At 39.8% G+C, this 288,358-nt stretch overlaps 4 protein-coding genes across 16 annotated transcripts; 1 reads left to right on the top strand and 3 right to left on the bottom strand.

The window, feature by feature from the left end:
• Positions 1-40,924: 40,924 nt before the first annotated feature.
• On the bottom strand, positions 40,925-57,015 carry ABRACL (ABRA C-terminal like). The gene is made up of 3 exons (XM_088840788.1): positions 56,861-57,015; positions 50,058-50,124; positions 40,925-41,512 (listed from the first exon to the last, which is right to left on the bottom strand). The coding sequence occupies exons 2-3, from the start codon at positions 50,116-50,118 to the stop codon at positions 41,328-41,330; spliced, it is 246 nt and encodes an 81-aa protein (XP_088696914.1). The 5' UTR covers positions 50,119-50,124; positions 56,861-57,015; the 3' UTR covers positions 40,925-41,327.
• A 28,703-nt stretch (positions 57,016-85,718) lies between these two features.
• On the top strand, positions 85,719-177,637 carry REPS1 (RALBP1 associated Eps domain containing 1). Of its 8 annotated transcripts, none has more exons than XM_088840786.1 (20): positions 85,719-86,013; positions 128,912-129,035; positions 131,056-131,252; positions 131,385-131,538; positions 132,191-132,315; positions 132,821-132,983; positions 133,262-133,325; positions 134,842-134,996; positions 147,019-147,140; positions 150,836-150,913; positions 156,332-156,419; positions 157,176-157,277; positions 167,067-167,139; positions 168,513-168,631; positions 169,492-169,574; positions 171,299-171,484; positions 172,641-172,736; positions 174,318-174,466; positions 175,194-175,299; positions 177,372-177,637. In XM_088840786.1, exons 1-20 carry the CDS (start codon positions 85,861-85,863, stop codon positions 177,438-177,440), a joined length of 2,406 nt encoding a protein of 801 aa, XP_088696912.1. In that variant the 5' UTR covers positions 85,719-85,860; the 3' UTR covers positions 177,441-177,637. The 8 variants fall into 8 exon arrangements, with proteins under 8 accessions (XP_088696912.1, XP_055289774.2, XP_055289772.2 ...); XM_055433799.2 differs by having other exon boundaries at positions 150,833-150,913; positions 167,070-167,139; positions 169,510-169,574; XM_055433797.2 differs by having other exon boundaries at positions 150,833-150,913; positions 167,070-167,139.
• Positions 177,638-179,772: 2,135 nt separating this feature from the next.
• Positions 179,773-265,534, bottom strand: ECT2L (epithelial cell transforming 2 like). Of its 6 annotated transcripts, XM_055433788.2 has the most exons (23): positions 265,376-265,534; positions 259,729-259,820; positions 248,544-248,670; positions 247,628-247,740; positions 225,585-225,747; positions 221,677-221,929; positions 220,708-220,876; positions 219,827-219,965; positions 217,874-218,042; positions 217,097-217,225; positions 211,522-211,614; positions 209,786-209,968; positions 208,045-208,148; positions 205,365-205,490; positions 200,808-200,894; positions 195,253-195,467; positions 194,195-194,342; positions 191,945-192,018; positions 191,689-191,845; positions 191,005-191,070; positions 188,184-188,272; positions 181,284-181,456; positions 179,773-179,977 (listed from the first exon to the last, which is right to left on the bottom strand). In XM_055433788.2, the coding sequence occupies exons 3-23, from the start codon at positions 248,643-248,645 to the stop codon at positions 179,850-179,852; spliced, it is 2,880 nt and encodes a 959-aa protein (XP_055289763.2). In that variant the 5' UTR covers positions 248,646-248,670; positions 259,729-259,820; positions 265,376-265,534; the 3' UTR covers positions 179,773-179,849. The 6 variants fall into 6 exon arrangements, 3 of the variants coding, with proteins under 3 accessions (XP_055289763.2, XP_088696909.1, XP_088696911.1); XR_016038447.1 differs by lacking the exons at positions 179,773-179,977; positions 225,585-225,747; positions 247,628-247,740; ... (1 more) ...; positions 259,729-259,820; positions 265,376-265,534 and adding exons at positions 187,655-187,693; positions 187,826-188,008 and having other exon boundaries at positions 181,329-181,456; positions 221,677-225,523; XR_016038445.1 differs by lacking the exons at positions 179,773-179,977; positions 181,284-181,456; positions 225,585-225,747; ... (2 more) ...; positions 259,729-259,820; positions 265,376-265,534 and adding exons at positions 186,079-186,949; positions 187,655-187,693; positions 187,826-188,008 and having other exon boundaries at positions 221,677-225,523.
• Positions 265,535-270,345: 4,811 nt separating this feature from the next.
• Positions 270,346-287,744, bottom strand: CCDC28A (coiled-coil domain containing 28A). Its single transcript, XM_055433807.2, is given in 7 exon segments — positions 270,346-275,479; positions 275,481-275,525; positions 276,844-276,998; positions 277,805-277,968; positions 281,544-281,743; positions 287,500-287,660; positions 287,663-287,744. Coding segments are annotated over 7 exon segments (843 nt in total). The 3' UTR covers positions 270,346-275,443.
• Between the last annotated feature and the right edge of the window lie 614 nt (positions 287,745-288,358).

Genomic DNA, 288,358 nt, shown 5'->3' with positions numbered 1-288,358 from the left:
TGTTATTGAATTGAAATAACCTTAATGGAAGATCATTAAGTGGCTCAGATTAAGTTCTATATTTATCACTATATCTGTTTAATCCTGGGTCTGCTCTCAGAGATTTAGAAATATTAAGACCCGAGGATCATGCTCTTCACTCTCCCTTCCTACTGCATACTATCTTTATTTGAATGGAAATGCAATCTATTAGTAATTTCTTATTTTCAGCAGACCAAATGTTACCCTGATTGCATTGAGTGAAAGTTAACTCTGAGATCATATGAAATTTCCCAGTATCCCCAAACATAGTGGGGAGCTGTTAAGGGTTGATGGTCCTGTGACCATGTTGGGAAATAGGTCATGTTTCAATAAAATATTTTCACTGAACTTTAGAATCTAATAATACCATTAGAGTTATACTTAGTTCCCTTTTAAAAATTGTGAAATATATATCATCCTGTTTTAAATATCACTTTTGTTTCCAAGAAAGAGTGGGATCAACTCTGTATAGCTTGTGAGATATATAAGGTAGCTATTCACTGGCTAATTAACTGAGAGTGAAATTTTAATGAGACTTGCTTGAAAATCAAGCATGACCTTCCTGTACCATCTTTCCTTGTTGCTGTTGTTGTTTAGCCCCCAAGTCGTGTCTGATTTTTGCAACCTCATGGACTGCCAACACCTTGATTTTGGACTGGCTTTCCTGTCCTTCACTACCTCCACGAGTTTGTTCAAACTTACGTCCACTGAGTCAGTGATGCCATCCAACCATCTCATCCTCTATTGCCCTCTTCTCCTCCTGCCCTCAATTTTTCCCAGTAGCAGGGTCTTTCCCTGAGGATCATGCAATCAGTATCTATAGCTCCAATAGCAAGCATTTATCAGCAATTGTCATCAATAGGTAGCAAGACCTGGCAGGATTAAACAGAGCATCCTTATCATCCTCCAGTGAAAACATGGGATAAGATACCCTGGACTCATTCATAGGATCTGTGGGAATGGCGTAAAGTCTGACCTTGAATAATATTGAAAGAGTCACAGTTTGTCTTTGAGGCCACAACCCCTCAATCACAAATTCATTCATTCACCCTTTCATTCATTCAACAAATACTGAGGCTGCACCAGTGCCAGATGCTGAGTAGGCCAGGCTAGTCTCTGCTCTCCCAGAGTTTCATGGGGGAAAACTATTAATAAACAGGCAGACAAGTTTAAAATTATAATTAAAAATTTAAAAATAAATATTGTGAAGGTAATAAACAGCTGGTTATGTGAGGGACTAATGAGAGGAAACCAGCCCTGCATACAATCAGGAGAAGAAATTAGAGCAGAGAGAAGACTCTAGGGGCTTCCCAGGTGGGGCTAGTAGTAAAGAACCCACCTGGCAATGCGGGAGACTCAGGTAGTCCACAGGATCACCAAGAGTCGGACACGACTGAAGCAACTTAGCATAGCATGGCACATGGGGCTGGATGATAAGGAATTCACAACCAGGTTGTTTGCAAAGGATCTTTTTTTTCTGTTCAACCTGGATCCTCTCTGCTGCTCCATAACACCTTCTGCAGGACCCAAACCAAGTCGGTGCCTCACTGTCTCCTTTGTGAAAACTCTTCTGTAGCAGATTCAGCCTTGAATTGTGTATACGCACACACACGTGTGTGTGTCTGTGTTTTGTGTGTATGTATTGCGGGGGAGGTTGCTAACCTAATTCAGGTTTTTAAATAAAGTTAATTATTTTTTTCTCTGCAGATATAAACTTAAGTTTTCAAGAAAACTACATGGAAAATTACTGTTGACTATTGCTCATCTGGGGAGTCCAAACTTACTGACAGTGAGGAAACTACCCCAGTGAGACCTCTGAATCCTCTGATTTGCTGAATTTGAGGGGTATTTGGAGGGTGGGGAATAGGAGTTCTAAAGCAAGAGCTTAAAAGACTGTGATGTATGTCAACAAGTTAGAGAGTATCTCAAGGAAACCAAAGTAAAAAGTCAATGTAAAAAGGCTACACTTTTTAGCTTTTTAACAGTCTCAAACTTTTGAACCCAGTATCTTTTTTTTGATCAACATAAAAAGCTCATATACTCTGTTATGGGGTAAATTGTGTCCCCTCCCATTCCCAAAATATGTTGGATTCCTAATTCTCAGTATCTGCAAAAGTGACATTATTTTAGTATAAAAAAAGTAAAAAGTGTTAGTTGCTCAGTCACGTCCAACTCTGTGTAACACCATGCACTGTAGCCCACCAGGCTCCTCTGTCCATGGGATTTCCCAGGCAAGAATATTGGAGTGAGTAGCCATTCACTTCTCCAGGGGATCTTCCCAACTCAGTGATCAAACCTAGGTCTCCTGCATTGCAGGCAGCTTTATCGTCTGAGCCACCTTGCAAAAATTCAAGTTGAGGTCATTAGGGTGGGCCCTAGTCTAATATGACTATATTCTTATGCATGCTTAGTCACTTCAGTCAAGTCCGACTCTTTTGCGGCCCTTTGGAATGTAGTCCACCAGGCTCCTCTGTCCATGGAATTCTCTAGGCAAGAATATTGGAGTGGGTTGCCATGCCCTCCTCCAGGGGATCTTCCTGACCCAGGAATCAAACCTGTGTCTCCTGTATTGCAGGTGGATTCTTTACCACTAGCATCATCTGGGAAGCCCATATCATCATAAAATGGGAAAATTTGGACACAAACCCTGTCACACAAGGTGAATGCCATATGAAGATGAAGGCCAAATCAGGGTTGTGCATCTGCAAGTCCAGAGAGGTATGGAACGGGTTCTCCATTGAAGCAGCCAAACCTGCTGACACTTGATCTTGGACTTCTAGCCTCTATAACTGCAAGAAAATGGTTTCTGTTGTTTTAAGCCATCCAGTTCGTAGTACTTTGTTAAGGCAGCTCTAGCAAGCTAATACACATGATTTTCCGTTTTTAATTTTTAAATAATTACAGATTCATAACAATTTATTTTTCCAATTATTTTCAAATCTCAAATAGACTTGTAGGAATGTGTATGGGTTTATTGAAAGTGGCTATTAAATTTAAAAGGTTCAAAACTTCAATGAAGTTTAAGGGTATAGCAACCACAGCTGACTTTTAACATAGGTTTCCAGAATGTTCCCTAATTTGCTGACACATTTTTCAAATATATGTCTTATTCTCCACTCACTCCTGAAAATTCTGATATTCATCACAGTAGGAGTTTCTATCTCATATCTACACTGCACAGTTGAGAATCACTTCTCTAAATTATATAGAAGTAGAGAGGGAAGGCTTGGGTCTCAGTCAGACCTTGTCTCAATCCCAGAGGAGACCTCCACCAAGATATAGTATTGGAGGGAGGTAGTATAATCCTATAAAATGCCCTCCCTGAAACCTCTACCTGATGATGCCCGTAAAATACTCCAGTAGCAGGTTGAAACAGGCCTCCCAAGTGGCTCAGTGGCAAAGAATCCACCTGCCAATTCAGGAGACACAGTTTCAATCCCTGGGTCAGGAAGATCCCCTAGAGGAGGAAATGGCAACCCACTCTAGTGTTCTTGCCTGGGAAATCCAAGGACAGAAGATCCTGGGAGGTACAGCCTATAGGATCACAAAGAGTCAGACAGATTGAGCACCTGAGTGCACGCGCGTGCACACACACACACACACACACACATAGCAGGCTGGACAATTATTCCCACCCTTAGGCATGGGTATTTGGGAAACTACCAGCTTATCAGAGGAATCGGAACCAGGAAAGCCATGAATGGAAACCAAGGAGATCTTTATATCATCTTGGCCCCAATCCTAATATGTCATGGAATAGGGGGTGAATTGGGGTGTCATAACAAAGTACCACAAACCAGGTGATTTAAAACAACATAAATACATTGTCTCAGAATGGAGGCTAGAAGTCCAAAATCAAGGTGTTGGCAGAGTTGGTTCTTTCTGAGGTGAATGAGGGACAATCTGTTCCATGCTGTTCTCTTACCTTCTGGTAAGAAGAAGCTTGTAGGTATGTCCCTTCAATCCTCTCTCTTCACATGGCATTCTCCCTGTGTGACTGTATCTGTGTATAAATATCCCCTAGTCATAAGAACTGTGATATGAATACCAATCACCTTGGGTTATGACCTCATCTTAGCTTGATCGTCTGTGAAGACCCTATTTCCAAATAAGGTCATAGTCACAGGTACTGGAGCTTAAAACATCAACATATTTTAGAGAAAGGATGTAACTCACCTCATAACAGCTATCAACCTGACTCTTCATACTATGAGAGACTGAAGGACAGCAGTAAACTTTTCAAGATCAGGATCTGATCCCACGGGCTCAACTACTCCACCACTGGAAAGACACTACCATGAGGATGGATACTGTCAGTGGGCTCCCCCTGCTGGAAGAGTCAATGATATACTCAAACTACTCTGGCTGCATTTCTACCTGTGTCTCCAGGTACAACTAACCAATAATTTTCCTTTCTTGTTCAGTCCTTAGATTCAAGGTTACATTATTCTCATAACATGAATTAGAAGATTGATCCTACTTAACTACTCTTTGGAATATTATGTATAAGATGAAAATTATCTGTTCTGTTGCTTGAAGAGTCAGTCAACTTGCTTATAAAACCATTTTGGCCTTATGATGTTCAGTTTTGTTTACAGGCAGATTTGTTTATTTGTTTCTTTAAAAAAAAAAAACTATTGATTCTTTTTCTGTGTGTGTGTGTCTATGTCTTTATCATTTCCTGCTTTATTTTGAATGATTTAGTTTTATAAATTTCCTTTTATACTTCAACTAGTTTGAAACTCTGCCTCTGTATTCCTATTATTTTACTTTCACTTTAGTAGTAGTTATAATTAGTTGCTCAGTCATGTCTGACTCTTTGCTACCCCATGGACTGTAGCCCACCAGGCTCACTCTGTTCATGGGATTTCCCAGGCAAGACTACTGGAGTGGGTTGCCATTCCCTTCTCCAGGGGATCTTTCTGATCTGGGGATCAAACCCAGGTCTCTTGCATTGCAGGCAGATTCTTTACCATCTGAGCCACCAGGGAATCCCTGATAAACATTGCTTTACCTTAAACAGGCAGAACAGTATTGTGCAGTTCAAGCCTGTCTGAAACCTTTGGGAAGACTCAAGAAGCCACTCACTAAATATATCTGCCTGTCTGATATTCTCTGTTATGCTCAGAGACTATCACAGTAAAATGTACCTGGTACACTTTTTGTCAAAGCACTCACTTTCATCAAGACCTCAAATCATCCCTCTACAGAGCTACTCTGCCTGGATAATTAACATAATCTAATTACCAAGGCTTAGAATGTTGTTGTTGTTGTTTAGTTGCTAAGTCATGTCCAACTCTTGGTCTGTAGCCTGCCAGGCCCCTCTGTCCATGTGATTCCCCAAGCAAGAATACTGGCGTGGGCTGCCATTTCCTACCCCGAGGGGTCTTCCTTACCCAGGGATTGAACCCTCATCTCTTGCACTGGCAGGTGGATTCTTTACTGCTGAGCCACTCAGGAAACCTTAATACTTAGAATGCTCAAAAAAAAAAAATCTTCCAATCTCACTTACAACTATTTCTTTAGAGTTTAGTTTTACCTTATTTTTAACTCAATAAATAGACATTAGTATTTGTTTTTCAGACTTACTTATTTTATCATCTTACTTATTTTATATTCAGCCCTTCTCTTCAGGGGACAGTCTGCTGTGGAAAGAGATTCACAGTTGCTGGGCAAACACAAGCAGACACCCTGAGTGATCAACCATGTTCCTCATTATAAACAGAAATCACCAGACATTTGAGGCATGTAAAGATAGGTCAAAATGAACAATCAGAAAGCTTATCCTAGAAGAACCCAAGGTACTATAGGAGAAAGAAGGTTGAGAACTGTCTCTTTCAATATCTATTTAAAAGATTAATAAAGATAATAGAAAAGTTAAGCAACATAGATAATATACTTAATAGAGTAAGAAATGATACTGAATTTGATACCTTAGCCTGGGATTGTTATAGTTTTACCTTGTGTTTTTACTACTGTCAGTCTTTAGCATTTAGGAGTTTCTCATTCTTCAACAGAAGAAAGTTTTAAAAATCTTGTTTATCTTAATCCATTATAAGGATTGGTTGTTGTTGTTTAGTCACTAAGTCATGTCCAACTCTTTGTGACCCCATGGACTGTAGCCTGCCAGGCTCCTCTGTCCATGGGATTTCCTGGGCAAGGATACTGAAGTGCGTTGCCATTCCCTTCTCCAGGGGATGTTCCTGACCCAGGGATCAAACCCAGGTCTTCTGCATTAGCAGGCAGATTCTTTACCACTGAGCCACCAGGGGCTTCCCATTCTACATGATGAGAAGTGAAATGACAACCTTTTCAATCAAGAGAGAAGCTAAGCCAAGTTGAGTCTTGAGTTCCCTAATTTAACTTTAACTTTCTCAGGGAATGAACTTATATTCCAGTTTGGGTTAGGGGCCCACCCCGATACAGTCAACTGTAGCTTGAATGACAATGTATAAGAATATGGCTGCTCCCACTGTGACTTTGTGGATTGAACACGTAAAGAGATATTCCCAGAAAAGCAAGAAGTAAAACCGGGTGCAAAGAAATATGTAAAAGTTAGAGTTAAGCTGAAATAATTGTCAGTTACGTGATTTCAAGAATCAATGTAATTACTAAGAAAGAATTTCTAGAAGCATAATAAAGATAATCAGGAAACAGAAGTCCAGATGATTGCAACAAGAGCTGGTTTATTTGTTTGGGAGTGAGATTATGTATGTTAATTACTTCTTAATAGAAATGTATTATCTAAATCTCCTGTATTTCATGAATTCTTTATAATAAGCAATCATTGCGTTTATAATTTTTAAAAGATAATGAGGATAAACATGTCCATATTCTAGAGTTAATTTATTTTACTGGTAGAAATCAATCCTAAGAAGTAATTTGAAATGTAAACAGACATGCACAGAATGTTATTATAGTTTATTTATTTATAAGCATTAAAAATTGAAATTAAATGTCCAATTATGGAGAAATAATTTTAAATAACTATTAATATAGTCATAGAACATATGCTACTAAATCATAGAAATGATCTTCCCAAGAATTGTTAATAATGAAAACATTTTCAGACTAAGCTAAGAAAAATTAAATATGAAATTTTATAAACTCAAAACAATTCTTAAAAAATGAATTCTGTGATGCCAGAAAACACATCAAAATCCTAGTTGGAGAGTCAGGACAACAGAAGATGTCAGAAGTTCTTGGGGTATGGGGGAGTTTTTCTCTAGAGGATGAAAATGGGAGAGAAGTCATCCCTTACAAAATGACAGATCCATGTAGAAAACAAATAGCCAGGAATACCTTTGGAGATAGGTAGACTACAATTCAGATTCCTAAGCCAATGTGGAATCTGAAATCAACCAACAGGAAGATTACATTGGAGCACTCATTTTCGTGGTGGCTTAGAATATTGGCAGCTGATGGCTCTCAACTGAGTTGCTCTCCATGAGTTGCCCTAAGCCAGGACACTTGAATGGATGACTGAAGGGTTCTTCAGTTCTCAAACTCCCCACAGAATCAGCTACCTCCCACCGTCCAAGCCTCCTCTTCACTCTCCTCACACCTGACACCAAGAGTTCTTGCCAGTGAAGAGTCTACAAACATTTATCTCAAACATACAACACGAACACAGAGGAAAGCCGTATTCTAGAATCCCGATTACCATGATCAAGGCCATGGCTCCAACCCTTGGACTTCTTGGTTATATAAGTTAATAAATTTCCTTTTAACTTAGCCTGTTTGGTTCGTGCAGTTCCTGTCACTTTCACCAAAAGAGACTTGTCTAAGTACAGCACCTTGAATGCAAGTCTCAGAAATGATCTAGTGTGATCAGCAGAGGGACACTTACACATTCATTCAGTAAATATTATGGAGCATCTACTCATCTCCTATGTGCCAAGTTCTGTTCCAGGCACTGCAGACACAAAAGTGCATAACTCAGTGCCTGGGTTCTCAGAAGGCTTACATTTAAGTGGGGAGAAAATAAGTAAGAAGATGAACAGAGAGTAGAACCTGGAGTAAAGGCTACTCTTCCACAGTTGGTCCTAGGGGATTGGAGTGCCACAGAGATTAGCTCTAATAAGTTGGATGGCATTATATTTGAGCAAAAGAGGCCATTCCAGGTTCTGCACCTATACTACCATGTTTCCTTGGAGGTTACTACGGCCTATTTACAACCATCTACAGGGACTAGTAGGGCCCTTGCAATCAACACGCTTCTCTCTAGTGCTGCCTTTAGGCTTATTCAGGGAGTTCGAGAGACTGCTACATCAGATCTTGACATTCTGGAAAATCTATCTATATGGACTTCACCTAAGTCTGTAATTCTTAGATCATTCCAAATGCCTTATGTGAAGTATTTCATTTAGCACTCAAAACAACCCTGTGAGGTGCATATGACCATCTTAACTGACAGGTAAATAATCCAAGTCATAGAGAGTATAAGAAGTTCCTCCAAGTTCATACGACCACCGAGTGGTTCTGAGCCCAGTAAGTCTGACTCCAGAGACCTTAGGGACCTTTTGGAAGCCTCTACAATTTGGCAAAACTTGGCATAGGGGTCATAGCTGTCAGGGTGCCTGTCAGACCTGTAACTGGGTCTGCATTTCTTGACAAGGTCAAAATCATTACAAAAGAGATTTATGTTTACTGGGCACTTACCTTGTTCTAGATACTTTTCATGTGTAAGGTCATTTAATCTTATAAGACCAACAACCCTTCAAGGCTGTCATTATAGTGCCTGAGGAGTTAATGCCAGCACAGGTTAAAAATATGCCCACAGCTCTAACTAGTGCTCGAGATGGATCTCAGACCTAGAGCTGGCTGACTCCAAAATATATTCTCTTATTATGATTACAATTGCACCATGCTTCTTGCCAAGCTGACGGTCCTCTTCATCATTGAAGTTCAGTTGTTTACTTTGATTCAGCCTCCTCTGAATGAAACTGATGTTACTGAAACATCAGATATTATTGAAACATCTGAATAGAACTCTTTATCTTGAGAATTGAGAACACACAGACATTAATTGAGAGGAATCCAGGCTATGCTATAGATGTGCCAAGCCTTTACTGTGGACATATATTTGTGTTCTATATTACTTTGTCAACAAAGGTCTGTCTAGTCAAGGCTATGGTTTTTCCAGTGATCATGTATGGATGTGAGAGCTGGACTATAAAGAAAGCGGAGTGCTGAAGAATTGATGCTTTTGAACTGTGGTGTTGGAGAAGACTCTTGAGAGTCCCTTGGACTGCAAGGAGATCCAACCAGTCCATCCTGAAGGAGATCAGTCCTGGGTGTTCATTGGAAGGACTGATGCGAAAGCTGAAACTCCAATACGATGGCCACCTGATGCGAAGAGCTGACTCACTGGAAAAGACCCTAATGCTGGGAAAGATTGAGAGCAGGAGGAGAAGAAGGGGATGACAGAGGATGAGATGGTTGGATGCATCACTGACTCAATGTACATGGGTTTGGGTGAACTCCAGGAGTTGGTGATGGACAGGGAGGCCTGGCGTGCTGCGGTTCATGGGGTCACAAAGAGTCGGATACAACTGAGCAACTGAACTGAAACTGAAAACCTATAGAGTAATATGCGGTCACTGCATACTTTCTCATCAAAGGACTGATCAGTGTGTCCAGACGCAGGTGAGTGTGGACACTCTCAGTCTTTTTTTTTTGGCCACCCGGTGAGGGATGTAGAATCTTAGTTCCCTGACCAGGAATCGAACTGACTCCCTGCATTGGAAGCTCTGAGTCCTGACTACTGAACTACTAGGGAAGTCCAACACAGCCTCAGTCTTAGTTATGGTCCTCAGCCTTGTCCTATCCTGGATTCTAGGACTGACCTGGCCAGATTACTCTGTCCTTTGAAGTAGCCATGACTTTACAAGAATTCCTCAAATTTCCCTAGGTTTTCAGCCTTTTCTCAGGAGACCATTGTTACCTCATTGGTACCTTTGACTACCCATTTATCTCATACCTCCTATCACTGTGGCATTCATGTCCACTCACAGGCAATACTAAACTCACCCTTGAGTGCCAGGCCCTCTGGGTGAGGTCCCAAAGCTCTGACTCCTAGTTTGATCTGTGATTCTTTGCCCTTTGCTCTGCCTACTCAAAACTGTGATTTCTCTGTGCTCACCAGGCCCCAAAGACAGTCTCCCAAGTTGTGTCTTGGCTGCAAGACCACAAGATCAGTAACTTCTTTCTGGCCCTCCTCACCTTTGTCAATTCTTCCCCCCAGCCTCAGTGGGCCCCTGCTCTTTCCCTGGGTGCTGCTGTAGCTCACTCAATTTCTCAGCTCCAAATGCTCCTGTGTTTTCCTGAATCTTAGGTCCTGCTCACATCCCCCTGGAAAGAACTGTTTCAACCATCCCTGTTGCTTTTGGCGGGGAGGATTAAGTTCCATAGGAATAGATGACTCCTTTTTCTATAGTTGCTTCTTGAATCTTCTTTGAAAAAAATCTCTCTTCTTCCACAGCTTCAGGGCAAGAAACAAAAAGATCTTTACTTAATATGCAGAACTTGCAACCAGCCCTCTAACCGCTATCCCCACAGAGAGCCCTTTTCAATGCTTAAAAAATTCTTTTACTTTTTTAGGCATTTCCCCCTTGAATATGAGTTCTACATTTTTATCACAACATTATAAACTATTTAATGTATTTTTTAATATACTTAATGTCGTGGCAGTGGACTAAAAGAGCTGATGCTACTTATAAGCATTAAGGTTAACTACCAAATATAGACTTGAAGTTTAGGGCTGATAATAAACACCGCTTTCTTCTTATTTCTTGTAAAATAACAATTTACAAGTGCTCTGATAATAACCTCGGTATATGCTTAATGTTATTTCCTCCAAAAATGAACCCTTTAAAAATTTAGACATAATTTCTGTCCACTACAGTTTCACAATGTGCTCTGTAATTGTTCTCTGAGAATAAAAGAAAAAGCTCCTGTTTAATGAGAATTTACTATGTGTCATGCTCTACACTGAGTAACTCATAGATATTACTTTGTTCACTCCCTCAACAACACTAAGAGGCTGGTAGAGTCATAATAATTCTCAGTGCGTTAGCTGAAACTCAAATGAGTTAAATAGTGTTAGCAGAGTCCCAGAACTAGGCCACAGTGGAGCTTGACTTCAAAGTCCAAACTTAGCTGTCGAGTGACTTTGCCTCCCAAAACTGGGTAAAGATAAAAATATGTGTGGAGTGTGTCTGTATGTGTCTTTGTGTGAGAGAGAAAGAGACAGAAATAGAGGGTGGGGGCAGAAATACAGAAATATGCAAAGGAAAAGGTCCTTCTTCATCTCAGTAACCTCCTACCCCATTTAACCCTGCTTAGAACCTCCACTGTGAACAGCGGCACTCTGACTAAGTCTCAGAGCACTTCATTTATTTAACAGAAAGTGTTACCGAAAGATATGCGTGGGGGGTCCAGCTGCTCGCTGCTCAAAATCCAGTAAACAGGCCAGGTTGGTGGAAAGGAACGTTTGCTTTATTTCAGGTGCTGGCAACTGGGGGAGAGGGTTGTGGACATCTGTCCAAGGCCAATCCCGCCACACACCCCCCCAACAAGCAAGGAGTGACAGCATTTACAGGCAGAGTCAGGGAAGGGGGGCAACATGCAGAAACAGCACAGTCGTCTCTAACAGTCATCTTCAAATTGGTCGTCAGTGGTCTGACTAGCAACATCTTGGTTGTTTTAGGTTCAGTTAATCTTCAGTTCCGGGGTGCACTTATTGCCATTTCTTTGCAGTCAGTTCTCAGAATTGTGGCAACTCATGTCCTGGGTACAGTCTGGTCATCATGTAGTTAACTTCACCTGGTGTTTTAGTATCTATAAGACAGCTCACAGGATTTGGCTCAGAATATTATCTATAGCCCTTGACAAAGAACTAAAAGTCCTTGACTATGCTTAATGACTACATTATTAATATTTAGTCTCCTTAGACTGTTTTCCTTTGTTTCAGCACTTCTCACTTCCCTGATTAAACCTAGTCTTTGACTAAAGTTTCCCAGGCAGAGAACATGGTGAGGGTGAGGGTTGGGGGGTGGCGGGCAAGGACCATACAGTCCTGCTCAGTTTCAAAAGGACACCTTTCTTTTCTCTTTTCTGACCACTGGAGAGGACTTGTCTTTCGTTCTTTCATGAAATAATCTCCTCAAAATGCCCTTTATCAATAACCTGAATATTCAAATTACAAGTACATTCAGATTCAAATCTACAGATGAACCTCACTATACGAAAAATGTGCATGATATGTGCTATTTTGTTTGTTGGGACAACACAGGCTTAAAAAGAGGCTGGCCTTTTTGTTATCTATATCCTATTATTTCGGAGAAGGCAATGGCATCCCACTCCAGTACTCTTGCCTGGAAAATCCCATGAATGGAGGAGTCTGGTAGGCTGCAGTCCATGGGGTCGCTAAGAGTCGGACACGACTGAGCAATTTCACTTTCCCTTTTCATTTTCATGCATTGGAGAAGGAAATGGCAACCCACTCCAGTGTTCTTGCCTGGAGAATCCCAGGGATGGGGGAGCCTGGTAGGCTGCCGTCTATGCGGTCGCACAGAGTCAGACACGACTGACGCGACTTAGCAGCTGCAGCCTATTATTTACGTCGTTTTATCAGGATACAAGAAAAATCCTTAAGATACAGTACTAATGATCAGATCTGTCTTGATCATTTAAATGTAGTCACTCAAGAGGGAGGGGATATATGTACACTTATAGCTGATTCACACTGTTGTACAGCAGAAAACAACACAACATTGTAAAGCAATTGGCCTTCAATGGAAACATATACATTACCATATGTAAAATAGACAGCAAGTGGGAATTTGCTGTGTGATACAGGGAGCTCAATCCAGTGCTCTGTAACAACAGAGGGGTGGGATGGGGTGGGAGATGGGAGGGGGATTCAGAAGGGAGTGTGCATACATATGTATGTACCTGTAGCTGATTCATGTTGATGTGTGGCAGAGGCCAACACAATATTGTAAAGCAATTATCCTCCAATAAATAAATAAAATTTTAAAAATAAATAAGTGTGCTCCATGAGAAACAAAACAGCAAATGAGCTAATCTTTTTTTTTTTTAGATGATCCTTTAAGTCCAAATCACATGTTCATGATAAGATACCCAGAAAGTTGAATTCAGTTTTTCCACCTTGCAGCCTACAAAATTACTATTTGGTGTATTGCCACTTTAGAGTGACAAACAGGCAGCCGCTTTACCCAGATTTCATTGTAAAGAGCGTTGTAATGTTAATAATAGCATCAAGAGTGAGTCATCCTAGCAGTGGTAAGCAGCAACAGCAATCTTGATACTATATTTATTACATGGAGATTATTAAGGCTGTTATTAAGGTTACAAAACCAGAATATGGCAAATCTATCTTTTCATCCTGCCATTTATCTGGAAAGATTCGAATGACTCATGTTCCACACCAGTTCAGTTCAGTTCCGTCACTCAGTCGTGTCCAACTCTTTGCGACCCCATGGACTGCAGCACACCAGGCCTTCCTGTCCATCACCAACTTCCAGAGCCTACTCAAACTCTTGTCCATCACATCAGTGATACAATCCAACTATCTCATCCTTTGTCATCCCCTTCTCCTCCCACTTTCAGTCTTTCCCAGCATCAGGGTCTTTTCCGATGAGTCGATTCTTTGCATCAGGTGGCCAAAGTATTGGAGTTTCAGCTTCAGCATCAGTCCTGATCCTGATGCTCTTCCACCACCAGAGCAGGTTCAAAAAGCCCTAATTTGTCCTTAGTCTATTGGCAACCTGATTCTAGGAGTACTTGCTATGATAAGGTTTAATAGTTACAAAGAATATAATTTCCACTGTGCATTAAATATTGATGCGTTCTTACAACTGTTACCTCAGTCTTTTAAAAGCAGCCAATGAAATCTAAATATACTAGTGATTTGATACCCACACATGTCTATTTTTAAAAGATCTGAGCAAGTAATTCCATTTAGCAGTCAGAAATTTTACTTTCAGTTAAGTTCAGTTGCTCAGTTGTGTCCGACTCTTTGCGACCCCATGAATCGCAGCACACCAGGCCTCCCTGTCCATCACCAACTCCCAGCGTTCACCCAAACCCATGTCCATTCAGTCGGTGATGCCATCCAACCATCTCATCCTCTGTCGTCCCCTTCTTCTCCTCCTGCTCTCAATCTTTCCCAGCATCAGGGTCTTTTCCAGTGAGTCAACTCTTTGCATGAGGTGGCCAAAGTATTGGAGTTTCAGCTTCAGCATCAGTCCTTCCAATGAACACCCAGGACTGATTTCCTTTAGAATGGACTGGTTGGATCTCCTTGCTGTCCAAGGGACTCTCAAGAGTCTTCTCCAACACCACAGTTCAAAAGCATCAATTCTTTGGCGCTCAACTTTCTTCACAGTCAACTCTCACATCTATACATGACCACTGGAAAAACCATAGCCTTGACTAGATGGACCTTTGTTGGCAAAGTAATGTCTCTGCTTTTTAATATGCTATCTAAGTTGGTCATAACTTTCCTTCCAAGGAGTAAGTGTCTTTTAATTTCATGGCTGAAATCAGCATCTGCTGTGATTTTGGAGCCCAAAAAAATAAAGTCTGACACTGTTTCCACTGTTTCCCCATCTATTTCCCATGAAGTGATGGGACCAGATGCCATGATCTTAGTTTTCTGAATGTTGAGCTTTAAGCCAATTTTTTCACTCTCCTCTTTCACTTTCATCAAGAGGCCTTTGAGTTCCCTTCACTTTCTGCCATAAGGGTGGTGTCATCTGCATATCTGAGGTTATTGATATTTCTCCTGGCAATCTTGATTCCAGCTTGTGCTTCTTCCAGCCCAACGTTTCTCATTTATCCCTTGCTAAATCCATTCAACCTCTTCCACATGAATTTATCCAAATGGAATATCACTCTATGCTCAGGTCTTTTCTAGATAACCATATTATACTATCTGCAAGGGAAATGTGTATATAAATGGAATTTTTTTTTACTTTCTGTGCCCACAATCCCTTAAATGTTAAAATTTTTTATCATTATAATTACTAGTACACAGTTGATCAAAAAATCAAAATGCTGACACTTTAGATAATCATTAAACCAGAAGAAAGTTTTATTTGGAAATTCTTCTCTTAATGAGATGAATAAGGGCATGTTTCTAAAGTTAGTTCATATATTCACTCATGAATATTATTATTACTAATATGACAAAGATTTGGCATTGCTTTTATTTCTATATTTCAATTTTATAAATGTGGGGACTGAGAAATCTTGTTGAGATAAATATATGCAAATAGAAAAGATTTTGCTGAAACACAGTCACTCAATTCTTTGAACTCATTCTATGTCAAGAGCACCTAGTGATTTGTTATAAAATTCTTTTTCATGTTCTATCAAATGACAACTTGATTAGACTTGCCTTCAGTTTTGTTGGACGAAAAGAATTGGAAACCACCTGGCTTGCAACAGAATTTTTATCCAGTTATTAGGTCTTTAACCAGGAAAGCTTTGCCAAGACTTATCAAAAGGCTATTAATTATACATGCTACTTTCTGCTTAGAGGTACTTTCTAACATAAGATATATTCAAAACAGGTTGATAAAATAAAAATCTTTCATTTTTAATATAACTTTGCACAGTCATAGTTTTTAATACAATTATTTTTATCTCATCACATGTTTTAAGTATTTTGTGTGTGTGTGTGTGTGTGCCTGTTCAGAGGCTTGGTTGTGTCTGACTCTTTGCGACCCCATGGACTGTAACCCACCAAGCGGGTACCCATTTCCTACTCCAGGGGATCTTCCTGACTCAGGGATCTAACCCACGTCTCTTATGTCTCCTGCAGTGGCAGGTGGATTCTTTACCACTGAGCCACCATATTTTGTCAAAACTTTGATGAGCTAAAACAGCAAATTTAGGTCACTGAATTTGTGGAAAATCAACTCGGCAAAAACAGTCACTTCAGAATTACTCTCTTCAGAATAACTCTGACTTCAGTTTCTGTTCAAACAAATCAATTAATATATGCATCTAAGAAATATTACAGAAACTATTGAGAAATAAATTATGAAGAACATCTTATAAAACAGGTTGCTAGAGTAGTAAAGATGAGATCTAAATTATGTAGAGGTAATAGAATTAATTTTTTAAATTTTTAACAATAAGTCATGAAACAAGAAAATAATGCTATTTCTTATAACAAATCTGTAATTAAGTGATGTAGTATGAAATTCCAGCTGAGTGGAAGTGCATTTTTCCCTTTCAAGGGGGAAGAGAACTTTTGGGAAAAGGAATATTCATAATGAAGAACCTTCATAAACAGAGCTACCACTTCTCAAGTTGATCAATTTCAAGTCAGAATATGTATGGGAATTGAGAACCTAGAAGTTGATGCCCTCAAAAGTATCCTCAGATGCCCTTTGGAAATTCTCCTATGTTCAGGAGTTCCTCTGTTTGAAGACTATTGCTATTAGGAATCAGTCTGTTTTGACACCTAAAGGAACCAGACATATAATCAATAATAACGATTGTTATGCTGAGAAATGCCAATTGCCATTTACAGGCTAAGGATTCCTAAAATTATCATCAGTCATGTTTCTTCATGATTCTCAGATGCCAGCTGTATATCACAACCGATGACTGACAGTCACCTCAAACACAGCACATCCATAACTGAACTCATTGTCTTTCTATTCAGCTCTGCTACTCACTCTATCGGAGAAGGCAATGGCACCCCACTCCAGTACTCTTGCCTCGAAAATCCCATGGACGGAGGAGCCTGGTAAGCTGAAGTCCATGGGGTCACTAAGAGTAGGACACAACTGAGCAACTTCACTTTCACTTTTCACTTTCATGCATTGGAGAAGCAAATGGCAACCCACTCCATTGTTCTTGCCTGGAGAACCCCAGGGACTGGGGAGCCTGGTGGGCTGTCGTCTATGGGGTCGCACAGAGCCGGACACGACTGAAGTGACTTTCCTGCCTCAGAGTATGAAAGGAATGTCTACCTCATTACCTGTAGAAAATGCATCTGTTGCTCACCCAAAATCCATTCTTCACTAATAAAACCACTACTTAGTTCAGAGAGGCAATAAAAACTCCCTTGCAACTAAGGGTGGCTAACAGTCAGACTAGTTCTGACTAGTGCATTTTATAGTGACAGGGATGGGACATCCAGGAAAGTTCCTTTAAATGGGGCTTCCCAGGTGGCTCAGCAGTAAAGAATCAGCCTGAAATGCAGGAACTGCAGGAGACACAGGTTTGATCCCTGGGTGGGTAAAATCCCAAACCCACTCCAGTATTCTTGCCTGGAAAACCCCGTGGACAGAAGAGCCTGGCAGGCTACAGTCCACAGAGTCACAACAAGTCGGAGATGACTGAAGTTATACACATAACATACACACATACCAGCCCCAGAATCAATCATTTCTTCAAGGATTCCTGGGGATGTCATTAAATGGGGGCAGACTTGGCCTTTTCTTCTTGGCCCCTCTTCTGCCTCCAGCCTGGACCACAGATGTGATAGCATACGCTTCTCACAGTAACAAGATGACAACATGTGGATGAAGGCCCACACTAAAGAAAGTTGGACAGAAAGCTAGGAGGAGGCTACAGCCCTGCCCACATCACAATCTGTAGATGGACTGTGCTGCCAGCTTTCCTAGCCAAGCAAAATCCTGACTTCTTAAGTCTCATTTTCTCTCACTCCCACATCCACCTGGTGTCCAACCCTAATAGTTTTTGTGGTTTTTTTTTTTTAAGGTTTATTTATTTGTTTGGCTGTGCTGGGTCTTTGTTGCTGCTTTCTCTAGTTGCAGCAAGTGGGGGTTCTCTTCGTTGCTGTGCATGGGATTCTCATTTGAGGTAGTTTCTCTTGTTGCAGAGGACAGGTTCTTGGCATGCAGGTTTCAGCCTGCATCTGTGGCACATGGGCTCAGTATTTGTGGCTCAGGAGCTTAGTTGCCCTGCAGCATGTGGGATCTTCCTGGATCAGGGATCAAACCTGTGTCCCCTGCTCTGGCAGGCAGATTCTTAACCACTAGACCACCAAGGAATTACCCCAAGCCCTAATCATTTTATCTCCCTAACATTTCTGTCATTTCTGGTTTCTTTGACCTGACAGCCACTGCCTTAGTTTGAGCCCTTGTCTTTTGGTTTGTCCATTTCTCTGGAGGCAATGTTTACTTATTAGAGTCTCATCTTGACACTGGAGCTTTAAGTGGACTCTGTTGGCTGTAGAATGAAGCACCAACATCTTCAAATGAAACATTAGGTCCTAGAATGTGATCTGATGCTTACTTGCCTTGCTAGACTAATCCCTGACATGCTTCTCCCATCCTGCACTCCAGAAAACTGAGCTACACTAAGTTGTCCACTGTTTTTAGACCTTTTCTCTCCTCTTTCCTCTGAAATAACCTTCATTCCTGTACACCAATAATTTTTTTAAAAAAATCTTCATACTTCATGTCATCATAGCAAGCACATACTCTTCTTTTAACACTCAACTTATATCCCTCTTGAAGGCTTTCCTGGTTCTACCCCTCTCTTACTGAAAAAAAACAGAAACAAAGAGAATTAGAGGATTCATAAAACTTGACTTAACAATTATTTTATTCTTTTCTGAAAAATGGGAGTTAAAAATGCTACAGTCTCTATGCAAATATAGAAAAATACTTATTTATATATGCATTTTATACAAATATTGTTAAAAATCCAATCCAGTTATAGCCAACATAGCTTTGATGAAGTTACTATTTCCACAGAAGCTGGTGGTAAAATGGAATGAGCCCAGTCATTTCTGTAAATGCCATGCTTATCAGACTAATGTCATTGTTTCATGTGTCTTATTAGCAATGTTGTTTACTTCGAATAGTAAATGGTGCCTGAGTGGTTACCTGTCTGATTAATTTGTTTTATGTAGAGTCTAATCACAGCTCCATCAATATGTCAGCATTTAATAAACATTTGGGGATGTTAATTGAATACTAACAATATAAATTGTCCTTTGATCATTGTAATACAGGCACTATCTTGCCGCATGTGTTGATTATGTACTGGGAGTTGAGAGAAGATAACGGTGCCCAGATTTATTTTGACTAAATTAAAATAAACACTGTGTCTGAAACATCTGGCCAGGCTTTGTTTCTCCGTACTATGCAGTGATTAGGAACTATTTTTAAAGGCCCTTTCTATAGTGCTAGAAACTCTGTCACGATAGGCACAGAAGGAAAGGAAACTGGACTTGGGACCTATTTCCTGAGCTTTGTTAGGCATTTTTTAGATGATCATATAATTCACTTAATTGAAACATACCTGCAAGGTGACAGGACACAAAGCTCCAGGAACATGGGGTAAATATGTAAAGTAAAGGTGTCTTCCTTTACCCCTCAGCACACAGTGGGATGCTGCACCTCAGGAAGTTGCTTCAGGAAGGGGTCTCCCTTCCAGGGTTTCTCAGAACACCCCTCTTCCTTCCAGAAATGGCCACAGGCACACGAGTACCCTGCACCACTGTTGATCTTCCGGTACACTTGCCAGGCCCCCTGTGTTGAATCCCAGTCAGGTTGGGGTAAGGGGGCACGGTGAGCAGGACTCTTTGTAAGTGGGAGGGACAGAGCAGGCAGAAGAATAGAGAATGGCTAGATAAGAAGGACGGAGAAGGCAATGGCAACCCACTCCAGCACTCTTGCCTGGAAAGTCCCATGGACGGGGGAGCCTGATAGGCTGCAGTCCATGGGGTCGCTAAGAGTCGGACACGATTGAGCAACTTCACTTTCACTTTTCACTGTCGTGCATTGGAGAAGGAAATGGCAACCCACTCCAATGTTCTTGCCTGGAGAATTCCAGGGACGGGGGAGCCTGGTGGGCTGCCGTCTATGGAGTTGCACAGAGTCGGACACGACTGAAGTGACTTAGCAGCAGCAGATAAGAAGGAGGCATCAGGAAGGAGACAAAAGAGAAACTTCTTTGGCTAAAGCCTCCTCCCCATTCACCTTTAAGAAGATAAAGTGAAAATGTTAGCTGCTCAGTCATGTCTGACTCTGACCCCATGGACTGCAGGCCACCAGGCTCCTCTGTCCATGGAATTCTCCGGGCAAGAATACTGGGTGAGTAGCCGTTCCCTTCTCCAGGGGATCTTCACAACCCACTGATCAACCCAGGGATCAAACCTGGGTCGTCCTCATTGCCTGCAGATTCTTTACTGTCTGAGCCAGTTGTGGAGCCTTTAAGAAGGGAAGGAACTTCCAAAGAGAAGGGCTGGAAAAGAAGGGGAAAATGGTCCTGGCTCAACTTTTCCACCCTCAGCCTGCACCCCAGGACCCCTGCTCTAAATGCAGACCCACCGCCCTGGCCCCAGCCTTCCCCCATTACCCATTCTTCACCCTGGTCGCAGCCACCGAGGCTCTCCCCAGGAGACGGAGGAGGGGAAGTGCTTGCAGAGTTGTTGGGCGAAGAATTCGCTGCTAGGATGACAGTAAGGAGAGAGAGAGAGAGACTGAGAAAGACGGAAAGAAGAGAAGGGAGGATGAACAGAAGGGGAGAAGAAAGGCAGAAAGAAGAAATGGAGACAAGAGAGAAAAGCAAGCAGACTAGCAAGAAAGGGAAGGATAGCAACCCTCCTCCCCACAGCCCCAAGGGTGTAAGAATTTAAGCCTCTTCCTCCAGTCGTGGAGAAACATTTGGGCAGCAAGTGTCCCTTGGGGCAGGGACCCTAAGTGCTGTGTATCTACTTGGCAGACAGGAGGAGAAAAATAGAGACCATAAAGCCTCACTGACTGCCACTCACTGGATCCACGACAGAGCCCTCAGCGAGGTGTCAGAGTGTCTCTAGGACAGAGGTCACACAAAACTCAGCTGCCTGCCGGACCACTCTGGTCACTAGCAGTGAAGTCAGCCAGGGAGTGCTCTGCTGACCTGGGGAGCATGACTCAGGGGCTTCTGTTACTTTGTTCCCGCCAATATTTTCCATGTCATAATCTCAGTCTAGTTTCACCAGATCTCTGTTTTGCTTTATTTTCAAGAAAATTCAGGAATCTGTGTTTTTCTGAGAAATCTCTTGATTTTTAAATGTCAATGTGTGCTCAGTCGCTCGGTTGTGACAACTCTTTACAGCCCCATGGAGTGTAGCCCTCGAGGCTCCTCTGTCCATGAGATTTCCCAGGCAAGAATACTGGAGTAGGTTGCCATTCCCATCTCTAGGGGATCTTCCCAACCCAGGAATCAAACCCATCTCCCACATTGCAGGCAGATTCTTTACTGTATGAGCCATCAGGGAAGCCCTTAAATGTCAATAACTGCTTTTGTTTTTAAGCAATTAATCAAAATGAAATAATTCTGTGGGGCAGACATAATCTCAAAATCCATGTGTCAGTTAAACAATTATTTCTGTTCATTGAACTTCTCCTTGGACCTTTGTGGCAGGAGCACCTAGTCACTCATTTCCAACACCTTTAAGAGGTCTGAGAAAGGGGACCAGGCAATCTACAAATGAATTGTGAAGCTAATTACCTAAAGGAATGGTTAAAATTATACAAATGGAGATCTAACTAGTTTTTTCTATAGATAGATAGAAAATAGATCTATAGCTCTATCTATCTAGGTTTTTCTGTGAGCGTGGGAACATAACTGACTTCCCTGGTGGCTCATACAGTGAAGAATCTGCCTGCAATGCAGGAGACCTGGGTCAGGAAGATCCCCTGGTGAAGGGAACATAATAACTATCATTTATAACATTATTTGGGGGAAATATTTTTCAATTTACAATAACAAAAAGCAGTACACTTGTGGAACTCAACCTTTTCATTGGTGGAAGGATACCATTGTATCCAGTATTTTAGTAGGAGATAATTTTCTGCGAGATATGATCTGAAAAGATTTTGGAAAATTCCTGAAGACTTAGCTAGCTATCTGATGTTCTTGCTGTGAGAAAGATATCTAGTCTCCTTCATAATGAAGATTCCTCGGTCAAGATTAGTATCATTGCCTGTGGCCCATGCAACATTAAAGCATAAGATCATGTATCTCTTGGAATGGATATAAATATCTACAAGAAGATTAATGTGCTCTAACTAAATATTTGGTCAGGGCTGTTCAAACAGAGCCCATCACTGACTGTCTTAAACTTTATTTGTTTTTTAATGTCTTAAACTTTAAACTTAAATTTATAGATTCTGCGATGGTTAATTTTATGTGCCAAACTGGCTGACCTGTGATACCCAAATATTAGTGTAGTTGTTGCTGTGAAGGTATTTTTTTAGCGGTGATAAATATTTATAAACAGTTGGCTTTAAGTAAAGGAGATGTGGGTGGGCCTTGTCCAGTCAGCTGAAGCAAAGACTGATTATCCACAGAAGAAGGAACTCTGTCTCAAGACTGTAACCTAGAAGTCCTGCCTGAGTTTCCAGCCTACTGGCCTGCCCTACAAATTTCAGACTTACCAGCACCCACAATCACATAAGCTGACTCAAAATAAATCTCTATATATATGCATGGATATTGCTGTTGTTCAGTCACCCAGTCATGTCCAACTCTTTGCGACGCCATGGACTGCAGCTCGCCAGGCCTCTCTATCCTTCACCATCTCCCGAAGTTTGCCCAAGTTCATGTCCACTGCATTGGTGATGCCATCCACCCAGCCATCTCATCGTCTAATGTCCTCTTCTTCTTCCATCAGTCTTTTCCAGCATCAGGGACTTTTCCAGTGAGTCAGCTGTTCGCATCAGGTGACCAAAATACTGGAGTTTCTGCTTCAGCATCATCCTTCCAACAAGTGTTCAGGGTTGATTTCTCTTAAGACTGACTGGTTTGATTTCCTTGTTGTCCAAGGGAGTCTCAGGAGTCTTCTCCAGCACCACAGTTTGAAGGCACCAATATACATGGATGTATCTCCTATTGATTCTGTTTTTCTGGAGCGCCCTGACTGTTAAGATCCCCATCAATGAATCTGGAAATTGCACTTCTTCCAGTCAATCCCTGTTCATCATTTCTACCTTAAACCATTTTTTAAGTAAAATGTGAATATGATGAAGTGGGTGTTTTTTTCACGGAGCATCATGAGTTCTAATTTTTCTTTTGGCTGCACTTCTCAATCCATGGGGAAGTATGAGCAAAGGAACTAATATTTACTGAGCAGACATTTATTAGACTTTGTTCAACAAATTTCTGAAGTAGACTATTTTTATTATTATCCCTATTTTAACAGAGGAGACCACCTCTAGAGCATATCATATGAATTTTAGCCTAATGCATTTTCACAATCTGAGCACACCTATGTGGCCAGAACCTAGATCAAGAAGCAACTTGACCAGTGCCCCAAAAGCACCCCGAGTAGTATGCTGTATGAAAGTGTTAGTCCCTCAGTCACATCTGACTCTTTGTGACCCCATGGACTGTAGCCTGCGAGACTCCTCTGTCCTTGGAATTTTCCAGGCAAGAATACTGGGGTGGGTTGCCATTTCCTTCTCCAGGGGATCTCCCTGACTCAGGGATCACATTGAAAGCAGATTCTTTACCATCTGAGCCACCAGTGAGGCCCCCATTATGTTGGATATGTTTATATAAATAAATATGTTTGAATATATATGGATGAATATATGTAACCACTATCCAGATCAAGACATAAATCATTTCCAGTACCTCAGAAGGTTCCCTTTGGTTCTCTTCCAATCACTACTTCCTTTCAAAAGTAACCACTATCCTGACTTCTAAAAGCAAAGATTCATTTTGCTTATTACTGTACTCTGTATAAATGGAATCATACAAATGTGTATCTTTGGGCTCCAGCTTTGGGCTCACTTCCTCAACCTTTATCTCTGTAAGATTTATCCATTAACATAATGTTACAGTTCATTAATGTGAAACTCGGAGATTATAAACTATCGCTTAAATCATGCAAATTATTTGATCAAGAGCACACAGCTATAGAAAGCAGCAGAGCCAGGAGTCTAGCTCAGGACTGTCTCAGTCCAAAGCCCATTGTTTTTTTTCTGCTTTATCAGTGTTTTCCAAAATAGCATATGTGGAAAATTTTTCAGTGGTACATAGGTAATGTTATTGTTAACAGTTATTAGTATTTTATTGTATTATTAATATTATTAATGTAAATATTTACTGTGCATTTAGAAAAAATAGATAGCACTTCAAACCCATAATAGAAGTTCCCTTTTATAAATATAGTTCAAAAGCAAATTTCTGTCAACTCTATGATCCAATAATACTATACATGTACCCACCAAAAGGTAAGTACGTTTTATTTTTAATATTCAAAATATAAAGAGCCTAAATTTCTATCAACAGTAAAATGGATAAATAAACTGTGGAATATTAGTATAATGGAATGCTGTACACTAAAGGAGAATGGGGTGGCAGAGGATAAGATGATTAGATAGCATCACTGACTCAATGGACATGAGTCTGAGCAAACTCTGGGAGATAGTAAAGGACAGGGAAGCCTGGCAAACTGCAGTTCATGGTGTTGCAAAGAGGCAGACATGATTTAGCAACTGAACAACAACAGCATACACTAATAAAAAAATAACAAACTACTGCTACATACAATAATATGGATGAATCTCTCAGATGCTGTGATCAGCAAAGATGGCAGACAAAAAAGAATGCATGCTATACAATTCCATTTGTATGAAATCAAAAATAGTCAAAACTGATTTATGGGGATAGATATCAAAACAGTGGTTACCTGAGGGAGTGATATTCACTGAGAAAGGGCAAGAGGGAGCCTTCTATGGCTGGAAAAGCTATGTATTTTAATATGGGTGGTAATTTTCTGTATGTATGTGTGTGTAAAGATCCATGGCACTGTACAGATAAGATTTGTGCACTTAATCATTTATTCTAGAAAAAAATCAATAAAATTTGAAACAATGTATTTCCATTTTTTTAAAGTGACTCTATTTAATCAAAAATCCTGAATTAAGGGTAGTTCCAGAATTTCACAGGACTTCCTTGGTGGCTCTATGGTAAAGAATCTGCCTGTAAAGTGGGAGACCTGGGTTCAATCCCTGGCTCAGGAAGATTTCCTGGAGAAGGAAATGACAACCCACTCCAGTATTCTTGCCTGGAGAATCCCGTGGACAGAGAAGCCTGATGGACTACAGTTCGTGGGGTCGAAAAGAATCAGACACTACTGAGCAAATTTAACACTCACTCACACTCACTGCAGTGTTCCACAGATGACCCCTGTTTCTCAATGCCTAGCTGGGGGCCAGCAGTTCTGATGTCACCTGGGAGCTTACCGGATCTGCAGTCTCTTGCGCCTCAATCCAGATGTACTGAAACACCATGTGCATTTTGCTATGGTCTCCAGGTGATTCATATGCCCTGAATGGAACATAGAGACAACCACTAGACTAATTATTTCATGTGCATTTATCTTCCTAACTAGATTGTAAACTTATTGAAAGCAACGTAGAACAGTGGACAGAGAGCTCAGACTCCCAGTTATGTTACTCCCTGGCCAAGTAACCTGAGGAAGTTACTAGATTCCCTTAGCCTCAGAATATAAAGTGTGAAGAAGAATAATACTTTTATTAATACTTATTTCATGGATGTTGTAAAGATTAAATAATGCATGTGAAGTGCTTAGTACATTGTTAAATACAGACTAAAAATGTAATAAATGGTAGTTATTACCATCACCTTCATCATTTCACTTTGGGCTGAGGGATGAAAGCTCTCAGGTATAGGTGATGTCTGAACATTTAATATTTGATTTGATAGTGAATTAAAAGAAGAGAAACCCATTCATGGTTCTTTGCCTCTTGATGTTCTTCAGTTTTTGTCTTACTATACTTAAAAGAAACCCATGGTGGTGGTGATTTAGTTGCTAAGTCGTGTCCAACTCTTGCGACCCCATGGACTGTAGACCCTCCAGGCTCCTCTGTCCATGGGATTCTCCAAGCAAGAATACTGGGGTGGGTTGCCATTTCCTTCTCCAAAAGAAACCCATAATTTAGTCCAAAATGGAGAGTTGTCTTGGACTTTGGCAGATCCTAAAAGAGAGATTAGTAAGTTTCTTTGGGGAGCCTATTTTTATTCTTTCCCTTTCTCCCCCTCTTGTGCTTCTTGAGTCACTGCCTAAAAAGCTCCTGAAAACACCTGAACCCATTCAGTGGCTCGTTCTGGGCCTCAGACCTTCATTATCAGCCTTCTTGTCCCTCCTTTCTCATGTCTGACTTAGCGTTGGGTTGAGTTGAGTCTTGTAAGACATTCTAACAGAGCAGAGAGTAGGCAGGCATGAAATATAATTACAGTTGACCCTTGAACAACAGGGGTTTGAACTGCACAAGTCCACTTACATGCAAATGTCTTTAGTAGAAATACTACAGTATTGTATACAATCCGTGATTGGTGGAATAGGCAGATGTTGAACCTCAGATATGGAGGAACAGTGAATATAGAGGGTTGACATGGATAAATTACACGGGGATTTTCCACCAATGGATCACTGGCATCCTCAACTCCCATGTTGTTAAAGGATCGATTGAAATTAAGAGGCATCTATGGTTTTGCCTAGTTGAAGATTTAGGATTCTGGACTAGAATTCTGGATTCAAGAAACCCAGTAGTCAGCATCTCAGAGTTACAGAGATTGGTACCTTCAACCTAACTGACTCAACCTGGAGCTTCTCACATACCCTGCTACGGGCACCGTTTCTTAGAAACCCAGTGCTACAGAGGTATCCGCTTCTTTGTTGTTTTGTTGTGGTTCAGTCACTCAGTTGTGTCCAACTCTGTGACTCCAGGCCAGGCTTCCCTGTCCCTCACTATCTCCCAGAGCTTGCTCAAACTCATGTCCATTGAGTCAATGATACCATCCAACCATCTTATCCTCTGTCATCCCCTTCTCCTCATGCTCTCAACCTTTCCCAGCATCAGGGACTTCTCCGGTAAGTTTTCCTTTGCAATCAAATCTTGCTGAATCATGACACTGTATGTTAGTAAAAGTGAAGTTAAAACTTGTTACCGAACTCAGTTCAGTGGCCCAACATCAAACAAGCAAATGCTGAGACGCTGAGGTTTGCAGCTGAGAATTTAATCACAAAGCAGCCGGACGAGGAGGTAGGAGAACAAATCTTAGATCCACTTCCCTGAAGGCCAGGCCTTTGTATTTATGCGTGAAGAGTATAAGGTGGTCAAAGGGGCAGAAGAAAGTGATTAGAGGCTGGAAAAAGGTGAGGTAACCCCTGCTCTGTGCAGGGGTATCCCAGTTATATGCTTCTTTACAGGATGCATGCTCAGAAAACGGCAACATTCGCATGATCTGAGGGTAGAGTTCTTATTCTGTTGAGGTCAAAAGGTCATTCATTAGATACTCCCCACAGGTCCAATTGAATTGTTGGTGGCCTTGGCCAGTTTAAACTGGGCAAGACTAGCTCCATGTTCCTTAAAAACAACTTAAGCAACTGTTACTATAGAGACCTATAATAGGTCAGCAGTGTTATCTATGTATTAGTTAGGCTTCCCTGCTGGCTCACAGGGTAAAGAATCTGCCTGCAATGAGAGAGATCCAGATTCGATCCCTGGATTGGGAAGATCCCATAGCGAAGGGAATGGCTACCCTCTCCAGTATTCTTACTTGGAGAATTCATGGAAGAAGTGGTTAAAGGAATCTTATAGTATAATATAATATATTGCCCAAACCACATGAAGCTTAGAGGATATGCAATTTTCAAGAACAGTTAAAGCAAGCTTGGTCAGTGAAGGAAGGTTCAGTTCAGTTCAGTTCAGTCACTCAGTCGTGTCTGACTCTTTGCAACCCCATGAATCGCAGCACACCAGGCCTCCCTGTCCATCACCAACTCCCAGAATTCACTCAAACTCATGTCCATTGAGTCAGTGATGCCATCCAGCCATCTCATCCTCTGTCGTCCCCTTCTCCTCCTGCCTCCAATCCCTCCCAGCATCAGGGACTTTTCCAATGAGAAGGCAGGTTACAGGATATTATTTAATAAGCAAGTTATGGTTTAAGGGACCTAACTGATGACTGCCCTCAGTTTCACTTTTACCATAACCTAAGAAATGGGAATTTTTTCTTCAGTGTCACCAACATTCAATAAGTAGCTGTACTTTGTTAAAATTATATTAAATTATTTGTCTGAATACTGTAGCTCAAAGTTTTTGGATCATAGTCCTTTTAAGTAAAAAAATGAGCCCAAGTATCACCAAATAGTCTCATTTTCTAGTAGGAGAAAGAACTGACAAAAATAAACTCTTGCTCTATAAACATATATTTTATGTAATACCCTAACAACTGAGTATGGGTTATTTATATCTCAAAGTTTAATTTTGGAGAAAATTAAGGCCAAAATTGCCATTGCCTCAAACATGTGTTACCACTTGCAAATATTCTATTCAAACAACCAACAGATTTATAATAATAATGCTAAATTCACAGTCATAACTTTGCTAGCATGGTAGCAACTGAAAATCATGATTAACTCCATAAAAGACTGATGATAAACATTAAAGCAATCCCTTCAAAAAAGTATGGGAATTCCAACTGTCACTATATGTATATGCAGCACAAGCTTTACAACAGTACTGGGTGGTACTGAGTTCCAACCAGACTGGTCAGTAGTCTACAGTTAGGTGATATGTCAGCTCTACTAGGACACTAATTTTAACTTCCAAATAACTAAATTTGGCAACCTTTAGCTTTCTTCATAAGGTACTAGTAAGCATCTCTTGAAAGTTTAAGTGTTAGTCGCTCAGTCGTGCCTTTTTGACCGTGTGGACTGTAGCCCACCAGGCACCCTTGTCCATGGAATTCTCCAGGAAAGAATACTGGAGTGGTAGCTATTCCCTTCTCCAGGGCATCTTCCTGACCCAGGGATCAAACCGAGGTCTCCTGCATTGCAGGAAGATTTTTTTTACCATCTGAGCCACCAGGGAAGCTTCTCTTGCTGCTGCTGCTGCTAAGTCACTTCAGTCGTGTCTGACTCTGTGTGACCCCATAGATGGAAGCCCACCAGGCTCCCCTGTCCCTGGGATTCTCCAGGCAAGAACACTGGAGTGGGTTGCCATTTCCTTCTCCAATGTGCGAAAGTGGAAAGTGAAAAGTGAAAGTGAAGTTGCTCAGTCGTGTCTGACCCTTAGCGACCCCACGGACTGCAGCCTACCAGGCTCCTCCATCCATGGGATTTTCTAGGCAAGAGTACTGGAGTGGCTTGCCATTGCCTTCTCCGAAGCTTCTCTTAGCCCTGTGTAAAATGAAAGTCACTTGTCCCAAAGAAATACTTGGCATATTTAAATCAGTTTGGGCCTCCCAAGAGGACCCCATAATGGACCCTACTTTGAAAATCATGATGCTAATCTAGAATATGCAAACATGTGTGTGTGCTAAGTCATTTCAGTTGTGTCTGATTCTTTTACAACCCTATGGCTCTTCCAGACTCCTCTGTTCATAGGATTCACCCGGCAAGAATACTGGAGTAGGTTGCCATGCCCTCCTCCAGGGAAATCCTTCCCACCCAGAGATGGAAATCACATCTTTAAGTCTCCTGCATCAGGGTTCTTTACCATTAATGACACCTGGGTGCCCCAGAACATGCAAACAACTGCTTCTTTACGCCATTTGCTGCCCTATTCCTCCTCTATGGGTGTCTCTGCCCCATCTCTGCTACTGAAGCTCTTCTCTCTCATTTTACTGTGTACTCTGAACTTTGTCATTCCCTCTCTCTCAACCCAGAGTTTGAGGCCTCTCCAAACTTTCAAACCTATTGTCATTCGAAAATAAAGCCTCACCAAATCTTTATTCAAATCTACCATATCCTACTCCCGTTCTTTGATTACCTTTGGAATGTTATGTGAAACAACGGCCTCATCAACCAGGTCTATTTATAGTGGAAGCTTCTGTCGGCCACAGCTCTCTGGGAAAACAGCTGCCACCCTCTCTGCCCCTCCCTTATGAGCTCTTGTGCCTGTAAGATTTTAGTTCCCAAATATGCACAATCCTAAGGCTGCATTGTTCTGGATCCATCCCAAAACTTTTCAGTTTTGGCACAGCCTTGCAAAGGCTCATTTTAATTTCTCTAATTATGAAACATATTTTAAAAATCTGGCAATGAAATGAAGGGTTTCTTATTTCATAAAATACAGGAGCCATGTGTTACCTTTCTGTAAGAAAGTACTCATTTATCATCCAAACAATTTATAATAAACACTGCCAAAACACTGACTTAAAAAAGCTATAGCATACCGCCAAATCAAAGAACTTTAACTGCCAACTCATATTCTTTCTTATTATTTTAAGCTGTAAGTGACCATGATATATGAGCATGCTTCTGATGCTCAGAACAAAAACCAAGCTCATCTGCTAAATTTATTCATCCATCCATCCATCCATAATTTTTTCATTTACCCATTCTTTTAGCAATTTATTAAGCACTTATTATGTGCTAGCAATGCTCTAGTACTAGAGATTCACCAGTGAACAAAAAAAGAGTCTCCCATAGGATGGATGAAGGTATAGTGAGTGATGAGAGCTGGAGATTTGGCCTTCAAACAACAATTCACCAAAAGAAAAACGTCATTTGTAAATCGGTCTCAGGATTTAGTCTGTGTTTCTCAGTAAGCCTTTTTCCCTCTGCTTGATTTCTGATGCAGTGAAACCTTGATCCATGACCACTTCCTGCTTGCCAGAGTCACCCTTGATCCTCAGATCATTTTCAATACTGCATAAAACAAATGATGATAACAATTATAACCCCCACAACAAGGTCCCTGCCAAGACAACAATGGCAACAACTAACATTTATTAGAGCTTCCCTCATAGCTCAGTTGGTAAAGAATATGCCTGCAATGCAGGAGACCCCAGTTTGATTCCTGGGTCGGGAAGATCTGATGGAGAAGAGATAGGCTATTAAGCAATTCCAAGTGCTCTCCAGTTATGATGGTTTCATTTTCTATTGTTTGGCTTTGCAATGGTGTGAAAGTGATGCAGATTCAGTGGAAGCCATCCTCTGAATTTTGATCTCTTCCTGGGCTAGCAATATGTGGTATTGCTATATGTATTACAGATACATTGCAATATGTGGATCCTCTCTCATGACACTAGGCAGTGGCAGGGAGCCCTGGCTCCCAGTCAGGTACATGACCATGAGGATTAACAAGTGATGCACTCAGAACTATTCTGTTTTTCTTTTTCAATACAGAAGTTAATAAGTTACATGAGATTTTCAACACTTGATTACAAAATAGGCTTTGTGTTAGATGATTTTGCTCGTACGTAGGCTAATGTAAATATTCTGTGCACATTTCAGGTAGGCTGGGTTTCCCCGGTAGCTCATCAGTAAAGAATCAGCCTGCAATGCAGGAGACGCAAGAGATACAGGTTCGATCCCGGGTTGGGAAGATACCCTGGAGGAGGAAAATGTGTACCCCACCCTCATCCCCTCCCCCCATATTCTTGCCAGGAACATCCCATGGACAGAGGATCCTGGAGGACTACAGTTGTGGAATCGCAAAGAGCACAAAACTGAGCACACACACACCAGACCAGACCAGACCAGGGCTAAGCTATGGTGTTGTCAGTTAGGTGTATTAAATGCATTTCAACTTAGGATATTTTCAATTTATGGTGGGCTTATTGGATATAACCTATAAGGTGAGAAAGATCTGTACTATACTTCAGACATTTAGTCCTCACAGCAATCCTAATAGTTAGATATTTATTTATTTTTTTTAACTTGAAGAATTTTTATTTTATTTTTTATTTTTTTTTCCATTTTATTTAATTAATTTATTTTTTTTAAAAAACAATTTTAGGAATCTACTTAAAAACAAACTTATCTTAAAATGGAATAACTTTGGTTTTATGAGCAGCAAGCAAAGTACAGAAGCAAAAATGCATTACAGGAGCATTAAGTTCTACATTAGGTCACAGCGTCTAATCTGAAATCACACCCATAATATCATTTTTCAGGAAATCTGGGAAATAGTTATCTCCCAGGATGTCTGAACCATAGCTACTCTATTTTGACTTTTAATTGTAAAAAAAAAACATTTTTTTTTAATAGCCAAAGCAGATTTCACCATTAATGATGTCAGTGTTTTTCTAGGTATGAGAAGATGCAAGAATTGGAACTCATAAAACCTTTTTCTGAAAAGATCTAACTATCTGAAGGCCTGTTCTGCCAGTTTTTTTTTTCAGAGCACAGAGTGCCTCATTCCTGATTTTCACCCTGAACTTCTTTCAGGGGGTGTTGAAGGTCAGCAGCTTGTAATGGTCATGATGTAATCTTTGTAGAGGCAGCTGGCAAGTACCAACTTCCAGTCAGCAGGGTCCCTTCATAGCCACATATCTGACCGTGTGACACCATTTCATGGCCATTGTGTCCCGTGGTGCTGGGAAGGCTCATTCCCAGGTCTAGGGAAGTGATGGGCCACTCAGTGTGCTAAAATTGGACCAGGCCTTGCAAGTAGCAAAAGTCTCTGGACCACAGTCTTACTAGCCTCCTGGTCCAGGAAAATATTTCCTCTTGTTGCTTTTTCCCATACCCAGAGTCACATTATTACAATTATTGGTCTCATATGGAACTGTCAGTTCAGCATTATATCACAGGCTCAGTGAAACAAGTGACATAGAAAATAATATAGCCATAGCTAGCAGTTATTAGTAAAATAAGAATTATAAGTCAAGAACTTTCATTAGATAAAGCCTGGTATACCCCAAGTCACCTGACTTCATTCGTTAAATGATTATAGTCTGGTGTTAGCCTACTGGTTGTACAGTATGGAGCATCCGACCTTTATCTGAAGATTGGTTACTGAGATAAGCCTTAGAAACTAACCTAGAGTGTCCTTTTTAATAACTTAATTAAATCTTTAGCAGTATCACGTAACAAGGAACTGTCTCAGCAGTGAGTCTTAGTAAACACTAGACATTAACAAAACTAGAAACTTAATTTAACAATTTACAAAACTTAATATTCCGTGATTTTTCATTATGGAGGCCCTTGTTATTCCTCCCATTTTACAGGCTTTGCTGGTGTTTCAGTGGTAAGTGCCAAACAGGAAGTGCAGTTTCAATTCCTGGATTGAGAAGATCCCATGGAGAAGGAAATGGCAACCCACTCCAGTATTCTTGCTTGGGAAATTCCATGGACTGAGGAGCCTGGTGGGATACAGACCACGGGATTGCAAAGAGGTGGATATGACTTAGCAACTAAGCATGCATGCATGCCCATATTACAGATGAGGAAAGACTGGGAATTAAAGGTTATTACCCTTTCCCACTAACACAAGTCAAGAGTCTAGTTCTTTGATTTGCCAAACCTCTCTTAGCTGCAATGGTAGAGTCCTGAACTCAGTGGTAGACTCAGATCCAAAAACACCTCTCTTTTATCATGTGCTGTAGGTGCTAATGCCCTTTGCCTCTCCCAACAGCCAGTTGTCAGCAAGCTCTTTCTCTGCTGATTACATCATCACAATAAATACTGAATACTATTCTAATCAAATATGGCACTCCACAAAGTCAATTTGACACCTATTTAATCAGACATAGTTATTATTGAATTGTATGGCAAATACATAAAGTAATTCCAATAAATTCTGTAATCTGCCCCCAAATAATTATCCTATATTTTCTACTATCATTTTTTAACTTTGCAGGATCTACCATTTCTTGATATGATGTCCTATTTCTTTTCCCACTTCCTTTTCTCCTATCTCTTACAAACACACTCACGTGCAATAAAATACGGTGAACCTGGATTGTGTTTCCCAGTGTCCTAAACCCCATGTTCCCCTGAAATAAGATCTTTCTGTGCTTCCCCTAGGACACCACGCCTACCTTCCTGGTCTTCTCTCTGGATGACCTAGAGGCTGAAAGAGTAAAGAATCAGGAAAAGTTTGCCTTGAGAAGGTTACAGAATCAGCACTGGGGGATCAACACAGCAGTAACGTCCAACACAGCAGTGACATCCAACACAGCAGTGATGTCCAACACAGCTGATGACAAAGTAGAGCTAAAAATGAACTCCTGAGTTCTTTCATTTGCAATCTGGGGGTCTTAGAGCAAAAAATGTTAGAGAAAATAGTTCAAGAATGAAAGAAAGGGAGAGATTTTTCCACTTAAATAATGGTGAATCAGGGATTACCTGGTGGCTCAGTGGTAAAGAATCCGCCTGCTAATGCAGGAGATGCAGGTTCAATCCCTGGGTCAGGAAGCTCACCTGGAGAAGGAAATGGCAACCTGCTCCAATATTCTTGCCTGGGAAATCCCTTAGATAGATGAACCTTGTGGGCCACAGTTCATGGAGTCATGAAAGAGTTGGACACAACTTACTGATTAAACAATAATAATAATGCTGAATCAATCACCTTTTAAATATTCTTTTACTCTTGAATCTGTTCTAAACTGCAGCAAACAAAAGAAGAAAGTCACAGATTCATAAGGATAAAGAGAATGAAAGAGGAGACAAAGCTGATGAACAACATCAACGATCTTTTGGAGGTTGGAAAGCAGATGGAAGCATGATAACAGACTTGAGAAAGGTGCTACCTAAGCATCTATGATAGGACTTGAGCCTTCTCACCCACTCAGGGCCCCAGAGAGGCTCAGAACTTGGCACTTCCAGGGAACTCTTAAGGCAGCAATGAGATTCATGTGGAGAACTGGCTAACCTCTGTTCACTGAGCCGGTAGAATTTTCCCTGGTTCCATCTCCCCTCCCATAAAACCAGACAACCCTCCTCCTCCCCACTACACAGAGACAGAGGAAAATGGAAAGGAAGTAGTTCCATACCAGAGAACCCCAGTTATGGCAGAGAGGAAGGGTGATGGGAAGAGCTGAAAACAGGAGTCCAGCTAGCTGGTTAAGGAGTAGGACCCACCAGCCTCTTCCCTCTACCCTGTTTCCAAGTGATGGCAGTCATGAAACACACCCAGACCAGAAAAAAAAAAAAAATAGCTGAATTCTTCTCAGGAGACTGAAGTTGTTGGCAGCTCTATTTTGACCCAGAAGAAAGTCATACTTAGGATGAAAACTATGAAACTTACATCACAGAAGACAGAGTGAAAAACAACCCAGGATCTTAGTGACATCATTGAATTGCTTAATCAAACTATCCCTGAAGCCCTGCTTCCCTCTCAACACTTCATTACACTTGCCTGGTCGCTGCTCTATGGCCATTTATGACATACCCTCAGAAACCATTAGCATCATTTCCAGTGTATTCCATTTGCTGAAGTAGTCACAAGCCTGCCTAGATTTCAGAGGAGGCAAACAGAACTACCACTAACTCTAAGAACTGAAGTTAGCAAGTAGTAAACCCTGGAGGCCCCAGTGCAGCCTTTCTTGATATAGGACCTGTGTTTAGTGTACCACCAATTCACTTATAACTTGTGGAAGGAGCACTCCTAAGGAGCCAAGAGTTACTTCAAAGAGTCTAAGAAACCATATGTGCATCAAACATTTTCTGTGGATAAATGATGTGTCTTGTATACATAAATAACTGGGCTATTAGTAAAGCATAAGTACTACTCTTACAAGTAATAAAATGCAAACTTTTAAAAAATCTTTGTTTCAGTTGTACTTTTTTTGCACATTATACCTTTTATGTTATGTATTTTCTTAATCATGGATATTGAAAATACAATTAACATGTGGAGGAAATATTCTTTATGCTTAAAATGGGTGGTCATATCTTCCAAATTGAACGTTACTGTTTTCATATTCTACTGTAAGTCACAGAGGATCTCTGAGAAAATGGTTAGAATGCAGTCCCACTGCCTGCCAGACCCACAATCACTTCTGAGGCAGCTCGGCTCTCAAACCCTTTGACAGCTGCTCCAGGTTATAAGTCTTCCCTGCCCCCGTTGGCAGCCATAACTGATTGGATGAGGGTGCACAGCTGACCCAGTCAGTGCTTAAACTGGCCAATGACCTATGGGGTGGTCTGGCACGGTAAGGACAAATTGTGCTACTCAAACTCTTTTATATTAAGCATTTTAATTTAGACATACAGACATTCAGCATATGACACAGCCAGCAGCAAGAGCTGGCACTAATAAATCAGAGTAATAGGGAGCAAATTGATGCTTAAGGAGATGCTATGAATAGAGAAAAGATAGAGGATGAGTTAACTAATTGGAAGCAGGAGGGGAAGCAAATAGAAAGAAGTGGATCCAGGAACACAGCTGAGTGCTGTTGACAGAGATTCTCTAAGGCAGGGGTCCGCAACCATTTTGGCACCAGAGACTGGTTTCATGGAAGACATTTTTTTCATAGACTAGGGCCAGCAGTGGGGATGGTTTGGGGATGATTCAAGCACATTATGCACTTTTTCCCCACTATTATTACATCAGCGCCACCTTAGATCATTAGTCATTAGATCCGTAAGTTTGGGGGCCTCTGCTCTAAGGCAGTGAGTTGTAATTCTTTCCCACAGCTGCCCATCAGAATCAACCTGGGAGATGATACTTCAGTGGAAATGCTTGAATACCTGATGTATTCATTCAGTCTGCAGAACATTTAGATGTTGAAAAAGCTACAAAAGTCATTCTGATGCCCTCTGGTTAGGAGTTCCCCCAGAAGTCCTGCTTTAGTGATGTCTGGGTCGCCAATTTCAGGGAGTTACTTTATCTTCCTATTCACAGGGTTTCATGCTCATAGTTAACCCACCTTACCCAGCAAACAGTCTCCATTCCTTCCAACCAGAAGTCTCTCACTACAAAGTCTCTCACTTCCACACTGAAAGGGGAAGTGCAGATGTCAAAAAAATTTAGCCTTTGGTTGAGTCAGCTAAACAAAAGCTACAAGAGAAGGGTTTCCATACGAAAACGTCTTCCAAAAACATGTGGTCATTTCTGATTTCTGATCATACAAGGCTCCCAAAGAGTGGTTTTCTTTGAAGAGTTATTTTTAGCTTTTGTTAAGGAAAAGGAAGCTCCAAGATTATCTGACAATAAATAAAGGTATGTGCCATTCTCTTGACGTTTTTAGATATACGAAGTTATAAATTAGTGAGGTCAACACACATGCCACATAGAAAAGCAGGCTTGTTCCTTTGCCATCACATATATGTTTGTATTTTGTGTGTCGATACACAGGCCTTTTTCCCCCTCATTGTCTGAAACCATAGGAAGCAGCTCAGATACCAGGGACTTCTGGGGATGCGAGTGTTCGATTTTGACAAATTCCTCAAATCAACATTTCTGTAACTTATTTTTAAATTGTTCCTCCAGCAAACAAAGGAATGTGTGCTTGGATGTTCTATGATGGGAACTTATGGAAATTTGAGTTTGCACAAGTGGTGACACTAAGCAATTTTACAATTAACATTCATCCACTCTGAAGACAATAAGCTGTAATTATAGACTGTTTGGTGTAATCTCAGTTTACAAAATAGCACTGCTGTGGATCTTACAAATTAAAGTTACTTCATAATGAGTGGGACTCACCAAATTATTTCATAAGTTTTTTGGAGTTCTTTGTAATTCACTGTTATTAAGACATACACTTAGAAACATTTCTTCAGTCTTTAAGGTTCAAAGTAATGTCCCAACCCTTTCTAGCCTCGGGTCCCAATATTCCTTTCTTCCTTACCTTAAGTTACTTGCCTTTTTCTACCTTTACAGACATAAAGAACTGCACCAGTAAAGTCCTTCTGGATTGTTCTCCTGCTTTAAGGCAATCTTCATTCACCCCAAAACAGTTCATCATTTTTGCACCTGTATCCCTATGTTGTTTATCCAAAGGTTCTATATTTAATATACATTGTGCAAGTTACTTGCTTCTCTTTGAGAATAATAACCCCTAATGCCTAGCACAGTGTCTTCAATAAAGTAGATACTATACGTTTCTGTTACATAACAGAAGAAATGTTTGTGTACAATTGTTTATAATTTCTAATTCCCATCTGCCTATAGTCAGTGACACTCATGACTGAGATGATTAACTGAAATGCAGTTTATGGCCAAGAGAAATTATTTTAACTGTGAATTTGGATCAAATCAAATTTATGATTTTGAATTTTAAGACCATGATACATATAATATTTCAAAGGATATGACCATCTTGAATCTAAGGGAAATATATATAAAACTGTATTATTACGGATGTGAGTGGCAGATAAGAATGCTGCTCTGCTAATTTTCTCAAAATAACTAGATAACCCCATGGATATTTTTCTGGAAGATATTTCTCAAATTCTAAAACCATTATGGGTTTGAAATTGCATTTGATACTCACCAAGATGCTTTTGAACCTTGGTGCTGGAGAAGACTGTTGAGAGTCCCTTGGACTGCAAGGAAATCCAACCAGTCCATTCTAAAGGAGATCAATCCTGGGTGTTCATTGGAAGGACTTATGCTAAGGCTGAAACTCCAATAATTTGGCCACCTCATGCGACCAGTTGACTCACTGGGAAAGAGTCTGATGCTAGGAGGGATTGGGGGTAGGAGGAGATGGGGACAACAGAGAATGAGATGGCTGGATGGCATCACCGACTCGATGGACATGAGTTTGAGTGAACTCCGGGAGTTGGTGATGGACAGGGAGGCCTGGCGTGCTGTGGTTCATGGGGTCGCAAAGAGTCGGACATAACTAAGCTACTGAACTGAACTGAACTGAAGAAGACACTAAACAAAGTAACAAATTGAGTAACTCTTTTCACCTTCTGAAGTTTTAAGGAGGCCTTGGACTATTGGAAGGACTGATGCTAAAGCTGAAGCTGCAATACTTTGGCCACCTCATGCGACGAGTTGACTCACTGGAAAAGACTGATGCTGGGAGGGATTGGGGGCAGGAGGAGAAGGGGACGACAGAGAATGAGATGGCTGGATGGCATCAATGACTCAATGGACATGAGTTTGGGTGAACTCCAGGAGTTGGTGATGGACAGGGAGGCCTGGCATGCTGTGATTCATGGGGTCGCAAAGAGTCGGACACGACTGAGCGACTGAACCGAACTGAACTGGACTATGATCAACCTCCTCTCAAAAACATTCCATCAGACATGTGAGCTACCCAAATTGTTTTCCTTTTAAAATTGCTTCAATTTTTCACGCCAGGCTTTTACAAAGTCTGTAGGTTATATTTCTTCTCTGTTTTCTAAATGCCTAATAATTAAAACCTCAACTTAGGTAATAATAGAGGCAGAATTATGATTATCTATACATATAAAAATCAAAATAATTTTCAGGTCTCTATCGATATTCCTGAACCTTCACCTAAGTTTCAGAACCTAATCCTCACCTGCTTATTACATGTTTCCAGTCCAAACACTCCAAGTCCACCATGTCCAAATGTACTTTGCCTAAAACCAGCCTTCCTGCTCCACTCAATTTCCCTGTCTCAGCAAACACATTTTTCTCCCAGTTACTGAGCCTAGACCATAGTATCTTTTGACCATTTCTCATTTATCTTTTGTTTTCTCTCATATGTATGGTTTTGTGGATGCATCCCTCAAAGGTGTCCTTTATCTATGGTCAACCTGTGTTGTTCCCATGTGCTCAGCATCCTTCCCTTAGGAAACTATCCCTCTCCTATTTGAGGTGAGGCTGTGAAGCACAGGTCCTATTCAATCCTCACTCAGAAACAAGCATATGACCCAGGACATCCAAGATATCTCATCCCTCTGGCAAATGCTATTGATCAGAAGGGCCAACTTATGCTTCAACTTATGCTGCAGTGGAGCCAATAAGAGTTCCTGTCTTAAAGTTCATAATTAACAGTTATAATCAATTATATATAATTAATGGAATATAATTATATATGATTAATAATATATAATTCTCTCTCTACTAGTGTTGCTAATTCAAGAGTAGATGCATTTGCAACTATCTGCAGGCATCTATTAATATATGCAGGAAATCTATTTACAGCAGAAAGAGAATGAGAAAGAACCAAAAAATGCATCACAGCCAACATGGCAAGGCAGTGTTTAAACAACAGTGGTTGAGTCCCTGGAGCCAGCCATGCCTGAAGTCCCTCCCATCCCTGGACTTGCCAATTAGATGAGTCAAATTTCAAAATCCTGACTTACCTACTTTCTGACTGGGTAAACTTAAACAAGCTCTTAACTTTTCTTTGTCTTTCTATGAAATGGGAGGTAACATTAATACCGATCTCACAGGGTTATATGAGGATTAGTGTAATAAGGCTCAATAAATGTTCAGTGACTATGAAGTGCCAGTGAATTCTGATGTCCTCTCACAAAATCATGCCTTGCTAATAATCCATGTCCCACTGCCTTCCCTTGGGTCATCACCCTCACCCATCCCATCTTTCCCCCTCTGAGTATAATCAGCTCTAATCCTACAAATTTGCCTCTTCTATACCTCTTCCTCTGATGCTGGGAAAGGTTGGGGGCAGGAGGAGAAGGGGAAGACAGAGATTGAGTTGGCTGGATGGCATCACAGACTCTGTGGACATGAGTTTGAGTGAACTTCGGGAGTTGGTGATGGACAGGGAGGCCTGGCGTGCTGTGATTCATGGGGTCGCGGAGAGTCGGACATGACTGAGCAACTGAACTGGACTGAACTGATACCTCTTCCAACCACAAGGCCTTTCACTGATCTTGTCCTCCTTGAGATTCTGTATCATTTTCAGTTCTGTACTACAAGCTGCAACATGCAATCATAAATACTCCTGTATTGTTTCAGGTGGGTCTGACTAATCCAGTTAGAAAGTGAAGTTTTGGGGTTACATTTTGGGGCATGTCCCCTACCAGTGTTAAGCACGTTATAGGCATCAAAATCATTATATTTAACAAGGCCCAGTTGTAATACTAATCATCCCTACTTTTTAAATTCTGTAGTTTTAAGAAAATATTTCTCCAAATTAAGACTTTTACTGCAGTTACCTAATGTTGATGCAAAAACTCAAGTCTGTGAGGTACATAAACTTCAAATGACAAAATAAGACAATAAGACAATTTTAAGGGAGTTATATGTTTTTATTACATAAACATTACATTCCTTGTGGTAGCTAGTCTTACAAGTTTGTTTCTTGATTTCACAGAATGTCCAATATCTGTAGAAATTGTTTATGAATAATTTATGAAACAAACATTCCTGGTACCCCCACCAAAAAAGCCACGTTGTTTACACTTTCCAACCAGATTCCTGAGAAAAATAATAGGTTTTGTTCATTTTACAGTGTAACACACAAATTTGTTTTCAAGATAGAAAAAAGGACGGACTTCTAAAATGAGTCTTCTTTTGTTTATAAAGTTCTATAAAAATACATTAAGTAGGTTCGTATGTTTGTCCTTTGACTTAATATTCCAGTTTACCAGAAGCAAACAAAAAACAATAAACAGAACTATGCAAACCACATTAATCTTGAAGCAATATAATGTCAACATCATCATGAACACCTTGCAAAAGTAGCTCTCCTGAGTATGTAATAATCTTCCTTCGTTTTGCCGCTTTGAGAGTCCCTACCAGTGCTTCAAAGAGGTTGGCACATTTGTCATCTTGGAAGAGGACCCCAAATTTCACACTTAATTTTCCATCAGCATCTAATTGAGAAAGCACAATGTTAGCCAATGCAAAGTCTGTTTATTGCCACCATGTATGGCAAATACATATCATCTTTCATAAACAACTGGAGGTTAACCAACATCACAATGTGACAGTCAACAGTCAAAAATTCAGTGTAACTTCTTGCCAGATTCAAAAAGGAATGGAGTAAATGCAATGTGTAGTATATCTTCTAGCCTTAGTATCATCTGTACAAAGAGTGGAGTAAGAACCAAGAAACATTAACAAAAAGTGAATGTGTTACAGTGCTTATATGGTTGACCATTCCTCTCTGTCTAAATTTTGATTTTTTTTAAAGGTTTTTTTGGTGTGGACCATTTTTAAAATATTTATTGAATTTGTTACAATATTGCTTTTGTTCTGTGATTTTGTTTTTTGGCCACAAGGCATGTAGAATCTTAGCTCCCTGATCAGGGATCGTACCTGCATGCCCTGCGCTGGAAGGCAGTCTTAACCACTGGACTGCCAGGGAAGTCTCTAAATTTCAATTTCCTAATTTTCAGTTGTTGAATCAGTAAAAATAACAAATATAAGAGAAACCCCAGATCAGGAACAGTATTTCTCTAAGTGTGTTCTGAACATGCTCAGAAACCCCAGGAAAGGAGTGGTGACCTCAAAAATGAAGAAGTCTTTATTTACCAGAATCTCTACATTATCTAGTTTGAAGGCCAGTTTTTAACATCGATGCTAAAAATTAAAATAAACACTAAAAAGAAATGAGCTATCAAGTCATGAAAAACCTGGAGGAATTTTAAACACATATTAGTAAATGAAAGAAAGCAATCTGAAAAAAAGCTGTGTGCTATATGACTCCAACTATGGGATATTCTGGAAAAGGCAAAACTATAGAAAAAGAGAAAACAAAGTAAAAACATCAGTGGTTTTCAATGGTTAGGATAGGGGAGAGGTGAACAGGCAGAACACAAAGAATTTTTAAAGCAATGAAGACACTCTGTGATATTATAATGATGGAGACATCATTACACATCAGTTCAAACCCACAGAATGTACAAAATCAAGAGTGAAATGTAATGTGAACTATGGACTCTAGGTGATAATTATATGTCAATGCAGGATCAATCCTAGAGATCAAACCAGTCAAACCTAAAAGAAATCAACCCTGAATATTAACTGGAAGGACTGACGCTGAAGCTGAAGCTCCAATACTTTGAAGTGAAAGTGAAAGTCACTCAGTCATGTCTGACTCTTTGCAACCCCATGGACTACAGATTCACCTGAGGACTGTCAGGGTGTTTGTTTGTCCATGGAATTCTCCAGGCCAGAATACTGGAATGGGTAGCCTTTCCCTTCTCCAGGGGATCTTCCCAACCCAGGAATCGAACGTGGGTCTCCTGCACTGCAGGCAGATTCTTTACCAACTGAGCTATTAGGGGTAGACTTATTGGAAAAGACCCTGATTTTGGAAAATATTGAGGACAAGAGGAGAAGGGGTTGACAGAGGATGAGATGGTTGGATGGCATCACTGACTCGATGGACATGAGTTTGAACGAAATCCAGGAGAGAGTGAAGAACAGGGAAGCCTGGCATGCTGCAATTCATGGGGGCACAAAGAGTCAGACACACCTTAGCAACTGAACCACAACGCTGCAGAGGCATCAACTATAACAAGGCACCCCTCTGGTGGAAGATGTTAATAATAGGGAAGACTACGCATGTGTGGGAGCAGAGGGTATATGGGAAATCTCAGCACCTTCCACCCAGTTTTATTGTAAATCTAAAACTGCCCTTAAAAAATAAAGTCTTTTTTTAATTAAGGTAAACAAAAGGTGGATCTTTGGTTAAAAGTCAATAAGAGGAAGTCTCATAGATAAGGGTAATCAAGGACACTTCCTCACTGTCAGCTGAATCCTTCGATCTACCTGGCTGAACATTTCACCCCATCCTACTGCAATGCTTCAAGTTATTCCCTCCCAAAGCTGTACCCCTGTGAAGGAGATGGCCATCACAGCAAGTTCTTGGGTTCCCGTGCTCCTCTGCTAGAGCACTTGACTTAATAAACTCCTACTGTGGGTGTAGCGAGTGCTGGGCACTAGAGGCAGGGAGAAGGAAGTATAGAATCACTTTCTAGCTATCAAAGAAATGATTTCCCCTCCCACAAGGAAATAACCATACACACAGTAGGTAGAAAAACAGGACAAAGAGGTACATGATTGTTTATCAAGACCAAGATGACTCTGGACTAGACCAGGAAGGGAAGATTTCATGACTGGTGGTAACTGTTCTGGACTTTAAAGAAAGAAAGTAAAGAAAGTGAAGTCAGCAGTCACTTGTGTCCGACTATTTGCAACCCCGTGGACTGTGGCCTACCAGGCTCCTCTGTCCATGGGTTTCTCCAGCAAGAATACTGGCATGGGTTGCCATTTTCTTCTCCAGGGGAGATTCACGACCCAGGGGTTGAACTCGGGTCTCCCACATTGCAGGCAGATGCTTTACCCTCTGAGCCACCAGACTTTAAGGGGCATATAATACAGAGCTTTAAAAACAAAACAAACAAACAAACACCCTGACAGTCCTCAGTTGAAATTTTGGCCATCTGCTAGTTGCTTGGCCTGGGAAACCTGCATAAATTCCCTAAGCCTGTTTCCTCATCTGTATAATGGGGATCTTAATACCTCCCACACTGTATGGTTGGGGACACAGTTCTGAAGCACAGAGCACAGTGTCCAGCCCATGCTAAGCACTAGATCAGTGATTACTGGTTCAATTATGAGTGAAAGAAATGGGAGAATATGCCAAGTCATAGGCACAGGTGAAAGAAGTTAAGTATCTAGGGGAACAGTGACTAATTTACTCAGCTCAAGTAAACCATCTAAGAGAAGAAGGAAGAAATAAGTTGGTAACAGAAAACAGGGAGTCTGACCATGCTTGGCCTGGAAAGCCAAGAGGTACTTGTTTGAGTCTTTCACTTCCAGCAGCACGACCCTTTGTTGGCAATGAAAACCTTTCGCTGATGACAGGAATCAGTACAGCTGCTGGGTAACCTGGTTGGTCCTTCAAGCTCTCTGAGCTGCAGTTACTTCATCCATCAAACAAGGGTAAAAATATCCCTCTCGGAGTTGTTACAAGGATTAAAACATAGAATGTAGGTAAAGTCTTTTATAGCACGCCCAGTCTATGGTAAATTCTCAATTTACATTAAATTTTTTAAAGCCACCAAAGGCAGAAACCCTGTTGTAATCTTGGAGTTCTCCTGCCCGCTAACCCCTCAATCTGACAAATGTCTGAGTGATGCCACCTTCTTTGTATCTTCTGTTGCTCTAGCCTTCCCTCTCCGTGGACAATTAATTCCAGGTCCCAACTGATTCTCACATGGCTAACTGTCAGACTCCTTATGAGTCTCCCCTTCTCCATTTTTACCCTCACTACATCCTCCACATTCATACAGAATTTAAAATGTGGAAGAAACTTTGTATGATACAAGCTTAATTGATATTCTTTTACTTTAATCTTTCAATGGCTCCCTAGCACCTTTAAGATAGAGTGAATAAGATTCTTCATCCTCTGCCCTTGCCTCACCTCTCACCTGGCTTCCTGCCATCTTATTCCATGCATCTTGTGATTCAGTCAAAATGAGCAACCTGCTATAATCCAGGGTGATAAGAATCACCTCCCCTGGTAACTTTGTCCACTTCGAGCCATCTACCTGGCATCCCAGATCCTCTTTTCTAGCTCAATTAGTTGTTCTTCAAAAATGGACTCAAACGTCACCTTCTCTGAGAAGTCCTCTTATGATTCCTTTAGTCGAGTTAATAGCGCTTCTTAAAAAATGGAATATATATCAATCAAAGCATTCATCATCAATTACAGTAATGAAAGCTACCATTTATTGAGTACTCAGTATGTTCCTAGAACTGTTCAATACATTTTACAGTCATTAAAACTCACTTAACCATTTTGTCAAAGATAAGACACCATTGATTGTAAGAAGCACCATTATGTCATGTTCCAATTAAACTGCCAATTTAACGATAGCATACCATGGATCATAAAATAATCCTTATTTTAGAGATTTTAAAGTGTGAAAAATGTGTCTCCAACACTCACTGAAATAGAGTAGTATCATCATACAAATAAGGAAACCAAGGCACAGAAAAGTTTAGAAATGTGCCCAAGGTCACACAGCAGGAATGTGGAAGAGCTGGAATTCCTTCCCAGAGTCTGACTCGAGAGCACACGCTCTTAATCACTTCCCAAAACATGCTTCCAATTTATCTGTCTTCTCACTACCTAAAGAGGCCCACAGGGCTGAGATGGACTTTTATTTATTTTCCCATCTCTAGCACTTGAGCACAAAGGCAGCACTCAAGGTACATTTGTTAAAGAATTTAAATCTCCAAATACACTTTATCCACTTAACTCTTTTCTATAGGATAAAAATCAGAAATCAAGAAAATCAGAGATACCAAGGGAACATTCCATGCAAAGATGGGCACAATAAAGGACAGAACTGGTATGAATCTAACAGAAGCAGAAGATATATATTAAGAAGAGGTGGCAAGAATACACAGAACTATACAAAAAAGATCTTCATGACCCAGATAACGACGATTGTGTGATCACTCACCTAGAACCAGATATCCTGGAATGCGAAGTCAAGTGGGTCTTAGGAAGAATCACTACGAACAAAGTGAAGTGATGGAATTCCAGTTGAGCTATTTCAAATCCTGAAAGATGATGCTGTGAAAGTGCTGCACTCAATATGCCAGCAAATTTGGAAAACTCAGCAAACCAGGACTGGAAAAGGTCAGTTTTCATTCTAATCCCAAAGAAAGGCAATGCCAAAGAATGCAAAAACTACTGCACGATTGCATTCATCTCACACACTAGCAAAATAATGCTCAAAATTCTTCAAGCCAGGTTTCAACAGTACATGAACCGTGAACTTCCAGATGTTCAAGCTGAATTTAGAAAAGGTACATGACCCAGAGAATGCCAACATCTGCTGGATCATTGAAAAAGCAAGTGAGTTCCAGGAAAACATCTACTTCTGCTTTATTGACTATGCCAAAGCCTTTGGATGTGTGGATCACAATAAACTGTGGAAAATTCTGAAAGAGATGGGAACACCAGACTACCTGACCTTCCTCCTGAAAAATCTGTATGCAGGTCAAAAAGCAACAGTTAGAACTGGACATGGAACAATGGACTGGTTCCAAATCGGGAAAGGAGTACGTCAAGGCTGTATATTGTCACCCTGCTTATTTAACTTATATGCAGAATACATCATGAGAAACGCTGGGCTGGAAGAAGCACAAGCTGGAATCAAGATTGCCGGGAGAAATATCAATAACCTCAAATATGCAGATGACACCACCCTTATGGCAGAAAGTAAAGAAGAACTAAAGAGCCTCTTGATGAAAGTGAAAGAGGAGAGTGGGAAAGTTGGCTTAAAGCTCAACATTCAGAAAACTAAGACCATGGTATCTGGTCCCATCACTTCATGGCAAATAGATGAGGAAAACAATGGAAACAGTGAAAGACTTTATTTTGGGGGCTCCAAAATCACTGCAGATGGTGACTACAGCCATGAAATTAAAAGACACTTACTCCTTGGAAAAAAAGTTATGACCAACCTAGACAGCATATTAAAAAGCAGAGACGTTACTTTGCCAACAAAGGTCCATCTTGTCAAAGCTATGGTTTTTCCAGTAGTCATGTGAGGATGTGAGAGTTGAACTATAAAGAAACTGAGCACCGAAGAATTGATGCTTTTGAACTGTGTGTTGGAGGTGTTTGAGGAGACACTTAAGGGTCCCTTGGACTGCAAGGAAATCCAACCAGTCCATCCTAAAGGAAATCAGTCCTGAATATTCATGAAAAGGACTGATGCTGAAGCTGAAACTCCAATACTTTGGCCACCTGATGTGAAGAAATGACTCACTGGAAAAGACCCCTATTCTGGGAAAGATTAAAGGTAGGAGGAGAAGGGGACAACAGAAGATGAGATGGTTGGAGGGCAACACCGACTCGATGGACATGAGTTTGAGCAAGCTCCGAGAGTTGGTGATGGACAGGGAAACCTGGTGTGCTGCAGTCCATGGGGTTGCAAAGAGTCGGACACGACTGAACTGAACTGAAGTGATGGGATGAAAAATGAAAGGCTTTAAAGAACTCTATTTTAAAAGAAAAAGATTAAACTCATCAATCTATTCATCAAATTTATAGTTTAGATTAGTCAACATTATTCCAGACATAACATAAATAATTAACCTTAATCTGTCAGTAGATAATGTATCTCCATAGATGCTTTCCAACTCTATTACCTATTACCAGGAATAGGTAAGTCAAGGAAGCCTGGTGAAGCTGCAGTGTTCAAAATATTTTCATCCTTATACAAGTTATAATAATTACCTTACAGTCATCTAGTTTGTAAACCTGCTTATTTTGAAGTGCAAGTTCAATCTGCTAAGTATTGGGGTGGCCAGTAAGTTCATTTGAGTTTTTCCATATGATGTAATGGAAAATCCTGAATGATATTTTTGTCAACCCAATATTATTCTATATGAAACTTACAAGATCTTATAAATCAGTGTTACCACAATAACAGACAGACAGACTGATAATATATAAAGATATATAAAGGCTACAAAGAGATTCCTAGTCCCTTTCACCATGAAAAGATAGAAGAAGTCCAAGACCTAGAAGAAGACTCCAAGTTGACCATGTTGGCACACTGATCTCGGGCCTCTAGCCTTTAGAACTATAAGCAATAAAATTTCTGCTGTTTATAAGCCACAGTCTGGAGTATTTTGTTACAGCAGCCCAAAAAGATTGAGACAGACTCCCAGCCTACATAACCATTAAGATATTAAATGTGGACAGAACTATAATTCAAAAAGGTAATACATGCACCCCTATGATCACAGTAACACTATTTACAAGAAAACGTGGTACATACATACAATGGAATACTACTCGGCCACAAAGAGGAATGAAAAAATACCATTTGCAGCAACATGGCTGGACCTAGAGATGATCATACCCAGTGAAGTAAGTCAGAAAGAGAAAGACAAACACCATGTGATATCACTAACATGTGAAATCCAAAATATGACACAAATGAGCTTATTTACGAAACAGAAACAGACTCACAAAAAGAACAGACTTGTGGTTGCCAAGAAGGAGGTGGTGTGAGGGTTTGAGTTTGTGGTTGGTAGACACAAACTATTATACATAAAATGGATAAACAAAAAGGTCCTACTGTATAGCACAGAGAACTATATTCAACTTCCCATGATGAACTATAATGGAAAAGAATACATATATATGTATAACTGAATCACTTTGCAGTATAGCAGAAATTAATACAATGCTTTAAATTAACTATACTTCAATATATCTTTAATGAAAAATATCACATTTGTTGTTTCATGTCATAAAGTTTGGAGTAATGTTACATAAGCAAAAGAAAACTACAGGGGATGTTTGATAATAATGACAATGGAATGTTCAAAGTACCTCTTGCTATTTCAAATGATTTGTGATTCATAAGTAATCACAGCTATATGTAAGAAAATCAAACTATAATAATGACACAACATTGTAAAGCAATTATCCTCCAATGTCAAAAAAAAAAAAAAAGCTACAATGACAGGACAACTCTTATAAGGTACTTTTTAAAGTTGTTTTTCACTTACATGATATAATTTTAAAACTTTGGGGTCCATTATCCCAGTTGTTGCTGAATACATCTATTGCTCTTACAATTTTTAAAATGCTCCCCAAACTATTACATGTCTGGTCTGAGATGTACAAAATATTGATACTTACAGTTACAAGCATAAGAGTTGCTTTCATTACAGTTTAGGAAAAGGGCACTAATACTACCAATTTTACATGTCTCAGACTTCATGGTGCTGCTTATATGCTGCTGAGGGAAAAGTTGACTTTTTTAAAAAAAACTACCCAAAGGATGGGTTCTTTTAGTTATATATACATAAATACCTGATTATACAAAATTCAAAAGTTAGAAGAAAATAAAGACAATGTATTGCAATTTCAATGAGTCCCTAGTCATTTGGCAATTTGCAAAATGGTGGCAGGGTAAAGCAGAAAAAAAATGAATTTTAATAGTATGACAAAAATTCGAACAAGATCCAATTACAACATTTCAATGCAGCTAGGTTACAGATGTACAGTGATTTTCTTTCCATTCAAAGGATAATCAAATAACTCAACCATTCTTTGTATAAGAATCACAATACCCCAATAGCTCTGTGTCTCCAGAAATTACTTCAGGGCTGAGAGCAGTTAGCTGACAGCTGCCAAAACTTTTAGGCTTCTACCAAGAGTTTGGAGAAGAAAATGGCAACCCACTCCAGTATTCTTGCCTGGAGAAAACCATGAAAAGAGTAGCCTGATGGTCTACAATCCATGGAGTCCCAAAGAGTGGGACACGGCCGAAGCGACTTAACACAGCACAGTACAGCTCCCAAAGAGTTAGTCCTTCTTGCTCTAAAGCAAACTCAGAAGAAACACCGTATCTATCATATAATACTTACTTTTTGAACCAAGACGATGAATTTCCTCCACCAAGAGTTTAACTTCATGATCCACATTCATTGCTGCCTGAGGGAGAAAAAAAAAATCTCTATTATTAGTTTCTAGATTCCATTACGCATATCTTGCCAAATCCAAGGGCCCTTGGTTTTTTTCATGTAGCATTTGTTACTATTAACTTACCATGTCCCTCCTCCTAAAAACACGTGTGTGATGTATCTCCCCCAGGTAGAGTACCTCCATTTCCCCCATCTTTATAACTGCCCTTGTGGGCAGTCCCACTCTTACTCCATGCAGTCTACTGGAGAGAATGAAGCCATTCTCCTTGCACCCGCTATTAACTCCAAACCCAAGCTCCGCCTGGCACCAGAAACACAAAGGTGAGTGACACAAGACCCGCCCTCAGGGAACTCATCATCCAGAAGCAGAGAAAGGCCTGGAATGACTAGCAATGGGACAAGCTCTCTTTGAGTGACGGGTCCAACGCTTTAAGGGAGCTTGAAGGAGAGAGCCACAGGTTTCAGGGAGGCTCCTGGGGGAAGGAGTGGGCCAGGTAAGTAGTTGGGAAAAGCATCGGGAAGAGAATATGTAAAAGCACAGAAACAAGGAGAAACCGCAGCACACCTGAGGCAAGCCTGAAACTAGGAGCTGGAGGTACCAGGGTAAACTGGATAAACCAACACAATCCCTCCCCTCTAGGAGCCCCGAGGTGAAAAAGGCGGTCCAGGTGGAACCCTCCGAATGCAATTTTAGTACCATGAGGTCAGTGCAGTGATGACTTCCGGGTCACAAATACTCATGGTCTTCCCCCAGCAGTTCATAATGCAATCTGACTGCAGTGGAGAGCCTGTGGTGAACACCATTCATCTTCGGATGAGGAAGGAATTCAGGGTCAGCATAGCAGCTGGGCGTTCCCTTGGCTCATGAGGTCCTCCATTGGCTGGATCTGTGCCCATCATTCCAGCCACCTCACATCTATGCCCTTGAATGCCAGGTTGCAGTTACACGGCACTTCTTTTCATTCCTCAAATGTCCCCTCACTCTCTTATGTCCAGCCTTCACAGGTACTGCTTCTTCAACCCAACTCTGACTCTTCCTCTTTCTTGGAGTTAACGTCTACTTGTCCAGTCCCAACTGAGATACAACTTCCTCCAGGAAGCCCTCCCTGAAACCCCAGAGTAGGAGTGCTCCCCCGTGTGTGTTCCCACAGTATTGCGCATCCACTTCATCACTTGACTGGAATGACCAGCTTCTTGTCTTTTATCACTAGACAGTGAGCTCCTCTCTGCGGGGATCTGACCGTTCTGCTACTGTGGGACCCCGTCTGGGACCAAGAGTAGGACTTCAGCAAATAATTGGCTGGCAAACAGGAAAATGAGCAAAGGCATGAGAGGGGATGAAAACACCTGTGGGAGTTATTGCCAGGGAGCTGCTGATTTCAGTGAGGCCCAGAGACGAGCTCTAAGGGGAGGAAGTGGACTCAGACACAGAAAAGGAAGCCTAAAGGGGGCGTGGCAAACAGCTACAGAAAGTGCGAGGAGACAGATATCAGCAAGAAACAGGGAAGCCGCAGGGAGAGCTGAAGGAGAGAAACCCAGCTCTGCTGGAGCAAAGAAGTAAAGCAGGAAAGGGGGAAGAATGAGTTTCGACAAGAAGGAGCAAAGAAGTAAAGCAGGAAAGAAGGAAGAATGAGTTTCGACAAGAAGGAAATAATTTACACTGGAAGCAGCAATATGAGGGTGAAAAGCACGGGCAGAAGAGGCATCAACGCAGCCTGTTTTAAGTTTTCCAAATTAAATAAGGGATGAAAAGAGCAGGACGGCCGGAATGGTATACTTTGGGGTGATGATTGATCAGGACCCCAGATTTCTAATAGCTAATAATTAAAAGCACCACTACCATCTGCTACACTTCTGTGTAAATCTTTTAATTTAAGAAGCTTATATTGCAACAAGATGGGCTTCCCTGGTGGCTCAGTGGTAAAGAATCTGCCTGCCAACGCAGGAGATGCAAGAGACACGGGTTTGATCCCTGGGTGGGGAAGATCCCTGAAGTAGGAAATGGCAAAAACCCATTCCAGTGTTCTTGCCTGGGAAATTCTATGGACAGAGGAGCCTGAAGGGCTACAGTCCACGGGATCCCAAAAGAGCTGGACGGGACTTAGCGACTAAACAACAACACTGCAACAAGATGCAACATCTTAGGTTAATGCAGCTACATAAAACCCGGTTATCAAAAATTAGTGTCCAAATTTGAACTTTATATTTATTGGTGAAATTATAACATTATATTCAATTCAAAATACAGTTTTATAGAGGCACTAAAACGCTAAAATATAACCAGAGGACACAACTGAAAGACATGCCATGAGATTAGTGGTAGGGAAAAAATCCTGTTAATGTCAGTGTGTTGAATAGCTGTTGTTTTTTTCCCTGCTCAGCAATGGCAAGCCACTCCAGTACTCTTGCCTGGAAAATCCCATGGATGGAGGAGCCTGGAAGGCTGCAGTCCGTGGGGTCGCTAAGAGTCGGACACGACTGAGCGACTTCACTTTCACTTTTCCCTTTCACACATTGGAGAAGGAAATAGCAACCCACTCCAGTGTTCTTGCCTGGAGAATCCCAGGGACAGGGGAGCCTGATGGGCTTCCGTCTATGGGGTCACACAGAGTCGGACACGACTGAAGTGACTTAGCAGCAGCAGCAGCAGCACCCTTTCTACCTTCTGGCACCAGCAGTCCAATTTTTTTTTTTTTTTTTTGATAGAACCGTTCCTTCCTTGTTCTTACCTCATGGATCTTGGGTGGAGCCTCATTCTGGACTCCAGGAATGGTTCAAAGTCAGAGTAATTGGTTAGGAGCATAGGATAGGTGATCCCGCTTTGAACAATGGGGTCAGCCCAGGAATTTTGCCAGACTACTAGTAAAACAACACTCTCCTACTGGGCTCTAAGTTTAAGGCCGGCCGGTATATAAACGGCTACCATGTGAAAACAGCCTGTCAGGAATAAATCCAGCACAAAGAAAATTTCAACCATGCATCAGTGATTGAGCCTACATATGACCTTGGAAAACTCAGCAGTGGCCACAGGACTGGAAAAGGTCAGTCTTCATTCCAATCCAAAAGAAAGGCAATGCCAAAGAATGCTCAAACTGCCGCACAATTGCACTCATCTCACACGCTAGTAAAGTCATGCTCAAAATTCTCCAAGCCAGGCTTCAGCAATATGTGAACCGTGAACTCCCAGATGTTCAAGCAGGTTTTAGAAAAGGCAGAGGCACCAGAGATCAAATTGCCAACATCCGCTGGATCATGGAGAAAGCAAGAGAGTTCCAGAAAATCATCTATTTCTGCTTCATTGACTATGCCAAAGCCTTTGACTGTGTGGATCACAACAAACTGTGGAACATTCTGAAAGACATGGGAATACCAGACCACCTGACCTGTCTCTTGAGAAACCTGTATGCAGGTCAGGAAGCAACAGTCAGAACTGGACATGGAACAACAGACTGGTTCCAAATAGGAAAAGGAGTACGTCAAGGCTGTATATTGTCACCTTGTTTATTTAACTTATATGCAGAGTACATCATGAGGAACGCTGGGCTGGAAGAAGCACAAGCTGGAATCAAGATTGCCGGGAGAAATATCAATAACCTCAGATATGCAGATGACACTACCCTTATGGCAGAAAGTGAAAAGGAACTCAAAAGCCTCTTGATGAAAGTGAAAGAGGAGAGTGAAAAGGTTGGCTTGAAGCTCAACATTCAGAAAACAAAGATCATGGCATCTGGTCCCATCATTTCATGGGAAATAGATGGAAAAACAGTGGAAACAGTGTCAGACTTTATTTTTTTGGGCTCCAAAATCACTGCAGATGCTGACTGCAGCCATGAAATTAAAAGACGCTTGCTCCTTGGAAGGAAAGTTATGACCAACCTTGATAGTATATTAAAAAGCAGAGACATTACTTTGCCAACAAAGGTCCGTCTAGTCAAGGCTATGGTTTTTCCCATGGTCATGTATGGATGTGAGAGTTGGACTGTGAAGAAAGCTGATCGCCAAAGAATTGATGCTTTTGAACTGTGGTGTTGGAGAAGACTCTTGGTAGACCCTTGGACTGCAAGGAGATCCAACCAGTCCATTCTAAAGGAGATCAATCCTGGGTGTTCATTGGAAGGACTGATGCTAAAGCTGAAACTGCAATACTCTGGCCACCTCATGCGACGAGTTGACTCACTGGAAAAGACTCTGATGCTGGGAAAGGTTGGGGGCGGGAGGAGAAGGGGACGACAGAGAATGAGATGGCTGGATGGCATCACCGACTCTGTGGACATGAGTTTGAGTGAACTCTGGGAGTTGGTGATGGACAGGGAGGCCTGGCGTGCTGTGATTCATGGGGTCGCGGAGAGTCGAACACAACTAAGCGACTGAACTGAACTGAACTGAACTGATAACCTTGGATTTTCCTGTTACATGAACTAATCAATCTTCTGTGGTTTTGCTTATGCTGGTTTGAGTTTCTGTCACTTGCACTCTAAAGAATCTTGACTTTTAAAGTTAGCCTTAGAGATGACCTGCTGCTTTAAAAAAAAATAAAACTCCATTATGTACTCATGTGAATAGTCTTGTTTGTGTTACCATATTGGGTAGAACAGACAGGTAAACAGAAAGGCAGATTTGGAAGCCATAAGAGAAAATATTTCTCTAATAATCAAAACTATCTAATGGAGAATAAAGTTTGTAGAAGTAGTAGGATCTGTGAGGGTTGACAAGGAAATCAGCCCACATTGGACAAAAGGTAAAGGGAAATGTCCAAGGGGATTACAGTCTTCTCTAATTCTCAGATAGTTTGATTTCCTCCCACCCAGAATATTCATCTCTTTAACATCATTTTCCATTCCTTCCACCCACCACCATCCACATCAGTCAGTTTTCCTTTAAGGATGAGACTCAAAAAGGAAATCCCACTCTTAAGTAGTGTGAATATGTGCATCACATTTGTTCATCTTTTAAGAAGGGAAGACAACCAGAATTTCCTTATAATAAATTACACCTGAGGCTCCTTATCTGTGTTTATTCTAAAAACCTTGCAAAGTATTATTTATCCCTATTTTATGAATGATGAAACTGACTCAGAGGGGTTTCTCACAATTAAATGCTATTTTTACTTCATCATTCTGCCTCTTCTGCTGTTTTGGGGTGGGGCTGGTTATTATGCAAATAGAACTAAATGTAAAGGTAAGTTGTATTTGTGTGAAATATTTGAGTACTTATTAAGACAAAACCCTTAAAAAGCAAAAAAGGCTCCCTGCACTGATCCTTTGGAGTAGGAAAATGACAGTCTTAAAAACTATTGCTAGCCTACATAACCTGGCATGGTTTATTTCTTTTGATTATTTAATGAGGACAAAGGAGTATAAAATACTCTGCTGCACAAACCTCAGAAGGTCCACAACATTTTTTTATGAGGACATAAGCCTGGGGCTGGTGCAAGCAGCAAGATCAAGAACAATGAGAGGCCATGGGCAGAGCAAGTCTAAGGGAAAGAAAGAGCTGGGTCAATGGGAGGCTCAGGGGAAGGGGATGGCAGATGCTAGCTGAGCCCTCTCATTGTGACAGAAACCAATTAGGCACTGTGCGTGGGAACCACAAAGAAAGCGGAATGTGGGCGGACTGGGCCATGTGTGAAATGCTCCACTTTCAGTAGGCACTTGAAAATATATTTAAGGACCCTCTTAACAGTTTTGTGGGTTTTTTTTTAATTTTTGGTTGGTTTGTTTTCTTAAGTTTGGAGGCAATACCTGGAGATTTTCTAAAGTCAAGGAATATGCCTACTCGAGTGGGGACATCTGGGAATCGGGAGCCACTTGTCCTCACTAGGGCTGGCCACTCTTTCCCAACCCTCCACAATCCCCGACGAGCAGCTGGTGTAGGTCAAAGAATGACTGGGTTCCTTCCCGCCTCCTCGCACACACTCCATATTTGGTCATCCCGGAGCCGAGTTGGGAGCTGGCCGGGAAGGGGTCCCAAGACCCTGTCCCCCGCAGGCCATCAGACGGTCCTCACAGGCACCGCCGCAGAGCTAGGGAGCGCAAGGCTCGGCCCCCGCTCCGGGGCGCACTGCGGGGTCCGGGCGGGCTCCCGGAGAAGGGCAGCATCCGAATCCCGGAAGCCTTTGTCTCCGCGAGGCCCGCGCTCCCCGGCGATCGGTGCGCCCCAGGCGCGCCTCGAGAGCCGGCGCCCAAACCCAGCGACGCAAACGGACCCGGCTTGGGGCTCCCCGAGCAGCTAGTGTCTTCTCACTACCCCCCACCATGTACACAGAACGCGGAGCGTTCAGATCCGCACCCGCCGCCCGCGCCCGCACAGCCCACTGCCCTGAAGCCACCGAATCCCTCGTGGGGAGCCTGGCCCCTCACTGCCAGTCTGTTCCCGCTCAGTTCTGCGGAACTGGCTCTCCAAGTGCAAAGCCGGCAAGTTGCTCCGCGGTAAAAAAAAAAAAAAAAAAAAAAATCTTTATAAACGCTGCTGATCTCCCTGCCCGGTCCGCCCCCTGCAAAATGTCACGTGAGCCGAGTACGGAAGTCTGCCAGAGAGGTGGGGGGTGCGGGGGCGCGCCCACGCGGTCCCAAGCACCCGGCTCAGCCCAATGCCAGTTATACCCTCCAGGCGCCTTAGCCCCCTCTCTTCCCGGTCCTGGCTTTCCAACCTCAGCCCACGATCCCCTCCTCCGGCTCTTTGACCTCCCCCGGCTACCCCAGTCCATCCTTTCTACCTGGACGCCACTTTCCAGGGCGATCACTCACCTCTCTACCTCCTGTTCTTTTCCGAGAAAATTGGGGCAGCGTCGGTGCGGGCTGGTTGCCTTCTTCAACGCACTGGGGAGGAAGAAGCCGAGGAAGGAAGTGACTTAGGCAAAGAGAAAGGCTGGTTGGTGTGCCGCAGGCGGAGGGCGAGCGGGGGGAGGGGGGGAGAGTTTCAGCGCTCAGGAATGGGGCCGCCCACACTCCGGGGGACTAACCTAGGAGGAGGAAACTCTGGAGCGGAGACGCCAAGAAGGGGGCAGACCCCGCACAGGTGGCGGGGCGCTGGAGGCTTCTAGGAAAATGCATCCAGTGCTCCAATTACCGCCACCTTTGCCCCGCGCCACTCGGAGCCAAGGAGCTCCAACCCCCGCATCTTTTCCTGGAAATTGACTTCCTGCCAGGATCTCTCTCCGAACGCAAGAAAAAAAAAAAAAAAAACTCCCTTAACGTGCAGAATGCTGAGATCTCCTTTGCCTGCATGCTTAGTCGGTCTGACTCCTTGCCCTCACGGACTGTAGCCCGCCAGGATCCTCTGTCCAGGGAATTTGCAAGGCAAGAATACTGGAGTGGGTTGCCATGCCCTTCTCCAAAGTATCTTCTAGACCCAGGGATAGAATTGGTGTTTCCTGTGGCTCCTGCATTGGCAGGCGGATTCTTTACCACTGGGCGGAACGTAAGCCCCGGGCAGGGGGCTTTCAGAAAGATACGAATATGACAGCAGGGTGGTCTGATTTGCGAAAGAAAATGCAGTTTTGAAAACTGCTTTACTGCAAAGAAACTTTACTTGGATAAAGCTGTTATAATTCTTGGCCCTGGGTTAGTGTAGATTTCTTCCCCTCTTTATTCATTATTTCCTACATGTAACCGCATAATTCAATCATTTTATTCATACATCCATTATTATAATAACTGTTATTTTAATCTCTGAGTGTGTGTGTGTGTGTGTGTGTGTGTGATGTTTGTTCTACCTGGTATCCTTTCAAAAAGGAAACCAAGCCCCTGCCAAGAGAACTGACCCGAACTATTCCTAGGACAAAGGTTGCACAAATAATTGCCCCCAAAGTTCCCCCCTAACCGCTGTGGCTGATTGGATTAAGAGTGGTCATGTGACCCAAAAGACACAGTCCATAAACTGGCCATCACCCTAGGAGGTGACCTGGAACAAACAGTCCTCACAAACGAGCACTCTGGATCATCAGATAAGCCAATCAGATTCTCCCTTGGAAATTGAAAACGGAGAATGAATACAGAGAATGAGCTCTCTGACAGGAAGGCTGAAGCTGAGAGGGCTTGAGTCAGAAATAGGGAAAATGGGCCTCACAAAGCAAAACACTGGAGTAAGCAAAAACTAAGGATGAAGTGGAAGGTGAGTACGGGTGGAAGTGGTAGAAGTGCCTCTCAGGGAAGCTGAGACCCAGTGATATATTAACAACAACAGAGACCTGCTCCAGAGGGTAATGTGAGTATCCAGGTCCCTGCGGCTGCACTGCATCCAGCCATTTCCTAAACCGTCCTAGTTACCCTGTCAGAGTACACGCCTGTCACTTCGGGTGTGACTTTGAATGAGTCTCTGTTCCCTACCACCAAAAGATTACTGTCAACAAAGGTCTGACTGATCAAGGTTTCTCATGTCACGTGAAGTTTAATGTGACTCCAAAATCCTTTTGAGGACTATTTTTTCCTTACTAAAACAAGCTGAGAAGTAATAGTTTGTATTTTTCAGTCTATACAATGCAAAAAGTGTAATTCAAGAAAAGAGCATATTTAGCAGTTCTCGGGGCAGCACCTGGCTCCTTTGGTTTGTGGCAGTTCCTCATTTGGATAATATCCAGTGAAATGAATATGCCCGTGGTCATGTGTGGATGTGAGAGTTGGACTGTGAAAAAAGCTGAGCGCCCAAGAATTGATGCTTTTGAACTGTGGTGCTGGAGAAGACTCTTGAGAGTCCCTTGGACTGCAAGGAGATCCAACCAGTCCATTCTAAAGGAGATCAATCCTGGGTGTTCATTGGAAGGACTGATGCTAAGGCTGAAACTCCAATACTTTGGCCACCTCATGCGACGAGTTGACTCACTGGAAAAGACTCTGATGCTGGGAAGGATTGGGGACGGGAGGAGAAGGGGACGACTGAGAATGAGATGGCTGGATGGCATCACCGACTCGATGGACATGAGTTTGAGTGAACTCCGGGAGTTGATGACGGACAGGGAGGCCTGGCGTGCTATGATTCATGGGGTCGCGGAGAGTCGGACACGACTGAGTGACTGAACTGAACTGAACTGTGCTACTTCTTTACAAGTAAGTAGTGTTTCACAGTATTCTGCCAATGGGGGATAAAAGAGAGACAGAAATAAATTACTTTCAGTTCAGTTCAGTCGCTCAGTCGTGTCCGACTCTGCAACACCATGAATCACAGCACGCCAGGCCTCCCTGTCCATCACTAACTCCCGGAGTTCACTCAAACTCATGTCCATTGAGTTGGTGATGCCATCCAGCCATCTCATTCTCTGTTGTCTCCGTCTCCTCCCACCCCCAATCCCTCCTAGCATCAGAGTCTTTTCCAGTGAGTCAACTCGTCGCATGAGGTGGCCAAAGTATTGGAGTTTCAGCTTTAGCATCAGTCCTTCCAATGAACACCGAGGATTGATCTCCTCTAGAATGGACTGGTTGGATCTCCTTGCAGTCCAAGGGACTCTCAAGAGTCTTCTCCAGCACCCTGTTACTATAAAAATGGATTCATTCTTTAAAAAAATACTTTGTATATATGTTATACTAAGTGTAACATAAACCTCATGTTAATCTGTAAAGAATTACAATTCAAGAAAGTTATTTTGGGAAGAAGAAAATAGGGCTAATGGTTATGGGTTTCCTTTTTAGCAATGAAAACTACTCTGGAATTAGATACTAATGAAGATCACATGATCATTTGAATACACCAAAACCACTGAATTGTACCCTTTGAAAGGACTGGTTTTATGGTGAATTATATTTCAAGTTTTTTAAAAAAAGAAACAATGGAAGGACAAGATTAATAAACAATAATAATAATAAAAAAGAAAACAACTGGGGCTTCCCTGGTGGTTCAGTGGTTAAGAATCTGCCTGCCAGTGCAGGAGATGCAGGTTGGATCCCTGCTCTGGGAAGATCCCACATGCCTTGAAGCAACTAAGCCCATGCACCACAGCTATTGAGCCTGTCCCCTGGAGCCTGAGCTCCACAAGAGAAGCCACCGTGACGAACAGCCTGCCCACCACAACTAGAGAGTAGCCCCCACTCTCTGCAACTAAAGAAAATCCCTCGCAAAGCAACGAAGACCCAGCGAAGCAAAAAATAAAAATAAATAAATAAAAAAAAAAAACCAGAGAACAGATGAAGATGCTTTGGCTGAAAAAAAAAAACCAAACTGTTGCACAAAAGTGTTGCTATGACTGGGAAGATGCTGCATTTCCCATTGCTCATTCATTTATTCGTTCATTAAACAAATATTTATTGAAAACCATTATGGGCTAAGATATATGTCTCTTTCTCGAAGAGTCATCAAAGAGAGCAAACTTCCATGTGAAAGAGAACCATTGTTTGTCAGTTGAAGAACCGGACTTTTATAAACTGGTTTATTAGAAAATATATGTCACCATTATTTCTAGAACTTACATGAAGGTATTTTTGGTATTTTTATTCCCTCTTCCTCCATATCTTTATTTCTTCCCCCCTCTTCTCTAACATCCAAATTAAAAACAATGGAGTACAACAAAGCTCGGGTATTATGTCCATCACTCATTTGAAGGGATTTTTTCCCTCTTTCCCTTCTCCATCACCCCCCTTTTCCTCCCTCAACCCCACCTGCATTACAGAGTTTCTAGTCTCCACCCAAGCATAACTTATGATTGCACATGTCAGGTTAGGGTTAGTCCTAACACGGAGTTGAGACTCCAAGGCACAGTGTCTGTGCCAACCCTGCTTGCTCAGCTTACCATTACCAAATGGATACAGACTTTCAGTATCTCAATTTCAGACTCTTGAAAGAAAAAATCTAATTGGCCCAGTTTGGATCAATTACTGTTTCTCTGCCCCTACCCTCTCCCCAACTGCCCTCCTCTCCCCACCACCCCATGTCCCCCCACCCAGTTAAATCTGCTAAATCCAATATATAGCATTTCTCTTTCTCTACAAAGGAAGCGTAGGAGATGAATTGCCTCATGATATATCTATCACAAATAATAGCAACTCTGCAGTACAATAAAAAAATAAAGCCTTGCACAGTAACTAGCTACTAAACTCCTACAGATATTTTCATTTACATTTAAGTTAATTGAAATGAAATAACATTAAAACTTCAGATCCTTAGTCAAGGTAGCCTCAATTCAAATGCTCAACTGCTGCAAATGGTTAATGACTACTGTATTGGATAGCACAGAACATTTCTATTTTCCCAGAAAGTTCTTTTGGACAAAGTTGTTAGAGGAGGTTAAGAAAGTATCAACAAAATCTGGAAATTATTAAGAATCTTAATAAGATAATAGCTACTAGTTAGTTTTTGCATTTCTCCCCCTCCAACTCACAAACTGAAAAATTTACAAACCACCTGTTTTTAGGCCCCCTACTTTTCTGGCAAGAAATCTAAATTCTTACCCAAAATAATTCACCAAGAAAGTTAAACCTGGGACTGTCCAGTCAATTTAGGACAGCGAGTCACTCTACCCATATTTCATTTTTAGCCTTTACAGATTTGTTTCATTTGGTTTTCAATTCTTCCACTTTGCTTTTCCTGAGTCTTTGTTGCAGTTCCAGTAAAGGAAGGCTGTGTTATCCTTTAGTGAGCCTGGATCAAGTGGTTAGCATTGCAACTGAGAGTTAAAATTCAAGATCATTGAACTCAGTCACGAGGGGCCAAAGGCTACATGCAAAGAGCAGCCAGGCAGGCAGCTGTGATGACGACAGAGGGCATCGAAGTAGGCACTAAGAAATACAATTTCTAGTCCAAATATCCAGCTCTTGTCCAGGGGTGACACAAGGCCTGGAGTGGAAGGGGTTAATGCCACAAAGCTTGACAAAGGAGTTACTCCGGTTACACATTAGAATCACCTGCCGCCCCTTTAAGAAGCAATGCCCTTCTTAAATTATGTACGTGCGTGCTAAGTCGCTTCAGTTGCCTCGGACTCTATACAGCCCTATGGACCCTAGCCAGCCAGGTTTCTCTGTCCAGGGGCATTCTCCAGGCAAAGAATACTGGAGTGGGTTGCCATGCCCTCCTCCAGGAGATCTTCTGAACCCAGGGATCGAATCCACATCTCTTATGTTTCCTGCATTGGCAGACAGGTTCTTTACCACTAGCGCACCACCTGGGGAAGCCCTCCAATCAATATAGATGACTTTAACATAGACACTGCAAATTCAAATGCCTTTAGTGCAGCTGGGGGAATATTCACCTAATGTTGCTAGCTCATACCATTTTTCAAGAGAAGATAGAAACCTGGATTTTTTTAAAATTTATAAATTTCCCATTTTTCAGAAGGTACTTCATTTAAATGGTTTTAGCACACTGACCAGGCAAAATGAACTTGTCTGCGGGATGGAAAAGTCCCTTCCCCAAATGCAAATGTCCCTAGAAGTAGCAATGGAGGATTTCATTTTTCTCAGATCTCTGTTGGAGCATTTGTGTCTTTCTACAGTCCTGATAAATCCTCTGCTTTATTCACGACTGCCTCCCTCAAACCTACTGCTTGCTTGAACTTCCATCTTCTCTTTCTCAGGACACTTTTTTTTTTCAAAGAACACTTTAGATTTGCCGCGTCTAGCCCTCACCACTCACTATTTAGTACCTATAATACGGCTTTTGCCTTTACCTTTTGGCTGAAAGTGCCTCTTTCGTGTGAGGTCACTGATGGCCCTCAGCTGGCAGACACAATTGCCTGTCCCCAGTTCTCATTGTCCTGCAGCTCTCCACAGCACTTGGCATTGATGCCAGTCCCAGGAAGGGAGAGTAAGTGGCTTTAGGCTGCTGGAGATAAGCAAGAAGTGAGCTCCTCAGAGTGGACTTGAGAGTGCAAACAGAAGACAGGAATTCAGACAACAGGGTCAACTACAGTCTCCTGGGGGAAAAAAAGTGATATTCTAAGGCTGAGTTCAAAAGAAGCACAGATAAAGCAGTTTAGAGTTGAAGTTCTGATCTGGAAGTTTCCGGTCCAAGAGAAAAGATATAAGGTTGTATGCCTAACACAGAAAGCACCAAATAACCATTTACAGAACAGAACTGACCTTCACCCCATCCCATTTTATTCTGCACCCGATGCAGGAACAAAAACATATCTTGCCATTGGATCCTCCACTGGGGATGGAGGGGGACATTTACAGCCAGAAGCAGGGCTCAGGCAGAGGAAATCAGGGGTCAGACCCCTCAACATGCACACCCTAAAGCTCTCAGCAGAATGTTGGTGAATACTGCTTTGCAGACGCCCTCCCCTGGGGAGGGGACTCTGGGAGAAACTGGAGTCAGACAGCCTCAAATTCCTTTAATCTTCTGTGGGAGAGGAGTAAGATGACCAGAAAACACTCATGTGTGTGCATAGAAAGGCTGGTAAAGGACAGAATAGTTCACCCTTTCCTGGACCCTTTCCTGGACCCTTTCCTGTGTCAAGGGGTGGACAAAAAGCTACCTCTGGGCTTCTCGCATCACCATTTCTTCCTTCTCTAATTCCTCTTCCTGTCCTGAGGCTCTAAACAAAGGAAGTCCCCTCAGCTTGAAACTTCCCACTTTCACTTGGGTCCATCCTGCCAGGGTTTCTCTATACGGAATTTTCAGATTCCTATGGGTTTTCCTGGTAGCTCAGATGGTAAAGTGTCTGCCTACAGTGCAGGAGATCTGGGTTCAATCCCTGGGTCGGGTAGATCCCCTGGAGAAGGAAATGGCAACCCACTCCAGTATTCTTGCCTGGAAAATCCCATGGGCTGAGGAGCCTGGTAGGCTACAGTTCATGGGGTTGCAAAGAGTCAGGCACGACTGAGCGACTTCACTTTCACAAGCCTACTCCAGCCACACTGGGTCAGGATCTCTAAGGCAGGGAACTTGTTATAAATACAGAATCACAGAGTTGTTGAAACAGAGTTGCTATTACATTCAAGTCTGAGATGCCCTGCTCTGGACTATCCTTCACCTAATGGTCAAATTAATTTTCTGAGAGTATAGCTTTAATCAATCTGAGTGCTGAAGAATTGATGCTTTTGAACCGTGGTGTTGGAGAAGACTCTTAAGAGTCCCTTGGACTGCAAGGAGATCCAACCAGTCCATTCTAAAGGAGATCAGTCCTGGGTGGTCATTGGAAGGACTGATGCTGAAATTGAAACTCCAATACTATGGCCACCTGATGGGAAGAACTGACTCATCTGAAAAGACCCTTATGCTGGGAAAGATTGAAGGCAGGAGAAGAAGGGGACAACAGAGGATGAGATGGTTGGATGGCATCCCTGACTCAATGGACATGAGTTTGAGTAAACTCTGGGAGTTGGTGATGGAAAGGAAAGCCTGGTGTGCTGCAGTCCATGGGGTTGCAAAGAGTTGGACCTGACTGAGCGACTGAACTGAACTGCATAGCTTTAATTGCATCATACCTGTTAAAAAGAAATAGGTCCAAAATGAAGTCACCTGCGCTAAGCCCCATATCAGCAAACCAAGACTTAATACCTAAATTAATTGCAGTTACAACCTCCCCCAAGTATATAGTCTTAACTGGTCAGTCTGGAATTTTCTGGTCAGCTCCAGTGAGGTAATCTACCTCCTTCTTTCCCTGTAGGTAGATTACCTAAGCCTGAAACAACCCTTGCTTTTTTGCCTTCTGCCTATAAAAGCTTTCTGTTTTATATGACTCCACGGAGGTTCTTTCTGCTTGCTAGATAGGATGCTGCCTGATTCATGAATCACTCAATAAATCATTCAATGAAGCCAATTAGATCTTTAAAACTTAGTTGATTTTGTTATTGTTGTTTTCCCCACACACCCCTGCTAAAAATCTTCAGGGTTTCCTCATGGTCCATTAAATAAAGTATGTGTATATGTGTATATATTTAGCGATGCCTTTTAAAATCTTCTACAACTTGGCCCCTACTACCTTCCAGATTCCTGAACACCCCTCCCCTGCAAACCATCTGTGAAAACCATGAGTCAGTCAAGTTGAACTCCATCCTGTTTCTGCATCTGGTTCAGGGTAAGGGGATGAGAAGGAAATCAGTTTTATTCTGTAAATGTTTAGCTAGCACTTTCTGTGTGCTCAGCACGCAACCTGTACCTTCTTCTCTCCAGAGCCTGAAACCACCAAATCCCCACTGTCTTGCCTTTGCTCAGATTTTTCCTCTGCCTGATGAGTCCTTCTTTCCTGCTGTATCTTTGCCTACTGAAATTCAAGGCTGAAGTTAAATGCCAGCTCTTTCACAAATCCCCCTCTATTACCTACAGGGCTGAGGCTACCCAGGCCCCTAATGTGTCTCTAGTCCTATCTGTATATGTCCTTTGAAAGGTACTAACCTCTACAAGTCTTAGTTTTCTTATCTAAAAATTAGTGATACTAAAACCTACCTACAGGGTTATTGTAATGATTAAACTAAATAGCATCTCTTTTTGAAGCATCTTACCTCTTTGCAAAAAAAAACTTGGGAAATGAATTAATATAGTAACTGTGCCTGGCCCTACATCTTTTCCTTTACTCCATTCTCCTCTGTCACCATATGTCATATCCCTCTCTTGGGAGTCCTCCAGCACTTTGGACATCTTCCAGGACAGTAATATCATGTCATCTTATGAAATGCAAATCTCACCATCATCTTTGAAATTTAATAAATTAATTCAAGTTTACTACTCTGAGCCTCTAGGAAGTCCAATGCTCTTCCTTTTATTTTTTCAATTCTCAGGATGTATCTTCTGCTTTCCACTGGTTCTGAGTTCTCCAATCCTAATTACATCTCATATATTGTCAATGTTCAGATATTCCACCCAAAACAGACGTGGAAAAGCTCTATTTCTCTACCCACCTTTCACACTAACTCCTTCCCTTTCCTTCCTGAACCTAACATTTGGCATTTGTGATGAATATCAGGTTTTATCAAAGTTTTAAGGATGAAGGCAAGCTATATTCAAGAAGCAAGAAGTTTGTGATGGTGGTGGTTTCGTCGCTAAGTCGTGTCCAATTCTTGTGACCCCATGGACTGTAGCCCGCCCGACTCCTCTGTCCCTGGGATTCTCCAGGCAAGAATAGTGGAGTGGGTTGCCATTTCCTTCTCCAGGGGGTCTTCCTGGCTCAGGAATGGAACCCTGGGGACTCCAGGAATGCAGGCAGATGATTTACCATTGGAACTATGAGGGCAGCCCATCCTCCTTGCCAGTCTCCTCACTGCCCTGCCTCCGGAGTCGCTCCCCGGCCCCCTGCCTCACAACTGCAGCCTCCCCATCTGCTGCCAGGCTCTGTCCTAGCATCTCCCCACCTGCTTCCTAAGGCCCTGCTTCTCAGTCTTCAGAACCTGCAGATACCTTCCTTATTGTGCAGAGCAGTTTAGTTTTCTGGTCCAAACTTTGAAGTCTCATTAATGTGCTCTGCTGAAAAAGGAACATTCCTCTCTGACCCTTGAGCGGCTTAGAAGACCTAGCAGAAACTTCAGAATTTGCCTTTTTCTTGGTCCCTCTCCACCGCTTTCTAATCTATCAGCCACTTTCTAAGTCTACAGCCATTTATTTTCTCAGTGATGTGTGTTAACAACTCTCTCAGGAAGGCGAAGTTGCTCCGGTCTACTGTTCTGAATAATACATTTATGTAAATTTGATGGAACTTGTGCTATAGTCATTTCCTCTTAGAGGTTATAAAATTCTTGGGGGTGGACAGTGTCTTATTGATTTTGTCTCCTTTGCAGTGCTTAGCACCATGCCAGGCAGGGAGTTGTTACTCAGCAAGTGTTTAGTAGAATGGGCTTGCTGGTTGCCTTTCTAATATCTTGTACTCCTCTCAGAACTATTAAAATGAAAGAGTAAACGTGTCCACCCATTACCTTAGTCACTGTAGACTAAATATCTTTTTCATCCTCACCAAGATTTAAACAAGTTTCTAGGGAAGAGGTAATACCAAAAAAATTAGTATAATTACCAGCATTTATGTTCTATTTCCACTGCACTTCTTGTTTGTTTGTTTCAAATTATATTTCCTTAAACAGCCAGGTTGGACACTTGATCATTGGAATTTACTTCTGTGGCAACCCCAGTTCTTTGACAAATGGAGGTATTCTTTTCATTAAAATATTAGTTTGACCCAAAGATGTCAAACAGCTACCCTAGCATTAGTTATTGCAGTCTGAGACCTTCCAAGAGGTCTAAAAAACCAGAAGATTAAATATAGCAATATATGAATATAAACATAGTTTACAAGTCATTTAATAACTACAGTTATATAGACTTTTCAAATTGTTCTCCTAGATTGATAACAAATTTGTGAAGCAAAATATATCATATGGCCCTTGAAAAAATTGTTAAATGGTAGATTAGCTCCAATGTGAAACATCTTCCTATGTTAACAGAGAGGGCAATGCACAGTAATCCTATGTAGTGGGTAGCTCCCACTCAACAGAAGAGAAAAATGAGGCTCAAAAAGATGAAGTAACCTACCAAAGGTCACACGGCCCTGACTAGACAGTGCCTTGCTAGGCACTGCCAATCTGGCCACTCTGAAAAGAAGATTAATTTTAAATTGAGTAGTTGTCATTACTTACAAAATGAATACATTACTGTGATTAATGACAAAATATTTCACTTAGGTTAGTCTTATAGAAAGTTTAAGGGAAACCGAAGTTTAAGGACTCCAGATTCATTTAGGCCCCTTTCAAATATAAAATATTTCCAATTTTCCTTGTCCTACTACTACTGGAAGGGAAGGGAAAATATTGCTATGCATTAAAAAAAAAAAAAAAAAACCACACCCAAAACAGCAATTCTGTTCCTAGGTACGTACCCAAAAGAAGTGAAAATAAGTATTTAAACAAATACTGAAGCATTAATGTTCACAGCAGTAGTAGTTTAGTTGCTAAGTCGTGACCAACTCTTGCGACCTCACAGACTGTAGCCTGCCAGGCTCCTCTATCCATGGGATTCTCCAGGAAAGAATACTGGAGTGGGTTGAAATTTCCTTCTCCATCAAAGAAGGAAATGGCACTTTTAATGTGAGATTAACATGCCTCGGCCCTCAGTATCAATTCATCTGGACCATATTCAATTGAAATAAGCTACAAAAACATGCACAAATTAATTTAATGCATTTTTTTAGCTTTTCATTTCATATTGGGGTATAGCCGATTAACAATGCTGTGATAGTTTCACAACAGGTGAACAGCGAAGGGACTCAGCCATACATATACATGTATCCATTCTCCCCTAAACCCCTCTCCATCCAGGCTGCCACGTAACACTGAGCAGAGTTCTGTGAATGCATTTTTAATGAGATAAAGTGCAAGCAATCACAATAATGAAAATTTCATTGATACTGTCATTTATAATATGATGTGAACTTTTAAAATTATGTATTTTTATTGTAGTATAGTTGATTTACATTAGTTTCAGGTGTACTATAGTGATTCAGTATTTTATATATTATATTCTGCTTTAAGTTATTACAAAATGATAAGCTGTTTCCCTGTGCAACGTGGTATACCCTTATTGTTTATTTATTTATACACAGTAGTTTGTACCCTTTAAACCCCTAAAAATCTCTTGTCCCTCTTCCCTTCCCTCTCCCCACTGGTAACCACTAGTTTGTTCTCTATATCTGTGAACTTGTTTCTGGTTTGTTATATATTTTAGTTCCGAGAAGGCAATGGCACCCCACTCCAGCACTCTTGCCTGGAAAATCCCATGGACGGAGGAGCCTGGTAGGCTGTGGTCCATGGGGTCGCGAAGAGTCAGACACGACTGAGTGACTTCACTTTCACTTTTCACTTTCATGCATTGGAGAAGGAAATGGCAACCCACTCCAGTGTTCTTGCCTGGAGAATCCCAGGGACGGGGGAGCCTGGTGGGCTGCCGTCTACGGGGTCGCACAGAGTCGGACACAACTGAAGCGACTTAGCAGCAGCAGCAGCAGCATATATTTTAGTTGGTTTTATTTTTTACATTCAACATATCAGTGATAACAGTAGAGTATTAGTCTTTCTCTGTTTGACTGCTTCACTGAGAATAATACCCTTTAGGTCCATCCAGGTTGCAAATGGCAGAATTTCATGGATTTTTGGCTGAGTAATATTCCATTGTGTAGATATACTGCATCTTCTTTATACATTCATCTATTGATGGACACTTAGGTTGCCTTGACATCTTGGCTAACATAATGTGAATTTTGTGTTATTAATAGCATATAAAATTATTTATAGTAACTACCTGTTGCTGCTGCTGCTAAGTCGCATCAGTCGTGTCCGACTCTTTGCGACCCCATAGATGGCAACCCACCAGGCTCCCCCGTCCCTGGGATTCTCCAGGCGAGAACACTGGAGTGGGTTGCCATTTCCTTCTCCAATGCATGAAAGTGAAAAGTGAAAATGAAATCCTTCAGTCGTGTCCGACTCTTGGCGACCCCACGGACTGCAGCCTACCAGGCTCTTCCATCATGGGATTTTCTAGGCAAGAGTACTGGAGTGGCTTGCCATTGCCTTCTCCAAACTACCTGTTAGCCATCAGTTATTATTATTCATAATACATATTTTTAACTCCTCAGAGAAAGAGAGGAGAAATGTAGTTTGATGTTCAGTCAACATAAATTGAAAAGCTATAAGAGTAAATTTTTAAAGTCTTTTTGGCAATTTGTTCCATATGCTTGATTAGGGGGCAAAATAATAAAAAAATTGTAGGGAAAGCACATGTACTGTATTTTTTTTCTTTCTTGGTCTTAGCAGCATTGATTCAAATTAAATCAAATATTCTAAATAAGTCATAAGCATTCTTTGATAAATGGCAATTTTTTCTAGAATTAATTCCAATCTTTTCATTGATTTCTAAGGAACTCAGTACATGGTTTTTATTGCCACAGATTTCCTTAAAATAGCTAATTAGTTCTGTGGGCTTACAAAGTCTGAGTTTGATAGGTAATGTCATTCAAATATTTAGATTTTGATTTAAGAATTCAAACATCCAGATGTTTCTACATGGGTTCCTCTTTTAAATAGTTAGGGGACTTCAGGTGCTCCTCCAGCTATGACAAAATCCGGAAGAATGGTTAATAGTAACCAAGTATGTAATGCTACAGTCCATGGGGTCGCAAAGAGTCTGTCACCACTTAGTGACTCGACCACCACAATGAATTAATGGGCTGCTCTTTACCCTAACAGAGTTTTTTGATCTGATATCTAGAATCAGTTCCTCTGTTGGGGAAATACCTGCCATACAAAACCTCAGCTGAGATTTTGTAAGTCCCTTGTCGAACACTCTCTTTTCAGTGCTTGGCAACGATCGAAAGCTTCTATTTGTAGTTGTTTTTCTGTCCCCCCCATAAGTAGAGAGGTTCTCATAACTTGCTAAATTCAGCTTTTATCTTCAACTATCAATTCAACTATTAATCCAATTATTATTTTCAAACTAATTAAAGGTAGAGAGACTTTACATGGGGTAAGCAGTCATAACTGAGAAAATAAGAGATTAGAAAGACCTACCATTAAGAATAATGGTCAGAGGGACTTTGCTGGTGGTCCAGTAGCTAAGACTCCATGCTCCCAATGCAGGGGGCCCAGGTTCATTTCCTGATCAGGGAACAAGACCCCACATGCCACAGGTAAGAGTTGATATGCTGAAACTAAAGATTCCACAAGCCGCAATGAAGACCCAGCACAGCTAAATAAATAGATACTAAAAATAATAATAATAATGGTCACAAAACTGTGTTTCAAAGCTCCTACTTGTATTTTCACAGGTAAAACACTGGAATTCAGCAGTATCAGGAAGGCCACTTGCTTAACTGTGAGGCATCAACAACTGGCTTGTGATGATTCTTGTTTTCAGTTACTGTTCGTCTGCTTCTTAATTATCATACATGTATTGTTAAGTATGTTTATGATTTATTATAAATGGCTTTTAATTAAATACATCATTATTAATGTGTATCGTTATATATTTGCATCAACTTTATTTCAAGCTAATAATTTTCTAATAAGCCACTGGGAGGGATTGGGGGCAGGAGGAGAAGGGGACGACAGAGGATGAGATGGCTGGATGGCATCACCGACATGAGTTTGAGTAAACTCCAGGAGTTGGTGATGGACAGGGAGGCCTGGCGTGCTGTGATTCATGGGGTCGCAAAGAGTCGGACATGACTGAGCGACTGAACTGAACTGAGAACTGAAATGACATGTACTTCTCAAAATATCCTAAGTTTGCTGTATGATAACATTTAATTCATTATATGGTAGCCCAGCTGGTAAAGAATCTGCCTGCAATGCAGGAGACCTGGGTTCAGTCCCTGGGTTGGGAAGATCCCCTGGAGAAGGGAACAGCTACCCACTCCAGGATTCTGGCCTGGAGAATTCCATGGACAGAGGAGCCTGGCAGGCTACAGTCCATGGAGTCACAAAGAGTCAGACAGGACTGAGTGACTTTCACCCCACTCCACGCACCCAGTGAATCTACACTATTTAAAAAACTTTCATCACATTTGCCAAGTATAGTAATTTACTGTGTTATTTTATAATTTATATATTGTTTTAGGATAAGTGCCCAGTTGCAGCTGACTCTTTTGTGACGTCATGGACTATATGGTATCCAGTGAACACACCAGGCTCCTCTGTCCATGGAATTTTCCAGGCAAGAATACTAGAGTGGGTTGCCATTTCCTACTCTAGGGGATCTTCCCCACCCAGGGATCGAACTTGTGTCTCCTGCATCTCCTGCATTGGTAGGCAGATTCTTTACCACTGTGCCACTAAATGTTTCAAGCTAGATGTTTATTGCAGCTTTTTTATTCTCTCCAATTTTTTTTTTTTTTATAAAAAAAGTTGTTTGGGGGAATTCTGTGATGGTCCAGTGGTTAGGATTCTGTGCTTCCATTGAAGGGAGCACAGTTTCAATTCCTGGTCCAGGAGCTAAGATCCTGCATGGTGCAGCCAAAAAATAAAGGTCTTTTTTCTGGGAAAAAAAAATGGGTTCAGTGAAGTTGGTACACTCATTCAATAGTGATGAAAACATGAAAGAACTCACTTTGGTGCTCAACAAGCTGTGGCTGGAATTCCACCTCTATTACTTCATGAGTGTGCTTGAGTTCCACCTCTCTAGGACTTCTATCCTTCATACATAAAATGGGAATAATAAACTTTCTTTATAGAATAATTGTGAGGTTTACCTGGCCCAAAGCAATCATTCAATGAATGGTAATTATTATCCCTAGGTACAGCGAGATTAAATGATGGAGCTTATCTTTCCAGGCTATGGGAGGAAACTTGTCTAGGGTGAAGTCAGCCAGTCTCTTCTATAATTGATGAGTAGAATGTGTGTATTACAGCCTAGTTTCCAGATAACAGAGTGGGTGCCATGTCCCTTTTGCTGACTTGCACTTCGCAGGGACCCAGGAAGCTGAAGGAAACTGCCAGGCAGTACCAGTGGGAACTTCTGATCTTGCTCAGATATGGTAACTTAATTTTCTCTTTAGCTATAAACAAGCTAATCTGCAATTTAACCTCGTGTGGGTGATGGGAACCCCCTGGGTCTACTTCCCAGCAGTTGGTTAAGACATTTCAGGACGTGCAAAGGGTTCCTTTTAAGCCCTGTTAGGTGCTCAAAGAGGACAAGAACGGATGTGTCTTCTGCCCACGAGTCTGAGCTCTTACAGTTACCTGACGCAGCACTTTACCCAGGGCCTGGTTTTAAATTCTTTCCACCTTTGGAGCAGAGTACAAGCTCTTTTCTGAAATTGCCAGAAAGTTGCTATGGTTCAGGAAGCACATTCATGTGGTAACTCAAAAGAACTTGACAGGAGGACCTTACAGGTTAAGTTTAGCTGGAAACACGGCCGTGGTAACAATAGCCTGGATTTTGTTCTAAGGCTCAGGGACAGGGTCTGATTCTCCCCCTTCTGTTTGGTGAGATGAGGGAAGAACATAGCCTGATCAGGGCACCAGCTAAGGGGCAGGAGTTGACGGGTCCACGTACAGCAGGAGACTGAGCAGGAGAGGAAGGAGCAGGAAGCAGGAACAGGAAGATTGAGCTCTCCTGGAAGGAAGTCAAAATCACATACGATAGCCAAATTTCAAAGCACCAGAAGTATTAGTAGCACCAAGTCTAGGGTCTAATATAAAGGTCAACTTCAAAAAGAAAGGCAGAATATAAGCAAGATGCAATCAAATGTAGTACAGAGTTGGATAATGGGAAAGAAATGAGTGGTTTTTCCTGAAAATTTTTCTAGAATATTAATTGACATGGATGTGCATGTGTGTGTGCTCAGTTGCCTCAGTTGTGTCTGACTCTTTGCGACCTCCATGGACTGAAGCCCATCAGGCTCCCCTGTCCATGAGTGGGTTGTCATTTCCTCCTCCATGGGATCCTCCTGACCCAGGGATCGAATCCGTGTCTCCTGTGACTCCTGCTTTGGCAGGTGGATTTTTTAATGTTGAGTCATCTGGGAAGCCCCAGTGACATGGATAGTTTTCATGTAATGGCTTGCCATGAGGACTGAAAAATTGTCGGTGGTAAATGAGCGGGTGGGTGCACACAGGTTAGACGGCCTAAAGGAGAGCAGACAGGTAACAGTGAGGTCAGTTATTATCATAGCCAAGGCTGATTGTTAGCTTCGCGGGTTCTGCCCTTAAGTAAGTACGGGGGAATTTCCCCTTCCCGCCTCTCGCCTACTGAGAGTAGAGCCTTTGCCCTTTTCTCTCAGAGGTATGGCTTTTCCAGGTCTTGACAAGACTTTAGGCGGGTCCACTTGGGCAATGATACATGGAGCAGGCCTGAGTGGGCTCCGCTTTGCTGGGCAATCCTGAGTGTGTACACAGAGAAAGCCTAGTTTGGTCCCTGTTCTTAGACAAGTGGCTTCTCCAGTGAAATCAGGGGCTCTGAGATTTACCACTACAGGGCCTTCAGGCAATGTCCCTCGTGCTCACCCTGCTTCTCTTGAGCAGTGGCCTAAAGCCTTCTAGACTGCTTCTCCAGGATCAACCCCCAGCCTCTCAAGGGGCCCTCTGGTAATCCCCTCTTGTTGGAAAATCCCTCCTTACCTACTTCCCTTTTTTCTCAGAAGCATTATTTCCCTTCATGTTGCTTTCTTCTCCAGGGGTGCTTACACGATAAACCTTGATAGTTTCGAAGGTAATTTCCTCATTAAAACTTGACAGTTTTGCTCTTCTTGGGAGTGAGGAGAGTTTAACTTCAAATCCTCTGGAACTGACTGAGATTTCTGCATTCCTTCTCTCCAGTGCAGACAAGCTGGGGAAAACACAGCGTTTCTAGTCAGCAGCTTGAAATGTCACAAGCTACTGCAAAATATTCACATGAAAGGGGATCAAAGGCCAGCAGAAGAGAACCAGACATCCTTGAACTAGAGACAAGGCCAACTTGGGACACAGAGTTGGTGGTTGGGGGTGGGGAGTTACATAGAGATAATATACAACACGAGAGATGGAAAAGAATTTGTTAGGTAGTATACACTTGTCTCCTCCATTGGACTATAAATTTCTCAATGGCCATGATTGTGGTATTCAACTGTCTGTTCTCAGCATTTAGGTGTAGAATTATTAACACCTACTAGGTGCTCAATAAATATTTGCTTTAAATGAACTAAACTTACCAAGCTATTTCCATGACAGGAATCTGTAGGTGTGATCAAAGTCCCCAAGATATTTTAAAAGTCCTACATATCTTGAACAACTGGAACCTTTAGAGGGTTAGAGATATATTGGAACATTCAATGAATGCATATCAGTGAAGGCCCTAGGAAAATGAAAAGAAAGACAAATATAAAGGAAATAGGCAGAAAAGTACCTGGATGTCAAATGTAAAGTAAATGGTAGTTCTCTTATTCCAAAGATCATCATAACAAACAATGTCTTTAAAATAACTCTCAGTTCAGTAGTTGATCTAATTAGAGCAGATTTAAAAACATCATAAATAGTCTTATTTCCAAAATAAACCACCTTTTTCTCAAAATGATGAAGGCAACAGGACAGAGATTACAAAACAGAAATGTCAAGTAGACTCTGGGATCTGGCTGAAACAGAAGCAGGCATCACTCTCCACTAAGGTTCAACCTGGTCAACACAAGGATTTGTACTGTGGGAATATTGTTGTTCAAATATATTGTAGTAAAACCCTTAACTTGAGTGAAAGACAATGGTTACATACAAGTTTCTTTTGTCTTTTCTTTCTCTTTTAAATTAATTTTTATTGGAGTAGAGTTGCTTTATAATGTTGTGTTAGTCTCTCTATACAGCAAATTGAAGCAAGTGTACGTATAGATATACGCCTCTTCTTTGGATTTCCTTCCAATTTAGGTCACCACAGAGCACTGAGCAGAGTTTCCTTGCTATACAGTTGCTATACAGTTAACAAATTTTCAAGTGTATGATATAGTATTGTTACGTGTCCAGACTTGTTGTACAGCAGAACCCTGGAATTTATTCCGCCTGTGTAACTCTTTTAAATTTTTCTCTCCTTTTTTCCCCTACTATCTTTCACTTACCTTTGTCTTCAACATCACCTCTAGTTCCATTCTTCAGTTTCTCATTTTCAAAGATGTAATTGGACATGCAATTTCTTTCGTCTTGTTAACTCTCACATGTCTTTTCCTATCTATCAAATTATTCATCATCACCCTGCAGTTCTCTCCTGATGGAAGGGTCAACAGTAAAAAATGACATTCAACTTACTTCTCACCACTCCCAGTCTACATAGGAAACTTTTCTGTATATTCTAAGGGTATTCTGTTCCTATCTCTTAGACCACACACCACCCTACACAATTATTTGTTCACTCATAGTGAATGTCACTCTCTCTAACTTCTTACCTCTTTAAAGGCAAGACGTATTTTCTTCAAATCCTCAGACTCAGTACAGTGCCTGATGTGTATTTAATAACTGATGAATGAAGGTGAGGGGAGAGAGAGAAGACAGGAGAAAAGAGGACAAGGAAGGAAGAAGAAGGAAAAAAGTGAATTCATTTTGGAGAATTCTATTCATAAAAGAGAAGAATAAGAAATTACAATTGTGGAAACTAATTATTCCTATGCACTCGTACGACAAAATCACTCTAATGACTCCTCAGTTTGATCACTTGAAATGACCTGGCTAATTGGAGAGCATATCTTGAGTTGTGGAGAAATGGGCCAGTTTAAGCAACTATTTGTTTTTTTAAAAGACTCCAATTTCTAAAAATATGACCATCAACAACAAACACTAGGCCAAACTAACAAACAAAAGCAAATTTCATTTTGGTTATTGGGGAAATTTTGGTTTTGATTCTTCAGGGGAATTTATTTTTTAAAATTTCTTTTTGTACATATAGTGATTATCTTGATGATTGCCTTTCTAATAAATAACCCTTTGAAAATTATTCTCTTTGAGTTAATGAACTGGTTTATTAAGTTACTTTTGGAAAAGAGTTTTCTGTTCTTAAATCAAAGTATTAATCTGGGAAACATGGGCATTGTGAATCCCGAGATCACTGAGACTGCCTATCAGTGAGTTTATTGACCTCTTGTTGGATTAACATTAATGAGATTTTATATGCTATAGAAAGTGGCATACAGTTAAATTTTATAGCTAACTGTATAAACTTATTTTGGTAAAATCAGCTTTGCGACTATGCAAGCAGTACATTTTCACAATGACAAAAGTAAAACCTTTGAGGCACTATAAATCTATTTTTTAAAATAATCCAAGAAAGTAATTAAATTTATCTTCTGTCTTGAAACTTAATTAGGTTCTGTCGTTAAAATAGTTACAAAAGGCATATTAAAAAATATAGATGCCAATTTAAAAATCTTAATGCACACAGATATATTGAACAGTCTTTTGGACTCTGTGGGAGAGGGCTAGGGCAGGATGATATGGGAGAATGGCATTGAAACACATGTAAAATATCATACGTGAAACGAATTGCCAGTCCAGGTTTGAAGCATGATACAGGGTGCTCAGGGCTGGGGCACCGGAATGACCCAGAGGGATGGGATGGGGAGGGAGGTGGGAGAGGGGTTCAGTATGGGGAACACATGTACACCCATGGCAGATTCAAGTCAACGTATGGCAAAACCAATACAACATTGTAAAGTAAAATTACTTACTTAATTAATTAATTTAAAAAATCTTAATGCAATGGATAAATTTTTGAGGAAAAAAAGTTATTCAACAAGAGAAAGAAAACCTGAATAGGTCACTTAGCTAGGCAGAAACTAATAAAGTTGCCCAAGAACCACTACTCCGAAGTATCAAATGGTTTTATAGGTGAATCATTCCGATGGTAAATAGAAAAAGACTATCCAGTTAATTTGGAGACATGAATTGATAGGAAAGTGACAACAGTGCCAAGCCAGCAACAGAAAGATGTGATATTGATTGAGTGACAGAGAAATCCAATCTAAAGTCAAGTCCCTGGTTAGTTGTTTTCATTTTTTGTCATTTATAACACATATGGTTTAAAAAGGCAAGTCATTTTATGTGACTTATTCATTATAATGAGAAACAGTGGATCCTTTCATCAAAAGGAGGGATATAATTTTCATTTTATTAAATCTGCATTTGCCTCATGACTCACCTATAATCAATAGGATGCCTTAAAATTCTGTTGCCTTATTTCTGCCTTGATCTCTTTGAATGCGTGCTCTTTAAATGCTCTCTCTAAAGACTCAGCCACTGTGCTGTAAGAAGTCCAGGCAGATGGAGATGCCATGACATGCTCCAGGAGATAGCCCTAGATGAATCCCCAGACAACAGTCAGCGTTAATTGCTACCCACATGAGTGAATCATCTTGGACATCCAGCCCTGTCAAGCCTTCAGATGACCACAGGGTAAGATACAACAAAAGCCCTTCCCCAACCCCTGACCCACAAAATCATGTTTTCTGGCACGTAATTTGGGGATAATATGTTATGCAGCAGAGGAAAACCAAACCACCTGACTAGGCCCAATTCTCAGTTCTCAGAAGCACCCCCCAGCCCAAGTTCGTACATGGACCAATGGAGCTACTAATGAAAGTGTTGGTGGATTACAGAAGCTACTAAGTGCCGAGACTGAATGATTAGAAATTAAAGATTTACAAGTGACTTTATGATGCCAGCCTGGTGCCCCAACAGGCCAGACTAACGCTGAGGTTACCTCACATAGGCTTTGGGACCAGGCCACACCAGCCACTTTGCAGGGGAACCAAAGGACGGCACAAGGACTCCTGCCTGTGGATTTGAGGCCCCTTCTCTCTCACAGTCAATATATTGTGTCAGCTGATCTCCATCTTCTGCCCTCATATAACCCCATTGCATGTGGGAGGAAAACAGAGAAAAGAGGAAGAAATATGAAAGGCTGAGCATTTACATTAAAGAGACCGAATGACTTAAATGATTACACTTTAACAGGGAGATTCTGAGGTTTGACTCACAAAATCAAGTTCAACTCCATGCTGCTGCTAAGGAAGATTATATATACTAGAGAAAATTTAGAAGCCACATATAGTGTTTAAAGTGTTTGATCCCACTACATTTATGTAATCGTTGAAATAAAAAGGTAAGTCGATTTTAAGCACTAGATGCTTACCGGCTATAACACTTGTTGTATGTATCCAAAGCACTAGACACATCAGTTTTTCTTTGTCCAGAGGGTTTATAGTATAGTAAAAACTTAAAGACTAGGAGGAAATGGATTTTACAGCTAATAATCACATGTTGTAAATTACTATTATATGTTAATAAAGAATATCCCTGATTGTTTGAATTATTTCAATAAATAACAAGAACGAACATAAGCAAACAGATCTTGACCATGTTTGTCCTTGATAATAGCTGCCAGGAGTTAAACATCAGTTGATAACAAACTTTTATATTCATTCTTGTTCTTATACTGGCCAAATAAAGCATCCCATTTCACAGAAAACACTGAGACTGACAGACATTAAACTTGCCCTAGGGACTTCCCTGGTGATCCAGTGGTTAAGGCTCCGCTGCTCTTCCAAGGCAGGGGTGGTGGGTTCGATCCCTGATTGAGGAATTAAGATCCCACGTGCTGTGTAACTTGACTAAAAAATAAACACAGGGAAATCATGAAGGACAGGGAAGCCTGGCAAGGTGCAGTCCACACGGTCACAATGAGATGGACACAACTGAGTGACTGAACAGCAATTGCCAGAATCAGACTTCAAAGCTATTTTACCTCAAGCTAGTATTATCTGTTTTCATTACTTGGTACCTTACTAGTACTGTAGCCATTAAGATTTATATTCATTTTCATTTTACACATTTTTAGCTTTTAAGATTGTGCAGAGATAATCTTTAAGTATCCTTGGACAATAGCAAAGTGTTAAAATGGAAAAACACAAAGCAGAAAACCTCTAGCTCTTAGGCCCCATTGAAGGTTATGGAATCCGTAATACTGTAACATATTTTCATGGTAGGGTGATGGATGTTAACAGATACTAATGAAGATTCAGTTCAGTCAGTCAGTCGTGTCTGACTCTTTGCAACCCCATGAATCACAGCACGCCATAGAATTAAGGACAGATTGTTTTATTTTTGTTAAATTGCTAGTTTAAAAAGTTGCAGTTTTTGGAGATGGCCCTGCCCAAGTCTAAGCTTTTGCTTTAGAAAACACTACTAATAACAAGCAACGTACATTTAGTATTTTTTGCAACTACCTCTGCGGGTGGGAGGAGACGGGGACGACAGAGAATGAGATGGCTGGATGGCATCACCGACTCGATGGACATGAGTTTGAGTGAACTCCGGGAGTTGGTGATGGACAGGGAGGCCTGACGTGCTGTGATTCATGGGGTCGCGGAGAGTCGGACACGACTGAGCGACTGAACTGACTGACTGACTGACTGCATGCTTCAGTACTTCAAAGAAGAAGGAGACCATTCTGACTCTTCCCTTGCTAAAAATTCACAATATTGAATACACGCTAAATTGAGAAGGTTTACAAAGGATACTTATGGGGACAACTGCCTTGCATAAGTAAGTAATAAATATTTATTGGTTTGGTTTTTATTTGGATTTTTATTTTTTATCTTTATTTGCTTTTCCATTTTTCATTAATCTCTCCTGAGAATTTTGTTTATATAAAGAGTTGATTTAGTTTTGCTGTGTCAACAATTTTGTATAGATTTTTATGCCTCTGTTCCTGGTGAATTTGATGCTTATCTGAAAATTTACATTTATCTGGTGTTTTCTATCTCATTCAGTTCAGTTCAGTTCAGTCGCTCAGCCGTGTCCGACTCTCCGCGACCCCGTGAATCACAGCACGCCAGGCCTCCCTGTCCATCACCAACTCCCAGAGTACACTCAAACTCATGTCCACAGAGTTGGTGATGCCATCCAGCCATCTCATTCTCTGTCGTCCCCTTCTCCTCCCGCCCCCAACCTTTTCCAGCATCAGAGTCTTTTCCAGTGAGTCAACTCGTCGCATGAGGTAGCCAAAGTATTGGAGTTTCAGCTTTAGCATTAGTCCCTCCAATGAACATCCAGGATTGATCTCCTCCAGAATGGACTGGTTGGATCTCCTTGCAGTATAAGGGAGTCTCAAGAGTCTTCTCCAACACCACAGTTCAAAAGCATCGATTCTTCGGCGATCTGCTTTCTTCACAGTCCAACTCTCACATCCATACATGACCACGGGAAAAACCATTGCCTTGACTAGACGGACCTTGGTTGGCAAAGTAATGTCTCTGCTTTTTAATATATTATCAAGGTTGGTCATAACTTTCCTTCCAAGGAGCAAGCGTCTTTTAATTTCATGGCTGCAATCAGCATCTGCAGTGATTTTGGAGCCCAAAAAAATAAAGTCTGACACTGTTTCCACTGTTTTTCCATCTATTTCCCATGAAGTGATGGGACCAGATGCCATGATCTTTGTTTTCTGAATGTTGAGCTTCAAGCCAACCTTTTCACTCTCCTCTTTCACTTTCATCTCATTATTAAACTTCAACTGCAACATCTAAAAAAATTAATCATTTTATGATTCTCTCCTATTAAGTAATGAAAACAGATCCCATTGGTAAGACTTGCCAGTGGGATAAGTATAAGATTGCCTCATGTGGTTTCTGGAGGATATATTTGTGGTTTTTTAAGTTAACCTGATTATATATCATTTATATTGATGACTCTGAAATAAAGAGAAGGAAATGGCAACCTACTCCAGTATTCTTGCCTGGAAAATCCAATGGACAGAGGAGCCTGGCAGGCTACAGTTCATGGGGTCAAAGGAGTCAGACATGACTGAGCAACTGAGCACATCAAAGGAAGAAATCAGTAAGATTCATATTGTTTGGAGAAAAGTGACAACTCCTTCACAAGCACAATCTATAGTTCAGTGAAAAAGACCTGTTACATACAAAAGATATGACAAAGAAGTAGGCACACGATATTAAATATATGATGGAATATATATTGCAGTAATACTATATACTAATAAATAATGCATCCATCGATTCTTAAATTACATATTTGTAATGTGTATATATAGCATAATATATATAAAATATAATGTATATATTTATATATTATGTAAAAATACATCCTTTTACTTGATATTGTTTGCCTTTCTGTGTGAATTTTAAGTAAACAATGTTAAGAAAGATATTCAGCCAAATGTTAACAGAGGTTGTTGATGGGAGGATTTCAGGTAATTTTTTTCTTTGTTCCTTTCTGAGTTTTTACCATGAGTGTGTATTTTATATATATATTTTTTATATATTTTATATATTTTTATACATACATTTTTATAAAAATAATTGGTTTTTCAAAATTTATGAAAAAACCAGAAACTTCTAATTACAGGAAAGAAACTATATTCCATTCTGATCACTACGTCAACCAACTGATCAAGAAGCACACATCAATATCCTGTTCTTGCAACTCTAAGTCTTTCCTCATGAGTTCACCAGCTAATTCAACAGCCACTTTTCTTAGCAGTTTGCCATCAGCATGTTCTTAGTTTCCACAGAAAGAATTATCTTTTTGTTTTCCTAATTAGATTATGTAATATTTAATCCAATTAAGAAAAAAATGAAAGTTAGTCGCACAGTTATGTCCAACTCTTTGTGATCCCATGGACTGTAGCCTGCCAGGCTCCTCTGTCCATGGAATTCTCCAGGCAAGAGTACTTGAGTGGGTTGCCATTTCCTTCTCCAGGGGATATTTCCGACCCATGGATTGAACCTAGGTCTCCGGTGTTGCAGGCAGATTCTTTACCAACAGAGGTACCGGGGAAACCCCAATCATAACAGTTACAATATTAAGTGCAACAGGTTGGTAAGCACTAAGTCAGTCACTTAATAGGAACAGAAGTGTGTGGGTAGTTGAGCTGGTTCAGTTGCTTTACAGTATGTTGATTCTTTTGTTCCCTATTGATCTATTGATACAAGGAACCCCAACTGACAGAACACTATTTGTGGCATACAGTTTAATGGGACTAATAATAAGCCTCTGAGTGGAAACAGTCCTGTGTCAGAACCAGGACTTCTGCATGCTCAGAATCTAAGGTTGAGGGGATGGGAAACTCCCCCAAGTGGGTCCCTGAGGGCAAAGGTAAGTGCAGCCAGTTTTGCTTCTATCCCTTGTTCTGCAAGTCTACCTCTTGCAGACAGAGTAACATACAAGATGGCTAATTTAGGGTGCTACTGCATCCTAGAGTATGGGGTCCCATCTTCACAGAATATTATCTCCATGCTGACACATCAGCTGTACTTTCAAAAGGCCATTCTATATTCTCTGTGTCACTAGCTCAGAATATATCAATCTTACCTGAAGACCAGTATCTTTAAATTTATAGCTATGTACTATAGACCAGCTGTTTTAAAACAGCATTCTCGTGATGCCCCTTTTTAAAACTGATATATCTAGATATGTATAGAAAAGAATTAGACTTGGCCTCAAAGGGTCTGTATGTTAATTTTTTTCCCCCATTTGTACCTTAAAATATAAATTTAAGTAACAGATATAGAGAAAAATCCTTGCATTTGTGAAACTATCAAATCCTCCAACACCAGGCCAACCCAGTATCTGGCTGGGGCTGGTAAAGGTCTCTCCTTTGTGCAAGGCTTTCTTGTTTTTTTAATGTGTATGTGCATGTTTGGAGGAAGTTTTACACAGATACAGTGCTCCTTACAAGTACTGATGTTCAGGACTCCCCTCACCACCATAAAAATGATTGTATGTCAGATATATCTCAATTCTCAGAATGTAAACAAAAATATATGTTAATGTCAGGCAGTGAAAAGTGCTACAAAGAAAAATAATTCTGATCAGGGGATAGAGAGTGGTGGTTCAGCTCAGTTCAGTCGCTCAGTCGTGTCCGACTCTTTGCGACCCCATGAATCATAGCACACCAGGCCTCCCTGTCCATCACCAACTCCCGGAATTCACTCAAACTCATGTCCATCGAGTCGGTGATGCCATCCAGCCATCTCATCCTCTGTCGTCCCCTTCTCCTCCTGCCCCCAATCTATTTTATTTTTATTAATGGCTGTGCTGGGTCTTCGTTGCTGTGTGTGGGCTTCTTTTGTAGAGGACTGGCCTCTAGGCTTCAGCAATTGTGGTGCAGGTGCTTAGTTGCTCCTCGGCAAGTGAAATCTTCCTTGACCATGTGGAACCATCCTTGACCATGGATCAAACCTGTGTCCCCTGCATTGGCAGGCAGATTCTTAACCATTGGCGTGGTGGGGGCTATTTCAGATCAGGTGTTGAGGGAGGTCTCTCTCTGAGGAGGTGATACCTGTATAGGGACCTGAGGTGTGAGAGAACAAGCAAAGGCTAATGGGATTGGCAGGATCAAGGGCCCTGGGGCAGGAAAGAGCTTCAGGGTCTAGGAAAGGTGTGGAGAAAAAGAAGCTGAAGATGATCCTGACCCAATTCCTATCTCATATGCTCCTCTCTCTTACACCTTTGGAAGACAAGACATCTGTGGGTCTCCGATCACCTCTGGTAGGTGTCCTGTAAGGGCATGTGAGGTATTGCTGTGACAAATTTAAAGTTTTAGAAATAGAGAAACTTGAGGTTAATGTCATGTTATATATGTAAGTATATAAAGTGCTAGTGTTCAAATATGGTCTCACAATCCCTCTTTAGTTTTTGTTTTTTTTTTTAAAAAAAAAGAAAGGCAATGCAATGCCTACAATTGTGTGTATTTTAACATTCCATTAAAGCCTGGAGTAAAATGAATAAATATTGACACCAAGTGGCATATATAAAGACTATTAATAGCCTCAAGTGAGCTGAGTTGAGATTTTGCCTCCAAATGAGGTAGGGCAGGTTTTGCAGACAAAGTGTTACAAAAAAAAAAAAAAACCTTGGGGTTTTCAGTGCCTTTGAATTTTGGAATTACAGATAGAGGATTGTAAACCTGTAATACTTTCCTTTCATGGGTCATCTGTGTAAGGTCAGCACTCTGGGGAGTAACCTGTAGCAGACGAAATAAAAACCCAAACTGAAAAGTCTTAATTCTATCCTACTGCTGTTTTTGAACTATTTCCTATTTGTTAAGGATAAACTATTATGATATTCTATTTGAGACATGTCAAGAAGCATCTCCCAGATAGGTGTAGAATACAACAGTGCAAACACATCATTTTCATAAAGGAGGAAATTAGGGGTCTCCAGAGCAGGGGTCTCCCTGTGGTCGGCTCAGAGTCTAAACAGGTTTATAGAGCTGATGGTATATATTGATGGCACTAAGCTCCTGGTGAGCAGAACCACCTTGTGTAACGAGATGAAGTTTGCCAGCTGTTCCCTCTATTCAGCAATTTTGTTTCTCAGGTAAACACGGTTTGGAGTCAGAGTGGGAGTTGGGTCTCAGTGGCTAGTGTCTATACGATGAGAGTTCTCAGATGGGTTGGTTGCATGTTCATAGCCCTTCAGAGTATACAGAAATACTGAATTGATCCTCAGAACATCTGACCTCAAAGCAGCACAACGCATACAGTAGTAAGAAACTGAACAATGTTCCCCTTTCACTCAATGTTAATTAACCATTCGGTGCCAGAAGCTTTGAAATCATCCAAACTGCAGCCCGTATCTAAGTTCTCCTGGTATGAATGAGCTGCGTGCTTTCCCCGCCAGTGGCTGCTCCCGGGGGTCCCAGCTCTGCCTGCCCAACGCGGAGGGCGGCTCGACCCTCCGCCGCGGAGCTCCGGCCGCCAGGGGGCGCTGAGGCCCCCTCTCCCGGGAGCGGCCGAGCCAGCCCGGTGGGTGTTTCTCTCTCCCTCTCGCGCTCTCTCCGCCCGGCCTCACATCCGGGTCTGGAGCGCGGCCGCCGCTGTCAGTGTTGCTGCGGTCGCGTCGGGGGCCGGGCCGGGGCGCAGTAAATGGCGGCGGAGGGAGGCGGAGCGGCGGCCGCGCTCAGCCCTGAACCCCCGAAACTTTAGACTCGAAGCCCCACAACTTTTCCGCGAAGTGCTGCCGCCCCGGGGGCGTGGACGGAAGGGGAAGGCGAGGCGGGAAGTCTTGGGGGAAGCGGCGGGGAGCCGCAGAGACTCGAACCCGCGGCGGCGGCGGCGGCGGCGTCCGCCCCGGCCTCGCGCCGCCGCGGCCCCCGCCTCCGTCCCCGCGTTGTCCCCGCGGCCGCCGAGGCGGCGCCGGAGCCGCGCGGGGCCTCGTCGGCGGCGGCGCGCCGAGCGCAGCCGGGCCCCCTCCCCGCGACCTCCGGGCCCTGTCGCTGCGGCGACCCCGCGCGCGTGAGGCCGGGGCTCCGCGCCGCTCCGGGGGCGGCGAGGAGCAGGCAGGCCGGGCGGCGCGCAGTCCCCGCCGTCCCGGGGTCGCGGGGCCGGGCCGCCGGTGTTGCATGCGGGGCGGGGTGGCCGTGAGCGGAGGCGAAGATGGAAGGTTTAACGCTGAGCGATGCGGAGCAGAAATACTACTCGGATCTCTTCTCCTACTGCGACATCGAGAGCACCAAGAAGGTGTCGGCCAACGGGCGAGTGCTGGAGCTGTTTCGGGCCGCGCAGCTGCCCAACGACGTGGTCCTCCAGGTACCGCCGCCGCGTCCGGGGCTCGGCCGGCCGCCGAGGGGTCGCTTCCCGGCGGCTTGGGCCTCTAGCCGCCTGCTTCCGCGGGGTGGGAGTGGGCGCCGTTTCCCGAAGGGCCGGCGGCGTGCAGGTTCCCCGGACTCCTCCGCTGCGGGCCGGGGCCGCAGGTGCCCGGGCGGCCGGGACTCCCGAGGGGCAGGGGGTCGCTCTTCGAGGACAAAAGTCAGGCAGAGATCCTGTGGGGGTTGGGGAGGGGGTGGTGGTCTCTCTATTATCTCTGGAGAGCGTCAGCCCTGTATCTCTCTGCTGCCCCGCAGAATCTGGAATTTTCAACCCTGGAAGAGCAACTTCAGATGAAGGATCTGGGATTGTTACCATGCTTTTGAACCCTTGGTCTTGGGATCTACTTTTGTTTTTCTTAAGGAAGCAGAATTCTCAAGGAGTTTAAAATTTTTGAACTTTTAAGTAATAGTTTGCAAGTAGGTATGAAAAGAGCTTTAACTATAGGATGCGTGGCTGGTATAAACTGGATCGTTTTTCCATTGGTCTTCGATAGCATTTGGTGGAACTGGTGGATTGGGCTGGTAGATAAGTATTGAGCAACTGCAAGTCAAAGGTGCGTATTTGCCTCAATGCCCTGGAGGAGCGAGGAGAGTTAAGTTTTAAGCTTTCTCCGCCTTATCTAATGTATGTGCTGAGCATTGATGTTACTCTGGGTCTCATGATTCATAGCTGCTAGTAAGATTTTGTCTAAACAGCATATCAGGAACAGGTTTTAAGCTTTCCTCTTTATGATGATCCAAGCCAGTTATCCAGATCTCCAAAACTTACGGCCATGTGGATAGGTATGGTGTAGTGTATTGCAGAGAACCCTGAGTCGGGAGTTTTCTGGCCTGGACCCTTGACCCCCACTCTATTAACCCGCAGTGTGACTTTGGGCCAGGCGCTTTAAACTCTTCAAGCCTAAGTGTGCTTAGAATGAGGGTCAAGTTCCTTCAGAAGAACCTTTTGGGAAATAGAAAAATGTCCACGCAGGCCTCTTTTTTAGAAGTTATCTGTGCGTTAATTGTGACTAAATTGAATGAGTTCTTTTCGCATAATCTGGCTTGTTTTATGTTGCTTTTTAAAAATTTTGGGAGGAAAATTGGGCGTCTTACACACCGTCAGCTGGGAGTCTCATATTCATTATGCTGAAGAGACAAAGTAAATATTTTAGGCTCTGCTGGCCACATACGGTCTCTGTAGTATATTCTTTGTTTTTGTTCTTGCAGTCTTTAAAAAATGTAAAAATCACTTTTAGCTCAGGGGCATACAAAACAGGGCCTCTAACTGCTGACCCCTGCTGTGTGGGTACTGTATGTTCTCCATATAGCTTTGGAGTTAGACTTACAGGAACATACTCACTAATGATTTTGCTCTTTTTGTAGAAATACATTCAAGACATTAGAAAACTAAAATTAAGGGGGAACCTCCCATGTTATGTTTGGTTTCTTTCTTCAGGGTAGAGCAAGCTGAAATCAACTGACATTCATATTTTTAAGGGTGCATGAAGACTTTAGGACATTATATTATTGTTTAGGATACAAATTAAGCTTGATTAACCTTTGCTTCAATTATGTTTAACCCAGTCCAACTTATTTTCATGTCATGCTCAATTTTATTTACACTCAAAAATAAATTTCTATTGCCTTTTTTTTTAGAGAACTTAAATAGCGTAAATATTCAGGATTCAGTTATATTAATAAGTTGAAAACTGTAGGAACTCCCTAAAGCACAGTTCTTATAACTTTCTGGGTATCTTGAAGGCAATTTATTTAAGAAATTGGCCTAGGAGATAAAATGTGGAACAAAAGAGGAATGTGGACTTAATTCTCTAATGGAAGCTTAGGATTGTTGGAAAACACAGTCCTCCCTTGCTTCCTAAGTTGAAAACAGTTGGAGCAACTCACATACAAGTTAATACTGGGCTAGGTGTTGCAGGGCATCACAGCAGGAGTAAGAAGTTCTCAAGGACCTTCAGAGTAAAATAAACATGTAACAAAGCAGTGTGAATGTCATGAGATGGATAAAGGAGGGTATGACCAGGAAAGGCCTCTTCACTTAATTCAGATGGACCTTACAGTAGTGTGGAGGGATGAAGAGGATTTCCAGGCAGAGATAAAACACGGCCAGAGGTAGAAAGTGTGGGAAGGACCCTTTGTCAGGACTAGCAGATTGTCAGGTTTTGCCAAAGCTGTAGTATGTTTTGGAGATACTGGCACTTAGAGTTAGAGACCACATTGGGAAAGATTCTGAAGAACAGGCCAGTTTCATATTTCAGGAGGCAGTGGAGACTCACTGATAGTTTTTGACTTCAAGTGAGAAGGAGATCAGAGGCTAGGGAAAGAGGCTCGAGCGGTGGTTCAGAATAGATGCTAGATACTGGGCACCCAAACCAGGGTGACAGCAGTAGAAGAGAAAAGGAGGGGCTGGATGAACAGGTCTGTGTTACTGAAGGGTGGTTGGGTAGCCGCAGTGTGAGGTGTTTTGTGGGATAATGTTTGAGACTGGGTGGAGAGCTTTGAACTAATTGTGAAGGTGGCAGGGAGTTACAGATTTAAGAGAACTGACTCATAAAAGCTGTGCTTTAGGAGGCATTTCGGGTGGCTCAGACAGTAAAGAATCTACCTGCAGTGCAGGAGACCTGGGTTCCATCCCTGGGTTGGGAAGATATACCAGAGAAGGGAATGGGAACCCACTCCAGTATTCTTGCCTGAAGAATTCCACGGACAGAGGTGCCTAGCGGGCCACAGTCCATGGGGTCACAGAGAGTCGGACATGACTGAGCTACTAACGCACTTAGGAGGCATTTAGGAGACCAGGGCAACTGAAAGTAGAGGGAAGAGGAACCCGGGGACTGGTTCTTTCATATGTAAATGAAGTGATGAGGAACAGGGCCACGGAACTCGAATGTGGGAGTGGGGACTGGGGACGGCTAGGGGGAACGGGGTTTTGCCACCCACAAGGCACTCAGAGACATATTTGGTTATCATAACTCAGAGGGAGGGAGCAGTTCTACTGGCATCTAGTAAATAGAGGCAAAAGTGCTACTGAACAGCCTACAATACACAGGACAAGCTCCGACAACAGAGAGTCATCTGGCTTAAAATGTCAGTAGTGCCAAGATTTAGAAACTTGATCTGGACTCTGGTGGTAACAGTTGATCAGAAAATGAGGTTGAAGATATAGTAGAGGATGATGGAGGTAGACCTGATGAGCCTGGGTTAGCTGGGGATATTTTGATAAGAGAAGAGAAGGGCGAGGTTTATTCTCTGTAGAACACCACTCACAGCTACAGAGGGGGCAGGAAGAGGGCCTGATTTTAGAAGAGAAATTGATGAGTTTATTTTCAGGTGTTTTGAGATGGCGTGCAGTACTCCAGGAGATAGTTGGGAATGTGTCAATGTCCATTCTGAGTGCTGGTTCTGACAGTGAAATTTGTGGGTTTGGGATCTCTCCTCTGCCTTTCTCACCTGCGTATCTTGGAGGTAGAGACCAGACAGCGTCTCACACTGTAGGCATGCATTTTTACACATCAGGGCTTTGATTGATATAGTAGTTTTCAGCATTTGTTAATAAAAGTCATGAGAAGACGGAGTCATCTGAGGAATGAGTATAGAGAACAAAGAACAGAGGGCCCAGAACTAAAGGAGGAAGGAACTGGCTTTTATTGAGTGCCTATTGTGTTCTTTTACTGCGCAGGTCATTTTCATGCAGGAACTCATTTGATCCTTGCAAAACAATCCTGTGAAGAGAGTATTATTCTTGTTCATTAACTAGAAACTTGATAGGCAGAGAAGTGTTGAATAACTAGTTAGTGAATAGAATACCTCTCCTTGACCATTATTTCTTGCCACCTATCAGTTCTTTCCTACATTTCACTGTTCATGTACTTGGTTTGCCCATAGTTCTTGAAAAGAGTAGAGATTTTAAATGATTTTGAGTTATATGTGGATTTCCTTGTTTGCAAAATAAATATTTTTATCCATGATAATGTCTGGAAATATAGTCACTTCAGAGAACTAGGAAGATTCTTGTATATGGTATTCTGGGTTTCACATTGCAACACTGTCCTTGACTTCCCTAGTGGTCCAGTGGGTAAGAATCCACCTGTCAACGCAGGCGACATGGATTTGATTCCTGATGTGGGAAGATCCCCCTTGTCACGGAGCAACTAAGCCCATGCACCAGAACTACTGAGCCCACGTGCTGCAACTCCTGAAGTCCACATACCCAGAGCGCGGGCTCTGCAACAGGAGAAGCAATGTTCATTATACTTGTTTGGGAATACCAGAGTTCTGAACTTAAGAGTTTGTTTGGGGAGACAGTGCGTTAACTGATGCAGTGGATGAGCTAGAGCTTCATAGTATTATGCGCCACACCAGAGAGGAACAAGACTAGGCACAGAAAAGTCTGGCTCATAGGATTTAATCATGAGGAATTTTGCTGTCTGCTGAGCGTGAAAATATTCAGTGGCTTAAAAATAATCTTCAGAATTATTTTTTAAATGTTAGGGAAGGTATGCTATTTACCACACCAATCAGTATGTTTTTCTAGCTTTTATTTAAAATTTATACTTTGGAAAATGTTTTAAAACTTCATATAGACTTTCAATGCACAATAGCTTGATAAAAGGTTCTAGTAGTAATTGTTCTTTTATTAACGATTATAAGCGATGTGCCCATTAATGAATCTGAGAAAATCTTTTAGTTCATTTGTATTGAGCAATATCTTGGTAGAACATTTGACTAACACCTTTGTTTAGTGCAGGAAAAGTGATAATAATGAAACATAAGCCATTTTATTTTTCTTTTGAAATTTGTTCAATTATATGATCTACTCATTAGTAGTAAGATTAAAATAAAGAAGCAGAGCTTCATTTATGAGTTGAAAGTTACAAACTTAATAAATGTCAAGTTTGTTCTGGAAAGTGATTTTTTTTTCATTTCTAATCGCTAAAATATTTATAACACGCTATAAAAATAATCTTACCTTAAACACTACACAGTTGAAAAACATTGAGAAAGAAGTCACACTTATTGGCATTCTGTAGTATCATATTAAATAATTTTTCTTTCTCATAAGGTACTTTGAATCTTTTTCTTTTCTTTAGCCAGTAGCCCAGAGTTAGTCTTAATAACTTGAGAATTCAAGCTAGGCATTTTGACAGAGCTCTAAAAGAATGCGAGAAGTTGGTGTGTAAAGGATCACTAAACGTGGGAGACAAGTTTCAGCCCTGCCCCTGAGGAGATTACTTATTGCCTGGATTTTACTTCTCACCATGGAAATGATTGAATTTGGTTTTCTATTTATTTTTTATATGTTTTTGGCCACACAGTCCAGCATATGGAATCTTAGTTCCTCGAGCAAGGATTGAACCTATGCCCCCTGTGTTGGAAGCTCAGAGTCTTAACCACTGGACTGCCAAAGAAGTTCCTGATTGGGTTTTTTAACGAAGAGGTTACAGTGTAGGAATGGCTACTCTGTCCAGCCACATCCTTAAGAAAGTAGTCACTCAGACTTGAAATTAGTTGATACGCTATTTTGAAGCTGAAATTGATTTCTTTTACACACTTTGGGAGATATGAAGAGGTGAATCTTGCCTATAGTGCTGAAGTGACTGTGTATATAAGAGGTAACTGATGCAAGGGTTGTACAGTCCGTGATACTTAGATCTTCAGGGTGTCTGGCCAGTGAGAATTTGGTTTTTTGGGGCTCCAAAATCACTGCAGATGCTGATTGCAGCCAGGAAATTAAAAGACGCTTACTCCTTGGAAGGAAAGTTATGACCAACCTAGATAGCATATTAAAAAGCAGAGACATTACTTTGCCAACAAAGGTCCATCTAGTCAAGGCTATGCTTTTTCCCCTGGTCATGTATGGATGTGAGAGTTGGACTGTGAAGAAAGCTGATCGCCAAAGAATTGATGTTTTTGAACTGTAGGAGACTTTTGAGAGTCCCTTGGACTGCAAGGAAATCCATCCAGTCCATTCTAGAGGAGATCAATCCTGGGTGTTCATTGGAGGGACTGATGCTAAAGCTGAAACTCCAATACTTTGGCCACCTCATGCGACGAGTTGACTCACTGGAAAAGAGTCTGATGCTAGGAGGGATTGGCGGTGGGAGGAGACAGGGGCGACAGAGAATGAGATGGCTGGATGGCATCACCAACTCGATGGACATGAGTTTGAGTGAACTCCGGGAGTTGGTGATGGACAGGGAGGCCTGGCGTGCTGTGATTCATGGGGTCGCAGGGAGTTGGACACGACTGAGTGACTGAACTGAACTGAAGACTTGGCATTTTTTATGTTTTCCCTGATAATATATTTCATTTTCTGTAGTCTTTCCTGTGATAGATGCATCTTGATTTGTCTTTTCCCCCTACCTCTTTGTAAGGAATTTATGGCTGACGAGTTGCATATATAGGCATGACAAAAATCAGGAGATGATGATAACCTGACTCAGAAATTTTTTTTTAAGTTCATACCATATACCGAATTTTGTTGTAGTTTGATAAATTATAGGACTTAAAATGCTTAAAAGAAACTACATCTCATTTTGTTTCAAGAATTGACTGTGTTGGGTTTGGGCCTCTTGTTACATGATGAAGACAGAATTTATTAAACTGTATATTTCCCTCTAACCTCTTGTGGTTGTGGATTCCTTTGAGATTCTGGTGCACATGCTGGATTTCTGCTTAGAAGACTTAGTTACACAAAAGTCTGCATATAATTTGAGGTTGCCAGCCTTCCCCTAACCTAGCCAAGCTTGTCCCATTTACCTCTACATTTAGACAGTTTTAAGGAACAGCAGGCAGACCTGGAAAAGCTGACCATAAGTCTTTCTTGAATCAGTTTTGTATATTTTCAGAAAGTACTGCATGGCTATTATTTATGTTTGGGTTGTATATGCAGTGGTGAAAATTCAGGAATCTTCCCAGCCTTCATGGATTATAAATTGTGGTAATGTTTAAAAGGAAAAGAACTGTGTTAATAGAGAATGGTGGGAGGCTATATGGACCTACCTAAGTGTAAGGAACGGAGAAGGCAATGGCAAGCCACTCCAGTACTCTTGCCTAGAAAATCCCATGGTCGGAGGAGCCTGGTAGGCTGCAGTCCATGGGGTCGCTATGAGTCAGACATGACCGAGTGACTTCACTTTCACTTTTCACTTTCACACATTGGAGAAGGAAATGGCAACCCACTCCAGTGTTTTTGCCTGGAGAATCCCAGGGACGGGGGAGCCTGGTGGGCTGCCGTCTATGGGTTCACCCAGAGTCGGACACGACTGAAGTGACTTAGCAGCAGCAAGTGTAAGGAAAGACCTCTATGAGGAGATGGGGGCATAGCAAGAGAACAAAAATCAGATGTTTCACATAGAGGGAATGAGCATGCTACGGGCTGGAACAATATATGAAGAGCTTGGTGTGTTTGAGGAGATGAAAGCTGGAGAAGTATGGGCAAGAGGGGAGAATGGCAGGGACCACGTGCTGCAGGGCCTTGTACACAGGGATCAAGCTTTTGGATTATGAACGACTGAAAGTTTATGTTTAGGGGAGTTCAGTTCATTCGCTCAGTTGTGTCCGACTCTTTGCGACCCTGTGGACTGCGGCACGCCAGACCCTTCTGTCCACCACCAACTCCCGGAGTTTACTCAAACTCATGTCCATTGAGTAGGGGATGCCATCCAACCATCTCATCCTCTGTCGTCCCCTTCTCCACCAGCCTTCAATCTTCCCCAGCGTCAGGGTCTTTTCCAATGAGTCAGCTCTTCACATTAGGTGGCCAAAGTATTGGAGTTTCAGCCTCAACATCAGTCCTTCCAGTGAACACCCAGGACTGATCTCCTGTAAGATGGACTGGTTGGATCTCCTTGCACTCCAAGGGACTCTCGAGAGTCTTCTCCAACACCACAGTTCAAAAGCATCAATTCTTCGGCACTCAGCTTTCTTTATAGTCCAACTTTCACATCCATACATGACCACTGGAAAAAACCGTAGCCTTGACTAGATGGACCTTTGTAATATAAAATTAAAAAAGTAATGTTTCTGTTTTTTAATATGCTGTCTAGGTTGGCCATAACTTTCCTTCCAAGAAGTAAGCGTCTTTTAATTTCATGGCTACAATCACCACCTGCAGTGATTTTGGAGCCCAGAAAAATAAAGTCAGCCACTGTTTCCACTGTTTCCCCATCTATTTCCCATGAAGTGATGGGACCAGATGCCATGATCTTAGTGTCTTGAATGTTGAGCTTGAAGCCAACTTTTTTCACTCTCCTCTTTCACTTTCATCAAGAGGTTCTTTAGTTCTTCACTTTCTGCCATAGGAGTGGTGTCATCTGCATATCGGAGGTTATTGATACTTCTCCCGGCAATCTTGATTCCAGATTGTGCTTCCTCCAGCCCAGCGTTTTTCATGATGTACTCTGCATGTAAGTTAAATAAGCAGGGTGACAATATACAACCTTGACATACTCCTTTCCCAACTTGGAACCAGTCTGTTGTTCCATGTCCAGTTCTAACTCTTGCTTCTTGATCTGCATACAGATTTCTCAAGAGGCAGGTCAGGTGGTCTGGTATTCTTATCTCTTTCAGAATTTTCCACAGTTTGGTGTGATCCACACAGTGAAAGGCTTTGGCATAGTCAATAAAGCAGAAGTAGATGTTTTTCTGGAACTCTCTCTTTTTCGATGATCCAGTGGATGTTGGCAATTTGATCTCTGGTTCCTCTGCCTTTTCTAAATCCAGCTTGAACATCTGGAAGTTCACGGTTCACGTACTGTTGAAGCCTGGCTTGGAGAATTTTGAGCATTACTTTGCTAGTGTGTGAGATGAGTGCAATTGTGCAGTAGTTTGAGCATTCTTTGGCATTGCCTTTCTTTGGGATTGGAATGAAGACTAACCTTTTCCAGTCCTGTGGCCACTGCTGAGTTTTTCAAATTTGCTGGCATATTGAGTGCAGCGGGGGAGTGACAGCATCTTAATTATATTTGTCAGAGGTTACCCTGCTGTGTAGAGAAGATTGGCCACTAGATACGCAGTAAGTAATTCAGGCAGGAGACATGATGGTTTAGATTAGTGAGGTGGTAGTAGGGTGGAGAGGAGTGGACATGCTTGACGTATTTGTAGGTGGTAGACGTGGTGGGCCATGATAGTGGATTGGATATGGAATGTAATGGAGGAAAGAATTCAGGGATCTTGCTGCAAGTGACTTACAGAATGGCTGGGAAAGAAATAGGCTTTTTTAAAGGGGGTTTTGTTTTATTTGGGTGAAGGGAAATGGTGAATTCGGCAGTTTTCTTTTGTCAGTCTTAAATTCTCAGAAGCCTGTAAGATTAAGTAGAACTCTATCAGAGAGGATCAACAGATCCTGAAGAACTCAGAGATATTTGACTTGGAGATGTCAATTTAAGATTATCAGTGTGTTTGTTTTTCAGTCGCTAAGCTGTGTCTGACTCTTCGCAGCCTCATGAACTGAAGCTCTCCAGGCTTTCCTGTCCTTCACTGTCTTCCGGGGTTTATTCAGACTCATGTCCATTGAGTCAGTGACGCTCTCCAACCATCTCATTTTCTGTGGCCCCCTTCTTCTGCCCGCAATCTTTCCCAGCATCAGAATTTTTTCCAGTGATGTATTGGAGCTTCAGCTTCGGCATCAGTCCTTCCAATGAATGTTCAGAGTTGGCTTCCTTTAGGATTGACTGGTTTGATCTCCTTGCTGTCCAAGGGATTCTCAAGAGCCTTCTCCATCTTTACAGTTCAAAAGCATCAATTCTTTGGTGCTCAGCCTTCTTTATATCCAGCTCTTACATCCGTACATGACTACTGGAAAAACCGTAGCTTTGACTGTATGGATCTTTGTCAGCAAAGTGATGTTTGCTTTTTAATATGCTGTTTAGTTTGTCACAGCTTTCCTTCCAAGGAGCAAGTGTCTTTTAATGTCATGGCTGCAGTCACCAAAGCAATGAAAATAGGTGAAATCCCTGAAGAAGAGACTATAGAAAGGAAAGAATAATTGGTTAGAAATAGAACCCTGAGGAACACTACATTTCTAAGTTGGGAAAACTGGAAGTCCTCTAAGGAGGAAGCTAAGAAGAACAGCCCTAGTGGAAATTGGGAGTATATATTGGATCATGTCGTGGATGCCAAGTAATGCAAATATTTCAAGAAAGGAATAGTTAATTCTTGAGTTTGGCTGAGAAGGTGAGATGGTATGGGCAGAAATATGACCTTTGGATTTGGCAACCTAAAGGACATCAGTGACTATAATGAGCCTGTGTCACAGACTGGTAGAGATGGAAGCCAGATTTGAGTGACTTGAAGGACATACAGTGACCTAGGAACTAGAAATTGGGTTTAAAGAAGTTAAAGGAAACAGACACAAGGCTGAAGTTGAGGTATGATGATATAAAGGAGTCTTTGTTTTTTTGAGTGTATGAGAAATACCACAGCATGGTTTTAGTTGTTAGGATTAATAAGGGAAGGAAGGAAGATGAGGAGAGATGTCCTTGAGAAAGCAAGAATGGTCTAGGATCCTGACTGCACAGTACAGCAGTTCTTTGATAGGAAACAGATAATGTCCACAATTCCAAAAGGAAGAAAGAAGGGGAAAAATATATTCCCAGTAGCATCAAAAAGAATAAAACACTTAGGAATAAACTTTAACAACAACAACAAAAAACCAATTTGTTTTTATTACAAAACATTAACCGAGAGAATTTAAATAAGATTTTGTTTGTTTGTTTTGGGTGCACTACAAGGCCTGTGGGATACTAGTTCCCAACCAGGGATTGAACCCAGGCCCTCAGCAGTGAGAGAGTGTGGAGTTCCACCCGCTGGACCAGGGAATTCTCTTAAATAAGATTTAAATAAATGGGGAGATCATAGATTGGATGATTGAATGTTAAGATGATAATTCTCCCCAAATTGATCAATAAAATACCTGCAAAAATTCCAGTAGACTCTTTTATAGAAATTGCCCAGCTGATCCTAAAATTTATAAGGAAATGTGAAGGATCTACTGTAACCAAAACACTTTTGAAAACAAACAAAATAGGAGACTTACCTTGCCTCACTGTAGAACTTACATAATCTATAGTGGTCAGGACAGTGTGATTGGCATAAGGATAAGCATTATAGATGCCCCCCCTTACAATTATATTCACTTGGTTTTTTTAAAAAGGGCCGGGACAATTCAATGAGGAAAGGAGAGTCTTTTTAACAGATAGTGCTAGGACAGTTGGATATCTGTATGTTTTTAAAAAGTGGATTTAAATATACTATTTTATATATTAATACTTCACACCACACATGAAATTATCTCTAAATCATAGACGTTGTAAATTTATAATTGTAAAACTAAGCTATAAAAATTCTAAATGATTACATAAGAGGAAATCTTTCTGACCTTGAGTTAGTGTTCCTAGATAAGACACCAAAAGCATGAACCATAAAATAAAAAGTAATAAATTGGACTTCTTTAATGAAGTTTTAAAACTTATACTTCAGAAGATAGTTAAAAAGACAAACCGCAGACTTCAGAAAATGTTTGCATATTGCAAACTTGGTAAAAGTCTTTAGAATATATAAAGAAGCTGTACAATTCAATTATAAAGGAAAAAAGCAATTTAAAAATGGGCAAAAGAGCTGAATAGATATTTCTCCAAAGGAGTTGTTATGAATGGCAAATAAGCATGTGAAATGATGTTCAACATTAGTCATTGAGGAAATGCAGGTTAAACTGCAAATGATGTATTGTCGTCACACACTCACCTAAATGGCTACAATTTAAAGGACTGACATTGCCTAATATTATTAATGTGTAGAAACTGAAATCCTTATGCACTACTCTTGGAAATGTAAATGCTACAGCCATTTTGGAAAAGTTTGATTGTTTCTTTAAAAGTTAAACATATGCTTACCATACGAACCAGCAGTTCCACTCTTAGGAATCTGTCCAACAGAAATGAAGATGTGTGCCCACAGAGAATTGTAAATGTTCATTTTAGCTGTATTCACAATAGCCAAAAATTGGAAAACAATCCAAATGTCCCTCAAATGGTGATAAAGCATATATGGTATATTCATACAATGCAGTACTTTCCTACAAAAAATAAGGAACAAATTACTGATAAATGCTGCAGCAGAAGTGGATATCAAAAACATGAGAAGTGACAGAAGCCAAACATTAAAGAGTATATGTTGTGTGGTTGCATTTATATAAAATGTTTAGAAATACAGAAAACAGGATGGATACCTGAGGCCAGGGCAGGAGTGGAAGCACTAGAGGAAAATTTGGAGTGTGATGTGATGGAAAAGTTCTAAAATTGGATGAATTTCCTTAAAGCTCAATGAACTGCACACTTCTTGTGAAGTATAAATTATACCTCAAAGCTGTGAATTAAAACTTTAACAACTTGGAGGGTGAGGAGAAGGCATAAACTTGTCATTTTGGAGAATGTGCAGGTGAGTGGTAGCAAATAAAGGGCCCTTTGTGCTGTCTGTGTAGCTTATGTTGCAAAACCTCAGTGTAACTTAATGTAATGTGGCATTTGGTTATGCATTTGTGTTTTGAATATCATATGGAAGATGACATGTCAATAGATACTATGTATGAGGGACATTGCCATATGAAGATTCATTACAACTGGGTATGAATAAGCACATTAATAGATTAAGAAGGGGCTGAAAAACTTGTGATCTGAAATAATGGAAATTAATTTCCATCTATTAACTTTGGGTGGTATGCTGACTTTGCTGCTAAGTCACTTCAGTCGTGTCCGACTCTGTGCGACCCCATGGACGGCAGCCCACTAGGCTCCGCCATCCCTGGGATTCTCCAGGCAAGAACACTGGAGTGGGTTGCCATTTCCTTCTCCTTTGGAAAGGAGACTTTATATACATTTAATTCAGATATCTTAACTTTATGGAAAATTACAGAAATTAATACTTTAACATTAATCCAAACTTGAAATAATTGTGCCCAATAAGTAATAATTTTAATGAAATAGTGGTTTCAATCTACAGGACTACTTCTGGTTGCTTCCTTTTATTGAAATAATTACTGTCACTATCATGACTTTTTTTCTTCTGTTACTTAGTCACCAATTTGTTGTCTGTGTAGTTTCTCTACATTGCTGTATCCTGTCTGAGGTATAGTAGATAGATCTTGGGCCACATTATATTAATGTGCTCCTTTGGATAAAAGTTTCTGAGAGTGCTGATGTAAGAGTGATTATGGCCTCTTGTCTGTGGATTATGTAAAAAAGTGTATCTGTGTCCTTAAAAAATGGAATTATTGTCTAGAAACTGTTCAAGAGTATTTTTTATTTTCTGGAAGTCTCATTTGTGGTTAGAGAGATCAGAGGTTTGACTCCTTAAACTATAGAATGTTTATTGGCATTGTATAATATTATTACTTGTTTTACAAGAATTCATATTTTTTCTAAAGTACTTAATTATATTTCATAGAAAAGCATTTACTTATTACACCCTTGTGATTTTCTGTGTCAGTAAGTATTGTATGTGGTCAGAATGCATAGACTTAAGAATGTGACGATTCTGGGTTTGAATATCCACCTCAGTGCTCATTGACTTTCTTGTTCTGATCAAGTAAGTTAACCTCTTTTAAGGACTCCATTTCCTCATCTGTAGACTGAGGATGATACCAAATCTAAAAGTTTCATAATACCACAGTGAAGTAACATGTAAATATCTAGTGTAGTGCCTGGCTTTCAGAGGGTGACCAAAGAAGTTTTGTTCACTCAAGCTCTGTTCTGTTAAGGAAAACTCATAATGTGTAGGATCTTGGCTTTTAATAGTAGTAAAAGTATCTACATTGTTTTTCAAACCTAGCTTTATACCTTTTGTTATATTTGTTGCATTGAACTTAACACACTGCCCCAATCCTTTGATCCTATCAGTATTGCCTTATGTTTCTCCCTTTTACCCTGTAATTAGTGGATTTGTCCTTGTGAAGTTTACCCCAAAAGATTAAACTGAAAGATGGTTCTGAGGTCCTGAGTCTGTGTGACTTGCTGAGTGATGATAACCTTTAACAGAAATAAAGAAGTGGAGGGAGGGGTCTAGTTTAGTTGAGAGCAATGTGCTGAATTTGGATGTGCTGAGTGAGCACACACACCCATGTCATGTTCAGTCCATCTGGGTAGCAAGGTTTCAGTTCAGTTCAGTCGCTCAGTCGTGTCCGACTCTTTGCGACCCCATGAATCACAGCACACCAGGCCTCCCTGTCCGTCACCAGCTCCCAGAGTTCACTCAAACTCATGTCCATCGAGTCGGTGATGCCATCCGGCCATCTCATTCTCTGTCGTCCCCTTCTCCTCCCACGCCCAATGCTTCCCAGCATCAGTCTTTTCCAGTGAGTCAGCTCGTCGCATGAGGTGGCCAAAGTATTGGAGTTTCAGCTTTAGCATCAATCCTTCCATTGAACACCCAGGATTGATCTCCTTTAGAATGGACTGGTTGGATCTCCTTGCAGTCCAAGGGACTCTCAAGAGTCTTCTCCAGCACCACAGTTCAAGGTTTAGTAGGCATTTGAGAGCTTGAGAGCAGCAACTGTGTGGCTTTAGAAGCTTTTGCAGACTTGGTAGTGTCTCCTGAATAAGACCATTCGATAGAAATGATAGATGCAAACTTAACTTACTGTATTTGAAACGTCCTTTCAGAGTAGATGGTAAATTGCACTTCTGTGTAGAGGTTTAGGTATTCTCACTTAAACGACTTGAAAAATTTTCTGAAACTATCTTGAGACTGTTAGCAGAAGGCAAGGTGAATGAGGAAGTAACATCTCTTTACCTGAACTTAGTCCAGCCTCCAAAGAGCTGAACCTTGGATGTTAAACCCAAAAGATATTTGCATATTTAAAGCAAAACGTCTTAGCTTTTTGCAAGAAAGTTCCAAAGCAAAAGAATTGCTTTTAGCTGAGGAGTGAACCTCAGAGCTAAAATAGTCTAGCTTATCCTTTGCCATCAGCATTTCATTGCAGTTTTGTACTTCTCATTTAACACAAGATCTCTTTTAATCTTTATAAGCCTGCCAGATATTGTTATCCCTATTTCATTAATAAAAAATTGGATGCTCTCTTAATACTCAACAATTAGTAGATGTGTGGATCAATTCCTTGAGGGTGAGTTACCTTGTAGTATTGCTGTACCATTTCTTCAAGGATGGTTCTGTTGAATTCTCCTTTCCATATATTCAGAATAATTTTTTCTATTTAATGTCTTATAATTGCACCATTCATGAATTCAACAAATACTGTTATTAAACATCTAAGCATCAGGGTATACTAATCTTCTCCTAAGGTCCAAGAACATAGTAGGGGATCAATGTTCCTATCTGGTTCACCACTATCTCTGGCACATTGTTGTCAGTTAACATTGTTGAGTGTTGAATGGGTGAGCATGGATTTATCCTTTCCCCCCCTCCAAATATCTTTGCTTATCACTAACTTAACTATATATATTGCACCCAGTTCAAATAGTAATAATAGTGTAGTGCCTACTCTGTGTCAGACACTGTTTGCACTCTTTTACAGATTGGTTTCTCGATATTGTGAAATGGATAGTTCATTATGCCTGCTTTTAAAATGAACATAAAGAAAGGACAAGTGTTAACTTCTCCAAGGTTATACAACTTCTAAGTGGTAGAGCTGAGATTTAAGTAGTCCTTTTTTAAAATCACTGTGCTCTGCTTCCTAAATATTATATGATTAAATACTTATTATCTCACTTACGTGCTTGTATCTTTACCCTCTACTATATCTCTTGTATATCCTAAATCCCCAAATTTCTTCTCTAGAGTTACTTGTTTATAGATCATGTTGAGGGCCGCATACCAGCTTGCAGAGTCCCTCTCCTGTTGTGAGTCCTGTTCAGTTCAGTCGCTCAGTCGTGTCTGACTCTGCGACCCCATGAATCACAGCACGCCAGGCCTCCCTGTCCATCACCAACTCCCGGAGTTCACTCAGATTCATGTCCATCGAGTCGGTGATGCCATCCAGCCATCTCATTCTCTGTTGTCCCTGTCTCCTCCCACCCCCAATCCCTCCTAGCATCAGAGTCTTTTCCAGTGAGTCAACTCGTCGCATGAGGTGGCCAAAGTATTGGAGTTTCAGCTTCAGCATCAGTCCTGTTAGACTTTTCATCCATGTCTTTCAGCAGTGTGTCTTGGAATAGTTTTGTAAATAAAACTTAAAAATAGGTCCTTCTGCTGCATTTACTTGGATACCATTGTTTATTTTCAGTCGTTTGCTAGGTAAATTAACAATTTTTTTTGAAATCAAGGGATAAAATTGTAAACTTTTTATATGAAACACAAATAACATTCTAAAGGATGGCTAAGCAGAATACTTTGATTTACGAGGGTTGACTTAGTCACTGTCTTCTCTTGGAAGTCTAGGTAACATTAATTTGTTCAATTTTTATGAGGACCTGCTTCTCTAGAGGACTGGAATTTAGGAGAAGTTCCCTGGTAACCTGGTTTTGATCCCCTTAGGATGGGGTGGAGGTTTATACCATAGGTATAAATAAGATCAGTCAGGATGGATTTGCTGAGTGAAAGGAGAGAGCAAAAAGAAGCCTGAGGTAGTAGCTGCCTGAGGTATTAGAGGGAAAGGAGCAACATTCAGTATAACTCTGTTACTGGGGTTGTTTATTTTCCCTTAGGATCCAGAGCAAATCCTCCTCTTGATGAGTTCTCTATGCTGAGATATTTACAAACTAACTCATGTTTTATAGTCCTTTAGTTTCCTTGAAAATTTTTATCCCATATGTAACATTTATCCAAAAAATCTGAATCAAGGAAAATCTTGATGTTTTTAAAAGACAATGTTGTATTGTTTTCATGAAATTATAAAGGTATTTCATAATTCAAGAATCATTAAAAAATACCACTTATGTTTTGTTTTAGTTTGACATCCTGCTTCTTTGAACTTTCCCCTCATCCTTCCAACCAGATAACCCCGTTTCTTTTATCTCCCCCTACTGTTGTATATGTTTGTACTTGTATACAACTTGTACTTCCTATTGGTGTGTGTGTATTTTCCTTGATAGGTGACAAGCAACTTGGAGGCAAGTGTTATCTTATCCTTGTTTGCCTTAGATCACTCTGGATATGATAGGCACCCAGATCTTACTGGACTGATTGGTGCTACAGGGTTTTACTGCTCATCAGTGCCTTGTTGGGTCCTAGCCTCACTGCTTCATTTTGTCATGCACTTAGAAAATCCCAATTGACAGGGAATAAGCCTTTTTGAACAATATGGAACCTCTGAGATCTTGATTGTATAAATCTTTCAGACTGTGAGTAAGCTAGCTAGTACTTTTGAAGTTGATCAGGTGACTTTAGTCAGGTAAACATGCATACTGATAACTTTCCTTTAAGCTGTTGTACCTCAAGGCTATTCTTTTAATTTTTTATTTTTAAAGATAGTTCACTTTAATAGTAAACTTACATGAGATTTTCTGCCTTGAAGAGGTATAATTTCTAATTCTGTAACAAGACAAAGAACAAATAGTGGTAGATGAGTAATCTAAATAAGGGAATAGGTCAGTAGTTTCTCATTTAATTGACTCTTTTGGAAGAAAACATAGCATTCTGGTAAAATGCATGGTAACAGGGAGAGCATGTCAGACTTGAGCAGTCATGCTTACCCAGCCTTAGAAGTTACCTCCCAGCTCACTCCCACGCTGCACAGTCTTGTTTCTGATGATTCTTCTAACATGGACTTTGTGTTCTAACCCAGCAGATCTGCTTTCTGTCTCACACAGTTACTTGTTAGTTGCTTTGTGTTTCTTTTTTTTTTTAAAACATGCTACTTTCTTTACCCTCCCCCAGCTTTCATGCTTCCACCCTCCCCTTTTTTGAAACTTTTAGCTTTTGCATGTTTCCAAGATCTTATTTGAACAATCTTACCTCTGCAACTCTCATCTGCCTCCTACCTGTCCTGTGTATGTGTTGCACTGTTGGTGCTTTTTGTTCAGTTATGTCATTGTTTAACTACTTTTCCAGGATATTTACATCCCAGCAGAATTATAAGTAAACTCCAAGTAACGTTCAGGTTTCTTTTCTTTTGTGACCTCATGATTATCTCGAGTAGCAAAAGCACATAGTAGATGTTTAGAAAACAGATCTAACTATTAAGGAAGACGGTTGCTTAGCTCTTCTGTTTCTGTGCATCCATGGGCGTGATTGGGGTGATGAATTAAGGCAGTTCTGGGCTTCTCACCCAGGGAAGTAGAAAGCGGGGGTGGTAAGCTTACAGTCTTGGATGCTTCCCTGCCAGCACTCTGGGTACTCTCTCCCCACCCTAGTCAGCATTCTGGGCATGAGAAGAGAAGGCGGCGGCAAGAACAGGAACAAATAGCACAGGATTCTCTTTGAGTTTTGACTTTGCACGTTGCTGACCAGCATTGCGAGTTCCCTCTCCCTTCCTTCCAGAACCTTTTTTCCCCCTCTTCTTCTTTTTTTTTTAACAGCAGAATTTGAGAAACTTGAAACAAAACTAGGAATTTATTGGCAGTTAAATTATGGTGGAATACAGATATCTTGGCACTATTGCTTATTTTTTTTTATAAAATGTAATAAAACACAGTTAAGTTACAGTGTACCTGGCTGAAAGGTGAAAACCAAATCCATTTAGAGGGCAGGTGCTGGATACACTCACATGATACATGTGGTGCTTGCACATTCCCCCCACAGGCTGTTGAGATTTGTGTCATGTCACAGTTACAGGTTTTACTGCTGGTCCTTGTCACAGTAAATGTAAACATGACAAGAATAGTAGAAACTGCTGCTGTTAAACCTTTGGAATCTAGGAGCCTACTTTATTCTGTGCCTGCCTTCAGGAAGCTAAGGATTTAATAACCAGAGGAAGGGAGTTTATAGTTAGGTTTTCTATTACTGTTGTTTGGTCACTTAAGTCGTGTCTTACCCCGCCTCCTCCCAGACTGTAGCCCACCAGGCTCCTCTGTCCATGGGGTTTCTCAGGCAAGAATACTGGAGTCGGTTGCCATTTCCTTCTTCAGGGGATCTTCCCGACCCAGGGATTGAACTCATGTCTCCTGCACTGGCAGGCAGATTCTTTACCACTGAGCCACCAGGGAAGCCCTTTCTATTACTACCCACAATTTAAACCCCCGCAGCAGCAGCAGAGAGAGAAATCTTTTACTTCCCTAATCACCTTTCTTAGATTCCCCCTAAGACTTGTTTCTGGAATGAATCCAAACAAGTGTTTCTCACTTACACCTAACAAAAGACAAAAACATTATGGTCATAGTTAACTAATTATGGTTATTTTCTATTTATGTAGTGTTCCTTTTTGCTTCCTGTGTTACATATGTGACCCTGCATACCCATCCAGTTGCCTTCCTATTTTTCTTCTTCCTTTTACTTCTGAATAACAAATGACCCAGATTTCTTCTCTGCTGTCTGTAGCAGTAACCTAACTTTTCTATTCCTCCCACTCTACCACTTGAAAAAAAAAGATATTCTTAAAGTTCACCTTTATCCTAGTCACCAACTCCAGTAATATTTTCTTTAGGTTTCGTTCTCTTTTATCACTTATTTCCCTTGTAATTGACACTGAATTACTTCTTGGATATTATCTCTTTTTTTGTTCTCTGTGATGCTAAATTATGTTATTGTTTTTAGTGTCCCATCTTCCTACTGTGTTTTTCTCTTTTGTAGAGTCAGCTTTGACTCCTTTTCTTACATTCAGCCTACAAAGTCCTTCAGATATTCTTTGAAAAATTTCAGCCAATCATCCTGTTTATTAATTACTGTCAGCTTCAACCAGATTATTGCTGCACTATTGCATTAGCCTCCTAAGTCTTAACTAGCTTTTTTTTCCCCTGTAATTGCTGAAGAACAGATGAGTGAATTTCTTTAAAATTATATGATATTCTTCAGAAATGCTCAGTAAAAATTAGTCTGGCATTTAGAACCCTCACCTTCTAGTGTGATCCAATTTACTATCTAACCCCCACTAGAATCTCTACTTTGATCTGTTGGCACCCCCCATCACAATGCCAATCTTGTTTTGACTTATCAAAAAACCTGTTCTTTCTTTAAGATCCAGATTAGGCTCCCCCCCGCCAACAAATATCTCTAATCTGTCTCTAATTCTTACAGAAACAAGTATTAATTACATGGTACCTATTATGGGTCAGACATAGAGCTATTTGACATGTGTTTAATATTAAACTTAAGAATATATATTATTTCCACTTTATAAATGAGAAACCTGGGGCTTTGGAGGATACATGCCTGACATGAGCTGGTATTCAGATCCAGCTCTATTAGATAACAAAGCTTGTATTCAAAACACCAGTCATTTCAACATATAAGAGTATAGCCTTATATGATAGCTTATCTTTTTTCATTTGTATGTTATGTTTGTTAACTAAGTTAGACATTTCTTAAAAACAGGGGTTGCATGTGAGAACCTTAATGCCTCCCAGCGCCCATTGTATACTTTGAACATTGTGCATACTTAAGAGGAGAACATTTTGCCAAGGCCTATCTGTAGTGCTGCAAATTATAACAGCCTGCCTCCTTTCCGGGTAAGAGCATTCTCTACAATGTTGTGAGTTCAAGAATGACTGCATGTTTGCATGCATACTTGAATTATGGGAGGCCAGTGGAGCAGCCTTTTGGTTTGTTTTCCAGTGTCAGGTGTGTACCCAACAATGTGAAGGCACAGTTGTGAGAAAGCTATCCTTTTTGAATTGTTTTTTAAATCTGATTAAAGAGAATGTTTCAGTTTAGTACTGGTAAGTTTTTAACATCTTTCTAACACAGTTAACTCTCTTAAAGAACAGATAGGCCTTGAGATAGCCACAAGCACATGTTGCAGACAGTGGTATTTGGCTGAAATTAAATGACAGTTTTGTTTTCATTGAATGTGTTACTGGTTTTATTTTCTGTTTATCTCAAATGATACTTAATTTCTATTTACAAAGTGATAACAAGTTCCTTCTAAGATAAATCTGTTGAGTTTTTAAAAAGTCTTGATTTAAAAAAATATTAAGAACGTAATAGCACAGGTGGCTCATGGACATGGCAAGCTTGTGAAGGTGGTCTGCAGGAATCTGAGGTTTGGGAAACACATAAGGGAAAAAACTAGGCTTTCAAGTTTCTCACAGTTGGGCTCCTGTCTTGGCCCTGCTGATTTCTAGTCTATGACCTTGGGTGAGGACTTTCTCTTTGTCTCACTGTTTCGATTTATAAAATTAATATAACAATGCCTATTTTTAAAATTGTTTGAGGATGATCTTAAATAAGTACTAGTATGAAAGTGAAGTCACTCAGTCGTGTCTGACTCTTTGCGACCCCATGGACTGTAGCCTACCAGGCTCCTCTGTCCATGGGATTTTCCAGGCAAGAATACTGGAGTGGGTTGCCATTTCCTCCTCCAGGAGATCTTCCTAACCCAGAGATTGAACCCATGTCTCCCTCATCGTAGGCTGATGCTTTACCTTCTGAGCCACCAGTAAAGTCCTAGTTTACCAGTGAATAAATAGTAGCTTTATCATCAATTTTGATAATTTGTTTATTATTTATTTCCTCATTTGGTCAACTAGAAATCTTTGATAGAATTTTAAAGATGCAGTGTAATTCTTAGTATTTCTGACCTTCGAGCAAGTATTTCTCTGCCCTGGGCCTTTGATTCTCTGGGCATTAGTTTTTTCATCTGCGTATTGAGAATAATTTAGCAACCGTATAGGGTTGTTTTGAGGACTAAATGAATTTGTAAAATAAGAATATTATAGCATTACAGTAGTGCTATATAGTTTTTTGGAGTGTGTTGTATAGCTATTACTATTATAAGAAAGAAAGTAGCTTTCTGGCAGATCCTGAGGCATTTTTCTCTTTTGTTCTTACATCCTGAGTTGGGGGTGGAAGGTGTTCTGTAATGTTTGGTATGTTCATTGAGCATCTGCTGGGTGTAAAGCATCTTGGTACTGGGATGACTGTAAACCAGCAAGGGAGAACTTGTTCTTCTGCAGAACTGCTCTGAGCCACTACCCATACCCCGCAGTTACTACAGCATGCATTGAAAGGAGCTCAGAGGAAGACTGATATGCCCTAAAGGACTGAAGGGGTCTCATGCTGAATCATCATGAACTTCTGTATGGTATAGTATTTTCTAATGGAGTAAAACGTCATGGAACATTTGATATTGATATGTATAAGTATTTTTTAAAGTATATGTGTAATATGGGTTCATAATAGTTGAATGGTTATATTTAATACTATTTTTATTCTCCAGTTTTTATCTATTTTGTAAGGTACACCTGGTTTCAGGACAAGTAGTATTTGTTTCTGATTATGTGCATTATGTTCCTAACTGTTATAAAACAAATGTGGCAAGCCAAATCATGTTCCTATTTTTCTTGAGTAATTAAATTGGTTCTCTTCCTAGAGAGGGGAAAATTAACCCTAAGACATAATGAAAAACTAGAGTGCAGAAAGTTTTTCACTATCAAATATTTAATACAAAAATGTGATTTACAAAACAGAAATATTGATCCTTGAATTTCATACTAGATATTGTTGGAGCTATATTTATAGGACAAATTTTAGCAAGTGACTTATTACTAATTATTCCTACTTAAATCCCCAGTGAATTTAATTCCTTATGGTTTTGGTATCATAACAACTCATCTTTAAAAATATATCATCTTTAAAGGGGGGCACATAACTAATAATCTATGGTACTTTGGCAGAAATATGGATTTTTTGAAAATTTGATGTTTTCAGAGGGTAGTTTGTATTATAGTTACAGACTTGACATGAAATTTTCTTTCAGAGAAATAATATTTGCACTTGATGCGACCTTAGAAGTAAAATCTAACCTTTTCCTTTTATTCACAAGGAAACAAGATATATTATGTAACTTACCTATGTTCATGTAGCAAGCAGTTATGAAAATTTGATTCTGTGACCTAATCACTGAAACTAACAGCTCCTGTTTTATAGTGTAACATAGTAGAAATCTGGTATAGTACAACTTGTTATATGAATTTACCGCTGGGAAAATATTCACTATGATCCCTAGCAAATAATGCAGTGGTAAAGTACATGGTTTCAACCCAAGTTCTGTTACTTCCTGTGTGTCCTTGAGCAAGCTCGCCAGCATATCAGTTTTCTCTTTTGAGAAAAGTCCCTACCTTATAAGGTTGTTAGGATGATTGTATTAGTTAATAGGTTTCTGAGCTTGGAACAATACTTGACACATTGTATATACACCGTCAGTGTTAACTGTTACCATAATTATCATCATTACTGTCATCGTCCTCACCCTGTAATAACCTGCAGTAGCCCATAGCACAGGTTAGAACATTATCCTTACAGTGGGATGTGGGTTTCTCACAGAAATTTCCTAGGCCCATGTTTTGCTGACTCCTAGCTAGTGGTAGAGAATATGCACAAAAAGTTATATCACAGTGCTTAACCCTGTTCACACTGACTCTGCTCAGTGAGTGCAGACGCTTTAGACCTCCACTCAATTCTGTGTGCTGATGAAGTCATGGACTTCCAGTCTTCCCACTAAAGGAGCGATAGTGGTAACTTAGTGCAGTAGGGAATTCTCTGCTCCCCAACTCCTTTGACCATGGAGAGTGACTTTACTTCTGTGCTTTAGTTCTCTTATCTATAAAATGGGATAAAAGTCTCTGTCTTTCAGGGATGAAAGCTTCTGATACGAAGACTAAGTGACTTAACTTATAAAGTGCTAAGAATGATGCCTGGCCCACAGTATTTAAATGTATAACTTCTGTTATTATTTTTAAAATTTTGCTAGAGTAGAGTTGCTGAGGCTCTAGAGTAGTCAGTTAAAATCTTCATGTAGAAAAACAGAGAAGTTCGACTACTAGTAACTGGTTTCTAAAAAATGACTCTTTAATTAAGATTAATATTCAGTACGGTGTAGTGTAAGGGAATAGGTTTTAAATGTTGCTTTTCCTGTCACCTTGAGCCCCTTACTGGTTAAATGGAATCATTTATCTTTAACGATGTTTTGGAAGGGCAGTTATAAGCCTGGGTTTGCTTGAAACAATCCTGACTTATGCCTCTTGTCCAGGCATACTTAGAAATTGTGCTCCCTTTCACTCCTGCAGATGTCTCAGGTTGGCTGTAAATTATATGGTCACCCTAAGTATAGTTTACTGGCCAGATTTACTTTACAGATTATCTCCATGCCTTAGTAATATTTCTAAAGGCAAATACTACTATTTTAAGCTTAAGTTTTGGATGGTTTGTGGAGTTTTTCAAATCACTTTCAAATTTTTATTGTTTTTGTCCTTTCTTACCTTTAGTGTGTATTTCAGTTGTTTGAGTTGTTGTTAAGTAGGCAGTACAAAAAAATTAATTGAATGTGAGGACAGGATCTACCAATAAACTTTATTAGCAATCATATAGTTTTTCATATCAGAGTCCTTATATCCAAGGCTGTCAGAAGTATTTTATTTGTTTAGACAACTAATGACTGTGATCCTGATTACAAGCAGTAAAATTCTTAGACATTGGTCTGTGTGTACTACTGTTATCATGGGTGACTGTCAAAGGGAGTTGATACTGCCCAAAGCAGGTAAAATTATAGTTACAGAATTAGGAATTAGATATTGCTAAGAGGAATCTCTTTAATTACCTATACTATTCAGAAGTTCAAGTTAAGAACTTCATAAACTTTTAAAGTCTGTCTCTGTCCTCTTTTATGTTAATTATTTAACTCGGTACATTCTTTATGGTTTCTTTTTTTAGCAGGTAGAATGAAATCTGCCTTCTAATATTAAGAAGCTTCTAAGTCCTGTAGCAGTAATCTGTATTGTAATAGTATGCTCGTTGATGAATTGCTGTGATAATATTAGTAAGGGAAAAAGATCATATATTTGAACTTTTTCTGCTGACAGATTAAGGAGACATTGGTAGTTCTTCTTTACATTGAAAAAATATGGCTTTTGCAAATACATGTATTGTAGAAAGGGGATTATTACTTATTTAGTACTTCTCTGATATTTCAGTCCCTGATATATAGTAAGGGCTCGGGAAAATTTGATGTTGCTGTTTAGCTGAACTTTGACAGATTTTATGTTTTTCTTATTTTTGAAGTAGTCTGTAAAATAATGTGTGCCATTTGTCAGCAATGAATATATGTTTTCTTAAATTTTTTTCTAAGGACATAACTGTTGAGGAAAGACTTGGAGAACTCATCCTTAACTGAGATGAGAAAGTGGTTGAAATGTGAAATGAAAATTATGAATGAGGGTATGAGTGAAAGGAAGAAAAGAATCAAGAGAATGCCTGTTTATTTACCTAAGTGTTAGGATAAAATCATAGCAGGAGAAAGCAAGAAGCCGTGTGGTCTTGAACTGTAGGCTTATCAAAAATCATTTGAGATGTATAAGTAAAGCAAAAAGTGTTAAAGGTTTTAGATAAGAAAGTAATATAGTAAAAGTGAGATTAGATATGTGGCCCAGTAAGACAACTAAGTATCTTGAAAGGGTTGGTGAGATTGTATTTCACTTTAGACCTAAGTTTAATAGAGAATTGGCAGTTGAGTTGTCACAGAGTGACAGCTGGAGTCATTTAGGAACGCATACATGCTTCGTGAGTCTAGTAACGGTGGGTTTCCCATATTGTTGGACTATGCTAAATATTTAAATTGTTCTTGTAACAAAGGAAAATACTAGAGATTGATGTGTCCACATTTCTTGTAAACAAGCAAAACACTCTGTTGACAGAAGTATTTGAAAGGTATTGTCATATTGGAATGATTGGGCTTTGACTTGTGCTTCTAGCTTCTTTGCCATTGACTTATTTTTCCTTAACCTTTCTACTTGGCACAGTGTACTGCAGCAGAGATGGTATGCAAACGTGCATGGATCATTTGTAATTCAAACTACATTGAACAAAGCAAGCATGTTTATTATTAGAAAATGTTTAAAGAAAAGGTAAAAATGATCTTCCCTAATAAGAAAAATGTAATTCAAATGAAGACTAACAGAATGAATTCGGTAAGTCAGGAGGATGTGAGCACCATGGGAGAGCAGTTCCCTTCGGCAGCGTCTGCTCTGGCAAAATACAGTGCCGTATCTTTGAGTGGGTTCCAGTTGTGACTAAGCCATGGTCTCTGCCCTCAAGGAGTTTAATGGAGGGAGGAAGTGTCAGTAGTGTTAACCTAATTGCACAGATAAGTCACTAAATGGTATAATAGAAGCTGGAATGCTGGTACAAAGAAGGCACTAGTTTTCTTGTTTATGGAGTAGAAAGGATAGAAAATATTATAGGAAGGAGGTTCTTACTATGGGTTGTGAAGGAAGGGTATAATTTTAACAGGCAGACATAGGTTAGAGAGTGATCTGGTGAGAGAGGAAAGCAGAAGCATGAAGGTAGGTGAGGCCAGTCTAGGCTGACCAAAGTAAGACTGGGAAGACAGCTGGGGACTACTTTACAGGGAGTCTTACGAGCTAGACTTAGATGAGTTTGTTCTTTACATATAGTATACACTGTTTGGAGCTGTACTTTATGATTTTTAATCCTGTAGAAGGGAAAATATTTCATTCATTCATTCATGTGTCCATCCAGAAAACATACTGGTACTGTGCATGAGGAGTTGTTCTAAGTGCTAGAAATAGATCTTCCTTGTTTGTTGGCGACTGGCTTGTTTGGAAGATGTTGGCAATAAATAAGTGAACAGTAGGGTATTCATAGTAAACCCTGAAATTGCACTTTGAGACCTGAATTTGAGACCAGAATGACCCAGGAAGTAGCCAAGCAAAGCTCTGAGGGGCAGACAAACTGAGGATGCAGCAAGTGCAAAGTCCTTGAAGCGGGAGCAGTCTTGACTTATTGAAGGAAAGGAGGAAGGGTGTTTTAGAATTCTTGTGTGTTATACTGTGGGTGTGTGTAAGGATTGGACATGACACACCGGTCAGGGAAGGATGAGATAATTCATTTCCCTTGATTACTCGTCACTTGTCTCAGTCATTCGAGTCTCATGCTAGATAACAAAATATTATATTAAGCCTTTGTATTCATTAATAACCTGAGAATAATTTAGAGGGGCTTCAGAATTTCACTCTAGTATTTCTAGAGCTAGAACACTCAAGGACCATTAGTAGGATTATAATATGTAATAACATCTGTATATATGATTATGTTTCATGAAACTCACCTTTTCCCACCTTGCTTGCTAGAGGATCTGAAGGAACATTACTGCAGTTTTTGCTCTTTATTTTATGCCATTTTTCTAATAGTAACTGTAGAATACTCTCTGAGACATTATGTGTAGATAGGTGGTCCAGGTGTTTTAGTTGATCTGCATATTTTAAAAAAATTATCTGAATCCACATTAGCATTTAAAAGTTAGAACAGTATCATGGAATATTCTAGTCTTCCAGCTTTAGAAAAATCTGAAAATTGCATCATTTGACAGATGTTCTTCTATAGCAGCAGTTAGCTAGAGCTGAATAGCAGCTGCTCCTGTCACACCTGCTCCTCTTAGCTCACTACATCCCCGCATTTGGCCAGTTTCACTAATTTATGGTATACTTGCTTGCACCTGTAGACGTGTTTTCAGTGGCTGCTCTAGGGCAGGGAGTGTATAGCACTGACATCAAAGCAGTCACTACCATATAGAGAGCGTGCTCTCTAATAGCATTTCTCAAAGTTTGGTCTTCAGAGCCCTGGTCTGTGAGGTTAAAATATGTTTTCATAATAATAGTGTTATTCCTCCCTGCTGCCCCTTTCTTGTTTTTTTTTTTTTGCTGTGCCGATGTTTTCATTCATAATGCAGAAGAAGTTGTCAATATAACTGACTCATTGGAAAAGACCCTGATGTTGGGAGAGATTGAGGTCGAGAGGAGAAGGGGCAACAGAGGATGAGATGATTGGATGGCAGCACTGACTCAGTGGACATGAGTTTGCGCAAACTCCGGGAGATAGTGAAGGACATGTCGGAAGCCTGGTGTGCTGCAGTTCATGGGGTCGCAGTTGGGCATGACTTTGCAACTGTAATAGTATTGTATTCTTTACTGACATACAGGCAAAAAACCAGTTTCACTTTAAAATGTTCTATATGTAGAAAAAATTAATTTAAAAAATCTTCATCCTTTAGTATGTATTTTTTTAGTATCTTACGTGATGCAATGGAAAGTATGCATAAACCACATTTGCTGCATACTGAAAAGTGATGATTGTCTTGAGAAGTACTTATTTTACTGTTTAAGTTGTGACCTATCCTGACCTTTTTTTCTTCCTTTTTTTTTTTTTTAATGGAGCATCGTTTTTCTTGAAGAAGCAGCTTACTTGAGTATTGGGCAAAGATTTTCCTGAAAATGAAGAAAGTACGATTTGTCACTTAAGGGAAAACAGCTATTACTATTTGTTACTAACAATATAAAATTCAAACTTCTGTAGAAATTAGGATTTTGCAACCATGTGTTTGACTGCTTCCTAGTGTTTAATGACCTTTCTGATGAGACGAATGGTGATATTAACAAATGCAATTTTTTAATATTTTGTAAATAAAATATGTCAACATTTGGAAGATCTGCATGACTCAGTGAACCAATAGTTTACATATGGGGCAATATGGGATGCAATAGACCAGATACGCCAGTGGATTTTTAATGTTTAAGAGTATGCAGAAAACTTTATTAATGTGGCTTTGGATTCTGTATTGAAGCTAACCTTTAAGCAACTACCACTTGTAGAGTTTTGGTGTAGTATCAAAAAATATCAGGTTTATCTGAAAAGACTATGTAAATTGTCCTCTGTTTTCCAACACATATCTATGTGAAGTGGGAGTGTCTTTATTGCTTTCAACAAAGCAACATATTGCAGTAAATCAAATATAGAAACAGACATTAATGTTGTTGTAAGCGTGACATTAGGGAAATTTGCATATATGCTTATAAAACAATATACTCTTCTCATTTTTTTTTAATTTGGGGAAAAAGTTATTTTCATAAAAATTTTAAATTACATGATGGAAAATTTTAAAGTTATATGATGGGAAATTGTTATTCTTGTGTTTACATAAATTAATCTTGTATTTACATAAATTCATAGGTATGTATTTTTTAATTTCCCAATTTAAGTTCTAACATGGTAAATATTAATATATATAACCCACAAAAACAAAAGCTTTGAGCAAGTCCTCAATACCTTTTTAAAGTATATATAAGGGATCCTTATACTAGCGAGTTTGAAAATCACTGCTCTGGGTGGGGTCTTATAGCATTGATTCCCAAAGTGTGTTAATACAGAGTATCTGATTATGGACCACTAGTTCGGAAACATTTTAATAGATCCTAAACCAAAAAGAGGGTTGTTCCTAGGCTGTAGGATTTTTTTAATGCCTCTTATGGCCACCTCATGCGACGAGTTGACTCAATGGAAAAGAGTCTGATGCTACGAGGGATTGGGGGTGGGAGGAGACGGGGATGACAGAGAATGAGATGGTTGGATGGCATCACCGACTCGATGGACATGAGTTTGAGTGAACTCCGGGAGTTGCTGATGGACAGGGAGGCCTGGCGTGCTGTGATTCGTGGGGTCGCAGAGTCGGACACGACTGGGTGACTGAACTGAACTAAACTGACTGATGGGCTAAAAATTCATTGTGAAGTCTCCATGGAGACTGTAATACATTAATTTATTCAGCTGCAGAGCCTTTAACTTGACTGGTGTTTTTTGGAATACATTTGGAACTGCTGCCCCGTAACATGCCATTGTTAAGAGCTCTGTTTAACTATACCTCAGAGGCACCTGGGAACGGAAAGCCTTTGGATTCAGACTAATCTGGATTTGAATCCTGATTGCCACTTACTTGCCTCAGTTTCCTTTCCTGTGAACTGGGTATAATGGTAGCCAACATTAGAGGATTGTTCTGAGTATTAAGTGGGACAGCAAGTAAACAGTCTTCCTGATAATAAGTATTCAGTATAATTGTTCCCTATTTTCCACTAATTTGTAGTAAACCTGAGTCTCCATTACAAGTATTCCCATGTCAGTAAAGCTAGGGAGTCACAGAGAGGTGTGGAGACAAGTCTGACAAGTTAGTGGAACAATAAGAGTTAGGCTGACGTGGTGGCAGGTGTTGTGTGTATAGGTAGACCAAACTGTCTGGGCTTTCAAGCCAACAAAAACAGCTTGTCCGCTGACCCAGCCCAATTTAAGCTAAAGAATGTTTATAAAAGCGAAAGCAATAGAATTACCTTCTTAATTTTAACCTGATGACTTTAAAGGGAGGATCTTCTTTCTGTTGTATTTTATTATATTAAACATTCACAAGATTTCATTTTGGAGAGAATTTTGACAGTATTCTCAGTGATTATATATTGATTCTCAGTATTATGTATAGTTTCAATATATTTCTCATTCCATTTTTTTTGTATTTTTCTATTTATAATTCAGCTCACGTATTTAAGCTGAAATTCTCAAATAACTTCCATATATCTCTATTGTTAGCATTCCCTGTACCCAATGTTATGAGCATGGGATTAAAAAGCCTTCCTAATGCATTTAAACTACTGTTTAATTGTCACTGTGTACTAGGCATTCTGGACTTTTAGGACTTGTTGGGGGCGCTTGCTCTGAGGTAGCCAACATTCTTCCAGGAAAAGGACAGTGGACAGTGAGTCTTGGTAGAAGATTAAAAGCATGACTTTGAATTATAGCTCCTGCCCCCTTTTGAGTTGGCTGGCCTTAGTTAGCCAGTCTTGATTCTTTTTCTTCTTCTGTAAAATGGTAGTAATACTAATTCTACTCCATTATTTTCCAAATTAGATGGGAACACCTTGAGTATTTAGCATTGGGCTTAGCATTGTTTGTGCTCAATAATGTTAGCCCCACCACCACCTCCATACTTTGTATATCGGAAGTAAAAAATGATGTTTGTGTCCATTTTGCTCATTGGAGAGCTCTTCGAGTTACTATTAAAGAAATGTTTATTCCTGTTTTCTAGAGTATAAAAAGGTTATTCCATTTCTAAACCATGGCATACATGGTTGGATTAATGGGCTACCATAAATACTTCTTTAGTAATGTGGTGGAAAGGCAGCAACTGGAAAGACTACTGATAGAGCAGAAACGATAGCTTGGCAAAAAGGCAAAAGTCATAAATCATTAAAAAGAACAGAACAAAACAAAAACTGAAATAGTGTTATCCTATTAGGGGAAAGAAAAAAAAAACTGCTTTTCTTAAGGGTCCTGAATATATACATACGTTATCTTTATGAGTGTTATAATTTTGTGCTTTCCATTTAGATCTGTGGTCCATTTTGAGTTAATTTTTGTACAGGGTCTAGGTGTACTTTTTTTTTGGCATATGTCCTGCTTTCTGTTCTCTTAGCTTCCTGGTTCAGCGGTTCCATTTCTGGCATTAATTTGGGGGAAACTTTTAGTCATTATTGTTTCAAATATTTCTTCTGTTTTAATTCTCTTTATTCTCCTTATTACACGTATGTCATATCTTTTGTTGTCCTACAGTTTTCAAATATTCTGTTTTTTCCTGTTTGCTTTTCAGTTTTAGAGGCCCTGTTGAGATATCCTTAAGCTCGAATTGAGGATTATTTCCTCAGCCATGTCCACTCTGCTAATAATCCCATCAGAGACAATCTTTATTTCTTCCATAGTGTTTTAAATATCCAGCTTTTTTCCCGCTTAGGATTTCCATCTGTCTGCTTATATTGCCTGTCTGTTCTTGCATGGTGTCTACTTTATCCATTAGAACTCTTCACATATTAATCATAAATTCCTGGCCTATAATTCCAACATCTCTGCCGTATCTGAGTCTGATTCTAATGCTTGCTTTGTTCCTTCAAAGTGTGATTTTTTTTTTTTTTTTTTTTGCCATTTAGTATGTCTTGTAATTTTTTTTCTGGATAGCATGACATGAAGTGTTGGGTTAATGGGCTACCATAAATACTTCTTTAGTAAGGTGGTGGTGAGGTGTGGGAGGAAGCGAAGCATTCTGTAGTCTTATGATTCTCTCTCAGTCTTTCAGTGAACCTGTGAACTTCATAATTGCTTCTCAGTCCCACCTGTATTCCCTCTGCCCTTCTTCAGTGGGACAGGATGGTTAGAATGGCATTTCCCTTCTCCCAGGTCAGTTGCTGCTGCTGCTGCTGCTAAGTCACTTCAGTCGTGTCCGACTCTGTGCGACCCCATAGACAGCAGCCCACCAGGCTCCCCCATCCCTGGGATTCTCCAGGCAAGAACACTGGAGTGGGTTGCCATTTCCTTCTCCAATGCATGAAAGTAAAAAGTGAAAGTGAAGTCACTCAGTCATGTCTGACTTGTAGCGACCCCATGGACTGTAGCCTGCCAGGCTCCTCCGTCCATGGGATTTTCTAGGCAAGAGTACTGGAGTGGCTTGCCATTGCCTTCTCCGCCAGGTCAGTTCAGTTCAGTTCAGTCGCTCAGTCGTGTCCGACTCTCTGCGACCCCATGAATCACAGCACGCCAGGCCTCCCTGTCCATCACCAACTCCCGGAGTTCACTCAAACTCATGTCCACAGAGTCGGTGATGCCATCCAGCCATCTCATTCTCAGTCGTCCCCTTCTCCTCCCGCCCCCAACCTTTCCCAGCATCAGAGTCTTTTCCAGTGAGTCAACTCGTCGCATGAGGTGGCCAAAGTATTGCAGTTTCAGCTTTAGCATCAGTCCCTCCAATGAACATCCAGGATTGATCTCCTTTAGAATGGACTGGTTGGATCTCTTTGCAGTATAAGGGACTCTCAAGAGTCTTCTCCAACACCACAGTTCAAAAGCATCAATTCTTCGGCGATCAGCCTTCTTCACAGTCCAACTCTCACATCCATACATGACCACAGGAAAAACCATTGCCTTGACTGGACGGACCTTGGTTGGCAAAGTAATGTCTCTGCTTTTTAATATACTATCAAGGTTGGTCATAACTTTCCTTCCAAGGAGCAAGCGTCTTTTAATTTCATGGCTGCAGTCAGCATCTGCAGTGATTTTGGAGCCCAAAAAAATAAAGTCTGACACTGTTTCAACTGTTTTTCCATCTATTTCCCATGAAGTGATGGGACCAGATGCCATGATCTTTGTTTTCTGAATGTTGAGCTTCAAGCCAACCTTTTCACTCTCCTCTTTCACTTTCATCAAGAGGCTTTTGAGTTCCTCTTCACTTTCTGCCATAAGGGTAGTGTCATCTGCATATCTGAGGTTATTGATATTTCTCCCAGCAATCTTGATTCCAGCTTGTGCTTCTTCCAGCCCAGCGTTCCTCATGATGTACTCTGCATATAAGTTAAATAAGCAAGGTGACAGTATACAACCTTGACGTACACCTTTTCCTATTTGGAACCAGTCTGTTGTTCCATGTCCAGTTCCAGGTCAGTTAGGCTCTGATAAATACTGGGCAGGCTGGGCTCTGGTTAAATAGTTTCTCTTGAGGACAGGCCTTGTTAAGAGCAGAATGCTTTGGTGGATTTCAAGATGGTTTCTTTCCCCTCCCCCTGCTAGAAGCACTAGGTTTTCCTCCCGTATCCCCTGTGAGACCGTGGTAGAGGTTTCTCTTGGAGGTAAAGCCCCTGTGTGACTCGGTCCCCCCTGCAGTTTTCTCTCTCAGATTTGTGCACACTGAGCCTACAGCGATTCTCAGTAACAGTTCAGTCTTCCCCTCCTTGACACTGGTTTCAGAGAAGTTGATGTTGATGGATTTCTCTTCTGGTAAGTTGTGATTCTGTCTTTGCTCCCTCTTGGTCTCCAGTTTGGGTAGCGGCAGTTTTCTCTATGATCTCTGTTCTCCTACGTATCCAAAAAGACTTCTTGACTTTTTTGGTTTGTTCAGGTAGACCAAAAACCAGAAGCTGATGTCTTTTCCCTTCACCTTCTCTTACCCTTCCCTCTCTCAACTTGTTAGCTCTACTTTTACATACTTAATATTGAGAACATTGGCACCTTGTTCTAGAACTGTAATTCTTGATTATTAAATGTTTTGACTTTAGATAGACTTAATCTAAACATTCAGTGTAAAAAGGTCTTTACAATATGATATAAATATTTTTACTTCTGTTCCAGTCTTTGTACTGTGATTACATTCTTTTACTTTCTCAACTGCCTTTCTTTTTTTTTCTTGCACCGTTGCTTTCATATCCATTCCTTTATTTTTTCTGAAATGTTCCTCTTAGAGCATTCTGTCAATTTACTCTGTCTGAACTGGTTACTGCTTACTCCAGTTGCATAGCTGTTCTCCATTGCAACGTTATTTCTCTGCTTTCTTGGTGTGTATCTACTTTTTTTTCTGTATGCCCTGTCTCCAGATTTTGCTAAATAACACCATTTTCCCAAGAAAGAGTTCATAGGAAATAAACTTATTAAAATTTCTTCATCTATGAAAGTATCTGTTTTTGTTATCATCTTGATACTGGATACAGAATTCTAGGTTGAAAATACTTTTTCTTAGAACTTTGAGAGTGTTGCTCTATTGCTTTCTGGTTTTCAGTATTACCAATGAGAAGTCTGATGCTAGTCCAGTTAATATTTTTTCTGAAGCAGTCTTCTCTAATCTCCTTGCCCTGTGCCTGTTCTGGCTGCTCTTATCATCTTTGTTCTATCTTTGCTCTTCTGAAGTTACACAGTAATCATCTGTATAGGAATTCTTGAACCATTATGTTGAGCACTCAGTAGATTCTTGCAATCTGAAAACCTCTGTCCTTTAGCTTTGGGGTAAATCTCTTGTTCTTTCATTATCACTTTTCTCCTTCCTCTGCATTGTTTGTAGATACCATTTTAATAAAAATTTGGCCATCTAGATTAATCTTTGTTTCTTTTCTCTCATATTTTCTGATTCACCTTTCCCTTTCCTGTTTCTGGAGAAAAAATATTTTTTTTAATCTTCTCATAGTTTTACTGAACTTTGTATACAATTGACCATTGAACAATATGGGTTTGAACTGTCCAGGTCTAGTAGTGTGCAGATTTTTGTCCAACAAGTATACAGTTGGTTCTTGGTACCTGTGGGTTCTTCATCATCAGGGATGCAGAGGGCCAGCTATAGGACTTGAAGCATCCTTGCATTTTGGTATCCCTGACAGGTCCTAGAACCAGTCCCCTCTAGATACCTAGGGACTGGCTGTATTGCTGTACCTCTTATTCTCTGATTTTTCCTTTTTCATAGTATCATTGCTATCCTGTTCTTGTTTTGTGGGTGAGGCAGTATTATCTTAAATCTCCCAGAAGATACACTATAGAATATTTTTAAGTGATCTTTCTTGAATTATAGCCTTCCAGAGTTGTTTTTCCCCCATTGGTAACTTTGGCAGTTCTCTTCCATTTTGTAGGCTTCCTTCAATGAGTTGTTGATCCTGGCGGCAATAGACAAACTGAGCACTGTATAATGGGGAATAACACTGCAGAAGGTGTTGCCTCACTTTAGGAGGAGTGGGTCGGATGTTCTTTTTAATTGCGTTGCTAAATGCTAGAAACAAGCTTTTCTGTGAGGCAACAACTCCTGTCTATGTCAGCAGTCCTAGTACTTCCTTGACATTTGCTTTTGTTAGTTTTTTGTTTCTTTGTTTTTACTTGGAGGGTAAAGTCTAGCTGCTGATATTCTGTGAGCACCTGTAGGGATAGGGAGCTTCATCTCTGTCCCAGTCTCACTCTCAGTCATACCTAGCTTTTCTGGATGAGTCCCTGCATTTTGCAGGCCGAAATGATTCTTCTCCGTGGATATTCTTGGCACTGACTTCTATCCTACTTCGTTAGGTATGGCACCTGCTTTTCTCAAATTTATTTATTTATTTATTTTTGGCCGTGCTGGGTCTTCGTTGCTACGCGGGCTTTTCTCTAGTTGTGGCTAGTAGGTGGGCTACTCTGGTGTGTGGGCTTCAGAAGCTGCAGCACGTGAGCTCAGTAGTTGCATTTTCCGGGCTCTAGAGCACAGGTTCAGTGATTGTGGCACGTGGGCTAAGTTGCTCTGTGGCGTGTGGGATCTTCCTGGACCAGAGATTGAACTTGTGTCTCCTGTACTGGCAGGCGAATTCTCTACCACTGAGCCACCGGGGAAGCCCCATCTGCTTTCTAATTGCTAAAATTTGCTTAAATTTCCTGTCAGTTCTTTGTTCCCCTTTTCCTCTATTTTTGTGAATTCCTTTGCTGCTGCTGCTGCTAAGTCACTTCATTCATGTCCGACTCTGTGTGACCCCATGGACTGCAACCTATTAGGCTCCTCCGACCATGGGATTTTCTAGGCAAGAGTACTGGAGTGGCTTGCCAGTGAATTCCTTTACTATCATTTTAAAAAGATACCTGAAAGGAAAGGAGATAAATTTCTGTGTTTGGTGTATTGTCTTAAGCCACAAGTTCAAAATACTTGTGTGAAGGCATGCTGCTGCGGCTGCTAAGTCACTTCAGTCGTGTCCGACTCTGTGTGACCCCATAGACGGCAGCCCACCAGGCTCCTCCGTCCCTGGGATTCTCCAGGCAAGAACACTGGAATGGGTTGCCGTTTCCTTCTCCAGTGCATGAAAGTGAAAAGTGAAAGTGAAGTCGCTCAGTCGTGTCCGGCCCTCAGCGACCCCATGGACTGCAGCCCACCAGGCTCTTCCATCCATGAGATTCTCCAGGCAAGAGTACTGGAGTGGGGTGCCATTGCCTTCTCCTGTGAAGGCATGAGGGCACCCTATATTTTAGAATTTAAAGACTATTCTTCAAAAATAATAATAAAACCCAATTTGGTGAAATTTGGAAACCCAATTTGGAAAATGTGGTTTTCAAGAATGATTTAGTCTTTGACATCAGGATAGTAAGTAAAAAGTGATAATAATGATATTCATGGACCAGACCTTGTTGTAAGTGCCACATGAGACAGTATATTCTTTCCCCCAGTTTACATATGAGGAAACTGAGACACATTACAATTATATAACTTACTCAAATACTGTATGAGTGATATAGAATGACTGCCTAACTACAGTAATCTCTGTAGGTATTAAAGCAAAGTACAGTCTACTTTATCTTTTCCTGGAAAAAAGAAGAACCAGGCAGCCAGGATTCTGTGCCCTTCAATAAGATGTGACAGTTACTCAGTTACCGTACTTGGCTGTGTTACGTTTTAAAGCATATTCTGTTTCTGCAGATTTGTTCCACAGTTGTACAGGTGTATAAAGAAGATACATGCACATGAATGTTTATGGCATTATTTGTAATATAAAGCTGGAAAAGCATAAATGCTCATCAGTAAGGGGCTGGTTAATTTGCAATAGGAATATTCGTGCAATGGAGTGCTGTGAAAAAAAAAATGAAAGAGAACTATATATGCTGATGTAACAGATCTTTGAATAGTATTATGTGGAAAAAAATCATATGTAGTGTGACCCTACATGGTTGAAAAGTGTGTGTGAGGTATGTGTGCTCATATGTTTGTATATGTGTAGAGAAAATTGGAAGAACATAAAGAAATTGTTACTTTTGATGAGGATCATAAGAACTTTTAATTCTTTATCCTAAGTATATCTTATTTCTTTTACCATGAGCATATAAATCTTGTAATGTTAATAAAATAAAGGTTAATCATTTTCAGTAGCTGTCAGTAGTAGACCAGCACTCACTCACTGGCCCTGGGTTTCCTAAATGAGTTAGAATCTAATGGAAAGGGGGTGGAACTCTGTATCTTAGGGACTTTAAGTAGTTTTCATGATCAGATAGCTGTGTGAGCTTCTACACAAACATGCATGATTTCAAATAAGGGAAAATTACCATAAAGAGGCAATTTAAAAAGTGAGACTCGTTTGAATAATGTTGAACTAATAATAAATTTCTAAATTTGGAGGTGATAAATTATTTTCTTGGAAATTATCAAATATTTTACCCACTCCAGTGTTCTTGCCTGGAGAATCCCAGGGACGGGGGAGCCTGGTGGGGTGCCGCCTATGGGATCGCACAGAGTCGGACTCGACTGAAGTGACTTAGCAGCAGCAGCATCAAATATTTTAGAGATAGAAAACCTAGTTTATTCCCGGTAACATGGAAGAAAATGAGTTGTATATCAGAGATGCCCACCCTGTATCATTGGTGAATTGTCTTGTAAATCTTTAAGGATTATGTAATTCCTAATCTATTTAAAGTATTTTAGAGCAGGAAAAAAGTAAAGCTTGCTAGTTGTGCTTACAAAGCCAACTAATATCAATTCCATAACTTTCAGATATAGTATTTTTTAAACACTTAGTCATTTTAAGATTGTGGTTAAAATTTTATGTAAGTAGTATTTGAAAATGTAATGCACCATGACTAAATGGAATTCATTTTAGGGATCAAAGCGTGGTTTGATGTTAGGAACTCTATTAATAGAACTGTTAATATTCATAAGGCCAAAGAGAAAAATTAACCATCTTTTCATTTTCTGCCCCAAAATGCACATAATAAAACTAACATCTCTCTGTGGTTTTTTAAAATATAAGGCCCCCAAACAAAACTATTAGAATAGCCAGTTCAGTCAGTCAGTTCATTCGCTCAGTCATGTCCGACTCTTTGCGACCCCGTGAATCACAGCACGCCAGGCCTCCCTGTCCATCACCAACTCCTGGAGTTCACTCAAACTCATGTCCATCAAGTTGGTGATGCCATCCAGCCATCTCATTCTCTGTCGTCCCCTTCTCCTCCCACCCCCAATCCGTCCCAGCATCAGAGTCGTTTCCAGTGAGTCAACTCGTCGCATGAGGTGGCCAAAGTATTGGAGTTTCAGCTTCAGCATCAGTCCTTCCAATGAATATTCAGGAGTGATTTTCTTTAGGATGGACTCGTTGACTCTCCTTGCAGTCCAAGGGACTCTCAAGAGTCTTCTCCAACACCACAGTTCAAAAGCATCAATTCTTCAGTGCTCAGCTTTCTTTACAGTCCAACTCTCACATCCATACATGACCACTGGAAAAATCATTGCCTTGACTAGACGGACCTTTGTTGGCAAAGTAATGTCTCTGCTTTTTAATATGCTATCTAGGTTGGTCATAACTTTCCTTCCAAGGAGTAAGCGTCTTTTAATTTCATGGCTGCAATCAGCATCCGCAGTGATTTTGGAGCCCCCAAAAATAAAGTCTGACACTGTTTCCACTGTTTCGCCGTCTGTTTCCCATGAAGTGATGGGACCAGAATAGTTGAACTAGCTAAATAGTTTCTTAACAAAGGTATTGCACAAGATTAGCCAACATTGCCCTTAATGATAAAACAGTGAAGTGGTCTTGTTCAAGTTAGAAACCAGACTGTACGTGAAAACTGCTGTCCCAGTTACAATCTCAATTTATTTTGATAAGTGATTTTAAAGACTATTTGAAAGATTAAGTAACATGAGAATAGCAAAGGAAATTCTAAACAAGAACAAAAAGTGAAGCCTGGGCTAACCTTACTCCAGGTATTTAAATATTATAAAGCTAAAGTAATTTTAAAAGAAGGTTAAGCAGCTATATCCCAATTTAAAATTGTTTTAAAAAAATAAAGTGGAGATGACAAAGAACGTTACAGATCCAGGAATAGGTATGTATAACTGTGTAACACAGGGGGTCAAAAATAAATACATCTAAGTATGTGAGTGGCTTTTCAAGTTGCTGGAGAAAAAGATGGAATGACAAAAGATGAGAAACATTCTCATACTGACAGTGAGAGAATAAGTTTCAGTAACCTTTTGGAAAGGCAATTGGCGATAGGTAGGGGGGCTTCCCTGGTGGCTCAGAGGTTAAAGCGTCTGCCTCCAATGAGGGAGACCCGGGTTCCATCCCTGGGTCGGGAAGATCCCCTGGAGAAGGAAACGGTAACCCACTCCAGTATTCTTGCCTGGAGAATCCCATGGACAGAGAAGCCTGGTAGGCTACAGTCCATGGGGTGGCAAAGAGTCGGACACGACTGAGCGACGGAACGGAACGGAATACATTTTAAAGTATACTGATAGTTTGGTCCAGCAGGTCTCCCTCTAGGAGTTTATTCCAAATATTTCTTTAAAGACAGATTTTGTCTAATTCACAGATTGTGATGGTAATTTAGACTTCTTGGTAATTTCAGTCTTGATAGACTTCTTTAGACTATTTTGTCAGGTACTGTTTTTAAATTTATATGTCAGGACTCGTTTCTTCCTCTCCAGTGTTCGCACGGTGGCACACCCGCCTGACTTGGGCCACAGAATAAGTCTCATAAGGGATGCAGCCAGGCGGAGCTGTAGAGGAATAATTGCATTTATTGCCTCTGATTCTTTTTATCTACTCTTTTCAAAACATCTTTCTTGAGGCGGCAGCTTGGCATACAGACTTTGAGAATTTTGTTGTCTGCTACAGTGGAAGGATAGTATTTCTTCTTGCTCTTCTACCCCATCCCACTCCCCACTTCACCCTTACAGCCTGGGAAGAACTTTGGGTTTGGAATCAAAAGACCTGATTTCTAGTGCCTCTTCTGCTGAACTAGCTCTGAGACTTAAGAGAAGCAAAAGTACCCTTCTAAACTTAATTTCTGTAAAGCCAAATATCTTAACCTGTTTTGTACTTGTCTTTCTACTTAAATTCGTCCCGTTTATTCCTTAACCCATTGCAAACTGGATTGTATCCTACCTCATCCCTGTAACTGCTCAAGTAACAAAACATAATTGCAAAACATAGAGTATATTCCCCCCCCCCGCTTTTGGGGGTTCTACTGCTTTTCCTTTTTATAAATTATCAACTTTCTGATTAAATAATATTAAATATTTTTGGAGTAAATACAGCCTCATGTGAATAAATATTAGAAATATCCCTTAATCTCAGCACCCAGAAATATATGCTGGCATATTCACTACCATTTTTATGTATATATTATAATAGAATTGGGTTATGCTTATGTATATACTGCTTTCTGTTCTGCTTTTTGCTTTCATAACATTAATCGTATAAGTGAATTTTAAAGGCTACGTATTTTTCTCATGTGGCTGTTTCCATAATTAATTTTATCTATTCTTGTGAGTTTAGGTTGCTTCTCATAACACCTTGTATGTAAATCTGTATGTGCAATGATTGTTTCCTTTAAAGCTTGCTCGCACCTTCTGAAGCCTTGTCTCACCTTTGGTTTCCCACTTTCTGCTGGTATTTTTTCCCACTTTCTCTTTCATAAGCTCCTTTTTATACCTGCCTGTTAGGTTTCCTTTTGTCACTCTGGGTTTGCTGGCAGTCTCATTTATTGGTCCCCCAACTTCAGTCATGACCTCCTGTCTGCTTCCCAGGTATGGAGCATATCTCCTCAATGTACTCCCTTCTGAACTCTATCTCTTTGTTCTGTTCCCCGGGTATCTCCCCTTGAAAATCCCACAGGTACCTGCAACAGATGTAATAGGGATAAGCAAACTTACATGTGATCTCCTTTTAAGTCTTCCCTTTATCTAGCTCTTACCTGGTGTATTTTAGATGCTTTGGGTTATAAGCAAAAGTATCTGAGATGTATAATGATCCCTGAGGGTGTTCCAAGTGGGCACAATAACCATAACACAGTGCCTTCATACCCTGCATGGCTGTGTGCTCTTTCAGTCTTAACTCTCACCCTCCTTTTCCCCATAGTTCTCTTAATGTAAACCTGCCTTTTTATCCTCTTGCCCTTTTAAATTTACACAGAAGTGATGCCCCTTAGTGGCAGAAACAGGAACTTCCTCCCATGATGATCAGTCATAGCAAAAAATGACTGTCTTCTTTCCTTGTGCAACTGAACAAATGGTTGTTATTGTGATATATTGCTGAACCATTGATAGGTACTTTTTCGCAATTCTACTGAATACTTTCCTTCTGACTTAGTATCACAACATCTCAGGTACCTTAATCTTCCTTTGAATGTGTTGGGAAAAAGAAAATAGACTAAATATGCTCTCTTTGTACAAGAATTTGGATTTTTGAGAAGCTGAGACAAGGTTACTTAGTGCTTGTTTTAAGGTTACTTTGTGATGTCTGTATAGTAGATATTAATACACCTTTTGAGATTATAATTTAGTTTTGTAACCTAAAATTCTCTTTTCCCCAATGGCTCAGCAGTAAAGATTCTGCCTTCAAGTGCAGGAAATATAGGTTTGGTCCCTGGGTTGGGAAATTCCCCTGGAAAAGGAAATGGCAACCCACTCCAGTATTCTTGCCTGAAAAATCCCATGGACAGAGGTGCCCGGTGGGCTACAGTCCAAAGCCCCACACGACTGAGTGGCTGAGCACAGTTTGATACTTGTAGTAGCCAGTCAAGAAATATTTGTTGAATGACTAGAACAGTCCTTAAAAGGCTTCATGCTTTTTTTAAAGAAAAAAGGCAAACAAAAATTGTTGTTTAAGGAAAAGTAGTATAGCCACATTAAATATAATCTGAAAAGTAAAGAGAAATAACCCATATTCACAATCTTACCTAGCAAACTTGCTGGTAGAATCTTTATATATCTGGTTGTTTTAAAGTTTGTGTTTATGTGGTCAAAATTATGGATCATGCCCTTTCCCACTTACTATGTCATTTTATGATTTACCTTAAATGACTGGGTAATAATCTATTAGTTGCAGAAACTTTTGACCCTATTGTATGCACAGTGTTTATGAAGAAGAAGAATAGATGGTATATTTGTTTCTAAAAGATATGATTCTTAAGAAAAAAGTTATTCTAATAAAATATAATTGTTTATCACATGAATTTTACTAAGTAAGAGAATGATAACCTATTGTAAGGTCAGTGCCTTTTTGTTTTCAAACATTTAAAACTGAAACTTGAAGACTTGGTCGTCAGTTGAGAGTAATATGCCATATGTCAGCTATGAATTTTGGAAAAGTTACAGAAGTTGGATAGCTGCTTATGTGGAGAATTATTGTTATAATTCTTGATATTAACATTGTTTTCTTTTATAGATTATGGAGCTTTGTGGTGCAACAAGACTTGGTTATTTTGGAAGAAGTCAGTTCTATATTGCTTTGAAACTTGTAGCTGTTGCCCAGTCTGGCTTCCCTTTAAGAGTGGAAAGTATAAATACAGGTAACTATGGAATATATTAGTAACTGAAATGAAAATGAATTTCTAATCAAAAGTGAAATAAAGTCAGTAGAACTGTGGAGTCTTTCTGATGTTTCAGTGGCATTTGTGACCTTGAGTGAAAGTATCGTGACTTTATTCTTGCCATGCTTTTTTCATTTGTTAATATTAGAAAAATATGTCTACCTTAACTCTGTTATGGCATTTATACACTTCACACATATTTTGTGGTAATATAGAAACTTAAAATGGCAACTTTAATTTACTAAAAATTGCTTGAAATTTAGATGAATTATTTTATCAAGGTAGCTGATGAGTTGTAGTAACTATCTTCATATATGCCTTCCTTATATTCTTTTCTACTAAGTATAAAACAATGTTATACTTAGTGTTTTCCTGTTTGGAAAAGCTATGAAATTTAGAAAGCATTAGTTAACCAAAATTTTGATTGGTAGAGACAGTGTTAAAATATTGGCAGACTAAAACCCAAATACAGACATCTACCCACCCTGCAAGTGTCACCTAGGATAATGCTGCTTTCTCTTATTTGAAGGCTCATTGATGCCTAAGTAGTTGAAAATTCTTAATTTCTTAAGAATTAAATCCTTAAGAATTTCTTCTTCATTCTTAAATGCAGAGTTCTTTGGTTTTCATAGGGAATGGGGTGGGAAGAGAAAACTTGAGGTTTTCTGTAACGTTAGAATTTTTATAAAATAGTTTTAAGTCAGTTCAGTTCAGTCGCTCAGTCGTGTCCGACTCTCCGCGACCCCATGAATCACAGCACGCCAGGCCTCCCTGTCCATCGCCAACCCCCGGAGTTCACTCAGACTCATGTCCACAGCGTTGGTGATGCCATCCAGCCATCTCACTCTCGGTCGTCCCCTTCTCCTCCCGTCCCCAACCTTTCCCAGCATCAGAGTCTTTTCCAGTGAGTCAACTCGTTGCATGAGGTGGCCAAAGTATTGCAGTTTCAGCTTTAGCATCAGTCCTTCCAATGAACACTCAGGATTGATCTCCCTTAGAATGGACTGGTTGGATCTCCTGGCGGTACAAGGGACTCTCAAGAGTCTTCTCCAACACCACAGTTTTAAGTACCATCTCTGTTTAATAGTCATCCAGAAATTTTCAGTGTGTAGCTCTCATTTCATTGTTCTAGAATTGAGAGTTTACGTTCTTTTTAGGTAATTTTTATTTCCTTTACATAAATACTGCATAAACATTACTGTTTTCCCTCCCTTATGTGGAGATTCTAAAGAGAAACACAGTTAATCATGTAATCATGGTGCAGGGAAATATACTTTCTTATAAAGATGCTGCTGCTGCTGCTGTATTGTTCTAGTCTAAAAATGTGCAGAGACATTCTCAGTCTTTTATCCTTTTCTGTATTTAAAAGCGAATGTAGAGTATTTGCATGTAGGAGTGTCATGAGCTGGACTAAAGTGGGAGGTATAACTAATGCCTTGTACTGTGTCCTTGGTAGGTGGACAGTAAGATGTTTTCATGAATTTATGCAATGAAAATGTCTAGATTAATCTAGTTTCAAACTTAGTGACATATCCTTGTTTTGTTTAGAGCTCTGACATGTTCCTTTAGGGAACCAGTGTGAGTAGAAACAGTCTAGGCTTCAGGGTCAGACTGACCTGGCTGCAGATCCTGACTGTCAGTTTCTGTCAGTGACCTTGGCATCTTAGAGTCTCAGTTTTTTAATCTGTAAAATGGCGATTTTGTAAGGTTTATATGGTTATGAGATAAATATAAAGTACAAACAAAGGCCTGACATGCATTGAACATTTCATACAGCTTAACCCCTTAGAGTGGCAGTTTGCTGTTACTACTACCTTCTAGATAAGAATTTCCCTAAACAATCTAAGGGAGAAGATCTCAATTTTGTGGCGATAAACATTTTGTGTCTGTTGTTTCTTAGTTTTTGCAAGAATTCTAATAGCACATTCATCTCTTATTTCAGTTTTTAATGTGTATACTCTGTTTCATTTTGAAGTAATAATTATTTTGTGGTTAATAGTAAAGGACCTTCCTCTGCCAAGATTTGTTGCTTCAAAGAATGAACAGGAATCTCGTCATGCAACCTCATATTCTTCAGATTCTGAAAATCAAGGGTCTTACTCTGGTGTAATTCCCCCACCACCTGGCAGGGGACAAGTGAAAAAAGGGTCCACAAGCCATGATACTGTCCAGCCTCGTGCATCTGTAGATCAGCAGGTAATCATGTACATGTACATGCTGTCAATTGATGTACTGTGGGAACGCTTACACTAAAACATTTATTGACTGCCTGAGTAATGAAAATGTTACCTTAAAATTTAAATTTTCAAATAATGATGTTCTTTCTAGGAACCTGTGTCCCCAGTAGTTTCGCCACAGCAGTCTCCACCAACTTCTCCACACACATGGAGGAAGCACAGCCGTCATCCCAGTGGAGGAAACAGTGAGAGGCCTCTTGCAGGACCTGGACCATTCTGGTCTCCCTTTGGTGAAGCACAATCAGGTATTTAGACATTTTTTTAAAGTAACATTTATTAATGGTTGTAAATGGAAGGAAACTTGATAATGTTCCTTTAAGAGTTGCCTCTAAGTCAGCTTTTAATTCAGTTCAGTTCAGTCTGTCAGTCGTGTCTGACTCTGCAACCCCATGAACTGTAGCACACCAGGCCTCCCTGTCCACCACCAACTCCTGAAGTTTACTCAGACTCATTAAGTACCTTAAATAGAAGCAAAAGCCAACTGTGAAAATTTCTAAGTAAATTGACTGTAATTGCATTTACTTATATCTGTGATGCTTAGACAAAAGTTTATAGGTATCAGATTCTATCTGAAGGGTAAAATGTATAAGAGACATATTATATCGGAGATATGTTCCCAGGTGTATATATTATATTAGTGAAGGGAAGTATACTTTGTTATAAAAATGATTCTGCTGCTGTATTGCTTACTATAGCAATAAACTGGTTTTTATGCCAAATGAGGTATAATTTTAAATTGACAGATAAGATTTCACTTTGGAAGTTGTTAGTATTTCCTCAGAGTTAGCTTTTTAAAAGAAAACTTGTTCATGTGTGTAGTGATTTGTTATTAAAAACCTGGTAACTTTATTTTTTCTTCCAAAAGTGAGTCAGCATGTTTACCCATTCTGTTTTTAGGTTCTTCTGCTGGTGATGCAGTGTGGTCAGGGCATTCTCCACCTCCACCTCAAGAAAATTGGGTCAGTTTTGCAGATACTCCACCAACCAGTACTCTTTTAACCATGCATCCTGCTTCTGTCCAGGTGTGACATTTTATTGGTATTGCATTTTTATTTGCTTCATTAAGAGTATTGCTGCTGTCATTGTTTTTATATTTTGCTGTTGCACATTTTATAAATGCAAGTTCACTCTTTTATTAAAACAAAAAAGAACTTTGTGCCTTTTCTTCAAGTCTATTTTCATTGGAATGTTTTATTGAAAGTTTTGGCTGATTTTCTTGCTAATTCCATACTGAAGTTTTGAAAGTTTCTGCATCTAGGAATGTATTTGCTTGGCTTTCTTAGCATCTTTTACATAGCTTTCTGTTGCTTACATATTGCTATCATTCTACACATTTATGTAATCTTTGTGCAAAAATGTTTAATAACCTATATAACAAATATATGGCTTGCTGAAGAGTTTGTTAAGACTTATTTTTAAACATCCACAAAAAGTAACTTTTACTTTTAAAGATAAGTAACTTAACGATCTTGGTCCATATAGTCATATAGATAGATACTGTACTGAGGAAAAAATGTTTCATTACAGGATCAGACAACAGTACGAACTGTAGCCTCAGCTACAACTGCCAATGAAATTCGTAGGCAATCCAGTAGTTATGACGATCCTTGGAAAATAACAGATGAACAAAGACAGTATTATGTAAATCAATTTAAAACCATTCAGCCTGATCTAAACGGATTTATTCCAGGTGAGTTGTTAAAAACAGAAGTTCTTCTGAATGGGATAGGACGGTCTCAGTTTCATAATCTCAAAGACATGGTTTTATTGGTCAGTGATGATGAAGGATAAATTAATTCTCAAATTGTCTAAAAAATTTATAGTCACTGGAAACCAAAAATATGACATGTATACATGTTAAGGTTACCTTTTTCTCAGTGACAGAAGTCTTAAGACTCTTACCTCACATTGTATTCTTGGAGCTGTAAGTTTAGAATAACACTAAACAACACTGTTTTAATATTTCAGGATCTGCAGCTAAAGAGTTTTTTACAAAATCAAAACTTCCTATTCTTGAACTTTCTCATATTTGGTAAGTGTGGTATATCATTAGTTGGGTAATGTGGGTTGTTTCAAATGAGTTTACAGCAGGTAGATTTTTGAACTTAAAAATAAACTATTAGAGTAACCTTTTCAAGAATGTTCTCAAAGAACTCAGTATTGCCTTATAATATCCAGCTTCTCTCTCACTCTTTAGAAAGGAACTGAGTGATTACTCTGCAGTAGTTCTTTAAAGTGTGCTGAAAGGTTTTAAGCTGTATCAACTGTTTCTTGTTGAAAGAATAATGTGTGGCATAAAAACTGGTTTGTTCATACATGGTTATGTTTATCCCATTTGGTTTTTAACAGGGTTAAGTAAGTCCTTTACCAAGTCATGATCTCAAGAACATGCTTAGCTCCCATTTAAATTTAGACTGAGATTCAGGATAGTTGGTATGTAGTTGAAATTAGCCATTAGAACACAAATTGCAATCACAAATTACTTTTTAAAAGCAGTTATCAGATAAATACATGTTATTTCTACTTTATATCAATGTATTTATTTATATTCTAAATTTCTTTGTTAGTAGCATCTTTGGCAACCCACTCCAGTGTTCTTGCCTGGAGAATCCCAGGGACGGGGGAGCCAGGTGGGGGGCTTCTGTCTTTGGGGTCACACAGGGTCGGACACGACTGAAGTGACTTAGCAGCAGCAGCAGCAGCATCTTTAGAAGCATAGGATACTATGGTAGGAAGTAGGTAGATAATGCCTAAAACTGAAAAATCAAGAACTGGCAATATATGCATGCTGTTAACATTTATGTAATTTAAGGTAATAAATTAAAAAATGATTGTTTCTGCAACCAGGAAATGGACACCAGGGTGGGGCTGGTGTTTCAATGTATCAGGACTTATAATTCTGTTAGCTGCTTTAAAATGCATACATGTAGAAATCTGATAACACTAAAAACAATTTTTAAAAATTTCAGTGACTTATTAAGTAAGCCAGGGTTTAACTGAATCCTTTTACTAGAAACGCATGTGGGTTAAAGGTCATTTTTTGGTGACTTTATTTATTGGGACTATTTTTTCAGCATTTTATTATGAGAATTTAAAGTATACAGAACAGTGTAAAGAATTGTGCCTTGAACACCTATATGCCCACTGCCTACAGTTAACAGTTTGCTATATTTGTTTTGGGCTTCCCAGGTGGCACTAGTGGTAAAGAACCCGCCTGCCAGTGCAGGAGACATAAGAGACCCGGGTTCGATCCCTGGGTTGGGAAGATCCCTTGGAGAAGGACATGGCAACATACTCCAGTATTCTTGCCTGGAGAATCCCATGGGCAGAGGAGCCTGGCGTGCTGTACAGTTTATGGGGTCACAGAGTCGAACATGACTGAAGCGAGTTAGCATGCACATACTTGTTTTATTACATGTCCTTCCATCTGTGGAATTTTTTAAATTGTTAATTGCTATTTTCTGGGAAAGAATTTCTCTTGCTTCTTTTTGAAACCTAAAGGAGCCAAAGCAGAATATGATTATATTAATAATAAGTTTTTATTCTAGGGAACTCTCAGACTTCGATAAAGATGGAGCCTTGACACTGGATGAGTTTTGTGCTGCTTTTCATCTGGTAGTTGCTAGGAAAAATGGCTATGACTTACCGGAAAAACTCCCTGAAAGCTTAATGCCCAAACTGATTGATTTGGAAGATTCAGCAGGTAAGATCAGCAGCTGAAGAGACCTGACTGCATGCCTTCATAAATATAACACTTGATTCTTAAAGCAATCAAGATGTTATAACTTAGGTTAAGAGCTTAGACATCATCAGAAGTACATAGATTTGCCATCAGAATAGACTGTATGGGCTAATCTGGAATAATGGTTTCATTTATTTAGTAAACTTGAAATAAGAAGATAAAGAATATATGCCACTGTGTATGCTGTTTCACTTAACACTTATGAATTGTGAAGATCTGAAGAGCATTTCACAGTGTCTTGTTATTTTGCAGCATTTAACTGTATTATAAATTATCTGAAGTGGGTAAAGTAGTCTTCATTATCAGCATTTTTTCATTTACTGCATCTTGATTTGTTGAAGGGAATGCCTGATTTATCATTAGATCTTTGCAGTCCAAAAGCATTTCCTTTAAAAAGCCCACTTCTTTTCTTCCGACTCTGAAGAAGTCTGGAAAATTTGTATTTGATTATAGATAATGCTTTTAAAAAATGTTTACCAGAAAGTTTTTATAAGGGCTCATATTGACTGGTAGCTTTCTTTAAAAGGAAACAGGAATAGAATACATTTTTCTTGCATTCTGAATGAATAAGAGGAAATTAATGCTAAATTCTTAACAAGTTTAATTAAAACTAAATTACTGTTTTCAAATTTTTTAAATCTAAATTCTCTTTTATGTATTATGTTGGAAGGAATTTTATAGTGAAAGAAGATAGAACAGAATTTGGCTCTTAAAAGGGTAACTTCTGTTTAACTCAGAAATGAAATTACCTGGTTCTTTTTCTAAATTATACGGAAGGAACCATATACACGTCATTACTGTCCAGAAGAGAACAAGTCTCCTTGGAGTTAACCTGAGTGTGCTTCTAGTTTGTTAATTACTGTCTGACCTTGGGCAAGTTCTAACCATTTACTCTGTTTTTTTTCATCTGTTTCTCCACCTGAATGTGAATTTGACCATTCCTGTTTTAAGATTTGAATTGTATCCTGACTTTTTTTATCAACCAATAGGTTGATTAAATAATTTACTGTTGGTGTCAGTTTTTTACAAACACTATCCTGTGAGAATCCCAGGATTTTCCTGATCATTTCAGGTAGTTATTTGCTCTCAGTTACCCTGTAACTTGAGCAAAAGCTAAGTGTTTTTGTTAGATAACTTTGCTTTGATTTACCTAATTAAGAAATAAATAAAAATTACTTCTTTATTTAGTGTATTTGTTAGGTAAGCCAAAAGGGAAACAGTTGTGGTAGCTACAGACTTGCTTGATTTATAAATTGGACCTTGTATGTAGAGATTTTCTATGACTTTAATTTTTAAAAAAACTGGTAGTATACTAACAAGAAATAAGTCAGACTTATTCTGTTGTATGTCATTTTCTGGAGACTTCTCTGGTCTTATTAACTGTTGAATTCAGATAGGTGAATCTGGCTTTCACGTTTTGGCAATGGAGTCTTTTTTTTCTTTCTTTAATTTAAATAAAGACTTGTTATTTGTCATGTTGATATGATGGAGTTTTAAGACTGATGATTCAAGAAGTTCTTTCCTGGGCATTTGTCTGCTGGATTTGTTTAGCAGAGAGACACTCTGTTTTTTTGCCTGCATGTGTCTGTACACTATTGCTCTAACTGTAATTTTAAAGGTGCCAAAGACTCAGTTTTTTCCAGTTCTAATATATTATTATATGGTTTTCCAATCACATTTATTGTAAATGTTTTCACTGCATAATATTATATTAAAATATGCTTTGCCTACTTATAAATGATAAATTTGGAGTTCTGTTTGGAGGTGGGAAGAACCGTTTAATCTTTTTTCTCCTACCTGTTGTAAGCCTGAGATTTATATACACAAAGTCCCTTGAAATATAGAAATTGTTGTGTGACCCTGTGATTCAATCAGTATCTTTAAAAACCATTTTTAAATAGCTGTGTTTTTAGAAGTTCCCGATTAAAGAAGAAATACTTAAATACTTTCTTTTGGCTGACCTGAGAACTTAACATAAATATCCCTTCTGTGGAGCCTTTGTGACTTACAGGCATAGGTGGTTTCTGTCTTCTCTGATCTGTCACAGCACATCCTACGTTGCTGTTCATTTTGGCACACATTATGCTGAATCCCCTTCTTTCTACTACAACATTCTGAGCACCTTAAAAAAGTGGAAATGATCATATTCATTGTAGTATCCTCAGGACCTTGCACTTTGCAAGCAAGCACTAAGTAGCTCAGTAAATAATTATTGAGTTCAGTTCAGTCGCTCAGTCATGTCCAACTCTTTGCAACCCCATGAACCGCAGCACACCAGGCCTCCCTGTCCATCCAACTCCTGGAGTCCACCCAAACCCATGTCCATCGAGTTGGTGATGCCATCCAACCGTCTCATCCTCTGTCATCCCCTTCTCCTCCTGCCCTCAATCTTTCCCAGCATCAGGGTCGTTTCAACTGAGTCAGCTCTTCGCATCAGGTGGCCAAATTATTGGAGTTTTACATCAGTCCTTCCAGTGAACACCCAGGACTGATGGACTGGTTGGATCTACTTGCAGTCCATGGGACTCTCAAGAGTCTTCTCCAACACCACAGTTCAAAATCATCAATTCTTCAGTGCTCAGCTTTCTTTATAGTCCAACTCTCACATCCATACATGACTACTGGAAAAACCATAGCCTTGACTAGACGGACCTTTGTTGACAAGTAATGTCTCTGCTTTTTAATATGCTGTCTAGGTTGGTCTTAACTTTCCTTCCAAGGCATAAGCGTCTTTTAATTTCATGGCTGCAGTCACCATCTGAAATGATTTTGAAGCCCAGAAAAATAAAGTCTGACACTGTTCCACTGTTCCCCCATCTATTTTCCATGAAGTGATGGCACTGGATGCCATGATCTTAGTTTTCTGAATGTTGAGCTTTAAGCCAACTTTTTCACTCTCCTCTTTCACTTTCATCAAGAGGCTTTTAGTTCCTCTTCACTTTCTGCCATAAGGGTGGTGTCATCTGCATATCTGAGGTTATTGATATTTCTCCCGGCAATCTTGATTCCAACTTGTGCTTCCTCCAGCCCAGCGTTTCTCATGATGTACTCTGCATTATTATGCTAAATATGTGCCATTTTTAAAGTAAAATATTTTTCTTAACATTTCTATCTTTGAAAATAAATCATTTGTTGTCATAAGTTTATGATGTTTTGTTGTTTTTTTTAGTTGCTAAGTCATATCTGACTCTTTTGCAATGCCATGGACTGGACTCTGCCAGGCTTCTCTGTCCATGAACTTTCTCAGGCAAGGACACGGGAATGGGTTCCCATTTCCTTCTCCAGAGGATCTTCCTGACCCAGGGATTGAACCCCCAAGTCTCTTGCATTGGCAGGCAGATTCTTTACCACTGAGCCATCGGCTCCATAAGTATTCTGTATTTATAATATAAATAACTCTTATAGAAAGGTAGATGATGAACAATGACGAGTTACAGTTGCTTGAAGTAAGTTTTCTGTAGGCATGCAAAAGTAGGTGGGATAAATATGTATTTTAATCAAAGTCATTTGAACAGATTGATAGGATTAAATATCAGATGGCTTCTCTGGTGGCTCAGATGGTAAAGAATCTGCCTGCAATGCGGGAGACCTGAGTTCAATCCCTGGGTTGGAAAGATCCCCTGGAGGAGGGCATGGCAACCCACTCTAGTATTCTTGCCCAGAGAATTCCATGGACAGAGGAGCCTGGTGGGCTACAGTCCATGGGGTCGCAAAGAGTCAGACAGGACTGAGCGACTCAGCACAAATATCAGATAAACCAGAAAAACTCTTAAGGCTCATAGGTAGAAGTACTTGTGTGGACCTGAATTAAAATATTTAACATTGAACATCTCTGAATTTGGCAATGCAGTTCTCATTGTTAAGTTGCTAAGTCATGTGTGACTCTGTGACCCCATGGACTGCAGTACACCAGGTTCGTCTATCCTTCACTATCTCCCAAAGTTGGCTCAAACTCCTGTCCATTGAATCAGTGTTGCTGTCTAACCCTCTCATCCTTTGCCACCCCCCACTTCTCCTGCCCTCGTTATTTCCCGGCATCAGGGTCATTTCCAGTGAGTTGGCTCTTTGCAGCAGGTGCCTGAAAGTATTGGAGCTTCAACTTCAGCATCAGTTCTTCCAATGAATATTCAGTGCTGCGCAGTAGGTTCTTATTAGTAACCTATTTTATACATATAGTAGCATATATGTCGGAGAAGGCAATGGCACCCCACTTTAGTACTCTTGCCTGGAAAATCCCATGGACAGAGGAGCCTGGTAGGCTGCAGTCCATGGGGTCGCACAGAATCGGACATGACTGAAGGGACTTAGCAGCAGCAGCATATATGTGTCAATTCCCAGTCTCCCAGTTTATATACCCCACTTGAAAAAAAGATTAAGGTTACGTGCTAGCCTACTACAACTGTATCTTAAAGAAAAAAGAAAGCATGTTGAGTTGTTATTTATCTTAAAACTCCGTGTCTTAAACCCAGTTTCCAAAGAATCATCTTTTTAGCACAATTGCTATTTTATGTATTTTTTTTGTGATCATTTGATCAGTCTCTTAAACTAGCTTAGAGGTTCCTGGGTAGGTACTAACCAGGTCTGTCTTGTTCATTATATTTAAGTATCTAACGGTGCAAATTGGGTACGTAAGTAGGTGTTCACATTTTTGAAATGTCTAAATGACTGAAACACTTGTTTTTTAAAACATTTCCTGTCTTCACACTGCATTGCTCACATGAGCAGCTTGGTAGTATCTGGTTGAGATACTCAAAGATGGAAAGGAATTTGTTCACTATTCTGTGTCCTTCTCCGTAATCACTTCTTTAAGCAGTAAATTTGAGTGTGTTTCATTGTTGTTAATACGATACATAGCATAGGTCTCCAAGCTCCTAGTGGTACTTAACATGAATGTTTTTAAAGCCAGAGACTTTTTATTTATAAGTGATTTGCCAAAAAGCCATACTTGAGACTAGGTTGATTAATGTTGTTTCTTTCACCAGAAAATTTAACATATAAAAGCTTACAGAAATAACACATGCAACTGTTTTTATACCAGTGTAATCACACTATACATCTGTGAATTTTTTTCTAATAATGTTGGAAGTCTCTGCACTTTATTACATATAGAGTTGTCACATTCTTTGTCATACATATGAATGTTCCTTAATTCAACCAGCTTCTTATTGATGGAATTTTCAGATAATTTCCTGGCTTTACCTTTAAAATGGTGCTGGGAAAAACAAAATAACAATACGTATCTTTGTTTTGTACAAAGAAAATTGAATCTTTGTTTTGGAAAATTTGCTCTCCAGGTGCCTTTAGTTGCAAAGATAAAAATAATAAAAATAGGCACAATATTCACCATTACCACTACACCTAAGGAATTAGTTCTCAAGCACACCCCACCCCGTTATCTGTATACATTCTTAATGGCATCATTCTTTTCAGATAGTGGGATATTGGAACTGATGAATCAGAACAACTGCAAGTACTGGCAAAGGGGCACCACTTAATGAAATTGGAAAAAATCCTTAGCCTCCTCAAATTCCTGGCAGAAATTGACAAACACTTGTTTGTCACAGAAGAGTGACAAACAAGACTGGCTCATACTTAAAGGAGAAAATCTCCCCAAGAATGACACTAGTGGCTTTACAAGATTATGGTTAAATACAGTAGATTTAATAAGAGTCTTGGGAATATTTAATGATACCCTTAATTATTTTTGCAGAAATGAGATTTTATCTTGATGATTGTGTTGTGAAAGTCAAAATGAAGTGAGGGATGTCTGTCTTGCTCTGTTAGGATGAGAGCTCCATGGAAGTAAATGGGAGCCTCGTCTTCTTGCACAATACTATATCTTTGTTTACTGTATTTACTTATAGGCCCTCAGTAACAATGCACACTACTGAATTCTTGCTTTTATTAATTGTACCACCAAATTTCATCCCAAATTTTTAACATCTTTTATTCTTTATACTCATTTTCTATGTTAGTCTTAAAGATAAAGCCCTAGTTTAGTTTTTTTTTTCTGTTTATGAAACTTGAATCCTTATTTTAATTGGATTAGCTTTAAATGGGCTTTTTCCATTTTTAGTATCCTTAGATAATGGAAATCTCCTGGGTATCTGTAGGTAGTTTTCTTTGAAGTATAATAGCTGAGTCAAAACAGTATTTGCTATAAAATATTGACAAATACTGCAAAAAAAAAGAGACAAGTGCAGTTTAATTAGTATTTGGGGTAAATATTTTATTCTTTTCAAACTTTGTTGGACATGTTTTTACTTTAATTTTAGAAAAAAAAAATATTTGGTTTTAATTCAAAATTGAGTCCTTCTTAAGATCTGCTTACTGAGTAGGTTTCGGTTTGTGGAGTATCAGGGAGAAGTAGAATTAATTTTGGAACTAGAGCTTAGTTTTTTGATCCCTGTAATGTCATTCGAGGCAAAGCGTGTCTTAAACCGAGTCCTTCATTTCTTTCTGCATGTGCATTTCTTGCCTCTGTCTTTAAAAATATGAATGAGAAAAGTACTTTTTAATAGGGTTTGTTTTTGAAAACTCAAAATATATTGAAACCTGCTTTTTTAAATTAAATTTTTTTCCTAGCACAGATAATATTTACACCTCAAATAAAAGATACAGTTACTTTTGCTTAGATGAAGCTGTTAAATGAACTTAGAACCTTGAACCTTCATGACTGAAGAATTCTTCTTGGATTTGTTTTGCTACTTGAAAATAAACCATAAGATTTCAGGTAGTGTATATATATTTCTAAAAGATTAATAATAGCTGGCAGTCATTTTTGAAATAGTTTTTTAGTATATTAAGTATAATACTAGGAAAATAAGATGAATTTGGGTTAGGTAGGTCCTAGAATAAAACCGAAACTCTTCATGAAAAAGCTTGTTCAGGAGGTACACTGAACTGAATTGAATCTGGGGAACTTTTCAGAGTCTATGGAGGCTCGAAGGATGAAAACTACTGACTCTTTATTTGCTAGTGCTATCCTGAAAATAAGGCTTGTATTTTTAATGTTATTACTACTAACTTTTCAGTGTAGGTTGATAGTACATCAGTATGATCATACTAGGTTGTGTCTTCAAGACAAACTTTTTATACATGGAAATACTTTCTGCATAAAAGCCCTTTTGGGGTTGACTTTAACAAATAATTTAGGCTCATGCTCTTCTTTTTCAGCCCTGATGCTCTGATGATGTCAGGGGCAGAGCAGAACCCTCAGGAGGGAGGCAGGGTTGACACAGTGTTCCAGCAGGAGGCTAGGTTGGAACACTGCATCAGGTAAGAGTAAAACTACACCCCTGCCTCCGTAAGAATACAGTCTTAAAGACTGAACCCTTGTGGATGGGCATGAAGCCCTTTGTTGGTGTATTTGTAAAGAGCCAAGTTGAAGGAGGTGCAGTTAATTTACACACTTAATGCCTCCCCTCCAACTCATGACTGTTAGTTTCTAGAACATAGGTAATTTGCTCTTTTTCTACTGCCATTTGTTCTATGCATGAAATTAAGAAAGAACCAATGGGTAATTTTGCTAATTTATTCCAGAGATAATTTTTGAATTTTCTAGGACAGTGATTTTTTTCAAAATTTTTTGTCTTAGGACCCCTTTGTATTATTAAAAAAATTTGTGGACCCTCAAAAAAGCTTTGTTTTTGTAGATTAGATCTATCAATAGTAACTTTATTAGGAATTAAAAGCGATACACTTAAAAAAATACTTTTTTATTTTGAAATAAAAATAGACCCCTTATATATTAGCATAGATATTTTTAGGAAAATAACTATTGCAAAAAGGGTGGCATTGTTTTACAATTTGGCAAATCTCTTTAATATTTGGTTTAATAGAATACAGCTTAGATCTCATCTATCTGCATTCTGCATTCAATCTGATGAGTGTTTTACTTTGTTTGAAGTATAGCAGGGGTTGGCACACTTAAGCTCTGAGACCAGAGCCAGTTTACTGAGTGTTTTTATACAACCCACAAGCAAAGAGTGGTTTTTGTTTTCAGAAAGGAGTAAATTTATCACACGTGAAAATATATGAAATTCAAGTTTCAGCATCCAAAAATAAAATTTTATTGAAACACAGCCATGCCTATTCCTTTATGAATTATCTACAGCTTCTTTTGACCACAGTAGCGTATTTGAGTGGTTGCAACAGAGACCTTAAAGCCTACAAAGCCTTAAATATTTACTCTCTGGCCTTTTGTAGAAAAGGATAGCTAATTCTTGGTACATGAAGAAAATTTGGCCTCACATAGTAAAAGGGAGGACTGTTTTCATATAATTTTGGATATTCTTTGGTACTACCCCAAAACTCAACAAATGGTAATTTCTTAAAGATTAATTGCAGTGAAAACTGAAACCATATTAATGAATTGTTTGTACTATATCTGTCTTGCACTTTGAATGAATCTTTTACCACGCATGGTTTTACAACATAATGCGTTGATTATTTGTAAAATATCAGTTCATTGAGTTGTACAGCTCTTTGAAATGTTGGAACATTTTATTGTATAATATCAAAAAGCATAGTTGTTAATATTACAACCTATCTTATCAAAGAAGTCTTTTAAGTACTGGGAAGCTCTTGAGCTTATAGACATGGTATACATTTTCAAGAATTCCAGCTTTCACTTAAAAGTTCAAACTTTGTCATTGGTAACAAATATTGAAAATAGTTATTTTAGATACAGGGTCAGTTAATCCATTTTTGAGGAAATCTGTGCCGTACCATGTCTGAGTAATTATATAGTTTTATCAACTGTTCTTTCAAGGATGATAGTGTTCAGTGAAAAAAGTGGCCTATTCAGCTAACAACTGAATACAAGTAGTTCACAAGTAGAAAACCACTGCACTTTAATATGGAAAAGTACTTTATATATGTTTCCCATTTTATCATAAAGAGTATTTTAAAAATGAGTTTTTGGGTGAGATTTAATAAAATTAATAATTCTTACTGCTTAATTGTGGACATTCTTTAGTGAAGTTATTGGTTTATTTATTTATATATATTTTAACTGGAATGTGTGGCAGTAAAGAATACAATGACTGCTAGTGTATTTAGGAGCCACTGGCTTAATTCTTGGGCTTCCCTGGTGACTCAGAGGTTAAAGCATCTGCCTCCAATGCGGGAGACCCGGGTTCGATCCCTGGGTCGGGAAGATCCCCTGGAGAAGGAAACGGTAACCCACTCCAGTATTCTTGCCTGGAGAATCCCATGGACGGAGAAGCCTGGTAGGCTACAGTCCATGGAGTCGCAAAGAGTCAGACACGACTGAGCGACGGAACGGAACAGCTTAATTCTTGCTGATAAGCTAGCAATTTTACCACCATTGCTTTTTCACCATCAGTGCATGTGCCAACACAGGGAAAAAAGCATTATTACTATTATAAAAACAATTGACTTTTTAGGCCCCCTAGCAGAGTCATGGAGGAGAAGGCAATGGCAACCCACTCCAGTACTCTTGCCTGGAGAATCCCAGGGACGGGGGAGCCTGGTAGGCTTCAGTCCATGGGGTCGCTAGGAGTCGGACACGACTGAGTGACTTCACTTTCACTTTTCACTTTCTTGCATTGGAGAAGGAAATGGCAACCCACTCCAGTGTTCTTGCCTGGAGAATCCCAGGGATGGGGGAGCCTGGTGGGCTTCCGTCTATGGGGTCGCACAGAGTCGGACACGACTGAAGCGACTTAGCAGCAGCAGCAGAGTCATGAGGGTTCCCAGGAGTCCATGGTTCACAATTTTAAGAACTACTGCTCTAGGGAAATAACTGTATTGGGATGATTATGAAGTGTAATTATTTGAGTGACTAACTTCAGTTCTCAGCCTCAAGGGGCTAGACCCGCTGCACCTTTATACTAGTGAATTAGAGAGGTACCCAGAATCCATCCCAAACCTGAACTTCCCAGCAGTGCTAGTGGCATGCACTCTGGTCCTAAGTTTCTCAGTAGTGGGCTAATAGGAAAGCAGAGATCTGGACAGTCAAATGAGGGCCCCAGTGTGCTCTAAGGTGATATTCAGAGCTTAAGTTAAAATGGAATATGACTTTTGAATAGGTTCTTTTGAAAATTAATCATCCTATAGTTAATACTATTTTTATTGTTTCTCATTTCTGTAATACCTGCTTTGAGGGATCTTTTAAAGATCCTTCTTCAATCTCTATCCTTCTAACAGTTTCACTTCCAGTAAACTGTTAGATCTATAGCCATATCCTCCTTCAGCTTCCTTTCCCTTTGTTACCATAGGAAAAAAATTCCATGATTTTTGTTCACACTGAAAACCACAAGCTGTCGCCATGAGAAATTTGCTGCTACTATTTATCATAAATAATTTTTTCATTAGTTGTTCTCTGAGAGCTTTGAGTTAAAAAGTCTTCATAGAACGTTATTTAAAGCATTTCTGCCTCTTACTGGTTCTGTATCACTATGGCAGTTTTATTGAGAAGGCATGGAAGTAAGAAAGAAATCTGAATAACTCTTGATCTTTGAAAACCAAAATTTATCAAAATATGATAGAACTTGAAGTGTGATATGACTATAAAGAAATAATGTCAGGGTGAGTAAAAGGAAAGTATTGATATTTCGAGGTAATCATGTCCAGAATAAGGTGAAGAAAAATTCTGAGAACTTTTCAAAGTCTCAGTAGTTAACTCTGGTTTTAGGGAAATAACAGTAAAGAATGAATTTAAATGAAGATCACAAAAAGTAACTCATTCAGTAAATATTTGAGTGCCTAGTAAGTATTAGGTCCTATGTTCAGTATTGTGAAGGATTTACTTATGAATAGATTGAAAGGTTAAACCTATACTTCACTAAGTTATTATATGTCTGTCTCTATAGGAATCTGAAATATTGTACTAACATTTAATGGCAAATGTCTTCCTTTCTGATGGAGAAACTCAGGTACTATTTATCAGCTTGCCCATGGTCACAAACAAAAAGATAGTGACGGAAATTAGAATCATATTTTTTGATTCTAAAAAAATTAGAATTTTTAGAATTAGGTTCTAAACAGATTAGGTATACTCCATTAATTTAGCAAAGTTAATGTGATTTTCAGACAGGAATTATATTCAAAGCCATGTAAAACTTGGGAAGAGTGGAATGAGAATTTAGTTAACATTGAAATTTTCTTCCATTTTTAAATTACAGTTTAAGAGAGAGCTTAGATGAGGCCTTAACTAATTAAAAGTAGAACATGATATCACATAATACTTTAAAAACCACTTTGAAATTGTGTCATTGATTTGTAGCCCTCTCAGTTAAGTCTGTAAATGCTAGTGAGCCTAACTATAAGTTTGTTGCATATGGGCTTATTGACTTTGCTTTTTGCTCATGCCTGGGTTCTTTCTATTCGTTTGCTGTCTGCCTTAAAAATATATGCTGCTTCTTGGTTACAGGGAAGACTTGTAGAGAAAATGCAGGTGAACTAGTATAAATCAACATTTCCTAAAGTATATGCCAAGGGGATATTGAGGGATTTTTATCTGATTTTAAAAAAGTTTATATTTGGGAAAGACTGATTTAAATAGTTTATTTGCTCTAGGTCTTTAATATACAGATGTTCATGGGGACACATCCAGCAGAGAATTATGATATCCCCAGATTTATTTGAATTAAAAACCTAATTTTAAAAAATGCCTTACTGATTAATATTCCTTGAAGTACACTTTGGGAACTGGTACAAATCCACCTCTATTAGAAGGAGATTCATGTACCTTATTGCATTGCTACGTACAACACTTTTTCTCTGTGTATTTCTGACTGGATTTTATTTTTCATGGAAAACTCTGGTTTCAGGTAGACAATAGGTAGCAGGAATACATATTGCCTGATTAATTGTTAAAATGTTTGGGGAACGTGAGAAAAGGAAATTCAGATTATAAATTACTACTTGTGAAAATCTTCTGTTAGGTTTTTATAAATAAATATCCCAGAACTAAAATATATTGTTTACAGAAAATTTCTCTATTTTTAAATTGCAGATGTTGGGGATCAGCCAGGTGAGGTAGGTTATTCAGGCTCTCCTGCAGAAGCTCCTCCAAGCAAGTCTCCGTCAATGCCATCACTAAACCAGACTTGGCCTGAGCTGAATCAGAGCAGTGAGGTTAGCAAAGCTTCCCTTTTCTTTCACTAACGTTCACTTTTTTAAGGTAAGAAGTTCCAAGCAGGGTAATTTCAGCTTATAGCTCTTTCACCATGCATGCATATGGACCATATCAAATGTGACTATGATAGATACTTGTAATTATATGACTCTTTGAGGTTTTCAAAGTACTTTTTCATACATGTACTATCATTTAGTTTCCACCATTCATTCCTATTAAAACCCTGTGAGTTAGATGAGGCAGGTACATGAACTTAACAATCAACGGGTAGATGTTGGGACAAGGGCTGAGGTTTGAACACAAGTCCTTTGACATTCAGTCAGCTAGCACACCCGCTGTGTCACACTGCCTTCTCATTCCTGTAAGAAAGCCTGGGATAATAGATTTGAAATCTTAGCATTGGAAGTGGTATAAGAAGCCACTCAACCGGCTTTCCACATGAAAAAAGTATTCCAAACTATTTGTAGTAATTTATTTTGTTTAATACAAAATGGAATGATTCAGCCCTGTTAAATGCAGTGGTTAAAGACCACTTTATATAAAGACCATGTTATGTAAGACCTAACACAGCATACAAAACAGAATTTGAGACACATTTCCCCCCTGCCCCATTATTTTGGAACTCGATTATATAAAACAGTGAAAGTAGGGCCACTCTGATTAGAATAAGGGAAGAGCACCTGAGGCCCTGCCTCCACAAAGCACCGCTTGAGGCCCCTCTGTTAAACCTTAGTGCTCTGTAGATCTCTCATTGAAAACCACTGCTTAACTTAGAGCAGTCTTCTTTGTGAACAAGTTATATCTATGTATTTTTTTCTTAGAGTTTTTTTGTATCACTCTTAGATAGTGCTACAAATATAAAAGTTTTTTGACTTTCAGGAAGAAACTCCTCTAAGCTTCTGTGTTTTCCATGTCTTTTAAAGCCAGAAAAATAGTGGGTTTAAGAGACACTAGTTAATTTTGTACAGTTGAAAAACAGAGAAGTAACTGGCAGATTTAAAGTGCTTGCTGCTGCTTTATGACATAACCACAGATACCTGTTTCTGAGACATTGTAACATACATCCGTTGTGCTGTCAGATATAAAACCATTTATATGAGTGTTTTTCTGGAGGGAAAATTTAAGCCTTGAAAGAATTTACTAGTAGAGAGGCTTTATAATAAGAAAATAGGGTCATTTTCTTGAAAGCACTGTTTTTGCTGCATTTATTAATTTGTTATTTTTTAAAAGCAGTGTCAGATTTTAAAAGTATTTTTTCCAATGTCAGTTCATAAGTAAAAGTAACTCTGTTGCTGCTGCTGCTAAGTCACTTCAGTCGTGTCCGACTCTGTGTGACCCCATAGACAGCAGCCCACCAGGCTCCCCCGTTCCTGGGGTTCTCCAGGCAAGAACACTGAAGTGGGTTGCCATTTCCTTCTCCAATGCATGAAAGTGAAAAGTGAAAGTGAAGTTGCTCAGTCATGTCTGACTCGTAGCGACCCCATGGACTGCAGCCCACCAGGCTCCTCTGTCCATACTCTAAAGCATCTTAATTCAAAAGTCCATCTTCATTCTAAATAAAATCACGTGATCATTAAAAATTAGAAAGGGAAATCCCTTTGAACTCTGATTTAAGCAGTTGCATTTTTTCTTCTTAAATATTCCAAGGAATAAAAAAAATTGCTTATTATTTGCTAATAAGGTTCTGAATGTCATAGTTTTTCTTTTTTCTTTTTTTTTTACTGTGTGTAGAAAATCAAAATGTTACTAAAACTAACGTTGATTTTTTTTGACACATTTTAATAATATTTCTTTTTAAAAATCTCCTTAGTATATTTTAGTTTTCTGCCTTGAAGCACTGAGCTTTCAGTAAATATTTATTCAGCACCTTTTAATATAGATGAGGCACTGTAGGGGATAACACTAATAATAATCAATAAAATTTATTGAGGACTTCTGATGTGCCAGCTCTGTTCAAAAAGCTCTTTACATATATTAACTGTTTATATCTTTATAACAATTCTGTGATGTAAGCATTATTAATCTCATATTTCACATGGGGAAACTGGAACATAGGTTAGATAACTTGCCTAAGGGTGTACGGCATAACTAGGATTCCAGGAGTCTGGTTCCAGAATCTGTGCTCTTAACCATTATACCAAACTTATAAAGATAAGAGTGTTTTTCTGCACTCTAGGTAGCTTACATACAGCCTTGTGAAATAAGGTAAAATTTCATGCCACCAAATAGGTAAATAAATGTCGTCTTTTCAGAAAAAAATAGTCTGCATCTAAACTTTTCTCCACAGTTAGATAATTACAATCTTAAAAATTCCTTCTGTATCTATGCAACAGTAATTATTGAAGAAACTAATTATATTAACAGATACTGGTAAGTCACTTTCCTAAAGTGTCCCACGATAAGAGTGAATTACTATGGACTCTCTCTGTTCAGGAGACACTCTGAATGCATCAGTGTTTCTAAGTATATCTTAATTTTATGATTTTGAAACATCTGAGAGAAAAACTGTTGAATGATTACATTAGCCATTTTTGTAGATAATTTTTATAAATGTGTTCATTTGCTATTATTTAATTTCTACATGTCTTCAAAAATTGAATAGCACTGTTTTAAATATTAAGTCGAACTTTGAAGCATAAAAATGTTTACTGAATTATAAAAAGAGGATTTTAGTTAATGGGATAGGTGTGTCTGTGTGTAAACATTTGTGTGTATATATTTTATATGTGCAAATGTTTTTCCTCCTTCAGAGTAATTGATAATTCTTAAGAATCAAATTGTAATGATAATTTTAATGATTTTGATCTAAAAATCCTATACTGTTTATTACTAAGATCTTCAAATGGAGTTACTAAAATTATTCACTTATCATTCCACCTAATTTGAGGTATGATATTTGTGTACCTCTTTTAGAAGAGTAGTATTTCATATCAAAATACATCTTCTATATGTAACACATACTCAGTTGCTTGATTTGCTCTCATTGTGGCCGCATTCTGATTTTTCTAGCATGGGGTTGGAGGTGGGTGCCTGATTGGCAGTTCTGTCTTGTGGTCTGGCATGGCCCTGTTCATAATGCTGAATATAGGAGTTGATTTGCTGCAGATTGACATAAACTACAACTTATATTAATTCCAGAATTCTTTGCATTTTATCTCAGTTATATTTTATTAAATATCTATACATTTGTATAAAATATGTGCACGTACATAATAGAATCATCTTTCAGGGGTCGCACTGGCAAGTCACACTGACTTGCTTTGTTTTGACCAAAACTCTGATACAATCAGAATTCATTAGCATCACTAATTCAGTGCATTAACACTTGGATTTTCAGTGAAGGATTTGAAGTTATTCTTTCTCTAGTGTAGAAAAAAACCCTTTAACATTTTTATCTTGTTAATTTATACCACTTAGACTCCGTTCCTTGATTGTGTTTTGATTAAATTCTGTAAGGCTTTGAATCTCTCCCATAGAGAGATCAATTATTACTGTACATTTTATTGTGAAGCTGCTCACTTTACATAGATAATATAAAATGTTTATGGAAAAATAAAACTTAACGGAATTTGTCAGGCCTACGAAACACAACTTGCAGTGCAACCTCTGAATTACTTTGCTAAATCTTCTCCAGTGATCTTTTACTCCATCTTTCTCATCATGCTGACTTGTCTCTCCTCTGTCTGTTCAGCAGTGGGAGACATTTAGTGAACGCTCTTCAAGCTCACAAACTCTGACCCAATTTGATTCTAACATTGCACCAGCTGATCCTGTAAGTCAATCACTTAGCTTGCTTGTTTGAAATTAATTTTATTAACCCAAATTTTCATTCATTATGGTTTTTAGCTGATATGCATGATTCAGTGGAGTGCTTACAGGGAAATGGTGGCAGGCTTTTCAATTTTTGTGTGCTCAGTGGTGGAAAGAATTTTTTTTTTTTTTTTTACCATTCTCTGTATTTTCTGGTTATCTTGGTGAGAGAAATCTGTTTTTAAAATTTGGTACATGTGTCTAAAGAAGCATTTTGTGAACAATTGATATTGTTAACTTTGTTTTTATTTGCTAATTGAGTGTATGTTTTTATTAAACATGCTGTTTATTTCAGTGTAATGACAGCAAATACTATTTTATTTGTATGCTTACACATCATGTAATATGTACTATGTATGTAAATATACAGTGTCATCATTTATTTAATAGTCCAGATGGTACAGCTTTGACTTAATCAGTATGTTGAGTTCTGTTACAAGAGAATCAAGTTCAGCAAAACAATGTAGAATTGTCCATCAGATTTTCATTTGTGCAGAGGACCTCTGTCTTGTCTTCCTGTGGTTTGCTGTGTTGCTTTGAAAATGCTACAAAGTTCACATCCTGATTTAAAAAATAAATTCTGTCCCCATAGATTGAACTTCATATATGCCCCGCCTGTCCCTCAAGTTATTTGACAACTTCAAAACCTTAGCTATTAATCATTCTTCTCACTGTTCACTTCTGCTTTTTCTTTTAATTTTTTTTCCTGTAAAGAGAAGGACATGGTAATAAGCACCTTTCAAAAAGAAAAAAGGAAGTAAGTAGGAAGGGAAGAAGAGTGTAAAGGTAGGATTTTTAAAAATGAGTTCAGTGAAAAGATATGGAGAAGGTGACATGAGGCATTCTTTTGAGGTGTTTCTGACCGAAGATAGCCAGCATTTTATTCATTAAATGTAAAAATACTCTTGTCATTTAACATAAATTGGGAAGAAGTGACATTTAAAGATAATAGTATGGCTTCAGCATTTTAAGTGAATGAACCTTTGGTGTTTTACAGTTTTAAAGAATTTGTATCTATTTGAAATATAGAGAATGCTGTTATATTCAAACATAATGTATCAAAACGTTTTAAGTGTCTATTTTATAGTTATTCATTATTCAGGGAACAATTAATACATAGATTATCTATGCCTTTGTCTTCTCTTTTCTTACCACTTTGAGGATGTTAATGTTTGATTTTAGTCTCTGAAAAATGGAAGAGAAAAAGGTAAAACAATTTTTGCTGCTTATCAGAAGCAGTAGTTAAGGTCCCTTGAAAAGTGACAGGTGTGCTGTAAGCTAAGTTTTACTTTAGCTCTGAGTTTCATTTCTCCATATTATTCCTGTCTCCTATTTACAGAGTCAAGTTAATTTTGTTTAAAGTACTTTAATAAAAGTTCTTTACAGGGATGGATATAGCAATCAAGACTCTTTTATTCTTTAACTCTTAAGTGATATTAAAAATAGAAATTCATTGTATTATGACTGTCAGGCTAGGAAAGAACATTAAAAATATAGACTCAAAGGCAAAATAAATTGACTCATGACTGGCAGAAAATGCAGGGAAATAGTTGACATAATAACAGTGATGTTCTTGTAACTTCTTGGAAAAATATCAAAATTTGTGAATTCCAGCCTAATGTTTTACATGACATAACACAGTACTTTCTTTTGTTATTTCTAGTATGACAGAAGGCTCTAGGGAAAGAAAATTTTAATGGTCAATCAACATTTTAAACTTGAATTTAGACCTCTAAATTTAATAACGTTGGCAGTCTTAAATATTTATAATCTGGTACCAGAAAACATCTTTTTTCTCTTATGGTGGTGAATTATAATCTCACTATAAACTTGTAATTGGTACAGTGCTCTGCTCTCAGTGAGGGTCTGAGCTTCTTAACCATCATCTAATTCTTAACATATTGCCTGTCCACAGAACAGTCTGTAGTCACAATCCCAAATGATCCTCAGCAAGGCTTTTATAAATGAGAATTATAAGTAAGTAAATAAGATCCATTCAGATTAGAATCACATAGGAGAAAAAGAACACCACAGTTCAGATATATAAATTTAGTGTACCTTACCATGTCAGAAAGAATTGATGGAGTAATTTTTAAAAGCCAAAATTTGATAAGTAGGCATTTGCTCAATAAAGTTTAAGTCTGTGAAGAGCTCCAGTCAACTCTGTGGTACTTAGAGACAGCTGTCAAATAGTACAGTGACCTCACATGAAAACCAAGCTGGCTTTAGGCTCCCAGATTTCTTATGAAATTGGGTTTTTGATATCTTGTTTCCAGAAACTTGATTACTTTTGTTGAACTGCTTATCAGTTAATAGCTTCTGGTAGAATCTGTTTCCGCTAGGAAATTCTGAAATGATGAGAAGTGCAGTGCACTAGTCTTCACCATGGTTTGTGTCTGATCTTGAGTACTGTGGAGTGTTTGTGTCACTCAGCATGTGAAAAGGAAGTTCATTTGATCACTGATTATGCCCAGCCAAGTCACTTGGTTTGGTGGAGCCCCCTTCCAGGTGCCAATGTTATTCTCTAGGAATACCAAGATGTCAAAAAAAATTCCAGTCTTAAGTAAACCACAGCTTGATCATTACAAGTTGATGATTGTAATATAGCTGATTGTGATAATTATCTTATGTAGCTGTGAAAAAACTGTGGGCGGAGAACTGTAGAATAACTCAGCCCACTATGTCTGGGAAAGTTTTCACAAAAGAGGATACGTTTGTATGATGAATTTTTAATGAAACTGTTAATTGTCAGAAGTGGACAAGGGCATTCCAAGCAGAGAGAAAATCATGAGCAGGAGCAGTTCAGTGCAGTGAGATACAGGGTAGGTGTGTATGGGGCAGTGATGGGGAGTAAAGAGCATGATTGAAACGCAAGTGGGAAGATGTTTGTATGCTCAACCAAGGATCTGAACTGAATCTCTTAGACACTGCGAGTTAACAAGAAGTTCCATGAGAAGATGGGGGTTCTGAAGAGGTAGCTGAGGAAGGTCATTCAGACACCAGTGTGAAGGATTGATGGGGTCGAGACAGTTAGATGATGAGCACCTGATCTAAGTTAGTGACACAGGAATAGAAAGTAAGCAGGGATAAACAGGATAATAAGACAAACGGTATAATAAGATTTAAGCCAAGTAGAAAATATAGATACATGAACACAATAAAATATTCAGTAAAGTACTCTTGTATCAGATGAAGTACTCAAATATATGATACAAATGTGCCATGGTTGTGAGTGTGTAAGAGTGGCTCCTAAAGGCTTTGTGTGATTTGAGTAGACAGAAGAAATGGGCAGAGCCTCCAGTCAGTTTACATTTTTGTTTTTAAATATGAGGATGCTAATTTGGAGCAGAAGTTTTACTTAGCATCTTTTGGCTCAGGACTCAAAGAATCATAGGCATTTATGGTTCTTCATTTGGATATTGAAATGCTCTTCATTGTGCTGACGTCATAGTCACAAACCAAGCTTCCAGTCCACTAGGCTGAGATTAGGCCTGGTCATCTGTGTAAAACTCTTCCAGGAACTGCCTTCTCCTGCTAGTCGCAGGATCTAGTGGATTAAAGCTGTTGTAGGCTGATAGCAACAGAAAATTGATTTATTAGTACAGAAACTTAGGCAAATTATTTAGAGAATATTCATTCTAGAAGATTCCATGATTTTCTTTTCTTGGAGTCATTACTGTGACTTCTGGTTTTTGTATGATAAATACATGAAAAGGCTATTTAATATTTCTGTTACAAATTGTATAAATCTCATTTTATAAACACACACACAGAATACATATTAGATCAGTATTATGAGTTAAAGCGTCTAATAAAGTTTCCTTGCTTGTTTTTTCCTAGTTTGTTTGGGTTTGGAATAATGAGATATCATGCTTTCTCCTTTAATCTTGCCTTAGAATGTTAAATTTTGTTTTTTAGTTATTTCTCCTATTAAAATTGTAAGTTAAGAAAATAGTTATTCTTGAAGCGATATTTTTTATAACCATAAACAACATCTAGAGTTATTGTTAATAATTTTCTGAGTATGACTCATTATGTGAGAAATCTGTAAACTTTTACCCATTATAGTCATCTTTTATCACTATAATTTTAGACTTATAGGTGAAATGTTAGTTCAGTTTTATTAGATAGTACATAACTATCTGTCCAGAGTCTCACTTGGTATGGGGACAGGAAATTACTGTTAATGGATTTATCCATACAATTGCAATAAAGAATTCATTTGTTATTAATGGTTTGAATTTAGAGATTATGAGAATTAGCCAAGAAGACCTATAAAACAGGAGATGGTATGCTGGAACTCAACTTTCTGTGGTGTTACCTGATACTGTCACCAAAACAGTGTCTAACTTAAATTGAAAGGTCATTATTCTTTATACTAAATTATAAACTCATTACAAGATATTCAAAATTTAAGAATCTCAGGTTGTCTTTAGCAGCAGCACATTCAAAATATGAGCCAACTCATCGTGGGAACTAACTCCTGCAGCCATGTTTTTCACTGGTCTTTTGCCATTAAGCCAGTTGCTTGATCCTGTTCTAGTTCCTCCCCTGGGTGGCTCAGCTCCCAGGGCCAGGCCTGCCTGGCTACCCATATGCACCTTTCTCTCTTCCTTCCCATTTGGAGAGGCTGCCATACAATGCCTTGTACACTTTTCAGTCTTTTCAGAAATTTGTTCTACCAGTTCCTTAACTGCTCTAACTAGACTTACCACTCATGACTTAAGTTGAGGATTATCAGATGTATTATAGTCATGAAAAGTTTAAGTAAAGTATTAGAGTAGGAGTGTTACTTATCCTAACTTAAAAAATTAATTCCTTTGTGGAAGTTTTATGCATGAATTTTAAACAGTTCTGTGGAACTAATCTATATAAAGTATGTATTGTACCTACTGTTACAGTATATTGGGCATTTCATTAACCTTGTTTTATACATGAAAAAGAAGAATGTCAAGTCTTCCTGAGCAGTTTAGTGAAAATGAGTTTAGTCTGTTACTCAGTCTTTGGATTCTCATAAATAGTTCACTTTTAACCTCAAAGGTTCAAATTTATATAATTTCATCAGATCATTTCACACTTTGCCTTTGAATATTGTCATGAATTGTGTAAGATCAATTTTTTATTCACATTTTTAATCATTCAAAGTTAAAATGTACTTTTTATAAAACAAATCAGATTCTTAAGCATATATAGTAAGCTTGATTTTTTAAATATAATTCTGGAATTTTTAGTTAAAAAATTAATTCTTATGGTTAGCTTAGTGTGAATGAGAACCCTGTCCACTAGTTTTTGAAGTTTTAGTTTTAGTTATTTAGTTATTTCATGGTATCTACTTGGCATTTTTAATACAAATTCTGTATGTCCTCCCATTTGTCTGTAGGATACTGCTATTGTTCATCCAGTTCCCATTCGTATGACTCCAAGCAAAATCCACATGCAGGAAATGGAACTTAAAAGAACTGGCAGTGGTAAGGAAACTGTTGCTGGGTTGTTTTTTAGTTTAGTGTGTTGAGTTAATATTTTAGGTTAGCACCAAACCAAAATACACAAGCAATCATTCTGAGTTCAAATTCCTTTTGTTAATTACTTATTTTTAACATATTATTTTCTATGGCAATATATGTATTATGTGTATGTGTATATTTTTAAATTTAAGCAAATTATTGAATTTATAAAATTTTAAATAAGGACAGTTGGAAAATGTGACTTTTCTAATACCCTCTGTATTTTTATGATCATTCTTACAAATCTATGTTGAAAATGTGTTCAAATTTTAACTGAATTTAAAACGTTAAAATGAATTTTGTCTTTGAAATTGTTTATTTTGCTTTAATTCTTGAAATTTCTCATTTTAGATTAAATGTTTTAGTTAGCGTCTCTCAAAGGTAGATTTGTTTTCTATGTAGGTCAACAACAATAATTACTTATTTTACAGTTGTTTGTGTGGTGCTTTATTTAACTAATTGCCCTAAGGGATAAAATTAACAAAGGATGAACATGCAGCTTGACTTTTGCCTTATAAGGTATCTTCTGTTGTGGCAGATAACAAATTCTGTATAAGCAGGTTTATATTTATCCTATTAAAATATTACTTTGTCTTATATTTCATGGATTTACTTGCTACTTCTTTGGAGTATTAAAATGAAGTCTTACACTCTGAGGTTTATGAATTTATTAATTCAGGTACCTATATCTTGTATGTTTACCTACTAATTCTCTCCTAGATCATACTAATCCCACTAGCCCATTGCTTGTGAAAACATCTGACCTTTCAGAAGAAAATAAGATAAATTCATCAGTGAAATTTGCTTCTGGAAATACTGTAGGTAAGTGAAAGATAGAGTTACATCTTCCATGTGAGATTTATTTTATTAATTAGTTTATTTTTAATTGGAGGATAATTGTTTTACAGTGTTGTGTTAGTTTCTGCCATACATCAACATGAATCATCCATAGGTATACATATGTTCCCTCCCTCCCACCCCATCCCGTCCCATCCCTCTAGGTTATCACAGAGCCCCAGGTTGCACTCCCTGTGATATACAGCAACTTCCCATTAGCTATATGTTTTACATAGGATAATGTTTGTATTTCAGTGCTACTCTCTCAATTCATCCCGCCCTCTTCTGCCCACACTGTGTCCATAAGCCTGTTCTCTATGTCTGAGTCTCTTTTCCTGCCCTGCAAATAGGTTCATCAATACCATTTTTCAAGATCCCATAGATATGCATTAATATATGATATTTTTCTCTTTCTGACTTATTTCACTCTGTATAAATGACTCTAGGTTCATCCATCTCACTAGATCTGATTCAAACTTGTTCATTGTTATATGACTGAGTAATATTCCATTGTATATTTGTACCACAACTTCTGTATCCATTCATCTTTCAACAGAGATCTAGGTTGCTTCTATGTCTGCAGTGAACATTGCAATACATGTGTTTTTTTCAGTTACGGTTTTCTCAGGGCGTATGCCCAGTAGTGGGATTGCTGGGTCATATGGTAGTTTAATTTCTAGTTTTTAAAGAAATCTCCATACTGTTCTCTATAGTGGCTATATCAGTTTGCAGTCCCACTAACAGTGCAAGACTGTTCCTTTCTTTCCACATTCTCTCCAGCATTTTTTGTACATTTTTTGATGATGACCATTATGACTGGTGTGGTATGATACTTCATTGCAGTTTTGATTGCATTTCTCTAATAATAATTGATGTTGAGCGTATGTTTATTAGTCATCTGTATGTCTTCTTTGGAGAAATGTATGTTTAGGTCTTCTGCTCGTTTTTTGATTGGTATGTTGGTTTTTCTGATACTGAGCTGCATGAGTTGCTTGTATATTTTGGAGATTAATCCTTTATCAGTTACTTCATTTGCAGTTATCTTCTCCCATTCTGAGGGTTGTCTTTAAATCTTGTTTATGGTTTCCCTTTGCTGTGCCAAAGCTTTTAAGTTTAATTAGATCTCATTTGTATATTTTTCTTTTTATTTCCATTACTCTAGGAGGTAGGTTGTAGTGGATCTTGATATGATTTATGTTTCTGCCTATGTTTTTCTCTAAGAATTTTATAGTTTCTGGTCTTATATTTAGGTCTTTAATCAATTTTGAGTTTATCTTTGTGTGTGGTTTTAGGAAGTGTTCTAATTTGTTCTTTTACACATAGCTGTCCAGTTTTCCCAGCCCCACTTATTGAAGATACTGTCTTTTCAATAAAAGACTTTTCATCCTATAGTCTTGCCTCCTTTGTCAAAGATAAAGTCTTGCATCCTTGTCACACCTGACCATAGGTGTGTGGGTTTATCTCCAGGCTTTCTATCTTGTACTATTGGTTTGTATTTCTGTTTTTGTGCCGGTCCCATTCTGTCTTGATGACTGTACATTGTAGTATAGTCTGAAGTGAGGGAGGTTGATTCCTCCAGTGCCATTCTTTCTCAAGTCTGCTTTGGCTATTCAGGGTCTTTTGTGTTTCCACACAAGTTGTGAATATTTTTTGTTCTAGTTCTGTAAAAAAATGTCATTGGTAATTTGATAAGGATTGCTTTGAATCTGTAGATTACTTTGGATAGTATCATTTTCACAATATTGATTCTTCCAATCCAAGAAAGAACATGGTGTATCTCTTCATCTGTTTATTGTCTTTGATTTCCTTCATCAGTAGTCTTAGTAGTTTTCCATATATTGCTTTTACATCTCCTTAGGTAGGTTTATACCTGGGTGTTTTATTCTTTTTGTTGCAATGGTGAATGGGATTGATTCCTTAATTTCTTCTGATTTTTCATTCTTGGTGCATAGGAACGCAAGGGATTTCTGTGTATTAATTTTGTATCCTGCAACTTTACTAAATTCACCAGTTAGCTCTAGTGATTTTCTGATGGTATCTTTAGGGTTTTGTATGTAGAGAATCATGTCATGTGCAAACAGAATTTTGCTTCTTCTTTTCCAATATAGATTCCTTTTATTTCTTTTTCCTCTCTGATTGCCATGGCTAGGGCTTCCAAAGCTATGTTGTTAATAATAGTGGCGAGAGTGGGCACTCGTGTCGTCGTCTTGATCTTCAAGGAGATGCTTTCAGTTTTTCACCATTGAGAATAATGTTTGCTGTGGGTTTATCATATATGACCTTTATTACTTGAGGTAGGTTCCTTTTATTCCAATTTTCCAATTGAATTTTACCATAAATGTGTGCTGGATTTTGTCAAAAGCTTTTTCTGCATCTGTTGAGATTATCATATGATTTTTATCTTTTAATTTGTTAATATGGTGTAGCACATTGATTGATTTGCATATATTGGAGAAGCCTGGCATCCTTGGGATAAACCCAGTTTGATCTTGGTGTATGATCCTTTTAATGTGTTGCTGGATTGTGTTTGCTAGAATTTTGTTGAGGATTTTTGCATCTTATGTTCATCAGTGATATGGACTGTAATTTTCTTTTTTTGTGATTTCCTTGTCTGATTTTGGTGTCAGAATGATGGTAGCCTCATAGAATGAGTTTGGAAGTGTTCCTTCCTCTGCAGTTTTTGGAAGAGTTTGAGAAGGATAGCTCTTCTCAAAACATTGATAGAATTCACCTGTGAAGCCATCTGACTTGTTTTTTTGGAGATTTTTGATCACAGTTTCGATTTCAGTGCTTGTGATTGGCTTGTTCAGAATTTTTATTTCTTCCTGGTTCAGTCTTGGAAGGTTGAACTTTCCTAAGTATCTGTTCATTTCTTTCAGATTGTCCATTTTATTGGCATATTGTTCCTCGTAATGGTCTCTTATGATCCTTTGTATTTCTGCATTGTCTGTTGTCACCTCTTCTTTTTCATTGCTAATTTTGTTGATTTGAGTCTTCTCCATTTTTTCTTGATGAGTCTGGCTAATGATTTGTCAATTGTGTTCATCTTCTCAAAGAACCAGCTTATAGTTTTACTGATTTTTGCTATTCTTTCCTTTATTTTTTACTTATTTTTGCTATTCTTTCCTTTATTTTTTACTTATTTATATTCTGATCTTTATGATTTCTTTCCTTCTGTTAACTTTGAGATTTTTTCCTTATTTTTTCCAATTGCTTTAAGTGTAAGGTTAGATTATCTCTTCAGTATTTTTCTTTTTTCTTGAGGTAGGACTCTGTTGCTATAAACTTCCCTCTTAGAACTGCTTTTGCAGCATCACATAGGTATTGAGTCATCATGTTTTCATTATCATTTGTTTTTCTAGGTATTTGTTTATTTCCCCTTTTATTTCTTCAGTTACCTGTTGCTTATTTAAAAATGTATTATTTAATCCCCATGTGTTTGTGTTTTTTACAGCTTTTTTTTCCTGCAGTTAATAATCTAGTCTCATAGCTCTGTGGTCAGAAAAGATGCCTGATATAATTTCAGTTCTCTTAAATTTACCAAGGCTTGATTTGTGACCCAAGATGTGATCTACCCTGGAGAATGTTCCTTGTGCACTTGAGAAGAAGGTTTATTCTTCTGCATTTGGATGGAATGTCCTAAAGATATCATCAGTTAGATCTGTCTGGTATAATGTGTCATTGAAGGCTTATGTTTCCCTATTAATTTTTTGTTTTGATGACCTGTCCATTGGTGTAAGTGGGGTGTTAAAGTCCCCTACTAGCTGTATTACTGTCAGTTTCCCCTTTTATGACTGTTAGTGTTTGCTTATGTACTGAGATGCTCCTATTTACAATTGTTATGTCTTCTTGGATTGATCCCTTGATCATTGTGTAGTGTCCGTTATTTTTTGTAATAGCCTTGATATTAAGGTCTATTTTGTCTGATATAAGAATAGTTACTCCAGCTTTCTTTCAGCTTCCATTTGCATGGTATATCTTTTTCCATTCTCTCACTTTCAGCCCATACATATCTCTAGTTCTGAAGTGGGTCTCTTGTACACAGCTTATACATGGGTCTTGTTTCTGTATCCATTCAGCCAGTCTGTGTCTTTTGGTTGGAGCATTTAATCCATTTACATTTAAAGTAATTGTTGATATATATATTCCTATTGGCATTTTCTTAATTGTTTTTGTAAGTCTTTTCCTTCTCCTGTGTTTCCTGCCTGTAGAAGTCCCTTTAGCATTTGTTGATAAGCTGATTTGGTGGTGCTAAATTCTCTTATCTGTAAAGCTTTTGATTTCTCTATCAATATTGAATGAGATTGTTGCTGGATAGTATAATCTTGGTTGTAGATTTTTCCTTTTTGTTACTTTAAACATATCCTGCCATTGTCTCTGGCCTGCAGAGTTCCTATTGAAAGATCAGCTGTTAACTGTATGGAGTTTCCCTTGTGTGTTACTTGTTGCTTTTCCCTTACTGCTTTTAGTATTTTTTCTTTGTGTTTAATTTTTGTCAGTTTGATAATATGTGTCTCAGCATGTTTCTCCTTTGATTTATCCTTTATGAAACTCCCTGTGCTGCTTGGACTTGATTGGCTGTTTCCTTTCACATGTTAGGCAAGTTTTCAACTGTAATCTCTTAAAAAATTTTCTCAGACCCTTTCTTTTTCTCTTCTTCTTCTGGGATCCCTTAGTTTGAGTGTTGGTGTGTTTACTATTTTACAGCACAGTCCATGGAATTCTTCAGGCCAAAATACTGGAGTGGGTAGTTTAATATTACCCCAGCAGTCTCTGAGACTGTCCCCAGTTCTCGTTCTTTTGTGATTACTCTGCTCTTCCGCAGTTATTCTCACTTACTCTGCCTCTCAGTTCATTCTCCGGCCTCAGTTGTTCTACTGTTGATTCCCTGTAGATTATTTTTAATTTCAGTAATTGTGTTTGCCTCTGTTTATTCTTTGTTTCTTCTGGGTCATTGTTAAATGTGTTAAATGACTTGCATTTTCTCCATTCTATTTTCGAGATTGTGGATCATCTTTACTATCATTACTCTGAATTCTTTTTCAGGTAGCTGGCCTATTTCCTCTTTGTTTATTTGGTGTTGTGGGTTTTTACCTTGTTCCTTCATTTGCACAATATTACTCTGTTTTTTCATGTTATATAACTTACTGTGTTTGAAGTATCCTCTCTTGTTTTTGGTCTTGCCATCAGTCGGCGAGGTTGGTCCATAGTTTATGTAGGCGTCATGTCAGGAGGGATTTGTACCTGCCTTCTGGTAGGAGGTGAGTTTTTTCCCTCTCTAATGAGCAGGGCTGTGTGAGTGGTATGTTTTGGGGTGTCTGTGGGGTGACTATCTCCTCTTGAGGTCTTGCTTGTTGTTTGGGTAAGGTGCCCTTTGCTGGGTGCTGCCAGCATTTGAGTGGTACCGGGTCTTGGATACAGGAAGAGGCCTTCGTGGGAGTTCTCACTAATGAATACTCCCTGGGATCCGGAATTCTCTGGCCATCTAGTGTCCTGGACTCAGTGCTTCCAACCCAGAGGCTCAGGCCCAGTCTCTCATCGAGGAACCAGGATCCCACAAGCTGTTTGTTATGGCAATAAAGGGGATTAAAACAAACACACACAAAAAAGAACCCCAGACAAATAGTAACAGAAACAAAGGAACATACACACACACCAAACCAAAATAGTCCAAAGAAAACAAAGTACAAGAGAGTGACCCTGTGAGCAAAGGAAACCGTAAATGATATCAACAAATTAAAAACAACACTAACTAAACAGAAAACAAGACCAAAGAAGATAGCCAGCTGAGGAATAAAGCAAACAAACTAACAAACATGATGAAGAAAGAAAAAAATAGAAAAGTATATAAAAAAGATTTATATATAATAAAAAATTTATATATAATAATCTTATTGTATATTCAATATATATATAATATATAAATAATATATAAATCTTATTATATATAAATAGAATTTATATATAATAAATAAGGAAACAAAATGAAACAACAACAAAGAAAAAGCCCTACAGATCTGCAAAAAGCCAATGTAGAGGTAGATGTATATGAAGGAAATAAAATGTGTTTTAAAAAATTCTCAAAATCTTAAATAGATCTAATGATAATGAAGTCAACAACCACAGCATCAGAGGAAAGAAAACCAGAATCAACTACAGAACAAATCAAAATATAAGAATAATAATAAATGTTTTTCTCAGGTCTCAACTGTCAGTGTCCTTTCCCCTACTGTGATTCACAGTCCACTTCCACCTTGCTAGGAAGCCCTCCAGTATTGGGGGAGCTGGTCTCTAGACCAGCTGTGGGGACAGCACAGACTCTAATCTAGTTCTACTCTTGTAGGTTCTTGCCTCCAGTGTCCACAGCTGTCAGAGCTAGGGCATTTTGTTTTGTGGATACACTTGTCCTTCTAAGCATTCCATAAACACAGAGTCTGCCTAGTTGATCATGTGGATATAATATCTAGCTTGTATAGCTGGTGAAGGAGAAGGCAATGGCAAGCCACTCCAGTACTCTTGCCTAGAAAATCCCATGGATGGAGGAGCCTGGTGGGCTGAAGTCCATGGGGTTGCTAGGGGTCGGATGCGACTGAGCGACTTCACTTTCACTTTTCACTTTCACACATTGGAGAAGGAAATGGCAACCCACTCCAGTGTTCTTGCCTGGAGAATCTCAGGGACGGGAGAGCCTTGTGGGCTTCCGTCTATGGGGTCACACAGAGTCAGACACGACTGAAGTGACTTAGCAGTAGCAGCATAGCTGGTGAAAAGGTTTTCAACTCTCTTCCTTGTCCACCTCTTGGTTTTATCCCCACCTCTGCTTGTGGGTCATTTACAGGAATTAGTTCCTGAGGCTGCCCTCTAGGACTTGGGTCTGCCCCAGGAAGGACCAGGTGTGGAGGTGGTACGACTGCTTAGGTCGTGGGGACTCTGATGGCGCCAGGTATGAAGGGAAGCTGGCAGCCACGGGCACAGGAGATATGGTGCTGTTAGAACCTTTTTCTAGCTTCTGGCAGCTGGCCTTCAAAGGGCCTGATGGGGGTCCTTCTCTGTTGCTTGGCATGTCAGGCACTCAAATGGCCACCTTCTCTGGGGTATTCCTCTGGTACTCAGCTGCTCATGCCAGCATGTAGGGAGAGAAGTGATGGCTCCACTCCTTGTGTGTACTCAGCAGTAGCACCCTGCTTCCATGGCTGCCTGACTTTATTCCCAAGGCATTCCCTCCAGCAATCTGCTCCCTTCCATCCCTTCCGGCTGTTTCCCCAGTGTCAGCAGCAGTCCTTGCCCTGGGACTGCGGTTATGCTGCAGCCCCCAGCTGCTCTGCATTCTGGTGGGCTGTGTCCCTGCCTGGGCTATGTTGGGCCTCGGCAGATTGTCTGTGTGGTTCTCACTCCAATCAGATTGGCACAGTTGAGCTCCTTCACTCTCCCAACAGTCTCAGATGGTTCCCCTTTGTCCTGACCGATTGCCCTGATGTGGAGATATCACCCCTTCTTCCACTTCCCCACCTGCTGGGTACAGGTTCAGTTGTGCTAACTCTCCTCCTATTTTTCCCTTCCCTTCTTTGTCCTACCCAGTTTTGTGTGGATCTGTATATTCCTTTCTGGTGGTCAGGGACTCCTGCTAGCTCTAAGCTGTGCAAGATCTTCTGCATCTGAAGATGTATTCCTGATGCATCTGTGAAGAGAGGTGTACTCCACTTCCACCTGCTCCTCTGCCATCTTGTCTCTTATCCTTAGTCTACATTTAGAATCTGAATAATTTGAATATATAACCATTTAGTATTATCTTCACTGGATAATGCAGAGAATAGTCAATCCTTTTAAAGACCCCTACCCTCTATTAATAAGTGGATGCCTATTGCCACTGCACCTGCTTCAAGGCAGGCCTCCTGTTGGCTGTCCCTCTCAGCTAGCTCTTCCCCACTCCTTTCTTCCCCTCACAGGAAATTGTGTACATGTTCATTCAGTCATTGTTAATGGAATACTGTTAATATGTGTCAGGCTCTGTTCTAGACACTGAGTATTCAGCAGTAAACAAAACAAAAGATTCTTTGCCCTTATGAAGTTTGCATTTTGTAAGGGAGATAAGAGAAAAAGAAAATATAACTGTATCTTAGGATATAGTTAACACCTTGGATAAAAATTAAGTTGTGAAAGGGGAGAGGGAGTGACAGTTTAAGTAAGGTGATCAAAGAAAGCCTTACCAAAAATTGGCATTTGAGTTAAAACTTGAAGGAGATGAATTTAACTGTGTGAGTATTTTAAGGAAGGACGTTTTAGGCCAAAGGAATAGCCAATATGGAGCCCTGGTTTAGGGAAGATGCCTTCTTTATATCTACTGGAAACAGCCAGCAAACACCTGAACTAGAACTAACATGTGGGAGAATAGTAACTGGGGAGCAGTGTAAGACTGACTTCTACCGGGAAAGATGAAACGCCATTTAGAAGGTTTCTGAAGGGAGAAGTGATGTAACCTGACCTTCGTTTTTTAACAGGATCATTCTGGCTGCTATATTGGTAATAGACCAGAAGAAGACAAGAACTGACACAGGGAAAGACCGTTTTAGGAAACAGTTATAATAATGCAGGCAAGAGAAGATGATGGCTTGGCCTAGGGTGGTAGCAGTAGAAGTGCTAAGAAGTGGTTGGATTCTGGCTAGATTTTGATAGGAAAAGACCACAGGATTTGCTTACCTTTGTGATACAGGATGTGAGGGGTGGGGGCAAGGGAATCAGGGTGATTCAAGGGATGTTAGCCAGAGCAACTGGAAATTGAAGAAGTCTATTGTAGTAGAAGATTTGTGGGAGAAAGGGTAGGAATTCACTTTTGGACGTGTTCAGTCTGAGATGCCTGTTAACAGCATCCAAATAAAATGTTAATTTTAGCATCATTCCTGTACCAATTAGTAAACTTCTCAGTGATTTGACAGGAAAAAGAAGTAGGGTACACTTTGAAATGAAACTAAACCAAATAACCAGTCCCTTCAATTTATAACTTTTGAAAAGTATTTTGTAGTATTCCTTTAGATTGTCCCTAGAGTTTCTGTTTTAAAACTTCTTTATTGCTTCATAGCTGTTAGTCTGATTCTGGGATTCTCTGCTTCTTTATAAGATTTTGAGGAAATTGAAAATATGTCCTCAGGTGAAAAATTGGTACCCTCTGGCTAATTTCATAAGTTTTATCATTGTCTAAGCACAGTTTATTCCTTTATCAAATTTTTTTTAAATTTACATTAATTTTTAAGTTCACTTTTTAACTTAAAATGTTTCTAATTTATCCTTTAGAAATGAATTTTTTTTTATAAAAACTATTCACACTTGTAGAAATGTCATAAACAAAAATAAGAAAATACAAATTATAATCTCACTGTTCCACAAATGACTAATATTGTCAACCTTAATCTTTACTTTGTGCATATTATATTTTTATATGAAATGAAATTGTGATATATGTACTATTTTCTGCCCTGCTTCTGTGTAACTAATTTTGAATATTTCTCTATTATCAAACAGTAACTTTTTTAGATTGTAATTGCTCTCTGTGCATAGTATTTTGTTGTATAAGTACACCATTTATTTGATTTATATCTAATCATTTGTGGTTAGTAATACAATGATGAAACGTTAATCAATCTTTGAATCAATGATGAAACGTTGGCCAATCTTTGAATATCCCTGGTTTGAAACAATAATTCAGTTACCTGTTTAGGGCATATAGAATAAAAAGTAAAGAAATGATTATTATTAAATAGGATATATCCCATTTATCAGCAGATGGGTACAGTAGTTCAGACTCTTTTACTTCGGATCCAGAACAGATTGGAAACAACGTAACTCGTCAAAGGTTAGTGTTTCTGTTAATTAAAAAAGCATAATTATTTTGTTACATTTTAATATTGAAAATTATTTGAAACCAAGTATAAATTATTTTCGGAGAAGGAAATGGCAACCCATCCTATATTCTTGCCTGAGGAATCCCGTGGACAGTGGAGCGTGGTAGGCTGCAATCCATAGGGTTGCACAGAGTCGAAGCGATTTAGCATGCATGCACGCATAAATTATTTTTCTCAGTTCTTCACTTCTCTAAAGGCTGTCAGGTTACCTATTGATTTTTGTAAAAGGGAAATGATTTTTATTCTTTCCAAAGAAAAGAAAAGCAAAAGGAATCATTTTCTTCATGGTGTTCTGTGAAAGGTTTAAAATAAACTGATAACTTCTTGGCAGTTGGTTTAATACAGTCCTTTTTTGTAGCTGAGCAGTGAGAGTCTTAAGTATGAAATGTGCAGATTTCCTTTTAGAGCCTTATGGGACAAGTACCAAAAGAATTTGGTGTTTTAAAATGTCATCTGGATACACAGCCCAGTATTGGGCCACCTCCCCATCCTGAAGACCTGTGTCACATGTTAACATTTCAGGCACAGACAAATGATACGGGATGGGGTGAGGTGGCAAGGGGTCTGTCTCCCAGGGCTTCACCATCCTCTCAAAACTGCACAGGACAGAAGCATCTTTCTACACTGCTTTTCATACATCATAAGAGTCTTTTGCCACACACCTGGAGGATGTATGTAGAGACTGGTAACGTAGACTCTCCAAGAGCTCACACAGTCAGAAGGCTGCTTCTTCATATGTCTTAGCATTCTCATTTGGGACTTTAGTCTGCTTTTTATTCCTATAAGTGAGGATCAGTTTGTCTTAGTCCATGAGATTCTTCAGAATATAGAAGACTTTGGTGGCTAATAAGCAGATCTCCAGGGTGAGTGAACATGAGTATAATCACCTCTAAAATGAGTGATTTTAAGATGAGATGGGATCTCACATAGTTGAGCCAAAGTATACCTCAGCTTACCAAATTTAAATAAGTTGAAAGCTAACCGTATCTGAAAGTACAGTTTCTCTTCTTTGAAAATAGCTTTTCAGACTAATATTGCCTTTAACTGAATATGAAAACATTACACTTGGTTAGTAGTCTACCTTGAATTCATGTTAATAACTTTTTTTTTAAGTTCTTTAAAATTTTGTTAAATGTATAATTATAAAGAAGATTATTTGCTGAATTAACTGCTTGTTGAATAATACTCTATTCATTGTAATACGTGTATACCCTCTGGAGAAAATGTCACAGCAATAAGATCCTTTGCTGCTTAGCTAAGTTGGATTGCTTGAAAAGCTGCAGTATCAATAACGTGACCAATTGTAACAGGGCCGATTTTGCAGGTCTCATTCAGGAACATCGCCTGAAAACACTGCACCACCACCTCCACCTCCAAGGCCTCAGCCCTCTCATTCTAGATCATCATCTTTAGATATGAATCGGACCTTTTCCGTCACAACAGGTAGGGGTTAGAGAACTGTGATACAAATTAAATTAAATATGTTAAATTGTTAAATATATTTAGTTGATTAAAGATACACAGTATTTTGTTTTCTCTTATTTTTTGATATTTATCTGAAGAAAAATTTTAAATTGAAAAAGTATCAGATGAGAGGGAATTTATTTTTCTTAATGACTATCTAAACTGTGAGTTCAAATGATAAAGATGGGAACCTGAGAGATGCCACAAGAGATTTTAAAAGAAAGATTTTATGTGGAGATATTAAGGAGGAAAGTTACATTACATGACAGAGGAGAGAGAGGAGTCATAACTTACTCAGAGGGTTCAATTTTTATATGACTATTAATTTTTTAATTTTTAATTTTACTGTTGGTCAAATAGAAAAGTTAGGATAGAGGGTGATGGTGTTCTGTTTTTGATATGTGTTTGGAATGATGAGAAAGAAGAGAAAAATCAACAGGTTGCTTGACCTATGGGCTAAGCAAGATTGATATATTTTTTTTGATTGATATATTATTTGAGAAGCATTTACATAGAAAGATAGACTAAAATGCTAAATGGAAAGAGGAAATTTGGAAGTCTTCATATTTGATAGCTAAAAGTAGTCAGAAAAGTGGGAAGAAAACCAAGAATGTATAGTGTTAGAGGAACAGGGAGGAGCAAGACGAGTGCTGTGTGCACTAGAGCAAGAGGTCTGAGAAGAGGCTGTGAAATTCAACCATATCCACACAGTTTGACGAGATGGATTTGGCTTCCAGTACTATACATTGGCATTTGAAATCTTTATCATTTGATCACATTCATTCAGCCTATCTGCTCTACTAGCAAAGTAATTAATTATATATATTTACAAAAAGAAGACTTGTATATTCACACAGGACAGCAACAGGCTGGAGTTGTTGCCCAACCTCCTGCAGTGCCTCCAAGACCACAGCCCTCACAGGTAATTCTCCTTGGTCTTCATTAGTAAGCATCAGTTAATACAGTCCCCTTGGTCAGTTAATCTGTTAGGTCTTTGATTCTATTCTAGAATTATTTTGAAAATCGGGAATTGCCTAACTGTCACTCTTAATGCGTATGTAATTCAGAGAAGCTAGGCCTTTTCTTAGAGGATAAGAATTCCAGTAATGATTTGGGTTGTTTTTTGAAAGCAACTTAGAAGTGAACCAAATGGTAGTGTCTCGACAAAGGAGGGTTTAGAAGAAGGATCAATGGATTGAGGGATAGGAAATGGCATGTATGTCCTGGATCTAGTAGTGACTCAGGGAAACCTCCCTGTATCTCCCTGCATGTGTTACTGCATCAGTGAATAAAGTGTTGTACAACTAACAGGTCAAGGTTGTTTCATCTGCATAAAACTGTTATGTTCCAAGATATATTCCACTTTGTAGCTTAGTTTTATGTGACAGTCAGCTACATATTTACATGAATGAATTTGGTTGATTTTTCTGAGTTAGATTCTTATAATGAAATTGATTATTTGTAGTTAAAAAGATGGTTTCCTAATTGTCAAAGATACTGAAATTTGAATATTCCAGTATTTATTTTATCTAAAGGGCCAAGGAAAATACTTTTACTATATTAAGGTGTAAAACCCAGTGAATTATCTCTTGACTCAAAAACCAGTCTAGTGGGAAAAACAGACCTGTAAACAGTTAAAATAGAAATGCAATAGTAGACATACTTATAAAATGTTTTAGCATAGATGTCCTAGCTAGTAACATCAGGGATCACACTGAAAAAGTCAAGTAAAATGAAGGAAGTTAGACTTAAGCAGAGACTTGAAAGATAAAATACTATTTCTTAAGGAGAAGGCATTACAACCAGAAGGAGTGGCACAGAGGGTCAGGTAAGCCTGGCATATTCTTCAAGGAGAAGCTATTGAGTTCAGTACAACTAGAGTGATGGGAAATAAAATTGAAGAGGTGAGGAAATGACAGAGCATCTCCTATATCATACTAAGACGGTGGAGTTTTTCATGTAGGATATGGAGAATTTTTTAAGGATAGGCAGGGGAGAGACTTCAGTTTTATTCCTTTAACTTCCTGTGCTTCCGTTGTCACAATACTCCTCACACTGTATTTTAATCCCTTGTTTACTTCTCTCGTATCCTGCATTAGGATCACCTTTGTTAAGGATGGGCCTTATTTGTTTGGTCAAAAGTAGATACTCAGTAAATTTAGTTTTCAAATGGAGACTTTAGAAGAATTGATCTTATAAAAGAGTGGAGGACAAATTGAAGGAGAGCGCACTGGAGTGCTGGAGAACAGCTCCAGCACTGGTTCTCACGCTTTAAAGATAACAGTCTTTTAGAAACATAATGAAACGTTTTTAAAAACAACTTTTTAAAATAACAATTATGCAGCAACCTAATTAGGAAAAAAACAGTTTCAAGGGGAGAATCAGAGATTAAGGCCAGAGCTTCTCTCCTTTGAGGCACATTCTTGGCAATAAGAGTTTTGTTCAAGTATCTTTTTATTTGGAGATTTGTTATCTTAATTTTTTTAGTGTCTTGCCATTTCACTCAAGGTTTTTTGGAGCTAAATGTTACTGTAGCTCACCTTCCTGAATTTTCAGCTAATAAATCACAGCATCCTTATCATAAGTTTTCAAAGAAAAAGAAGGCTACTTAAAATGATTTGCTCCTGTATCCTAACCCTCCTGTAGGCTCCTGGTCCCGTTGTGCATCGCCCAGTGGATGCCGATGGCCTAATAACTCACACTAGTACCTCACCTCAGCAGATACCAGAACAACCAAATTTTGCAGATTTCAGCCAATTTGAAGTATTTGCTGCATCAAATGTAAATGAAGAACAAGATGATGAAGCCGAGAAACATCCAGAGGTCTTGCCGGTCAGTTTTCAAGGGCTTCTCTAATTTTCTGCTGGGAATCTTCCAATATTGTGCTCATAAGCTAGTCTTTAAACAGAGGAACCCCTAAAAGAGCAGATAATAGAAGGGACATCAGTGAGTAAAATACCTGCTGTTGCTGCTTTTAGAGGGTTTATATTCCCTAGATCAAGGCTTCTCAATTTCTTACTGGCCTCAGACCACCTGCTGGTTGCAAAATGCTTAGTAAGAATCAATACCTGGGTGAAGGGTAGATGTCACATGAAAAGATGCGACCATCTGGTTTTGGCTAAAACACTGTTCTGGGAGTTGCATTTTAATGCTAAGCATCTGATTGTGTGATTTGAAGATTTCTGTATAAGAAGAAGCTGTGGTTACCATAGCTGCACTGTTTGTATGAGAATAAGTCCGTTTATGGGGTTGCATCTTAATGCTAAGCATTTGATTGTGTGATTTGGTGAAAATTGTATGGGAGTAAGTCACATCAGTTAGACAGACGTACAGACCACAGGATGCCAGAATTTCATCTTTGCGGCCAGTGTTCTGGGGGACTGTTTGGTTCTAGCAGCAATAACTTCTCTATGAGGGACAGGGATCCCTGACCTCATAAGTGTAAATATGGAGTTGAAGGAAACAGGGGAATTCTGAAGTTTGCTCTGATTATTCTAATTTATACTGATCTTCTCTAATAGATTAAAAAAACTGACATTTGACTGGCATAATTTACATAGAGTTCTTACAGATTTGGTCCATGGAAGATTTTCTACCAGCTAGTTCTTCAAACCTGTAATTTTCCGCCTGGCCTGGGGCTACTAGGGAAATGGGCTGTACCTCCAGGAAGGCAGAGCAGGCCTGAGGTGGTAGTAGCAGTGTGCAGGGGGTACTTGTACGTACCCTCCCCCAACCAAAGAACTTGCCAGACATCATCTGCCATCCCCTCAGAGATGTATTCTCTTCCCTCCCTGCCCTAAAGGGGCAGATGCATGGTCATTCACAAGGTAGTCTCAAACTCCTCTCATCTTCACCTGACCTTCTTACTGTTAGAATGAATGTTTTCTAAACATTTTACTCTCTCATCTGTTACTTATATATTTATTCATATATGTATGTATGTATGTTACTTATATATAATTTGTAATAATAATATACTCATCTCTAGGTTGAAAAAGCTTCTGATCCCGCAAGTTCTCTTCGAGTTGCCAAAACAGATAGTAAAATTGAAGAAAAGACAGCTGCTAGTGCTCCCGCCAATGTGGTATACAAAAGTCTTTTATAGTATTGATTGTTTTATACATATAAAAATTATATGATATAATTTGAAAATCTTAGAAATAAAGTTAGAGATCGTCTCACCCATTTCAGTGCCTTAAACTGTAATACATATAGCCTGTCTCAGAACACAGTCCGCCTAGAGGTGGAGATGATAGCCTGTCATTTGTATTAACGCATGCCACAGGTTCTCAGATTTTGCGTGGTTATTACATTGTTTCAAGTACATAAAGTAGAACTTCCTTTTTTGTCATACTCAGTTTCTGTTATTTCAATTCTGAGTATAACAGGGAAAGATTATCAACCCTCTAAGGTTAATATTATACTCTCCGCTTTTTTTTAGCTGTCTTAGGAATAATTTTTTCCCAAAAATTTATGGCAAAAAATTTTAAACATACAGAAAAGTTGAAAGAATTTTGTATTGTACAACAATAAAGCCACACTTTGATTGTACCATTAATATTTACTATATTTTTCTTCCAGTTTTATTAAGATATAATTGACACTCAACACAGTATAAGTTAAGGTGTACACATAATTATTTGATTTACATATATAACAAAATGACTATCAGTATGTTTAATAGATGTTCTTCATTTCATATAAATACAGAATTAAAGAAATAGAAAAACAGAACATTTTTCCTTGTGTTAAATGGGAAAAACGTTTATATACCTGCATCCTTCTCTCTATATCAGCCCTTCTTATCTGTGGTTTGCATTTCAAAGTACATTGCAGATAACAGGACACTTTTTGAGAAAAAATTTTGGTCAGTTTTTTTGTTGTCATTGAGACATCCCCAGTAGTCATTAAAACAGTGAGTGTTTCTGAAAGTATTTAGATGCTACTTTCTGGACACTTTTTTTTTTTTTAACTGTTAGTACTTCTGTAATTTTTTTAATAGTGAATTTTGTCAGTAAATGGCAATAGATTAAAAATAGCATGTTAACCAAAGGGATGGCAGTTGACTCTTGTTTTTATTTATTAACAGGTCAAATCAGGTTACAGTAAATACCAGACTGTTATATCTGATTCTGTTGAGGACAGATCTCCAATAAAATAGCCACTCATTTTTAAGAGTTATTGTATATCTCAATGAAAGATTTTTTAAAGAATTGCCTGGTTTTCCACTTCTTTATAAATTATTCATTAAGGTAATATATCTTAGGATATTTGAATAGAAAACCCTATGGTGATACTGGACGCATATTTCTGGAGACTCCCTTTTATAGTTATTGAACAAATACATATTGGGTGTTATGTTAAAACTGAATATTGTAGCCGTGAGTCACAGAATTCGGGCCTTGAGGAGTTTGTTATGTCACCCTGTAAAAAATTTTGTCTAATAGGTACATTTCCAGTTGTGATGTCACTAGGAACATTCTTTCTCATTGTAATTTAAGTGAGCTGTTGCCACAAATATATAAATTGCTTTAAAGTAGGACAGGTGACCCATAATTTTTAGAGAATGAAAGGCTTAAAGAAAGCATATGATGTTGGCAAAGTGCTAACGAACCACAAATGTCTTCAAGAAATGCTTATTATTAATGAAATTCTTGTCTCCCAGAGCAAAGGTACAACACCTCTTGCTCCACCACCTAAACCTGTTCGAAGGAGATTAAAATCAGAAGATGAATTAAGGCCAGAAGTTGATGAACACACACAGAAGACAGGTGTCCTAGCTGCTGTTCTTGCATCACAACCGTCTATTCCTCGGTAATCAAAGCTGTTCCTGAACATGTGTAATTACTGGAAACAAAATGCACAGTAATTAAAAATATTAAACAGAAAGGAATTATGGTCAGACTGGTCCTGCAGTTGAGCACAGGTCCTCCACTGTTCCCCTTGGAGAGTTTTCTCATTTATGAGTAAGTGGAATATTCTTCCCACTTTCCCCCCGCTTCTGTTATTAAGTTCAACTCGAGTTGCAAATCCTAGAGCAGACTTTAAAAATTATAGTGGACAGTAACACTGTGATGTTTTAACTATGGTTGTTCTAGAATCAAGAATTGGCAAGCTAGGGCTCATGGGCCAAAGTCAACCCATGGCCAGTTTTTGTAAGGGCTTTTACATTTTTGTTTAAAAAGAGAAAAAAGATACGAAAAACAGAATATTCAGCAGAAATGGTATGGTCTGCAAAGCTTAAAATATTTACTATCTGACCATTTATAGAAAAAGTTTGCTTATGCCTGCTCTGCACTGACTTAAACTCAGGTGATTCTACAGGAAAGTCACTAAATTAGTAACTATATTAATTAAGCCTCTGAAGCTTAGTAGTTTTTGGTTGAGCTTTAAAACTGATCAAGCAAGGTTGAGCTATGCTAGCAGGGCAAAGATGCTTCCTCAGCATTCTGGGATTAGCCATAGATCACAGGGAAGAATGGAGCGAATTCAGTAATAAGGATGAAGGTCAAGTTTTTTTTTGCTCTCTTTATCTTCTCAGGTCTGTTGGGAAAGATAAGAAAGCTATTCAGGCATCAATTAGACGCAATAAGGAAACTAACACAGTTTTGGCCAGATTGAATAGTGAATTGCAGCAGCAGTTAAAGGTAATGTAGTTTCTGAATCTTTATTTGGAAAGTTCCATGGACTCAGAGCCTCTTAGTGTTGGACTAGACTTGGAGGTGATCCAGCAGTTCTTACGCTAGTATGAAACTTTTCCAAGTAGCAGGAGAAGTGTGGATCTAAAATGTTTTATATGCCTTTGAATATTTTAATATTAAAAAGAATTTCTTGTATGATTGCCTTATCCTACATGTATGTAAAGCATATTCCTAAAATGTTCAGTCCTGAATATTCATTGGAAGGACTGATGCTGAAGCTGAAACTCCAATACTTTGGCCACCTGATGCGAAGAACTGACTCATTTGAAAAGACCCTGTTGCTGGGAAAGATTGAAGGCAGGAGGAGAAGGGGACAACAGAGGACCAGATGGTTGGATGGCATCACTGACTCAATGGACATGAACTGAGTAAACTCTGGTAGTTGGCGATTGACAGGGAGACCTGGCATGCTCCAGTGCATAGGGTCGCAAAGATTCGGACATGACTGGGCTACTGAACTGAACTGAAAATGTTCGTTAACTTTCATAATGAAACCAAAGAGTAGAAATGTTGTGACCTCAGCTACCTCCAGGATCACATACATGGCTCTCTACACACTAACTCTACAGTGATTCGAGTATTGTTAATTTATCCTTTTATTAAAAGAACTCAGATTCTATGAAAATGACAGGTCTAAAGAAGAGGGATGGGGCAATCAATTTAGATCATCTCATTCTAAGGGAGCTCGATCCTGGGTGTTCATTGGAAGGACTGATGCTAAAGCTGAAACTGCAATACTTTGGCCACCTCATGCGACGAGTTGACTCACTGGAAAAGACTCTGATGCTGGAAAGGGTTGGGGGCGGGAGGAGAAGGGGATGACCGAGAATGAGATGGCTGGATGGCATCACCGACTCTGTGGACATGAGTTTGAGTGAACTCCGGGAGTTGGTGATGGACAGGGAGGCCTGGCGTGCTGTGATTCATGGAGTCGCGGAGAGTCGGACACGACTGAGCGACTGAACTGAACTGAACTGAAAACAGAAAAGACAAAGCTTAAATAGAAATGGTGCTCAGGGCCAGAGTGTACTTCTGTCATCTGTACTTGAGAGGATGAGTTTGTTTTCTTGCTTACTACTAACTATGATTTGTTTGAATCCCTATACATAAAAACTAACAAGCAGAGTCATGTATGATTCATCAACATTATTAGGCATTCACCATCTTGTCTCTGTCCCCCAGACTTCACACGTGTTGGGCTTTTGATAAATGTATGTTAAAGGAATAATATTCTCGTTTAACTCTTTGATCAAAGAAGATATTCATAGCTGTTCTCTGACTTGTGAATTTGGTCCATGGTAAAGGAAGAATGTAAAACTAAATGACAAGCTTGCTAGTAGCACACCTTGAGGTGAAAGTTTTGGTAATGCATGTTTTTCTGAAGAACTACGAAAAACCATAGAAACATGTATATGGAAGCTGTTTTTACAAATCACTTTTCTCATTATCCTCTGAGAAAGCATGGTACCAAATAGGAGGAGGTCTTTCTGGTTAAAACATGATACTGTCAGTGTGATAGAGAAAAAGAAAAAAAGGATATGGCTACATAAGAAGTTGCTGACTGTCTGAAAAGACTGCCCCAAATCGACAGTCATTAGAAATTCTGATTATAAAATACATTTATTCATTGTGAAACTGAAGCTCAAAATGAGGTGCAGGAGTTGTTATGACCAGAGGTAGTCACCAGGGGAAAGAATCTTTGTTAACCAGCTCATCTGCAGTTACTGCAAGGGGTGGACTTTGTGCAAAATTCATGCATTAATAACCACCATCTGCAAATACTGGCTTTTCTAATAACAAAGGAAAAAACATTTGATTACCCTGATTTAAAGTAATGAGAAAAAAAGATTTTAAGATTGTGTTACAATGTACACACCTATAAAGAAACTATGTTTCTAAAAGGAACAGCTGTCCCTTCATCTTCTTAAGGAATGTAAATTATTGATGCAGAGCTGCTGTTAGATGTGCCTTCATTTTTGTATATGTTGAAACATAACTTGTCTTTCCATCTTTTTCAGGATGTTCTTGAGGAGAGAATTTCCCTGGAAGTTCAACTGGAACAGCTTCGACCATTCTCTCACCTATAAGCCAATTGCCGTTAACTGTGAACATACCCATTTTTAAGCGGTTTTGGGTTCAAAGCCAATTTGGAGACCCAGACATTCAGCTCACTGCTTAATTCAACATTAAATTTTATGATTCTGTTTTGCCCTATATGTTCACCATTGTATTTAAGTATCTTTTATTTTTTAATTTCAACAATAAAAGGGTCAGGATGACTTTTTCTGGAGGGTGTATTGTGTTTGTTGGCACAGCCCCCCTCCCCCCTTGTTATCCCATAACTTTGGTGCATTATACTTACGTGGCCAAAACCTCACACTGCTTGGATTTACAGGATGGGCTTCTCTTTTAACACCTTAAGCACAAACTCAGAAATATTTTTAAAAGGAGACAATTAAATAAACTGTCAATCTGTCTTTTAGGCTTAATACTTAAAGAATCCAAAAATCTTTAAAATGCGTTTCCTATTTGATTTTTAATTTGAAAGAACTGTATTGGATAAGGCATACTTTAACCATAAGCTCTGCTGTAATCAACATTCTTCAAGAGTCTCATGGCACTTTCAGGCTTTTTCACATCAGCTTAGGGGGCATATTTTGTTTTCCTTATGAAAATTTGATCAGTATCACCTGTGACTTTGTTGTGTGTGAGATTTTAATTCCTCAACAGTCCTGTAAAATTAGGAAAGAACTGAAGACAGGTGTTTTTAAATTGTCTGCTAGAAGCAAAGGTAAAGTGTTGACACGCAAGCTATAAAAATACTGTCCAGTTGCAGACGTTTTTGCATGATTTATGCACTAAACTCGCAATTACAAGCTTATGCCCATCAGTCTCTAGAAGTGTTTTCAAGTAACATGTTTTAGAACTACTGAGGATCTTAATTATTCACTATTATAATAAATGAAAATTCCTTAAGATTCCTAGTTATCTTTAGCTCTCTTGTTACTCATTCTTTTGCCATGTTTTTGTTGTTTAGTCCCTCAGTCATGTCCAGCTATTTGCCACCCCATGGACTGTAGCCTGTCAGGCCCCTCTGTCCATGAGACTCTCCAGGCAACAATACTAGAGTGGCTTACCATTTCTATTCCATTCTTTTGCTACAGAGAGAGACTGTTCCTATTAACAAAGAGTTTCTAAAGTTTGTCCTATTCAGGATAATGTAGTGTCTCAGGATGTTTTGTATTATATGGTATTTCCATTTTGATCACATTTGTGAATTTACATTTATTGCTGACTAATAGCAGACATTCCTTTAATGTCTTATTCTGACATAAATGTTAAGCTGCATGGTTTTATCATAAATCAGAAGTGTGATTTTACACTAATTAAAAACAACATTTTAACTTTTGTACATTTTTTAACAAGAATTTAAATTTTTAAGAATTAGAAGGAATTTGTATTTTTGTTGTAGAAAAAAGAAAACTTTTAAAATAGCCTACTTCACAATCCTAGACTGTACTAGTAGATTTCATTTCCTTAAAGGAGAATTTGAAGCAAAGAGGAAACTGACAGCCAAAAGGGTCCAAGATTCATACAGTGTTACCTACCATTATATATTAGCTAAAGTTTCAAAGTGGCTAACCAGGTTATAGCTTCAGTTTATTAAATAATTAAATGAAAGTTTTAAGGGCCCAGAAAACTACTCAATACCTATTTTTATTTTTTTCTGTTTTAAATAGAATTGTCTTAATTTCTTCAGCTTTTACTCAGTTAAATTCCATTACAGGCAAGTTTTGTTTTTGTTTTTTAGAATGTACCCCCTCCCACTCTACCAAACAGCCTTCTAATTTAGCAGGGTAACAAATTTTTAAACCATTTTATTTGGAAGGTCTAAGAATTTAATTTTGCAACAAAAGAACACTTAAGAATTACAGAAAATTTTAGTGCTTTATAGTGGTATGTTTTTAATGCTCTCCATAGGAATACATTCATATTATGGATATATGTGACCAGTTTTTTAGTAAAGTACTATTTAGATTTCTTATACATATTTTTAAAATCCATAACTTTCATAAAAATGTTAAAAGATGTTGATAAATCACCAACAGATTAAGACATTTCTCTAGACTGATCATTTAAGAAATACTTTTCATTATGACTTTTTCATTGGATCAGAAAACAAATCTTTAAATACTCAATATCCTTATTCAGTCTTAGGTTTTGTCAGTCAGATTAAATAATACTGTCCATGAAAAACAACTATCAAAAGAAGTGGTTCAAATTTTCATATTCAGATTTTTCTTACCCATTTCACCTAATTGAGCATAGATGATAAAAGTTTAAAAGTTAGGAGGAACTTTATGAGTTCCCCTAGTTCATCCACTGATCATCCATGATGAACCAGTATTCTGCTTCTTACTGGATCTTCTGGAACAGAAAACAACATGCTGTCTTTGTCAGGGCAGATTGGCACCCCTGCTGTTTGAAGTCCAGACTCACTTTTCCATGCTACTTTTGATGGCATTTTGGAGTACAGACAGCCATAGAAATTTATCATCCTCAACTTCTGTTGCACAAATCCATTCATGTTTTGGACCTTGAAGAATAAATGCATTCTTGATAACTGTAAAAATATTGGAAGTACATAAATTAATTTTTGTAGGTAACAGTCAAAAGGAAAAAATGTTTTAAAATTCAAGAGTTGATCAAGTCATCTTGAAGACTTTTTGAAAATTAAAGTTTCAAACACAAATCCAGTTTAGACTATAACTTCCTAAATTACTGAATAATTAGAGTCTGAAATAAACTTGTCTTTATCACTGTTTAATTATAATTAGCAATTATTTTTAAAGTAATAGATGATATGATATTCTTTAGTTTCAGAAGGAACTGGAACTGGTAAAGGTCTTCACAAGAGTTATTGTAGGTAAAAGAGATGCTGAGAGCTTGGCCACCCTGGTGAGAGCACCAGGACACAATGAAGCCAGCCACGGCTTAGCTGAATGCCAGCTTTTAGCTTCCATTACGATGTTCTGACATAGAGCACAGCCGATTAGGGAGAGATGAAGGGAGACGTGTCATGCACATCATAGATAACTAACCCTTCTTACCTGAGTTTGAAAATATTTATTTCTCAATAGGTGAAAATATTTATTCTCACATTTAGTGTTCAATTTTTCTCAGATTTTAAATGAAGTCAAAGCTAATGGAAAGCAGCTCTTTTTAGATTAGTTCCTTCTCTGAGATCTTGGTTCTAGCTTTACCCGTAAGTCCTACCTTCACGTGCAGTGAAAAATATTGGAACAAAAGGTGTTATATTCAGATTGCCTGGCCTAACAGAAATATGGGAAAAGAGAGACAGATCTTTTTAAGATTGGGAAGTAGAGGGTAAGATAAAAACTAAAAGGTACAGTAGGTTTAAGTAGGATTTCTTTTTTGTAACAATGATTATTTCTTGAGATTATTATGAGTTAAATGTTTTGTTACTAAACATCATTTGCAAATAGATTCTTTAGAGAACTCGTAAATGCAAATTTATGGGAAAAAAGTACAGTCAAATCTGCAATAATCACTTAGTCCTAGTATAATGGAAAAGTAATAGATAAAAATTGTAATATCTACAAGCAATAGAAGGTAGTGGTTAAGAACTCCAGCTTCCCTGGCAATGATACAGGGTTATGTCTCCCTCTGTGACTCTGGAAAGCTCTTTTCCTAATGTGCAGGGTATGTGTCTGACGATGCCAGCATTCCTTTCTTTTGCTATTTCAAAGGCAGAGGAAAGTTTACATTAATGAGATCCTAAAAATACTTGGGAAATTATTTGCAAATGCAAATTCCAGTTCTCTTCCTGCTTTTCTATTTTAATAGCTAATGAGTTTTATATAATACAGCTTCTTAAAGGTGTGATCTCTTAGGAAGAAAATACATACATTTGGAATCTGGTATGTCTTCTATGATTAACCTATGAAGTGCCACTGATGCAATGAATTGGTAGGTTGATTTTGAAGTCCTTTCAAATGGAGTATGAGATGTACCCCGACTAGAAACGAGCAGTGCATCGTTGAAGAGGAAAAGACTGAGATCACAGGTATGTTCATAGAGCCTGGTTTAAAAAAGAGAGCAGTTTAGTTTTACATGTGCATACATATGTGCTTTGTTACACTCTTCACCATCTTTACGTTGATAAGCTAGCTCATCATCAGGGTTTTTCGCCACCTCAGACCTTTGGACTGACTTTTTGAAGTTCTCTGTATATTTTCCTCCTGGTGTGAATAGTCCCTCTGTCTATCAGACCAGTCATGTGGGTGGGCCTCAGGGTTCCTGGTGGAATGATTTGAGCTTATGCATCGGACAGTATCCAGTCGATGCAGAAAAAAATGAACACTGAATTTTCCCAGTGTTACAACACAAGTCAGGTTAAAGCTGTGTTGGTATTTTGTGTTTGAAGTACTTAGACAATCTGCGGGGAATGTTTTCATTTAGTTTGGTTTCATCTTTAATGGTAACAGGTTGGGTTAGAGAGAAGCACAAGAATCAGTGAGGTGTGTGGTGTCTTATGTAGAAAGCAAGTAAAAGCATTTACTAAGTAGGAAATAGAGAATTTTCTAATATCAGTTGGAGAGAAATTGATGAAAAGTTGGATTTAAGTAGCTCTTCAATTCTACTGAGGTTGCTACCCTGGTCAGTGGTAGGCATTTTTTGGTCCCCAACCTCCATCTAGTATCCTCTGTGGTTTTCTGCTCATGGAGCCAGATCACAGTGTTTAGCAGATTTCACTGTGCTCTGGTGGGTTATCTCATGGGAGTACGCAACCAAGCATCAAATGATGTACTAGGGAGGATCTTGGGAGAGCCTCAGCGCATGACCCCAATCTCTGTCCAGCACCAGGAGTGGCCAAGTGCAGCAAGCTTGTTGCTTTGATGGAGGATAAGCCCCCAAAAATGTTTTTCTCTTAGAAGTATCAAGAAGCCCTCAGGAAGATACTCTAAGCAAGCAATTCAGTTGACCAGCTTATTCAGAGGAGTTCTCTTAGTTTTTATCTTCGGCCTCTGTGTCTAATTTTTAAATTGTTGTGTTAGATCCAGAGAAAGTCGTACAGAAGTGATAGTTGCATCATATATACTGTCAGTTGTTTTAGTGTGCTGCTCTTTTGTTTCACTTTTTGTTTGGCTCGCTCCTCCCTCCACTTATGTTACCCAAGTTACCAAACAGTGTATAATCTTTCCTCTTTTTTTTTTAACCCATTCAAGTAGTCACTCACATATGTACCTATGAATGCATCTATTTACAGGTAGGTGGTTTTGTTTTAGGTATTATTCTAGGCTCTTTTCTTGCTTTTCTCAGCAATAGAAATCACTTCAAGTTCTTTTTAATGACCAAATAACGGCATGGATGGACCATCATTTTTCTAACTCTTCCCTCATTTAGTGGCCATTTGTTTGTTTGCAGGCTCAGATCTCTTTCTTCCTTCTTCCCTCCCTCGTTTCCTTTTTTCTTTATTGCCACTGTGAGCAATGTTTGAAAAAAAAACAGTTCCTTACATATAAACAGACTCCTTACATGCGCTGATATTTCTGTCAGATAGGGTTCCCAAGGGGAGGATTGATTGACCAAATGGTATATATATTTTTAACCAAAGACTGACAGGTTGTTTTCCATAAAAGGTACTATAATTCACACTTAGAATCCACTCTGTATTATAACAGCTCTGACTTGTACAAACTTGACTGTGCATCTGAATTACCCAGAGATTTTTGTTAAAATGCAAATTAAGTAGAGCTAGACTAGCCTGAGATTCTGTGTTTCTAAGAGCTCCCTGGTGATGCTGATTCGCCAACCAACTTGAGAGTATTGAGGCACTTAAGTCGTGTATTAATTACAGCTGTGCCCATGAGATAGGCAAAAGACTAGATTGGGAGAGGGAGTGGTTTAAACATGTTTAAGGAGTGCTTTGCTTCAACTTCAGCTCTTGGGAGAGTGTTGGGGGTACAGGTCATGTTAGGTGTGTGGAGAGAGAGAAATGCAGTGGTCATCCAACCACTGGAGTCACCTTCCTTTTTCAGATACTTCCTTCCTATATCTGTGGTTATGATTTAGGCTAGAAGGAGTGGGATGCTTCATATTTACTGACAGTTTGCAAGAAATAATGTTCCAGATTAAGTTGATAGGTTATTCTGAGAATAAGGGAGCAAATAGAAGTAGGGATGAGGGAAAGGAGAAGCAAGAAAGGGTGCATTTAGATCGGCATGTGGTGAGCTGTATGTGCTGAGTGGCCACGTTAGGCAAAAGAATTCCATCCATGTTTGTGACCCTTCTTTGGCAATGTTTTTACTCTTATTACTGATAAGAATCATATCATTTGAGAAAAATGTTTAAAAGCTATAATAAAACTATGCCTTTCTATCTGAATGGCCAGGGAATGTGCCTACCAGGGTGCTTTGAAGATGTAACTTTGAAAGGGGTGTTTGCTTTGGTAAACAGATGTTTGGTTTTTCCCTTTGGAAGGGATAGCATTGAAAGTAAATTAAATGAAGGAGAATTCTAATGGCGTGACCCACTTGGACTGGGTGGGTGGATGGTCCAGAAGAGGGAAGGAGCAGGCACATTTATTGAACTTGGAGTTGAGGCCACTTGTAACCTGAGGATGTGAGCAGGGAAAGATAAATGCACAAAGAGGTTTTATTATTTTAATCTGATTATGAAAGTGCTATTTAAAATACATATAAATGAATTTTACCTAGGAAAAAGCTTTCCAAAAGCCATTTATACTCACCAAGAGCTTCAACAAGTTTCATCCAAAGATAAAAAACACTAGAACTCTTTTTAAAAACCTTTATTCTTCTACATATGTAAAAACAAATAATTTTTACTTTCACATTGACATAATGGAACAATTGAAATGGAAACTCTGGATCCTATTCAAGTTTCAGAAAACTGCTGCTGTTTAAATTCAGAAGAACCAACTCCATGGGTAGAGTGTTTTCCTTGAACCTGGACAGGATTTCTTTGCTTTTTCACAAATAGACTCAATGACTCCGCCAAACATAGTTTAAATTCTTAACACCATTCTAGAAGTGTTTTGTCGTTATTTAATCACTATTAATACGTTAGCCAGACCAAGAAACAAAGTACCCAAATTCCATAAATACATAAAACTTTAACTTTCAGCGCATAAACTCTGGCGTGAACAGATAACAGTACGTCACTGGGTCTGTGATCTAAGTGTTAGTCACTCAGTCGTGTCCGACTCTGCAACGCCATGGACGGTAGCCTGCCAGGCTGCTCTGTTCATGGGATTTTCCAGGCAGGAATACTGGAGTGCGTAGCCATTCCATTCTCCAGGGGATCTTCCCAACCCAGGGATCAAATCTGGGTTTCCAGCATTGCAAGCAGATTCTTTACTGTCTGAGTCATGAGGGAAGCCTCTGTGAGCTGACCTGAGTCAAAGCTGTTTATCACCTTGTCCTCATCATCCACATTCTGACTAGTGGATCATAGTGGCTTTTGGCAGTTGCCAGGATAAAAGTCAGTTCAGAGCCAGAGTCCTGTATCCTTGAGGAGTCTGGGTATTTCTCTTCCCCCAGTGCCCAGTTTCCTGGTCAATGACTATAGGTCCCTTTGGGTAAGCTAAAAGTAAAGTTAACAATATACATACTCTGTAGCTTAGTAATGTTTATCCTCAAGAGGACTCAAGGTCTGAGCAGTGGATGGCCCTGTTTGGTCATCTAAAGCCGTGCCTCTATTCACCAGTCTTAGAGGCTCCACTTCTGCCCTTGGCGACACCCCATTAGAAGGAGAACAAAAGTAAACAAAAATGCTTTAAAAATCAGCAAGATTAAAGTCACACATGAAGATATCAAAGTTCCAAGGTACATAAAAGCTTAATCCAAAACTATGTGGGTTATATCTCAGTTCCGTCGCTCAGTCGTGTCCGATTCTTTGCGACCCCATGAATCGCAGCACACCAGGCCTCCCTGTCCATCACCAACTCCCGAAGTTCACTCAAACTCGTGTCCATCGAGTCAGTGATGCCATCTAGCCATCTCATCCTCTGTTGTCCCCTTCTCTTGCCCTCAATCTTTCCCAGCATCAGGGTCTTTTCAAATGAGTCAACTCTTTGCGTGGCCAAAGTATTGGAGTTTCAGCTTTAGCATCAGTCCTTCCAATGAACACCCAGGACTGATCTCCTTTAGAATGGACTGGTTGGATCTCCTTGCAGTCCAGGGGACTCTCAAGAGTCTTCTCCAACACCACAGTTCAAAAGCATCAATTCTTCGGTGCTCAGCTTCACAGTCCAACTCTCACATCCATACATGACCACTGGAAAAACCATAGCATTGACTAGACGGACCTTTGTTGGCAAAGTAATGTCTCTGCTTTTTAATATGCTATCTAGGTTGGTCGTTACTTTCTTTCCAAGGAGTAAGCGTCTTTTAATTTCATGGCTGCAATCACCATCTGCTGTGATTTTGGAGCCCAAAAAAATAAAGTCTGACACTGTTTCCACTGTTTCCCCATCTATTTCCCATGAAGTGATGGGACCAGATGCCATGATATTAGTTTTCTGAATGTTGAGCTTTAAGCTAACTTTTTCACTCTCCTCTTTCACTTTCCTCAAGAGGCTTTTTAGTTCCTCTTCACTTTCTGCCGTAAGGGTGGTGTCATCTGTCTATCTGAAGTTATTGATATTTCTCCCGGCAATCTTGATTCCAGCTTGTGCTTCTTCCAGCCCAGTGTTCCTCATGAGGTACTCTGCATATAAGTTAAATAAGCAGGGTGACAGTATACAACCTTGACGTACCCCTTTTCCTATTTGGAACCAGTCTGTTGTTCCATGTCCAGTTCTAACTGTTGCTTCCTGACCTGCATACAGGTTTCTCAAGAGGCAGATCAGGTGGTCTGGTATTCCCATCTCTTTCAGAATGTTCCACAGTTTATTGTGATCCATACAGTCAAAGGCTTTGGCATAGTCAATAAAGCAGAAATAGATGTTTTTCTGGAACTCTTTTGCTCTTTCCATGATCCAGCGGATGTTGGCAATTTGATCCTGGTTCCTCTGCCTTTTCTAAAACCAGCTTGAACATCTGGGAGTTCACGGTTCACATATTGCTGAAGCCTGGCTTGGAGAATTTTGAGCATTGCTTTACTAGTGTGTGAGATGAGTGCAATTGTGCGGAAGTTTGAGCATTCTTTGGCATTGCCTTTTTTGGGATTGGAATGAAAACTGACCTTTTCCAGTCCTGTGGCTGAGTTTTCCAAATTTGCTGGCATATTGAGTGCAGCACTCTCACAGCATCATCTTTCAGGATTTGAAATAGCTCAGCTGGAATTCCATCACCTCCACTAGCTCTGTAGTGATGCTTCCTCAGGCCCACTTGACTTCACATTCCAGAATGTCTGGCTCTACGTGAGTGATCACACTGATCATCTTGGTTGTGAAGATCTTTTTTGTACAGTTCTTCTGTGTATTCTTGCCATCTCTTCTTAATATCTTCTGCTTCTGTTAGCTTATATCTACAGAGGGACAAATGCCTCCAGGTTTCCTAGCTCTAAAATGACTCTCCCCAGAGCAAATTCTGTCAGTCAGAAACATGGACTTAGAAAAGAAAGATAAAGGAAGAGTGTCTGAGAATGAATATATGAAAGTAAAATTAATTCTAATAATAAAAAACTGGTATAATCCCCAGCATGTGTCCTGCTACACTGACGTGTTTAGAATTGCTGACTTGATGTCTAGCTTCCTCTTGATGTAGCTCATTTCTATTGCTTCCTGACCAAAAACAACAAAACAAGAACACAAAAACACTGTGACAGTGAAAAAAGTGACACAGTTGTGTGATTTGATTTTCATTTAAGGGACTGGTTAAATCGAGGTGAAGGGACTGGTTTATTCCAACCTCTCCTCCACCCCAAATCCTCTCCTGGGCCTTTGGAAAATGTTCAGTGAAATATTCATTGAAATAGCAGACAATCTGATTTTCATTTCTTTTATTGGAATTAATTCCTCTGCATTTGGTTGCTCTTTGTGGAGCTACCATCTTTGCCATTATTAATACTGAAAACATAGATTGGCAAATAATTCTCTAAAGCAAGAATTTAAAATCGATGGCCCCACTCCTTGCTTTTTGTAAATAAAGTTTTATTGGAACACAGCTACACGTGTTCACTTATATATTGTATTGTTTATGAAGATCATATTAATCATTATGTATTGTATCTGTGTAGCTGCTTTTGTGCTACAATGGCAAAGTTAGGTAGTTGCCACAGATATCATTTGGCAAGAAAGACCTAGAATACTTACCATCTGACCCTTTACAGAAAAAGTCTGCCCATCCTTGTTCTAGAGGAGAAAAGGAAATGTTAGCACCTTCGCATCACAATAGTTTTTACACTACTGTGAGCACTGCGCAAACTAGACACGTGAGACCTCGCTACAGCGGTGGTCTTACGGCGAGACCTTTCGAGTGCTGACCTCAGTAACTAACTGCAGGTAATTAACTGGTCTTCTCTTTCTTAGAGTTGAGCAGATCATCCATGTGATATCTCACATCAGCTCTCCTCTCAGTAGGAAAGTGACCAAACCAGAAATCCCATGTCTCGAGTTAGTGGCCCAGGCAATGACAGTTTAGTTTCTTCCATTCTATGAAGTAGCTGCCTGGAATCTGAGTAAGGTGATAAACAGTTTACATCATCTCAGAGGGGTGTGTGTGTAACTTTTCAGATCAACATAAAGATTTATTGTATATTTACAATATGACAGACATTGTACTGGATTCTGGGTACAAGATAAGTAAGACACACTCATAGCCATAGGATAGTTGAATATTTACCTTAAGTAGAAACTTATGTCCTCATCACAGCAGTGAAGTTGGGCCACATCTTGAACCCTAATGAGATATCTGTTTGCTTCTGATAGAGTCTATGAAATAAAAACAATTAGAAATATATATTTTTTTATAAAATAAGTCTCACTACTGAATAATCATATCCCAAAAGATGTAAGTGTTGAGTAGAACTCAGTTCAATTATGAAGACAGCATTGTTTTTAAAACTATATTTGAGGGAGTTGTCTAAGTTTTAAAACTATTGAAATTATTTTTTTATTATAAATGCTTTCCTACTGCAAAAAATAAAGTGGGGATGTGGGTGAGTCGGAAGGGATCTATCAAGAAAAGGAAGTGAATGAAATGTTACAAATTAAGATGTCAGGCTCTTTTACTGATCTAGCCATAGAGATGATCACTTGGGGCATATAGTGATCCAGAGATAAAGTTCTGTGGACTCTGTGAGTCCCAAGATTTTTGGATTTTCTGTAATCCGGTCAGTCCCATTACTCTTTCACTTTCAAAATGTGAAGATCTAAATTAGGCCAAAACAACTGCATTTTGCTTCCTCAATTTGGCCAAATAAAAACAATCGATTGATATTTTAATTCAATGTAATTCACATATTAAACTCCTGCTATATACTGAGTTCCAAAGAATAGCAAGGAGAGATAAGAAAGCCTTCCTCAGTGATCAATGCAAAGAAATAGAGGAAAACAACAGAATAGGAAAAACAAGAGAGCTCTTCAAGAAAATTAGAGATTCCAAAGGAACATTTCATGCAAAGATGGGCTCGATAAAGGACAGAAATGGTATGGACCTAACAGAAGCAGAAGATATTAAGAAGAGGTGGCAAGAATACACAGAAGAACTGTACAAAAAAGATCTTCACGACCAAGATAGTCACGATAACGTGATCACTGACCTAGAGCCAGACATCTTGGAATGTGAAGTCAAGTGGGCCTTAGGAAGCATCACTACGAAAAAGCTAGTGGAGGTGATGGAATACCAGTTGAACTATTTCAAAGCCTGAAAGATGATGCTGTGAAAGTGCTGCACTCAATATGCCAGCAAATTTGGAAAACTCAGCAGTGGCCACAGGACTGGAAAAGGTCAGTTTTCATTCCAGTCCCAAAGAAAGGCAATGCCAAAAAATGCTCAAACTTCCGCACAATTGCACTCATCTCACACACTAGTAAAGCAATGCTCAAAATTCTCCAAGCCAGGCTTCAGCAATATGTGAACCGTGAACTCCCAGATGTTCAAGCTGGTTTTAGAAAAGGCAGAGGAACCAGGATCAAATTGCCAACATCCGCTGGATCATGGAAAGAGCAAAAGAGTTCCAGAAAAACATCTATTTCTGCTTTATTGACTATGCCAAAGCCTTTGACTGTATGGATCACAATAAACTGTGGAAAATTCTGAAAGAGATGGGAATACCAGACCACCTGACCTGCCTCTTGAGAAACCTGTATGCAGGTCAAAAAGCAACAGTTAGAACTGAACATGAAAGGAGTACATCAAGGCTGTATGTTGTCACCTTGCTTATTTAACTTATATGCAGAGTACATAATGAGAAATACTGGGCTGGAAGAAGCACAAGCTGGAATCAAGATTGCCAGGAGAAATATCAATAACCTCAGATATGCAGATGACACCACCCTTATGGCAGAAAATGAAGAAGAACTAAAGAGCCTCTTGATGAAAGTGAAAGAGGAGAGTGAAAAAGTTGGCTTAAAGCTCAACATTCAGAAAACTAAGGTAATCGCATCCGGTGCCATCACTTCATGGGAAATAGATGGGGAAACAGTGGACACAGTGGCCGACTTTATTTTTTGGGGCTCCAAAATCACAGCAGATGGTGATTGCAGCCATGAAATTAAAAGACGCTTACTCTTTGGAAGGAAAGTTATGACCAACCTAGACAGCATTTTGAAAAGCAGAGACATTGGTTTGCCAACAAAGGTCTGTCTAGTCAAGGCTATGATTTCTCCAGTGGTCATGTATGGATGTGAGAGTTCGACTATAAAGAAGGCTCATCGCCAAAGAATTGATGCTTTTGAACTGTGGTGTTGGAGAAGACTCTTGAGAGTCCCTTGGACTGCAAGGAGATAGAACCTGTCCATCCTTAAGGAGATCAGTCCTGGGTGTTATTGGAGGGACTGATGTTGAAGCTGAAACTCCAATACTTTGGCCACCTGATGCAAAGAGCTGACTCATTTGAGAAGACCCTGATGCTGGGAAAGATTGCAGGCAGGAGGAGAAGAGAATGACAGAGGATGAGATGGTTGGATGGCATCACCGACTCGAAGGACATGGGTTTGGGTGGACTCTGGGAGTTGGTGATGGACAAGGAGGCCTAGCGTGCTGCAGTTCATGGGGTCGCAAAGAGTCAGACACGACTGAGTGACTGAACTGAACTGAAAGGCAGTGAGAAAGAAAGTAGAACGAGTCAGACGATATTCCATAGGTAACAGATAACCAACAGAGGACTTCTAGGATTTTTACAGATGTCCTCAGTGGGCAGAATCCTGCGCCAGATATTATGTGCAGGGAGATAGAAAACAATAAAGACATGGCCCCATTCCTCCAAGGGGGTCATGAGCTCTGTAGTACCAAGCAAGGTGCTAAGACTACAGAGAAATCATGGGATGGGGTCAAGTGCACTTGTGCATCTTCTATCCAGCGTCCTTGCAGATAACAAGGATGTGGAATATGAGAGCTTGGCAGCACCTGGCACACAACAGCACTCAACAGATGTTAGCTGAATTAGAATCTCTGTCTCCTTTCTGAGCATGAGATGTAGCAAATGCATTAGAATACGTACAGGGCACCCCCAGATGAGTCTCTGTATGTCTAACAGGTGATCTTTCATACTGATGTTCCGCTTCATCTAGAAAAGAAAGTGATTTTAGGCAAACTGCAATTGTGATGTTTTATACATAAAAATAGATTAAAATATGTTTTGGCAGTTGATAATGTTGTAATATTTTCATAAACTATCATAAGAATCTCAATTTCCTGTACCCAGTGTTTTAAAACAAAGAGGAAAGTGGCAAGATTCTGTTCAAAAAGTTTTCTTCTGGGTGTACTGTGTTATTTTTTCCATTCAGCCCAGACTCCTGGGCTGTGTGCCCTTCACAGTGACATGTTCAGAACGGTAGTCCTATACTCCAAGATGATCAAATCTTGCAGAGAATAATTGTGATTGCTGTACTTTCTTAGGCAGGAAAGTTGATTAATACATTAAGAAGTACTTTCAGAAACAAAGAGGTTTGTTCTTTTTTTAAATCTGTATAAGTGTACTTATAGAGATATCTGAAAACATTATTTGGTTTAGAATAAAGGCCCTCAGTGCTCAATATCACTGAATAGAATGATTTAGCATTAAAAGGATGAAAAAGTTTGACGAGAACTCCAAGAGGCTAAGGGATTTCAGAATCTTGGATTCAGAGTTCCACAAAAGCATTATAACATTTTTAAAGGACACAGACTCTTACCAGCAACCAACCTGATCTATGTAGCCTTTGTAATTTTTGATTTGGTCAATTGCAATGGTCAAGGTTCCACGGTCAATATGTTCTGCAGGAGTGTGAAGCCTCAGAGCATAGAGAAGATGAATATATTCTTCAAACCTCCGGGATGGGTACAAAAGCAGCTCCGGAAGACTGTAGGAGGCACAGAGATTACGGAGCTCTGGTCCCTTTCTGAGGCCACAGAACACCAGTCCTTGGGGTGACCCAGCTGTGCTCTCCCTCAGAGCTTACCTTAGCATTTTGGTAACAATGGTCATATCGTGCCTCTTCAGGAAAGCTCGGAATGCTGGTATCATTTCTCTGCACTAAAGGTGAGAGTTATATTGTCAAAATTCTGTAAGACAGTTGTGAAGTGTTGTTTCTGTTCTACCAGACAAGCATAATCTGTGAAGTGCTCAAAGCAAAAGGGCAACATCACGTAATCACAGTACTATTAATACTATAGGTGCTTCCTGATATCCTAAGTACAGTGTATTAATTATACCATAAATTAACCCATCATTGAACTTAATCAGTATAGGAAAATGAAAATGGACTTTGCATGCAGATAGCTCCAAAATCACTGCAGATGCTGATGCAGCCATGAAATTAAAAGACGCTTACTCCTTGGAAGGAAAGTTATGACCAACCTAGATAGTGTATTAAAAAGCAGAGACATTACTTTGCCAACAAAGGTCCTAGTCAAGGCTATGGTTTTTCCAGTGGTCATGTATGGATGTGAGAGTTGGACTGTGAAGACAGCTGATCACCGAAGAATTGATGCTTTTGAACTATGGTGTTGGAGAAGACTCTTGAGAGTCCCTTGGACTGCAAGGAGAGCCAACCAGTCCATTCTAAAGGAGATCAATCCTGGGTGTTCATTGGAAGGACTGATGCTAAAGCTGAAACTCCAATACTTTGGCCACCTCATGCGTCGAGTTGACTCACTGGAAAAGACTCTGATGCTGGGAGGGATTGGGGGTAGGAGGAGACGGGGACGACAGAGGATGAGATGGCTGGATGGCATCACCGACTCAATGGACATGAGTTTGCGTGAACTCCAGGAGTTGGTGATGGACAGGGAGGCCTGGCGTGCTGTGATTCATGGGGTCGCAAAGAGTCGGACACGACTGAGCGACTGAACTGAACTGAATTCTGTGTGACTTTGTCAAGCTTACTTAACTCCTCTGAGTCTCGATTTTCTCAAGGATGTCATAGCTAACTCTTGGTAAGGGGCTGGGAAGGAGGCGGAAATCCTATTTATAGAGTGCCTGCCACACAGTAAGTGTTAAGTGTAGGGATTGGTGTGTAATTCTGCTGTTAAGCATGTTTTCCACAATAACATTAAGAAGGTGCCCCTTTGTACTTAAAATCTGTTTTAAAATGCATTATTCATCACCATTACAGCCCCCAGGAAGTCACCTCATTTTTCTCAGATGCCAGTAATTCTAATTTCTAGAAATCAAATAGTCACTGGTTTCAATAATATTAATAGCTAACATTTACTGAGTACTTACTTATATGCACCCCCATGCTAGTGAAATAGACACATTATCCATAACTACAAAATTGCTGGCACCAATCCACTATGATAACATGTGATGCTTTGCTCCAATTCTTGTCCTAAAGGTCAGTTCAATGACACTGCTTTATTCATGCAACTTTCACATAATCGAGTTGCGCAGCAGAGCTTAAACTCCCTGGGTGGAGCAGGAAGAAGACGACAAAGGGAGATGTCTGAGGTCAGGAAGTGTTCAGAGACCTCCCAGGCCTTCACTTCAGGGCCTCAGGGCAGACAGGTGGGCAGGGCCACAGTGAACACAGGGACAGGGCAGAGGGCACCACCACGTCCCAAGGTGCCCCTCCTGCTGCCCTTTGGATGCAAACCAAGGAGGGGAAAGAGGTATCTTATTGTCATCAGAGGAGATCCCAGTGAGAGCAGCGAGGGGCAGATTAGAGCTGCATAGTCCTGCTCAGACTACACACACATTGGTCACAACAAAGATAGCTGTTTAAAATGCACTTGCTCGGGAATACAAAACAAAGGAATTCCTTATTTTATCGTGAGACTTCACACATTGAGTATCATTATTTCAGCACGATTATGAATTCCTTTTCTCCATGAGAGAGCTGGACTCACCACACGGGCTGTAAAGGCAGTGTGAAAGCAGGGTTCACAGTTTTGCTTCTGCCTAACTGTGAACTGTGTTCCTATAATCAAGCCCCAGAGTAACTGGGGCAGGTGGGAGTCTGGAAACTTGCATGAGGACTAGTTCAGTCCTGCAACCGGTTCCTAGGCACTGCTGGGTCAAGCACTATGCCAGCCCCTAGTGATCGAAACTAAGTAAGTCAGTGCCCTCATCCTCAAAGAGCTCATGGTAAACCAGAGGAGATCTGGAAGCCAAGGATAGAAAAGAAGTCTTTCCTACTAATTCTAGTCCTTCTAGTCCTCACAAGTTCAGAAGGTCTAATAAATGCCTGGATGGTCCCTCAATCTGTTACCTTCTCAATAGTTTTTAGAACCACAGGGTAATTGTTGAAGAAATTGGAATACGTGTTCAACTGGCTTCCAAACTTTATGAATATTTCTCCCACACAGTGAGTGGGGCCCCATTCCTGTAGTCTGTCTCTCAGGTCATCTAGAAACCGCCTGCAACATGAGAAAAGCATAGCTGTGAAATATTGACCAATGACAGCCTATAAACTTACAAAAAATAAATTTGTACTCAGTCATTTAGGGCAGAGCTTTTGTCAGATTCTTTCGCCTTGACACAGAGCTGGAAAGGGAGGAAATAGTTTGACTTGGGGGCTGAGAGGCTGGCCTGGAGAGGCTGCCCTGACTGTTCCCTCTCCCCTTTGCCTGGGGACAGTTTCTTACAGTCCTCAGAGGAGGATGCTCAACTCACTTCAATGGCTGAATGCCATCACCACCACTAAGCCCATTTCCCCTGAATCAAAGGTTATTCTTCAGCCATCACAGAATTTCAAAACTGGAAGCACACTTGTTCCTTTTATAGAATCTGGGGTCCCCAAAGTTAAGGAACTTGTTCGAAGTTATCTAAAGAGTTACAGAGAAACACAAGCTCAATTTGTCTTACTTTATTCAGTGAAAATGATCAATTTTCTTTCTCAACCCTTCCATATACATATACTGTTATTACACTAATCCCCAGCCTCTGGTTCTCTGAGCAAAGTATTCTAGTGACTTAGTCCCATTACAGCCTCCTGTTCCTCTCCCACTGATCAGCCAAACACTGATGACTATGAACAGCTCCCCTTCCCATTGTCTTTTGTGTAAATAGCATAATGAATATAGAATCCCCAGGCACCGAACTCCACTCCTTGACCTATAGCTCTGAGTCCAGGCAGGGATACACCCCAGGAATCATCACTATTGTTTGCAGCCCAGTGTCGAGAATCATCTCTCTTCTGTGAGATGATCAGGCAGTGTCCCCAACAAGGGCAGAGAATGACTGAGCCTCTGTATAACTTTTTGAAACAAGTGTGTATTCCTCCCATACCACAATGAATATTTCAAAATATAGCTATTCAGAGTTTACCTGTTGAGACATAAGATCTGCAGAATATCAGAGAACATGATCTGGATGTTTGCAGCACTCAGAATGGCTCTGTTTGATGACAGCGCTGCTCTCAGTGGCCTCACATAAACATCTCTCACAATTTCCAGCATCTGCACATATTTTCTCTCACTCTGTAAGAGTTCCCTGACGACTCTGGTTCGCTTTTCGGCTGAATCCAGCTGGAGTTTTCTCTCCTGTGGAAAAGCATTAAGAATTCAGAAGGAAAGTGAAAATGACTCATTTCAGGCTTCCATCATCAAAAGGTCTGACAGTCAAAGGAGACAGAGAAATGAAAGTTTTGAGCAGTCAGGTGGTCTCTCTGAGGGTGTCTTTCTGGTTCATGATACGCAGGGCTGAAGGGAAATTTGATAAGGGAATGTGGAGGACTCTGCTGACCACTGCTTGTCCCCATCATCAAATTGTCCCTCACTCTGGCTAGCCTGATGCCATAGTAGAGATGGGCCTTGGACTCTTGAATCTTGAGAAGGTGCAGGTTGAGAATTTACTTTTATCCATCTATCCATCCGTATAGATATCTAGTGTCATGTGCTAGGTGTTGGCTCTACAATGATGTGAAGGCAAACTCTGCCCTTACAGAGGTGATGGTGAGAAAGCCTTTGGGTTGTGCATTGTTTTCCTATTTTTTTTTTCCCAATAGCGTTTTATTGATTATTGTGTAAACAAGACTGAAATGAGCTAGACCTCTCATTATCAAATAATTCAATAGTTATTTCCCACTGTGTATTATGAAATACCAAAATCATGCTCTTCTTTCTGTGTTTAGGAAAAACTACTGTCTCTCCTGGAGAGTTAGGTTTCCCAATGTTCTATGCTTTCTATATATCAAAGTCCTGTTTTAGCAATTCCGAGGGAAAAGCCGTGCACTGGTGCAAAGAAATCCCACACCCTGATATCGAGTGCTATGTTTATGATTGGAGAAATTAATTTTCCTTACTGGACTTAGGATTCTTTCCCTTATATTTATACTTTTGAAGTTGTAAAATCAGTATTTTTATAATAGAAAACAATCACAATATTCAAATGTTTAAAATCTAATGGCCTTGTATTTGCACCTAGGATGATTAAAACTCTTAGAACACAATTTCCTCTTTCCCCTCCAGCCCCACACTGCCCCAAATAAAATAAGACAATATTAATGTTTAATGCCATGTGATCTGCGCCTGAAATGTCAACCATAATTTCATGAGCTAAACTTAAAATGTGAAAATAATTTAAGAGAAGAATCAGAACACTCATTCTGTTTGAAATACTATAAATACTGTTCTTGATTAGTTTTAATCTTTCAAACACATGCCTATTGTATATAAAGCCTATTTAGACAGTTTAAATTCAATGGTGGCTCAGCAGTAAAGAATCCACAGCAATGCAGGAGACATTGGAGACACAGGTTTGATCCCTGGGTCAGGAAGATCCCGTGGAGGAGGAAATGGAAACCCACTCCAGTATTCTTGCCTGGAGAATCCCATGGACAGAGGAGCCTGGTGGGCTACAGTCCATAGGGTCACTAAGAGTCAGACAAGACTGGGCGACTGAGCAGGCACAATGAGTTTAAAATACATCTATATCCATTGGCAGCTGGCTTACAGCCCATATTATATTTTATGTGTATTTCAGTTCAGTTCAGTCGCTCAGTCGTGTCTGACTCTTTAGGACCCCACTGACTGCAGCATGCCAGACCTCCCTGTCCATCACCAACTCCCAGAGCTTACTCAAACTCCTGTCCATTGAGTCCATGATGCCATCCAACCATCTCATCCTCTTTCGTCCCCTTCTCCTCCCACCTTCAATCTTTGCCAGCATCAGGGTCTTTTCAAATGAGTCAGCTCTTCACATCAGGTGGCCAAAGTATTGGAGTTTCAGCTTCAGCATCAGTCCTTCCAGTGAATATTCAGGACTGATCTCCTTTAGAATGGACTGGTTGGATCTCCTTGCAGTCCAAGGGACTCTCAAGTCTTCTCCAACACCACAGTTCAAAAGCATCAATTCTTTGGTGCTCAGTGGCTCAGAGGTTAAAGCGTCTGCCTGCAATGCGGGAGACCTGGGTTCGATCCCTGGGTCGGGAAGATCCCCTGCAGAAGAAAATGGCAACCCACTCCAGTATTCTTACCTGGAGAATCGCATGGACGGAGGAGCCTGGTGGGCTACAGTCCATGGTGTTGCAAAGAGTCAGACACAACTGAGCAACTTAACTTTAACTTTCTTTATAGTCCAGCTCTCACATCCATACATGACTACTGGAAAAACCATAGCTTTGACTAGGTGGACCTTAGTTACAAAATTCATGTCTCTGCTTTTTAATATGCTGTCTAGGTTGGTCATAACGTTTCTACCAAGGAGCAAGCGTCTTTTAATTTCATGGCTGCAGTCACCATGGGCAGTGATTTTGGAACCCCCAAAATAAAGTCTGTTTCCATTGTTTCCCCATCTGTTTGCCATGAAGTGATCTTTAAAATACTGGAGTTATCTAATATTTATAACAATTTTGATCTAAGGCTTCAGTTGTCAAACTTCTGCTGTTATCTTGAAACTATAACAGAGCGCTGCCCAGCATAGCTCTTAGCTCGGGGCCATTGCTGTGACCCGTTAGCCCAACGCCTACCCCACCCCAGGCCACCCCCCAGTTACTAGGCAACAGCTACTGAGAGACCCTTAGCACTCCTGCTCAGCCATTGGTAGGTGCCACAGTGGCCCCTCCCACAACCAACCAGCTGTCAATAAGCTACCATTGGTGGGAGCATTCCACCAACCATCAGCCAAGTGGTGGTCTTCTGGTGCAAACTGAGGTAAGAGGTGGATCTCAGGTTTTTCCCTGGGCTCTCTAGCTCACCCAGCCTTGGGCCAGCAGGAACCCTGTTCTGCAGGGCTCTGGAGTTCTTGCCAAGGCCGCCCACCGGCCAGCCCCAGGCCTTGAGGCAGTGGTGAGCTTCTCCCCCATCCCCACCACTGTGACCTAATGGCAGGGGCCATCTGCCTGGGACGTAGTCTGCAGAACCTGTCCCTGCCATTTGGGCGGCCTGAGGAGCCTGAGGGCGGGCCAGTCGGGTTGGGTGCCTGTCTCCATCAGTTCTGACGGCTGGGCAGGGTCTGGGGACCTGGCCCTGAAGGAGCCACCAGTTGAGAGCTGCCTCCTGTCAGCCAAGACCAGAGCTCGGAGGGTGAAAGTTGTGCCTTGGGACCTGGCCCTTTCCTGTCAGAACAGAGGATCATGTTTGGTAGAAATTTATAGGAACGTCATTACCTGACCATGACCTGACCTCAAGAACAAAGGCTCTGATACTGAGAAGTCTGCAAGGACTAACCACGCTCCCCCTCAACTTTCCTAGAAAAGGACATTGCTGAGAGCTTTCACGGAGTCTGGGGTTTTTAAGGCCTGAGCCACCTGTCTCTTGCCTGGCCCTGCGATTAACTTTTCTCCGCTCCAAACTCCCACATTTTGGTATGTTTGGCTTCACTGTACGTTGTGCACATGGAGTTGTGTTTGGGTAACAAAACCATTGTGCGGTATTATCACCAATGGTCAGAGGAGATACTGTCATATTTGTTTCCTTGTAAACCTTCTCTTCCTGGGTGGTTCCTGGGGATGGCGTGGGGCTGAGCGAGCCCGCAGCCGCCGAGGTCCACAGGGACACTGTCCACTGTAGGCGGACTGGTCTCAGCTGTTGGGAAAGAGGTTGGGAAAGAGTCCAGGGCTGAGCGCCCTTCTGCAGGATTCAAAGTTTTCTCTCTGCCTGTTTCTTGACCTTAAGGAAATCATATAAGTTTTCTGACTTGACTTCCTCTTCTACAAAATATGGATTCTAATGTCTTCCTTTCAGAATTCTGAGATTGAAACATGATAATAAAAGCAGATATGTGCTGTAGAAATGCTAGACGGCACACGTGCGCTGTGTGTTAACCGGCAGCACAGGACCAAGCCTCTGCCTGTCCACACCTCCACCCACTACCCTTTGAAAGACAGCCCTAAAGGTTATATTGACTATGCCAAAGGCTTTGACTGTGTGGATCACAATAAACTGTGGAACATTCTGAAAGAGATGGGAATACCAGACCACCTGACCTGCCTCTTGAGAAACCTGTATGCAGGTCAGGAAGCAACAGTCAGAACCGTACATGGAACAACAGACTGGTTCCAAATAGGAAAAGGAGTAGTCAAGGTTGTATATTGTCACCCTGCTTATTTAACTTCTATGCAGAGTACATCATGAGGAACGCTGGGCTGGAAGAAGCACAAGCTGGAATCAAGATTGCTGGGAGAAATATCAATAACCTCAGATATGCAGATGACACCACCCTTATGGCAGAAAGTGAAGAGGAACTCAAAAGCCTCTTGATGAAAGTGAAAGAGGAGAGTGAAAAGGTTGGCTTGAAGCTCAACATTCAGAAAACAAAGATCATGGCATCTGGTCCCATCACTTCATGGGAAATAGATGGAAAAACAGTGAAAACAGTGTCAGACTTTATTTTTTTGGGCTCCAAAATCACTGCGGATGCTGACTGCAGCCATGAAATTAAAAGACGCTTACTCCTTGGAAGGAAAGTTATGACCAACCTAGATAGTATATCTGTCTAGTCAAGGCTATGGTTTTTCCCGTTGTTATGTATGGATGTGAGAGTTGGACTGTGAAGAAAGCTGATCGCCAAAGAATTGATGCTTTTGAACTGTGGTGTTGGAGAAGACTCTTGAGAGTCCCTTGGACTGCAAGGAGATCCAACCAGTTCATTCTAAAGGAGATCAATCCTGGGTGTTCATTGGAAGGACTGATGCTAAAGCTGAAACTGCAATACTTTGGCCACCTCATGCGACGAGTTGACTCACTGGAAAAGAGTCTGATGCTGGGAAGGATTGGGGGCGGGAGGAGACGGGGACAACAGAGAAGGAGATGGCTGGATGGCATCACCGACTCGATGGAGGTGAGTTTGAGTGTACTCCGGGAGTTGGTGATGGACAGGGAGGCCTGGCGTGCTGTGATTCATGGGGTCGCAAAGAGTTGGATACGACTGAGCAACTGAACTGAACTGAACTGAAAGGTTATATTGATTATACTCAACATTTGAAACCAGACCGTAGCTGATGATGAGTTGGTTAGAAACTGTGATTGACTGATTATACTAAATCAACAGTTGATGGGTCAGTTAGAAACTGTGAACCTTTGTGTCCACGGACCATTTTTTAAATGCCTTTCTATGGCAACCCACTCCAGTGTTCTTGCCTGGAGAATCCCAGGGATTGGGGAGCCTGGTAGGAGGCCATCTATGGGGTCACACAGAGTCGGACACGACTGAAGTGGCTTAGCAGCAGCAGCATCCTATTAGAAAAGCATGGAGTAGCACAGAGATGACTTGTTGCCAAGATGTTTCATGTCCATCCCCTTGGTTCAACTTCTTTTTAGATCAGGACTTACTCAAAAGAAAAAGCTACTGGCTGGATCTCCTCCAGTTATATTTGGGGTTTTTTACCCTCTAAGAGAAGCTCTCAAGAAAAAAGAAAGAACAAACCAGAATAGTTGGCTTACCAGGTTAACCAGCAACTCGAAATTTGGATCATTTTTGCTGAGACTTGGTTTTGTGTCCTGAGGGTTATCTTCTATAACATCTCTTTCCTGAGAATTAAATGCAGACTTGATTATTTGGAGGGAGGCCCTGGGATATCTAAATGCCCAGTCAGTGCTAAGCTCACAGGAGGATCTCAGTAGCTCTGCCTTTGGCCCTAATCACAGTGTTCTCTAGACACATAAATTAAGCACTCAACAAAATTAAATTTTATGTTTTAAAAAATAATAACTTTTTGCTTCCTAGGAACTGTGTGAAGAAACTAAATTCAGTGCAGTTGCCGTTTTCCCTGGGAGCAGCTCCTCACACGTGCCTGGGAAATAGGTCTCTGCCTCAGTTCTGGCAGCAGTGCACACATAAGTTACCTTACTTTCAAGATGCCAGAAGAAAAGTTCACAGTACTTTGTAAAATTCACCTCTTTTTTCACCTAATGAAAAAGTGTCATAAATTCACATGCCACTTCTAGATTTGTTTCCACATTTAAATATGGCTTATTCTTTCCTCACTTTGCCTTGTTAATTTTTCTTGTGGCTTCCATATAAATTATCACAGTAAAAAATAGCCCCCCTGCAGCATCCCAGGGTCCACCCGAGAAATGGAACAATGGTCCCAAGTTTGTGTTGAAAGCTAATGATGATTAATGGTCACTACTGCTACCCTTCCGAGTCAAAGATAAAACTATCCATGGCAACCCTTTGATATGTAGGGGTGAAACTAGAAGAAATGCAACAATTTATAACCAAGACTCCTTTTGCGTTACTCTACTCAGACAAAAACACACTTTTATTTTGTACCTGCAGACATCCCTCATGGCTGCCTGGAGCCTTTGTGTAAGACCCCTGGGCCCAGAAGCACACACAGCCAGTCAGTTTCTCCCAGGCCTGCAGGCCCCCCACTTGAGTCTGAGCACTTCATGGCTGCTCCACATAGTCTTTTCACCATGTCCTTTCTCTTCTGCATTTGGGGCTGACCCACACCAGTCTGGCGTGTATTTATACTTGCGAGCGTGTGTGCTCAGTCAGGTCCAACTCTTTGTGACCCCGTGAAATTTAGCCTGCCAGGCTCCTCTTTCCACGGAATTTTCCAGACAAGCATACTACAGTGGGTTGTCATTCCCTACTCCAGTATTTATATTTATGCAGGGTAGGGGGAAATCTACTTTGAATTTTGACAAAATAATTCAAAATTTCTATGCGTGGAACATTGTCTTTTTTCAAAATATGTAATAATGCTGATCATTCATGTAGAGAAATGATAACTTCAACCAGTCAGCAGTGACACTGCAGTTGTGTAGGTAGACGTGGTTGCAGGTATAAAATTAAAATGAAACTCAGCCTGCTTGACTGGAGGTTAAGAGAACCCACGGCATACAGATTCGAATTGTGGATTCCACAGATGATGGAGGCCCCCTTATCTGGGGTATCATCCCTTTGGACAGGCTCCCATGAGTGCTCAGTCATCGAAGCTCAGCAGTGGACTCCTAGACCACCCTGGCTATCTTAGAACTTGCTTACTCAGACTGGGCTTTGTTTCACCTCTGACTCAGCAACAGCCTTTTAAGAATTTTTAAACCACTGAACTACCAGGGAATTCCCAGCTACAGCTATTTCTTAAATGTAAATTTTTCTTTGTGGATAGCAAGTCAATTTGACATAGTAATTGTGTTTGAACCTAAAAACAACATGTTCTCTCATTTTATATTATCTAATTATTAGGATTTTTAGGGCCTGTTCTTAGGTTAAGATGCCATTTGTTATTCATTTTGAAGGACGAACTTGAAGGAAGTAACAGAGCAGCAAACTTCGCACATTTTTAAGAAAACAATTATTTTGAGTCAATGGGCCTTTGCCTTGACTCTCTCCACGGCCTGTAAAGGGAGACTTTGGATCACATATTCAGAATTTTCCTCTAGGATCTTAGTTATTGCTAACATCCTACTTATTGCTGGTGCTTCTCCCAGAAAACACTTGACTACCTGAATTAGGGTCCAGAAAGAGTTGTGAGGCTTCCCAAGTGGCTCAGTGGTTAAAAAAAAAAAAATCCACGTGCCAATGCAGGAACCACAGGAGATGTGGTCCAATCCCTGGGTCTGGAAGATCCCCTGGGAAAGGAAATGGCAACCCACTCTAGTATTCTTGCCTGGGAAATCCTATGGACAGAGGATCCTGGCAGGCTACAGTCCATGGGGTCGCAAAGAGTTGGACACGACTGAGCGACTGAGCATGCATGCAGTAGTTGCGAAAATGATAGTGCTGAAGAACAATGAAGAACTATGATTCTGGCTGTGACCTATCACCATGGTTCCATAGCATCAGTGTAAACACTGCAGGCATATCAAGGCCAGGAGTTACTACTCTACTGCTGACTGGGCAGCAGATGATAGACAGATGATAGATAGGTTTCTAGAGTGAGCTGTCTACCTGCCTATATGTATATATGTATGTGTATTTGGTCCTGGATTTGGCAGACTAATCCTCTTACACAAACCCTTGTGGAAGAATCTATAAAACAGTTGTCTCAGAAGAAGGCATTACTTTCCACTCCCATGGCTGAGAGTTTGTGTGCTCCTCTGGATGAATATCTACACTTTAAAAAATAAACTCCAAGGTATGGAGAAACTCACCTCCATTTTATCCGAATTCAGCACCTATATTTAATTTGTGGTTTTCCTTCCTAGGGCCACCAACTTTGTTTCATGGGCATCGTGCACAAGCTCCCAAGTGTTAAATAACAGAGAACCAAATAAGAATCTAACGCCTATTTTTTTTCTAATTTTACTTTTTAAAAAGGAAAATATCAAAGATATTTCCAGGCATTAAGGAGTTTAACATTTCTGTAGTTTTATTACAGGAAAGTTATGTAACAAGAGCAGGTCTATGGGTTCTGATTCTCTGGAGAATCCTGATGAGTACATGGTCTGTGAGTTTCCTAAGAGATAGATTTAGGGGTCAGGCTACAAGGAAGCAGGGTTCTAACATCTAAAGGCTTTGATATCCCTGGGAATGTGTTTATCAAGACTCCTCCTGGAGAGGATGCTTATGGTTGGGAAGAATAAGCTGCTTCAGGGGGTGGGGGTTCTGCTAAGAGGCATGACTAAGAGGTCTACTAAAGACAGAGGGCAGGGACTGCATAACTGCCGGCCTTTCACTCTGCTAAGTGAGTCTAGGGCAACTTGGCAGAGAGGACGTGGCCCCAGCGGTCCTCCGTTTGCCTTTCCCTGCACTGTGCTGTCCTGTAAAGCCAGGGCAACAAAGTCTTCCAGAATATCAAGTTAACAGGGCAGCACACCATTTGCTACTAGCAGAACTTACAAGTCTATTTCTCCTAACAGTCTCCACGGTGACTTTGTGTTAGGGGTGGCATCCCCAGCCTTCAATCATCAAAGATAGGTGCTTTTCCAATGGGCATGAAATGGCATTTTCATAGACATCAGTTATCTGAATGACAATGCAATTTTCAGTATTTCCTGAATCCATATTACTTCACTTAACCAAGAATGTACGTATTCTGAATATAGTACAGGCAAAATTATTTTTGCTTGACTAAAGAACTAGCTTCAAAGCCACTTTTTTTTCTTTTATGAATTTGAATCTCAACTAAAAGAAGAAAAAAACCATTTTTAGTTTCACCAAAAAAAGTGTCCTAGGCTCTTTAGGTTATTTTGGACAGAATACAAGTATTCAATTCTTTCCTCAAGAGTCAACTAGTGTTACTCTCATCAGCATGATGCCACGTAATCCACTAATCAAGTAGATTCAGTTCAGTTCAGTTCAGTTCAGTTCAGTTGCTCAGTCGTGTCTAACTCTGCGACCCCATGAATCACAGCACACCAGGCCTTCCTGTCCATCACCAACTCCCGGAGTTCACTCAAACTCACCTCCTTCAAGCCGGTGATGCCATCCAGCCATCTCATTCTCTGTTGTCCCCTTCTCCTCCTACCCCCAATCCCTCCCAGCATCAGAGTCTTTTCCAGTGAGTCAACTCGACGCATGAGGTGGCCAAAGTATTGGAGTTTCAGCTTTAGCATCAGTCTTCCAATGAACACCCAGGATTGATCTCCTTTAGAATGGACTGGTTGGATCTCCTTGCAGTCCAAGGAACTCTCAAGAGTCTTCTCCAGCACCACAGTTCAAAAGCATCAATTCTTTGGCGATCAGCTTTCTTCACAGTCCAACTCTCACATCCATACATGACCACTGGAAAAACCATTGCCTTGACTAGACGGACCTTGGTTGGCAAAGTAATGTCTCTGCTTTTTAATATACTATCTAGGTTGGTCATAACTTTCCTTCCAAGGAGTAAGCGTCTTTTAATTTCATGGCTGCAATCTGTTACTAACATTATGAAACTACAAAACACCCTTTTAAAAATAAAAATCCATGAAAATGAAGTTCTTAGGAGAAATGACAAATTTAAAGCTTTCCAGGTTAGAATTATCATTACTGATTATGAATTTCTTAAGCACATTTCTCAAACTGTACAGTGAAGCAACAGCATAAAAATACCACAGTAATTTTACCTTTGTGAGTAAACTGTGTGTTGCCTTCGGGTCACTTTTTGTCAGCATGACATTTCCTTCAAAATGCTTGCTCTTTTTACTACATTTCTTTAGTAGAAAATATGACAAAAATTCCAGAGGGTTGTCCTGAAAGATTACCAACACCCCCCCAAAAAAAAGAATTTTTATTTCAAATGCAGGTCAACAAGAGTGCAGCAGATATGAGAACACATTTTCTAGTAGCATTTTCAGCTTTCTACCTAATTTACAAGTCTAGAAAACAAAGTAACTCTTATTTGAGGCAGTAAATGGGGCTTTCTGGTTAATCTTGGTTCTCAGCTTATTGTCACAGTTCAGTGAGGATGCCAAGGTCCTGTGGGAGGGTCTCAAGGTCTTCAGAACCACTGGCCTCTTAGCCAGAGGAGGAAAGGGGACAGGACAACTTGGTGTATTACAGGGGAAAGAAGAGAGCCTCCAAGCAGCAGAATTCTTGGGGAAAACACCCTGGTGAGACTCCCAAATCTGGTTCCCTCTCAGGCTGTAGGTTTGAACACCATGAAAAGTATATCATACAAGGTTATTTTAAAATACTTTGGTGGCATAAGTACCATGAACCAACATCAAACATTGAATAATTCTTTGGTGTTTGAGAACAGTGCAGAGAATTCCAGGGCCTCAGGATTGTCCCTGTGAACATCCCTGATCATATTATCAGCGGAATTCTCCAGGGCCTTTATTGCTGGGCTGTGAGAGGGCTACTGCACTGGAGAGTTGAGTCTTCAGAGAAGAAAATCATGGCTGCAACTCCTCAGGCTCCACACTGGGCCATGAGCCCTGGAGATGTCTGGTGCTTACCCAGGAAGCCAAGCTGAAACCATGATGGATAAGGAGAAAGTGTCCAAAGGCAATGTTAAATCCCCCACAAAGTATAATTACTACAGTGGGAAGGAAGGATTTGAGAACTGTTTCTTGGAAAACTACAAGCCTTATACAGCATCAGGTATGTCAATAATACCCCATTCCTGTCCTGTTCTCAGCTCCCCTGAACTGAGGGCTGCAACAATTATTCCTCCTTATGCACGGGGATTTGCTTCGGGACCTCTGCAGATACCAAAATTCTCAGACACTCAAGTCCCTTATGTAAAATGGTGTAGTGCTTGCATATAACCTAGGACATTCTCTCATATACTTCGGTGTGTGTGCCCAGAGGTTAAAGCGTCTGCCTGCAATGTGGGAGACTCAGGTTCGATTCTCAGGTCGGGAAGATCCCCTAGAGAAGGAAATGGCAACCCACTCCAGTACTCCTGCCTGGAAAATTCCATGGACCGTGTAGCCTGGTAAGCTACAGTCCGTGGGACCGAAAAGAACTGCACACAACTGAGCAACTTTGGCTTTCACTTTGTGACCCCATGGACTGTAGCCCACCAGGCTCCTCTGTCCATGGAATTTTCTAGGCAAGAATATGGGAGCATGTTGCCATTTCCTACTTTGGGGGATCTTCCCAACCCAGGAATCGAACCCAAGTCTCTCGCATGTCCTGCACTGGCAGGCTGCTTCTTTACAACTGCACTACCTGGGAAACACCCCCACATACTTTACATATTTATTTATTCATTTATGTGGCTGCACCAGGCCTTAGTTGCCACACATGGGATTTTCAGTATTTAGTTGCAGCTCTCAGGATTTAGTTTCTTAGGCCCGCTGCATTGGGAGTGCAGAGTCTTAGCCACTGGACCAGCAGGGAAGTCCCTCCCATATACTTTAAATCATCTCTCAATTACTTATAGTACTAGTACAGTATAAACACTATGTAAATAGTTGTCAATGCATGGCTAAATTCAAGTTTCACCTTTCGAAACTTTTGGGATTAAACAATACATATGTATTTAATTAGCCACTCCAGGTCTTATTTACTGCATGTGGGTTCTACTTTCATGACCAGGGAACAAACTTAGGTCACCTGCATTGACAGCATGAAGTCTTAGCCACCAGGTGAGTCCCTGGAATTTTTTTTAATGAATATTTTCAACATGTGGTTGGGTGAATATGAGGGTGCAGAACCCATGGTTGCAGAACCCAAGGATACATAGAGTTGACTGTATTTTATTTTCCTAGAGCCTTTCTATGATATTAGGGCAGAGTACATTTTTATACTGCCTCCCCTCACTGTGTCCTAGTACGTGGACTGACTTTTCTGGAAGAGCATTCAAGATTTGCTTCTGATTTTTTTCAGGCTTTCTCTAAACTTATCCCCAACCAAATTATTGACTTGCTTGCTTCTGTTCTGTTTTCTCTTTCCCTTCCTCTCTCATCTAGCCTTCCTTGCCTTTCATCTATTATAGCTGATTTCATACTTTCTCAGTTTTTCTGCCATACTATTAATTGTTTTAATTGTTGAATAATGTTTATGTGAAATATAAGCCACTAAACAGGTTTTTTTTTAAGGAGTCACTTCTGACTTAAATTAATCACAAGATAGAACAGTGTACCATATGATTAATATCAAATAATCGAGATGATTTTCCTATATGTCTATTTTTGTGTAATAATACATCTTGGGTTCAGACTCTTTCAGTGGCTGTTTTCATAAACCGATGCTATTTCTCCAAGGTATTGTGTCCTAAAGGATGAAGTGGTAAATGCACACTAAAATTTAAGTTTGGGGGGTTTTGTAGCTTATTTTATTCAAAGGAACACTTACAGAATTTTCTTTTGAAAGTTGTATCAATCCATCTGCCAGAGCTTGTACGATTTCTTGGTTATTCAGAATGTTAGCCACACTCATGGTGTCAAATACAAATTGCCCTATAAATATAAGTCCATATGCTTTGTAATTAATTTATTTAAGAGATCAAGAAGAAAACTCAGTCGTTACAGTTGCTTGTTAGTGGATAAAAATGCAGACTAAGAATAAAAATTATATTATGCCATGAAGATTATCAAGATAAAATAGAAAATGAGCTGCTGCTGCTGCTGCTAAGTCACTTCAGTCGTGTCCGACTCTGTGTGACCCCATAGACGGAAGCCCACCAGGCTCCCCCGTCCCTGGGATTCTCCAGGCAAGAACACTGGAGTGGGTTGCCATTTCCTTCTCCAACGTGTGAAAGTGAAAAGTGAAAGTGAAGTCGCTCAGTCATGTCGGACCCTTAGCAACCCCAGCATCTAAATGTGTAGCACATAAAAAGTACCCACCCTGACAAAGCTGATATTGAATAAAATTTATAAATTGGACAGGGAAAGAACATGTAAAAATAAACCTTATAAAGTTTAGATTCTCAATTCCACCAAAAGTTCTTCCATATTCTGCATTATCTTTGTGCTCAATTCCATAAATATTTTAAGTCCATAGGGAATAACATACAAACATACATACAGACACCTATATTTTAAAACTATTTTGAGCAACTTGCATTGATTTGAAAAGCAACGTTTTTCTATTTGATTTTCATGCCTTATGACATACATGATTGAAAAACACTTCTACTGTTAATCTTTTCATTTATCTCTCTAATCGTTAATATCTTTGAAAGAACAAGGAGAAATAATTTCTCCTTGTTTTTAGCCTCATAACAATTTTTAAATATTAGCTGAACATCTACTAAATATGGTAGAGTTCAACCAAAAAGACAAATCTCTGCTTTATACAAAGAGATATGGGCATATGTTGACAGATAAAATACCTGCATGCATGTTTGTATGTTATAGCTCTTGTGTAGACAGAGCAAGGCAGAGGAAGGGAATAGAGAAGTAAGACATAGATATATAATGACTTGACTGGTACAGTGCTTCAGTGACATGTGAAGTTAGGGAAGAAAATGAGTTGGCAGGTAAAGATGCAGGAAAAACCTACTTAAATACATTTTTTAAAAAGTACTTGATTTTGAAGAACTGACTGGTTTAGATGAAGATCTAAAGTTGAAACAGGACATTGTTTCCAAAAGTCTTTATTGTGATAATTGGATCATGAGTAAGAAGTGTAACTGTGAAAACAAATTCAATAATGTCCAATAGGCCTGTCCATGAAGTCCATCACCAAATTAAATATTTTAGAAAGAAAATACATAGAATTTAATTATAGAACAATATAAGTAATGGGTGCTGTGGTCTAAGAGATGCTTAACTGGGATGTTGGTGCTTAACTTTGAGAGCAAATTGTAGAGGGAAAAGGACAGAGCTCTCTGGCTTAGCAAAGTGAATTTTGCCAAGGTAAACAACTGACTGACAGAATTAGTAAGATGGTAAAATTTGAAACCAGGAACTAGCTTCAGCATTTTAAAGGTGAATATATTTGTTCTTAGTGGATATTCATGATATCTGAAAGAAGCAATGAAAAACAAAGACAATAAACAGTTTTTTACTTCTGCATTCCTACATTTGTATTCACTCTGGATATGTGACAAGCTTCATAATTAACCAGCAACAGAAGTAGCAACAGTTCTTACCTATCATCCTGCCACTGATGTTCTTCTGCAACTCCTTGAAGAGAGGACTTAATTGTTTCCTTACTGCTTTCAAGGTGTCTTCCAGGAAGTCGGTGAGGCTGGACCATGTCTGCAGCTTTGATTCGCTGAAGTAGATGGAAGGGGGTACCGTATCCCACTGTCGTCCCAGCCAGTCACTAAGAACTGACATTATTTTCTCCATTTAGTATCACAGACTTAAGCTCAAATGAAAGAGTTCTTCTTGTTTACAGTATGGGAAAAAAATACCCTTAATTGTATTTATATCAGGCTTATTACCCTTTCTCATTAGAAGACTAAGATAAACACCCATAGTCTGCTTTCAAAGGTAAAATTAGAAACTCAAAAAGGACAAAATGAATAATTTCAAATGTCTATCTACTCTTTGATAGATAAGATTGACATGTTACACTGTATTTGAAGTAAAATTAAATAGCTGCTGGATTTTTGCATCAAAAGCAGAATAGACTTTCAAATAAGAATATACTATTTTACGTTCACATCCTAAAAAGTAAAAATACAGGAAAACCACATTTTATCTGGTTTCCCCATCATGTCATCCAAAAGTCATCTCCATTGGAGCCAGCCCTGCATCTTATTTACATCATGTCCAGCTGCTCTCTCTCTACAGATATCTCTACATGTACTGAAATGTGTGCTTAAGAAAGTTTCTTTCCTTGAAAATCAGTGACTGAATGACACAGGGCCAAGGGAAATTAGATTTTCTGTCCTAAATGGATAGTTTCATTCTTCTCTCCACATTTTTTTGCTGATAAACATGAAACTATTTGTAACATGTTCTTCTAGACTAAGAAGAGTAGGAAAAGGAGGAAGAAGAGACAGAGGAGAAAAAGATGAAAACCCATTTTATAACTGCAGTGTCTACACCCTGCTACCTCTGCGAGGCTGATTTCCTCCCTGCATGGGGCCAAATATGCTTTCATTGAATGCTACTGCTATGTAAACTAAAATTAACAAGCAACTTCTGCTACAAAACTGTATTAGGTCAGTGTGCTTTTTGTTGTATCATCATGAATATTCTCCCTTACAATCTCCCAATGATGCCAGCTTTCCTGTCTTGAAAGGCACTTAGCATTCAGGATTAGAGAAGTAATGCTTTTTATAGTTTTACATCACTCCCATCCCTGTTTGATAGGAAGTGAGAGAGTTTTAAAGGGGAAATGATTAACATTATTATAGCAAAGCAATTTCACTCTCGTTGGTCAGCCAATGTTACATTTTGATCCAATAGTTGCAGCTTTAGTATCTAAATGAAATTTTGCTTTCAAGTGTAATTTCTCTTTGTTCTTCCTCTCCCTTAAGGCTACTGCAATGAAACTTGAGCCAACCCCTTCACTAGCTCCTTATAGCTCCAATTCATTTTTCCAAATGAAAGCACATTGATAATGTTTTATGAAGAAAATTGTTCTCTGTACTTAGCATTTCTCTAGATCAGCTACATCTTTGTTTAAATATTAAAGCTGGTATTTTTGCAAATGATGGTTTGAAGCAGATATTTGTAATAATTCCCTTCTAAGCAAATATCTGAGTGATGAGAAATGAACTAGTTTGGGAAGTGACAGCACTCCTTCAGAGTAGGAATGAAAGGCAGTAATTGACATTGCCAGAACCAGTATTATTAGCTGTGTTTTGTCCTTGGTGATCCTGGAGTTGGTGGGTATCATTGGACATGGTGGTCAGCACCCATACACACTTACGATGTTGGTAAGAGCCAGTGGCAATCCCAGTGGGAGCAGTAAATAACGTGCCAGTCAGTTGAGACAGCTGAGAAAGAACTTCTATTCCTGCTTCTGCACAGTCAAAAATACTTTCATTAGTTCACTCACAGGTTTTGCCATAACAGTTAAATACTACTTGGAAGCACTAATGAGCTGGCCAAGAAAGGTCACTTGTAGGTCTTGTCTTCAATGCAAATCCCTCATGGAATAGTCCATCAACGCTTTACAGTTCATCCCTCAATGCTGACGTCCAGACACTTCATTCAGGAGGATTGACAACAGGGTGGAGAAAGAGGGATGCAGTTTGACCTGGTGCTTATTTTCAAATTTGGAATTAGGCCAAAGACAGAAAAGTCTACACAGATTTTCTAAAATAGTCTGACTCGAAGTCTCCTACAAGAGGATAGTTTTAAAACTGTTAAACACACAGTGGAATACAATGGTCAAATTTTAGCATTAATTTTACCCCTTCTTCCGTGACACAGTATATAGATCAAACTACTTCAAATGAAACTATAGTTAATGCATTTTAATTCTTTGTGGTCCAGGAGTAAAGGATTACTCTTAAGTTGTTTCAGTTGCTTGCAGCAAGATGGTTGTGGCTGAAAGATTGGGATGACTGTCACTTATTTGTATCTAATGTTTCCAATGACAGATCAATGAAATTACACCAAGTTCATAAGAGTACCTAAACATTCATAGTCAATTGATTTCAACTAAGATGTAAATAAAATCCACTGGGAAAAGGATGGTCTTTATAAGAAATGGTACTGAAATAATTTGATAGCCATGTGTTTTTTAAAAAAGAACTTCAATTCATACCTGGCATTCTATTTTTTTTAAAAAAGCATAAATCAAATGGATCACAAACACAAATGTCAAACTTAAAACTGTAAATAATTTTGGAGAAATTATAGAAGTGATCTTTGGTTAGGTAGAGTTTTTAGATATGACATCAAAAGCATAATCTATAAAACATAAAGATTGATAAATTAGACTTTATCAAAATTAAGAATTTCTTGTCTTCAAAAGAAATTCGTCAGAGAAGGAAAAGATAAGTCATAGAGTGGGAGAAAATATTTGCAACAACTTTCCCAGAATATACAAAGATATCTCAGTAAAAAGCCAAAAACCCTAATTTTTAAAATGAGCAAAAGATTTGAATGGACACTTCATCAAGGTGGACAAATGGCAAATAAACACATGGAAAGAAGCTTAGCATCACTGATCATTAGAGAAAATGCAAATCAAAATCATGAAGTGATATCAGGACACACTTCAGTGGCTCAACTTAAGAAGACTGACCTTACCAAGTGTCAGAGTGTTGACTAGCTGGAGTGGAAATCTAAAATGGCATAACCACTTGGGAAACAGTTTGGCTGTTTTTTTTAAGTTAAACATACACCTATCATATAAACCAGTGATTCCACTCCTAGGTATTTATTTACCCAAGAGAAATGAAAACATATGTTCATAGCAGCTTTGCTTGTAAAAGTCTTAAACTGGAAAGAACTCAAATATCTATCAACAGGTGAATGGATAAATTGTGGTATAACGATACAATATAATCATTCCCAGTAGTAAAAAGGAATGAACCATTAATACCAGCATGACATCGATGAATCTAAAATATCTGGAGTGATGGAAGCCTGACCAAAAAAATGCACTGTATGATTCCATTTACAGAAAATTCTATAAAATGCAAACTAATAAATTGTGAGATCAGTGGTTGCTTCTGGTTGGAGTGGAGAAGCAAAGTGAGAAATCACAAGGTGGCAGGAAGAAACTTTGGGGGATGATGAATGTGTTCATTATCTTGACTGTTTTATGGTTTCACATGGCATGTAGACATATGTCAAAATGTATCAAATGACACACTTTAAATACTTCATGTCAACTATACCTTGATAAAAGTGCTTACAATTTCTAAGTAATGCCAAAGAAAGAATTTTAGGTTTCTGGCTTATCAGTAACTGGTGAATAATGCGATCTTAAGTGAGAAATCCTGGGAAAGGGGTGGATTTGTGATACAAGGCCATCAAGAATCTGTTTCAGGTATGTGAACTTTAAGATGCCTATTAGCCACGCAAACTAAACACCCACATGAAGATGTCAAGTAAAAGCTAGATGAGTTCACAGCTGAGAGATTTCAGAGATGGAGACATAAATTTGGGAGTCTTCAGTATCCAGATTGAACGTAGAGTCATAGGAATAAGTGAGACTCACTAAGGGAAGAGTGTAGTCATGGAAAATAAGTGAGTCTGGGATCAAGCCCGGGACACATTTAAGGGCCTCACCGAAGAGAAGGAGCCAGCAAAGGAGACTGAGGGGAACAGACTGCTGAGGGAGGAGGAAACAAGGAGAGGGCGCTATTAAGGAAACCAAGGGAAGAAGGAGAGTTTTGAGGAGGAGGACTCGGGAGGACTCATCCACCTCCAACGCCATTGAGAGGTCGGGGCAAGGTGCGGATGGAGAAGCGACTGCTGGATTTGGGCACGTGGGAGTCATTTATAGTCTTCCAAAACCGGCTTTGGTAGACTGAGACCACTTGGGGGAGCTTGGGAGGTGGGCAAGTGAGAGGTGAGGAAGGTAGAAGCAGTCAGCTAGATCAGGGATCCCCAACCTCCCGGCTGTGGACTGGAACCTTCTGTCAGATCAGTGAAAGCATTAGATTAGAAACAAAGTGCACAGTAAATGTGATATGTTTGAATCATCCCAAACCCCCCACTTCTGGTCCATGGAAAAACGGTTTTCCACAAAATTGGTCCCTGCTTCCGGAAAGGTTGGGGACTTCTGAGCTATACCAGTAGTTCTCCAAGTGTGGCTCTGGGATCAGCAGCAGCAGCATCACCAAATTTTCAGCTCCTATGCCAGACCTGAATCTGAAACACTAGGGTGAGATCCAGAAATGTGGATTGCGACAAGTTCTCTAGGTGAGTCAAATGCATATCAAAAACTTGAGAACCATTGGTATAGTCAACTCATGTGAGAGAAAGTTTATGGTCTCTCAGCGGGGAGGGAGAGTGGAGGAGTTACTACAGGTGTTCTTGATCTGATAGGATTAATCCAATAGACAGGACTGAGGCTCTGGGAGTGGATTTGAACATAGGAGTGATGTCTTGAGAAGGTGAAAGGTGGTGCAATCCACTGTCCAAGTGGAGTAGCTGATGTTTGATTCAAACAGGGGTGCTTCTTTCACCATCACAGAAGGGAAGACAGGATGAATGTGAGAGGTTGGATAGATGGTGGTTTTTGTGGTGGGAGGTATATTAAGGGTTTCCTTAGGGAAGAAAATGGTGAAACCAACAAGTGAGAGAGAGGGTTATTGAAAGATTGATTAAGAGGAGAAGGGATGACAGTTATTAAAGAGTGGGAAAATGAATTTACCAAGGAAATGTGGTAGGATTGCTTATCAGAGCTCCAATGCCATTTGGTATTTATGGCATTAAAGTTAGATCAGTAAGAACAGTTGTATTACTCTTTTCAACAGTCTTCAGCTGCCTCTGCACTGGCAGGCATAGATTATGCAGAAGGTTGTGTTCTAACTGGCACTGCTGCTGCTAAGTCACTTCAGTCGTGTCCGACTCTGTGCGACCCCACAGACGGCAGCCCACCAGGCTCCCTGGTCCCTGGGATTCTCCAGGCAAGAACACTGGAGTGGGTTGCCATTTCCTTCTCCAACTGGCATTGGGATTTAGCCAAATAAAGTGGGGTTTGGCCAGCAGTAAAAGAAGTTCAGGTTCTTTGCAAGAGAGATGATAATGACAATCCAGTAAATCTAGGTTTAATGAGGAAGGAACCAAGGTCAAAGGCATGGTGATGTAGAGTGAGTAGGTGGGAGTATGTGGATTGGAGATCCTCAGGCAAAGAACCGATAGAGTGGGAATGTTTGAGGACACGATTTGGAAGTGGTACTCAGAGAAAAATGGTTAAGATCAGGATTTCAGAGGTGGTACAGCTACAGGGCTGACAGGCTCCAGAGTGATTCCTGAGGTGGTGGAAGATTTTTAACTGAGAAGCCAGGGCCTTCTGACTGAACCAGGGTCTTGATGGTTCACCCAGGAGAAATTATATTTGATGAGAATTTCAGGGATGACCTGGGGGCCCAGAATGGCAATGGGAAATCTATTATTTGCATACCATTAAGTTTCACTTGAGACCATTTTTGTGTTACTAAATCTGTTCTTTTCCCCTTTTGCCCATATTCTCTTTAACTTTCAATTCGTTACTTTTTAACATCCTTTTTTTCCACTACTGCCGTTAAAAATTTTGTTTTGCTCTCATTTTAAAAGTAATACTAGTTCACTACAGAAAATAGAGACCAAAAAAAGATCAAAGAAAAAGGAAAATATAAAAGAAAGGAAAACTCACTAATATTATCCAACTATAGTCAGCATGATGGTATATACGCTTCCAAACCCTTCTTATACACACACCCCACTACCACCCTCCCTATCACATACAGAGATTTTAAACACTGGGGTCACACCTTCCACATTCTTTGTAACTTACCCTTTTCAAATTTATTTTAAAAGAAAATTTGAAATAACAGATCTAGAGATAGACAGTGTTAATAGTGTTCTATATTTGCCCCTAGAGTTGTATGTCCCTATTTTCTAGATAATTGAGATTATATACTTGTAGTAATTGTAAAAACTATTTTTTTAAACAATAATTTGTACTTCATTTTCTTTTAAACTCCTTCCTATACTTCCTTTGCCTAGAGGAATCCTGCCAGAGTCATGCTTTGTATGTAGTGAATAGTCCAATGAAATCTAAGGATTAAGAACTAAATTTAAGTTCCCTAAGGAATGGGTAGCAAGAAACAGTTTGAGAAATTTTAATTCCACACTTCCTTTCCCATGGTCTGCTTGGCTAAAAAACAACAACAAAAGAAATAAACAAAAAAACATAGCCCATGAATTCATGAAAGCAGAGCTTTTATGTTAAATATGGCTGATATTAGACAGACACCTAAAATGAAAGTTACCACACTCATCTTTACAAGGCACTTCACCATTTTTAAATACTCCAACATTTAAGTATTTTATATGTAATTTGATATTCACAAGTCCAATAAGGTAAGGTGCTATTATCCTAACTTTCATATGAGGAAACAGAGACCTAAGACCAAACAGAGGCCTAAGACCACACAGCTCAAGTCACATGAGAGGAATTCAAGTCCAGGTCCCTGGTCACCAAGTTCATGCCCACTCCTTCCAGATTCTGAACCCAACAGGGAAAGTTTCCTCATACAGGCTGATCATGGTCCCAATGCTGGTCTGGCATTTTCACCTGTACTGTGGAGGCTGATTTTAGTGTGTTTTCCAGAAGCTACAGAAATAATTTTTCTGGTTGGCTTTTACCATGACTATTTCTTTAGGGACAGGTTCCTCTAACCACTAACCTTCATGTCCTTTCCCCCTAAATATCTGAGTCTGTGAAGTATAAGGAGAAAAAATAAATGTAACTTAGTTATTTGAATTGAGGACATTTTACAAATCCATGAAATACCATCACAAAGTAGGTATGACCACTACCTTTCAAAACTGACCTGATGCTCCAAGTGGTACAAAGAGGTCCACATGACCCCCTTCTTCTTTGGGGGCCACACAGCTTCCTAATTTTTCCCAGAAGTCTCTCACTTCAGGCCTCAGTAAATTTTTAATACCAATTTTATAGCCTGAGGGGGAGGAAATCAAAATGTCACATTAACAGAAGCTCTTAGCAGTTTGTGTTGTGAAAACATAGAGGTTCAAAAAGCCAACATCTGCTTGTAAGGCCAAGATCTGCAGGGCATCTCTGCTTCCATGATGGCCCCATGTTAGGACCACAGAAGGTACCACTGGACTCCAACATGACAACACTCTCCTCCTGTCCCGGATTTATTGGACACTGAGTGCTTAGGTTAAGGACACTGTGTCTCTGCTTCCGTGGGGCAGCAGTGTGAGTTACCAGGCTCACAACGTGGTTGATCAATGGCCAGTCAAGTCCTGGGACTTTGCAACCAAGTTCCAAAGTGGAAATGTTTCCCATGATTGCCAATCAATAAATAAGTCCTCGAGAGCAGAAGTAAGGCTCCCAGGCATGGGAAACGTCACTGTACCTTTCACCTCCTGGGAACTGAATGTGATGATTCAGCTAGTCCACATGTGTCTGCACCGATTTCTAAAGGAGTCCTGGAGACTGCCTTCCTAAGCCCCAGTAAAGAAAGAAAAGAGTAAGAAGGAACTCCTCCTGTCTGATTGCTTTGAGCTGGGATATCAGCCTCCTTAAATTGTGGACAAACACTACCTCAGTGCAAATTTTCCTTCCCAATCCCCAGTCTTACCTTGGAGTAAGTTGATTTCTCTGCTATCTCCGTCACTGAATATTCCCACACTCTGTGCCGTCTGCCCATCCAGAGCTTTTTCTATGAGATAAAGTAGGGTCTCCAAGGTTAGACCACTGTGTTCATACACCACAGAAATGATACCTGCTCTAACACTGTTCGCCACCATCTAGAAAACAAAACCAGACCAGTAGGAACCAAAGCCCATTACTTTAGGATGTGTTACTCACTCAGTCATGTCCAACTTTGCGACTCCATGGACTGTAGCCCACAAGGCTTCTCCGTCCACGGGATTCTCCAGGTAAGAATACTGGAGTGGGTTGCCATTTCCTTCTCCAGGGGATCTTCCCAACCCAGGGATCGAACCCAGGTTTCCTGCATTATAGGTAGATTCTTTACCATCTGAGCCACCAGGGAAGCCTGTTACTTTAGAATACTTCTTAATAAATTAAAAACAGTGACTATGTAATCTGTGAATTTTGAAGACTATTGTTTTTCTTCAGAAATTATAGGAGGAAGATGATAAGTTTTCCCCGTCACTAGTTTCTTTTTAAAATTATTTTGTTTCTTTTCTAACGGGAAATTTGAGTGCATTTGTAACTCCACCACTCAAAGAAACACTAATGAATTATTTTCTTCCAGTTTTTTTATCTTTGTACACACCCATGCACAGTGACACATACACTAAAGTAATAAAATTATGTAATTTTGTAATGGACTTCTTAAATAGATTTTGTTTTCCTTTTAATTATAAATTTTGGAATGATCAATATTGGTAAATATTTATTTAGTATTAAATAAATGCTAAAACCACTGTTCTTTGAATTCAACAACCAAATAAACTTTTCACTTTGATAAAGTTAATTCCTTAGCAGCAGTCAGGTTGGAAAGTCATTGAAGGCACTGATTTTTTCCAAAACCTCATGCCACGTTCTGGAGATCACAGTTCAACTGAATAGAGAACTACCACGTGGTTTCATGGTTTTACCTAAACCTCCATTACATTCATAGTCAAATGAGTAAGTCTGGCATAGTCTTACATAAAAAGACAAACAGGATCATGGATTTACTCAATTCCACTTTATTCGCTCTTACTCTGTCATCAGTTATCCTCTGTGCCCAGCATGAGGTATTTTTAAACATTAGAGAAACTATCTATGGCCCACATGGAGATCAAACTCTGATCTTGCTTTCATATGGATCCATTAAGCTAGCCAGTTGTAAATGATCAAAGTCAATTCCTAGATGTTCAACAGTGAAGTGATTTCATACCTTGAAAGCAACCATTTTCTTACAGATAAGTTTTTTGCAAGAACTTCCTAAGTAAGCCAACAAATACAGTCTACCAATGCCATCCCTTACATATATGCCTATGTGTGTATCAATGCATGCATATGTACATATACATGCATACTCATGTATATATGTATACATGCTTCCTATGTCTTCTTTGTGCTTCTTTTTTCTTTTTCACATTAAAATTTAAAATATATAACTTCATTATAGGAAGAGCATATTTTCATTTAAAGTCACCTTCATTAAGTAGGTCACAAAACAGATTTCTGACAGTTTTCTTTTTAGAGATGCTGGTTACAAGATGTTATTAAATTCCTTAGTCACTCCAAAGAAATTTTAAAATAATTTGTATCACTTTGCTTTTTTGTGGATTAGGGGCAAAAAATTGAATTCAACAAAAATTTATTGGACCCCTAAAAGCAAGGCAGTTGGGTCTTTAATACTTTAAAAAAATAATTTTGATTTATGGTTATATTTATTGCTTCTGATTTTTAAAACTGTTTGGGTCTGTACATTTCCACTTAGATAAGACAGCTTTCCTTTTAGGAGATGAATCATTTTCATACACATGGTGACCAAAAGATTGCCATACGTCTACTCTAAGGGAGATTAAAAAAACCCAATTCAGAGAAGGGCTGGCCTCCTAACCCACTGTACCTCATATGCAGGAATCCGAGATGATATTAATATGAAGTGTGGCTGGAGAGCATTTGAAGAACCACTGTCATTTTTATAAACTCCACGCCAATTTTTCTTTGACAGTAAAGGATAGGAATGGCATCCAGAAATATTGCTTCTATAAGGAAAAGAGGGGAGAAAAGTGAAGTTTTTATTTTTTCTAGTTTGACTTTGATAAGTGAGCACCACTGTGTCCTTTGGCATCAGTTCTCTGTACAAGGCAAGCGGCTTCAGGACCTCGGTCTCTCCCTGTGGTTTTCTGGGATGTCAGCAAAGGGGACTCCTGGGTGAGTGGGGCCAAAGCTGCCCACTGGGTGTCTCTTCCTGTCTTCATGGAATGCTATAACGTGTTCTTGGAACTTACTTTTGTAGGGCACTTAAAACCAATGTACTGACATACTAAAGGGTTCAAAACAACATTTGAAAAGGAAGCAGCCAAGATATTTTAAATTTCCCTAGTCACCTGGGCCTCATGGTTTTTTCAAATAATGTCCATTATTTCTACAGTCGCCTCATCCCTACCACCATTCGGATATACTTACTCCATTAAAAAAAATAATTCTGGAAAAATGTTATTTTTGCTCAATAACTTTATACAGAAAAACTGCTACATCCACAATATATCTTCTTTGCAGAGTTAAGAATATTTGAAATGTAAATTTTGAATGTTACATATTTACTTCAGAAAGCATGTTCAAGACCACTGTTGTTGAAGACTAAGGAACTATTTCTATTGCTATTTTATAGGGTAAGAGTGATTTAATTATACAAGACCACTGCATGTTAGCTAAATTATTCTAGAATGAATTTTTGGTATCATGGGAAGGTGCTGAACCTTCAGCAGGTGAAGGTTTGCTTACCGCTTGGGCAAAGATTCTAAAGATGACAAAACAAGCGGTTTCTCCAAAGTTTTGTGTAATCCCACTCGATCCCTCGCAGTCTGGGAGAGACGTGGTTGGCATTTGGATTTGAACAATCTAGAGCAGTGTGTTCCACTCACCCAAGGGGGTCGAACTCTGAACAACTCCTCTGAAAAACAAACAGCAGCAGGCTTGGCTGTTTACTTCAAGCTTCTCCCAGCCAAGTCTACACAGATAAAGCCATCAGAATTAAAGCTGTACCAGGGCAGTATTCCAGATGGCACTAATTCCAGCCATTTTACAGACTCTCTTTGGTTCTCTTATCCTCTCCACTCTGTAGCTGCAAGTTACCAGTCACTTCAGGTCAAGAAACAAAGCTCAGAGAATAAGCAACTCTTTTCTTGTAGAAACCAGTTCATCAATTTGTAGGCTTCACATCATTTTTGCCTTTCTTCTTGGCTTCAAGTAAATTTCCCATTTGTTACAGTCTCAGAGAGGGTGAGTCAGTGAAAAAGCAAGATGGGAGAACTCAGATCAGATTTGCTAATTACATACTGAGAAGATCAGAGGGCTTAGCTGAGAGCATGTCTCATCCCTACTCCTTTTTCACCTTAAAAAAAAAAAATATTCTTCTGGCTTCCATTTCCATTTTTCCTATGCTGTCACCAATACTAATTCTTCTGAATTGTCCTGAATGTATTTATTTGCTTTTGCCTGTGTTTGTGCTTCTCTCTCATCTTTAGTCTCACAGAGGCACTGGCATTTAACTTTACATATTTCATTGGAAATCTTTTTGTTTTTCTTAGTTAATAGTAAAGAACAGAGAGCTTTCCCTGACATACTTTAAAGAATGCCACCTATAGGCTATTTCAAGAAGACGGTGCTATCCTCTTCTGTGGGAATTTGTATGTAAACCCATTGGTTTCCACAAAACTCGGCTAAGACACAAAGTTGTGAAATGCCACTCACTCTTATGTAGTGCAATTTTCTCCCAAATGATTTTCCTTAGGCACTTTTCTCTTTGCCTCTCCTGTAGCTCTTCATCTTCTGTTTTGGGTTCATTCAGAGTTCCATAAACAGCAGCAGCTTCCCTAGGCGTTAGCCAATCTAAGTTGGACACACAAGCAATGTAATGGTGTTTCCAAGCACCGTACTCATTATCTGTTGGCGTATAGGGCAGAAACCATCCAAACTTAATGCATTTGGGCATCCATAAGCAATCCTTCAGAAAAAGAAATGATAAAGATGAGTTGCAAGGACCGTTTCCTAGTAATAATCTTTTTAGGCACATAGATAATTTTTATTACATTGAGATTTTTAGTGCAGTTGACTTGTCATCTAAATTTGATTCTGATAAATAAGATGCATACCTTACTCCACAGGAAAAATATTATTTGATGAACATGTATATTTTATATGAATATATGTATTAGTCATCTTTGTATATTTACTCAATGCTCCCATAGCATATACACCAGATTCTGAGAATTCTGCTTCTAGCGATGGTATGGTTATTTGTGTAACACCAACATTTGCACTGGGAACAAATTTGATTGACCCATATAATACTGCCAATATGCAACAAGTTTTGAGATATGAAAACAGCAAACTTCATGTGGCTTTATCTAATGAAATATCTAGACAAAATACTATAAAACAATTACTTAAGCTTCCAATTCAATAAGGACTTGTATAACCAAGACCTTAGAGGAGGGAAACCCAGAAAAGTAATATTCTGATTAAACCCAGAAAAGTAATATCCTGATTCGGTCTCACTTTTCACTTCAAGACACTTGACAGTTTCAAAGCAAAACTAAGGCTGAGAAGCAGAGCAGGAAGTTATGACTGAAAGATTTAGAAGATGTTAAGAACTTCTTAACATCTTGTAAGGATTCTTGCAAGGAAGAGAGAAAACATTCAGAGCCCACAAAGGGGAACAGCCTTGGTAATGACACCTGGTTTTTAGCTGAGATCCTTTTCAGTAAGGATGACAAAGAATTAGGTTGAAACTAGCTTTGAAATACCTCATTCTCTGATTGGATTTAAATAAGCTATTCCGAGCCTAACCAAACGCCAGAAGCAAGTTCTCTCTGGAGGAAAATAACATCATCTGGAGACTCAAATTATTGCATCAGTTTTTTATACAAAATATTTGGTACTCAACCAAAAATAGCAAGCACACAAAAAAGACAAGAATTGTTTGTTTCTTCTTTTGTTTTTTAGCAAATAGAGACCCGCAGGAGATCCAAAAGTTGTAATTATCAGACACGAACTTAAAAAAAAAAACCTTGTAGTTAATACACTTAAGAAATTAAATGGCTGGGTGGAAAATTTTGGCAAAGTAATCAGACCAACACTCTAAAACTGAAAAATATAAAAACAAATATAGAACTCAAGGGACAAGTTTAAAAGCAAATTAGAATCCAGCTAAAAAGATAATTTTGAACTGTGGTATTGGAGAAGACGCTTGAGAGTCCCTTGGACTGCAAGGAGATCCAACCAGTCCATCCTAAAGGAGATCAGTCCTGGGTGTTCATTGGAAGGACTGATGTTAAAGCTGAAACTCCAATACTTTGGCCACCTGATGCGAAGAGCTGACTCATTTGAAAAGACCCTGATGCTGAGAAAGATTGAGAGCAGGAGGAGAAGGGGATAACAGAGGATGAGATGGTTGGATGGCATCACTGACTTGATGGACATGGGTTTGGGTGAACTCTGGAAGTTGGTGATGGACAGGGAGGCCTGGCGTGCTGTGGTCCATGGGGTCGCAAAGAGTCGGACACAACTGAGTGACTGAACTGAACTGAAAAAGATAATTAGTACACTGAAAGCTAGGCCAGAAGAAAAATCCAGACTGAAACACTGAAAGCCAGAACAATAGAAAACACACATAAAAGAATATGAACCTTATGGGACATGGTGAATCAATGTAACAAGTTGAAACCCAGAAGAAAAAAAGAAAAAGTGGAGCAAAAGCAATATATGAAGAGACAGAATCTGAGAGCTTTGCAAAGTTGATAAAAGACATAAAATCCCCAATTTATAAATCAGTGCAAAGTACAAAACAGGATAAATACACACATACACAAACACACACACACCCCTCTGTGCATGTTGCTCAGTCACAAAGTCGTGTCTGACTCTTTGCGACCCCATGGACTGTGGCCCATCAGCCTCCTCTATCCATAGGATTTCCCAGGCAAGAATACTGGAGTGGGTTGTCCTTTCCTACCCCAGGGGATCTTACTTGCAGAAAACCAAAGACAGGAAAAGATCCTAAAAGAAGCTAGAGAAAACAGAAACATTACCTTTTAAGGACCAACAATAAACTCCCCTACTTTTCAAGAAAATTATGAAAGCTAGAGAACAATAGAACATTTTCAAAGTTCTAATAAACAATTAATTGCCAACCTAGAGTTCAAATTCCCAGTGAAAATATCCTTCAAATTTGAAGGTGAAATAAAGACATTTTCAGACAAAAACTAAGAGAATCTGTCAGTAGCAAGCTGTACTAAAAGAAATATTAAAGGAATTCAGAAAACATTGAACCCTGTAGGGAAATCAGAGATGTAGAAAGATATAAAGTACAACAGAAAAAGTTTACTTGTAGATAAATATTGACTATGTATTAAATTAAAATGTTGTTATAAATATTCATGAGGTATGTGTATATTTTATATACAATAGATATTATAAAATATATTTATTATTATATATTTACATATATATTTTAATGTATGTGTATTTTATATGTATGTATGTGTAAAATTAAAATGTTTGAGAACAAAACCATAGAAACTGAGCAGGGAAGCAAGTGGAGTTAAAGAGTTCTATGCTCCTTGCATTATCTCAGAGGTAGTAAAATAACCCTAGGATAAGTGCTATAATCTCTATGGTAGCCATGAAAGAACTGCTAAAGAATTTACAATTAATCTAAGAAATATTTAAGTTAATCCTAAAGGAAGACAGAAAAACAAAATATAAAATAGTAAATAAAAATAGTAAAATGGTGGACTTAAGCCCAAATGTATCAGTATTTACATAAATGTGAACAGACTAAATGATTCCAGGTAAAAGGTAAAAGCCAAAGATTGTCAAAAAAAACAACACTACCATATTCTGTTTATAAGAATGTTCCTTAAGTGTAAGGACAGAGAAAGGTTGAAAGTAAAAAAAGAGGAAACACTATACCATGGGAACACTAAACCTGGATTCACAAATGCTATAAATCCAGGGCTCACAGATGGCTTTTCATGTGGCCCCTCCATGGAGAGCCAGGTATTCTGTGAGATCAGAATATCAATATATGTCCATCCTGGAAATTTTGTACAAGTTAAAGGAGTAAATTATTGATTTGTATTTAAAGTATGCCGACTATTACATTCCATTAAGTCTTTTAAAAGTAAAGAGATAAACATCCCAGAGGCAGAATTAATGGCAGCAGATGTAGAAGATCTAGTTTTATATTCTTCATCAGAGGTTAGCCAAAGAGGGAGCAGTTAAAGGTGGGTTATCATGACTAAAACAATATCATTTAAAACCAAATCTTAAATAAATTTTCACAAAATATTGGACTTCTTAAGCAAGATAAATTATTTTCTAAATAACTAAATTGAGAATTTATAAAGATGATCAGAATTATATGAATTATTAGAATAGTGTATACCCCCGACTAATAAAATAAATTACTGTATTTAATTCCCCCATTAAATATAATTCCTGATAAAAAAGTTCCCTATTTTTTTCTCTTAAGGATAAATGAATTATGGTTCAGACACCCTCAATTATTATTTTCAGGGAAAGAAGCTACCCTCATTGCCTCATTACAGATGACAGTTGCATCTGAGTCCTATTACTAGAAGTGACAAATGGTAAACCTGTTCAGTTAAAAATTTCCAGGGCCAGCTGACTTGTGCAGCTGCACACAAATCTTTTGGATTCAGAAAGGAAAAGATATATAGAGAAATGAAGCGTGGTAACACTGTAGAGAAATCCACTTTGGCCACTTGCATCCTTTCTGAAAACCAGTCTTGGATAACCCTAAAAGGAAAAATACAGAAATTTAGTTCAGAACACTAATATTTTAAATTGATTAAAAATCTGGTATAAATATTGGTCACTGTTCTTTCTCTAATGTTCTACCTTTAAAAAAATTAAGTCCTAAATAACATATGGCTAGATTTTTAAGAATACTGTATCCATATTCAATGATCCATTCTAAAGAGGAAGATGAATTATCAATACAAAATTATATATTATCAATATCAATCAACATCTAAAATTCACAGGGGAAAAAAACTCTGAAATAAACATGGTTGTATACAATGTAAATCTGGGTTTTTTCTTTACCCAAATTCAATAAATCAACAGGTCCTGTCAACTCTACAAATAGACATCCCCCCAAATATATGCCCCAACACAGCCACTTCTCTCAACCTCCACTGCCTTTTCTTTGTTCAGAGAACCACCACCTCTCTCCTGGGCGAGTGCAGCCACCTCCTGATTGCCTCACTGCTTCCACTCCAGTCTTCCTAGAGCCCATTTTCCACACAGTGGACCAAGTGGTTTTTAAAGATATTAATTAGATAATATCACTCAGGCAAGTAAAAGCCTGCAATGATTTTCCAAGGCAATCAGAATAAAAACTTGTAGCTCCATCACACTTCATTGTGAAATAGTATATGTCTTCCTCTTGACAAAGTAAGATTGTCTACACTCACTACTTTAACATGGGATAGAGATACTAGCCAGTTCAATAAGGGAAGAAAATAATAACAGGTATATATATTGGAAAGAGAGCAGTAAACTGTCTCAATTCATGCACCATGTATGTAGAATCTATAAAACTATTTAAATTAATTTAGTAAAAAGTTTTTGATAATTTTATATTTTTTAGATGTTTATAGAATCTATAGCAACATCCAATTTTATATTCCTGATATTACTAATTCACATTTTCTCTCTGTTTTCCTTGATTACTCTTCCTTCCTAGGAGTTCATCAATTTTGTTACTATTTATAACAAACCGGTTTTTGTTTTCGTAGTGTTTCTCTATTGTTTGTTCAGTTTCTATTATATTGATTTCCATTCTTCATCAATTCTTTCCTTCTACTTACTTTGGGTATAGTTTGCTATATTTTTCCCCCTTAAGGTGGAAATTTAGATTGTTAATTTTAAATTGTTTTTTTCTTTAACAAAAATATTTACATTATATTATCCCTCTAAGCTGTACTGCAGTCCATTTTAGCTATGTCGTATATTCATTGTCATTCAACTTGAAATATTTTCTAATTTCTCTTGTGATTTTAATTTGATCATAGGTTATTTATAAGTGATGTTAATCTCTAAATATTTGGAGATTTTCTAGATATCTTATTTTTATCAATCCCCAAATTTATTGCATTGTTGTTAAAGAATATACTTAATAAGATTTCAAGAATTTTGAAATGTTTGAGTCTTAGTTTGTGGACCAGGAAATAATGCATCTTGATAAATGTTATTTTGCTCATAAAAAACATATATTTGGAAATTGTTGTGTCTAGTTTTCTATAAATGTTAGTTCTAGGGGAATGAGAAGATTGCTCAGGTCTTCTATATTCAAACTAATTTCCTTTTCTTTGGTTCTATTCTGTCAGTTTTTGTTTCATGTAATTTCAAACTCTGTTAATTGGTACATAAACATTTATAATTGTTGTGACTTCTTGATGAATTGTTACTTTTCTCACTATAAAATGCCCATCTTTATCTCTCTGGTAACATTTCTTGTCTTGAAGTCCATTTTGTCTAATATTAATGTTGCCATCCTACTTTTATATGCTTACTATTTGCATAAAAAGCAGAGACATTACTTTGCCAACCAAGGTCCATCTAGTCAAGGCTATGGTTTTTCCCGTGGTCATGTATGGATGTGAGAGTTGGACTGTGAAGAAAGCTGATCGCCGAAGAATTGATGCTTTTGAACTGTGGTGCTGGAGAAGATTCTTGAGAGTCCCTTGGACTGCAAGGAGATCCAACCAGTCCATTCTAAAGGAGATCAATCCTGGGTGTTCATTGGAAGGACTGATGCTAAAGCTGAAACTGCATTACTTTGCCCACCTCATGCGACGAGTTGACTCACTGGAAAAGACTCTGATGCTGGGAGGGATTGGGGGTAGGAGGAGACGGGGACGACAGAGAATGAGATGGCTGGATGGCATCACCGACTCGATGGACAAGAGTTTGAGTGAACTCCAGGAGTTGGTGATGGACAGGGAGGCCTGGCATGCTGTGGTTCATGGGGTCGCAACGAGTCGGACACAATTGAGCGACTGAACTGAACTGAACTGATTTGCATAATGTATAATATATTTTCCTATTCTTATACTTGGAGAAGGAAATGGCAACCTACTCCAGTACTCTTGCCTAGAAAATCCTGTGGACAGAGGAGCCTGGTGGGCTGCTGTCAATAGGGTCACAAAGAGTTGGACATGACTGAAGCAACTTAGCATGCCTTGGAGAAGGAAATGGCAACCGACTCCAGTATTCTTGCCTGGAGAATCCCAGGGATGGAGGAGCCTGGTGGGCTGCCGTCTATGGGGTCATGCAGAGTTGGACAAACTGAAGTGACTTAGCCGCAGCAGCATTCTTATACTTTACCAATAACTGCCTTTATATTTAAAATGTAGGGAATTCTCTGGTGGTCCAGTGGTTAGGGCTCCATGCTTAGGGCTCCTTTGTAGTGGAACTACAAGGGGTACGAGTTTGATCCCTGGTTGGGGAACTAAGATCCCACATGCCCCATGGCATGGCAAAAAAGAAAACAAAGTCATATTTAAAAGTGTCCCTTGTAGTCAATATACAGTGAGATTATCTTTTTGCTCACTTGACAAACACTCTCTTTATTTGATGGTTTAGTCTGCTTATATTTAATTTAATTATTGTTATATGCTCTGTTGCTAAGTCATGTCCAACTCTTTTGTGACTCCATGGAGTGTAGCCCACCAGGTTCCTCTATCCATGGGATTTCCCAGGCAAGAATATTGTAGTGGGTTGTCATTTCCTTTTCCAGGGAATTATGACCTAGAGCCAGACATCTTGGAATGTGAAGTCAAGTGGACCTTAGAAAGCATCACTACGAACAAAGCTAGTGGAGGTGATGGAATTCCAGTTGAGCTATTTCAAATCTTGAAAGATGATGCTGTGAAAGTGCTACACTCAATATGCCAGCAAATTTGGAAAACTCAGCAGTGGCCACAGGACTGGAAAAGGTCAGTCTTCATTCTAATCCCAAAGAAAGGCAATGCCAAAGAATGCTCAAACTACCGCACAATTGCACTCATCTCACACGCTAGTAAAGTCATGCTCAAAATTCTCCAAGCCAGGCTTCAGCAATATGTGAAGTGTGAACTCTCAGATGTTCAAGCAGGTTTTAGGAAAGGCAGAGGCACCAGAGGTCAAATTGCCAACATCCGCTGGATCATGGAGAAAGCAAGAGAGTTCCAGAAAAACATCTATTTCTGCTTCATTGACTATGCCAAAGCCTTTGACTGTGGAACATTCTGAAAGAGATGGGAATACCAGACCACCTGACCTGCCTCTTGAGAAACCTGTATGCAGGTCAGGAAGCAACAGTCAGAACCGTACATGGAACAACAGACTGGCTCCAAATAGGAAAAGGAGTGCGTCAAGGCTGTATATTGTCACCTTGCTTATTTAACTTATATGCAGAGTACATCATGAGGAACGCTGGGCTGGAAGAAGCACAAGCTGAAATCAAGATTGCTGGGAGAAATATCAATAATCTCAGATATGCAGATGACACCACCCTTATGGCAGAAAGTGAAGAGGAACTCAAAAGCCTCTTGATGAAAGTGAAAGAGGAGAGTGAAAAGGTTGGCTTGAAGCTCAACATTCAGAAAACAAAGATCATGGCATCTGGTCCCATCACTTCATGGGAAATAGATGGAAAAACAGTGGAAACAGTGTCAGACTTTATTTTTGGGGGCTCCAAAATCACTGCGGATGCTGACTGCAGCCATGAAATTAAAAGACGCTTACTCCTTGGAAGGAAAGTTATGACCAACCTTGATAATATATTGAAAAGCAGAGACATTACTTTGCCAACAAAGGTCCGTCTAGTCAAGGCTATGGTTTTTCCCGTGGTCATGTATGGATGTGAGAGTTGGACTGTGAAGAAAGCTGATCACCAAAGAATTGATGCTTTTGAACTGTGGTGTTGGAGAAGACTCTTGAGAGTCCCTTGTACCGCCAGGAGATCCAACCAGTCCATTCTAAGGGAGATCAATCCTGGGTGTTCATTAGAAGGACTGATGCTAAAGCTGAAGCTGCAATACTTTGGCCACCTCATGCGACGAGTTGACTCACTGGAAAAGACTCTGATGCTGGGAGGGATTGGGGGTGGGAGGAGAAGGGGACGACAGAGAATGAGATGGCTGGATGGCATCACTGACTTGATGGACATGAGTTTGAGTGAACTCCGGGAGTTGGTGATGGACAGGGAGGCCTGGCGTGCTGTGATTCATGGGGTCGCGGAGAGTCGGACACGACTGAGCGACTGAACTGAACTGACTGATTGTCATTGTTGCTGTGTTGTTCAATTGCTAAGTCATGTCCGACTCTTTGAAATCCCATGGTCTGCAGCACGCCATGCTTCCTTGTCCTTCACTATTTCCCAGAGTTCGCTCAAATTCATGTCCATTGAGTCGGTGATGCCATCTAATCATCTTATCCTCTGCCGCCCCCCTTCTCCTTTGTCTTTCAACCTTTCCCAGCATCAGGGTCCTTTCCAGTGAGTCAGCTCTTCACATCAGGTTGCCAAAGTATTGGAGCTTCAGTTTGCACATCAGTCCTTCCAATGAATTTTCAGAGATGATTTCCTTTAGGATTGATTGGTGATAGTTGAACCCAAATCTCAATTTGTTATTTGGTTGTCCCATCTGTTTTATGAAACTTTATTCCTCTTCTCTTGCCTTGATTTGAATTAATAAACATTTTTGTATTCCATTTTAATTCCTTTATTTGTTTTTAAGGGTATCTTGGCACTACTTTTTAAAGTTGTTTCCAGGAAGTATGATATGTATCTTTAACTTTTCATAGTCTACATAGAGCTAATATTTATGTAAAATTAAAGACCAGTGCAATGATATAATTCTCACTATCCTTTGTGCATTTGTTGTCATCTCTACTGCATCTACTTATGTTATAAACCCCACAATATATTGTTTTGCTTAAGTCATGTATCTTTAAAATAATTTAAAAATTTTATATTTTCTCCCACATTTATCACTTCCTGTGCTCTTCATTCCTGCTTTTAAATCCAAGTTTCCATCTGGTATCAATTTCCTTAGCCTGAAGAACTTCCTTTAGCATTTCTTTATTGCTGGTCTTCTGACAACAAATTTTGTCAGTTGCCTTTTATTTGAAAATGTCTTTATCTTACATTAATATTTGTAATACTATTATGACTCCAGTAATTAATAAATAATTATCATCCTGTACCCAACCTGGTTTCTGCCATATCCTGTTCTTCATCTTGCTCAATCATCCCCATATTATTTTAAAGCAAATCCAAGACATTATATAATTTCATCCATAAATATTTGTGTTTATCACTAAAAAAGAAAACTTAAGCATAAACTATATCATATGTTAATACATTCAAAAATAACTTAATATGACATCCACAAAGAAAACTTCTAAAATACAATATCCTTCAAGAAAACTTCTTACATGCATGCCACCTAAGCAGAGATAGATCTTGAAGGAATACAAAGTCCAAGGCCCTACTAAAGTGATCATCTTAGAGGCCCTCTTAGGCCAAAAAACATTTCATGGTCCATGAAGAATGTACTGCTGGCCCTGCAGCTAATAATTACACACAGAAAAAAGACACTTAATCCCTGATTGTTCTCTTTATATATTAGCAATAAACATCTGTACAGTTCCAAGCCTCCAGGTAGCAATCCAGGTATCAGTAAATTAAGCCTTTTTCCCTGAAACTCCCTGATTTCCCCCAAACTCTGCAGAATCACTGACATTTTGTGACTAATCTTACAGCTAATTGGAAACTTTGGTATAAGAACCTACCAGAACTCATTTTCCTAACACCACTGGGACTTCAAGACTTTTTCTCACTAAGTGGCTGCTGCTGCCCTATTACTGAGTCCTAATGGACACAGATTAACTCACTAAAAGAACAGTGATGACTCTGAGCAGATTTCATCCTTCAGTGGGTCTTCTCTGACCTATATTTCCATAGAGTGGGCCAAGCCTCAGAACGTTTCAATGCAAAATGAAAATGGCACCTCCAGTGAGGGACAAAAAAAGACCTTAGTTACCCTCACCAACAGATTGTTGAATATCCATTAGACCCAGAAACAGTTTTGACCATGAAATAACAAACTTTTGGCTTAACTGGAGCCTCATTTCAAGTCCTTGGAGAAAGAAATGTTCTACCTTGCAAAAGAACACCATTTCATACATATAGAAGAAATTAAGAAATGAGAAAATCAGCTATCACAGTAATACTTCAGATTAGAATCAACAATATATGCTAAAGACTAGTGGGTAAAAATTTGATGAGAAAAAAATACTTGCATAAATACTTTTTAATTAATTTAAAACTAATCACTCAAATACTTTTTAATTATTAATAAATATAAAATACTTTATAATTAACCATCTTAACCAAGTGGTAAAGTCAAGATCATTAACAGTGGGACAACCTGATATACTGTACCCCCAGGATGATCCACTAAGAACACAGCATCAAGTCTGTGTTATACCTGCCAAGAATGTATGACCTCGAAGTAATCTTGAGGAAATATCAGTCAACCACAAATTGAAGGTCATTCAACAAAGTAGCAGCTCTATGCTATTCAAGTGTCAAGTAAGAAAAGACAAGGGAAAACTGAGGAATTTTGCCACATTGAAGGTGGATGTAGAGACTTGAAAACTAAATACAATAAATGACCTTGGTTGGATTTTGGACTGAGAAGGAAAGGATGATTGTAAAAGATATTGTTGGAACAATCAGGAATATTGAATGGCGTCTGTGCATTGACACTAGTGTTGAATTGATGATGATTTCCTGACATTGGAGGATGTACTGTGATTTTTCGGGAGAGTACACTTGATTTTTAGGAAACATACTGAAATGCTTAGGGTTAGTGGGGCATTACGTCTACAACTCACTCTCAAATAATCAGAATAATAAAGAAAAAATGGTAAAATGTTAACAATCAAGGGATCCAAGTAAAAAGTTTAAAGAAACTATTTGCATTAGCTTTGCACCTTTTCTCTGTAAGTTAAAAATTATGTAAAAAGTTGTTTTGTTTTTGTTTTTTAAGAAGCAACTATTTGCTTTAGTTCCAAGGTTTAATGATTGCCTTATTTTTGTGTGTTCTACTCCCCTGACTTTATGTCACTGCTTCTTCTTGATCCCTGTCCCTGCAGCTTTATCATAACTGGAGATAGAGTGGTTTAAAATGAACCTGTGGTCTGGAAAGGATGGGGATTGGGGGTAAGCAGGAGGGCAAAGGATGGAGTTCTGCGTGTCCTGGCAGCACAGAGTATCCACAGACAGAAGTGTCTCATAGGGATCTTCTTAGTAGTGATGGTGATTAACATTCAAACTGAATGAGACTTGTGACAGCAACAAGGACAGTTAATCCCAGTGGATTCATGACCTTAACTCCTCAGTGTCTGAGGGAGGCTTCACAATCATTCCACCGGCCCTTGAGAGACAATTTGCTCTCATCTGGAATTCTAAAATAGATCAATAAAATAAGTGCAAAACAGGAGTTTTCAGCCTTGGTCTCAGTATATTCGGAGTCTTTGTTCCCATCCACTTTAGCATCTACTGTTCCATCCCAGTCAAGTAAAGCAGAATCAAGTCTGAGTCGCTTTTTAAAGTAAACCTTAATTACACATGTTTTATATTTGTTCCTAGTCTGAGTTGCTACAAGGAAAACATTCAAGTATAATGAATCTTAAGCATGAAGGAAAGAAAATGCTTCAGTCACATTAAAAAAAGAATCAGTGCATGAGGAGCAGAGAAATAGGGTGGTTTGCAGTAACGACACTGTGGCTCATTGCATTTTAGTTAATGTCACAAAGTAAGAAATCCATGAAGAGAAATAACAACATGTGAGGAGACAATGAACAAAATGTGCTTTGCTCATTTGCTGTGACAGGGATAGCTTCATTTAAATAATTCATGATAATGCCTCGCAGTGTGCTTTTCAATGCACAATGTGTGCTTTGCAAAAATAACCAGGCTTAGTAATATGGAACTTGAATCTAATTCTCTGTTCTAAAATTTCTGATAAGAAGTAGAAAGAAGCTGCCACAATCATGATGAAGCGGCTGAGAGAGCAGGCTGGAGAGGTGGTTTGGAGAGGGCTGAGCAGACTTGGCAGAGCTCCTTGTCTTCTAGTGGTTTAGGTAGCGTCTCCTTGTCTTATCTAGCAGCTTCACATACGCTTGATAAGGTGGTAAGGGTCTGTGCTAGGTGGACTTTCACATGGAGGCAAGTGTCACACAGAATTACCACTGGGTCAGGGGTGGACAGAAAATGAACCATGTGCTGAGGTCTCCGGTGGAAAAAAGAGCAAACCTAGGTGTGGGTACAGCAATAAGGAGGCTGACTGAAGATTTTTTTAAGATTTTCAAATAATTTGTATATGCAAATTCATAAATAGTTAAATGGATACATAAAAGCATAAAAAATAGGTCACATTTAAGTGGTGCAATTATGGATGATTATGGTATTTTCCTCTTTTTTCTTATTCACACTTTCTAACGTATCTACAAAGGCCTGATTTTATAGAACTATTGAATAGACAGAGAAGGCCCATGGCTTTCACATAAGTGGTCCCCTCCAAATGAAACACTTATTCTCCAAGTCTTGGCTTATCTATCTCTAAACATCCTTTGGATTCCAGCCGAAGTGTCAGATCCCCAGGGAAGGCTTCCATGAGCCCCTGTACTAGATGAGCCCCTGTACTAGCCCCTGTACTTTTCCTTTGTCACAGCACAACTGTAGCTATTTCCTTGATATTGATTGGGTTGGCCAAACCTGCCTAGGGTTATGAAAAATAGAGGATAATGCATGTACTTGGACTTGATGTCACTATGTGAGTGCAGGATGACTTTCCTTGTGTGATTCTTATTATTATATGACTTGTGACCAATGAAGCAAAATAAGTTTCTGAGGCAGGAGCACAAAACTTTCTCTGGAACCAAAATGGCAGATCAAGGTCACATGGCTTGTAAAAAGCTAGTTTTGTGACATATAAGTGACCATATAAGGTGGGTCTGGGGGATGATATTTCTGGGGTACTGCCAGAATCCTCTCACCTTTCCAGTAGGCTGACCGTTTCTGTTCCCCAAACACTTCCCCTTGTGAGTCTACTGTCTGCTCACTGAGCCCTGTCTATTTAATTTTATCTCATACTTAATTCCATCTCATATTCTTTGCCAAAACGTGTATCCTTTACACTTGATGTGCACTACAGTGTAAGCTAAGCACTATTTTTGTGTTTCTTTTCTAGCTAACTCTCAAATCTTTTAGTCCCTTTTTTTGACTCATTCACCATTTAGTCTTTCTCTTCTATGGGACGAGTGAGTGAGTGAAGTTGCTCAGTCGTGTCCGACTCTGCAACCCCATGGACTGTAGCCCACCAGTCTCCTCCATCCATGGGGTTCTCCAGGCTAGAGTACTGGAGTGGGTTGCCATTTCCTTCTCCAGCGGATCTTCCCAACTCAGGGAATTGAACCTAGATCTCCCACATTGCAGGCAGACGCTTTAACCTCTGAGCCACCAGGGAAGCAAGCCCCATAAAAAAAAATAAAAAAGGCATAGTGGCAGTCTTGTTGGCTGCTCTGTCCCCAGCACCTGATATGGTGCTTGTAGCTTAGCAGGGGGTAAATAAGTATGTTTAAATTAGAATAAAGGATGAAAAAAAAAAGTTGAAAAACAAGGAAGACAAAATCACTGCTTGTATTAATTTCCTTTTCATTATAACAAATTACCACCAACTTGGTGGCTTAAAGCAGTACACGTGTCCTCTCGGAGTTCTGAGATCACAAGTCTGAAATCAGGTTCACTGGGCTACAGACAAGGTTTTGGCAGGACTGGTTTATTTCTGGAAACTCTAAGGGGATATTTGTCTCCTTGTCTTTTTCAGGTTCTAGTAGCTGCCTGTTTTCCTTGACTCATATTCCCTTTCTCTACCTTCAAAGTCAGCAGCATGAGATGTTCAAATCGCTCCATCTCTTCCATCATCACATCATTCTCTTCTGATTATGATGTCTCTTGAACCCATTACAAGGACCACTGAGATTATGTTGAATCCCAATAATGCAGGATAATCTCCCCATCATAAATCCTTAATCACATCTGTGAAGTCCTTTTTCCAAACAAGATAACATTTCTAGGTTTCAGGGATTAGGGCCTGCACATATTTTGAGACATTTATCCAGTCTATCACAGTGCTCTAGCTTCTAAGACATGCAAAATACTCCCAAATATTTCCAGGGGTGCTATTTTGTATTATCAAATATCCACTGAGACTCATGGACATTCTTCTTTTCCCATTTTAGGACAAGTTTTAGTCTACTAAAATATGCACTTCAGAGGGTAGAAGTCTTTTACACTCCATTCCATTCAATGTTGAATCTCATGTACCCAGAACTATGCTTGTTATACAGTAGGCCCTTGGTAAAGATTCACTGAATGCTTGATGAATAGACTTTATCTGCTGACTTGGATGGTAAAGAATCTGCCTGCAATGTGGGTAGACCCAGGTTCAATCCCTGGTTTGGGAAGACCCCCTGGAGAAGGGAATGGCAACCCACGCCAGTATTCTTGCCTGGAGAATTCCATGGATAGAAGAATCTAGGGGGCTACAGTCCATGAGCTCGCAAAGAGTTGGACACAAGTGAGCAACTAACACTTTCACTTCACTTTCACTTTTGGTATCTATCATTTATTTCCTCTTCTTTAGATAAAATAACCTCCATTCCTATTTGGTGAACGGTAACCCACTCCAGTATTCTTGCCTGGAGAATCCCATGGACGGAGAAGCCTGGTAGGCTACAGTCCACGGGATCGCAAAGAGTCGGACACGACTGAGCGACGGAACGAACGAACGAACGATGGTTCTACAGAAGCTGACTCCAAAAATCACATGGTCAAGGCTAATTAAATTCATGTGGGTCAATCCCATAGCCACACCCACTGGCAGAAATGGGCATGGGCCCAAACTAATCCAATCAGAGTGAAACTAAAATAAGACTTTTTCTCTTCTGGACACAACTGAGGAACCATAATAGTTGAAGCCATGACCGTCGAAGGTAGAGCAGAGGGGCAGAAAAAAACACATCATTGGTTTTATTACTGAACCTCTGGATCAAGCTTCAACTGCAGCCAAACCTACCTCTGAGTTTTCCAATTATATGAGAGTAAAATATTTCTTTTATTATTGGTGTCAAGTTGAAAGTTACTTACAGTGAAATATTCTAAAACTACTAAAAGGTATAAGATATAAAAGATGAAAAACCTACAGAAACTGAACAAATAACTTTGCTTTGTTAATTGATAATAGAAAAGACAGGACACTCATGGTCTGTATCCCTGCCTCCAAGAAGGAACTGATAAAGAGATGGAAGAAGCCTTTGGGCCTTCAGGTCACCCAGTTCAGTTCAGTTGCTTAGTGGTGTCTGACTCTTTGTGACCTTATGGACTGCAGCACGCCAGGCTTCCGTCTCCATCACCAACTCCCAGAGCTTGCTCAAACTCAGTCCATCGAGTCAATGATGCCATCCAACCATCTCATCCTGTCGTCCCCTTCTCCTCCTTCCTTCAATCTTTCCCAGCATCAGGGTCTTTTCCAGTGAATTGGCTCTTCACATCAGGTGGCCGAAGTATTGAAGCTTCAGCATCAGTTCTTCCAATGAATATTCAGGATTGATTTCCTTTAGGATTGACTGGTTTGATCCCAGGCCTTGTGTTATATACTCGACTGTAGATCAAATCATTTTGGGAACTTAGTAAAAACAGCTTCCCAGCCCCACCCCAGGTATGTTGAGCCAAAATGTCTATGGGTGAGGCTCACAGTTCGTTTTTAACAAATTCCAAGTGACTCTAATGGGGTCACCCTACTTAATGTTGGTGAACTAGACTTCCTGTTGGTAGAAGAGGCAGCCTAGCAGATATTGATGCTGATGCCAATCAGGTACAAAGTGTTGAATACATGCATGAAGTACTTAGAAGAATGTATAATCCTGTTTGAAGCCTTGAATTAAATACTTAAACTCTACAGAAGGTCTGACAGACTCTCTTCTATTGTGTAAAGGACATTAGTTTGACTACTTGGTGCTTTTTGTTTTTCAAATCTATCTGGTTCTTTGCTAGATCCTGCAAAGTTGATATGACAAGAGAGTGACAAGTAGATAAATGGACTATTATGGACCACCTTAAAACCTGTTTATCTTCTTTTCTCTTAAAGAAGGAAAAGCAGGGCAGCTCCAGAGTTGGTGAATTCAAGAACTCAAAATAGTCAAGGGTCAAGATTTTCTGTATTTTCACTTTGCCTGCTTAATAGTTTGCTGTGCTCCTCAAGCTTGTTCTCTGAAGTTGTTCCCAAATGACTGACTACTGTGAGCATAGATTTGCACACAGCAGAGGCCACAGGCTATAGGGCAGATGAAGGCCTGTTCTTTCCTCAAGTTCCTTTTTAGGTCCCTTTGAGAGTGAAGAAAATTTCCCCAGAAACTCTAGCAGCCACTCTCTTGTGTTTCCTTCAGCAGAACCAAGATCTGCATGTCCTTTCCTAAACCAGACACCTCAAGGAGGAGGGAATGGCCGTGATTCTGTCCAACTGTGACTTACTCTTTGGGTGTCGGGGTGACCCACCACCCCTGAAGCACAGGAGAACTACGAGGGGGAAGGGCTTTGTAGGAAGATGAAGAGGAAGTGGGGAATGGTGTGCGTGGGAGGAGGTGTGATGGACAGTTTCTTTAAACAGGACAGCCCTTTAAACAGGAATTGATGCAAGAAGAGGAAGGATCTCCATCCAGCAGCCCAAGTGCCTGATCTACCCAATCTTTATAGCTACCTGTTTTTTTCCTCCCCTTCAGAACACTATCTCAGTCCTTTTTCCCTTTACACTTGAGTTATTATATGGAGATATTTCATAAATGGATAAAAGTGGTTTTAATATCTGGCAGTGCAACTCACTAATTTTTTTCTTTATCTTAAATTTTTCATAGCTGTAACAGTCCATTCTCTTTTCCAGATTAGCTTTAGAATTAGTTTCTCAAAGTTCATAAGAAAATGCTCTTTGGGGATCTGTACTGGGATTGACTTGAATTGAAAGATTTATGTGGAGAGAACTGGTATCTTTAAACATAGCATATCTATCTATTTACCCAGGTTTTTTCCTACTGTTCTTTAATACAGATTTCTAATTTCCTTCCTAAAGGTCTTGTGCTTATCTTTATAGTTTTATGCAGCACCCAAGGGAAGCAGAGCTGGGCGAAGGGAGAGAGAAAGAGCCATGGTAACTTGTTTGAATCTTAGGATCTAGCACAGCCTATAACTTGAGAAATCTTAGGTCATTAAATTTCCTTTTCTTCTCAGTCTTGTTTGAATTCCATTTCTATTATTTGCACTTGAAAGCCTTCTGACCATGACATGAAAAGAATATACAGAGAAAGCAGGACGAAAGATTCCAGGTGTTCACTGAACATTTATTATGTATGTAATAAGAGCATCCTCCTTCTGCTTCTAAGATTTTCAGCCATTTAAGTCTTATAGGCAGCCACTTCTACTCTTTCAAAAATTTTATTTTTAGCTGTGCTGGATCTTTGTTGCTGTGTGGGTTTTTCTCTAGGCAAGTGGGGCCTACTCTAGTTGCGATGCTTGGGCTTCTAATTTCAGTGGCTTCTCTTGCCGTGGAGCAAGGACTCTAGGGCGTTTTGTGGGCTTCAGAAGTTGCCGCATGTGAGCTCAGTAGTTGCAGCTCCTGCGCTCTAGAGCACAGGATCAATATTTGTGGCACATGGGATTAGTTGCTCTGCCACATGTGGGATCTTCCTGGAACTGAACCCATGTCTCCTGCATTGGCAGGCATTCTTTACTACTGAGCCACTAGGGAAGCCCCACTTCTACTCTGACTCTGCCACAACCCTCCTGAAAATTTCTTAAAGAGATTTTTAAATACAGGATAGAGACAAATAGTCTCCTAAATCCTTGTTTCCATTTTCCAGTAAATTATCTGTGGATTTGACTCTTCCTACGCAGAAGGTAAATAATACTTGGTAGATCTGGAAGCTAACATCACGTACTTTATAAATGACTGGAGTATTATCAGGACTGCTACATTTGCAAAGCTGTACAAAAAACAAGTTTAGCAGGTGCCATTCACACAGATGACAGAGTGAAACAGCGCCCTCTGGAGGTGTGCTATACGTGATGTGTGTTAGTCACTCAGCGGTGTCTGACTGTGTGATCCCACGGACTGTAGCCAGCCAGGCTTCTCTGTCCATGGAATTCTCCAGGCAAGAACACGGAAGTGGGTGGCCATACCCTTCTCCAGCAATATATAATACCTTTAGGTATTATTACTATGCATAATTCCTTCTGGAATCCCTTTATAGAAGTCTTGAATTGATTAGAAATGAAAAGTCTTCAATGAAGCAAAGTATTAATAATATCCTATACTCTAGAACTTGTAATATCTTGAAAAAAAAGTCCTTCTTCCTAAAGAATTATCAAAGGAAAGTTTTTTTTCCTGATTATCTCTTTATTATCATTGTAATAGGAGTATCTAACACATCTCCATTCATTCAAACAAGTATTTGTTGAGTGGCTACTATGAACCTGGTGTTGTTTTAAGTACTAGGGATGGAAAGAGGTACCAGAATATGTGCCTGTACTCATCGAGTTACCTTCTAATGGAATAGGCAGACAGTAAATAAACAAGCAAGTACTACCGTGTATAAAGAATGGCAGGTGGAGCTACATGCTGTAAAGAGAAGTGAAACATTACAAAAGAAGAAACAGGAAGTGAGGACTTCAAGAGCAGAGGCTTTGCCTAATGTAAGCCAATGGCTTTCCTACCACACACCCTTACTTTGTCCCCACCCCTACCCGGTAAAAAAGCTTTGGCTTTAGGTTTCTCCTTTCCTTTTAAACTTCAGGATTTTCTTTCTTGAGGGATTCCCTGGTATCTCAGCTGGTAAAAAAAAATCCACCTACAATGCAGGAGACCCCAGTTCATTTCCTGGGTTGGGAAGATTCCCTGGAGAAGGGATAGGCTACTTACTCCAGTATTCTTGGGCTTCCCTGGTGGCTCAGCTGGTAAAGAATCTGCCTGCAATGTGGGAGACCTGAGTTTGATTCCTGGGTTGGGAAGATCCCCTGGAGAAGGGAACAGCTACCCACTCCATATTCTGGCTTGGAGGATTCCATGGACTGTATAGTTCATATTTTCCTTTCCTTTTAAACTTCAGGACTTTCTTTCTTGTTTCATCCACCCCTAAAAGCCACCCCCAAAACAAATACTGATATTTCCTGTGGTTGTCCATAACCATTTGATCTGTGTGAAAGGGTAGAAATATTGGGTTGGCCAAAAAGTTTGCTTGGGGTTTTTTAGAAAACCCAAATGAACTTTTTGGCCAACCCAGTATATCCAGAATATGAGGCTGATGAGAGGGAAGAAGCAGGATGAGCCACATTTCCAGACCTGTCTTGGATATTTAGAAAACAATGTATCTCTGAACACTCCCCCCTCCTCTCCACCACCTCCACACAGAAATATCCTCCTTTCTAACAGATGGCAGTAATTCAGCATGATATAGCTATTCTGTATTTAAGGATAATCTAGAAGTATGTTGTCTCTGAAAAAGTTTATGCACTAGATTTCCTCAGAGATTACAATTGAAACAGACATCCTCAACTGAGTCCTCCAAGGAACTCCTTGGGAGGCGGGTGGGTGGGTGTACTGAGATGAGAGTAAGAGGGGATGTTCCCTTTTAACTATACATGCGCTGGTACATTTTTCTACCCTCCAACCCCATTTCCAGGTGACTCTGATGGAGATGAATGACAAGAGCTAATCTTTATTTGGTTGTGATCTTCCTCTCCCTGCACACACACACACACTCCATCCATGTCTTAGGAATTTCATTGTTCAGTAGCTAAGTCATATCTGACTCTTTGTGATCCCATGAACTGCAGCACACCAGGCTTCCCTGTCCTTCATTATCTCCTGGAATTTGCTCAAACTAGTCCATTGAGTTGGTAATACCACTCAACTATCTCATCCTCTGTTGCCCCCTTCCCCTCTGGTACTCAATCTTTCCCAGCTTCAGGGTCTTTTCCAGTGAGTCAACTCTTCACATCAGGTGGCCAAAGTATAGGAGCTTCAGCTTCAGCATCAGTCCTTCCGATGAATATTCAGGGTTAATTTCCTTTAGGATTGACTGGTTTGATCTCCTTGCTGTCCAAGTGACTCTCAAGTCTTGGAAATGCAATTACATGAATCATGAATGTTGCCCCACCCACCAGGAAAAGCTACAAGCTTGAACAGCTCCAACCCCGAAATGAAAGGTCTTTGTAGGAGGTATTACCTTTGGCTGAACAGAAGCAATTTGAAACCGGTCCCACCAGTGTGACTAGGAGACCGATTCAAATGTCTCATAGGTTTCTCCAAGCATGACAGACACAAACAGCCAAGTTTCCTTCAAGGAGTCACAGGAAAGGTCAGCCCAGGCAAGAGGCAGGGGGACAACACCACTGGAAACCATCAGACATGTGGCCAGATAAGCATAATGTATGGGAGGCTGGGGAAATGCCATGATAGAGGTTTGTAAAAATCATGGGGGTGAAACTTGAGCACAAAGAGGACATCTCTTCCCAGCAGAGGTGACATTTGAAATTAGAGGGAAAACTTGACAGAGGGAAGGTTTAAGACGGTGAACCTTTGAAAAATGTCTTAAATATTATAAGAAAAGTTCCAAACTCTTAACAACATGGAATATTTATTAGGACAGAAAAATCTTAGATATGTGAATATATCTCATAGAGATTAAGAATAAACTTTTAATAAAAACTGTGACAACATATTTCTGGCAAATACTGCAACAGCCTATTTAAGTTTTATAACTGCCTGATTTAAAACAAAGTTATTCAGAAATTATAAAACAAAGCACCTCAAACTTTGGCTTCTCTGTCTTGAAAACAAGGTATTACACAAAAATAACTGAGCTTACATACAAAGTGTTCAGGCATTCAAATAATGCTGAATTCTCTCATTTAGTCACAAGCTTATTCATAGTTATGGGGGAATAGGGACTAGAGGAGTAAACAAAATTCAGAAGAAACAATAGTTAAAAGTTGATTCTAGCATTACCATTTGACTCAGCAATTCCATTTCTAGTTATACACCTAAAAGAAATAAGCATCCATAGAGAAGAACTTATAAAGTGATATTTACAGCAGTTTTGTTTACAGTAGTCAACATGTGGAAACAACCCAAATTTCATCAATTTTAGTGAATAAATAAAATATGGCATATCCATATTATGGAGTATTATTTCATGATAAAAATGAAAGTACTGATAAATGCTATAAAATAGGTAAACCTTGAGAACATTATAATTTATGAAAGTAGGCAGTCATAAAAGGCCACATATTATATGAATCCATTCATATGAAAAGTTTAGAATAGGCAAATTTATAAAGAAAGAAAATAAATTAGTGGTTGTACATGAAATTGGAGGAATTAGAATTGGCTGGAATTGGAGGGGGGTTAGAATGGAGAGTGACTGCTAATAGAAAGGGGGTTTCTTTTGTGGTTGATGGATATGTGCTAAACTTAGATTGTGCTGATAGTTGCCCAACTCAGGGAATGTGCGAAATCCACTGAATTGTGTCCTTCTAATGGGTGATGGGCAGGGAGGCCTGGCGTGCTGTGATTCATGGGGTCGCGAAGAGTCGGACACGACTGAGTGACTGAACTGAACTGAACTGAACTGAATGGATGAGTTTTATGTATGTGGATTACATTTCAATAATGATGCTTTAAAATTTATTGCATTAACTTTACACTAAAAATGAAAATGAGTTGGGCTTTTAGATTTACTTAAAATCAGTTCAGTTCAGTTCAGTTCAGTCGCTCAGTCGTGTCCGACTCTCCGCGACCCCATGAATCACAGCACGCCAGGCCTCCCTGTCCATCATCAAATTTAGATTAGACCATCCCATCCGCACATGGTATCTGTAAGAGAGAAGAAATGACTGACCAAAAATGATGGGAGGAAGTAGTGTGAGAGAGACTTCATCCAGACTGTGGGGAATGAACTGACTGCTGCTCACCAACAAAAACCACCCCTGCAAATTAAAGATTCTGGTTTCAGGATGCCAAACTCAGAGACTAGAAATTGACATACAACTTTCCCTGAAGTCACTAGCCCAGAACATGTAATAACAGCTTCACGGGACTATGAAATACACACAGCTCTGCAGAAACTGCTGTCCAACAAAGCAGAGAAATTTCAGTGAACTGGTTAATTCTATACCCCTGTCCTAAAGAAAGAAGAATTCAGGTACCAGACAATGGATGAAGTTTCCAGTGAAAAGTCAGACCTAATGTTAATGAGCCTCAAAATATACTGCTGCTGCTGCTGCTAAGTCACTTCAGTCGTGTCCGACTCTGTGTGACCCCATAGACGGAAGCCCACCAGGCTCCCCTCTCCCTGGGATTCTCCAGGCAAGAACACTGGAGTGGGTTGCCATTTCCTTCTCCAATGTGTGAAAGTGGAAAGTGAAAAGTGAACTACAAGATCACTAATGACCTCCAGTGGTTACAACTAAAATTGCTCACTTTGTGATGCATGAAGCTAGAACATGATGGCTCACAAAGCAATTATGGATGTAAGGGTTTGGTCTATTATTTTCTCATCTTGAAAGCTGCAAAGCTGGAGCCAAAGGAAACCTAGCCAATGACTACCATAAGACTGTCCCTTCCCCCTGATTTTTAAGCATTGACTGAACAGCCTCTTTATCTGTGACCTGTCTTTGCAGCATGTTTGAACACAATCTGTTAATGGGAGAAGATGGCTGTCTCCCTCCAGTGACTCTTTCAGGGATAATCCATTATGGGCCCATGGATGCGCAGAAAGTTGACAGCGGAGAAGGTGAGTTCATAGGCAGAAGAGAAGAAATGGTTGATTGAAAGAAATGGGGCAGGCAGAAGGGTTAGAAAGAGTGAGAAGCAGATGCTATAAACTAAAATTAGCCAGTTTGGTCTTGCACAACTCTTAGGTACTTTTTGGTAACTACCTCAGAATTTCAAAGGTTGGCCTGTCCTCCCAACCTCACCACTTTGTGTAGTCTCCTCTGTGGGTTTGATGAAATCCCAGCTCTCTGACCCTTGGGTGAAAGGTTCACTAAACTGAGAAATAACAGTGTTCCAGAAACAGGATTCTATCACCACCCTTGTTGTTGCCCTAAGGCTTTCAGAGATTCCACAGGCAGACAAGGCCATATTTTGGGAGATGAATCCATCCTTATAAGCACCCTCCAGCCTGGCTGGATTCTTCAACCAGGTCCAGGCGTGCCAGAGGGCGCTCTGGAATATCTTGGTCAGTCCACATATCTGAATACCATTAATTTCACCAAAGATAGGCCATTTCTAGCATTCATCTGGCAAACTATGCCACAAGTTGCTCTGAGAAAAACTAATGTCTGATATTTGATATGCTACTTAGCAATGTATCTGGTAATTAAGACATTTTAACCTTTTTAATACAGTGGCTAGCTAACCAATCCAAGAGTACTAAATCTTGATTAGAACACTAGCTTCCCCTACGTGTAATTGCGGTGAACACTTTCACATGTCACACCAGTCATGCTGGAGTATTTTAAAATAAATTACAGATATAATAGGATGTAAGGGAAACAATTAAAAACCAAGACTTATCGGTAATCAGTAATCACTGCTGTACAAGTCCTGCCTATATTTCTAAATGTTGCTGCCACTGTCACTTCTCAGATATTTTTTAGATCCATCTACTCATGTAACAACAAAGCTAGTGGAGGTGATGGAATTCCAGTTGAGCTATTTCAAATCTTGAAAGATAATGCTGTGAAAGTGCTGCACTCAATATGCCAGCAAACTTGGAAAGCTCAGCAGTGGCCACAGGACTGGAAAAGGTCAGTCTTCATTCCAATCCCAAAGAAAGGCAATGCCAAAGAATGCTCAAACTACCGCACAATTGCACTCATCTCACACGCTAGTAAAGTCATGCTCAAAATTCTCCAAGCCAGGCTTCAGCAATATGTGAACCATGAACTCCCAGATGTTCAAGCAGGTTTTAGAAAAGGCAGAGGCACCAGAGATCAAATTGCCAACATCTGCTGGATCATGGAGAAAGCAAGAGAGTTCCAGAAAAACATCTATTTCTGCTTCATTGACTATGCCAAAGCCTTTGACTGTGTGGATCACCATAAACTGTGGAACATTCTGAAAGAGATGGGAATACCAGACCACCTGACCTGCCTCTTAAGAAACCTGTATGCAGGTCAGGAAGCAACAGTCAGAACTGTATATGGAACAACAGACTGGTTCCAAATAGGAAAAGGAGTACGTCAAGGCTGTATATTGTCACCTTGCTTATTTAACTTCTATGCAGAGTATATCATGAGGAACGCTGGGCTGGAAGAAGCACAAGCTGGAATCAAGACTGCAGGGAGAAATATCAATAACCTCAGATATGCAGATGACACCACCCTTATGGCAGAAAGTGAAGAGGAACTCAAAAGCCTCTTGATGAAAGTGAAAGAGGAGAGTGAAAAGGTTGGCTTGAAGCTCAACATTCAGAAAACAAAGATCATGGCATCTGGTCCCATCACTTCATGGGAAATAGATGGGGAAACAGTGGAAACAGTGTCAGACTTTATTTTTGGGGGCTCCAAAATCACTGCAGATGCTGATTGCAGCCAGGAAATTAAAAGACGCTTACTCTTTGGAAGGAAAGTTATGACCAACCTTGATAGTATATTAAAAAGCAGAGACTTTACTTTACCAACCAAGGTCCGTCTAGTCAAGGCTAAGGTTTTTCCCGTGGTCATGTATGGATGTGAGAGTTGGACTGTGAAGAAAGCTGATCGCCGAAGAATTGATGCTTTTGAACTGTGGTGTTGGAGAAGACTCTTGAGAGTCCCTTGGACTGCAAGGAGATCCAACCAGTCCATTCTAAAGGAGATCAATCCTGGGTGTTCATTGGAAGGACTGACGCTAAAGCTGAAACTGCAATACTTTGGCCACCTCATGCAACGAGTTGACTCACTGGAAAAGACTCTGATGCTGGGAAAGGTTGGGGGCGGGAGGAGAAGGGAACGACAGAGAATGAGATGGCTGGATGGCATCACCGACTCTGTGGACGTAAGTTTGAGTGAACTCCGGGAGTTGGTGATGGACAGGGAGGCCTGGCGTGCTGTGATTCATGGGGTCGCGGAGAGTCGGACATGACTGAGCGACTGAACTGAACTGAACTGAACTCATGTAACAAATATTTTGGAGCACCTACTTGAAATACCTTATCTGATAGTTTCAAGAACTTAATATACTAACAGATTGTTAAAGGTTCACTGGCTGAAGCTATTTATAACTTTCTGCAAAAGTTTTTTTGCGAAAACCAAATATCCCACTATGGTATGAAGGTGTTCAAGTTCCCTAAAGCTCCATTTCATCCTCAAAGAGGAAGCAGCACTAGAAAAGATTGTTTATAAACCTTAAAATATCAATTGTGTTGTTTTTCTCTAGGGAAAAGAGAAACTCTTTAAGGTTATATGATCATTGTATAACATTTTATTTTCTTTAAGATAATCACATCACTAGGCTACATTTACCTTAGTTGTGACTTAGTGCATCGTAAAAAAATCGTGAATAAGAATTCTTGACGTTGCTTGTTAGTCCAGAGATCAAACCAGTGACTTATAAGAGCAACTCTTTCCTGAAAGAGCTACAAGTTGGGGGAGAAATGACATTTTCCTTTATAGTTCAATATATTCTAAGTTGCTAAGCAAGACATAAGCAACCTAACAACCTCACAGCAAATATTTGCTTTGCACGTTACAGTTCATAAAGCACTTTCACATTGTAGTAAGGGTCTTTCCCTTGAGCTTAAACTGCTTTTTATCCAGGGATGCAGGCAAGCCCAGGCTTGCTGGGTAGGCAGGTGGGAAAGGCTGGTGGGGACATAATTACAGAGGCGCCCAAGGAGGGCACAAAGAAGTAATGAATCCTCGCTCTCGTTTCTACGAACGAGCCTGGGCCACACTCGAGCTCTGAGTTCCCAGTCAGCCTCCTTCTCCATGGAGGTCTGGCAGAGCTGCCTGGGCCATTCAGTGACTACCTCTCAAATTACCTTTCAAAGGAGGGGGAATCCTCAGGCCCCAGGGAACTGTGCAGTAGGCACAAGAGGGAAGAGAAAATTAAAGAAATACACACAGTAATGCTCTCCACACCAAAACACCACCCTTACAGCAATCAGGGTGTGTCCTGGAGGTTTCGATTTTGTTTCCTGAGGTGTAAACAGGACAAAATGGGGGCAGGTCTCGTGCCTTCCATAAAACTGGAGTCGTGAACTGGGCTGAGAAAGATTATCTTTGGGGCAGACAAATGTATGTTCATTTCTGTTTAAAGTGACTCAAAACTAAGTTCTTACAAGCATTTATTTTAAATATGGTAACATGAGACCCAGTATATCACAGTAAATGTCACCCTAGAATTTAATCTTATCTTATTCTAGAATATGTGACTCACCTGTCGATTTAATGACTTGTTGCTGAAAGGTGTCCAGGCACTGAATCTTGTGTGGAAGCTCTCCATTTCCAGGCTTTCCCTGGGAGAATTCCCAGCTGACATCTCAGCAAATTATTTTTGTCCAGTCCTAGAAAATATACATTGATTTCAATAAATGTTTAATTAAGATCACCAAGATCCAGTATATCAATGCTGTCCTTATAGGAATAATAGAATTACAGCAATTCATCTCTATATATTTGTTTATATAAATATAATTAGAACTATATATATATATGTCCATACAAATATGCACAGGGAGTTCATGAACTCTAAATCATTGAAATTATTCTCTCCTCAACTACTTGCACTGAAATATGAATCCAAACCAGAGTTGTTTTTTACTTTGCTGGGAAACTGACTCAAAAATTGGAATGATTCTTTACTAACCATGAATACTGACTTTTTCTTTCCCTGCAATCTGAAAGGCTCAAGGAGGATGTACCCCACCAGCCCCCTACCCCTACGGAGCTTTTGAAGGCATAAGTCAGAGGAAAAGGAGAGAAAAATTAGATTAATATATTAATGATCTATTGCTGCATGGAAAATTATCCTATAATTTAACAGCTCAAAACAACTGTTATTATTATCTCAAAGTTCCTGGGGGTCAGAAATCCTCATACAACCTAGTGGGGTATAGTATTGGTAAGGCACTAGATCTGCCATCACAAAATACCACAGATTGGGGTGGGGATGGGGCACGAACAACAGACGTTTATTTTCTCACAGTTCTGGAGGCTGAAAGTCTAAGATCTACATGCTGTTTCTGGTGAAGACAGGCCTCACCTGTCTTGCAGGTGCAGTCTTTCTGCTGTGTTCACACAAGGCCTTCATTCTGAGCACATGTGCATTTGGGGTGGGGGTGGGGGTGCACTCTGGTATCTCTTCCTCTTCTTATAAGGCCATCAGTCCAACTGGATTAAGGCCTCCAACCTTATAAACTCTTTTAACTTTTATTACCTCTTTATAGGCTCTATCTCCAAATATAGTCACACTGGGTGTTGGGGCTTCGACATGTCGGTTTTGCAGGGACATAATTCAGTCCATGAGGGGTCCCTCTGCTTCACAGTCTCCCATAGGCTGCAATCAAGGTGTTGGCCAGGACTCCAGCCTTATCTGAAGGATTTTTTAAACTTATTTGCCTGTGCCAGGTCTTCACCGTAGCACATGCGATCTTTGATGTGGCATGAGGGAATCTAGTTCCCTGACCAGGGATCAAACCCAGGCCCCCTGCATTGGGAGTATGGAGTAGCCACTGGACCACCAAGGAAGTCCCTCATCTGAAGGATTTGTAGCTCATTCACGTGGTTGAAGCCAGGTTTCAGTTGCTCATGAGCTGTTGGGTGGAGAAATCCCTTGTTTTCCTTGCCACATGGGCTTCTCCATAGGGCAATTCACATAGCAGTTGGCTTCCATCAGAGTAAGCAAATGAAAAAGCAAGAGAGGACACACAGAGGGAAGCACAGGTTCTTTGTAACCTCAGAAGCATTATCCCATCACTTTTGCTCTATTCTATTAGGTAAAAGAAAGTAGCTAGGTCCAGACCACATTCAAGGGGAACGGATTATACAAGAGTAATACAATCTACCACAGTTAACCCTTTGGGTCAACTTCCTTCCTTTCCTATGTGCAGAACATACTCATCCACTCCCTAAAGCAGACAACTCTAAAGTTACATCTCAACAATATTTTCTTTTTTTTTTTCATCAATACTTTTAGTTTAGATTCCAGGAGATAGAAATGATTCATAACAGTCATGACAGACCAAGATCTACTCTTGACCTACAGATCTCTGAACTAAAAAGAAAAGTTATCTGGCCTAACCCATACACACACTATGCGTGCATGCTCAGTCATGTCTGACTCTTTGTGACACTATGGACTGTAGCCCACCAGGCTCATCTGTCCATGGGATTTCCTAGGCAAGAATACTGGAGTGGGTTTCTATTTCCTATTCCAGGGGATCTTCTTGAGCCAGGGATGGAACCCAGGTCTCCAGCATTGCAGGTAGATTCTCTACCACTGATCCACCTAGGAAGCCCCCATACATACAACATACATATGAAATGGCAGAACAATAAAAGGATAACTGCAATAAGTAGTCCCATTTGTAAAGGATAAGAATGGTATATAAAAGAGTTAATCAATAGCAATTCTGAGATCCAGCTGTAGAAGGCTGGATCTCGATTGTCATTTTTAGTCTCCATCACATTCTCTTTTAGACCATGTAGGTGACTCCTTTGATAATACTGATTTCTTAATATTTATTTAAAATTATTTGAATTCAGGCAGTGCTATGTTCACAACTGTTTAGAGACTTGTCTCTGTCTTTCTGTATAGTCAAAACTATGGTTTTTCTGGTAGTCATGTCCAGATGTGAGAGTTGGACAGTAAAGAAGGCTGAGGGCCAACGAATTGATGCTTTCGAACTGCGGTGTTGAAGAAGACTCTTGAGAGTCCCTTGAACAGCAAGGAGCTCAAACTAGTCAATCCAAAATGAAATAAATCCTGAATATTCACTGGAAGGACTGATGCTGAAGTTGAAGCTCCTACACTTTGGCCACCTGATGTGAAGAGCCAACTCACTGGAAAAACCCTGATGCTGAGAAAGACTGAAGAAAGGAGGAGAAGGGGGCAACAGAAGATGAGATGGCTGGATGGCATCCCTGACTCAATGGACATGAGTTTGAGCAAGCTCTGGGAGACAGTAAAGGATGGGGAAGCCTAGCATGATACAGTTAATGGGGTCGCAAAGAGTCGGATACAACTTAGCCACTGAACAACTATGAGCCTAATCAGACTTTCCTTGGGAAGAACCAAACTCTAAGTCTCCTCTTCTTGAGATATGCTTCCAACTGTGAAAGTATTTGCTGGTACTACCTTATTCCACTCAGAGATCCTAACAGTGGTGTGACAGCCATTTTCTTCTTGACTTGGTCTTGCTGCGATGCCAAGTTTTAAGCAGCCTTTGTTTCTCAAAGGGTTTCTCTGTTGCTTCTCTGCTAGTTGAATGTGTGACTCAGTTGCACCTCCACTTAGATGCAGGTATTTGAGTTTTTTTGTTGTCTCTGAATTTCTTTTCATTCCTGCTTGCAAACCAGACAAATTTTTTCTTCTGAGTTCCTTTACTTCTGGTAGTACCTTGGCAAATGCAGCCAGTAATAACAGACTCATTATAATAAGTCATTTTCTACCTCTTTGTATAAAGTACAAGCTTATTAGGTATATAATATGCTCTTTAAGCTATTCTAGAATATAGTTCTACAAATTTTTTTGGTGACATGAATTGCTAACAGTCCAAGTTCCCAGTAACAATTTCATGCTGCTATATTGGATGTTAATGCCACATAATTTGAAATATATTGATGCTGGTATGGCAGTACCCTACTCCTGGATCCAATATTTGTACGCACAAAACACTTAAGGAAAAAATATCAATTGAACTTATTCAAGAGAATAGAAAATTGGGAATTATTTCCAAGTTCTTCTATGAAGTCACCATAACCTTAACACCAAAACCCAACAAAGACCTTACAAGAGAGGAATATTATAGATTTACTATCGTAAACATAATCCTAAAACAAAAATCCTATCAAAATGTTAGAACACCAAACACACCAATATATGAAAAGGTTAACACATCACCACCAATTTGGACTGATTCTTGGAACATAAATTTAGTTTGATATTACAAAATCAATGTACTTATCATTAATAAAGAAGAAAATCATAAAAATCTCAGTAAATCCAGAAAGTGCATTTTTTTCCAGCTGTTCCATTTGGCATGCAGGATCTTAGTTCCTCAACCAGGAATCGAAACTGTGCCCCTGCGGTGGAAGCACAGAGCCCTAACCAGTGAACCACCAGGGAATTCCCTTAAAAGTGCATTTGATAAGCTCCAAGTCCCATTCTTAACAACAATAAAAACCTTAACAATCTGGATGAACCTGGATGAAACTTTGGGTGTGCTGGGATGGGGAAACTGTGTTCTGCTTGTGAAAGGGATGTGAATCATGACCAGAGGGTGGGATGTGTATACTGTCTGTAGCTATGGCCAAGAATTATTGCTCGCATCCTGGTTCTTCCATCAAGAAGTAAAGTCTTACTGACTTTCTTCCCCTTGTATATGAACTGCTGCTGCTGCTGCGTCACTTCAGTCGTGTCCGACTCTGTGTGACCCCACAGACAGAAGCCCACCAGGCTCCCCCGTCCCTGGGATTCTCCAGGCAAGAACACTGGAGTGGGTTGCCATTTCCTTCTCCAATGCGTGAAAGTGAAAAGTGAAAGTGAAGTCGCTCAGTCGTGTCCGACCCTCAGCGACCCCACGGACTGCAGCCCACCAGGCTCCTCCATCCATGGGATTTTCTAGGCAAGAGTACTGGAGTGGCTTGCCATTGCCTTCTCCGTGTATATGAACTAGCACTGCCTTATTTTAACCAATAGAATGTTGTGGAAGTGATGGTTAATGACTTCTGGTCCTAGGCCTTAAGACTTGCTTTCCCTTTTTGCACTCTTGAGACGTAGCTTCCATGTAAAGAAGCTTAGGCTAGATTACTGAGTGAGGAGAGACCACGTGAAAAGACAGAGGTTGAACCCAGCCCCCAGCTTTTCAGCCACCCAAGTCAGAGTACCTGGTGATTGAATGAAGCCAACTCAGGTATTCCAGTTCCAACTGAGCTCCTAGGTAAATGCAACCATATGAATGACTCCAGCCTATACAAGGAAGTGGAGGACTTACCTGGTGGTACAGTAGATAAGAATGTGCCTGCCAGCGCAGAGGATATGGGTTCGATCCTTGGTCCGGGAACATTCTACATGCTGCAGAGCAACTAAGCCTGTGTGCCACAACTACTGAGCCCTCACTGTAGAGCTCCAACTACTGAAGCCTGCAGGCTCTAGGGCCCAGAAGCCACAATGGCTGAGCCTGTGCTGCAACTGCTGAAGCCTAGGCACCTAGAGTCTGTGCTCTGCAATAAGAGAAAGCACCACAATGAGAAGCCCACACACCACAGTGAAGGCAGCCCCACTTGCCACAGACAGAGAAAGCCCAAGAGTAGCACTGAAGACCTAGCGCAACCAAAAACAAATAATCAGTCATGAGAAAGAGGAAGTGTACCTGCCCAGACGAATTGTGAATCCAGAGAACTGTGAAAGACAACCATTCCTGTTTCAAATCCTGTTTGGGGCTGCTTTGTTATCCAGCACAGACTGACAAAGCTGAGTGTTGGTGAACATCCAGAATGCTCATATACAGCTGGTGAAAGTGTAAATTAGTATAAGTGCTTTGAAAAACTGTTTGGCATTATTTCCTACAGTTGAAAATATGCATACAGTTGACTCAACAGCAAAACATGCACATATAAACCAAACAGATCCACAAGAGTATTCATGGCTGCACTGGATAGCTCCAAACTGGAAACAACCCAAGCATCCATCAGTAGCTGAATGGATAAATATATTGTCATATATTCATGCAATAAAATGCTATAGATCAATGAACAGGCTGCTGCTACACACATCAATATGCACAAATCACACATCATAAAACATTAAAAAAGGAAGCTGGGAACAAAATAATACGTTTTGTATAGTTCCATTTATATGAAGTTCTATACTGTGGTGTTCAAAGTCAGGATAGTGGTTATCTTTAGTGAGGAAAGAGATGGGAATGACGAGAAGGGATATGAGAAGGGATATTGGGGTGATGGTACTGATCGAAGAGTGGGGCCCTAGGTGAATCCACTTCATAATTTACTGAGTATTTACCCTTAGGACCTACATAGTTTTCTATCTTCTATTTCAATTAAGAAGTTTTAAAAGAATAATATCAAACACGACTAATTTCCTAGAAAAAAAGTACTTTATAAAGAAAATTAGAAAACTTTACTGAAAAACAACTTTTAAAGAACTAAATAAATGGAGAGACATGTTTGATTCATGTACTAGAAATTCAGAAAAATGAAGAAACTAATTCACTCAAATTGATCTACAGATTCAATGGAATCTCAAAAAAAAAAATCCCAAAGAGATATTGTGGGGTGTGTGTGTATGCGTGCATGTGAGTGTAACTTGAAAAGCTGAGTCTAAAATATTCATGGAAGTTTAAAGGACTAAAGTTGGGAATTCCTTGGCAGTCCAGTGGTTAGGACTCTACACTTTCACTGCTGTGGGCCTGGGTTCAATCCCTTTTAGGGGAACTAAGATCCCATAAGCCACATGGCATGGCCAAGAAATAAAGGGCTAAAGTAGTCCAGATGGTCTGGAAGAGCAAGAGAAGGAGATGTGTTTCTAGATATCAAGACTTATAATAGGGAGGGATAAATAGGGAGTTTGGGATTAACATATACACAATACTGTATATAAAATAGATACAGTATTTCTTATTGTATCTATGAACCTACTGTATAGCACAAGGAACTATATTCACTATCTTGTAATAACCTATGATGAGAAAGAACCTGAAAAAGAATGGTGGTGGTGGTGTAGTCGCTAAGTCATGTCCAACTCTTGTGACCCCATGGACTGTATCCTGACAGGTTCCTCTGTCCATGGAATTTTCCAGGCAAGAATACTGAAGTGAGTTGCTATTTCCTCCTCCAGTGGCTCTCCCCAACCCAGGGATCAAACCTGGGTCTCCTGCATTGCAGGTAGATTATTTATCGACTGAGCCACGAGGGAAGCCCTTGTGGGGCTTTTAAAAAATTAATTATAGTTGATGTATAAAGCTATGTTAGTTTCACGTGTACAGCAAAGTTTTATATATATATTTATAAACTGTATATCACAACTATGGGCTTCCCTGGTAGCTCAGTTGGTAAAGAATTCGCCTGCAATGTAGGAGACTGCCTGCAACACAAGAGACGCAGGTTTGATCCCTGAGCCAGGAATAGCCCCGAGAGAAGGAAATGGCTAATGGCTACCCACTCCAGTAATCTTGCAGGGAAATTCCATGGGGGAGACTGGGGGCTGCAGTCCATGGGGCTGCAAGAGTTGGACACAACTGAGCGAAGAGTTGACTCACTGGAAAAGACTCTGATGCTGGGAGGGATTGGGGGCAGGAGGAGATGGGGACGACAGAGAATGAGATGGCTGGATGGCATCACCGACTCGATGGACATGAGTTTGAGTGAACTCCGGGAGCTGGTGATGGACAGGGAGGCCTGACGTGCTGTGATTCATGGGGTCGCAGAGTCGGACACGACTGAGCGACTGAACTGAACTGAGTGACTAAATCACAATCACCACCACATCACAACTATATCTTATTTTTTTAAAAAAAGGATATATTGTATAAAAGGGGAATTACAGCCATTACCTTGTAATAACTTTTAATCAAGTATAATCTGTAAAACTGTTGAATTACTATGCTATACACCTGAAATGAAAACACTGCAAATCAACTAAACTTCAATAAAAAATTAATATAAAAAAGACTTTATAAAGCTGCAGTAATACGATAACATGGTATTAGCATGGGGACAGACAACTAATTACAGGAGCAGAAGAGAAAATCCAAAATAGCCTCATGTAAATCAGACACTTCTTAGATGACAAATCAAAGAGGAAGAGAGATTTTTTTCATTTATAGAAAAACAGAATATCTATTTTAAAAAGAGAAAAGCAAGTGGACCCCTTTCTCATACCATACCACACACACATCAAAATCTGGAGGCTTTTTATATACAAAATCAATTACATATGGTTTGTGAGTGCCCAGAAGACAAAATTAAGAACAATGGATGAGGTCAGAGGGATGGATTTTGGCTCAGTCTAAGTAGGAAAACAATCACTTCAGCAGCATTAACTGTCCTGGGAGATTATGTCCATTACAGAAGGCATTAAAACACAAATTGGATGACTGCTTCTCAGTGAAATTATAGCTGAGGTTCAAGCATCAGAAATGTTTAAGTTTCTAAGCAACCTCTGTTGCTATAAATACCAAGAAGAGAGGGAACAATGTGAATTTCTTTAGCCTGGAATAGCTGAGGAAAATTTTTTGGCAAGTCAGAAAAATCTGAAAATAAGACAAACACTGGTGGTGCCTCTACACTTATTACACTTCAGGCAGATAGAAGCATATTTTAAAAATGAATATCTCAGAAAGGCATGCACCATATTAGGAAGGGCAGCATGACATGGTGAGCACCAAATTTGGACTCCTGTTCTGATCTCCCCCATATTGAAGCTTTTAGAGGCTTCTCTGGTGGTCAAGTGGTTAAGACTCCTTGCTTCCCATTGAAGGGGGCATGGGTTTGATTCCTGGTCTGGTAACTAAGATCCCAAGTGCCATGTGGACACAGCCAAAAGAAAAAAAATTGAAGCTTCACAGGTAATTTCATCTCTGGGCCTCAGTCTCATGTGTGAAGCAAGGCAGTGATATGTCTTGGCAAACTACACTACAACAATGTTCAGATAAAAACCTCATGGCAATGTGGAAAATTAATACCTCCCTCTGAATCAACAGTAAATGAAAACAAATCCTTAGTTTCATAAGATGCCCAGCTGTTGTTACGTGAAATGTCTCTAAGAGCCAACATAAGGGATTTTTATTTAGCAAGTCCTCAGAATTGTTATTATCCTCTGTGGTAAGGGATTTGCTGAATTACAAAATGAGTGTAACATTGCAGAAAGAATAGTTACTGTCTCTGCTGGTGGGCTTCAACATGTGGATATAGTACATTATATATAGATATAAATACAGACTCAGATGCAAATTCCCACAGGATTATATTCATTCTCTTAGATTAATATCTTATTTCATTGACTAGTTATTTGACCGAGGGAGAGACAGCATGCTGGCAATCACTACTTCTTTAAATGGAATGATTTCTTTTCACAGTCTAGCATTTAAAATCTCTCCAAGTAGTAGCTCCATAAGATATTAATAGGTATTTCCCAGAAAAAGAAGATATGTGGTTAAATATGCCTGGAGATGATTGATGGAACAAAATTAAAATTGTGTTTTTGTTTTTTTTTTTGCAGGACGTTTTAGAAATTTAGTATGTTGATGTCCATAGTCAGTCTCCAGGAGAAGCATTTCCCTTGTTCGTTGTTATAGGAGCCGATCATGAAGAGTATTAGTTATCTGATGCGGGTAACATGGTGGGTATCTAGTGCTATGTAATAAACAGTCCAAAAACTTAGTTGTATTAAAAAAGCATTTATGGCACTTCCCTGGTAGGTCAGTGGCTAAGACTCTGAGCTCCCAAGGCAGGTGGCCCAGGTTCGATCCCTGGTCAGGGAATTAGATCCCACAGGCCCCAACTAAGAATTCACATGTACCAACTAAGAATGTGCATGCCACAACTAGAGTGAAGATCTTGTGTGCTGCACCTAAAACCCAGTGCAACCAAAAAATAAATGTAATATTTTTTAAAGCATTTATTCTTTCATAGTTTCCATGAGTCAAGGGTCAAGCGTGACTGGCTTAACTAGGTTCTCTGGTTCAGGATCTCTCATAATCCAAGTGTCAGTTGGGGCTTTTTTCATCGCAAAGCTGAACTGTGGAAGGAGCCACTTCCAAGCCCTGGTCGAGGGCTGTCAGCAAGATTCAGTTCCTCACAGACTGTTGGAACAAGAGCTCTTGTAGGTTGGAGGCTTCCCTTCAAGCTGGGTTTTCCACAGCTTAGCTCACAAAATGGTAAGCAAGTGAGAGGGTGAGAGAGGGCAGGCAAGATGGAAGTCAGAGTCTGTGACAAAATCTCAGAAGTAATATGCCATCACTTTTGATTAGTCAGAGCAGGGGTCAGCAAACATGGTCAGCAGGCTGTATTTGGCCTACAGCCTATTTTTGTAAATAGTTTTATTGGAAGACAGCTAATCACATTTATTTACATATCGGCTTTGGTGGCTTTTGTAGTATAATAGCAGAATTGAGTCGGAGAAGGCAATGGCACCCCACTCCAGTAATCTTGGCTGGAAAATCCCATGGATGGAGGAGCCTGGAAGGCTACAATCCATGGGGTCGCACAGAGTCGGACACAACTGAAGCGACTTAGCAGCAGCAGCAGTAGCAGCAGAATTTAGTATTTGGAAAGAAACCATATGGCCCACAGAGCTAAAAATATTTACTACCTGGCCCTTTACAGGAAAAGTTTAGCAACCCCTGTATTAGAAACAATTCTAGCCCATACTTGAGGGGAGGAGTTTCACAAGGACAGGAATACCAGGAGGCTGGGGTTGTAGGGAGTCATTTTAGAAGCTGCCTATCACATAGTGCCTACCAACAGGTAGAAAGTGTGAGTTGCTCAGTCTTGTCCGACTTTTACAACCCCATGGACTGTAACCCACCAGGTTCTTCTGTCCATGGAATTCTCCAGGCAAGAATACTGGAGCGGGTTGCTCTTTCTGACTTCAGGGGATCTTCCCAACCCAGGGATCGAACCCACATCTCTTATGTCTCCTACACTGGCAAGCGGGTTCTTTACAACTAGCACCACCTGGGAAGTCTGCCAACTGTTGGGGACTTGGTAAGTATTTGCTGAGTGAGTAAATGAGTAATTCTACCACATCTACCAATTTTCTAAATGCAGGGGCTGAAGGAAAAGTTGCTAACCAAGAAAAAGTCCAATTCCTTCACTGATTATTAGGGTCTGACAATTGCATTCCAGTCCATCTTAGTTCGCTGATTCCTAGAATGTCGATGTCCACTCTTGTCATCTTCTGTTTGACCACTTCCAATTTGCCTTGATTCGTGGACCTAACATTCCAGGTTTCTATGCAATATTGCTCTTTACAGCATCAAACCTTGCTTCTATCACCAATCCCATCCACAACTGGGTGTTGTTTTTGCTTTGGCTCCATCCCTTCATTCTTCTGGACTTATTTCTCCACTGATCTCCAGTAGCAAACTGGGCACCTACCAACCTGGGGAGTTCATCTTTCAGTGTCCTATCTTTTCGCCTTTTCATACTGTTCATGGGGTTCTCAAGGCAAGAATACTGAAGTGGTTTGCCATTCCCTTCTCCAGTGAACCAAATTCTGTCGGACCTCTCCACTATGACCCGTCTGTCTTGGGTGGCACCACACGGCATGGCTTTGTGGTCCATGTGATCAGATTGGCCTGTTGTCTGTGATTGTGGTTTCAGTCTGTCTGCCCTCTGATGCCCTCTCTCAGTGCCTACCGTCTTACTTGGGTTTCTCTTACCTTGGACATGGGTTATCTCTTTACCGTTGCTCCAGCACAGTGCAGCCGCTGCCCCGACCTTGGGCACAGGGTAGCTCCTCTCGAAGGAATCCCTTAGAAGAAATGGAGTAGCCATCATAGTCAACAAGAGTCTGAAATGCAGTACTTGGATGCAATCTCAAAAATGACAGAATAATCTCTGTTCGTTTCCAAGGCAAACCATTCAATATCATGGTAATCCAAGTCTATGCCCTGACTAGTACTGCTGAAGAAGCTGACGTTGAACAGTTCTATGAGGACCTACAAGACCTTCTAGAACTAACACCCAAAAAAGATGCACTTTTCATTATAGGGGACTGGAATGCAAAAGTAGAAAGTCAAGAAACACCTGGAGTAACAGGCAAATTTGGCCTTGGAGCACAGAATGAAGCAGGGCAAAGGCTAATACAGTTCTGCCAAGAGAACACACTGGTCATAGCAAACATCCTCTTCCAACAACACAAGAGAAGACTCTACACATGGACATCACCAGATAGCCAACACCGAAATCAGATTGATTATATTCTTTGCAGCCAAAGACGGAGAAGTTCTATACAGTCAGCAAAAACAAGACCAGGAGCTGACTGTGGCTCAGATCATGAATTCCTTATTGCCAAATTCAGACTTAAATTGAAGAAAGTAGGGAAAACCACTAGACCATTCAGGTATGACCTAAATCAAATCCCTTACAACTATACAGTGGAAGTGAGAAATAGATTTAAGGGACTAGATCTGATAGATAGAGTGCCTGATGAGCTATGGACGGAGGTTCGTGACATTGTACAGGAGACAGGAATCAAGATGATCCCCAAGAAAAAGAAATGCAAAAAAGCAAAATGGCTGTCTGAGGAGGCCTTACAAATAGCTGTGAAAAGAAGGGAAGTGAAAAGCAAAGGAGAAAAGGAAAGATATACCCATTTGAATGCACAGTTCCAAAGAATAGCAAGGAGAGATAAGATAGCCTTCCTCAGTGAACAGTGCAAAGAAATAGAGGAAAACAATAGAATGGGAAAGACTAGAGATCTCTTCAAGAAAATCAGAGATACCAAGGGAACATTTCATTCAAAAATGGGCTCAATTAAGGACAGAAATGATAGGGATCTAACAGAAGCAGAAGATATTAAGAAGAGGTGGCAAGAATACACAGAAGAACTGTGCAAATAAAGATCTTCACAACCCAGATAATCACGATGGTGTGATCACTCACCTAGAGCCAGACATCCTGGAATGTGAAGTCAAGTGGGCCTTAGAAAGCATCACTACGAACAAAACTAGTGGAGGTGATGGAATTCCAGTTGAGCTATTTCAAAGCCTGAAAGACGATGCTGTGAAAGTGCTGCACTCAATATGCTAGCAAATCTGGAAAACTTAGCAGTGGCCACAGGACTGGAAAAGGTCAGTTTTCATTCCAATGCCAAAGGAAGGCAATGCCAAAGAATGCTCAAACTACCGCACAATTGCACTCATCTCACACGCTAGTAAAGTAATGCTTAAAATTCTCCAAGCCAGGCTTCAGCAATACGTGAACCATGAAATTCCAGATGTTCAAGCTGGTTTTAGAAAAGGCAGAGGAACCAGAGATCAAATTGCCAACATCCGCTGGATCATCGAAAAGCAAGAGAGTTCCAGAAAAACATCTATTTCTGCTTCATTGACTATGCCAAAGCCTTTGACTGTGTGGATCACAATAAACTGTGGAAAATTCTGAAAGAGATGGGCATACCAGACCACCTGACCTGCCTCTTAAGAAACCTGTATGCATGTCAGGAAGCATCAGTTAGAACTGGACATGGTACAACAGACTGGTTCCAAATAGGAAAAGGAGTACGTCAAGGCTGTATATTGTCACCTTGCTTATTTAACTTATATGCAGAGTACATCATGAGAAACGCTGGGCTGGAAGAAGCACAAACTGGAATCAAGATTGCCAGGAGAAATATCAATAACCTCAGATATGCAGATGCCTCCACACTTATGGCAGAAAGTGAAGAAGAACTAAAGAGCCTCTTGATGAAAGTGAAAGAGGAGAGTGAAAAAGTTGGCTTCAAGCTCAACATTCAGAAAACTAAGATCATGGCATCCGGTGCCATCACTTCATGGCAAATAGATGGGGAAACAGTGGACACAGTGGCTGACTTTTTCTGGGCTCCAAAATCACTGCAGATGCTGATTGCAGCCATGAAATTAAAAGATGCTTACTCCTTGGAAGGAAAGTTATGACCAACCTAGACAACATATTGAAAAGCAGCAACATTACTTTGTCAACAAAGGTCCCTCTAGTCAAGGCTACGGTTTTTCCCGTGGTCATGAATGGATGTGAGAGTTGGATTATAAAGAAAGCTGAGCACCGAAGAATTGATGCTTTTAAACTGTGGTGTTGGAGAAGAGTCTTGAGAGTCCCTTGGACTGCAAGGAGATTCAACCAGTCCATCCTAAAGGAAATCAGTCCTGAATATTCATTGGAAGGACTGATGTGGAAGCTGGAACTCCAATACTTTGGCGACCGGATGTGAAGAGCTGACTCATTTGAAAAGACCCTGATGCTTGGAAAGATTAAGGGCAGAAGGGGACGATAGAGGATAAGATGGTTGGATGGCTCAATGGACATGGGTTTGGGTGGACTCTGGGAGTTGTGATGGACAGGGAGGCCTGGCGTGCTGCAGTTCATGGGGTTGCAAAAAGTTGGACACGACTGAGCGACTGAACTGAACTGAAAATTGCATCACAACTGTAACAACTTATCCACTTGTGTGATCTTATTAGCAATTTCCATCATTGGGTCAAGTGAGTTAGGTGGTAAAATAAGCTTACAATCGAATTCATATGTAGATGGGACAGATTTTTTTTTTTATGACATCAGCAAACTAGAAGCATTCTTATTTGAGGTGAGAATTCACTCTGGGGCCAAAAATAGATATTGTGAATTATAATACACAGTAAAGAAGCTGTTTACAAAAAGGCAGCTACAATATCTTCTAATACCAAGACAGACTCAAAACCTGAGTACAAAATCAAATTCTCATCCATTTTTTCATCTTTTCTCAGTATCCTTTCTCCAAAAGCCAAAACAATGTACCATAAAGATCTTCCTTTATCATTTAGGATCGCTCTTGTTTTTACACAAAGCAGTGTGTCACTCTTAGAGGAGGGAATGTCTTGCTGCTTCTTCACTTACAGCCTAGTTCTTCCACTGAAATGAAACTCCAGCATGGGTGACACAAACTGGAGAACTCCTTACCTCACTTGGTAAAACAAGGACTCTACATATTTCCATATTGATGGAAAAGGGGAGTAAAATAGGAGATCCTAGTCTGTAGCTCTTCTTGTGTGTAACTTGATCCAACAAACATAATAAGTAACAAAATCAAAGTGGGGAGGGGAACATGTCGTAAATACTGTATTTACTATCCTTTTTTTGAATTGCTACCCTGACTGACACGGTGCTAGTCACTCTTTTCTGTACATAAGCTCATATATTTCTCACATTCACCTTGAGAGTTTGATTACAGACAAGAAGAACAGGGTAAAGAAAATCATCTATGGACACACAGGCAGTAATTGGCTATCAAATTTAAAGATTATACTGGATTTTTCCTAATATGTGAGTATAACTTTGATATATGACTACTATCGGTTAATTTGGAAACATGCTTTCTATTCTGTGACTGACTATTCTTTATAACTAAGATATCAATTAGAAACTTAGCAATTGACACTGGTACCTCCATGCTTAGTGAAAGAAAAGGGGGTGATTCGTATGACAATCAAAGCCAGACTAAAGGATGAGAGGGCTGGACAATCGCCAGTCCATACAGAGAGCTATAAATCATCACTAGGATAAGTCAGAACCATGTTGTCCTTAACTATGTTTCCACAGGTGACTGGTTACACAGTTGGAGGAATGTAAATTACTCTGGTTCTGCTCCACAGGACAAGACACTGACTTGGAGTAGAAACGGGAAACAAAACACTGTTCCCTGGCACAGAGATACCTACATTTGAGTACTTTGGCATTCACACTGCAAGTTGTACAATGATTCATTTATTTTATTATCTAAATTTTAGTTCTTTAAATATGCCTCCTGCTGGGTTGTATGGTTCTAAAGACTGCAGAAAAGAACAGGTGCAGAGAAAAAGTGATTGATGAAAAAACAGAAATGAAAGGTAATTCTAGTTAAATGTCCAATATGCAGGGCATTTGACAAACAAGACATTTGAATGTCAACTTGTATATAATTTTTATTAAATGCACAAATAAATGATAAAAATAACAGCATGTTTTGAGGAAATCTGCCCTCTTGACTGAGCGACTTCACTTTCACTTTTCACTTTCATGCATTGGAGAAGGAAATAGCAACCCACTCCAGTGTTCTTGCCTGGAGAATCCCAGGGATGGGGAAACCTGGTGGGCTTCCGTCTATGGGGTCGCACAGAGTCGGACACGACTGAAGCAACTTAGCAGCAGCAGCAGCAATAGCATAGAAGGGGATAGGAAATACCACACTTGTGAGCCAAAACTGCTGCTGCTCAGTGGCTTCAGTAGTGTCCTATGCTTTTCGACCCTATAGACTATAGCCCGCCAGGCTCCTCTGTCCATGGGATCCTCCAGCAAGAATACTGGAGTGGGTTGCCATGTCCTCCCCTCCAGGGGATCTTCCCAACTCAGGGATTAAACCCACGTCTCCTGAGTTGCAGGCAGTGTCTTTACCCCTGAGCTACCCGGGAAACCCATGAGCCAAAACTGGACATATTCAAATGATGAATTTGCTCACTGATAGGAGAAGTTTACAGTTAAAAACATTAAAATTATAACAAGAAGCGACTGTACTATTTAAACTAATTTGCGAAAAACAACCAATTATCGTTGTTCTAAAACTTTCAAGTCTCAATCCTTATTTTCTTTCATGGAAATAATGGCTTTTAGAGCACGATTTTTGAGATTCTTATGGTGCACAAAGGTCAAGATGGGCTTGAAAACAATTACACGGGTTGCGCTGCACTTGAATACATGCGACCTCTGGATATTCTGCTCTGATATATGGCAAGATTTATTAATAAGTAGAGCATAAGCACTTTTAAAAGGATAAATATAAGTACCATGATTTGATCCTATTGACCTATTTACGAATACAATCCTATTCATAAAATCTTAGCATTTTAACTTTTCAGAACTATGCAGTTCTAATTATGAACTGTACTCGCAGGTTCTTTGTATTTCTCCTTTGCTACCCGCCAAGCCCACCCCTCCCACTGACTCCGCGGGAGGATGAGGGCGAGAACCAGCCAACGAAGCGTGGGAGTCGTTGTGAGCGAGTTCAGAATCCTATGAAAAATCAGGGTTTTCCGAAGTGCTAAAGAACGTGACTTCATCTCTACCCCAAATGCGTGCTCTGCAGAAGCTAAGAGTTTACTGGCAACGGCCCAGTTCAAACCTGACCCTAGGCAGGGATAGTTTCATTCCTCCCAAGCGCCACTTCCAGGCGCCGGTTCCCCAAGGTCACGGAAGGGGAGCCCACCGAGGGCGCAGCTTAGGGTCCTCCCGAGGCTGCAACGGGAACTAACCCGCCCAGGCGCTGGACCCCGACGGCCCCAAGCAAAAAATGTGCGGCCCGGAAGCCAAGAGCTTTACCTCCAGGCGGTGGCGGAAAGACCCGGCTCCTGGCGGTCGCCTCCTCTTTGGATCGCTTGGAGGGGCGAGAGCAGGACGCAGGCCACGGCCCGGGGAGGGGCGGGGTCGGCAGCGCGCCGTTTCCATAGAGTCCCGACAACACGGCCCCGCCCCGCCCCGCAGGCGGCCCTGCAGCATCAGCATCCACACCCCATAGCCGGGCCTGAGCCGCTGGAGGGACCCGGTGGCCAGCGGTCCCAGCTGGGGGCCGAGAAGCCGGGCGGACTACATCCCCATCATCAGGGCTGCACCGGATTCTGGCCAGGTCGGCGATCCTGCTCCTTTGTCACCTCCACGGAGTATGTGACAGGATCCCAGTAGTCGCTATAGTCCTAGAAGGCCCTGAAGACGCAGAGCAGAGGAGCCAAACCGCAACAGGAGACTTGGATACTGAAGCCAGTGTTTGCTTGGTCTCCAAGAAAGTCAGTAATTTTAAGGCTGGGTGATGCAAACGGTGGGATTTCTTAATCTTCAGCAAATCCTCTGAATATTTTAATACCTATTGCCAATTTTCACATTATACAAGAGGTACCAAAGCCCAAACAATATCCTTCTTGATAAATTTTTATTGATTCTGGTCAAAATGCCTTTAAGTATTTATTGTGAAGCTTTTTTTTTAAAATATGTAGATGAACAGTTACCACCAAGGAAAGATGTTCACAACATGAAAAGTACGTTAGAAAACTATATGAATTGTGCCACCTAATTTTTGTCATTTTTCGAGTCCCCTGGTGGCTCAGATGGTAGAGAATCTGCCTGCAATGTGGGAGATCTGAGTTGGATCCCTGGCTCGGGAAGTCCCAGAGAGAAGGTAATGGCTACCCACTCCAGCATTCTTCCCTGGAGAATTTCACTGACAGAGAAGTCTGACGGGCCACAGTCCATGGGATCACAAAGAGTCGGATACTACTGGGAGACTGCACTTTCTTTCACTTTAATTTTTGTAAATAAATGTTTAAGAACTCTGGAAGTATGTGAACAAATGTTAAATGATTTGCTCTGGTAGTACTTTAAAAAAATCCAATTTTAAGTAAAAATTTTCTACAGTAAATGTGTGTTAAGTAGCTTCAGTTGGGTCTGACTCTTTGAGACCCTATGGATTGTAGCCCACCAGGCTCCTCAGTCCAAGGAATTCTCCAGGCAAAGATACTGAAGTGGGTTGCCATTTCCCTCTCCAGGGGATCTTCCCAGCCAGGGGATTGAAACTGTGTCTCTTGCATCTCCTGTTCTCTAGGATTGCCTGCATTGGCAGACAGGTTCTTTACCACTCGTGCCACCTGGGAAGGTAAATATGTAACATCTGTATAATAAATAATAAATTTTATTCTAATTAGGTTTTGTTCTAATCCAAGTACCTCATGTTTTTTCCTGTTGTCTTTTAACATGTTTAATTTGTGTGAAAGGATACAAATTAGATAAACTAAAAATTCGTCACCTGAGACCCACATGGAGTTCCTTGACACAAAGGACAAATGAACCAACTGAACAAACAAGGTCAGTCTACTGCTCTGTCACTAAGCCACAGGAAACAGCTTTTTCTTTACTTTGTCTCAGGACTCATCCAAGAAAAACATGTCAAATGACAGAGTTTCCTTTTGCTCTGTCAGACCTAGGATGCTCTTTCCCCTGGAATCCCTATCCGCTCATCCCAACAGCAAAGTTTTGAAGGTTGCATTTAATGTTCTGGTGACTTTCTCATTTTTAAAAGGGGTATTAAAACGATGATTAGATAAACTGACCAAAATTCTTTCAACTCAGAATGCCAAAATTTACTGAAATTGAGATTTTTAATAAATAGTGTTCAGTGGGTCCCTGCCCTCCCCCATCTCCATTAACGTGCTTGTTTTTTTCTGTGGACTGGAAACAAGGTGGAAGAAGCATGGGCCTATTCTACAAGGTGAAGGCAAGTGAGCTATAAGTGAATAAACCAAATGTGGTATATAATACAATAGAATATGGTTCAGCCAGGAAAAGATGTATCAATACATGCTGCAACATGGATGAAACTTGAAATCTTGAAAACATTACAGGAGTTAAAGAAGCCAGTCACAAAAGCTGTGTATGGTATAATTCTATTGATAGAAAATGTCCAGAATTGGCAAATCCATGGAAACAGAAAGTAGATTACTGTTGCCAAGTGCTGAGGGGTTTGGGAGATAGGGAGTGACTGGTAATGAGTTTGTTTCTGAGGTGATGAAAATGTTCTAGCTAGAATTAATTATGGTGATGGATGCACAACTCTGAATCTACTAAAAACCACTTAATTATACACTTTAAAAAGGGAAAATTTTATGGCATATGAACTATTTCAATCAGTTCAGTTCAGTCACTCAGTCATGTCTGACTCTTTGCAACCCCATGAACCGCAGCATGCCAGGCCTCCCTGTCCATCACCAACTCCCGGAGTTCACCCAAACCCATGTCCATCGAGTTGGTGATGCCATCCAACCATCTCATCCTCTTTCATCCCCTTCTCCTCCTGCCTTCAATCTCTCCCAGCATCAGGGTCTTTTCAAATGAGTCAGCTCTTCTTATCAGGTGGCCAAAGTATTGGAGTTTCAGCTTCAGCATCATTCCTTCCAATGAACACCCAGGACTGATCTCCTTTAGGAATGGACTGGTTGGATCTCCTTGCAGTCCAAGGAACTCTCAAGACTCTTCTCCAACACCACAGTTCAAAAGCATCAATTCTTTGGCACTCAGCTTTCTTTACAGTCCAACTCTCACATCCATACATGACCACTGGAAAAACCATACCCTTGACTAGACGGACCTTGGTTGGCAAAGTAATGTCTCTGCTTTTTAATATGCTGTCTAGGTTGGTCATAACTTTCCTTCCAAGGAGTAAGCATCTTTTAATTTCATGGCTGGAATCACCATCTGCAGTGATTTTGGAGCCCAGAAAAATAAAGTCAGCCACTGTGTCCACTGTTTCCCCATCTATTTGCCATGAAGTGATGGCACCGGATGCCATGATCTTAGTTTTCTGAATGTTAAGCTTTAAGCCAACTTTTTCATTCTCCTCTTTTACTTTCATTAAGAGGCTCTTTAGTTCTTCTTCACTTTCTGCCATAAGGGTGGTGTCATCTGCATATCTAAGGTTATTGATATTTCTCCCAGCAATCTTGATTCCAGTTTGTGCTTCTTCCAGCCCCGTGTTTCTCATGATGTACTCTGCATATAAGTTAAATAAGCAGGGTGACAATATACAGCCTTGACGTACTCCTTTTCCTGTTTGGAACCAGTCTGTTGTTCCATGTCCAGTTCTAACTGTTGCTTCCTGACCTGCACACAGGTTTCTCAAGAGGCAGGTCAGGTGGTCTGGTATGCCCATCTGGTTCAGAAATTTCCAGTTTATTGTGATCCACACAGTCAAAGGCTTTGGCATAGTCAATAAAGCAGAAATAGATGTTTTTCTGGAACTCTCTTGCTTTTTCCATGATCCAGCAGATGTTGGCAATTTGATCTCTGGTTCCTCTGCCTTTTCTAAATCCTGCTTGAACATCTGGAAGTTCACGGTTCACATATTGTTTAAAAGCTAATGTTAATAAGCTAATGACTGCTGAACATTACTGGTGTCAACTATCGTGCTAAGGATACATGTTTTACTTCCTCATTACAACCATTGCTGCTGCTGCTGCTGCTGCTGCTGCTAAGTCACTTCAGTCGTGTCCGACTCTGTGTGACCCCACAGACGTAAGCCCACCAGGCTCCCCTGTCCCTGGGATTCTCCAGGCAAGAACACTGGAGTGGGTTGCCATTTACTTCTCCAATGTGTGAAAGTGAAAAGTGAAAGTGAAGTCGTTCAGTCGTGTCCGACCCTTAGCGACCCCATGGACTACAGCCTACCAGGCTCCTCCATCCATGGGATTTTCTAGGCAATAGTACTGGAGTGGCTTGCCATTGCCTTCTCCGCATTACAACCATTACAAGCTGGTTATTAACCACATTTTTCTAGATTAAAAACTAAAAACAGAAACTGAGTAAACACATATGAACCTAAAACTAAGGGGCAGAATGGAGATTCAAACTAAGGTCTAAGTAAGATCAAAGCCCATGCTCTTTTTCATTATATCAATATTTAAATGTGCACAAGGTGCAAGGTTTGCAAGAAAGGTACAGAACTCCAATTTTCTAAATACAGTTTATCCTTTGAGGATTGAGCCAGCCCTTGTATTCCCAGACTGAAGAATGTAAGTTTATCTAAAACAGAGAGACTCTTTTTAATTTAAAACAATCACTTTATTAAAAATAGCAAATTTCACAAATATTCATTCAACATTTTGTTGTCACTGGCCACTGGAAAACACACCAGGTGTGTGTACTGATTGTCTAATGTAAACTGAAGCTGGGCTGCCACAAAAAGCCTGTGCATCATCAACTTATCAACAGTGGAATAAGTCTGATGAGCTCAGGAAGGATAAATCCTTCAGCCCCATCAACAACATTTAGCACAGTGCATTTCAAGTATAAACCCATAAGGCAACAATATTAAGCATAGCAGCAAAAGCTTTGTATCACATTTCCTGATTAAGCCTTCAACAAGGCCTAGACCTCCAGTTAGGTGAATTATGGCAAGTCAAGTTTACTAAAAGCAGCATATGAAAGCAATCACTGTATTTGCACTTTAATTCCTTTAATTCCTTATTGTGGAAGATGATTCTGCTACTGGATTCGGCTGGAGAAGTAAAGAGTGCTGCTTTTCTTCAAACCACGAGAAAGCAACTGAATTTCATTTTAGCTGGTGGAAGTATTTGGAACATCTTGTGCATCTGCCAAATGGAGTTTTTGTCTGAATTCATCAGTTAAGAACATTTTCATTCTCTAATGAGTACTTCTTTTACATTTCTGGAAATTACATCAAGAGCTAAGAGACAGAGGTATTAGAAAAAGTAATATGTTTAAAGAGAAAGTGCCTATGCTGTTATTGAGAAACTTGGTTTACTATGTCTAGAATTTGAAGACTTAAAAAAAAAGTCACTGATTCAAGAGTATGTTCCTGGTTCTAATAGAGCACAAAATGACTTTAATGCAGCAAGAATCATCTTCATGGTAAGTATGAAAATATGAAAACTTACTGGATTAACAAAATTCACTTGAGAAGACAACACTACTTTATGATCCCTGTGAAGATAATTTCTTTTTGAAAGTCCAAAAGAATAAAATAGAAGAAAATCATCATAGTTCTAAAACCTTTCCTATAATCCTCCAAACTATTCTTCAAGAAGACTGGAAATAGGATAGAATTCCTGCAAAGTTTATTCCCTATCCTTCTAATCACTGCCTTTCATTTTCCTCTTTCACCTATAGATCCACTACCACCTGTTTTTCAAGACCCAGTTCAGACAATGATCTGGATATCTTGTGGACAACTAAATGCTGGCAATACATGTGCAGCAGATGTTTGCAAAAAATGTACAGACAGGAGCTCTGCTGCAAAGATATTCTCGGTCGGTTGGAAGGTTGAAATTTAACACATATAAGATGAAATAAGGTAGAATGCTAGTCTGAGGTACACACAAAATGCTTTATAAATGTGGTCAGCTTGAGTGTTATTTGATAAGGAGAAAGGGGAGGCCAGAGTAACTCTAGGTAGAAAGTACAACCTGAACAAAGGCATTAACGTGAGCATGAATCTGAGCATCTAGAGAACCAACTTGATGGGAATGAAAAATAATGAAAAACATAACAGCACGAATATGTTGTGATCAAATTATTGAGTCTTTAAAAAGTCTGACACAGTGAAAAACGTGGTAAGAAACAGGAATGGCAAGGTAAAAGTGATGATTTAGGAAGAATAACTTTTAGTGGCAATGTCTAAAGTCTACAGCAGTACTGTCCAACAGAAATATAATGAAAGCAACGAATATAGTTTTTAAAATATACTTATTTATACTAATAATTAGAAAATTATCATTTCACAAGTAATCTTTATAAAAACATTAAGATACTTTGCATTCTTTTTTTCAGTCTAAATCTTTGAAATTAGGTGTGCACATTATACTTATAGCATATTTCAACCCACATTGGACACAATTCATGTGCTCAGTAGATAACCTGGCTAGTGGTTGTCATATTGAACAGTGCAAGTCTAGAGTTTCTAGAGAACAGAAATTTGAAATATTATAGAATCAGGTGATGAATGGTTTTTCCCGTGGTCATGTATGGATGTGAGAGTTGCACTGTGAAGAAGGCTGATCGCCGAAGAATCGATGCTTTTGAACTGTGGTGTTGGAGAAGACTCTTGAGAGTCCCTTATACTGCAAGGAGATCCAACCAGTCCATTCTAAAGGAGATCAATCCTGGATGTTCATTGAAGGGACTGATGTTAAAGCTGAAACTGCTATACTTTGGCCACCTCATGCAACGAGTTGACTCACTGGAAAAGACTCTGATGCTGGGAAAGGTTGGGGGCGGGAGGAGAAGGGGACGACAGAGAATGAGATGGCTGGATGGCATCACCGACTCTGTGGACATGAGTTTGAGTGTACTCCGGGAGTTGGTGATGGACAGGGAGGCCTGGCGTGCTGTGATTCATGGGGTCGCGGAGAGTTGGACACAACTGAGCGACTGAACTGAACTGAACTGATGAGGGCAGAGAATGAAAAAATATAAAACAGAACTGATAATGCCTGACAACTAATTGTAATTAAGAGATAGCAAGTAATTTCATGTCCCTGTCCAGTTAAATGGCAGACAGTGCCATGACTGATTAGCAATATCTGCTATAGTAATAGAAAGGATTTTTAAATAATCTTGAACATTAAAAAAATAGGGGCACTGATGACAGGGCTATGTTTGACCACTTATCATCATTCTTAGCAGGCAGAGACTTTTCTACTTGTTCTGTCAGGGACTGTAGCCTTTTCTTAGGCTCTCTAAATAACTAATAAAAATTATTCAATCCTATCTATTGCTCAGCAGATAATAAACTGCTCTTTCTTCTGTACGCAGATTCCAGAAAACACTGCTCACAGATATCCAGGGATATATTTCAATTACCTAAAATCTTTGGGAAGATATTTTAATTATTTTTTTCACAATATATATGGGGGGAAAAGAAATATATAAAATTATTTTCTTCCCTCTCCTTCTTCTGTCTTTTCCAAAGCCCAATACCCTATAGATAAGAAACCAGTTTTTTCTACGTGATGTTCAAATCACAATACTTTTTTTTCAAATGTGTCCTAAATTCAGCTTAACAACTGGAACATAATATAAAGGATAAAAAGAACACTGCATTGCACCCACCTTCCCGTATTTAATGCCCCCAAATAGTTGAACGCACCTCATTCTGATGCTCCTAAAAGTCGTAACAATGAAACATCGTTTCACCCCTCACTTTGAGAACCATCTCTAATGGGTGACCCATACTTAAGACTAACCAACTTCTGCCTCCCCAATTCAGCTGGGCTTAAGGGATGACCAGTCACTTTAAGGTAGAAGTAGTATGCCTTCTGCCAATGAGATCCACTGGTTTGAAGTCTTTATCTGTAGTTGTCTCTTTTTGGTTTTGTCATTCATGAGTTGGACTCAGGGTTACCCAAATGTCCAAGTGTACATACTCAGGAAGGCACTCAGATGTCCAAGACGATCAACTTATTTAACTTATATGCAGAGCACATCATGTGAAATACCAGGCTGCATGAATCACAAGCTGCAATCAGGACTGCCAGGAGAAATATCAACAACTTCAGATATGTAGATGATACCACTCCAATAGCAGAAAGCAAAGAGGGACTAAAGAGCCTCTTGATGAGGGTGAAAGAGGAGAGTGAAAAAGCTGGCTTGAAATTCAACATCCAAAAGACTAAGATCATGGCATCTGAACCCTTCACTTCATGGAAAATAGATGGGGAAAAAAGTGGAAAGAGTGATAGATTTTTACCTTCTTGGGCTGCAAAATCATTGAGGACAGTGACTGCAGCCATGAAATTAAAAGATACTTGTTCCTTGGAAGGAAAGCTGTGATAAACCTTAGACAGTATATTAAAAAGCAGAGCCATCATTTTGCCTACCCAGGTCCATATAGTCAAAGCTATGGTTTTCCTAGTAGCCATGTACAGATGTGAGAGTTGGACCATAAGGAAGGATGAACACTGAAGAATTCATGCTTTTGAACTGTGGTACTGGAGAAAACTCTTGAGAGTTCCTTGGACAGCAAGGAGATCAAACCAGTCAATCCCAAAGGAAATCAATCCTGAATATTAATTGGAAGGAGTGATGCTGAAGCTGAAGCTCCAATACTTTGGCCACCTGATGTGAAGAGCCAACTCATTAAAAAGACCCTGATGCTGGAAAAGACTGAAGACAGGAGGAGAAGGGGACAACAGAGGACAAGAAGGTTGGACTGCATCACTGACTCAATGGACATGAGTTTGAGCAAACTCTGAGAGATAGGGAAGCCTATGCTGCAGTCCATGGGATCGCAAAGAGTCTGACATGACAGTGACTGAACAAAAATAACTGATTATAGAGAGGAAAATTAAGAGGGGAAAGTATGATTACAGAGAGAACATTTATTAATGACGAGGAAACTAAGGTTGCCAGGCTTTGCTCAAGGTTACAGCTGCTTACCAAGATTTGAAACCGAGCAATCCAAAGCCCATGTTCTTGTACTCTACCACCATGCCTTGTTTAAATGTGGGGGCTGAACTGAGGAAGTTGGTGAGACAAATAAGTCTAAATATTTAACAAAAACTCAGATAAGAGGACAGGAGTTATGTGTCATAAGCATATAAGAAAGAATATAAAGCATAGAATATGAAGCTTAAAACATATAAAAGGGACTTTCCTGGTGGTCCAGTGGTTAAAACTCCACACTTCCAACGGAGGGACCTGGGTTCAATCCCTGGTCAGGAAACTAGATCCCACATGTTGCAACTAAGACCCAGTGCAGCCAAATAAATAAATAGATAAAAAGATTTTTATAAAAAGAATATTAAAAAAAGAACGAGGAACTATCCCTAGAGAAAAGCCTCCTAATAACTCATATCTTACCCCTGTATTAAAGTCTTTCTTGACAATGATATCTCACATCCATATCTCCCTACAGTGTGTTGCTTCTTAAAAGTGTATTTTCTTCATCTGTAAAATGAAGGGTAGAACCACCTACTTTCAAGGGGAGGACCAAATGAGATAATGCATGTAAAATGCTTCATATAATACTTGGCGAATAATAGGTATTCAATAAAGGTTGGATATTAGTTACTACTACTGGATTTATATATATCTTCCTATTTCTTCATTGTTGTTATTGTACAATTTCGCAGTTAGAAATAGTATAGTTTATAGCAATAATAGCAAAATATTTTTAAAATATGTAGTCTATAACATATAGTTTGGAAATTTTCGTACACATCATTACATGTAGCAATTATCTCAAATTACAGAGGACACTCTGTAAGATGTTAAACAATCTACCAAAATTCATATTAGCAAAATGTGGAACCAAATTTTGAAAATCAAATCTCTTGATACTATAAAAAGTATCCTTACCAGTATCTCATTATTTGGTTCAAAGAGATACCTTACTTCTAAAATTATTTTATATAGATGGGATCATTTTATTTTATTCTTACATACCTCATATTTTGCCTATCACTACATTCAAAAATACATTTTACAAAGTTCTTGAAATAACTGCTCTAAACTGGAATGTCAAAACATGAATATTTCACATATGCCTGGGTGATTTCCTTTAAGCTAACCCCATAATACATCTTTTTTAATGCATCTAATTCTAACATTAAATTTAGTGTAGTCTGTTACGTCTGCTATCTCATTTCCATTTACCTTAAGAATCTAAGATTCAAAATAATGTATATGGAAACTAGGCTAATTCTTAATTCTTTTGATTAAAACATTTAAAATTTTGTTTTAAAATTCCAAAAACAATACAAAGCAAAGCACAAATGATAGAAAAACAAATTTTAAGCATACAAAACAATTAGGAAATTCCATTCAGAAACCAAAAGGAAAAAGAGATGGCCCCAGTAAATAATAGTAGGTTTCTTCACTTGATTAGCACTATTCACCAAAAATTACAGTCTGTAAACTTTTCACTGCTGATACTAAGCAAAGGATACATGGAAGAATTCAATTCTTCTAGCTGTAAACACAAAGCAACAAATTTAATTTTCATTTTTATAACATAAATATCATAAGTAGATAATTGTTAATCAGATATTAAAGAAATTATTTCTCATTTAAACTTTCTTTAAATAAAAAAGCAAAATATTAAAGAACTTTCCAAAACTTTTTAGACTGAGAAAGTCACTTAAAATAATAAAAAGTAGCTTTAGTATTTATGAAATAAGAATATGAAAAAAGAGTTAAAACCATATGATAACAAAAGAAGCTTTGTAAGTATTTTTAAAACCATTCTTAACTATAATCATCTCTGATAGTTTTTAAAAGAAAAAAAGTTGCCATTTTAATGATCAAAATCTTTAAAAGCTTTACAGATTACAAAAAGATTTCACATGATACTCAGCTTTTAGTAGCAAGTAGAATTAACCATTCCTATTTTACAGAGAGAAAAATCTGAGTTACAAAAACACTAAATTGCCTAAAGTTATACAGTTCTATGGAGACCCTGGACTAAATTACAATAAACACCAAATGTATATGCAACTGCTGCTACTGCTAAGTCACTTCAGTCGTGTCCGATTCTGTGCGACCCCATAGACAGCAGCCCACCAGGCTCCCCCATCCCTGGGATTCTCCAGGCAAGAACACTGGAGTGGGCTGCCATTTCCTTCTCCAATGCGTGAAAGTGAAAAGTGAAAGTGAAGTCGCTCAGTCGTATCCGACTCATAGCGACCCCACGGACTACAGCCTACCAGGCTCCTCCATCCATGGGATTTTCTAGGCAGGAGTACTGGAGTGGCTTGCCATTGCCTACTACCACCTGAGTAATTAACGCAAAATGTATTAATCATGCCAGGATCTTTCGAGATACTATCTTTCATATCTTAAGATCCTTTATATATGTACAGAAGCAAATATTTTTACATTTAGATTTGCCAGCATCTCAGAAAATATGCTTAGATGTAAATATAATTTCCTTTGAATAAATTTCTTTTTAAAAAGAGTATATGTTACACGAAGTGAAAGAATCCAGACTTATATAGTCACATATTTTATGATTTCCATTTATATGAAATGTGCAGAGTAGGCAAATCTATAGAGACAGAAGATAAATTGGTGGTTGCTACGGGATGGGGAGAGGGGAAAATGGAGAGGTACAGGCTTTCTTTCTGGAGTGATGAAAATGTTCTGAAATTAGATGTGGTGATGTCTGCACAACTTTGTGAGTATAGTAAAAATCACTGAATTTATACTTTAAAATGATTAAAATGGTGAATTTTATCTCAATAAAAATTTTGACTAAAAAAAGCATTTAAAAAAAAGAGGGCGGTACTCACATCAGACAGAAGCCTCTCCAGATTAGAGTCACTAGCTGCTTTTCTCTTATCCTCAGGAAGTTCCTCTAACTCCCCATAGAGCTCCAAGTTCAAGCGAGCTAATTTCTCCTGCATTCCCCGAACATGTTCCATCTGTTCAATGGAACATTCATTTCCTGGGGGAACATTCAAGAACATTAATAAAGATTAGGATAGGTTAAACTAACTGTCTTGAGGAAAAACTTCTAAAGTCTAGATACATAAAATAAATCAATTTTCTTTCTTTTGTAAATTACATTGTAATGACTGCGTATTTTCTGTGTAAAATTATAAATCAAATCTCTGATCAAAAAAACAACAACAATCTAAAACATGATCAGGAATTTAAAAATTATATAGAAAAAGTTTTTTTAATATAAGAATGCTTTTAGCTAAAAAAATTTTTTTAAATAGTAATATCATATATAGGAGTGTTAACACCATCTATTCATGTCCTAGTTAACAAATGCCATTAGAATTAAGTAACCCAGCATTTTATAATAATCTGAGTGAGATTAAGAGTCTTATAAGAACTTCAGCCATGAAATTCTGGAAAATCAGGACTCGTGAGCAAGAAACAAGTTTAGGCTTCAAAGAAAAATAATCGAGTCTTTCCAAATTGAAAACATTAAATCTAAAATATTTTAATTGACAATGAATGTCCCTGTTGTTTGTTACACTTTCAAGAGACTTAATCCATCAACAGCAATCATACTTTAACATTTCAACTAATCAACCCTTGTTAAAAAAATCTTTTCTCCTGAAATTTTAAAAGGCAAATTATATCCCATGACAAATGAAATCTAGGATGATTGCATTTTATGCCTCTGGACTTCTTAATAAAAAAAACCTGATACATTAAAAAGGAATGACAAATACATGCAGAAAATATGATGCAAACATCTTGAGAAGAAAAAGAGTGGAAAGAAACATTGTGGATCACCGAATGCTTGGAGTTTTCCAGAGTGGAAGTCATTTAAAAGGCTGAGGAGGCCCCTCTCCATTTCTTGGACGTCAGAGACATCAGTGAGGAATGAGTGCTGGATCGGGGTTGACTGGGCACCTCTGCCTTCTCCACCCTGAGGTCTGGCCTTTTCTTTCGTCACTCTGTTAAAAGGATACGATCAAAAAATTAATTGCATCTGATTATCTTTAAAAAGAGACAATTCTATTTTTTCAGGTTGTTCTAGATTCAGCAAAATTAGAGAGTTAAATGGAATTTCCATAAAAACAAGACATAAGGATAAATGCAATACTAAATAAAAGCAGTCATTTCAAGGCAGAAACCAGAACAGGCTGTGAAAATCTCAAACAAATGTTTGAGAACTATTAAGGTATGTAAAAAGTTTGAGTAATATATCTTCGTGCTCAGCTGCTCAGTTGTATCTGACTCTTTGCGACCCATGGACTGTAGCCTGCTAGGCTCTTCTGTCCTTGGAATTCTCCAGGCAAGAATACTGGAGTGGGTTGCCATTTCCTCCTCCAGGGGAAATTCTTTTCCTCCAGTATGCTAATTCTTTAGATATGCAAATAAATAAATAACTGAAAAGAGAATCAGTCTTCTTACTAGCCTATGCTTCATTTCTCAGGAAACATTCTGCTTTCTCATCTAAACTTTATCCTAGTTGTTCCCCGAACTGTGGGTTGTCCAGTAAGTGGTTATGGGGCCTCTACCCTGTAGCTGACTTGGTGCCAGATACTGAGTACATGAACATGCACAGGACATCAGTTATTGTACTGGAGCATGCCCAGTCTAAGGAGAAAGACAGACATAAATTCACAATCATAATGTGATGGAGTGCTAAAATCTGTTATCATCCTTGACTCCTCCAGCTTCCTATGGTTTCCATGTGCAGGCAGGAAGTCCTGTTGATTATATCCATAAAGCTCTCTATAAGCTCTCTAGTTCTCTCCTTCTCCACTGCTACTATTCTTTATTTTAACGAGTCCAACAGCTTTCCAACTGGTCTCCCTGCCTCTGCGTATTGTCTGAATCCCCCTTCCTTGCCCACAGAGCAGTCAAGTCAATTTTTAAAAAGTAAAATCAGATCATATAATTGACTTAATTCAAACCCTTCAGTAGTCCAATAACCTTTAGGTATCCTATTCTCTCTTGTTCTGTCAATGCTCCAGACATTCTGAATCTCTTTTGCTTCCTAGAAATCCATTCTCTCATCTACTTTCAGCTAATCCTTTGCCTACATTAGCATCCTTCCCCGCGCCCCCACCACTGCCATCTTTGCCAGGCTACTTCCCACACATCCTTTAAATGTGATTTCCTCAGGAAGGCCCTTTCAGAACCCTTAGTAGAGATTGATTCTTATTATACATGTCTAGCATATCCCATTTGGAGAAGGAAATGGCAACCCACTCCAGTGTTCTTGCCTGGAGAATCCCAGGGACGGGGGAGCCTGGTGGGCTGCCATCTATGGGGTCGCACAGAGTCGGATACGACTGAAGCGACTTAGAAGCAGCAGCAGCAGCATATCCCATGGAGAAGGCAGTGGCACCCCACTTCAGTACTCTTGCCTGGAAAATCCCATGGACGGAGGAGTCTGGTAGGCTGCAGTCCATGGGGTCGCTAAGAGTCAGACATGACTGAGCGACTTCACTTTCACTTTTCACTTTCATGCACTAGAGAAGGAAATGGCAACCCACTCCAGTGTTCTTGCCTGGAGAATCCCGGGGACAGGGGAGCCTGGTGGGCTGCTGTCTATGGGGTCACACAGAGTCGGACACGACTGAAGTGATTTAGCAGCAGCAGCAGCATATCCCAGGCTCCCAAACACTTGAGTGATGGTGCTACACACATTGAGATATGGGAACAAAGAGAAAAAACAGTTCATTCAGCCTAGGGACAGCACAGGAAACTTCCTAAAGGTGGTATGTGAATGAAGGCTCAAAGACTAAGTGGGAACAGGGGTTACTTTTATAACCCCAACACATACTACAGATCCTGAAGTACACATATACGGAGTACTCAATTAGTTTCTGCATAATGTTGCGTGAAGACATCTTCCTTACAACTGTACTCACTACAATTTGGGTCAGATGAATTGGGTGGGCTGTGGGTGTGGGGGGAAGGTGGCAAGACAAACTAATTCTCTTGAAATCAATTTAGAACACATGGGCTGTTGAGAGTAGGTCAGTAACAGTTCTTCACAAAGCAAGATTTGTAATTTTATATGTATGTGTTATTAGATTGCTACTCTAGTGCTGTCCAAGACCTGTACCATCCCTATTACCTGTGAGCTTACTAGAAATGCTTATCTGAAGCCCCATCCCAGACTGATTCAGAAGCTACATTTTAAAATGATCCCCAGGAGATTCATACTCACATTAAAATCTGAAATAAACTACTACAGAATACAAGGTCTTGGCGTAGCAAATTGTTTTTCTTTCAAACTGGAAGTTTTATCCAAGTAAGTGTTTTGCATCAGTTCGTCATTTAACAATCCTCTCAAAAAAGAAAATATAAATCTGTCCCTTCCTACTTCAGGTTTTTTGATCATGTCATCTGTTTCACTTTATTTTAAAATAATTCAATTAAAAAGTACCCACTGAAATTACACTTTGTGCCAAGTCCCACTCTAAATACTGTCTGGCATATAAGCCCCAGGCCTCAGGAAGCCTACATTCTAGAATGGCGTATAGGAATAAAAGTACCAGGCAGAAAATGACAATGAGCTACAAATAAACTGATGCAAAACTCTGGAAAAAGGAATGATCTCCTTGCAAATCTCTTGGCCCTCTTTTTCCACCCACCATAACCATATTCAAAATCTGACTCTAAATTAAACTCCTCCAGGAGGAAAACTCCTTTCCAGTCGGACAATGTACTTAAAAGAAGCCCTGATAACTCCTGTTGTTTTTCGTTTAGTCCTTATTGGAATGTTCTTTTCCAAGTGTCTCTGGTTATGTCTCTTTGGCTTCCTCAAAGAGAGTGTGAGATCATCACCAAGACAGTCCTCTTGTCTTTTGTGTAAATCTAGCGGCTATAAAGTGTCAGCGTTACTTCCTTAACTGACTCTCATGATGAACTTGCAGCTGGAAGTTTATTTAATCATAATTATCTAGAAGATGGAGGTTATGAAGTGCTTTATCTCTAAAGATATTATCTTGCTTTCCAAATATCTAACACTACAAAATACATATATTCAGCAGGAATACATAACACATTCAAACTTGTCCCCCGTTTCCTTTCAAGTCTGAAGACAAATGATGTTCACCAAATGTTAAGAATGATTACTTCCAGGTGGTGGAATTTTAGTGTTCTTCTGTTCTTTGAATTTTTCCTGTGTTTAAATATTTACAATAAATACAAATTATTTCTATTAAAACAATGAATTCATTATTTTAAAAAAACTACAAAAGCACAGATATTAAGTTTAAAAAACAACCACTATATACCTCTTTTCCATTTCTGGCTAGCTCATCAACTTTGTCTACAAGTTCTCTTGCTCTGTATATTTTATTATGAGACAAAGAGCCTTAAAGCCAATCATTCATTCTGCATTTTCTAATCTCTGTACCCTGTAACCTTCATAAAATTATTTCTAAATCACATATAGTATGTGCCTCAAAAGTCAAACCAAGATAAAAAAAAAAGTTATAAGACTGAGTGGATTTAGTATTTACTTTAATAGCATTTTGCTATAATAATGTAAAAGAAAAGAATTCACCTTTTTAACTTTGGTCGCTGTGAAGTTGACTGGGATGCAGGATTTGAAAAACCCGTGCTTTTACTAACTGGAATGGCATTTTTTTTGGTATTAACAACCTGAGTAGAGTGGGCACTAAAAGACTTAGGACTTCTTCTCTTCACTTTGCGCTCCTCCATTGTTTTAAGTTCCTGATTGCACCCAGGCCAGCTTCTTATGACCTAAGGAAATACAGCAGATTTATACACAAATGCTATAAGATGACAAAATAAAAGGGGTTCAAAGACCCACTTTACGGGCTGAAAGATGATCAAGAATTTCAGAGGTCATTAAACAAAGTTAGAACAAGGATCCTTGAGCTTAATTTACTGCACTAAATACACAGAAGCCCTAACCAAAACTGACTGTTAGACAAAAAATTTTGTTCATCATTTTACTAATTAACCCCATAAATATTTACTCTCTTCCACATGTCAGACACTATGCTGGGCAATGGTGAGACAGTATTGAGCGACACAAAGTCCTTGCCCTCAAAAAACCTATATCATTATAGAAAGGGTATGACACCTAAACACCAAACAAATCATTCAGCCTGACTCAAGCCTTAGGTGGTCTTCAGATTTCCCTTCTAAAACTCCCTTTTATTCTTTGAAAAAAGAACTAGATTCAAACAGATGTATAACCGACATAGGTACTTGCAATTTAACTAGCAACCAGAAACCTTATTTCAACACCACATAGAAATTCAGTTTCTCCCAAGAAATAATACTGATTCTAGTTCCCTGACCAAAAATTGTTCTATAAAGTTAAACTTGTTCCATGACTACTTTGAATTTACTTTCTCTATTTCCAAGGAACCATGAAATTTTATTATATACATTTAGTTTTGACAATATAAAAAAAGTTCAGTTCAATTGCTCAGTTGTGTCCAACTCTTTGTGACCCCATGGACTGCAGCATGTCAGGATTCCCTGTCCATCACCAACTCCCAGAGCTTGCTCAAACTCATGTCCATCGAGTCAGTGATGCCATCCAACCATTTCATCCTCTGTTATCCTCTTCTCCTCCTGCCTTCAATCCTTCCCAGCATCAAGGTCTTTTCAAATGAGTCAGTCCTTCGCATCAGGTGGCCAAGGTATTGGAGTTCCAGCTTCAGCAACAGTTCTTCCAATGAATATTCAGGACTGATTTCCTTTAGGATTGACTGGTTTGATCTCCTTGCAGTCCAAGGAACTTTCAAGGGTCTTCTCCAACACAACAGTTCAAAAGCATCAATTCTTTGGCACTCAGCTTTCTTTATAGTCCAACTCTCACATCCATTCATGACTACGAAAAACAATAGCTCAGTTTGACTAGACGGAACTTTGTTGGCAGAGTAATGTCTCTGCTTTTTAATATGCTGTCTAGGTTGATCATAGCTTTTCTTCCAAGGAGCAAGCGTCTTTTAATTCCATGGCTGCAGTCTCTTACTGTTTTCATTGTTTCCCCATCTATTTGCCATGAAGTGATGGGACCGGATGCCATGATCTTAGTTTTTTGAATGTTGAGTTTTAAGACAACTTTTGCACTCTCCTCTTTCATTTTCATTAAGAGGCTCTTCAGTTTTTCTTCGCTTTCTGCCATAAGGGTGGTGTCATCTGCATCTCTGAGATTATTGATATTTCTCCCAGCAATCTTGATTCCAACTTGTGCTTCATCCAGCCTGGCATTTCACATGATGTACTCTGCATATAAATTAAATAAGCAGGGTGACAATATACAGCCTTGATGTACTCCTTTTCCTATTTGGAACCACTCTGTTGTTCCATGTCCAGTTCTAACTGTTGCTTCTTGACCTGCATACAGATTTCTCAGGAGGCAGGTCAGGTGGTCTGATATTCCCATCTCTAAGAATTTTCCACAGTTTGCTGTGATCCACATAGTTAAAGGCTTTGGCATAGTCAATAAAGCAGAAATAGATGTTTTCCTGGAACTCTCTTGCTTTTTCAATGATTCAACAGACGCTGGCAATTTGATCTTTGGTTCCTCTGCCTTTTCTAAATCAAGCTTGAACATCAGAAAGTTCATGGTTCACATACCTGCAAGAAAAGCAATCCCAAAGAAAGGCAGTGCCAAAGAATGTTCATTTAAAAAGTTACACTATGAAATTACAGTTGATTTTTCCAAAGAGAATATATATGAAAGTTGCTCAGTCGTGTCCAACTCTTTGTGACCCCATCAGTTCAGTTCAGTCGCTCAGTCGTGTCCGACTCATAGCGACCCCATGACTCACAGCACGCCAGGCCTCCCTGTCCATCACCAACTCCCGGAGCTCACTCAAACTCATCTCCATTGAGTCGGTGATGCCATACAGCCACCTCATTCTCTGTCGTCCCCTTCTCCTCTTGCCCCCCATCCCTCCCAGCATCAGAGTCTTTTCCAGTGAGTCAACTCTTCACGTGAGGTGGCCAAAGTATTGGAGTTTCAGCTTTAGCATCAGTCCTTCCAATGAACACCCAGGATTGATCTCCTTTAGAATGGACTGGTTGGATCTCCTTGCAGTCCAAGGGACTCTCAAGAGTCTTCACCACCACCACAGTTCAAAAGCATCAATTCTTCAGCGATCAGCTTTCTTCACAGTCCAACTCTCACATCCATACATGACCACTGGAAAAAACATACCCTTGACTAAATGGACCTTGGTTGGCAAAGTAATGTTTCTGCTTTGACGCCATAGACCCATGTAATTCTCTAGGCCAGAATTGTGGAGTGGATAGCCTTTCCCTTCCCTTCTCCAGGGGATCTTCCCAAGCCAATGATCGAATCCAGGTCTCCTGCACTGCAGGCAAATTCTTTACCAGCTGAACCACAAGGGAATTTACCCAGTTCAGTTCAGTCGCTCAGTCGTGTCCGACTCATAGCGACCCCATGAATCACAGCACGCCAGGCCTCCCTGTCCATCACCAACTCCCGGACTTCACTCAAACTCATGTCCACAGAGTCGGTGATGCCATCCAGCCATCTCATTCTCGGTCGTCCCCTTCTCCTCCTGCCCCCAAACTTTCCCAGCATCAGAGTCTTTTCCAGTGAGTCAACTCGTCGCATGAGGTGGCCAAAGTATTGCAGTTTCAGTTTTAGCATCGGTCCTTCCAATGAACACGTACTATCCCTTAATTTTATGTATTAACCAACTTTATTTTCCTAACAGCCACCTATCTAAAAACGTCCCTCTACATTTCCTTTTTACTTATGCATAAATTCAACTCTTCCTAATTATATTGTTTCATGTATCATAAGATGAGAAATTTATACGGTTACTTGTCTCATCAGATGGCAAAAAGCCTTAGGAGCATTAGGTCTTGAATTTAATCATTCTATGACCATTCATAAAGGACAGAAATGGTATGGACCTAACAGAAGCAGAAGATATTAAGAAGAGGTGGCAAGAATACACAGAAGAACTGTACAAAAAAGATCTTCACGACGAAGATAATCACGATGGCGTGATCACTCACCTGGAACCAGACATCTTGGAATGTGAAGTCAAGTGGGCCTTAGAGAGCATCACGACGAACAAAGCTAGTGGAGGTGATGGAATTCCAATTGAGCTATTTCAAATCCTGAAAGATGATGCTGTGAAAGTGCTGCACTCAATATGCCAGCAAATTTGGAAAACTCAGCAATGGCCACAGGACTGGAAAAGGTCAGTTTTCATTCCAATCCCAAAGAAAGGGAATGCCAAAGAATGCTCAAACTACCGCACAATTGCACTCATCTCACACGCTAGTAAAGTCATGCTCAAAATTCTCCAAGCTAGGCTTCAGCAATATGTGAATCGTGAACTTCCAGATGTTCAAGCAGGTTTTAGAAAAGGCAGAGGCACCAGAGATCAAATTGCCAACATCCGCTGGATTATGGAGAAAGCAAGAGAGTTCCAGAAAAACATCTATTTCTGCTTCATTGACTATGCCAAGGCCTTTGACTGTGTGGGTCACAATAAACTGTGGAAAATTCTTAAAGAGATGGGAATACCAGACCACCTGACCCGCCTCTTGAGAAACCTGTATGCAGATCAGGAAGCAACAGTTAGAACTGGACATGGAACAACAGACTGGTTCCAAATAGGAAAAGGAGTACGTAAAGGTTGTATATTGTCACCCTGCTTATTTAACTTATATGCAGAGTACATCATGAGGAACGCTGGGCTGGAAGAAGCACAAGCTGGAATCAAGATTGCCGGGAGAAATATTAATAACCTCAGATATGCAGATGACACCACCCTTATGGCAGAAAGTGAAGAGGAACTCAAAGGCCTCTTGATGAAAGTGAAAGAGGAGAGTGAAAAGGTTGGCTTGAAGCTCAACATTCAGAAAACGAAGATCATGGCATCTGGTCCCATCACTTCATGGGAAATAGATGGGGAAACAGTGGAAACCGTGTCAGACTTTATTTTTTTGGGCTCCAAAATCACTGCAGATGCTGATTGCAGCCATGAAATTAAAAGACGCTTACTCCTTGGAAGCAAAGTTATGACCAGCCTAGATAGCATATTAAAAAGCAGAGACATTACTTTGCCAACCAAGGTCCGTCTAGTCAAGGCTATGGTTTTTCCCGTGGTCATGTATGGATGTGAGAGTTGGACTGTGAAGAAAGCTGATTGCCGAAGAATTGATGCTTTTGAACTGTGGTGCTGGAGAAGATTCTTGAGAGTCCCGTGGAGATCCAACCAGTCCATTCTGGAGGAGATCGATCCTGGGTGTTCATTGGAAAGACTTATGCTAAACCTGAAACTCCAATACTTTGGCCACCTCATGCGACTAGTTGACTCACTGGAAAAGACTCTCATGCTGGGAGGGATTGGGGGTGGGAGGAGACGGGGACGACAGAGAATGAGATGGCTGGATGGCATCACCGACTCGATGGAGGTGAGTTTGAGTGAACTCTGGGAGTTGGTGATGGACAGGGAGGCCTTTCGTGTTGTGGTTCATGGGGTCGCTAAGAGTCGGACACGACTGAGCGACTGAACTGAACTGAACTGAACTGATGACCATTCAATGGAGAAGGAAATGGCAACCCACTCCAGTATTCTTACTCGGAAAATCCCATGGACAGAGGAGCCTGGTGGGCTGTGGGCTATGGGGTCGCAAAAGAGTCTTCTGACACCACTTAACGACTAAACAATGACCATTCAAAAAGACTCAAATACAATGATATCACTCCTGAAGTAATTACTTGAGAATTGTAATGAAAACAACGTTTGTGTGTGCGTGCTACTAGCACTGTTATTAAACCACTGAACTCAGTTTATTCAACTGACTCTAGACAATCATAACTGGAGCTAAACTGCCAAGGAACCAAAGGCTGGAAAGGGAAGGCTGCATTGCCCAGTCTGTAAGCGCAAAGAACAAACTGCTTAAATCTTGGTTAATGGTTTTTCCTTTAAGAAGCATTCTCAGTAACAGAACAGACCTTCTGGGGTTGGTTGGGCATGCAACACAAATTAAATGTTTAAAAAATAACAGCACAGAAGATGGGATATCAGTTCTTCAGAGGCAAGGATCTTATACATTTATGCTACACATAAGCATACTGGTTTTTTAATTTAATGATGCTTATAAACAGTTGGTGATACAAGAAGAAAAAAAAAAACTAGGAAGTAAAACAATGCAAATAAACCAAGAGTGGTCTAAACTAAGATGTTCTGAGGGGGAAGGGCTCGAAAATTACCCGTGTTGGGAAGGTAACATCACTACTACAAGAGCACCGAAATTCCTCCTGTATACCAAGCAGCAAGGAACCTTTCAGAAAAGACGTTCACAGAATTCACCTCGTAATCTTTTGAGAGCCAGGAACTCACAGCCTCCAAGAAAGACCACTAGGAGTCTCTTTAGACTTCACCTCATTTCCCCTCCCCAATCAGCCGTCACGGAGACCCTTCACCGCCAGAGAGTGGTGGGAGGGGCCTACAAGGGACACTGCCTTTGTTTCCACTTCATACCTGAGGAGAAAGGGGATCGTGGTTCTCTTCACCCTGCAAAGACCCCGGGGCCGCTGCCGCCACCGCCGCAGCCGCCGATGCTACCGCTGCAGCTCGAGCCGGGGTCACATCCCGGGCCTCGCGCCTCCGCACTGCTCTTTGTTTACGGAAGTGATGTAGGCGGCAGCGCCTCCGCGCCCCAGGCGGGCGCCCCGCCTCTTCCTGTACCACCTGTGCGGCTCCCTTCTACGGCGCTGGCATCACATTGCGTCCCTTATCCTGCCTTCAACTGTACGTTCGACGAGCATGGAAAGGAAGACACATAGATGGGCTTTTACTTGGGGCTCGATGGCCCAGAAGCGGGGAGGATAGGGAGGATAGGTGTGAAGGCAAGAACCGGAAATATACCTTTTCCGGAAGCTGCCCCGCCCCCTCCGTGAGTGTAATCGCCCACGCACTACAATTCCCAGCAAGCAGTTCGAACAAGTTTGGAGGCGGAACAAGAGTGTCGCCATAGCAACTGTTCTGGATCGTTTCTGAAACATCACCAGGATAAAGCAAAGTAAATCAGTTTTGGTTGGAAGGCAGCGTGAAAAAGCGTGACTCTGTTTAGCGACACTGATGCTGAGGCCTTAAATGAAATTCTATTACTGCTAGTATAAATAGCTACTGTTAGTCATTTGACACGTTAACTGTAAACCTCACTAAAGTCTGTAAGGTAGCTGTTAGAATCTGCGTTTCGAAATGAAGAATATGACACTGAAAAAGGCTGATAAATCCACGTCTCTCTTTCGCCAAGGCTGTTCCTCTCTACACATACTGCCTCTGGAGAAGGAATTGAGAACTGAGAGAGATCGAACTCTCCTAAGTGAGGGGCGAA

The sequence above is a fragment of the Moschus berezovskii genome, chromosome 10 (assembly GCF_049115385.1).
Source record: "Moschus berezovskii isolate FMDL1 chromosome 10, NW_MosBer_1.0, whole genome shotgun sequence".
Taxonomy (NCBI): Eukaryota; Metazoa; Chordata; class Mammalia; order Artiodactyla; family Moschidae; genus Moschus; species Moschus berezovskii.
The sequence above is the reverse complement of the archived record's forward strand: the minus strand, read 5'-3'. Positions and strand labels throughout refer to the sequence as shown.

Bases quoted from the DNA above. Each gene is read 5' to 3' on its own strand.
- ABRACL (XM_088840788.1), bottom strand. From the start codon at position 50,118: ATGAATGTGGATCATGAAGTTAAACTCTTGGTGGAGGAAATTCATCGT. The intron at 41,513-50,057 runs GTAAGTATTATA...TTTCTCAATTAG, and splicing joins TCATCGTCTTGGTTCAAAAA to ATGCTGATGGAAAATTAAGT.
- REPS1 (XM_055433796.2), top strand. From the start codon at position 85,861: ATGGAAGGTTTAACGCTGAGCGATGCGGAGCAGAAATACTACTCGGAT. The intron at 132,984-133,261 runs GTGAGTTGTTAA...TTAATATTTCAG, and splicing joins TCTAAACGGATTTATTCCAG to GATCTGCAGCTAAAGAGTTT. The intron at 147,141-150,832 runs GTTAGCAAAGCT...CTGTCTGTTCAG, and splicing joins AGCTGAATCAGAGCAGTGAG to CAGTGGGAGACATTTAGTGA.
- ECT2L (XM_055433788.2), bottom strand. From the start codon at position 248,645: ATGTCAGCTGGGAATTCTCCCAGGGAAAGCCTGGAAATGGAGAGCTTC. The intron at 192,019-194,194 runs GTAACAGATTGA...TCTCACCTTTAG, and splicing joins TTCTAAAAACTATTGAGAAG to TGCAGAGAAATGATACCAGC. The intron at 191,071-191,688 runs GTTGGTTGCTGG...TTTCTTTTCTAG, and splicing joins ACAAAGGCTACATAGATCAG to ATGAAGCGGAACATCAGTAT.